Source organism: Pseudorca crassidens, chromosome 2 (genome assembly GCF_039906515.1).
Source record: "Pseudorca crassidens isolate mPseCra1 chromosome 2, mPseCra1.hap1, whole genome shotgun sequence".
Lineage (NCBI taxonomy): Eukaryota > Metazoa > Chordata > Mammalia > Artiodactyla > Delphinidae > Pseudorca > Pseudorca crassidens.
Genome location: NC_090297.1, coordinates 183,798,297 through 184,037,461, shown reverse-complemented (window position 1 = coordinate 184,037,461; position 239,165 = coordinate 183,798,297). Strand labels below are relative to the sequence as shown.

The 239,165-nt window shown below is 46.8% G+C and overlaps 4 protein-coding genes, 2 long non-coding RNA genes and 1 pseudogene across 16 annotated transcripts; 3 read left to right on the top strand and 4 right to left on the bottom strand.

Annotated features, from left to right (window-relative positions):
- Window positions 1-825: 825 nt before the first annotated feature.
- Window positions 826-17,985, bottom strand: INAVA (innate immunity activator). The gene is made up of 10 exons (XM_067729854.1): window positions 17,702-17,985; window positions 14,965-15,113; window positions 13,939-14,063; window positions 13,431-13,547; window positions 12,645-12,861; window positions 7,716-7,769; window positions 6,698-6,908; window positions 6,364-6,522; window positions 3,954-4,554; window positions 826-2,488 (listed from the first exon to the last, which is right to left on the bottom strand). The coding sequence occupies exons 2-10, from the start codon at window positions 15,017-15,019 to the stop codon at window positions 2,396-2,398; spliced, it is 1,632 nt and encodes a 543-aa protein (XP_067585955.1). The 5' UTR covers window positions 15,020-15,113; window positions 17,702-17,985; the 3' UTR covers window positions 826-2,395.
- A 4,582-nt stretch (window positions 17,986-22,567) lies between these two features.
- Window positions 22,568-27,012, top strand: LOC137220166 (uncharacterized). The gene is made up of 3 exons (XR_010941510.1): window positions 22,568-23,313; window positions 25,119-25,254; window positions 26,278-27,012. It is a non-coding gene; the product is annotated as an uncharacterized lncRNA (long non-coding RNA).
- Window positions 27,013-39,256: 12,244 nt separating this feature from the next.
- On the bottom strand, window positions 39,257-40,369 carry GPR25 (G protein-coupled receptor 25). The gene has a single exon (XM_067715521.1). The coding sequence runs from the start codon at window positions 40,367-40,369 to the stop codon at window positions 39,257-39,259; it is 1,113 nt and encodes a 370-aa protein (XP_067571622.1).
- A 9,606-nt stretch (window positions 40,370-49,975) lies between these two features.
- CAMSAP2 (calmodulin regulated spectrin associated protein family member 2) lies at window positions 49,976-148,000 on the bottom strand. Of its 3 annotated transcripts, none has more exons than XM_067729851.1 (18): window positions 147,262-148,000; window positions 128,694-128,953; window positions 92,304-92,465; window positions 83,621-83,704; window positions 77,766-77,798; window positions 74,845-74,986; window positions 74,416-74,555; window positions 69,624-69,717; window positions 67,495-67,579; window positions 64,591-64,667; window positions 64,254-64,323; window positions 61,766-63,938; window positions 58,951-59,087; window positions 58,118-58,338; window positions 56,039-56,111; window positions 55,180-55,295; window positions 53,526-53,644; window positions 49,976-52,890 (listed from the first exon to the last, which is right to left on the bottom strand). In XM_067729851.1, exons 1-18 carry the CDS (start codon window positions 147,398-147,400, stop codon window positions 52,585-52,587), a joined length of 4,431 nt encoding a protein of 1,476 aa, XP_067585952.1. In that variant the 5' UTR covers window positions 147,401-148,000; the 3' UTR covers window positions 49,976-52,584. The 3 variants fall into 3 exon arrangements, with proteins under 3 accessions (XP_067585952.1, XP_067585954.1, XP_067585953.1); XM_067729853.1 differs by lacking the exon at window positions 147,262-148,000 and adding an exon at window positions 146,366-146,592; XM_067729852.1 differs by lacking the exon at window positions 77,766-77,798 and having other exon boundaries at window positions 147,262-147,998.
- LOC137220214 (glycerol-3-phosphate acyltransferase 3 pseudogene) lies at window positions 107,614-108,861 on the top strand (annotated as a pseudogene).
- A 33,684-nt stretch (window positions 148,001-181,684) lies between the features above and the next one.
- On the bottom strand, window positions 181,685-201,945 carry LOC137220163 (uncharacterized). 5 transcript variants are annotated; one of them, XR_010941506.1, is made up of 6 exons: window positions 201,619-201,945; window positions 200,958-201,078; window positions 194,367-194,528; window positions 188,539-188,669; window positions 186,073-186,236; window positions 181,685-184,291 (listed from the first exon to the last, which is right to left on the bottom strand). It is a non-coding gene; the product is annotated as an uncharacterized lncRNA (long non-coding RNA). The 5 variants fall into 5 exon arrangements; XR_010941508.1 differs by lacking the exon at window positions 194,367-194,528; XR_010941507.1 differs by lacking the exon at window positions 200,958-201,078.
- Window positions 201,946-202,231: 286 nt separating this feature from the next.
- Window positions 202,232-223,903, top strand: DDX59 (DEAD-box helicase 59). 5 transcript variants are annotated; one of them, XM_067729850.1, is made up of 8 exons: window positions 202,232-202,414; window positions 203,555-204,375; window positions 205,451-205,618; window positions 208,483-208,572; window positions 215,884-216,135; window positions 217,367-217,519; window positions 218,034-218,149; window positions 223,037-223,201. In XM_067729850.1, exons 2-8 carry the CDS (start codon window positions 203,566-203,568, stop codon window positions 223,056-223,058), a joined length of 1,611 nt encoding a protein of 536 aa, XP_067585951.1. In that variant the 5' UTR covers window positions 202,232-202,414; window positions 203,555-203,565; the 3' UTR covers window positions 223,059-223,201. The 5 variants fall into 5 exon arrangements, with proteins under 5 accessions (XP_067585951.1, XP_067585946.1, XP_067585950.1 ...); XM_067729845.1 differs by having other exon boundaries at window positions 202,236-202,414; window positions 218,034-218,162; window positions 223,037-223,903; XM_067729847.1 differs by lacking the exon at window positions 202,232-202,414 and adding an exon at window positions 202,726-202,838 and having other exon boundaries at window positions 218,034-218,162; window positions 223,037-223,903.
- The last annotated feature ends 15,262 nt before the right edge of the window (window positions 223,904-239,165 follow it).

The following is a 239,165-nucleotide window of genomic DNA, read 5'->3' as shown; positions in this document are numbered from 1 at the left end:
ATGCACCCTGGGGACACTGGTCATGGTTTCCCTGGGCCTCACTCCTTATAATGGTCTAAAACACAGAATCCACAAAATCTGGGCCATGATTCACGACTCAGTTTGGTGGAAGAGGTTCAGGTCTGAGATTGGGATGCTCACACTTTTCCAGAGACCCTGGGCTGTGTCCCCTCGGAGCCCACCCCAGAATGGAGCGCCCCGGCCCCCAAAGCCGCAGTCCCTGGAGCCCAGGGAGGGCAGAGGGCACAGTGAGGCCAGCCCACCAACGGGCATCTGCCCCGCCTCACGCCCTGCCCCGGGGCCGCCGCGAGGGCCGGCAGAAGGGACGCCTCACCTGACACTTGGTGCCTCAGCTCTGGGGCCCATGCCCATCCTGGGCATCGAGGCTCCAGGGGCCGCTGCGCTGGGTTCCAGAGCGGCCCCTGCAGGGCAGGCATGGAGGTAGCCCATGCGAGCTGCCCTCCCCGCCCCGTTGTGACCTGGGCAGTCCGCCCCCCCCCCCCCGCCCCCGACCTCAACCAGCTTTGGAGAAGAGGGGCCGTTTCTCCCCCCAGAACGGCTCTGAGGAGGCTCAGCCCCTCCCATCGCTGAGCACAGTCTCGGAACCCCCAGGGGCTGCCGTGGCCCCGGGTCCTTCTCGGGGAGGGACCCCCAGAGCCCAGCTCCTTGGGCCCCGGGCGTAGGGGGACCAAGGAGCTTCAACTCCTGCTTCCATCCTGCCCGGGGACGCAGAGAGCTTCCCCCCCACCCCACCCCCCGCCCCCCAGGGACCTAGTCAGATCCTCTGCTCACGAAATTCAGCACAAAAGAACCTTCCTCACCAGCTCCGCCTCACAAAGACAGACTTTATTGGAGTAACTGGCACGGAAACCCCACCGCCGAGGACACAGCCACTTCTCAGGCGCACCAGGCATCACACAGGACCAGTAAGTCAACGCGAAGGACTCGCGGGCGTGGAGGGCGCACTCCGCGAGGACCCAGGGCGGCAGGGGGCAGAGGCTGCGCTCAAGGGCAACGCGCTCAGACACCCACCGCCACGGAACAGCGCCCAAAGTCAACACGACGGGGCAGGTGCTCCCAGAGCCAGGATGCTGCGGGCTGGGAGCACAGGGATGCAGGCTTCCCCTCAGGCCCCTCCCTCCTCCCGACCCCTGGGCCAGGCCGCCCTGCCCCAGGCAGCGGGAGAACTGTGCCTCGTCCGGGCCAGGCCTCAAAGTTCTTAGAGCCTCGAGCTGTCTGTGTAGCCCCCGTCCTACAGACAGAGGACGCCATGTGGGCAAGGTCAGTGCCTGGTGCGCCCAAACCTCCCAGCCTCAGCTCAGCGGCTCTCTCCTGGGAGCAGGACCCCTATCTGGGGATCCGACCCGGCAGCAAAGGCCCAAGGATGAGAGCCCGGGACCACGGACGGTCTTAGCACAGCCAGCTTCCGGGCCTCAAGTCTCAGCACTAGGATGACTCATTAACACCCTGCAAGGCGGGTGTCCCCATGTCTGTAAAAACAAGGACTTGCCCTCCTTCAAGGAAATCCAGTCTCGGGGCAGCACAGCCGAGTGCGGGAAGGAGCAATGACACCTCCGGCCCTGGGAACGCGCCACAGGGGGCGCCCTTCCAGAAGCACATGTAAAGCGCTGGTTTTTAGGATGACGACGATGAAAAGACATCAGAGGAAGTGGGGCGGTTGCAGGGGGAGCGGGCGGTGGCCTGCAAGCCCTCAAGAGGCCCAGAGAAGGTGGTCAGCTCCCGGCCAGGGCCTACGGATGCTCCAATCTGGAGAGGCCTCCAGCCCAAGGCTCCTGGGTCCGGGTCGATGCTGGGAGCCTCAGGACAAGAGCGCACACAGTGACAGGGGCCCCTACAAGGAAGTCACGGGGTCAGGAAAAGAGCAGAGCCCAGGGAGACAAGACTCCGCCAGGACACACTGACCTTTAACCTAGCTCGGTGTGTGCATCACAGAGCACATCACAGAGGGGACGACTCGCCCCCAGCCCGGGCACCCTACAGCCTGAGAGCTGGGAAATGGGGGAGGGAGGTGCAGCCCCCAGCGGCAGTGGGGCAGGAGGGCCAGGGGCTGTTCTCTGGGGATGCGTCCCCTACCACACGTCTTGCACACGGAGACAGATGCTGTTAGCCAGAGGCAAGGCCTCGAGTCCAGTAGGCCTGTCTCTGGGCAATAAAGCATTGTCATATTACAGGGATCAAATATAAATCCATAGGCCAGAGCTTCTGAACAAAAACTGGTAAAAAAAAAAAAAAAAAAAAAAGTCTCAGCTCCAGGTCATCGAGCTGCGATGGGGGAGGAGAGCCGAAGAGGGCTTCAAGGGTGGGCGGTCGCAGCCCCAGCCCCGCTGGGAAGCAGTCTCTTCGGCCTGCCGGCCACGGTGTCTGGAGCCCAGGGTCACACCTGGCTGATGATCTCTCCATTCTCAGGTACAAACACTTGCACGGGGGCCCCCTCAGGCGATCTCCGGAGCACACACACGGTGGGCACCTGCCCGGGCCAGGGGGAAAGGAGAGGTGGGTGAGCAAAGCAGGTAGAGACAGCAGGACAGCAAGCCCGGCCACACCATCCTTGTCCCCTAAGGACGCTGACCGGTGGCAGCACCGGCCCAGCCACTCAGCCCTCGCCTCCGCGGCAGGCTCTCTGTGCCCTCATCCATTTCCACTCCAGCTTTCTTTGGGGTGTGACGGGCACCCTGACCTTTGCTCCACCCCCACCCCATCCCCCCCAGCTCACTTCTCATCACCCTCCCCGTCTGGCAGGTTGGGATGGGCTGGGCCCGGGCCAAGGACAGGTCCAAGCTCGCAGGCATGGAAAGGCACGTCAGCTGGAGGGTGCGGCCTGGGACTGCGGCCAGGGTGCTGCCAGGCCCAGGAAGCCAGCTGCAGCCCAGAGGACTGGGGGCGGGGGAGGGAGGTGCAGCTGGGCCCGGCCAGAATCTTGGGTCTCAAAGCAGCAGCCTGTCGGGGGCTTCTGGAGCACACCCCCTGCAGAGCCCTCCTTCCCAGGGAGCAATAAAGAAAGGCTCACTCAGCACTTCCCTGGTAGTCCAGTGGTTAAGACTCAGCGCTCCCAGTGCAGGGGGCATGGGTCCGATCCCTGGTCGGGAAACTAAGATCCCACATGCCACGCAGCCGAAAAAAAAAGCTCATGCACGGTCCCCCTCTTCCAGAAAGAAAAAACTGGGCACAGAAATCAAGAGTGGCCATGCTACCTCATGTCGGGGTGCTCCACCTATATGCTGCCCACCAACTCGGTCCCTGACCTCAGGGGGCCCCAGGTGATAATAACACCACGTATTAGTACTTTCTATGTATTGCTCTAATCATTTCACACATATTAACTCATTTCAAGTTCTTACTGCCCCTCTGTGATGGGTCCTTTAAGACTCCCATTTTATAGAGAGCGTGACAGAGGATCAGGGGAGTTAATAAACCTGCCCAGTGCTGGCAGAGCTGAGACTTGAACCGGGGCCTGCGCCCTTAGCCATCAGTCACCCTGCTTCTCAGCTGGGCGGCGGGAGGGGAGTGGGGCGCAGTAGCTGGCTGACAGGCAGTCACAGGTTATGGCCCCTGCATACACACTGCCAGACTCTCCCTCCGTCCTGGGCACTCAAGTCGGGAGACTGGGGGGTGATGGGGATTGGCCTTATGGTTATAAATAGAGGCCTATCTGTTTTGTAGATCATCGGTGGAGCCATTAGGAAAAAAGGTCTTAGGTGTCTGGGAGGGTCACCTCCACTGGCGCACGTGGACACGCGCTCTAGAGCTAAACGCGCAGGCGAACTCAGGAGGCTGCCAGGGGAGTCTTCCTGCGGGCCTTCCAGAGCCGCGAGGAAATGCTCTGGGGCCTATTCCTCCGAGCTTAAAGCTGCCCGGCCACCGGACTGCAGGCCTTGCGCCTGCGCCCCAGCGCCGGATCGCGGGACCTGGGAGGGCCGGACCCGTGCGCGTACCTGTGTGCGCGCGAAGCTTTCGGCGCCAGGCGGCAGGCTGCGCACGCGGAAAGCCCCCTGGCGGTCCAGCGAGTGGGGGCGTGAGCTCCGGAGCCGGGCCCGCTCGTGCCACGACTTGAGCTCCTCGGACACGGCCGCCTTGCTGAGCCCGCGGCCCGCGGGGCTGTCGCGCAAAGAGGGCGTCCGGACCACGCGGCCGTGGGCGGGCGGTGGGCGCTGCCAGCGCGGGGCGGCCGCGTCCTCGCCGCGGCCCGGGCCCCACTCGACCCACTGGCCGGGCGGCGGGCGGCCCTCAGCCAGCACCAGGTAGCGCGCGGCCCTCAGGCAGGCGGGGGGAGGCCGGAGTCGGGGGCCGCGGGGCACGCGCGGGCGGGGCGGCGCGGGCGGGGACGGTGGCCGCAGGAAGGAGATGTCGGGGCTGCTGCTGCCGGGGGGCGTCGGGTGCGACAGGCTGGAGGCGTCGGAACCGCTGTCCTCGGAGCACGAGTGGCAGGCGGGGCACGGCACGGGAGCGGGTGCAGTCACCGTGTAGTAAGTGGGGCGGCGGCGCGGGAGGGCGCTGCGACCCCTGCCGTCGGGGCCCGCGCGGAAGGGGTCGGTCCTATGGAGAGAAGAGGGGGCTCTGAGCCAGCCCTGCCTGGGCGGCGGGGAAGGCATCGCGCGTGCGCGGCCTCGGCCACGCCTCCCCACGTGCCCACAGCCTCCTGGCCCGGCTCGCCCTACACGCCCCTCCTGCACCCCACACCACTGCTCCACTGCACGCTGGGGTTTGGGTCACGGAGGCCACCCACGGCTGCCTCCTGTTCTCAGCCATCTCAGGTGCGAGGCGTCCAGTGGCATTTCATCCACACAATCTGAACGGGCGGACGCCGTCAAGCGTCCGAGGTGAAGGCGTGAAGCTGGTGTGTGGCCCACCCCGAGGGGCTACCAGTGAAGAGAGGAGAGGGCGGGCCCCTCTACAGCCAAGGGCAGAGGCCTCAGGAGAAACCGCCCTGGGGCATCTGCATCCTGGACTTGCCGCCTCCCAGTCTGGAGGCGGGGGTTTGTGTCCAGCTGCGCTGTTCTATATGGCAGCCCCAGCCGGCTAGGACAGGGTGGCCGCATGCAGGTGGCCCTCCCCAGGGCACTAGCTCCGGACAGCCAGCGGGGCTGGAATCCAGCCTCCCTCTGCCAGCACCCCGGGAGCAGGCCTGTCCGTCCAGCGGGGGCGCCTTTCACTAATCTGCACAAAGGCCCTGTGTGTAAAAAGGCCCCCCAGTATGTAAACTATAAGATGCATTTCTGGACTCCAGCCCAGTGCTGCCCAGAAGCAAAGTTAACCTGATGGAAGAACCCAGCAATGTCCTGAGGGTGCCCTGGGCTGTAGGACGGTGTGGCCGACACTGCCTGTCGTAACTCGGTCACCGAAACGAGCACCAAACAGCAGGGAACTTGGAAAGGAGCATTGAGTGGATTGTCATTATTCATGGGTTCTGTATTTGCAAATTCACCGACTGCTCAAATTGATTTATAGCCTCAAAATCAACGCTCCCGGCGCTTTCGTGGTCACGTGTGGACACACGCAGGGCCCATCAGGCTTTCCCAGCCGAGGCGCTGAGTTCTGGGTTCAGCTCTCATACGATTCCCACAGTCTATTTAGTATCATGCTTTTCGTATTTTTGTGCATTTTGTTGGTGATTTCAGTGTTTAAAATGGCCCCAAAGTTGATGCTGCAGGACCGTCTGGTGTCCTGAGCTCAAGGAAGCTGGGACGTGATTTACGGAGAAAATAACATGTTAGATGAGCTTCGTTCAGGCGTGAGATCTAGGGCTGTTGGCCCTGAGTTCAATGTTAATGAGTTGATGGTACGTATTAGATAAGGTGTCTTTAAACAGAAACCCCATAAAACAAGGTTACGTATGGATCAGTTGACAGACACGTTGTGACCAGAAGCTGTAACCCTGTGTGTCCCCGGGAGCAGCGGTTCAGCATTTGCACTTCACAGGACATAACTACCCAAGTAATGAGAATCAACTGTACGTCCGTTGAAAACGTGACCCGTCCATCGTCAAGAGACTAATAATAAAACAATCACAGACAACTGCAAAAGTATCTTCTAAGGTACACCCCTGCTCTCGCAGGAGAGTCTGCAGAGACGGGGAGAAAAGTGGAATCTGGTTGTGCAAAGAGACAAAACCGGAGTCTTTGGAAGAAAACACCTTGCTTCACAAGGGACTCGCCCTTGGCTTTGCTGGTTGGGGTGCAGCCTCTGTTGAGAGGTGCTTAAGAAAAGATCCCAAGGAGAAGCCACTGCACAAGCCATGTGTCACCCACGGGTGTCCCACATAATCCTGGAAGCCACCACCCTCCGAAGGTAAATTCTCAATGGTGGGTCTCGCCCCCTGCATCACTGGGGTGGCCTGTCTCTTACCTCAGGGGCTGTGACTGGCCCCTCCTGCCCTGCATCTCAGGGGTGGCCGGGGCACTGATGCGGCCCTGCCGCTGCCCAGCAACGTTGCGGACGGGGACCACGTAGCAGGAGGCAGGACTAGACTCGCTGGGCCCATCCTGCGGGGTGCTGGCCGGGCTGCTGGAGATTGGAGGGATTGGAGACAGGTCAGCAGCAGGAATGCCTCCATCCAGGGGCTCCGGTGTGCGGAGGGACGGACTCATGCCTCCCACCATCACACGCAGGATGGGGGTCTCCTGCACAGTGCCCCCCTCAGATCCCACCTGCTCCTTGCCCTCCCTTCCCCCCGCCTGACCTGGACTCGCTTCCGGGCTCGGAAGACTTCCTGGGCTTCTCGTAGGGGTGGTCCAGGCTCGTCTCCTTCCAGGGGCTGTTCTGGATGGGGGCCCGCTCCAGGCCCCCCGTGTCAAGGCCTGCTGGCTGCAGCCCCTCGAGGGTTTGGGGCGGGAGAGGCCGGGAAGGCGCATCTGGGGACTCTGGGGGAGGTTTTGGCACTTGAGATGCCTCTGCAGGTAAAGGAAGCCCGGGAGGGCAGTGGTGGGGGAACCAGCCCAACCAGAACCTCCGTGGCCTGTGCCTGGCCCGCCCTCCCGTGGCTGCCGGTCTGGCAGTGCCAGGCCATGGCTCTGGGCCTAGATGCTTCTAAACACTTTATTCTCCTTTCAGACTTACTCCTTACAGCTCCATTTTATACCTGCCTCCTACAGGAAGCCTCCCCAGATTGACTCTCTTGGCTCACATGACTCCCCTCTCTAACCTTTATTCCTGATGCCATATCTGCAGCTAACCTCCTGTTTCCCTCTTCTTCCTCTCACGCTGTGCCCACGTGTGCTGTTTCCTTACTGGCCTGGGCCCTCCCCTGGGCAGGACCTCACCACCCTCTTGGCCCACCTTGACCCCTCAGCATCGTTAGGGTTTGTCACCAGGGTTCTCAATCTACGGACTTGTGTTTCCTCCCTCAGTGCTACCCTGTTTTCACAAAGCGCAATGACCGTGGCCCGATGGCTGAGGCTCTGACGGGTGCGTATGGACGTAAAGGCTAAGTCCCAGGCAAAGGCAGGGAGGCCCGGGGCCCAAGGCTCTGCTGGATTCCCCTTCCCCTCCCGGTCACGATGACCGAGCACCTGGACCGGCAAAGCGTCAGCACATCCCCCCCTCACCCACGCACAGGGCGCACAGGTGGAGCGGACGCTGAGCCCAGCCCGGCTCCCGCCTCCTTTAGCTCACTGAGAACTCACAGCCAACGCCACCCAAGCCCCGAGTTCTCGCGGAGGAGCCCAGCGCTCACAACAGCCCCTAAACCGCCCTCTCACCTTCCTCACGGAGCAGCCCGTCCAACAGGGAGCTGTCATCTGAGGCGCCGTGCTCTGGGGAGGCCAAAGGAGAGAGGAGGAGGTGAAGAAATCCCCCCGCAGAGCTGGGGCATCAGCAGTGCTGAGCAGCTGCCCCGCCCCCTTCCTGATAGCATCCCTTATCGGGAGATACCAACCACGTGTTCAGTTCTGTGCTAGGTGTGAATTTATCACGTGGAAGGAGAAAATAAAAGTCAGCAAATAGGAGTGAGGAGACAGGAAACTCCATTTTAATCCTGGCTCTGCCTTTAGTTTTGTAACCTCGAGTAAGCCACTTCAACGCTCTGGGCCTCCGTTTCCCCATCTATTAAAAAAAAAAAAAAAGCCAGGCCTTCCTCTGGCGGGGTTTCCAGGCAGTGGAGGGGAAGGCAGAGAGTCATTTTGGAAGGCCCCCGGGGTAAAGAGATTTTTGCTAACTGTTGTATAGTTTTCTGATACCATAAATACAGCTCAACTCAAGCACCCGCGAATCTGAGAACCCCTGCATTACCAGCGAGAGTGGGAATTGCAGCTATGGGGTCGTGGGCTCTCACAGTTCAAGTGAGAGTGGCCGTCCGGGTCAGGAAGGTCCTTCCCTGGTGACAGGACAGCCGCCTAAGGACATGGAGGACGGTCCTTCTGCATGGGCAGCAGCAGTCTGGACCCAGGAAGACAGAGGACTCAAATTTACCATTGTCCCTAAAACACTGAAACTTCAGATACTCGGTCTACACCTAACATGACCCGGCGGGAACTCACAAAGCATTTTCAACTACATTTGAGAACGCGGGTGAGGGCAAACTGACAATAGCTAATTATTTCTCTTGGGCTTTTCTAAGCGCCTTATATACGTGAATTCTCGGGATCCTCATAACAACCGTGTACGGTGAGATGACCATCTCCCCGTAGCAGCTCAGGACACAGAGGCTTGGAGGAGCTGATAACATAGCTTAGGTCAAACCGCCGGAAGGTGGTTGAGTCAGATTCACACCCAGACCGTCTGACCAGAGTCTGGCCCTTCACCACCACCATTTATGGGCTCTCCTGTTAGCTGGCCTTTCATGCAGAGGTCATTAACCAGAAAATTCTAAGAAAAGTAGATTCCGTTTCCAGCCATCTGAAAATCCTCTATAACAGGGATTGGCTGGTGGCAGGCCTGTGGGACAAATCCAGTTAACTGGATTTTTTTTTTTTTTTTTTGGCCACACCGCGAGGCATGCGGGATCTTAGTTCCCTGACCCGTGCCCCCTGCAGTGGAAGCACAGAGTCTTAACCGCTGGACCACCAGCGAAGTCCCTTAAAAAATTTTTTTTTCTGGCTGGTTTTATAAATAAAGTTGTATTGAAACACAACTGTGGGTTTGTTTACGTAACGTCTGGCTGCTTTCATGATACGATGGCCAAGCTGAGTAGTAATGACGGAGGCCACATGGCCCACGAGCCTAAAACATTTACTCCCTGGACCTTTACAGAAGTTTGTCAACGTTTGCTCCTCAATTTAAATGAGACAGAACCTTTACACAGAGCAGTCTGTAAACATGCAGGGTCGGCTGCCCACGGAGCAGCCCGTGCTTTAAAGTTCAACTGGGGAGACGTGCTCTTAGCTAATGCTGGTTCCCAGCCTCTGATCTTTAACAAAAACCTGGGGAACCGAGATGTTTATGTTTCACAAATGTCAACTGGAAGAAATTGTGGGACTGTTACTGTCACGGTCCCGGGATGCCGGGGTCGGGGGCTGGGTATAGTCATGTGTTTGGGGTTTGAATATATGGTCTGGGAAGACAGCCATCAGCCCCGGCGGCTTAATCAGGTGGTTCATGGGGGCTGCTTGCTGTCTTGGCCACGCTGCCCCACAGCCCTGCCCACAGCCCTGCAGCGGCAGGCGGACACCCCAGGCAGAGGCCATGCAAACGCTGGGCATCCTCAAAGCTGCACCGTCCCGTGCAGCAGCCACTGGCTGCATGGGCTATTTTAAATTAAATTAAAATTTTAGTTTCTCAGCCGCACGGGTCACAGTCCAAGTGTTCAACAGTCCCATGCAGTGAGTGCTGCCGTATTGGACAGCACAGATCTGGAACGTTTCATCATGGAAGAGCTCCTACCAGCGTTGCCAGCACGGGCGCCGCTAATCAACAAGTGCGTCCTGAGCACCTGTTACGTCAGCTCGGTGCTGGGGGGCCTTTCTCATCAGGCTCCCTGTGGTCGATTCGCCCCGCAGCTGACCGCTCCCGCCACCTGCAGAGGACAAGCTAATGGCTGCCACCTGGTAGAATTAGGTTCCAAATTGAGTAACCTTCCTGCGGAGACCAAGAGGGTGGGTGGATTTTTCTAACTTTTTTTGGGTTAGTTTGTTTGCTTTTTTTTTTCCTCTTTAATTCAAAACACCTTTCAGCTACTAATTATTTTTTCATACATCTTTATTGCTAGTTAACTATTAATCCCTCTCTACTTCCTGCTTTCAGGGCGAGCCCAGCTGGGCAGATGGCCAAGAGCAGGAACTACCTGTCTAGAACCACCTCCTCCTGGGCTCCCAGGAGAAGACATTGCAACAAGGACCTCAGGCCTCATCGACACAGGACACTAGACCCAGGACCTCAGGCCTCATCGACACAGGACGTTAGATCCAGGACCTCAGGCCTCATCGACACAGGACGTTAGACCCAGGACCTCAGGCCTCATCGACACAGGACGTTAGACCCAGGACCTCAGGCCTCATCAACACAGGACACTAGACCTAGGACCTCAGGCCTCGTCAACACAGGACACTAGATCCAGGACCTCAGGCCTCATCGACACAGGACACTAGACCCAGGACCTCGGGCCTCGTCGACACAGGACACTAGATCCAGGACCTCGGGCCTCATCACCACCGCACACTAGACCCAGGACCTCGGGCCTCATCGACACAGGACACTAGACCCAGGACCTCGGGCCTCATCGACACAGGACGTTAGACCCAGGACCTCAGGCCTCATCAACACAGGACACTAGACCCAGGACCTCAGGCCTCGTCGACGCAGGACGTTAGACCCAGGACCTCAGGCCTCGTCGACACAGGACGTTAGACCCAGGACCTCAGGCCTCGTCGACACAGGACACTAGATCCAGGACCTCAGGCCTCATCGACACAGGATGTTAGACCCAGGACCTCAGGCCTCATCAACACAGGACACTAGACCCAGGACCTCAGGCCTCGTCGACACAGGATGTTAGACCCAGGACCTCAGGCCTGATCGACACAGGACGTAAGACCCAGGACCTCGGGCCTCATCACCGCAGCACACTAGACCCAGGACCTCAGGCCTCATCGACACAGGACACTAGACCCAGGACCTCAGGCCTCGTCAACACAGGACACTAGATCCAGGACCTCGGGCCTCATCACCACAGCACACTAGACCCAGGACCTCGGGCCTCATCGACACAGGACACTAGACCCAGGACCTCGGCCTGGTCAGGCCAGGGCTGCAGGTGGAGAGCAGAGCTGCCTCTCTGATCAGGAGGGTGGAAGCAGTCGCATGGCCAAGCCCCTTCCCCACAGCTCTGTTTCCCCTGGACTAAGTGCCCCCTCCCGCGGGTGGTTGGCCAAGCCCCAGGCGTGTCCTGGCCTGCTCCCCACTCCCAACAAGCAGCCTCATCGTGCAATGATAGGAGCAGAGCCACAGCCCTACACCGTCCACCACCCCACACCGCAGGCCTGTGGTCAGAGGAGCCCACAGGGCGGTGTGAGGCCAGACGGGACACAGGAGGGGCTGGGACACACAGACGGGGCACAGCCCCCCGGGCCCCTGCCACCAGGACAGCGACGAGCCCTCAGGGGCTTCCGTGCCCAAGTCAGCAGCTGCCTTTCAAGGGGAGCTCGCATCCTGGGCCCTGTCAGGAAGAGGGAGGACGGAGGCCCCTCTCCACCAGAGCCGGTCGGCCGTCCTGCCTGGGTCGCCCCGTCGCCCGGGGTTACTGGGTCAGCTGTCGCATGGAGGCATCTCCTCCCTCGTCCTCCACCCCTGGCTGCTGGGGGGGACCTGGGAGGCGTCTGGATTCACCCTAAATTAGAGGCCACGTGCCCAACCGGGGCAGGAGGCAGCCTTGGCACAAAGCTGACCTGAGGGGCAGGGGTGGGAGCTGGGGAGCCCAGGTGGAGGCCCCAGATCCGGTTCAGCCCAGGGCCCAACTCCCTGTGCCAGCTCCCTCACACGCACAGGAGGCCTGGGAGCCAGGAGAGGCCTGGGGCAGGGCGAGCCCAATGCCCTGGCGCCGGAACGGAAGGGAGGCCTCCAAGGACTGACCCGACAGGTTGGGCTCGGGTCAGGAGAAAGAAAAAGCCACACGCGAGGGCCCAGAACCACTTGCTGGAAGAGGAACCGGCCTGGATGCACGATGTCCACTGACGCCTGGGCCTGGACGACTCACTAGGTGCCGCACAGTCAGCGGGCGCTGGACCCCGGGCTCAGGGACTAGACTAAGAGGCAAAGTAACTAGAGAACAGAGCGCGGGGCCCCAGTCCTGACTGGGCGGTTCTAGGTACTTCAGGGACGGTGGGTGTGCACTTCCACCAGAGCATCCGCCGGGGCCCTGCAGCAGTGCAGCGAGCAGATATGCACAGAATGTGGGCCCTCGGCCGTGCTCACGGGACCACCTGCCCTGTGGGCCTGGGATCGGAGGGCTGGACAAGCCCTCGAGATAAGCTGAGGTCAGCCTGGGGGTGCCTCCTGTCCGGGAGGCCTCCTGCAGGGCGTGGATTCCGAGGGAGGAGTGGGTTGTTTTCTAAGGGAATGGGGAGGGTCTCAGGGGAGGGTGATGACTGGGCTGAGGCTTGTGGGGTTGCCACGGGTCAGGATGGGGTGGGGCGGACCGGGGAAGCAGGTTTCCCTCGACGACGGGACGGATGGGTCTGGGACCGGCCGCTGCTCACCTGGGCCTGGGGCCGGGGTGGGAGGGGCCCCGTTGCCTCGCTGCCACTCCCCCAGGCAGCGCTGCAGGTCCCGCAGCTTCTTCTCTTCCTGCTGCACCGCGTGCTTCCGCTGCCGGCGCGCCTGGCGGCCCAGGTTCCCCTCCTGGCACAGGCGCCGCGCGGCCTCGGCGATCTGCAGCTGCAGGGCCAGCTCCCTCTCCAGGCTGCTCAGTGGGTCCTGGGGGAGGACGCAGTGAGCGACACCGGAATGGCCCAGACCCCCAGCAGACGGCGGTGTCCAGGGCCCAGGCCTCCGAGCAGCTGGCCCAGGACCCACCCAGCAGCCTGACCCCGAGCCAGGCGGGGAGGGACTGAGGTGGACGCTTCCCTCCCACCCCAAAGGGCCAGGCAGACGAGCCACCCGTCACACCACGGGGAGGGACCCGAGGGTCCAAGCCACCCCACGGCCCTCCTCCCGTGCTGAGAAAGGGGAGGATGGCCCCAGGAGCCAGAGTGACCCGTCCACACAGGCCACTGCCTCTCCGGGCCGGCTGCGCTCTTGGCTGGCCTTCTGCCCTCAGGGGACTGAACCCCACGTCCTCCCTTGAGGTCCCAGCCCTCCCGGCACTGGCACGGCTTCCCTGAGGCCACGTGGGCTACACGTTGGCAGGTGCCCCTCGTCCACGCAGAGCCAAGCGGCCTGAGCTGTGTGATGCTAGAGCAGAGACCCCTGCGGAGGGGAAGCAAGGCCTGGGGACCACAGCCGCCAGCCTTGGGGAGCAGGGACGGCGCCCTGCAGCACCTCACCTCTCTGTGCAAGGCCCACTCGTCCAGTTTGTAAGCGGCTCCGATCCTGCGGCGGACCTTGGGGGCCTTCTCCCCCGGTCTGAAGGGGTACTCTGCAGGCAAGATGCCCGTCAGCTCCTGCGGGGGAAGCAAGTTTGTGCCAAGCCGCTCTCCACGCACCCAGCCCTTGGCCGAGCAGGAACAGCCCGTCCGGCGGGCCCTGGGTGACCTGTGCCGCCCTTCCCCAGAGGCCTCTGCCCATCTCCGCGCGTCCCAGCGTCCAGGGCTGTCCCTCGTCCGGGGATCTGCCCTGGCCTGGCTATGGTCCCCTGCAGCCCCTCCTCTGCCCGGCCATATGCCTGGGCGCTGCGGGGAGAGCTGTCCCCTCGCTGTGCCATCCGGTGCCCCGTCGGACCCCCAGAACTTTCTCAGGACCGGGCCTCCCACTCCTCGGCACCGACAGCCCAGCACGCGGCTCCAGCCCCCGGGGTTAAGCCCGCGCTTGTGTGCGGCGGGGGCCCAGCCTCACCGCTTCCCGCAGGCAGATCCTCCTCAGCTCCTCCAGGCAGGCCTCCAGCCGCGCCTCCAGGGCCCTCTGCTGCTTGCGCACCGCGTGGGTCAGCTCCTTCGCGGGGGCCACCGGGCTGTCGGGGCCTGTGGCGGGGCAGGGGCGCGCGCTCAGGGGAGCCTGTCCCGGGCGCCGTGGGACGCCCCCGGGGCTGACGGCGCACACGCGCGCTCAGGCGGCCTCACGCCTGCCCAGGCTGCGGGCCGGCCGCCACAGCAGGCCGTGTCACACCCAAAAGGCGGCGTGTACCCCGGCGGCCCGACGGCACCGTTACGGCTCGGAGGGACGGGCGGCCCCTCGGCCGTGTGCGGTGAGGGCCAGGCTGTGGTCAGAGCCCGTTCCTTCCCGCCCTTCCCTTCCCAGCCGCCACCCGTGGCAGGTGCCTTCTTCCTTGTCTGCTCCCCCACCCCTCTCACACACACACACACACACACACACATGCATACACACACATACACATACACATATACACATACATACACACACATACACACACACATATACACACACACATATACACACACATACACACACATACACGCACACACATACACACACTCTCACACACATACACACACTCTCTCACACACATACACACACCTACACACACACACACACACACACACACACACACACACTGCACGCGCATCTTCTCTCTCTGTCCAAACGAGACCCGACTGGGCCCATCGGCTGTGGCCAGCCTGAGCCACGGCCCCTTCCCGCGAACCAGATAAGAGTTTTCAGCTTCTTAGGAATCATGGGGCCAGAGCTGAACACGGCAGGTAGCTGTTCAGATAGGATTGGCACTCCAGGCCAGAGCCCCCACTCCCACCCAGGGAGGAAAACTCTCAGCCCTTCCAGGGTCTGCACCCCCCTTCCCCGCACAGTGGCCTCCCCGCCGCCCCCGCCTTGGGCCCCTCAGCCTGGCCGGGCCTGGAGCCTGGGACTCGAGGAGTTGGTGGGGTCGGGGGCGCCCAAAGCCCTCACCAGACTGCAGGATGATGCCGCTGTCGGTGTCGCTGACCTCATCCTTGCTCTCCATGGTGGACTTCTGGGAGGAGGGGGCACAGAGGAGGAGGGGCCGACACCCTTCCCAGCCTGGGCCAGGATGTGCAGGTGGCCTGGAGTTTCCCCAGCTTTTAAAAGAATAAAAAATGATACACGTAAACCCCCTTGCCTCCAAACAGAGCTGTTGAGTCAGGTGGGTGAGGGTGGGAGATGTGGCGTGAGGCCCATGCTTCCGGGGGAGTGAGTCTGGGATGGGGGTGTCAGTGCTAGGGGCGCTGCGGACAGAAGGCTCTGTGGGCCTCTGCAGCGCACCTGCCCTGGGCCCAGCCTGGGCCCCTGCCGCCTCCTTCCCAGAGAGGCCTCCGAGCCCAAGGGGTGACAGCAGTGGTGGCCACAGGGACCACGACACTGGGGAGAAAGCCCATGAGGACAGGAGCAAAGAGAGAGGATGGAAAGGAGGGAACAAGAAAAAGGTGGGAGGACAAGTCAAGGAGGAAGGGAAGGAGAGGAGGGAGGGGAAACGTCGGTGCCAGGAGGGAGGCACGGCTGACGGTCCTCAGCCCGAGACCCATCCCGCTGCCCCCGTGGGTGAGGGCACCGGGCACTCAGCCAGGCCCTGTCCCGAGGCCCACAGCCCAGGCTGCCTGCTGTCTGTCTACACCAGGCGGTCCACCCGAGGGCAGGTGCCCAAAGCCGTGAGCCAACTCCCGGGCCACCAGCTATGCCTGGGAGGCCCCTCGAAGGGGAGGGGGCCCGGACCTCACACCCCACAGCCGGGAGCGAGGCAGCGCGCGCGTGCATGTGTGTTGGGCGCGTGCTGCCGGGGCTGGAGGGGTGACCAGAGCCGAAGCTGCCCCAAGATGGGAAGGAGACCACGGCCACTCTGCTTGCCCGGGCCGGGCGCACGTATGCAGCTCAGGTAGAGTTCCAGGTGTGCGTCTGCCGGCAGCAGCCACCCCGGCCGCACCCGCTGGCGCCCCCTCTCTCCTCGCCAAGTCTGCACCCCTGCTCAGGGCCCCAGCTGGCCGGGGCCTGGCGGCGGCTGGCCGGAGCCAGGGTGGGGAGCGCGGGCGGGGCCCGGGCGGGCGGCCTGGAAGCCCAGCCACCTGCTCCCTGAGTCAGCCATTGAGCAAAAGCGCAGAAGTCCTCCGGGGTCTGGAGCTTCTCCTGCTTCTCCTCAGGGATCACTGCTGGGCAGGGGCGCTCCTCAGCCAGTGGGAGACAAGCTGAGCCCGCAGCCAGGCCCCTGGAGGAGGGACCGCTGACGGCCAGGCCCCAGGAGCACCCCTCTGCCCATGGACAGCTTTACAGACCTACAGGAACAGCACAGCCTATCAGAGCACCTTGGGCCTGTTAAAAACCTCGCCCTGAAAACAATAGGCACCTGCACTTTGGAGTTTCAGTTCTCCAAGGAAGTCTAGAGAGTGGAGGGGAGGATTTTTTTTTTTTTAAAGTTTATATGGGGCCTTTGCGAAGATGCCAAGGAGAGAGCCTGGCCACACGTTCTGGGAACCGAGACCAGGGTACTGGGCGTGAGTTAGCTCTGCCCGGTTCACCCTCCCAAACCCTCATCCCTCCTGGAGATGGAGCGGGACAGACGGCAGGCAGCTCCCCCGCCGCCCGCTGCAGAGCCCTGGGCAGCCTGTGGGCCTCCCCAGCAGCCAGGGGCAGGGCCCTGTCAGAGCAAGGAAGCAAGGCCGTCCTAGCACGTCTGCTTGGACGAGGGAGGGGGTGATGTGGGAGGGAAGCCATCCATTACTCACACTTACTAATTAATTATTAACCATTAAGGAGTCGCCTTGGGAAGCTCTGACAACTCAGCCCTGCTTCTCATGCTGTTGCCTGTTGCAGAGTGAGCAGGAATTGCCGGGACCGAGGGGTGGCCCGGCAGAACGGCCCCCTCGGCCCCTTCCTCCCTCTGGCCAGGGTCGGGGGCAGGCCTGCTCCAAGTAGGGCAGAGAGCACGGACCGGAGGTTGGAAGCCCCAGATTCCAGCCTGGATCCTGCCATCACCTATGTGATCTTAGGGGAGCTCACCTCACCTCACCTGGCTGGGCCTCCCGTCCTCACAGGCACGGTGACAACTGGACGGTACCCGGGGCCCTGGCCAGTCCCCACACTGAATCTGGATAGCGCCAGGTTGAGCAGGAAGGACCCACACCTGTGCGGCCCGCTCATCTGCCTCCCCGGGGGCGCCCTCCGGCTTCGGGGACCCTGTCCCAGGGCCCGCAGGCTCCCGTGGGTGTTGAAGGCAAGCCTTTCAGATACAGGCAGTTCTGGGAATATCCCCGCCTCTCCGCATGGGAACCCTCCCTGCCCTCCAGACCCGCAGCCCCAGGTGGCAAGCCCTATCCGTCCACCCCGAACAGAGAAAAAGAACGGAGAACAAGCAAACGAACGCAAACCCCCAGGAAAAGGCAGAGGAGGACAACAGGGGAGGAAGGGGAGCGCCGTGCACTTGCCCTCGGGCTGAGCCACTGGGACCCTCTCCCGTCACAAATGTGGCCCCAAAGGGAGGCCCTGGGACTCTCTCGTCCCAGCCTTCCCCGCTCCCGTGGAAACTGAGGCCTGGGAACTACAGTGCCGGGTCCCCATCCGAGCCCACCAGCACCCCCATCACCCCTGTGCCCTGGGGCTGACGGCCACCGCTGGACCCCCCACCCCTAGGCCGGCTTGCCCTCGCCCCAAAGACCGGCTCCAGCTGCCCCACCCTCACCTGCTTCCAGCTCAGTCCAGGAGTCCGGGAAATGCCCCTGGTCCCAAGTCAGGGGACCGAGGGGCCTGGCATGTCTCCTCAGGGTGTCCCAGGCCGCCCCGTGCTCTCTGGCCCACTTCCGCTCCCCACGCCGATGGCCGGTGGCTGTCCCTCCCCTGGTCCCGCCTGTGTCCCTCCCAGGCTGCCCGGCCAGGGGAGCCAGGTTACTTGTTCCAACCTGAGTCAGAGGGAGGAGCGGTGAGCAAGCCCTTCCCAGAGCAAAGCCTGCCCCACAGGCAGCCCGGGCCTCTGCACTTCCGGGGGCCGCACAGGCGGGAGAAAGGGGCTCCCCACGGAGGAACCCCAGAAGAAGGCAGCAGGGATCAGGCCTTCGCGGCCTCAAGGGCCCCCCTGCCCTGTGCTGAGCCGCCCGCCCCCCCAGATTCCGGCTCCGCGCAGCGCCCAGAGCAGGCGAAGACCCCAGCGCGTGGGGACCACCGGCGAGAAACCTACATGCTGACAAGGAGGGTCCCTGCTCCCCAGACCCTGAAGCGGGGCCAAGGCCAGATGAGATTAGAAACTCCGGGCCGGGCCGTGACCCCGGAACTCCACGCGGGGCGGCTCTGGGGTCCCACAGCAGGCCAGGCTATTCTGATCACAGACATTTCCCTCCAGAATCATCATGGCCGCCACCTCCCTGTTTATCTTTACAACCATCCCTCCACAGGGCCCATGGCGCATTGACATGGACCCCAGTCCTCTCCCTAGTCCACAGGAGGGCCACTGGGACCCCGGGGTCTAAGCTCAGTCCCCCAACCACCGGGGGCCAGAGACCAAAATGGAACTTGTTCCCTACAAGGAATGAGCCTCTGGGTCTCCACGCCACTGACCTTCAAGGAAAACCAACAGTTTGGAATTCACTCTATTTCATTGGTGGAAGCAAGGGCCAGAGACACTGTGACCCATCACAGGAGGCAAGAAGACAGACAGCGCTGCACACGAAGGAGACCCCTCAAGGCTTAACGCCACCTGCTTTTCTCACCACGCCCCTCACCTTGGGATCCCAGCACTCACGAGTCTCCAGTAGCTCCACTCCCCCAACACCAAGACGAGCTCCCCAGCCCCAAGACCACCTCTCGAGCCCGTAGACAACCTCCCCATCCCCTAGACCAATCCCAGCTCCAAGACCACCTCCCGAACCCCTAGACCACCTCCCCATCCCCAAGACCAAATACATAGCGCCAAAGACTACCTTCCCAGCCCCTAGACCACCTCCCCAGCCCCTAGACTACCTCTCCAGTCCCTATAGCACCACTCCAGCCCCAAAGACCACCACCCCAGCCACAAGGCCACCTCTCCAGGCCCTAGACCACCTCCCCAGCCCCTAAACCACCTCCCCAGACCCAAAGACCACCTCCCCAGACCCAACGACCACCTCCCCAGCCCCAAAGACCACAACCCCAGCCCCAAAGGTCACCTCCCCAGCCCCAACAACTACCTCCCCACCCCCTAGACCACCTCCCAAGCCCCAAGACCACATACTCAGCCCTTAGTCCACCTCCCCTGCCCCAAAGACCACCTCCCCAGCCCCAACGACCACCTCCCCAGCCCCAAAGACCACCTCCTCAGTCCCTAGTCGACCTCCCCATCGCCAAAGACCACCTCCCCAGCTTCAAGACCACCTCCTCAGTGCCTAGACCACCTCCCCAGCCCCAAAGACCACCTCCCCAGCCCCAAGACCACCTCCCCAGCCCCAAAGACCACTTCCCCAGCCCCAAAGACCTCATCCACAGCCCCTAGACCACCTCCCCAGCCACTGGGCCACCTCACCAGCCCCTAGCCCACCTTCCCAGCCCCAAAGACCACGTCCCCAACCCCTACACCACCTCCCCAGCCACAAAGACCTCCTCCCCAGCCCAAAAAACCACCTCCCCAGCCCCTAGAACACCTCCCAAGCTCCTAGAACACCTCCCCAGCCCTTAGACCCACCCCTAAAGACCACCTCCCCTGCCCCTACACCACCTACCCAGCACCAAAGACCACCTCCACAGCCCCAAAGACCACCCCTCAGCCCCAGGACCACTTCCCCAGCCCCAAAGACCAACTCCCCAGCCCCAAAGAAAACGTCCACAGCCCCAAGCGGAAGACAACCTTCCCAGCCCCAAAGACCAACTCCCCAGCCCCTAGACCACCTCCCGAGCCCCTAGACCACCTCCCCAGCGGCAAAGACCACCTCCCCAGCCCCTAGTCCACCTCCCCAGCCCCTAGACCACATCCCGAGCCTCAAAAACCACCTAGCCAGCCCCAAGACCCCGCCCCCAGCCCCTAGACCACCACCCCAGCCCCAAAGACCAACTCCCCAGCCCCTAGACCACCTCCCCAGCCCCTAGCCCACCTCCCCAGCCCCTAGACCACCTCCCCAGCCCCTAGACCACCTCCCCTGCCCCTAGACCACCTCCCCAGCCCCCTAGACCACCTCCCCAGCCCCTAGACCACCTCCCCTGCCCCTAGCCCACCTCCCCAGCCCCTAGACCACCTCCCCAGCCCCTAGCCCACCTCCCCAGCCCCTAGACCACCTCCCCTGCCCTTAGACCACCTCCCCAGCCCCTAGACCACCTCCCCTGCCCCTAGCCCACCTCCACAGCCCCTAGCCCACCTCCACAGCCCCTAGACCACCTCTCCAACCAAAAGACCACCTCCCCAGCCAGAATACCACCTCACCAGTCCCAAAGATCACCTCCCCAGCCCCAGGACCACTGCCCCAGCCCCTAGACCATTTCCCCAGCCACAAGACTACCTCCCAGCCCGCAGACCACCTCCCCAGCCCCTAGACAAATCCCCAGCTCGAAGACAACCTCCCGAGCCCCTACACCAACTCCCCACACCTAGACCACCTCCCCATCCCCAAGACCACCTCCCGAGCCCCAAAGACCACCTCCCCAGACTCTAGGCCACCTCCCCAGCCCCTAGACCCCCCCCCAAAGTCCACCTAGCCAGCCCCAAGACCATGTCCCCAGCCAGAAGACCACACCCCAGCTCCAAAGACCAACTCCCCAGCCCCTAGACCACATCCCGAGCCCCAAGACCACCTCTCCAGCCCCAAAGAACATGTCCCAGCCCCAAAGAACACCTCCCCAGCCCCAAGACCACCTCCCCAGCCCCAGAGACCACCTCCACAGCCCCAAAGACCACCTCCCCAGCCCCTAGACCCACTCCCAGCCCCAAGACCACCTCCTCAGCCCCTTGACCACCTCCCCAGCCCACAGACCACCTCCACAGCCCCAAGACCACCACTCCAGCCTCAAGACCACTTCCCCAGCCCCTACACCACCTCCCCAGCCCCTAGTTCACCTCCCTTGCCCCTAGACAACCTCCCCAGCTGCAAAGATCACCTTCCCAACACCAAAGACCACCTCCCCATCCAAAAGACCACCTCCCCAGCCCCAAAAACCAACCCCCGAGCCCCGAGACCATCTCCCCAGCCCCAAGACCATCTCCCCAGCCCCAAAGACCAAACCCCCAGCGCCACTACCACCTCCCCAGCCCCAAAGACCAACTCCCCAGTCACAAAGACCAACCCCCCAACCCCAAGACCACCTCCCCAGCCCCAAAAACCAACTCCCCAGCCCCAAATACCACCTCCGCAGCCCCAAAGACCACCTAGCCAGCCCCAAGACCACGTCCCCAGCTGGAAAACCACCACCCCAGCCCCAAAGACCTAATCCCCAGCCCCTAGACCACATCCTGAGCTTCAAGACCACCTCTCCAGCCCCAAAGAACACCTCCCCAGCCCCTGTCCCAGCCCCCAGGGCAGGGATGACAGAGGAAGTCACCCCCCCAACCACCTTCTGTGGAGCTGTGTCACCAACACAGGCAGTCTCCCCACTCCCCCTGCACACACACCCATCTCCCCTCACATTCCTGTGCACACCCTCTGTCCAAACAATGTGAGCCCTGAGCCCTCCAGGCTGACCACCGCCTTCTTTACCTAGGCTGAGGGGCCCCAACAGGGGACAGCCCCCCTGGGCTGGGGGGCCTCCTCTGGGTCTCCCAAAGAGCCCGCAGCCCTTCCCTTCCCCCCCACAGGTTTGTCACAGTCTTCCCACAACAAACAGAGGAGTTGACTCTGAAGCTGCCTCCACCCAGCCTCCACCTTGCCCATCCCCCAGCTCCGGGGGGGAGGGAGTGATGGAAGTTTCTAGAATCAACTCATAGCATATTTTTTAATGCATAAACTAAGATGAAGAGAATCACTAAGATAATGGATTATATTAAATACAGTTCTAAAAACAGTGAAACATAGTAATCTATATATGTTTCTTTATTAACATCAAACAGGATCTAGTAGTGGGCAGTTCCGTAGCAATGACGATGGTAAACGATGTTTCATGACCGACGGTAAACCAGGTTTCAAGACAGCGATCACAACTGCACCGTGATATGAAACCCTCTGTGGTGTCTATTAATGGCAAATCACAGGTACTACCAAGGGTTACAAGGCAATGCTAAATTTCAGTAAAGGTTAGTGAAAAATAAACCCTTCCCATCCGAGTACACGACCCTCTGAATGCTATCCACAGATGCTTCGGTGCCCACGGACCCAGTTAAGAATCCCGCCCTCAGGTAACCAGCCCCATCTCTGAGCTCAGGGAGAGAAGGACAGAGGACCGACCAGTCTCCGCGTTGATCCTCTGGAATCCTCCAAGGCCCCTTGCTCCCTCAAATTCACATGCAGCATTTCCCAGCCCAGCAGGATCTGAGGCTTGGAGTGGGACCAGCCAACCAACTCTCCCAAGATCCCCAAGGCCATGGATCTCCCTGGCTGCCATGCCCTTCAATTCAAAGTATCCAGAGTGGGCATTCCAGAGGCCTGCTGAGAACGTGGGGTTCAGCGCCCTGCTCCCAGCCAGTGCCCTGAACCCCAACCCCACAGCATCATTGGTGAGGAAGTGGGGTTTCCCCACACACTTGGAATCTGATCTTTGAAAGAAGGGAAAAAATTGCATCTCTTTAGGGTTTTCATCTCCTAAGGAAAAGTCCTGAATCAGAAAACTCTTGCACCTCCTGCATCCATCCACTCTCCATTATTTTTTTTAAGTTCCTCCTTTAAGTTTCCTGTGATACATGAGATCGGAAGTCAGAGCAAGGGCCCGACCTGACGCCCCAACCAGCACCCAGCAAAGAAGAGTCTCAGGCGCTCCTACAATTTCACTTAAACAATTAAGGAGCCAATGGTCGGCGGCTCGAGCCAAAACAGTGAAAAGAGAAAGGAGGGAAATATCCCGGGACCCTCCAGGCGAGGGGGGCGGGAGATGGTTCCTCAAACTGTTTTCTTTCCCCTCTCCTCCCTTCCCAGTGGGAAAGGTGCTCGCCTCCAGCGAGCGATGGTGGAGCGGGCTGGGACAGGGGACTCCACGACGGCCTGGAATGCGCCCTGGAATCAGACCTCTAGGCTCTCCTCAAAAAGCCCCTTTGTCCGGTCCACCCTGTTCCCCTCCCCCACCGCGCCCTCCGCGTCCAGGCGGCCCGAGACTCGGCTCCTTTTGTCTGCCTTCCCGGAACCTGCCAGGGGATCCACAGGCGTGGGGAAGGTCGGAGGAGAAAGGTCGAGGAGACGGAAACATGCATTTTCGGTAGGAACTCGGAATTCCCACCCCCCGGCAAATTCCCCCCATTCCCCGCAGGGCCCCCTCCTCTAAGGCGGAAGACTGTGGGTTAGGGGCTCGATCTCCCCGGCTCCCGCGTCGCGCCCCGGCGCTCCCCCTTACCTGTCCCATGGAGATCCCTCGCCGCCCGCCTGCCCCCGCGCCCCCCGCGCGCGCCTCGCAGCCTCGGGACCTGCTCGTCCAGGCCAGCTCTCCTCCCCCCGCGACTCCTCCCGGCCTCCCCTCCCCGGAGGTATTTCATTTAACTTCGGCATTTGCAGCATCCCAAATGTTAAAGATCCCAAGACATCTGTCCCCTGGGGCGTACCAAGGCCCAGAGGAAAGAGGGGAAAGACGCAGGAAGGGACCCGGGAGTCCGATCCGGGAGCCGGGGCGGGGCCGCGCGTCGGGGCGGGGAGGTGCCCGCGGGGGTGGGCGTCCCGCGGGGACCCGGGCGCGGGGCGAGGCCGGCCCCCTCTTCCCGCTTCCGGACGCGCGCGCGGCGGGACCCCCCCGCGCAGCCAGTTCCCGCGGCCCGGCGGGGGAGGCTCCTCCCGGACCCGGGCCGCCTTGCCTCCGCGCGCTCCGGCCGGCCCGGCGGCTTCCGCGCCTGGAGACCCGGGCTGAGCCGAGGGGGTGCCGCGTCCACCCCCAAGGGCGCTCCCCGCCCCCCGGCCCCCCATTGCCGCGGCCCTGCCGCCCCCCGGCCCCCCTGCGGCCCCGGCCGGGCCCCCTCCCGCCGCTGGCGGCCCCGCCGGGAGAGGGAGGCGCGCGCTCCGAGGGGGCGCCTCCTGCAGCGTACCGCGAGCCGGCGCCCCGCCCGTCATTCATTCACTCACCCACTGGTTCAGGGAACACGCTGAGCACCTACTAGTGCCCGTCCCGGCGGATCAAAGTTAAAGGGCTTCGGGGATCCCCAAGCTAGCCGAGCAATCCCTTGGCAAGAGGGTCAGAGAAAGAAGGCCGACAGCACCTAGGCGGGGGGGCAGCGGGGCTGACCGAGCGGAGGACGGCACAGCCTGCCCGAGGAGGCCATGCCAGGGAAACGGGGGGTCGGGGCGCGAGGAGGAGCCCACGGCAGCAGCGATGGGATGCGCAGAAGCAAAATGGCAACGGAGCTCAGGAGGGTCTAGGCGCTGAGGGCACTTGGGGTGTGGGGCCAGGAGGGGCAAGGGACTAGAAGACTGGAGCCGCAGGCAGTGGGCCGGCAGGAAGCAAGGCCGCCCCGTGCGGTTGTCCAGGTTGTGCACCAAACTAAGAGGGAACGCTCACCCAGGCTCCACCCACCAAGCCGTGGGCCTTGGCCAGAGCCGCATCTCCCCAGAGGCGGTGGCTTTTTCCAATTTGTACTGAGGCGCTAGGTGAGCTAAGTTGGCTGAAGAGTCATGTGGGCTGACTAAGGATTTCAGATTTTTATCTTGAAATTGAGGAAGAGCTCCCAGGAAACAGAACCAATATGGGATCCTCCGTGTGTGTGTGTGTGTGTGTGTGTGTGTGTGTGTGTGTACACACAAAGAGAGAGGAATTGGTCCACGCCATTCCTATTCCAAAGGCTGACAGGTCCACAACCTGCAGGGTGGGGCTGGCAGTCTGGAGACTGGAGGGGGTTGCAGTCCGAGCCCAGAGGCCGTCTGCTTGCCAAACTCCCTCTTTATTAAAGTCCGTCTTTTTGCTATTCAGGCCTTCACCTGAGTGGATGCGGCCCACCGACATTATGGCAGGTCATCTGCTTCACTCAGAGTCTACTGTTTATTTCAATGGTAATCTCATCTAAAAAAAAAATACTTTCGCAGAAACATCTGGAATAATGTTTGACCAAACAGCTGGGTACCGTGGCCTAGCCAAGTTGACACATAAACTTAACCATCACTCTACTGAAGACAGTCCGCCCGAGGACAAGCTGGGCAGACTCACGTTCCCGTCACTTTGGTGTGTGAGTAATTGGCGCGGGGAGAGTTGCAAAACAGGGGAACCGTGGAGAGATGGCATTCAGACAAGGGGTGAATTCACGCTGTGGAACTGGGGGGACGGGGGGAGTCAAGAGCTATTTGGGACCTAGTCTGACTCTGTAAGTGACTGACTAAAGCCTTGGCAGAGAGGAAAGGGACGAGCCGGGGGTTCCCGTGTCTGCTTGAGTTCAGGGTAACGTGTGTTCATTTTAGGACACGGGTGATAATGTCCTGAGAGCAGCCAGGCTGCGGGGAGGGCTTGGGAGCCGCAGCAGAGCTGCAGCTCCGGGACCGGGTGAGATCACCCGGGAAGGGTGTGCAGGACGAGAAAGGATGGGGGCGGGGGGAGGAAATTCTGGGAGCACTTAAGGGGTGGACAGGTCGTAAAGCACCTCCAAAGGTAAGCATTATTATTATTACTCATGCGATGGAATAATTTGTTGAAATGTTGATTTGTAGCCCCTCCCCCTCCCAGTCACCCCTGCCTTTTCTCTTGCTGGGAGGCAGTGGCTTCCTGAAGGCCTCAGCTCTGGGCCCACTGAGACAATGCCAGGGGGCCCGAGGTGCAAGGGTAGGGATGTGGCTTTGAGGGCCCGGACACAGAGGGGAGATAGACTGGGAACGGGAAAGAAGACGCCCTGTGCAGCGAGGACCCTGAGGTGCCTCAGGAGGTGATGAGACCTCAGTAGAGATGGGGGTCGGGATGCGGGGCCCCAGATTTCTGGCCTCGGCAGATTCTTTCACTGCACGCGTCCAGGGGGCAGGAGCCCTGGTGACAAGAGACCCCCCGGGGGCCAGAGCAACTAGGATGGCTGCCTTTCCCCTGCCTTCTGGCCTCCTTTAAGCCTTAAAGTATACTGCATGAGAAAATGCAATTTTTTGCCATCCCAGCAGGCCCAGGACAGAATCAAACTGATTTAAAATAAATTAAGTAACATATGTGTCTTGCAAGCCTGCGCTTGTAGGTTGAGATTTGCAGCTACGCTGTTACCTTCATTTACAGGTAAGGAAACTGAGGCCCCGAGGAGCTCAAGCTGTGTTAAAAGCACACAGCCAGTAAGGGACTGACGTGCTTTTGCGAGGTAGACCTTTCTGATTCCATAGCCCTAACCTGTGGCCGAAAAACTGCAGACACGCAAAGGGACCAGGCAGACACGGTGAAGGGAGGAAGCGTGTCAGGGCCGAGTGCTGGTCACCACAGCTCTTACCCGGCCTTGGTGTGTGTGGCAGGGGTGGGGCAACTGTGGAGGGCTTCCTGGAGGCAAAGTTCAAACACTCAGGCTCTGTCTCAAGGGGCCATCGCTGCAAATGCGGTCATAAGAAAAAGGCGTCTGTTTCAAAGACAAAGCTGGAAATCCACATTTTCTATGTGAAATCAGATGGGTACACCTTCGATTTTCTTGTTAAAAATTCAGAAGCGTCTGGGCTTCCCTGGTGGCGCAGTGGTTAAGAATCCGCCTGCCAATACAGGGGACACGGGTTCGATCCCTGGTCTGGGAAGATCCCACATGCCGCGGAGCAACTAAGCCTGTGCCACAACTACTGAGCCTGCACTCTAGAGCCCGCAAGCCACAACTACTGAGCCCACGTGCCACAACTACTGAAGCCGTCACGCCTAGAGCCCGTGCTCGCGACAAGAGAAGCCACCGCAATAAGAAGCCCGCGTACCACAACGAAAAGTAGCCCCTGCTCACCGCAACTAGAGATAGCCTGCGCGCAGCAACGAAGACCCAACATAGCCAAAAATAAATGAATTTAAAATAAATTTTTAAAAAAAGTATAGGTTAAAAAAAAATTTCACAGGGGTCAAGCAAACCGTGTCTACGTGCGTTGGGCTGTGGGGCAAGGTGCTGCTCCGGGACCCGCCACCTCTAGGAGCCCGAGTCGGAAACTGGTTTGGACAGGAGGCCCGGAACACTGGAAGATGCTGGGCTTGGAAACAGAAGCCGGGCCCTCACTGGGGACTGACCGGCCCAGACCGTGGAGGGAGGGGTGGGTGCAGTTTGGGAGAGCCCACCAAGCCCGGATCAGCCTTCCCTCCTGTGCACTTTGGCTGAAGGGGGCAAGGGCACGCCTCCATCAGCCATCAGAGGGGCTTTTGGTGGCTGGGCGGCGGCCCGTCTGCACCCTGAACCCACCCACTGACACCCCTGCCCCAGTGGAGGGGGCTCACCCATACCTCTCCCTGCCCAGTGGGAGCTGCCCTGGTCCTGCTGACTCGTCCCCTGGGGCCTCAGGCCCAGCAGAGAGGATGCGGCTCCCCTTGCCCACCCCTCCCCCTGCTCTGTGGCCCAGACGGTGCCCTGTCGGTGCCCTCGGCCAGAAGCTCTCTGGAGACTCCAGGATGACTCGGAGCCGAGGCCCTGCTTCCTCTCCTGACCGCATCCTGCAGCTCGCGGCGGGGGCAGGTGCAGGGGAGGCACTGCTCCAGGCCTCTGTCTCGGTTGCCAGAAGCTAGAACTTGTCCGGACGGCCGCAGGCTGGTGAGTAGCTCTGCGAAACTCAGACAACTGACTTTGGGGCCAAGCCAGGGGACTTCATCCCACTTCTTCTCAAGGGAAGGGAACCCCGACACTGGGGCCAGACAGGAGTCAGAGCTGCTTGCAGTGCAGGGCAGCTCTGCTGCCTGGGGCTCAGGCTCAGGGCGGGACAGGACCCACCGCCCAAGAGGCCAGCATCCTCCAGGCTGGCGGCTCTCGCTGGTTTCTCTCCAGAGTTTAGGGTCCCGCCCCGCACCCTCCCCGCCTGCCCTCTCTCTCCTCTTTCATTTTTCCTGTGCCTTCTCTCTTCCTTCTCTGCGTCACCTCCAGCGCCTCCATCCCGGCCTGCGCACTGCCTGGACCAGGATCCCTGAGGCGCCACCCTCTCCCCGGCCCTGCTCCCCCCGCCGCGACCACCAGGGGGCGACAGTTCCCGGCGGAGCCTCCGGTCTCCGTGCGACGGCGGGGGGACAGGGATGGAGAGCCAGCCGGGGCCTGGGGCTCTAATCTAGCAGGGTCTCTACCTCGCTTCCCGCCCGCGAGCCCCCTGGCCCCGCTTCCCCTGCGTCCGCCGTGGGGCCACGTGTCCAGCCTGCCCCACCGCCCTGGCCTCTCTGGCCGGACCCCCTTTCCTTTCTGGAGACGCAAAGAGAACTGGGAACTTAAGAAAAGGCAGTGAATGGTGTTGAACATAATACAACTGCAGAGATAAGGCTAGATACCAGAACAAGGGGAGACAGGCATTTTGGGAGCTTTTTCCACCGTGGCAGAGACCAGCATCTAGACCAGAAGACACCCGGGTCCTGAGGGCGGGTCCAGAGGGCGGCTCCGCCCCCAAGCTCCCCAGCGGGAAAGCGTGTCTGCTTGTCAGGTGGCAAGTCACTGCCCTCCTGGCCCCACCCATGTGGCCCCTGGGTGGGTGGGTGTGCTGGAGAATCCCAGGCCCCGGGAGCAGCCCCGCCGCGGGACCCCATGGTGCTGCCCCCGGAAAAGGCTGAGAACCGTGCAGCTGGGGGTGTGTGTGCCCTGCCCAGGGCTGGATTATCGCCAATACTCCAGTAACCCCTGCCCTTTTCAAAGGCCCGGGCTGGAGGTGCCTCTGAAATAGCGCCGGAACCCCCCCACCCCCCGGACCCTTGCATCACTTTACCTGGCAGGTGCGAGCGTGCAGAGTGGCTCAGGGTCATCATTTAGGAGAGATGTTAAAACACGTGGGGTTTGGAGTCAAACAGCCTGGGTTTCTTCCTCTGTAAAATGGTGGGGATGGGATCACGCGTGTGGCCGTGATGAGGATAGTGAAACTGCGCGGATAGAATGTCCTCTGCACAGAGTAAGCTCTCAGAAAGGCAGTGACTTGTTGAAAGATGTTTTTTCGACATTCCTCATCTTAAAAAAAAAAAAGTTTTTCATCTTTCTCGCACTCAATTCTCAGGAAAAAATAATAATATTTCTGCACGATAATTGCATCTTTCATGTTCCAAACCTGTTACCGGTGACCAAGTTCCACTTCCTGTGGTTTAGCTGCTTCAGGCTGCAGAAGGCGCACCTCCTCCTGTGACCAGGCCGCCGGGCCTGCGGCCTTGGCACCGGTTAACTGAAAACAAGCTAGTGCCTCACACCTTTGGCGTCTCTTAAACTCCTCAGTGATGAGAATGGAAGGGAAGGCAGTGTGTTGAAGGGAAGTTGGTTTAAACTGAGGTCAGATGCTGTTGAAATGGTCCATGAACGCCGCTGCGTGGGACCTTTCGGCACCTCCCTCAGAACTCTGGTTCCAGTCACTCCTGCCCTCACCCTCTGTGACCTGGTGACTTAGGTCAATGCATTTCTATTGATTTGTAAATGCACTCACCAAAGTGTTCTAGGTGCTCTGATTACTCTGTAGGGGGTGGGTGCGTTCCATGGAGTGGCCGAGAGGCCCCAGGAGGAGCTCAGGCCGGCTGGGCACTTGTGACGGGACGGGCAGAAGGTCCCAGGCTGGAATCGGGGGGAGATGCCACCCGGTTTGTTCAAGGAATGTCAAAACTTCACTGTTGTCTTGGAGGCTGGAAAGTGGGTGATTTCCATCTTCTTACGCACTGTTGAGAGCTGGGATTTCCAGCAGGAATAGGTAAGAAATTGAGAAGCGATTAATATGCACCCACAGGGTAACAGGGCGGTGGGGGGAGGTGAGAGGACAGAGGGACGTAAGCTTTACCATTTCTGCGTGAGCTTTTTGTTGTGAAAATGCATTCTCTGTGTATGTGCAATTTTTGTAATGAAAATAGTGTAAAACTTGATATGAAGACTTTCCAACATTAGTAGAAGCAGAGCCTAGTATAGTGAGTTCCCATTTATCATCACCTAAACTTAGTAATTATCAACATTTCCCTGTATTTCCATAGTTTATTTTTTCTTTAGTGAAATATTTTAAAGAAAAATCCCAGGCCTGGTAACCTATCACTTCTAAATGTTTCAGAACGCATCTCAGGAAAAAAAAAAACAAAAAACCGCACCTTTTTCTTGTATAAACATGTGGCCATTTTCACAATAACTCCTTAGTAGTACACCTAACACCAAATCCATTCAGAGTCCTTCAGTTGTCCCAACACTGTCTTCTAAAGTCAGTCTTTCTATCTGGATCCTGTAAGGCCTACACGTTGCATTCTGCTCTTGTAATCTTGTGTGGGTCCCCTCCCCACCCTGATTGTTTTTTAATCATGTCAGTGACTTTTTGAAATCGGGTTTGTCGCCTCGTGAAATGGCCTACATTCTGTGTTTCGTCTGCTGCGTTCAACTTGCTCCTAACTCCACATTTCCTGCAACCTGGAAGTTATCGGCAAAGCCTTAGACTGGGATTCTGGCTTGTGTGTTGGGTGAGAACACCTCACAGACGGTGTCCGATGCTCCGTCCCCCTCCTCTCCCAGAGGCAGGTAGCCTCTGGTCGCCTCTCTTACAGCAATGATGTGGAGCTGACATGGGGGTTCCGGGTGACAGCGATCCTCCCCCATCAGACTGTGTTTTCCCCTTGTCACTAGGAGATAATCTGTGAGGTGACACGTCCAGCCCCCATCAGCTCCCACCGAGTGGCTTTAGTATCTTTTTCTCTAACAAACACCCATCACTGTGGCCTGAGTCAGTTATTGTACTGAGACTGCCAAAGGAGATTTTCTATGTCTAATTAAAATATTTTTTTCTCTTAAAAAGCAATAAATTCCATATGATGTGAGCAATTTCCTTCTTCGTGATCCATTTTCCCAACTCAGATTGTGACACAAGAAAACCCCCAGAAGACGTCCACGCTGGTTTATTAGATTTTACAATAACCTCCCTATTTATACCACGTGCTGGGGAGCCCCAGTGCTGGGGTCTTGCCCGCAGCTGCCCGACTGTCCAGCACTGGATACAGCACCTCAGCAGAGTGGTGACCGTGGGTGAGGCTCTCAGCCCCTCTCACTGCAGGGAACGCTCTGGCCTCTGCAGGACATTCCCCGGCCGGAGGGACCAAATGTCCTCGGTCAACTTGAAGGCTTTCACTGAAGGGTCCCTGGGATTAACTGATACCCTGGAAATCAGTGATGTACAAAAAGTGGCTCAGTCACAAGACGGAATGCTGTGTGTGATTTTCAGTTTCAAGAAAAGAGAACTGGGAAAAGAGAAATAAAGCTTTACCCAAATTAAAAGTCCACATGGCTTTATTTCCTTCTTTGATGCCAGTGAGGCTACCATCCGCATCTTTTTTGTGTCGCGGCTGGAGACTCAATTTACCGGGGCTGTCCTGGAGGCGAGCCGAGACTCTTTTTAATTTCTGTAGTCCTGTGGTCTTGCACACTGACTGGCACATAGTAAACTCAAAATGAAAATGAGTTGAATCAGTGATTTTGAGAAGAGAAATCCAAAACGATGCTATGACTCAATTCTATTTAACGAATGTCTTTCTCGGGTTTTTTACTCCCAATAATTATAGCAAACATACGATGCTTTTTTAATATGTGTCAGATAGTCCCGAGCACTTTTCCCATATTAACACATCTAACTTTTTCACATTCCCTTTGTGGTAAGAAGCATGATTCCCATTTTAGGATGAGAATTTTGAGGTGAATAACAGGACAAAGACGGGGAGGAAGAAGCTGAGAGCTGCTGGCGTGGTTCACAGTCAGCGCCTAGCGTCTAAAATAATCATGGTAATTCTGACAAAAACCTGGTTACATAGTTGTCGTGCTACTTTTCAAGGTGCTTTGTTCCCGAAGCTGCTGCTCCTGGGGAAGGTGAGGCGGTCTCCAGAGGCGATGGGTCACACGGGGCCCGAGGGCCGGGAGCCCCAAGGAGGGCCGGGTGGCAGGGGGTTTGGGACCCACGTACAAACCAGCCCTGTACCAGGAGGAGGAGGTGATCACCGCACACACTGACCAGAGCAGGGGTGCTGGCGCCTTAACTGTCTGACAGCGGAGGCCCCGCTAGTTACACGCAGCCTGGCCCCGGATGGAGCCTTCAAAGGGACCACTGTGACATCTACGTGGCGGCCAAGAAAAATGCTTCTAATACCTTCCGGGGGAAAAAAGCAGAGCACCTTGTGATTGCAGTAACGTGACCTGGGGCCATGACAGGAGAAGGGCTGGGGAGAGAAGGTCAGAAAATGAAAATGAGTACAGTTAGGCTGCAGGATCCTGAGCTAGTCTACTCTGAATGGGGCCTTGTCTCTCTTTATAGTGATCACAGTTTTAGAAAATGAGACCTGAGAAGGTTTGAGGCAGTAGCTTATATAAAAACCGAAACTTTGGGCGAACCTGAGACCCTCCCCGGCGCTGTGACTTTGCGGGCACGGGATCTAGGGTAGGGACAGCCCGGGCGTGAGCTGCTTGTTTTAGGGTATCTGTGTGGCAGGGGAAACGGGGAGTGTGCACACCCGAAGACGGTCGTTTTCAGAGCAGGACGAGCTAGATGAATCACCCCTCGTCTGGCGCCTCTTCCTGGGCAAACCACAGCCTCCCAGACGCTGCACTTTCAGCTGCTTCGCGGGCCGGTGCCTGAGGCTTCTCCCCGGCAAAGCCCAGCACCTTCCACCCGCCTGTGGGGTTACCCAGGCAGCCCTGGGGGGGGGGCTTTAGCACTGCTTCTCCCAATCCCGACCCCGAGCCCAGCACGCCTGGGAAGAGCCCCCTTCCCCCTCTTAATCGGATGCCCAAACTCCATCTCCCGAGGGGACCCTGGTTGTATTAGATTGGGTTCTTCAGAGAAACAGAATATATATAAAGACGTTTATTATAAGAAATTGGCCCAGCCTTCCCTGGCAGGCCGGTGGTTAAGATCCGTGCTCCCAATGCAGGGGGCACAGGTTTGACCCCTGGTCAAGCAACTAAGATCCCTCATGCTCATCACGGCCACTAAGATCCCGTATGCTCATCACGGCCACCGCCCCCCCCCCAAAAAAAAACACAACAAAACAAAGAAACTGGCCCCCGTGGTTACGGAGGTTGAGAGGTCCCAGATCTGCACTAGGCAAGCTGGAGGGCCCGGAGAGCCGATGTGAGGGGTCCCAGTGCCAGTCCGGGTCCGAAGGGAGGAGAAGCCTAATGTCCCAGCTCAGCTGGTCGGGGGAGGGTGGGTTCTCTCTGACTCTGCCCTTGTGCCCTAGTCAGGCCTTGAGCGGAGGCATGAGGCCGCCCCTGTGATGAGGGCCATCCGCTCCACTCAGTGTCTGATTCAAATGTTAATCTCATCCCAAAACACCCAGAATAATATCCGACCGAGCACCCAGGCGCCCGGTGGCCCAGTCAAGCTGACATGAGGTTAAGCGTCACACCCGGATCTTCTGAGAGCAGAAGCAGGGCCAGTGCCGGTGGCCTTCACCCCAGGTCACCCTTTGGTTTAGGGCTAATCGGTGAGAAACAGGGTAAGCCGGGCACCAGCAAACTACAAGAAGTGGAGGATGGCTTGAGCTGGGCAGCAGGATATGGGCTTAAGTCCTGCCCTGGGCGTGACCTCGGCAAGTCAACACACCTTGGTGTTTGAGTTCCCATCTATACGGTGGGGGCAATAACACAAGTCTTTAAGGCAAGTTACATGAACTCTCCAAGGCTCGATTTTTTCATCTGGTGAACAGGGAGAATAATATACATGCCATAAAGTTGCTGTGAGGATTAATAAGATAGTAGATATAAAACCCTTAGGTCAGGGATTCCCTGGTGGCGCAGTGGTTGAGAGTCTGCATGCCGATGCAGGGGACGCAGGTTCGTGCCCCAGTCCGGGAAGATCCCACATGCCGCAGAGCGGCTGGGCCCGTGAGCCGTGGCCGCTGAGCCTGCGCGTCCGGACACTGTGCTCCGCAATGGGAGAGGCCACAACAGTGAGAGGCCCGCGTACCGCAAAAAAAAAAAAAAAAACAACACCCTTAGGTCAGCACCTCTCATATAGTATGTGCTCAATAAATATTAGCCATTATTTTAACACCTACTTCAGAGTGATATTGTAATAATATGTTGTATAAAAAAGGTATTTGAAATAACATAATAAGATGGTAATATTGTATTCTTTTAAACTTGGGCAGATACCAAATTGGCAAATTTTTTTTACGATAATAACGCCTGGTGTTTGTTCAGGGTGTGGTGAACGGGCACCCGCATACCTCCAGAGAGAATGTAAATTTTTCAACATTTTTGGCACAGTGTACCGAAGTCTTAAAATGTTCATAATCTCTGATGAATAATTTCACTTCTAGGAATTTGTCCTGAACAAAGAATCAGAAGTGAATATAAAGATTTTTGTCCAAGGATGTTCATCACAGAACTACGTATAAGAATGAAAACTTGAAAAAAAGTTTAGGGGCTTAGTTAAATAAATGCGGTTACATTTCATATAATGGTGTAATGTAACCTTAAAAAGATGTTTAGAATTTTATATATATATATATATATATATATATTTTTTTTTTTTTTGCGGTACATGGGCCTCTCACTGCTGTGGCCTCTCCCGTTGCGGAGCACAGGCTCCGGACGCGCAGGCTCAGCGGCCGTGGCTCATGGGGCCCAGCTGCTCCGCGGCATGTGGGATCTTCCCGGACCGGGGCACGAACCCGCGTCCCCTGCATCGGCAGGCGGACTCTCAACCACTGCGCCACAAGGGAAGCCCTAGAATAATATTTAACGACCTGATAAAATACGGCATTTTGCAAGTGCAGGAAGCACGCCACAAAATAAAGTATATAACATATATTCAACAAACTGTTACTGAGTGCCAGGCTTGTGCCAGGCCCTGGGTTCACACTTGGAAACACAATAGACTCAGTTTTTGGTCTCATACAGATTGACCCCAATTTACTGGTTTATTTATTTATTTTCATTTGATTTACTTTATTTACTTACTCATTTCTTTTTGGCCGCGTGGCAGGCAGGATCTTAGTTCCCTGACCAGGGATTGAACCCATGCCCCCTGCAGTGGAAGCGCAGAGTCTTAACCATTGGACCGCCAGGGAAGACCCCAATTTAGCTGGGAAACAATGTACATGTCTATTATTATACACACAGAAAAAGAAGGTATCTTCAAGGTGGAATAATGGATGTTTTCCATATTTTTCCTTTATATTTTCCCGTAATTTCCTTTTTTAAAAAAAACAAAGAACCTGCATTACTTAAACAATCGGGGGGGGGGGTACTTAACAATTTGTAAGAGAGAGCCTGGGCCTGGGCATCCCTGGGCGTGAGCTGGGTGTCACACGGGAGGGGGTGACAGGGTCCAGAGAAGTCGGGAGGGAGAGACAGAGGCTTAAGCTGCCCTGTTGCTGGTCTGCGACCCTGACCAGGCTGCTTCCAAGCCCAGCCCCACCATCAATAAAATGAATGGATCATTCCTGCCTGCCCCAGGGTCATGAGGGCCAAGGAAAGCATGTCTATGTGCCTTTTACAAACGCGTGCTGTGCTGCAGAGATGCAAGTGGTCGCCGTTACCTTAAGCAGGTGAGTTTCTGGGTCTGGCCCTCCCTGTCCCCGACTTGGAACGAGCAAAACGGGCCTCCAGCTCTGCAGGCCTGCGATGGACGTACTTAGGGGTCGCACACAGCGCCCATTCTCATGAGAGATGCAATGGCACGCGCAGAGACACTCTGGTGACAATTCACCTCCCCGCTTCCTCCTTCCCTCCCGCGAGCCCAGCATCCCTGCCCTTGGGCTCCCGGGTCTTTCCATCCTTTGCCCCACTGGACTGAGCGGGGGTCTTGATGGGGACGTGGGTGGTGAGGAGCTTCCTGCAGGCAGAGCAGCATTTAGACCCCATGGGCTCTGACAAACGAGATGTCCTCACCATGCCCAGAGCGACGGTGGGGCTGAGTCATCTCACCAAGCGTGGCTTCACCCACTCTGCCATTCCCATGAACTCCCCAGATCACTCACCCAGGGGCCTGGGTGACAACACGGTGCCCTGAGAAAGGGCCCAAGAAAGCCCAGAATTAGTCACAAGTTCAAATCAGAGTCACACAGGCCGAGGTGCCCAGCCTTTGCCCAAACGTTGACCTTTAAAAAACCCAGAGAGGGCTTCCCTGGTGGCGCAGTGGTTGAGCGTCCGCCTGCCGATGCAGGGGACACGGGTTCGTGCCCCGGTCCGGGAAGATCCCACATGCCGGAGCGGCTGGGCCCGTGAGCCATGGCCGCTGAGCCTGCACGTCCGGAGCCTGTGCTCCGCAACGGGAGAGGCCGCAACAGTGAGAGGCCCGCGTACCGCAAAAAAAAAAAAAAAAAAAAACCTCGGGCAAGGGGAGGGGGCACCCTTGGAAGGGGAGGGGCAAGGGCAGCCAGGCCTGGACTCAGCTAATCCTGAGGGTTGGGCTCCTGTGATTTCTCATGTACGGCTGAGCCCCTTTGCTGTGCACCTGAAACTGTCACAAGGTCGTTAATCGGCTACACTCCAATACAAAATAGTTTAAAGAAAAGAACGTGATTTCCCTCGATCTGTGAGGTGCCTGAGTAAACTAGAACCATCTCCATCCTTCAGATGAAGAACCAGAGGCTGGAGGGAGCTGGCAGAGATGCCCAAGGAAGGCCCCCGCCGGGACTGAGCCAGGTCAGGACCGGCTCTGTCTTCAGCTCCAGCACCGGGGCACTGTGACTGCTCTTTGTTCGCTGACCTTAAAAGAAGCTTGCAGAAAATTTCATGACAGAGACATGGAGGGGAAGGGGCTACCACTCCCTCACCCCTACAGCCCTTTCCTGTGTGCCTAGATCGTAATACCATGCAGCAACCCCGCTTTTACGCTTCGCGTTATTTCTTATCATTTCGGATGACGACGGGGTCCCGATGACCGTTCCCTCCACGGGGGGTTCATGCGTGTCCCCTTCCCCACCAGACACTGGGGACACAGCCGCAAACCAAACAGACATGCTCCCTTGGCTTACGGAGCTCGCATTCTCAAGGGAGAGACAACACAAACAGAGAGAAACGGGACGGCTTCCCACTAGCTGAGAAGAGAGACGCCTATGGCGCTTAACTGGAGCTAGAAAGGGAAAAGCACAGAAGGTGGTTTTTACCCAAAGGACCCTGTGGTTCCTAACGTTTTGCTTCGACAACACCAAGGCTAACAATTATTTTATATCCTCCAGCCTTGAAGTGTGTGGGTGTTTATTTAACACAAGCAACTCTGTTACCCCGTTTTTCTTTTCACTTATCAGCATTTTCCAATCTCCCAGAAGGGGGAGGGAAATGCTGAGCTTTGATAACTGCTGTGCTGGGGGGAGCTGGAGAAGTTTTCTGTCTGTCTGTCTTCAGGGAACTCAGTTCATCAGCAAGTCGGGAGAAGCAAGGTGACAGGGGTCCAGGTAGGGGCTCCGTCCGAACAGCCCAGTAAAGCCCTTCTGCTGTAAGTTGAGGTCCCATCATGTGAAACGGTCACCTCTTGCCTCGGAGGGCGATGAGGTGAGGATGGGGGCAGCCCCGATGTACCGAGGTTAAAGTGTCTGGACTCGGTCCTGCCGGCCCGGTGACCCCACAGGCTGCAGGGCCTGCCTCCCTCGGGTGCGTGGGGAGGACGCGCCCAGGTGTGCTTCTTCCCAGCTTGACCTCCCAGGGCCGCTGACAGGCGGGTTTGAACTGCTCTAACCCATCAGCCCCAAAGACTGGACTCCACGCCTGCCCGGGGGTCTGGCGGAGAGGGGGGCCCTCAGAGAGAAATTCCGAGCTCCTTTCCGCAGCGACCGACACTTCTTCAGGCCAAATCCTCTTAAAAGTAGAAACACTGAGATTTCAACCCCTCCAGAAACCTCAAACGATGTCACAGAGTCAGAAAATGGACACCCTCAACATTTGCACTGGATGGTCTCAAAGGGGGCAGGAGAAAAAGCCTTGTGCTGATCTGAGAACCACAATGACACATTTCCTCTTTGAAGTGGCACCTGGCTGGCAGAGGACCTTAAATCCTTTATTTTTTTTTTCTCCTCTCTCTTTGAAACCTTCAAAATGTGAAGCATCCTTTAAAATAATGAGAATTAAAAGCTATGCCGCCCTCCCGTGGGACTGCTGTGCCCACGGTGGGACCAGCTCTCTCGGTCCCTGACCTTCACCCCAAATTCCGATCACTTTGAGGTCAACCTCAACTCCTGGGTTGAGTTTTGTCTGACCCAGTGTTCCATCCGCCTCTGCTCAAGTAAAGACCGACACAGTTGTCGGGCGAGGGCAGCGAGAGTGTTTATTGAGAAAGGGGAACTCACACTGAAGGGCCTGGTGTCCGGGCTGGGGGAGAGAGAATCCAAACACCTGATGAGAGATGCCGGAACCCTCTGTCCAGAGGGAAGGTCCAGGATAACTTCCAGGGTGAGTCCTGCCGCTTGTTGGGAGAGGGGAGAAGATACGGAACTGGGGCAGGCCCGGGCTTCTGGGGAAACTCAGGAGGAATGGCTGGGTGAGTCGATAGCAGGACTGGTTCCCACGCTTTGGCAAGCTTTGAAAATGAAGATCTGAACTGATGGTGACTAATGATTCAGCAAACTCTGCCCCAAGACCGCTGAGATAAAGGGCTGTCGGTTTCATAGTCTGTACGATCTTTTGGAAAGTGAGGGGCCAGAGGGTCTGTCTTGGAGGAGGTATTTCTCAGACGGCAATGGCGATTGTAGGGACCAAAGGTAACAGAGCCCAAGACAAGAGTGGCTTTTGGGGGGCTCTGGCCAGTGTTGCTATCCACGGGGCAGAGAAGGGAGGCCCACTTCCCTTTCCCCTACTCGGCGGACCCTGCGGTGTCCGGGCTGCTGTGGGCTCCATCTTGCGGGACCTTTCTTGGGCTGGAGACAAAGAGCCCAGGTGCCCGCGGGGCCGAGCGGGAGAAGACCTGGTCTCAGCCGCCTGGCGTGGGGGGAGTTCGAAACGCTGAGGTTTTGGGAAAGCTGGTGAACCAGACCCGCGGGGTCTAGGCGGTGCCGGCGGAGCCGCTCTCCGCGCTCGGGAAGGCAGGTCCGGGGAAGGCAGGTAGGGGGTTGGGGGCGGCCCACCTCGCTATGCCTCCCGCCCCTCTCCGCGCGCCGCTGCCGCGCGCTCCTCCGGGCTGGCCAGCTATGGGCCCACGGCCGAGGAGGCGTTCGTCGTCTGGGCTCGGCGGGCCGGGCTCCGGAACGGAGAGCCGTAGTCCTGGGAGAGCGAGGACGCCGAGCTGCCCCCGCGCGCCGAGCGCGCCGAGCGCCAGCAGGCCCCGCGCCGCCGCAGCTGCGCGCGGAACGAGCGGTCGAGCAGCAGGTAGATGAGCGGGTTGGCGCAGCTGTTGACGAAGGCCAGGCAGGTGGCGACGGAGAGGCCCCAGCGCAGCGCCAGCAGCAGGCGGCAGGGCAGCGGCAGCGCGCGCAGGCTCGCCAGGTGGAAGACGGCGCGCAGCGCGCAGAAGGGCAGCCAGGAGCCCACGAAGGCGCCCTCGACGGCGAAGATGATGCGCAGCGAGCGGTTCCGGGCGCGGCTCAGGTGCGCCGGCCCGCGCAGGCGGCGCGACACGAGGCAGTAGCAGACGACGGTGACGGCCAGGGGCAGCGCCAGGGTCAGCAGCAGCGACAGCAGGCTCAGGCCCTGGAAGGCGTCGGACGGCTCCTCGGCGCACTGGCTGCCGTGGCCCCCGGGGAGCGGCCGCAGGCGGCGGAAGGCCAGCGAGGGCAGGCCGGCCGCCAGCGCCGTGGCCCAAACGGCCCCGCACGCGGCCAGCGCGCAGCGCCGGGTGCGGCGGGCGCGCGCGGCCAGCGGGCGGCCCACGGCCAGGTAGCGGTCCACGCTGAGGCCGGCGAGCAGCAGGGCGCCCGCGCAGCGCGTGCCGGCCATGGCGAAGCTGCTGAGTTTGCACAGGCCCTCGCCGAAGGGCCAGAGGCCACCCCGCGCCGCCGCCGCGGCCCACAGCGGCAGCGTGAGCACGAAGCCCAGGTCGGCGGCCGCCAGGTGCTGCACGAAGGTGTCCACGAGCCGCCGCGGGCCGCGCCGCCCGACCAGCAGCCACAGCACGAAGGCGTTGCCCGGCAGGCCCACGGCGAAGGCCGCCAGGTAGAGCGCGGGGATGTAGGCGTAGCCGTAGGGCAGGTCCCGGGCCGCGCACAGCTCCTGCTCCAGCTCCAGCTCCTCCGGGGCGCCCGACCCTGAGTAGTCCCAGGACGCCGTCCCCGGGCTGGGGCTCCAGGGCTCGGTGGGGCGCATGGCTGGCGAGACCCGGGCGGACGCGGCGTCGAGAGGGAGGGTGGCTCTTCACGGCCGGTGCCCAGCACCTCCCTTCCTGTCACCCACCCGGGGCCGAGGCGACTGGGTGGGCAGGAAGGGGTGGGGGAGGAGGGGGGGGAGGGGGGCGGGGAGGAGGGGGAGGAGGGGGAGGAAGAGGGGAGGGGGAGGGGGAGGGGAGGGGGAGGGGAGGGGAGGGGAGGGGGAGGGGAGGGGGAGGGGAGGGGAGGGGCAGGCTCCTGGGGCGGAGACGGTGGCCGACGATTTGGGGCGGGGTCGGAGGCGGGGGCGGGGGGGCTTCCCAGCTGGGTCCTAGGAGGAAAAGTCCCCAGGGCTGGGACACGGCCCTGCCTCCCTTGGGAGCCTAGCCTGTCCCTCTCCGTAAGTCGCTCGGTTTCTTTGTTCATGGGCCAAGAACGGCAACCGTCTCAGGGGTCTGGTGGCCGGTTGAAGAGGCGCCCAGAGCCCCAGGCGGTCCTCATCCCCGCTTCCCCCGCTCCCCGCTGCTGTCTGTCTCTGGGAGGAGACAGGACCAGGGGTGAGTATTTTATCTGGGGAGGAGCCTCCGCCGCAGTTCCCCTGCCTTCTAGGAAAGAGGGGTTCTGCCATCTGTGCACAGCGGGCATGTTGCGGGGAGCCTGCCCTTGGGGGGCCTACCTACTATCAGGGACTGGCCACCAGGCCCTCGAATGGTGTTAGCTCCCTGAGATGCTGGGCCGCGTGCCTTAGCCCAAAGGGTGGCTTTTCTGACCAACTCAGGTTCCCAGGGAGCCACAAGGGAGGGCTTGACCCTGGAGGGGGAGGGTCAGACTGTCCAGATGAAAGGAGCAGAGCCTGGAATCCAAATCCCAGCTCTTCCCCACCTTCCTGCGTCGGCAAAACCTACCTGTTAAGCCAGACACAGATGTAAGTTCAGTACGAAAGATGACACGCGACCGTACCTGACTCGGCGGATTAGTCGTCCTAAATCAGGAGTCGGGATCTTAGAAGGCGGGCGAGATCCCTCGTGCACTGAGAGAGGTGGGGAAGGATACACGGAGAAGGGTGGGCGTGAAGCCTGGCCTTGAAGGAGGCGGTGGGGCCAGGGAGGGAACGGGGAAGGGTGCGCGGGGATGCTGGACGACTCCAGTTAGGTCCCAACTCTTCTTAGCAGACTTCCTCCCATGAGCTGCTGTGTAGCAACTGATGTGACAGTGTGCGTGTCCCCCCAGAGCCCCCGCCCCATCGTCACCAGGAATGAATGAACTGTTGGGCCATCTGGCTTTAAAAATTTGAGGTGGATTATCTATCCGTTTTATAGCATACCGTCCCGTTCCAGCGAGCTCCTCCGTGCGCAACGCCCTGTTTGGGCGTCACAGAGATGCCGTTCTTGACCTTGGAGGGTGTCTGAATAGGAGGCAAGGGAGACAGATTCATGCACAGGACGTGCAGTGGCCAGCGTGCTAGAGGTCAGATGGCCTGGAGTGAATGTTAGCAAAGTCCCCCTGGAGCTCAGACGGGAGGGAGCAGCTGCCTCTGATGGGAAGAGTCAGAAACCTTTCCCGGCACCTGAGGTCAGTTCCAGAAAGGAGCTGAAAGGTGAATTCTTCGAGCAGCAGAGCCCAGGTGGGAGGAGGGTGTTAGGAGGGGATGCAGCAGAGGCAACAGGGGACTTGGATGTCACCAGTAGGAGCCCCCAGACATGTTGAGGAGGGCAGTCCCCCCATCTGCTTTGCACAGGTCAGTGCAGAACTGTGGACTGGATGGGGAGAAGCTCCAGCCGGGGGACCCCACCGTGGGCTGTTGTCATTGTTTGTGTTGGGGAGAGGCAGGGTCGGACATAGGGAACTGGACGAGGGGACAGAAAGGAGAGGATCTGTTCAAGAGAATTGCGGCACCGAGGACCTCAGCGCAGAGGAGTCGGCTGGGCCTGGACGGCCAGTGGGGAACGCCAGGGGCACTGCCCGTCCACTGAGGTCGGGGCCACGGGGCGGCTTGTGTGTGCATTCCGTTTCATGTTGATTTGAGGTGGGGTGATGGAATAATTCTTTTTTTGTTGGTTTTTGTTTTTTGTTTTTGCGGTACGCGGGCCTCTCACCGTTGTGGCCTCTCCCGCTGCGGAGCACAGGCTCCGGATGCGCAGGCTCAGCGGCCATGGCTCACGGGCCCAGCCGCTCCGCGGCATGTGGGATCTTCCCGGACCGGGGCACGAACCCGTGTCCCCTGCATCGGCAGGCGGACTCTGAACCACTGCGCCACCAGGGAAGCCCTGATGGAATAATTCTTGATCCACAGCAGGCACTTCTGAGAGTGAAAGAAGCATTATCACGATCAACCTGGCCCGTTCTGCGCAAACTGGGACATGAGGTCACCCTAGCTGTGGCCCCTCTGGTCCATGGAGATCCCCAGGGGTGGCAAAGCCTAAGGAGGGGTGGGCGCGCGTGTCCACGCCGTTCCGGTCAGGAATTTCTCTCCTGGGCCAGTTACAAGACGGGAGAAGCAGGCAAGGGAAGAGGCTGGGGAATGGAAGGCTCTGGCCCAGCCCTCCACGGCATCCCAGCCCCCAAGCCTGGGTTTCTCCTCAAGACCCACATACAGCGTGGACACCTGAGGGGCCACGGGACATGTGGAGCAATTTTTCTGATGTTTGATCACGTGCTTGCTGCTGAGGGATGCTCTCGTCCTGGGGGGCCTGGGGGCCACAGCCTCCTTCCCCAGAAGGCCAGCCGAGGTGGTGCTGCCTTGCAGGAGCCCGGGACAGTCAGGGACAGGCCCAGACCTGCCGGGCGCCTCTCAGCCTGGGGCATAGAAGGGGCGTAAATCTGAAAGCTCAAGATGAACGGCCGGAAACCTCCAGGTGGAAGAGAATAGGGCAAAGACACCAAGAGGGTCATGGAGGCAGTGGGTGGAGGGGAGGCAGAGTGGCCTGTTTATTAAAAACACAGAGGTTCTTGTTTCCTGGGCTGTGGTCTTGTGGTCCCGAGCACATGGCGGATTTTCTCTGCCAGGGCCTGGGCGTTGGGCCTTTCCGCATGTCTCTTGGTGGCAGGAAGCAGCTCGGGCCAGAGCTGGGGGCGCTGCTCTGGGCCTGGCCTGCCACGTGTCCAGCCTGGCTTCAGTGACTAAGGCCAACTCCATGACAGGAGAGACACAGGTCTCTCCTCCCCTCTTCAGGGGACCCCCCTCAGGGTTAGAAACAGTCCATGAGTGGAAACTCATCGCGCTCAGCTGAGAATCCAGGCCACTGCTGATGGGTGTCAACACAGCAGAGAGGAAATGGTCCTCCCTCTCTCCATCCCACCTGGGGGCCTTCCTAGGCCAACGGGCCCTCCTCCCTCTGGACGGCTGGAGCCCGGGTGGCCTGGTCACCTGGGCCAGCCTCACCCTGCCCGTGGGATTATCAGCTCCTGGGGTGAGGGAGGCTCGCCATCACCGCGACTGGTACAAGCCTGAGATCAGAGGAGATACTTAATAAGTAAATATCCGATGCTTTGAACTAGATGGCTTCCAGGAGTATTTTTATTTCTGGCCCTTTATGGGCTGTATATTTAAGCCCTTACCACTTTCCCCCCTCAATGTTAATTTTTCTGTACAAATAATCATCTTAACTCTTTTGGAAAAATTTTGAAAATTATCTCGCCTTTTTCATCATAAAAACCACAGTCACGTCGCAGAACGTGGAATAAGAAAAGGCGTCCCAGCCCTCGTGAAGCATGACGTGGTGAATTTCTTTCCTACCAGTGAAAGACATTTTCAGAAGTGGAGAATTCGTCTGTAACCCCATTATTCTTGGGTTTTCTGTTTTGCCAACATTCCATTTCAGATGTTCTCCACGTACATAGATTTTGCACAACTGTTTCAGAGGCATGTATGTCGTCAGAATGTGCCCTGTTCTATAGTCTGCTTTTCTCAGTTCATGCAAATTCACATTCTTCTACGTTGCTGAATTTTCTGATCCCTTCATTTTGGACATTTAGGTTGTTTGCAGCAATTTTTGCTGTTACAGAGATTTGTAACGAGTAACTGCACTTACAGCTTTTTTCTTCTTTCACTGTTTTCAGGGTATAAATGCCCTCGTGAAGGTCAAAGGCTATAAGCATTTTCTTGACTTGATACAAATGCTTGCAGTGATCAGTAATCACCTGGCATTGTAGGAGGGTACGGGTTCAGTGCAATCTTGTTAGAGATATTCATCAGTAAAATATGTTTTTCCACTTTAATAGGTAATGAGGTCAAATGGTACCTCATTTAAATCTACATTTCTTTGAAAACAATAAGACTGAAAATCTTCCTAGATGTAATTCCTCTTATGTGAACTGCCTAATTACATCTTTCAGACATTTATCTATTATAATCTTTTATATTTCTTATTAATGTGTATGGACTATTTTATTTAGGATAAACCATTGTCCCATTTGGTTTAAATATTTTTCCAGACCTTTTTCTTAGCGATTTTTAATTTTTTGTTTTACATTTCCATAGTCATTTGTTGCTTTTAGCAGTTTCAGAGTTTAGAATGTTATCTTCTCTTTGATGATCTAAAAACATACAATCCTATTCTTGTTAAAATTTTGTATCTTTTTTAATCCACCTAGAGTGTAGTCATTCTTTTTAGATTTCTGTCGAAATTCCCCAACACCACTAAATTAAAAATATTTTTAAAAACCCTGCTGTGTTGTGATGTCAAGTTCATCATGTACACGTCTCACACGCTGTGTCCGAGTGTCTGCTTCTGGCCAGTGAACAAACGGGTCAGATTGTTACTGACCTGAGTTTGGCTCCCACGTCAGTTTTATAACTTGACAGTTGTGTGCAGCTGGGCTCCAGTTCCTGTGTCTTAGAGCGGGCGGGAGAGGGTCTCCCTGAGCGGGTGAGGATCACATCAGAGAGCCCTGGGGAAGGCCCCCCTCCAGCAGGGTCTGAGCAGGGGGGTCAAGGGCTCCCTCCCACCCGGAGCTGCCAGGCTCAGCTTCCCCCAGCCCCATCCCCTCTTTGCTTTCTGTGCACACAGTGGGTGGTGGGTAATGATTTGGAATTGCTCTGGGAAACTACCAACGGATCATCCGCATCTGGGGGCTTGTAGACCTGACCACCACAGGTCCCTGGGCCTGGGCTCATGGGTGGTGAACTCCACGGGGTGAGGGGGCTTCTGCTGCAGATGCTGACAGGGCTGAGGCAGACAGGGGGCATTTTGCCAGTTCTGCGGTCGACGGGCTAACGGCCCGTGTGTGTACCTGTGTGTGCATTGTGCATGCGCGTGTGTGCATCCGAGCATGTGTGCCTGTGTGCGTGTGCAGGGCGGGGAGGGGTGTCCAGGGAAGGAAGGCGGCGGTCCTGCCCCTGCCCTGCAGCCTGCCCAGCCGAGGGGCCCCACCCTGGCTGCCGGCCGAGCAGTGTGTCACATGCTCGACTGTTTCAGAAACTCTCAGGAAATAAACCTGGGTGGCTGGGAAGGGGCATCAGTGTACCCCAGGTGCACCGAGGTGACTCAGAGTGGAAGTGCCTCAGGGCTGCGACCTCACTGCCAGCCTGCGGGTCGGGGGTGGGGGTGGGGGTCGGGGGCGGAGGGTGGCTTTCAAGGAAAGGGAGACTCCATCCCCTCCACGGCCGGGGCGCACACAAGGCGGCAGGAACCTGACAGATGGGCGGCAGGGAAGTCCCTCGGCAGGACCAGGACCCCAGAACGTGTTTGGAAAGGAAGTCACAGCTCTCGGTAGCCATTACTCAGCCCACACAGGCTGCTCGCTAGGACCTGCCATTACTTTCCAGTGATTTCACTGAAAGCTGGAGTGGGAAAGTGGGTGCACATTTCTAGTCATTTCAGTAGGAACTGGAGCGGGGTGGGGGTTGGGGGGCGGCTCTCTTGGTTCTGTGACCCTTCCCTTCCCACCCCATCCTGCCCCTGGCCCTGCCCTTCCCACCCCATCCTGCCCCTGCCCCTGCCCTTCCCACCCCACCCTGCCCTTGACCCTGCCCTTCCCACCCCGTCCTGCCCCTCCTACCACGGGATGGATGCCCCACCTGTCAGGTAACAAAAGACAAGAAGAAAATGACGCCCTGCTTCCCTGAGAACCGCTCTCACGTTACTGGAGAGGATGAATTCTACCACATGAATCAGCATGACTCGAGGCAGCCCGCGGCATCCTGTCCCGGGTGCGGGCAGCGGGGCGGCCTCGCAGAGAAGAGGACTGCGTCGGGGGCAACGTGATAAGCGGGGTGAAGTCCTGAGTGGCCCCAGCGCCGAGGGGTCACAGTCACCCCAGCACCATCCTCCCCGCAGCTCGACAGACACAAGAGGAGTTAAGATAAGCCCAAGACCGTCCTTACAGTTTGACCTTTTCTACGAGTACCTTGATGACTTACCTCGGAATGTCAGACTGTCTTCTTTTCGCGGTGTCTACTGGGGATCTCCCTGCCGGTTGCCATGACAGTGACCCGGCCGGCTGGGGAGGGCTCCCGAGGCGAGGTCCGGGCCCAGGCGAGGCGGCCCCGGGGTTGTGGGGGGGAGACACTCGAGATGCATCGGGACCCGAGGCTCACCTGCGAGAGCCGCCTGACAGGAGACTGGGGGCGGAGGGAGGCGAGGATGGGACACGTGACGGGGGTCCGGGCCTGGGTGCCTTCCGTGCTGCACGGGGGAAGGAGGAAAGGATGCTCTTGAAGGTTTCGGCCTTGGTGGCTGGAGGCTGCCAGGAGGGAGTTGGTTCCACTGGGAGGTTTGCTGTTCGGTTCCTGAGCAGGTTGAGCTGGGGATGGCCGTGAACTTCCAGGGGACAGGTCAGACGGATGGTGGCGGCGGGCGGGGCGTGGGGGGCCGGGACCCTGAGGGGCTGGAGGCCCTGAAGGAGGGCAGGGGGTGAGCAGGGCCTGGGGTGGGCGTCGGGGAGTGCGGAGCTCTGAGACAGGCCCATAACTCGCGGGGGGAAGATGGGGGCCCAGAGAGAAGGTCAGAAGGTCACCGTCGTGATGACCCGGCAGTTTGGAATTTCGAGCTGCCCCCAGGTCCCAGGGAATGCTGTGTGAACCGGAGGGGTCAGAGCGGGAAAGCCAACGCAGGGTTCTTACTTTGAGGGCAGAAATATCTTTAGTAGGAAAGCAGGGGTGGCCCAGCAGAGACCAGACTAGGTCTGGGTCTGACTTTCAATTCCGGGCCTCCACTGACTCACCTGGCGAATACTGACTCAGCACTGTTATGTTTACACACGGATCGCAGGGTCAGGGATGTAAGCACAGACTTCCAGTGTCCGCAGGCACAGCTGTGTGCTCCCCCGGGGCCCCGCGCTCCGCCACCTTCACACCCTGTGGGACGTGGGACGGGCAACACAGTGGCTGCCTCTGGCTCCAAGTCAAGAGGGTGCAGTTTACAAGCCGCTACCTTGCTGAAGGGCCGTGGTCGTAAAAGTAGGCCCTTACGGCGACTCAAAATTCAGGTCTGAGACCACGTTGCACGCGTGTCCTACAGCTAATACTGTAGGACCGTCTTATGTTCCTTACAAAACTGGCTTTCATGAGACTGAACTTGCTGCCGTTAAGGAGAAAAGGACTCGCTTGCCCCCATCACAGTAGAGACTCTACCAGCTGTTTTCAAGGCCTGAGTGCGTCTGCCTGGAGGCAGTCGAGCTCCCTGACGGAAGGGACCCTACCGTGGTGACCCTCGCACCTGACGACTCTTTCCCCGATACGTGTAGTCAACCTGTTGGCAGGCTTCGTTTATCTCCAGTACACTCGCGATCGCTCCGTCTTCCCATCCTTGTGAATCCAGGTATTCAAGGCCACGGGAACACACTCGGCTGGTTTTAGCTGCTGCTGCTGTGTGGATGTTTGGAGAACTGGGCACCAGAGGGAAGCCCACCTCAACCCTAAGGGCTGTTCCCCACCGCCGGTGAATGTGTGACCGCCTTTTGCAACCGTCAGACTGCGTTGTCTTTTCACGCCACAGCACCTACGGCAGCGGGAAAGGCTGCCCCGTGTGGCCCGGGCGGGGAGGGGACCTGAAATCCCCAGGCTGACACGCCGGCTGGGACGCCGCCACTTCTTAGCTTTGTGTCCCTGACAGAGTCACTAACCTTCCAAGGCCTCGGCACCCTCGTCTGTAAAATGGAGATGTCAATGCTCGCGTCTCCATGGAGAGCACGTCAGAGGACCCTTCAAGTCCTCAGGCGATGTGAAAGGGGACGGTTTCTGCTTGGTCGGGGCTGAGAGCCACGTTTCCTTTCTCACATCGACGAGAACCACCGCAGCCGAGTGTAACTGTCAGCGACACGCGCCCCCCTGTGTCTTCAGCCTGCGGTGCTTCGCACCCCAGCAGATGCTCCTGAAGGAGGGCGAGGATTCAACCACCTCAAGCCACAGACTGGGGTGGAGCAGAATAAATGCATCAGGAGCTGAGGTTCCACAGTGGCTTCGCTTCGTATGGTAAAAAAACCCCACAAAAACCCTTCGCGGGCCTTGAAATATGTTTCTGTTAACTCAGTTGCCTTTACCCTCTTCAATGGAAAGTAAAAAAATCCTTTTTTTCTTTCTTTCCGACATAAATAGGAACTCACTCTTGTTGGGGCACGTGGAAGGGAACCCGGAGAGAGCGGGCCACCGAGACGAGGTTCTAGAGCCCCGACGTGAAGAGCAGCTGACGTACCCCCCAAATGACACAAACAGTTAATTTCTCATGTGTCTCTGAGAAGCAAAACTGCCATTTTAAGGAGACGCAGGTCTACTTTTTAAGCACCCGTAATTCTGAGGGAGGGCAGAGCTTCAAACTCACGCCCGATTCCTAGGTCAGAGCCTCACAGCCGTGCTCCCTTTGCTGTTCTCTCTCCGCGTGGACAGGTTACGAAATAAAGGCGCCTGTTCCTATCCACCAGGCTACCTTCCTCTGCCCTAAGGACTCCCAATGAGCCAGGCCAGGGGGCGCACTCCCGGGCACCACGGTTTGCGCACGCTTCTCTAGTGTCGCCTGAGTCTCACGGTTAAATACTTTCAGTTTTGAAAATGGAAGCGCAACTCCGTGCTGAGGCCCGAGTGTCCTGTCAAAGGACCAAAGGCGGAGGACGCACTCGGGCTTGGCAACCGCAGACGTTTCTTCAGGTGTGGAATTATGCGGGAAGGATTTCTGTTGTTGTTAACCGGGTGTTAGATCTTTCTTTTTTTTAACTGCTCTGCTCTGAACGAGGAGAATCAGCAAAATCAAAGTGAAACTTAGAGAATAATGGCCAAGACCTGGCTTCCCACCGCTGCCAGAGACGGCGGGGTAGGCGGTGAGGGGGTCGCCTCAGCAGCCGTTCAGTTCCAAAGGTACAGAGGGTTAGTTCTGACACGATTACTAACTCACCAGAAGAAAGTGAAGCAACACGGAAAAAATTAGCGTGGGACGAGCACAAACACTTACACGCCACCACACAGACCGTCTGAGCCGAGCACGGAAGGCAACAGACTTTCAGCACTGCCTAAGTCAGGGTTCAAACAACATCTAGTGTTAGTGGCCTCTTATGAATATCTCAACTGTTCAATTTAAACAGAGGTGAAGAGATAGGAAAAACGATATGATGAGTTTGCCCAAGTTCAAATATTACCCCCAAAACCCGTATTTTATTCAAGAAACAGAAAAGGTCATTTGGTGCCATGCTTTTATTCAAATGAAAGGGGAGAAACTACACGGTACCAGGAAGTAGCAAATAGGACAGTCCTTTACAGCACAGCATCGTAAAAAACCTGTAAGCGATGCTCCGGGGCGCACGGTAAGCACACCAGACACTGCACCGCCCGAAGTGCCCATGAAACCACATTAAAAAGCTGAATTCGGCTTTAAAAACAGCCAAATAAAAACGGTTAACAGTCGTTCGAAAGCAAAAGGGAAAAGCCGAGAGGAATGAAAAGCTTTCCAAGGCTGTGTCACGTGGCAGAATCTGACAGGCCGCACTGGTAACCGTTACGGGTCTGTTTGGCAAACGTAACTGAATAATTGTCCTAATAACGTGACCCTCCAATGATGAGAAGCACCAGTGTGTTTCAATAAGGTGGACGGATATCTCCAGACTTTATGAAGTAGCGTAATTTTCATGTGTATAATTTTCAAAACATAATTTAAAAAAGATCTGCAGACTTAAATAGATCCATATTCTTTCCGCATGAAGAAAGCAAAACATACTGAGAGCGAGGAACTTCTGTGGCAACATTCACATTCTACCTTTAGACACTGTGGACATTGCTGGACACACACAAATTTGAGAATAAAGGGTGGTCCTGTCCGGTTTTACATAGTCAGTTCCTCCATTGTCTGGCAGCCAATTAAAAAAAATTTAATGGCCAAGTAATGTCACCAAGAAGATTGCTTTGATAAAGGAAATTTAATTGATTGAAAAGAACAAATTTAGTAATGTAGAACGCTTATTAATTCTCCTTTTGTCTCTATTATTTACCACATTTTGATTAGATTCACTTACTTGTTTTTTTTTTTAAAAACTAGTCAATCTAAACATGTATTTGACAATCATTTCCTTCTCATTGTGATAGAAACGGTTGTCTGAAAGGTAACATGTGCAGTCCCCCAGTTTAAATCTCCATATATTATATACACAGTATGTATACACTTAAAATATAAGAGTTACATATATCCTGGTCTCTTACATGCAAACAGTAGATCACAAATAGTTCTGAGCTACACATATATCTTGCACAGGTACTGGAAAAAAATCTGTGAATTTTTTTTTTTTACAGTTTTAACAAATATACATAAATATAAGGACATAAATTACAGTAAAATATTGACAGCATTTGAGAAAATGTTGACAACCCAGATGCACTGATGCCTAAAGGCCTTATAATAATAGAAAAGTACAGTTCAGGGACATCTCATTCCTACTCTTTTTAAAAAATAAGTAAATACATCATATGAGATATTAGTTATTTCTCTAAACAACTCAGTTAGAGAAATGTATAGATTTTAGTCTCTACTTCCCGTGAAAGAAAACAGACTACACATCTCATATATGCTACAATACTGTCTTTCCCTCTAAGTTTACACGGTTGTCACAACACTGAAACATAACAGGGTCACAGAATCATTCAAGTCTTTTCCTGAGAATGAAGTTTTTCCCCAACTAACCCTCTGGTATACACTGTTAAAGGAACAAAGACCACATAGAGAAGATTTCAAGTGTGTACTTAATCTAAGCTGAACCACTTGAAAAGGATAAAGAAGAAGAAAAACTCAACGTAAGCAAAAGAATGTGAAGCTATTTTAAAATTAAAACGTAGCCCTTTGTACATGTTTAAAAATTCTAAATATAATTTTTTATATCAGTTATAAATATAATGTAAAGACCTCTTGAGAACTCATGGCAGGAAGTCTTACATCCTCTGATTCCGAGACTATTCTCCAAGTGTCCTTCACTTCCGCCAGCTTATAAAGTGACAAACTTTCAGAGAGATAGAAAGCCTTTTTGTTAAAAGAACAATCCAAATTATTCTGAGTTGGTCAGAAGTGGTGTAAAAACAGCACTGATTTAATCAGCAACTTCTTATAACATCTTCTTGGTTAAGCTCATGTGGTTTAAGTGAACCTATAGCAGCTCTTCACAACTTCTCCTCTTATTTAATAGAGAAACATTAATACTTGAGTGAATAATAAATATGGAATTGTAAATACTCAGCAGAATAATTCTTGCAAATGCTCTAACACCATTAAAACATGAGGGTTGCTGTAAAACTAAACACTAGTGTTTCTCTCGGCATCCTAAGGAAGATGCAAGTTACCTCTGAAGGCCTATTACCTACTCGCATGATCTCCACGTGAAACAAAATACAAAGGTATCTTGGGACAAACCCCCAGCAGAGAAAAACAGCAAAATAAACCATCTGAAGACAGGCATGTACGTTAAAAAGTTCTTTAAAAAAAAGCAACAAACAAAACACACAATTCGTAATCTTAGCCGTATTTCAACTAGTGTCCATATGAGAACTCAGTGCTTTGATGTATCGAATACCGAGCAGGTGAACCTCCACCTGTGAGCTGGACAGCGCGTCACCGCCTGGCCTATCACCCGTGTGGGTCCTCCTGCACTCCAAACACTGCGGTCTACATTCCAGTTGTCATGACAACAGAGCTGGATGTCCAGTTTCAATTAATAAAAGTCTGTTGGCAATTAGAAAGGTTTTCTATAGGCAGGAAAGATGAAGTGCAAATTTAGCATGAATGTTCTGAAGCGAGTATTTCCCGGTTCCTATGCTTTAGTGGGCAAAAGTTTCTTGGGCGTCACTGGTCTCTTGGTCTGCCATAAATGGCTGTGAATGGTAATGGCATCAACACTGGCAGATAAAGTTTTAGCGGGGATGTGGCTGAACTGTTTCCTGTCAGAATTATATTTGTAAAGGCCCTCGATCATCTTTTTAGTGATAGATTTAGGGCCTATCCCAGTCAGCTTATTAATCTCTTCAGTCTCTGGGCAGTAAGTGTACAAAGACCTGAACTGGCAGCCTGAATCCCGGAACAAGATTAGGAAGTTGTTGGCATCTGACTTCTCCATTTCCTTTAGGATAAGAAACAAAAATAAAAGCCCTTAAACATTTTGCCGAATATAATTTATATAACTGTGTTACATTTCTTGGCCAGTTTTTATGACACGTAATTTAAGATATAAGTTCTTAGTAGCCAAAATGAGGCATGCAATCCACGTCCAGCACACGGGGTTGAGATGTGTGCAGAGACCTTACCGCTGAGGTCCTGTTGGCTGTGCCGGAATTGTAATCCCGGAGGGACTTAAAAGGGCTGCAGGGTCTGCTAACTCTCGGTCTCAGTCAAACTGTCTCTACCACTAACAACCAGGCACTGGCGATCTCCTTCGCAACAGAGCTTCATTTTAAAAAAGGCAGATCACGTTATCTGCATTTATGAAACGTGAATGAGCGACTCTGGGCAAGAAAATAATTTATAATTTTATATTATCATCTTAAGTCTATGCCTAGTCTTTAATAAGATCTGCGGTCTTCCAGAATCCCGTTTGAAAGTAAACTCAGTCTAACAATGAGAACATAGTTAACAGGTCTTTCACATGCTGTTGAAATTCTAGGAGTCCCCTGAAGAGAATTTCCCCCTGAACTGAAAGAGAAGACTCCTTCAGTTTTGCAGTGTGGCCAAACCTAATTTCCGTGCAAACATGCTCACCTCCAGTATCTTTTTCTTCTGACCTTCATTTACTTTTCCAGCCAAACAGCAATGAGCTAAAGCATTTTGTATTATGTGCTTATTGGATTTTGCACTGGGTTCTTTGAAGAGCTTTGGTCCTGTGGCAGAATTTAATAACAGTAATAAAACAAAAACAGCATTCCTACGTCAGAAATACGACTGTGTTTAAACAACGCGACTGTCCCTACACCGATTAAACTCTGTAATGGAAAACCACATTCTGTGCCGGAGGGCCTCTGGCTGCTCTGCAGCGGTCAGAGCAGGTCAGAGCACTGTTGCATCCGCAGGGACACCCCTGGGGGCCTTCGCGGGCCTTGCTGTGATCGTCGCACTGCCCGTTTCCCCTCTTTCTCGGGTTTGGTAAGGTGATTGGTGAGCTTAACGCACAATGGGACCGCAGGTAACTTTAGCTTTTAAAAGACAAGAAAAAGCTTCATCTTTTTCTTCTTCCGCACCTCTGGGGTTTTTTCTTAGCATTTTTTTTTCACAACGGTGTCTGTAAAGCACAGAAACCCTTTTTGCCACTTTGCTGGGACATTCGCGCTCGTGAAGGGCCGTGTGTTGGCAGGCTCCCTCCCCCTCACACTAACTCAGCTCTGCCCCGAAAGGCCCTCGGTAGTGTGCCGAGAAACTGGTTCTTTGGGAAAGAAAAAACATGAGCCCTGACCTTTACCTATTTCTAGAGTAAACTACTCCTACCGTGGCTGACTCAGGGCCAGCAATTGTTCTGCAGCCGCATAATTCCTGGAATTTTACAGTCAGCCCGTGAGCTGGTCTGAGCTGGTCAGGTGCGTGCCGCAGGCCTGCAGCTCTGGGCTCCCAGCGGTGCTGCAACACGGCCATTAAGCTGGCCTTGAAGGCTGACACGCTGCTGAACGGGGCTGTCGTAGAAGCCATAGAACAGGGAGGGAAAGCTCACACCAAGTCAGCCAGCTTTGCCTCCCTGGGCCTTTGGGGGCCACTTCCAGGGCCACACGGATGCAGGCGGGACGCGGGCGGTCTCTGCTCCTCCGCACTTCTCCTGTCCTCCCACCGACCTCTCCAGGGCGCTCACATTTCCTCTCCTGCTTCTTTTCTTTAGTTCTTACCTACTTTCCATTCCATGAGCTTTTCCTTCAATAACACCTCTGCAAACAGAGGCTGGAGGCGGGCCTGACGGGGGCGTGCAAGGCTGGGTGCCCTCCTAGACCCAATGCATTCCCATGTCTTCTAGAGCCGCTCAACATTTTTTCAAGACGCACTGTTCCAGATACTGAAATCCCAGCGTTAGAGCAGGGGCTTGGTGGACTCTAGCTGTTCCCAGTACTCAGGACCGATGCACTGCTGAGGGACCCTCTCTAAAACTTCTTCAAACCCAAACCACAACACAGAAACGGCCTGCATTTTTAAGGGACAAGTAGAGGAACGAGGTGTTAAGTGGAGCTACTACCTTTTAGAAACTTACCTTAATTCTTCTGGGACAAACCATATCACTGAAACCGACTTACCTGAAAGTGACCACCTGCGTTCACTGTTTCGGATCAGTCTTCCGTGTTTAGACCGAGAGGCAAGTCGGTGAACCTTTCTTAGCACAGCCTGCGGTTAGTCTCAGCCCCATGTTAAACTGTTTCCCTAAAAATGCACAGGCACTGACCTGTGTACTCTGTTCCAGAAGCCACAGAAGAAGTGGTCGAAGCGTTCTCCCAGTCCTTCTCGCCATTTCTACTGCCACAACGGCTTGGGGACAAGAAGCCTTCTACAGACTCTGATCTAAATAATAAATAACATTTTAATGCCTCAGATAGAGAAAAACATTTGGGGTTCAGAAGGGTATACGTGAGCACCAAACACACTCAACCCAGAGGCTTTTAAACAAGAGGACGGTGATAACTTCGTCTCATTCACAGCTATACATCCAAGTCCTGAGAACTCAGCAGGCACTCCCTAAGTGTCTGCTGAATGACAGAATGAATGGTTTGTCCACATGACAATCGGCAATTAACGCAGTGGGCTGGTAATACAAAGATCAGAGCTCAGAGCTGATGACTGTCCCTAGAAACGCTCTTTTCTGTATATGGGTGTTATAGTATAAAATAATGAAATACTGATTTTTAGCTTCTAAGGTACATATATCCTAGAGAAAGAAAGAGACAGCGTACAAAAGAGATCTTTCCTAAGTCACGAGCAATAATTCCTTACTTTGGAATTATTCTAAAGGGGAAGAAAACTAGAGGCCGGCACTATACCGATGAGGTACTTTCTGTTTTTACCATGATTATATCACAATCGTAGTGGCAACGACTGATGTACAATTACGGTTAATGTCTTATTGGTGTCATAATTCTGCAGGATAAAAAACTGAAAGATGAACAGACCTCTTTACATATAAATTTCTTTTAACAGAAACCCAAACTCTCCTAGCGAGCAACACTTATAAACATTTGTGACTATGGTCCATTCACTGGGAAATACAAAGTAACGTTTTCTATGAAAACGCTTACGCTGCAACTTACCTCGGGGTCCTCCTGCCTGAATGCACACTCTCGCTGTCGCCTGTGTTCAGTGACGCCAAAGAAAGGCTAGAGACTGAAAAGACACGATAAATTTGTGATCCTGAATAAAAACAAGATTAGAAATTCAAAAGGAACAACTGGAAAAGAGTCTGCTCATTAGGCAACACCAGCATATGAAAACGGAGCTCACGCAGTTTCTTTTCCTTTTTAGATGCATAATATGCTTGCATGCATGTACGCACAATTTATTCAAAATGAGCAAGGAACTACTTTTGAGAAATAATGAAATAAGTGAGGAATTAAGAGGTACAAACTTCCAGCTGGAAGACAAATGAGTCACGGGGATGAAATGTACAGGGTGGGGAACATAGTCAATACCTGCGTAATATCTTTGTACAGTGACAGGTGGTAACTAGACTAACCCTGGTGATCATTTTGAAACGTATGGAAACATCAAATGAATCACTATGTTGTGTAACAGGAACTAACACAGTGTTGTAGGTCAATTATACTTCAACAAACAAACCAACTCATAGATAAAGAGATCAGATTTGTGGTTACCAGAGGTGGGGGGAGGGAGGGGGAACTGGAAGAAGGTGGTGGAAAGGTACAACTTCCAGTTACAAGACAAACAGTCCTGGGGATGTGATGTACAGCAAGACGATTACGGTTTATAATTTATCTAACACTGCTGTGTGATATATGACACGAAAACTGCTAAGAGTAAATCCTAGGAGTTCTCATCACAAGGAACAAACATGTTTTTCTTTTCCTTTAATGTTGTATCTATACGAGATCAGATGATGGATGTTCAGTAAATTTACTGTGGTCATCATTTCATGATGTATGTAAGTCAGATCATTATACTGTACATCTTAAACTTATACAGTGCTGTATGCTAATTATATCTCAATAAGGCTGGAAGGAAAAAAAAAAGAAATAATGACAAAATTAATTGCTGTTAGGATTTATTCCAGAAACAACGTGGTAATATGAGATATAATACAGTGATTATAAGGAAGAAGTTAACAATAAGAAAAATTAACAAAGAAATCAACAAGAAGAATAAAATATATTTAGGAGTATCTAATTACCAGGTAGAAAATTAATTTATTAATTTCAGCTAATACCGCGTATCAAAAATTTTCACTGACTAGAAAAGGTAGAGTTCTCTTTATTTTTTGAACTGAAGTATAGTTAATTTACAATGTTGTGTTAGTTTCTGGTGTATAGCAAAGTGATTCACTTATATATTATATATATATATATATATATATATATATATATATATATATATACACACACACATTCTTTTTCAGATTCTTTTCCATTATAAGTCTATTACAAGATACTGAATATAGTTCCCTGTGCTGTACAGTAGGTCCTTGTTGGTTCTCTATTTTATATATAGTAGTGTGTACCTGTTAATCCCAAACTCCTACTTTATCTCACCCACCCCGTCCCTTTTCCCCTTTGGTAACCATAAGTTTGTTTTCTATGTCTGTGAGCATTAGAGGTCTCTTTAAACAGTCAATGTTATGTTATTTTCCTTCAGTTTTAGAATTACTCTAGGAATTCTCTAAAATTTTCCATGGCATTTAGTTTTAATAAAGTAAACATTAAAAAAATAAGAATATGCATGTTGAATTTAGAAAAAAATATTATCTCAACTCCAGAAATTATAAATTTGGATTTTTGACCATTTATATCTTAAAGGAGGGACTCATGAACTCCTGATCTTATATTGCTGGTTATACTGACATGTTCTGTACACATTCCTGGCACACAATGCTTATCCTTCAATTTACCAGTACAGAAAGGGCAGTTAATGATCCAGGGAGCTGACGTCTGCGGGCGAGCTCCCTGCCAGGTTAGTGTTTAAGCTGGATGTTCAGCCCCTGCGTTTGCTCTGTTGGCCATATGCATGCACACATAATACACTCAAGTCACCGGAAGCATCCTCTGCTCGTTCTGGTTCTGCACACAGGGAGTGTGCAGTTCAGCCCCGAGCACCCCCTGCCAGCGTGACTGCCCGGGCTGCTGTGGCTATGAACAGACTCCTCACAATGCACGTGTTACCTGGAGGACCTTTTATGGGTGTTTTGGGGGATTCAATGTGGTCTCTGTGGATAGACTTCGGCCGCTGCTTTTTCTGCTTTGCTCCCTGAGGCCGAGGTTTGATGACCGTGTCCATGTCTTCCATGAGCTTCAGCTGCTTGCGCCTCAGGTACTCCTGCCGGATGAACTCCCGGCGGGCTCGCTCATCCTCCTTCTTCTGACGTTCTTCCTCGGTTTTACGCCTAGGAAACAAGCGGGTACATTTCTTTGTGCACAACACTGTCAGGTGTGCGCTTACGTGAGAAGGAAGAATGATTCAGCCCCTGGGAAACTGGTTCATTTAAAATGTACTTGAGGGCTTCCCTGGTGGCGCAGTGGTTGAAAGTCCGCCTGCCGATGCAGGGGACGCGGGTTCGTGCCCCGGTCCGGGAAGATCCCACATGCCGAGGAGCGGCTGGGTCCGTGAGCCATGGCCGCTGAGCCTGCGCGTCCGGAGCCTGTGCTCCGCAACGGGAGAGGCCACAGCGGTGAGAGGCCCGCGTACCGCAAAAAAAAAAAAAAAAAAAAATGTACTTGAGATCATTTAGGTCACTTAAATATACCATTAATAAGTAAGTACTTAAAAAATGCGTGTGTGTGTGTGTGGAAAATTACTTTCAATTAATGTTTCTGGAGAACTTTAAGATGCCTCAAACTCAGGATAAAAACATGCAACCAAGTAACACTTTGGGAAAATCACTTCTAAAAAGCACCCCAAATCAGCGTCGTCTCTATATTCTGCAAAGGTCCCTAAACACCGTTAACAAGAGTCAGGGGGACACCACCTCCCACGGACCCCGCGCAGCGGCCCCCACCTGGTCTCCTCTTTCTTGTGCTCCATCTCAGCTTCCAGCTGTTGCTTCCGCAGCTGGGTCTCTTTCTCCCTTCTTAATCGTTTCTCCAACAAAGCTGCCCGTTTCATGGCCATATCATTTTCTGCTTTTTGATCATCCTAAGAGTGAATGTCATTGAGAAAGAGGAAACATCTGAGGCACCAATATCCTCACGTTCAATGCTTGTGGCCACATGGAGGGGTCACTCTTAATAACTGAAAATCCAAACTGTCTAGTGAAGCTCACTCCAACCGCACCATAGATGGACATGTTCCAAAATTATGAGAGGAGAAATGAATTAAAGTGGTAATACTTTTATCAAGTAACAGAGGACACAAACTTCTTTGATTACATGTTTTCAAAACTTAGGAAGTTAGCAAAGAACAACATAAAAAGGAAAACAAAAGACAAAGTTTTTGGGGCCCTGATAAATAACTGATAGAGTGGAGAGTTTCCCCACAATTTTTAAAACTGCATTTAAATTGTATTTAAATACATGCTTAATATAGAAAACTCAAGTAAAAGCATCAAAAAAATTAGCTACCCAAAGCTGTATCACATAAATGAAGCTATTGCTGCATGATTTTCTTTAAAAAGTTGAGGTCCTGACAGTTTGTTTGCTGGGTTCTGAACTATACCACAGGTTTTTCCTTTGAAGAGAAGACGAGCATACTTATACTCCTAACCCCAGAGCTAGTTCATGACCTGTAGGTGTCCTGAGCCTGCCCCAGCTTCTACCTGAACGCTCAGGGAGCTCAGAAGTCAGGAAAGTAACCAGCTGTAGAAGTGGTTCCCTGTTGTAACGATGCCTTGCTTATTAATTCAACAAGTGTTTCCTGCGTGTCTAATACATTCACAACATAGTGTCAGACATTACAGATACTAAAATATGAAAAAGATAGGGCACCTTAGGTTAAGGAGCTTCTAGATCCCACGGGGAAGAGGTACAAACAAGGTGCTTTGCACAGAAACCCAGAGAGAGATGAACTCTGAATGGAGAAAGTCAGAAGATACCATTCAAACAGTCAGTCCAAACATTCACACGTCTGTGTCAAACAAACTACACACACTGCAATATGCCAGGCACTTTACTATGCTCTGGGGATAAGGAGATGCAGTGTCTCTAGGAGTTCACAGTCTAAGAGAAATCGTAACAGAAGCAAATCACAAGGTAGTTGGAAATTCTGGGTCAGCAGCATTACTATGAGGATGTTTAGGATACAAGAGACCCAGAGGAGAACATATTCACATCTACCCAAGGAATCATGAAAGGCTGCAGCAAACAGATGAGGCCTGAAGTTAGTCTTACAAAACATCCCAGAGTTACGGGGGGAGAGGGTGGACCAACAGGCTTGGATCAGTCTGTGAAAGGCCCCTGAATACATGCTGAGGGGTTTAAGTTTATCCAACAGGCAACTCTAAGAGACTCTGTCGAGTTATGCTACCAAGTGGCAGTGTGACGAATGGAACCATGACAGAGGCAGGGAGCCCCGTGAATGAGCTATGACCACGGTCCAAGGGGGGAGTACTGGGCAGTGAAAACTGAAGTGAGGAAACGAGGGTAGAGATGGACTGTACGTTTTACACCCAAGGATGCCCCTCTGTTCTCCTTTCTCTGCAGGAGCAGAGGTAGCAAGGTCTCTAAAATTAAACACATCTATTACTGTCTACAGTAGCAGCCTATTAAAAAAAAAATAGTAGTTCTACACGGTTAAGAGACAAAACACAACCCACATTCAAATTTCTAAACATTAAAAAGGGCCGAGAGGGCCATCTCTCTATGACCAACTTCAAAGTAAGTTACCAGGTTCCAATATTTAATGATCCTAAGTAAAACTAGCAATTGTAACCACTTCAGTATTCGCGGGTTTTGACCCCAATAGGACTGCTGTACGTTTCACTTAAAACCCGAAATTATAAACTGTTGCCACTGAGTGCTGTCTTTCTATCTATATTCCCAATTGTGGAGCTATTCAGGATCACAAACTATTTACTTTAGTCCCTTAACTAAAAAGAGAAACATGAGTAGCACACATATACATGTTTCTGATTATAAAGAACCCTATATTATTCCCTATAGGGAATTTGGAAAAATGTAAAGATGAAAAAAGGGATGACAGGAGAGACATTTTTAAATAATATTAGGCTTTTCTGGTTCTAATATCTATGATAAATTTCAAGATCTTACCATCACGAGGTGATACTGCTCAGTATTTGTGTTAGTTGGCTGTAGTATTGTTTAAACACATGTCACACCCAACACCGACCCTGAGATTAGGGGTCATATGCTACACCTTCGCCAATGCTTCTAGAGAAGCTATTTCAATGACAACTGCTCCAATTATATACTTTTAAATGTTTCACCTTGCACGAGTCTGTCTGGTCAGTTTTCAAAAGATTTTTTAGAAAACAATACATACAAGGGAAGATGGTCAGTATTAAGAAAATAAACTAAAACAGACTTACATGCAATGCCAAGTTATGAGCTTTTTACAAAGTGGCCACTGCACATCTTCTGGAAGAGTGTGAATCACTTGGTTTTCAAAAGGCTTTGGTGAAAGTGAGAGAGTCAGAGGGACAAAAACAGCACGTCTAAACGTACCACGATGTGATGACAGGAGGACTGTTCTAGAAACCAATGTGCCCGAACATAACTGCAGTCCGCAAGGGGCGGGCCAGAATACATTTTAGGATTAATGGCAGACCTGGAACGAGAAGGGCGGCTGCCGAAGCAGCAAGCGCGCCCACTGAAAACACCCACCGGCGCAGAGGCCTGGGCCACGCGGGTTAGCGTTACCTTAAAGAAGAATCCACAGCATACTTTCTGGTCGTCATCAACTGGTTCTTTATCACTTTCTCCGTCATATTTTTCAACAGATACATCAGCCTTTTCAGGGGCTTTCAAATCTGAGAGGGAGACTTCAATCAGATTAGCACTTTTAGGAGCAGCGGGTGGGAAGGCAGGTCTGCAAGGAGGCTCTGCAGGCTGACTCACGCGGTCCTCGCTCCGGGTGGGCCACGCGGTCTCCGTGGCGGGCCGCGCCAGGCCCTCGGGAGCCGCAGGGGGCGGAGCCTGCGCCTCCTCGTCCTCCGGGATGTGCCCGTGCTGCTCCCGAAGGCCCGTGGACCCCTCCCCCTCCTCCTCCCCCTCCTCGTCCTCCGCTCCCTCCTTGCGTCCGGACTCCTTCGCTTCCGGCTCTCCGCCGCCCCCCAAGCACACGAAGGACCTGGTCTGAATGGGGACCTGACTCGGGGAGAACCTCCTGAGCCGAGGGAGGCTGTCCACAGAGCGAGGGGGCGTCAGCGTTCGGTGCAAGGGCGTGAGTTTCAATTCATTTGGCCTGGGAGTTCTCTGAGTTTTGACGGAGAAGGAGGCGCTCTTCCTGGCAGCGGGCTGCGGAGACGGGTGGGCAGGGCGGGGGGCTTCGGCCGGCGGCCGGTGGGGCTTCCCTGCGCGGGCCGGCCGGTGCGGAGAGGGCGGGGGCGGGGAGATGACCCAGGCCTGCTGCTCGCGCATGTGCATCAGCAGCTCCTGCTGCAGCGCCAGGCGCTGCATCTCCCGCTGCAGGACGAGCAGGGAGGCGTTGAGCCTCTCGATGGAGCGCGTGTGCTCCAGCAGCTCGCCGTCCTGCGGCGGCTCCTCCGCGGGGCAGGCCGGGCTCCACGGCCCCTCGGGGTCGCCGGGCGCACTCGGGGACGGCGGCCACCTGCCCACGGGGCTCTCCGTGCCCTCCTTGGGGTCCGCCGGGGACCCGCTCCTCGGCCCGTTCGCCTTCTGTGGCTCCTTCTCCGGCGGCCGCTCCGCGTACACTTTCCCGTCTTCCGCGCCAGCCGCCTCCTCCCGGGGCGGGGAGGGGCCGTCCCCTTTCCTTTTCACCACGGTGAGAAAGGCCGTCCGCCCCATCTTCTGCCTCTGCTTGGTGAACGCGGCCTCCATCTTCTTCTTCTGGGCCTCGATGGCCCGCCGTTTCTCCTCCAGCTTCATCCTGAGATGCACCACCTCGGAGGCCAGCAGCTGCGTGGTGTCCCGGCCGTGCGGAAGGCCCGTGTCCTCTGGGGTCTGTGCCCAGGCCACCACGTGAGGGATGTTGAGCTCCGAGCCCTCCGGCGTGGTCTTCTGAGAACTGCTGCCGCTGCTTTTTCCGTCGGTGTGATTCAGCTTCCTGAACTTCTGTTCGGCAAAGCTGGTCATCTTCACGCCGGAACTGGAGGAGGCGCTGCTACCGGGCTGGGACTTGGTGCTGACGGTGCTGGGACAGGGACTCAAGGCCTCTCTGGGGTTGTAGTCCTGGAGGAATTTGGATGTGTCGTCCACGTCAGAGTCCAGACTCACGGTGTAGTCTCTCAGGGAAGAGTCTTCATCCATAGTTTCCGGAATGTCCTCTGAAGGGACGTGGATCCCCGTGTCCACCTCCGTGTTGTCAGTGACGGGGCTCGAGGCGCCTTTCGTGTCCGCCATGCTCTCGGGACTGGACTGGCTGCGCGGGACGCTGCAGTTCAGGACGCCCACGTCCTGGCTGTGGAGGAAGAAGCCGTTGGCAAGCTGGTCCGGCCGAGGGGTGTGGGCAGGCTGCTCGGTGTCGTGGATTATCTGTAACGCTTCCTCGATGCTGGGGGTCCCGACCTGACTGCCGAACTCATCGAGGAGCACCCTGCTCTGCAGAGCTCCATTCGGAAGCCTGTGAGCCATGCTCTGCTTAGAACCTACTTCGTTTGTGTTTAGGGGCACGTAGGCCGTCAGGTGGCCGTGAGAGCCCACCTGAAGTTCTTCTTCAATGCTTCCTGCTCCCTCCTCCCCATTTACTGGCTTGAAGGACAGATTCTTCCTAATGTTCTTGGATACACGACTGTTGTTCAGAGTAAGTCCTTCATTACTAATAGAACGAGTGATTCCTTGGTTTGGAGTGGATCTCTGTATACTACTTTCTTTATCGAAAGAAATATCAAATGAAACGCCATGCACTGATGATCTAAAAAAAAATTAAAGAGAAAATCTTTAAATAATCCCAGAAAGGAAACAATCTGATATCACTGAACAGCAACAGTTATTTGAAATTATGCTTCCTTTCTTTCCCATTTCTCATAATCACATTGTCCTCAAGGCGAGGGTAAGGCTGTCGGGCCACCCGTCACATTTGGCCCCTTGGGTCACCCTATCATCGGCCCACGTTGCCCTTTTCAAATGCAGGTACTAATTAAATTGCAATCTGGCTAACAAGGGGGTGGGGGCGGGGGATGAGCAGTTCTTGAGAACGTGAGTACACTAAAAATAAGTCTCTGTGTACCTTTTCTCCTTGGGCCATGTCCCTATGAAGCCGTCAACATAGGACATAGATGAAGACCTTCTTATTCCTCCTTCAAATGCATAAAAGTAAAAGTCATTGAAATCATGTAAAAAAAATTTAACTTACAATAATTTAACAGATTTCACATAAGGTAAGTACATGTGGAGAAATAAAGATCATTTTGTTAAAAGCAAGCATAGAGAAGCAGCCCTTTTAGTGTGTCATATGTAACACTTTTTAGAAAAAAGAACTGGATACTTTTATTTACATTTACTCTCAATCATTTTCTAGTTAACCACTTAAATGGCATTTTCCTAGGCTTTTTCAAATACATTACCTGAGGCTGAAGGATGAGCTTGGGGACGTCTAGAAGGCAAATGAGGACGACAGTGTGTAAGCGCAGCTCCTTCCCCACTGCAACGTAAAATACACGTCAATCAAATGTCATAAAGTGTCTAGCTCCTGCATATAAATTTTAGATACAACAGCTGAAGTCGGAAACAACACTGTCACTTCCGACTCTCCAGCCTGAGTGAAAAAAAAATAATAAGGAAACATAATATAGTGTTTAAACCAAAGAATGGCGGTGATTATATGTATCTCTATGTATTTTATGTCTTTTAGCCCAAGAGCTTGAAACACTACTTTCATGTACAGCTCAATGTCCTTAGGAGACGAGATACGGCACATTATTTTCATTTTACAAATAGAAAGACTGAGAATTAAAGAAAGTAAAGTCGTCAACGTGCAGTATTCTGGTCGAATCTCAATCTCTAAAAGTACAGGAATGATGAATCCCTGTGAAAGAGCCTGGCACCCCCCGCTCGCGGGCAGTCCGCACGTCTTTAACACTTACACTCCTTCTGATTTAACTCCACCCTGTTCCAGTTAATGCAGCGGATCACACAGTCTACTTCTCAGTTTCTGACGACATTTGGCCACAATTTAGTTTTTCTTTTTCGGCGTTTTCAGTCCACCACGGCCTACCTTGTAGCAGGTGAAACTAGGCATCCCGACCCCAATGGGCTGAGACTAAGCTGGGAGCAGGACGCCGTGACCTCTGCAGCTCTCTGCGACCACACTACCTCTCGGCTAATGCAAACTGCGAAGGTGGACAAGCAGCTAAAGGATACAAAGGTAAGCCACAATGCTGCATTCTTATTATTTAATGAAAGCTTAATTCACGAGCTTTCCAGAAGCAACAACGCCCGGAGCACGTGCACACCTTCGCTGTCGCTTAGCTCCCACAGCCCCTGCCCCTGCCCCGCACATCAGCTTCCTCTCACTGGTGTCCCGGGTCGTTGCCTGGGAAACCCGGGGAGAGGACCCCACGCTGCTCCCTGTCTCGTCCGTCTCTCTCATCCCCGCTCCAGTAGCCTTTCTGCAACCTCTACCCTTCCTACATCTACAACAGGAGCATAATCCTGAAGAGATGCAAGTTCAGTTATTAAAATAGGTTCACTCTTTTCTTCTTCCCCAAGTAATGGCTAAACTGTGGTACCTTCCTACAGTTGCCTTACTTCACGCCTGCACAGAGGATTTTGATGTGGGGTGATTCCCGTACAGGTTAGTAGCCAAGCAGCAGCTGCTACCAATGTCTTGCTTTGCTGTCTTCTTCCTTTGGCTTTTTTTCCTCGTAAGGTCACCATTCAGGTGCGATAACATTTGTAAATGTGGCTGCATTATTCCCAGGAAGAGCAGAAATCCTTGAATCCTTCCCCAAAAGTTCTACAATGGGAGAACTACAAATGGACCATATGGAAACTCATAGAAATGAAAGGATTACACAATGACTCTTCAAGGAAAAGGATTCAGACATCCATCTGGTTATAGAAAGTTCTTCTGCTGGGAGAAAGGAAAAAGGTAGCCACTCAGATATCTGAGAGACAGAGAAGGAATGAGTCTTCCAGAGAATCTTAAGACATTTCCCAGTGTCAGAAAGGTGGAAGGTCGTCCACTCAAGTTCCTAGAAATAATAATCATGGAATAACCTAGTCTTTAACTGGAAAGTTTCAGAGGTTTTAAAGATTTAACAGTACAAGAGTTACGACCCAGAATACTGAGTGTTTTCTAAATTTTCAGGGAAGGAAATGCCACTATCCAACCGACCCAGGAAAGCACTGAGGAAGTAGCGTGTACAAAGAAGTTTCCGACGGGATAAAACAGAGACGCTCCTGGATCAGCCACATTCTAACCTAATCCCTTTGTGGTAAATCTCAGGGGTGGTTACGAAATAGAAAACTTAGTGGAAGTAAGAAAATTTATAGGAGTCAATCAGAGGGTAAGGGAAGGAAAATGCCTTCTTAATCTGAAGGAAGTACTTTAGCGAGATGAGAAGTGCACAGCGCTAAGAAGCCCTACCGAAGGCAGTAAGAGTACTGTAAGGGTTCTGTCCATGCTCGTTAGCACACAGTGGAGAGAGAGACTTCTTAGATGTGAGGAGGGGGTGACAACTTCAGTACAAGTTCATATTTCATGCAGAAAGATTCAATTTCTTACTCATAATTTTTAAAATATATTTTTAATAGATCTGCTTGAATTTCTAAAAAAAAAAAAAAAAATCCCAAAATACATCCATTTTAAACTTAAAATAAAAATCAGGTAACTTAGGGAGCCCAAAGTCAATACACATTTTAGGTTCTAGTAAATATGCATTAAAAGTGCTTATAGGATCTGCTGAAAGACAGTTTTAAACAAATTAATGTCTCTATCACATACTTGGGTCAGAAGTCAGGATTACCCGGCTATTAAATGTTTACTTTGCTTCCAGTTCAGTTCCTGATACTAAGAACTAAAGCATGAGATAAAGATTCAACAGGACAATAAATATTCCACTGTGCTCTATGAATAGCTACAGTAACCAGCAAACAAAACAGTAGGGAAAACTGCCTCAAAGATTAAAAAATTATTAAAAAAAGGAAAATTAAAAAATTTCCCCCTGGCCTAAGAGCTACCTGTCGTTTAAGCATCATATAATCTCAATTATAAACAAGTTATGCAGCAAAAGTTTAGTTTTAGGCTGATTACTTGGACCTTCCCACCTTTCAGTGCGATTCCTAAAAGCCTATTTATGAAACGTTCATTTCAGTGTAAATTTCAATTACGGTGATGTTAAAACAGGCTTTAATAGGGTAAGTTAATTGAAACGTGCTTAGTTCAAAGTCCAACTGAAACTTTAAAAACTCTAATGTAATAAGATTTTGATTTCCTGAGTGAATGGAATCGATGTTCTGGACTCTACCTTGGGGTGAAGTCAGAGCTGTCCAAGGCGTTTCTCTGGGCAGCAGTTAAGACAGGATCTGAGGGCAGATCGTCCACAGGTTCAGCTACAGGAAAGGGAAAAAAAACTCAGAATTACATAGTTAGCATGTTTCCAACACTGCTTCAGGAATTATGAGCCACAAATAAATGTTTAAGTTTAACCACAATTTTCCTTATTACTTATAGAGAAATCTTAGCATATTTAATTTTCTCCTTAAATAATTTTCAAAAGGACAGATTTTCTTTAAACTGTTCTTGGAAGTGTTCTGGCTTAAAAAATCCACTTGACTGGGGCTTCCCTGGTGGCACAGCGGTTAAGAATCCGCCTGCCAATGCAGGGGACACAGGTTTCAGCTCTGGTCTGGGAAGATCCCACACACCAAGGAGCAACTAAGCCCGTGCACCACAACTACTGAGCCTGCGCTCTAGAGCCCGCAAGCCACAACTACTGAGCCCACGTGCCACAACTACTGAAGCCCACGCGCCCTAGAGCCTGTGCTCTGAAGCAAGAGAAGCCACTGCAATAAGAAGCCCACGCACCGCAAAAAAGAGTAGCCCCCGCTCACCACAACTAGAGAAAGCCCGCGCGCAGCAACAAAGACCCAACGCAGCCAAAAATAAATAAATGAATTTTAAAAAATCCACTTGATTAAGGCTAATTGGGAAAAAAAAGGCTTAATATAAGATAAATAAACGTATTTAAAACAAAAATAAACGAGTGTCTAATTTTGCTAAAAGCTTTCACAGAACTTCAGTTACACATGGTCACTTCTACATCTATGAAACAGTTGGTATTTTGGTAATCAATTAGAGACAGAATTTCATTGGTTAGTAATTAAAACCACGGGTATAGTTTATATTTTTGTAAATAACGCTCATTTATTGTTTGCTTTGGAGGCCTAATATAACAGCTGTTGAATATTTTGAATAGTGGGCTTCACAGATGAGATCACACAAAGCGACGTACATGGAAACTCCATGTTAACGGTGAAAAGCTGTACAGTATCGTTTGTGGTAACTACTGAAGACACCTGGCTTTACGCAGTGGCCTTCGGGAAGGGCCTCGGCTGCTCTCTAGGTCTGCCTCGTTACACGACAGCTCTGCCCTAAGCAGCTCGGAAGCACAACAGGTTAAACACTCATTTCCTGCATGTTTTACAGAATTTGGCCTGGGACGCAGTGGGCCAGCCGACTGAAGGCAGCTCCTTCTACTCACCAGAGTGGTATCGCCCTCCCACGTCCCTTACCAACTGCCGCCTGAGTACGCAGTTTTCCCTCCTTCTTGATCTCTTGCTCTTCTTTAATATTTTTTGAGGGAAGGGGTGGGGATGGGGAGAAATAAGGGAAAATACAAAAATGGGGCACCAAGGAAAGCAGCTAGCTAGCTGGGAGGCACAGTAATCCCACTTCGTGCTGGGCAGACCGCTGGCAGCAGGAAGAACCCAGAGTCGTGACGGGGGCAAGTTCTCTAGTGGGCCCACACTTATCACGTGGAATTGATTTTCCCCTACAGAAATTAAACTCTGGTCTTATAATGGAAGCTGATGGAAAATTTGTTCTGCTTTAGAGAAAATACAGAGAGATTTTTTTTCCTTCATTTCCAGAGATCTTTACGGTAACTTACCCCTTTATTTCTTACCAGTGTCCTTATTATGAGCAATCAATAGATCGTGGTACCGTAACAATCACAAAAGCTACTAGGGTTAAAAATAAACATAACAAGCCCCTTTATGGTTTAAGGGCAAGCTCAAATTACAGATTAAAGCCAAGCCATAATTTGAGTGGCTTCTGGGCAACAATGTTAAAAACTCAGACTCTGACAGGGAACAAAAAGCTAGGGATGGGGGTAAAAGATGCAAAGAGAGGAAAGTGGGAAAACAGTTAAAGCTACAAGTTCCACAGCATAAGCCGTGGAATGCAGGGCTATTCTCGCCACCCCCTTTGCCTCCCCTACACCATGTCTGTCACGGAGAATTTAGTGGCTTTAAACGTTGAGAGAGAATTTATCAAGGCTAGACTAGGACACAGCAACAGGCTTCCCTATAAAAGAATAACCAGGTGAGGCTATCTGAACGCTCCATCCTGCTTGTTTACGGGAACACTGATCACCTCCTTGCGGACGAGCATCGCGGGGCTGGACGAAGGAGGGCTTCACGACCTCAAACCACCAGAAGAGCTCCGCCATGAACACCAGGTAGTTACTCTGTGCGAGAGGCAAGAAGTTAGGAGAGAAAGCAGGTAACGCCCGACCAGAAAGCAATGACAGGGAGTTACCTATTAAAACACAGCTCGAAATAGCATTCACCCATCAAAATCTGTGATTTTTTTTTTTTAAAGAAATGATAAAGCTTATAATCCCTAAGGCTGTGCTGTGGGTTACCTTCTCAGAAGCTTTCCATTCTCAGTTACATTTCTGTCTCCTGTATGTTTATTCCTCTCCTCAGCTGAGTCCTTCCTGCTTGGCTTTTACACGTGCTCAAACCTCTGCCACTGAATGCAGCCGAAACTGGCACGCGATCCTTCACCCTCCGGCATGCATCCACCTGGCCTGCTTCGGACTTGTGTAACACCGGCCTCTCCCATCAACCTGCTCTCAGCCCTCCTCTCCCTAATCCACTCCAGTCTGGCACTCAGGCGCCCTCGCTCTGAGCCAGCATTTGCTCAGGTCACCAATGTCTGTGTCACTAAATGAAACAGACTTTTTTCGTCTTCGTTGCCCCCAAGCCCTCAGCAGCATTCGATACCCCTGATGTCTGAAAACTGCCGCCCACACCCACCAGCTATCGAACGGCCCCCAAAGGCACAACTGCACTTGCACACGCACTTTCTGTTTCTCTCACTGTGCAAGTCGTCTTCCCCACAAGTCTGATCAGATCCCATCCTTATTTCCCTGAATGGCAGCCACCTTCCCGGTGCACAAAGCAAAGCTGGGAGTCACCGCGACACCGGCCTCTTTCTCCCCTCATACCCAGTTCACCGCCGAGCCTGCAGGTTCTGCGCCTCAATGGCCCTGGAATCCACCCACTTCTCTCCACCTGCAGCGTCACTACCCTCACTCAAACTGTTTCCGCCTCTTGGTCAGCACACGGTCATTTCTTCTTCAGCTTATGAAGCCAAACTTTTCAAAATGCAACGCCCCTTCCCCCGCTCGCCCTTGCCCTTGGGAGACTGACTACAGTTTACAAGCGGGTACCTGATGGGGTCCCTTTTCAGTTTCCCCAGCTTCATCTAATACCATATTCTCCAGGGTTCCTCATCTTACCCATCAGACTATATGGTCAAAAGGACAAAGCTGTGCTCACCACTACATCTTCAGTGTTTAAGACAGTGCCTGGTACATAATAGATGTCCAATAAATATGTACTGAATGAACATAGAAATGAATGAATAAACATATCATAAGAAAGGCCAGTCACTGGCAAAGCATCGAAATGTTGATGATTGTGGTTTATAGTTTTTCTTTATACTTATCTCATAGTATACTTTCTCAAACCAAAGTATAAAATTATATTTAAAGCACTGGTGCTAGGTTCCAGCTCTTCCGGTACAGTTCACTGAAAGCTGTGTATATCTTTTGGAAAAACACTGTTTAAGTACCCCGTAATTGTCTGTTGATAGGAAATTAATTACTATCTTAAGGACCCTGGAGCTCAACATCACTAATCATCAGGGAAACGCAAATCAAAACCACAAGGAGACACCAGCTCACACCTGTCAGAATGGCCATCGTCAAAAAGATAAGCGATGACAAGCGCTGATGAGGGTGTGGAGAAAAGGGAACCCTTGTGCATTGTTGGCGGGGATGTAAAATGGTCCAGCCACTATGGAAAACGGCATGCAGACTCCTCAAAAAATTAAAAATAGAACCACCATATGATCCAGCAATCCTATCTGGGTACATAAGCAAAGAAAATGAACACAGATCTCTTGAAGAGATATCTGCACTTCCATGTTCACTGCAGCCAAGACATGGAAACGACCCGAGTGTCCACCAGCAGATGAATGGATGAAGATGTGGTGTACGTGCAGCCACGAGAAACAAGGGAGGTCTGCCATTTGCAGCCACACAGACGGATCTCGAGGGCGCTGTGTGAAGTGAAATAAGTCAGACGGAGAAACACAGACACCGTACGGCATCACTTGTACGTGAAATCTGAAAAAGCCAGACCCACAGAAACAGAACAGAGTGGTGGTTCCCAGGGACTGGGGTAGGGGAAATGCGGGAGTACTGGTCAAGGGTGCAAACTCCCAATTATAAAATGAATACGTTCTGGGGATCAAATAATTATAGTTAATGATAACTGTATTATATACATGAGAATTGCTGAAAGAGTAGATCTTAAATGTTCACAACAAAAATGGTAATTAGGTGACGTGATGAGGGTGCTGACTGATACTATGGTGATCATCATTCTGCTGTATATAAGTGAATCAAATCAACACGCTGTACACCTTAAACTTATACGATGTTATATGTCAATTATGGAAAAAATTTATTTTAAGCACCTTGGTAAGATAACTGTCCTAATAACATAATTGTAATGCGTCTGGCCACTAGATGTCAGCATAGTAAGAAATAATTTTCCCAGTAACTAGTTTATGAAGAGAATGTCTTTCTGAATTTACGATGATTAAACAGCAATAAATCTGTCACCATGTTCCTGGAATGGTACCAGATTAATTTCATTTAAGAGCTCTTCTTTCCTTCTTTCAGTTAAGACAGTCATGCAGCTGTACATTAACGTTCTTAAACACTGTAAATGACATCAAAGAATACAAACATACGGAACATAGAATAAAAAGTAAAAGTATGCTTTAACTCCTCTCCCTCAAATCCTAATACTGCAGTCAGAAGAAACCACTGTTAACAGTTCCGTGTTCATCTCTCTACAGACCTCTTCCCACGCCTCTGTATGTGTGCAGATGTGCATACAAACAGAAAAAGGATTTTTAAAATATATGTAAATTGCATCATGCCGGATATAAGGCGTGCTCCCCGCACGCTTCCCTTAGTAACTCCTAGCGAGCTTTCCGCATCCGTAAGATACCCCTGCCTCCTTCAAACAGCTGCTTTACAAGACGTTTCAAGTGTGGCCCTCCCAAGGTGAACTGCTGCCAACTCTTCACCACCACGAACAATCCTTATACGTCCTTCTGTGCACTTTGAATGTGGTTAGACAACGCCCATCTGCCCTCTAAAAAGAGCACACCGGTTTACAAGTCCGCCACGAGGGGAAAAGAGGGCTCACTCCCTACTCCCCACAAACAGCTGTTACTCAAGTCAACAAATGACAAGGCGGCCAGCACCATGGACCGAGCAACCTCTTGCGGGCTTAGAGCCTTAAAATACTCATTTGAGGTCAAAACTGTGGTTCTGATAATTTAGCAGAGAACATAGAAAGTGACCAAAGCCTTCTCTGCAGATAAGTATCTAGTTTTAAAGTGCCCGATTGAAGAAAATGTCTTTGTATCCGGATCACGCCCAGACTAAGTTGATCTAAACATCAGGGATATGTGTTATCTATTGGAAGTCCAAGGTATACAACTTAAGCAAATGTAACCTTACAATTCAATGTATTTAACGAGGTCATTTTTTTTCTTTGAGATCTCAGTAAAAGTATTTGAAATTTTTAATAGGAAGCGCCAGAAAAAGTATTAAGATAAATATGAAAATATCTCCTAACTTCCATTTTGGTAAAAACGGCAAAGTGTAAACATTCAAAATCAGTCCAGGTTTTTCTTGTGATGTGCTGGACAGTGGGGAGTGAGCGCTATTCTGGTCAACAGGGGCAGTGGCTTATTCTGGAAACGCCGTTGCCCCTGGCTCCGTCAATCTGCCTTGCGGTAACCGAGAAACGGGTACAGGAAAAAGAGAGAGACCGGAGAACGAGAATTTAAAGCATCACGAGGCACTAGCATTGCGCTGGGAGGGGTCCTTTGGCAGCTTCTATGAAGGTGGGCATCGCAGGCACAATTAGGACTGACATAAAGCTGTCCCTCTCAGACGTCAAACAAATCAATTGTAAGATCATTTATTCCTAAAGCCTTTAAACAGAAGTGTTAACTTCAGGCAGGTGTACAAGAGCCGTGAGGGAATTCTGCAGCTGCAGCTGCCGGTAACAAGAAGGGCAGCGTTCCCACCATGAAGTTCTGGAACCTGTAGCTCAGAAGCCATCATGCCTTAGACACGCGTCTGTCTTCACCACTAGAAAGAACGCCCTGAAAGGACGGGGGGTGGGGGGTGGGGGGTGTCTTTGTGTTGTCTGCTGAGTTATCCCAACCACCTAGAACACTATGAGGCGCTCAATAAACATTTCTTGAAAGAAAGGCACTAAGCAACGGCCCCGAAGCTGAGAGGCCATGTGATGTCCTGAAGCAAGGGACAAGTGCATGGCTAGTAAATGCGATGACTTCCTGAAAGGTCCATTTCCAGGTAACTGTGATGTTTCCTTCCCTCTTCCTTTCCCAAGGCTCTGCCTCAAGTTCTGGGACCCGAGGGCCCCTTCTTCCCAGACAGAGTCCACAGTCCTGCTGAGTGTCCCGAGCGGCCACACCTCCTGCACGCTCCCCACAGGCGGCAGCAGCCCTCCAGGACCCAGAAACGCTTACTGGCTCGTCCTCTGTTTTGCTAACAACATCAGAACAATGGTTTAATTCTGTACTCTGACATTAAGTTTAGCTTTGCACTACAAAAGAAACCTGTAGCTAACAGTGTAGGTTTTTAAGAAATAAGAAATAAAATCAGCAGAAAAATCAAACAAAAACGATTTTTTCAAGAGTTCTTTTGCATGAAATTACAGTTAATTTTGTAAGCTTAAAGCAGCTATACTGTTTATGTACCTGGTTATATGTTTTTTCAGCAAACTTGAACAAACAAAGGGGAAGAGGATGGTTGAAATACCTTTATGGAGGAAGCGGCGTACAGCATGTCTTCCAGGGCGAAATGGCAACACTGGTTCAAATATTCTTGGCAAAATTCTTGAATCAGCTGCAGATTATAGAGGCTATCAGCCAATGACATGGTTTCTTTCAAGCAAATATCTTCAAACAGGAAAAGAGCCAGGGTTAATTCTGATAATGTACATTTCATGTTCATTTTGTAATTACCTTAATACAGATACACAACTACGTAGAATCTGTCTGACCCACACATGTAACGGCAGTGATCACTACACAGAGGCTTAGAGACCAAGCACTCCTTCGCTCAACTACTTCCTAGAATTATACATAAGTGTTCTTAAAAGAAGCCGTCATTACTTATTAAATTTACTGTCTTACATATTTCTTACCATCTATCCGCAGTTTCGAGACATTTCAGTGGAACACTTACCTTCTAATCTGACGACACCAGGACAGTAAAAATGAATAAGGGCAGCTAACGCACAGCCATCCGAGCCATCTTTCAACAAATTTTCTACCAACGGAATGCAAGGCAGTTGCTTAAGCAATGTCTGCTCTTTCCTGTAACGAGCCTACATTTAAAAAAAAAAAAAAGAGGTGAAAATGAATAAGTACTAAGCAACATACAGGAAAAAGACAGTATTGTAGATTCCAATGTATCAGTAATAAAATATAAGTCAAGAGAAATGAGAACTACTCACCAACATCCTTCTTTTCTAAACATTACCTAGACCTCACTTTACCAACAGCACTTTGGTTCTAAAGCCAAGTACTTAACGTAACATTACAGCGCTCATGTGCGTGAAATTCACTTAGCCTAATTTACATGTAAAGCATCACAAAATGGATTTTGAACATTTGTTATCCAAATCATCAGTTCTGCTTTTTTGCAGATGATGAAATGCTTTCACTTTAAGTGTAGACTTCACTTAGACCACACGTTCTCACATGGAAAGAGTGAGACTCGAGCTGAAAGAACGAGGAGAGGCATCAGAGTTGGGAGAGCGGGCAGAGGAATGTGAAACCATTCTTAAAGGAAATGTGGCGAGAAGAAAACATCACTTTAGGAACTGGAATAATATCCAAAACCACGAAGATATTCTGGCTCCTCATCTGAATGCTGAGACAATGCAAATAAAGTGTAACGACTTTGCAACTGAAAAACACCCTCCTGGTTGAGGTTGCATTAACCAATAACAGAGCAAGTACGGGGGTTTCTGCTCCCTCGCAGAAAAACAGATGAAATTCTTGTTTTCTAAAGACTGGCTGGCGTGAGTGGATACAAACGTGTAAGGCGGTTCTCTAGACATGAGACGTGCTGTAGAACTCAGAGGTCACGAGAACGAGCTCTTAAGCCAGATCACCTAGGCTCAAGTCCTGGTTCTGCCACTTCTTAGCTCTGTGATCTTGGACGAGGTACTTCAGTGTTCATTTCTCGCTTTCCCCATCTGTGAACTGGGGACAATCACAGTACCTACTTCACAGCAGCACGAAGGACTACAGAAGATGATGGACAGAAAGTGCGATGCACACACGGGCACACAGCGGGTAATCGCCAGTGGTCAGCTGCTACTAGCTATTAGCTCTCCTCAGGCCAAGAAAAGTAACGCTGAAGGCTTAATGAAGATGCACCCTGAAGTACTTTCTTAGCAAACTTTACAATTATAGTGGTTACTGATATTTAAATACAGTTTTTTTTTAAGTAATCAAAACTATTTTTTCTTCTAACTCCATCTAACCTGATTATATTTCATAATTAAAATACAATTATGAAATATAATACTTTCGTGAGAATAACAGAAAAATATTATAATTTACTGAAAGAGAAAATTTACTATTTGGTGGTGAGGTCAGATTTCCTCTAAATGACATCCCTCAGAAGAGCACACACGTTCAAGGAGACATTTATCCCTATTTCCCTGTCACTGGCTACTCAAGAGCAAGGTTCATGGAACATCTCTTCCTCCGAAGATTTTCAGAGGAGCTTGTTCTTATGAATCAGTGGGGACTAGACATCTGTGTTTAATGGTATGTTCCAAACTCATAGACTACCTACATTCAGAAAAAAAAAATCACACAGATACACTACATAAATTCTTTAATTGATTACTGACTTTTACATAATCCTTAGAAAACGGCCTCATTTTGCTGCTGGCAGACGGTTTAAAAATCAGCCATGAAAAAAGAGGAGAGAGGAGGGGAGGAAGGGGGAGAGAGAAAGAAATCAGCCAGTGGCCTCTTCCGGCCTTACGCTGCCCCTCACACTTGGTAGTAAGCACCCTTCCAGGTCCTCTTGGGCCAGCTAGAAACAAAAGAGTCACCTCTTGGGAATCCCCTACATGGGCTGGGCTCAGGGCCAAACTTCCCAGATCTCCAGGTCTACCCTTGTTTTCGGCCCACGGTCTGAACTGGACTGAGCTGAGTGCCCAGAGTCATGGAGCAAAGAACTGAGCTGTGTGCTGTGTTGTACCGCACCCTGCACAAGGCACACACAGACACACACGTACAGAGCTTCATGAGGCTGCAGCCACAGAGGCCCACGGCTTAGACCAATCAGAGGTTCATACGTGGCATGCCGAAACATCTTCCTGAAGATTATATCCTAGGAGAGGCATCAGGTAAACCAACTTTTAATACTCCCTGAAAGTTCATCTGCAGTTCACAAAGGGTACAGAGTCTTTTATACTTGAACACGCTCTATGCCTTACAAACTTACTGCTCTTTCTACAAATGGAGAAATCTGGCATTTAAAAGGGACATACTTTCTATCTTTCAACATTATGGTGCACTTCTAAGTTACATTTCTGTTTCTGAGGGTGTGAAATACTTAAGTGGTCTAACCCCCAGATGTCACCGTGAAAGATCAACTCTTCAAGTCAAACCAGAATTGAATCTAGCTCAGGTCCAGTGCTGGGAGGGACACAGAACCTGGTCACTTCTTTATTACACAAAAAGTATGCTCCACAGTTCAGGCCAAAAGGAAATGATCCTTTCAAAGAGATGACTTTACAATACAAATAATTTACATGTGCAATTCATATTCACTTTTACTAACATTATTGAAACTAATGCAAATCTATATCCATACTTTTTTTGTTACCTAGTTACTGATGGTCTGTGAATACTGACAGACTAGCTTACACTTTAAATTATTTTTAAAGCTTCTAATCCAAAATTTGACTAGATTTTTAAAATCTTTCTGTTTTACATTATGATCAAAAACACCTTAAAATCCAATCTCTACTTGTGACTAACAGAATTATACGTAATGACCATATCGGCAAGACATAAACGATACCATTCTACAATTACACTTCTGGAGAGCAAGTTGAAGAAGCTGTGCAAACTTACTGGAACCAATTTCCAAAACCATTTGGAAGGAGACTTCAGAGGAAGCAGCAGGAAAAAAGGGGAAGCAAAAGGTAAAGGGAAAATTCATCAGAAGTGTTTAAAATTAACAAGTTATAGTAAAGTTTCTGTTAGTGGAGTTCCAAGTTTATAGTTCTCAAAACATTTTTTAAATGTTAATACTTTACAATTTAGCTTAAACTATAGAGGTTCCTAACGATAAAGACCACCACCTTCCCTCCCCTCTCTCCTCTCCCAACATGGAGGTGCGTTTTTAGGGTACCCAGGACATGCTGTGTACTTCGGCAGCAAAGAATTTTACCTCCCAGTTCTGGGATCACACATCACGTTAGAAACTAAATTTATATCACAAGAGGGAGTAGAGAGATTCTAGGGCTGGACTTGCAATCATTAAAATTCTTAGACATTAGGAGGCCAAGTCTGATAAGGGAGACTTCTTCCCAGAAGGAAAAGAAGAAAGACTGTTTCATAAGTGCATGAATAAAAGCAAATAACAATGTAGAATTGAACACAATGATCATTTCTTTTAATGACATAAAGAATTTCTTTCAATTAATGCGGGATAAAAAACCAGTTGGCAATTCTCACCAGTTAGTATTTTTATAGAGTCTCTAAGGCAAGTAGCTACCAACACAAAGAGAATGTAAATGTTATTAATTTTACTATCTAGGGGTGTTCCAAAGAACATAATTTTATGTCTTTAAGAAGATGAATATACAATAAGCCCATAATTTCATAATTTGTAACTGTTTATCGTGGTATTTCCTAGCACAGTTTTCTGGCAGCCCTAAATAAATATTTGTTGAAGTGAACCAAACTAAATGGGGTCTGAGTTAAAATTCATATTCAACTTCTATGCAGAAAGTTTTTCCTACAGAAATTAATAGCACAAATAACATTATTCGGAAAAATAATATAAATGAGGTATTTTCAAGAACTTCAAAGATCAGAAAAATGTCATCTCAAGAATCAGAAAAATACCAGCTTCCCACAAAGAGATAATATTTCCAATAATGTTTTCTTATTGCATCGGGAAGAATAACCCTAATAATTTTTTTGCATGTATTTGCATCTCTCGTTTAACCAAAAGTTTTTGGCAGCTGCAGTCATAATAGCCATAAAAAGTGCACGAGCAGGACCAGAGAGCAGGAAGCCCCCGGGAACGCGTCAGGATTCCCAGTGAATGACAGGAATTTCAAAAACAGGAGTTCTCTCGTTTCTGAGACTAGAAGAATCCATAACACAGAAACTGACGATAACAAGAAACTACTATGGATTATACAAGACAGAAGATAAGCAAAGGAGTCTCTCGTGGTTCAAATGAGTCTGCATTTCTTGCAAAATATTCAATACTTGACCTTTTTACTAATTCAGACAACTCTGAAAGAGCTCCCCGTGGCTGCAGCTGGAAAAACGGAACAAGTCAATACCACAGACTGGATTGTAACCCAAACTATACAACACACACTGGAGCCCATAACAATACAAATTAACACAGACTGGATTGCAACACCAAGTACAGAGCACATACACACCCATCCACATTGATACAAATAAACGGCTGAAGGACATAAATAGATGGAGAAAGTACGAATCTCACTTACAGAATTCCAGATGGTGTATATACTCTTCCCTTCAGGGAGGGAGCTTAACTTCCCTCTCCTGGAACACGGGGTGGATTTAGTGACCCACTTCCAAAGAAAAGAGCATCAGAGGGGGAAACAGAAACTTTACAGTGAAGGAGACCACTTTCAGCAAGTGGTCAAGGTGGACACCATCAGTGACAAATCGTGTTCATGCCACGTGCTCCCTGATGTGGCGTGATGAGATGTGAAGCCACTTCTGTGGTGTTCTTCTCAAAAGGCCCACAGGCCCAACCTCATCACAGGACACAGGAGACAAACCCCAATTCGGGGACACTGGTAAAACACCCGGTCAGGACACAAACTGGTGTAATGTACATAAAGTCTGTAGTTTAGTCAATGAGAATGCACTAAAGCTATTTTCTTGGTGTTGCCAAACAGGCCACGATTACGTAAGATGCTAACATCGGGGGAAACTGGACGAAGCTGTACTATCTTTGGAACTTCTCTGTAAATCTAAAATTATTCCACGACAAAGTTGATTTCAAAAATAAATACACACGAAATGAGGTGAAGGTGGTCAAAAGGCACAAACAGTTACAAGATAATAAGTACTAGGGATGTGATGTGCAGTGTGCTGTCAACACTGCTGCATGTTATATAGGAAAGCCGCTAAGGGGGCAAATCCCAAGGGTTCTCATCACAAGGAACAGATAGGTTTTTCTATTCCTTTATGCTGTATCTATACGAGAGGATGAATGTTCACTAAATCTATTGCGGTCACCATGTATGTAAGTTAAATCATTATGGCGCACACCCTAAATTTACACAGGGCTGTATGTCAATTAGATCTCAATAAAACTGGGAATGAACGAATCAATGAACAAATGAATAATGATGGACAGAAACAGATTACAACCCATTAAATAAAATAAGAATCCATCAGTTCATACAGATAATAAAGAGAGGATAGGTAGATTGATAAATAGATGAGGTCACATTTGCTTATAATAGAATCCTAACTAATAAACGTAGAAGAAATGATAAAGTTAGAGAATTGCCATTTTGTAACCACCATAGTAAAAAGTAACTGAAGTAGGTATCGTCAATAAATGCTAAGTCTAGGAGGTGGGGCAACACTGAAGAGGAACAGAATATTTACAGTCTCAAAGTACCCTCCTCTCCAATTACTTATTACGAAAGGAAAAATAATCATCATGCAGTCAAAAAACCCAAACAACATCTGAACCAACTGATCAAAATTAGTATCACCTAGTAGGGGCAAATGGATATCCCACGCCTCTGGATACAATACTGGGAAAAGGACACACTTTACATAGTATTCTAGGCTAAAAAAAGCACAACTTAATCTAACGATGAGGAACTATCAGAAGAACTGAAATTGAGGCATATTCTATGAAAATGACCTGTATTCTTAAAAAATGTCAAGGTCACGAATGAAAAAGAAAAGCTGAGGACTGTTCCAGTTTAAAGAAGATGAGAGATAACAACAGCTAAATACCTTACCTGACCCTGGACTAGATCCTGGACTAGAAAAATATATGAAGTTCAATTGGGATGACTGACAAAACTAGAACACAGGCCGTAAGTCTGATCAAAGCACTTTACTGACATTGTTACCTATCCTGTGGTCGTGTAAATGAATAGCTTTCTTCCTAGGAAATATACATTGAAATATTTAGGGGTGAAGGGGTATGATACATGCAACCTTCTTTCAAATGTTTCAGAAAAATGTACACATATATACGTCTGTGTGTGCAACATGTAATGCACAGAGCACACAAAATGTTACACTGATGAATCTGGGCAAAGGACATGTAAGGGTTCTTTGAACTATTCTTGCAACTTTTTGTTAAATCAGAAATATTTCAAAATAAATGTTCTTAACAAGTTATATTAAATCCATCCCAATCCAAATCTTTGTAGGGTCTTGTACCCAAATGCACAAGACTACTGATCTATAAAGCTGCTGAAGAAATCTCATTTTTATAGTACTCTTAGGCAAAGATTAAAATCACGGTACTAGGATATCTAACTAATGTATAAGTTTCTTCAGACCAAATCATCTTTATAAAATATTGCTTGGAGAAAAAAAAGTTATGGTACCATCTCTGAATTTTAAAAATGTTTAAATATATACATAAATGTGAAAGTTTATAAGGAAGAATTTTGTTTTTACAAGAATGTAAATCAAGAATAAAATGATTATATTTCTAGCCAAAGCAAATAGTTCAAATGCCCAAAATCCCACCGTTGGGTAACAGAGCAAGGCTGCATCACCTACTCTGTGCTTGGCAGTGTGCTCTTCATGAGGACCCCTGTACTTCACAGACTATGTGAAATGAACACTTACCTTCACAAAGATTTTCACAATGAGAAAAAGGATAAAATTCATTTGAAAATGAAGGTATTGAATCTAAAACATGGCACAGATGAACTTATCTACGAAACAGAAAGAGACTCACAGACATAGAGAACAGACTTGTGGTTGCCAAGGGGGAGGGGAGATGGGGGAGGGATGGAGTGGGAGTTTGCGATTAGCAGATACAAACTATTGCATATAGGACGGGTGAACAACAAGGTCGTACTGTACAGCACAGGGAACTATATTCAATATCCTGGGATAAACCGTATGGAAAAGAGTATGAATAAGAATGTATATATGTGTACAACTGAGTCACTCTGCTGGACAGCAGAAATTAACACAACATTTTGTAAATCAACTAGACTTCAATAAAAAAGTAAATGAAAACAAATAATAAAAGAGGAAAAAAATGAAAATGAAGGTATAAATGCTATGCTTGTGCTCAAGTAAAAATGTGTACTGACCCAAATATTTAAGTGAAGCACACTCATTCATTCATTTACTCAATCACTCACTCAGCAAATACTGGCTGTGAGGTCAGTATGTACAATTCCATGGGCCAAGTGCTGTGAAAAAGTCAGAGTGACGTGATCCAGTAGTGTCTGGATACCATAGTTTGCTTTTCTTAAAGGTCACTTAATCTGCAGTTGTTTGGAACACAAATAGCATTTTTTTCCATAGAAACAAGGTTTACTGGATCCTATGTCAGCATATAAAATCCCCATTTAGTTCATAATGTGTATGCAAAACTACAGAATTAAATCATATATATAATAAACGAGGTTTCCATGGAAATCCTGTAACGCAGGATGATGCTGAACCTTATTCCTGATTAGAGCCAGGAGCAAAATGGGGGGTGGGGGGGCAGGATTAAATCCATCTCTAGGGCAAGGATTTCTACTACTAAAGGGAGGGAAAGAGCAAGGGGGGAAACTGGAAAGGGCTGGGGGACTCAAGGGACAAGGCGGGGGCAGAGCTGGGGGAAGCAGGGAAGCGGGTGCAGATCTCCACTGGGGAAGGTGGTCAACAAAGACAAGAATCAAGCCCAGGGAAACCACTGTGACCCCAAGCACCAGATTGAGACAGAAGTGTAGGTGGTCTCCGCACAACTTGCCTGGCGCAGCTGGTGATGCACAAACCAGCTTTTTCCCTTTCCCTCCTCCGGTCTCCTCTCTTACAGAGTATCAGTAACTAGCAGCATTCGCCCAAAATGAACAGACGTGCTGTATAATAATGAAGAGACTTAAAATAACCCAGATGGAAAATAAAGTCTCTGCATAAGATAATTTCTTATACCTCAATTCAAATGCTAGACAACATGTTTAAAGGGCTCTCATTATAATATATTTTAAAAGATGTAGGAAATATACTTTAGGTCTTAGTATATAACAAACACAAACACACAAGTGTTTGGAGAAAAAAACTCTAAAAGCCTGTTCAAGAAGTTTAAAGAATTAATCCGTGTTAATGTTTCTTCTTCCTTCACAAAATAACCATATGTACAACTTACAATTCCTGGAATGTAATTTTAGAGGCTGGTCTTACTACAAGTCATTATAAGGCTGATATATTGAAAAATGTTTTCCTGTTTCATATATTTTATCAAACAAAGACAAACCCATTATTTTTTGCCAAAAGAATGTCAGAAGCTGAGCTCTAGTCATTAACAAATTTTCCTAAACACCGTCATCCAATTAACCTTCATTTTGCACTGCTACTTACTTGGTATTTATGGAAAGGCTTTCTACGGTACAGTTAAGATCACCAAAAACTAATTTGATGAACACACTCTTAACGCTTCCCCAAACAGCACACACATACGAACACAGGGTCTCACAAAGGCGCCTTTTTTTCTTAAGAACATGTACCTTTTGGCCTCCTGAAGCTTCCACTGTGTGGTGGTCTTTCAATTTCTGTGTTTGTTCCATTATGTCTTTCAAATGTTCATTTACCTTAAAATATAAAAACATTAATTTGAATTTATAGTCAAATATAACAGTAAAATAACATGTACCTTAAAATGCCTGTGTTCAGATCTCTGATGTCAAATACCAGTACCATGCAAATGAACAGAATTCCATTTTCCCAACCAGAAAAAAGTATTTTACAGGTGTTCTGTTTGAAATTCTAAAATTCATGACTTTACCAAATACTTGTTGAGTACCTAGTACATGTCAGGTACTAGCTGGAGTGCTAGGGGGAAAAAAAGGTACTTGATAACTTCTGTTTTAATGCTTGGGAAACAATAAAACTTTTTTCAGTAAAAAGTTTACAATCTCTTTTAGGACTGCTAAGTGAAAATTATTTTCCTCAAAAACACTCGGAATCAAACTCTTTTTTTTTTTTTAAATGTCTTCCTTGTGTTTTATTCTTTTCTTTAAAATAAATTTATTTATTTATTTATTTTTGGCTGCGTTGGGTCTTCGTTGCTGCACGTGGGCTTTCTCTAGTTGTGGCGAGCAGGGGCTACTCTTCATTGCGGTGAGCAGGCTTCTCATTGCAATGGCTTCTCTTGTTGCAGAGCACGGGCTCTAAGCGCCCAGCCTTCGGGAGTTGTGGCACGTGGGCTCAGTAGTTGTGGCTTGGGGGCTCTAGAGCACTGGCTCAGTAGCTGTGGCGCGTAGTCTCAGTGGCTCCGTGGCATGTGGGATCTCTGAGCCGGACGAGGGCTCGAACCCGTGTCCCCTGCATTGGCAGGCGGATTCTTAACCACTGCGCCACCAGGGAAGCCCTGAATCAAATTCTTAGGCTGTGATCTCATAGGCATGTCCCTGGATCATGAGTAGGTTTTCATGTGGTCATAAGGCCACAGTTAAAATACATGAAAAAATTTTGCATATGGGAACTTCTTAGGGAGAAGAAGTTATCTTCTTCAGTTATCTTCCCTGACTTATCTATCAGATTGTTCAAACAGCCCATAATTCAAGATGATTAAGAGACACTCTGTCTAGTGCAAAAGTATTTCTTCAGAATAGTTCAGACAAGTTTGGATTCTGAGTCACTGATTTTAAGGTCAGTCCAGTAATAATAAGCAAATGTTCAAGTTAATTAATAATGGCATTCTGGAAACTCTGAATGGTATTATCAACCACTGTAACTCTAAACTAAATCAATAATTTTCTAACCTCTTCTGCTGCTTAAAATTCAGTTCAGTGCCTAAGAAAAAAAGACTGAAGAATTTGAATTTATGATAAATTTAACTAACAGTTACGATACACTCCGAGGCGTTAGAAGGAATTTAACCAACACACAGATTCATCTTGGGCTGTACTGCCAAGTAGGCTGCCGTGCTCTAAGATCTTAGGGCGCCGACTTGGCAGTGTAAAACACTCTTCCGAAGAGAGAGCAGAAGCAGAAGCGACCCGGCTCTGACTCAAGACCCCCACTCACAAGCCACGACCTTAATAATTTCCTGATACCTGAGCCTTCGTTGCCAGCTGGAATAAAACCTACTTCACAAGAGGTCTGGAGACGATGGCTCTAAGACGGTCCCCAATGATCCCCTTGAGCGTGGGCAGGGCCTATAATTTGCTCCTACCCAACAGAATACAGCTAAGGGGATGGGATACCACTTTGGCGCTTACGTCTCGCACACAAGCCCCACTCTCTCCTGCTGGCTTTGAGGAAGCACGCAGCCATCCCTCGAGCTGCCCTACAGAGAGGCCTGCATGGTAAGGAGCTGGGGGCAGCCTCCGGCCAGCAGCCAGTGAGGAACCGAGGCTCTCCGTCCAACTGCCGGACCTAAGCCCTGCCAACAACCATGTGGGCTTGGAGTGGACCCTCCACACCCAAACTTTCCAATAAGACCCCAGGCCTGGGCAACACCTTGACCCAACCTTGTGACAGACCCTGAAGATGGAGCATGCAGGTAAGCAAGGTCTGGATCCCCGACCCACAGAAACTGGTAATCCTGAGATGATTATAATAAGTGAGTAAATAACTGAGCTACCAGAAGTTTTAAGCAGTTAAGTTTGTGGTAATTATTACAGCAAAACAACTAATACAGAGAATAAAAGAGATAAATGTATAAAATGTACCAAGTAAAGTGCATAATACAGAGCACAGACCCCATAAATAGAAACTACTGCCATGACTTAGAAACAATACAGCCCCAATGCAATTCCAGATATTACATGTCTGTAAGGGCTTTAACAAATCCTACTCAAAATACTTCAAGTTGATGTAATGGCATAAATCATCCAAAATACCAAACTCATGATTATAAGAAGATTTTACATGTTGATAAGTCATTAACTTTCTAATAGGGAAACTACACGGAAAGTACAAGACCTGGTCACTTCAAGTCATTTAACCTATCTGGGTACACAAGACAGATAAATGAGATAATTAGCTTAGTAATTCTTAAGCCAGTTCCCAGATGCTGGTTAGAAAGTTCTAGCACTAAAGTTGAGTCGTGACATTCTTTGCGCAACTCACGGATAAAAGTTAAAGATGTGTGTGTATCAGAGAGCCCATCGCGACTTGGAGGCGGTTCACCGCTGGAACGAGCGCTGAGGACCAGTGAACTAGAGAACATACAACGAACAGCCGGCGCTGGCATATGAATTAAAAATAAATGTGCTAAAACGTCACATGCATTTTTAAATATCCATTAATTTAAAAATGGACATTAGCTTTTATTTAATTTTTTTCATTTAAAAATACAAAATAGTCCTGTGTATCCCTGCCTTGATGTAAGTCTAAAGTCAGTCAATACTTTTTCCTTCCTCCTGAATAATACAAAAACCTTAGAAAGGCTTTAATTCAAATCACCTCCTCTCACCCCTCATGTTACTTTAACCTAGCAACATAGTTCTTCCTTTTTAAGGGCCTCAGAATTAGGCACCATGATGATTTTTTAATAACACTTGCTTAGATTTACCCATGTGCACACCAACCCCCCTTTTTATCATTGCTTCCTACACCCCACCTCTTCCTCTAGGTTCCCCTTCTTTCTTCCTGAAGTACAACCTTTCAGTACTTCTTTCTGCAAAGGTCTGAATGATAGACCACCTCTGTCTGAACAAATCTCGATTACAACTTTAGTCCTGGGCGAAAGTACAGAACTCTAGGTTCATCGTTATTTTTCTTCGGCACTTTGATGATTTTGCTGCACTGTCTTCTGGCTCAACTATTACTGCTGAGATGTCTACTATCCCGTTCCTTTGAGAGAGACTGTCTTTTATCTGTGGATGCTGCAGTTTCATTGCCATATATGTAGGCGTGGATTTATTTTAATTTCTCCTGCTTCAAACTCACGATGGTTCCTGAATTTGAATGTCTATGCCTTTCATCTATTGTAAAACATTTTCATCCATTGTCTCTTCAATTATTCTCTCCCCAGCCTACCCACTCCCTGTTAACTCCTTTTGGAATTCCAATCAGGCCTCTAGGCAAGTCTGTTAACCTCAATGTCATATATCCCATCTCATCTCTCTGGGCTGATTCTGGGTAATTTCTTCTCGTTAATTAACTCCCCTCTTCAACTATGTCTAATCTTCTGTTTAATCTTTTTATTTCAACGACTAAAATTTTCAATTTCTAAAGTTATATTTTATTCTTTTTCCAATATACCCTCCACGCTGCCTTATTCTTTCCTATGGCCTTTATTCCGTGTTTTATTTTCAGCCACTCAAGCATTTATTTTTGTCTTTTCAGACTGCTCTGCTCTCTGCAGCTCTGGCGTGTGGGCCTTGTTTGTCAGGTTTGCTGACTCTCCCGTGTACGTGACGGCATCTTCATCATTTCCTAAACGCTTGTTGTTGGTACTTTTGCATCTGCGAGAAGAGTGTCCCTCCCCCACTGCTGGGGACTCCCACGGTTTGGGTGTAGAAGTGACCTTCAGAGCAACTTTACCTCTGTTGGTCTGCCAGGTGCCAGGAAGATACCACTGGCCTGGCACTGGGCTTTCTGGTCATCTGTCGCCCCCCACCCCACGCTCAGTCCAGGAGGCCTCCTCCCCAGACCTGGAGGGAGATGCAAAGTCAGCCCAAGACGACCCGACAGGCCGCATCTTCTCGCCAGGGGGTGGTTTAGGTGTGGGCCTGAGAACCACCCTCCTGGGGGAGACCTTCTGGGGGAAGGTTCCTTTGCTGATAGCAGCGCCCAGAAGACCCTACTCTCATCTTTGCCGGACACCGTTATGACTGCACGTGTACGACCTCTGGAATCACCGCAGCCATCGTAAAACCATGCGTGGAAGTAGCCCCGTGGCAGAGCTGGAACCCCTGCATTACTGATGACACTAACACCGACAAGGCCCACCTCCAGGTGGCACTTAAGAGCAAAGACATCGCGGCTGGTGTGCTCGTTTCCACCGAGGGCGTGAGCTCTTGGTGGGTCTCCACAGAGGTCACGGTTCCAACTTCCCGTAACCGGCAAAACCCACGGCCTCCTCTGGCACCCAGCGACTCTCGAGCCCCGGCAGAGGCTCCACGGCCCCTGAGAGGCCACCAAAGCCTGCAGCCCTACTTTGTTTCTGGCACCCGACAGTTTCCTTTTCTGTCTCTGATGCTCAGCTCTGTAGCATAAACCTTTCCAACTGCATTTTATCAAACACGTCCAGGAGTCTGTAACAGGAAGGGCTACCGCTGAATGTGACACGCTGCCAAAATAACTAAAATGTTCTGTCCCGGCAACATGTGTTACAAGGCGTCATAACATCCATGCATCTTGAAGCATTTTGATGGATTTACCAATTATGGGGGGGAGGGGTTGACAGGGCCCAAACTTGGGAAAGTTTATAACTTTTTCTGGGTTTTGGTTTGGTCCTTTTTCTTAGCATTTTCTTTTCTTTTCTTTTTTTTTTTTTTTAAGTTAAAAAAGAAACACTTTCAAATTCAATATCAGGTAGTTGTAACTGATCTGTCAGTTTGGAAATATCTTCATGATTTTTTTAAATAGTCCTTATCTGATTCTCTCCACAAAGCAAACTGGTCACATGTGAACATTCTGAACCACTATTCCTTCACTTACTCATCCACACAGTCAACAGCGACTTACTGAACTCCGGACGTTATATTAAGAGGCTATAGGGACACAATGGTGCATAAATACAGTCTAGTCCCCGTCCTCACGGAACAAGGGAGACGGAACAAGAAAGGAAAAAAGGGTGAAAAACTCCCCCCCACAAAAGCAATCTGTAAGGAGTGGTACAAATCAATAAAGAGGTGAGTAGAAAATCACAGGAGTGGGGAGACCTATCTTGGCAGGAACACTGTCCCAGAGGCGGGCTCTGAAGCGGCAGCCACGACACAGAGGAGGATGAGAGACAAGCAAAGGCCCTGTGGTGGGAAAGCCCGGTGTGTTCAAGGGAGTGAAAGAGAACAGGAAGGCTGAACCCAAGGGGGGCTACAGATGGAACTAGAGAGAGGTAGGGCCGAGTAACAGAAGGCGCCTGTATTCACAACGCTCGTGTACCCTGCCTGACTTAGCCATTGCAATCTTGTCCTCTGTGATCTTGCTTTTTTTAAGTTTAAGCTCATTTACAGTCAACAATGCTGATAACTATTCTAGCCATGTAATTCCCATTTTTCTATGGCAGCTTTTTTTTTTTCTTTATACTTGTATTATCCAGAAGAAAAGGCAACTAGGTCAGGATGAGGCAAAATAAGAGCCAGAAGGAGAGCGGAAGGTGACGTCACACCCGGAGAACAGACGCCGACGCCGGGGCTGGTGGAACCAGCGAGAAAAAGCTACTCTGAGCTACTCTGAGGTGCAGGTTCAATCAACTGGTTCCAATCATGACCTGAAAACTGAAGAGGACACGGCTGCCTAAAGGTGTTGGACGTTCCGAATCAGGTGATCTCCTTATTTTCCGTAGACTCCCAGAGTTCTACAGTGCCAAGCCTGATTCTGTGGCTTAAACTCCCTCTTCGATGTATTAAACACCATCGCTTTGCCAAACACGGCACTAGTCCAGGCACTTACCACTAAAAAAAGAAAGATGGGCACAGTACCTGTCCTCACATCGATTATTCTAGTTTGTTCAAAGGATTAAACTCGGAAAAGTGCTATAAAGGAAACAGAGCATCACAGTAGAAAATAAGACTTGCCAGGTGCCACTTTGGACAGGCTGTGAAGGAGAGCGCCATCCAAGCTGAGAAATGATAGCGCAGAGGCACCGAGCCGCACAAAAGGCTGGGCGATGGGCCACCCAGGAACGGGAAGCATCGCGTCCAAAGGCCAGAGGTGAGCCCTGCAGCTGGGATGAAGGTCCTGACCTGGGTCGGGCTGGGGGGTACTTTGTCGGCACTGGTCCACTTGACATTTTCAGTGTAAGATGTGAACTCAGCATGATCCGAGTGGCCTGAAAGCAACACCCTGGGGGTCCTGGCTCTGGTCCTGCTGAGGCAGCAGGTGTCACCCGGAGCTTCCCAGGGACACCGAGGAGAGCTCTGGACACGACGGCAGGACCGGGAGGGGGAGCCGCTGGAGGAGGAGCGCGCCGAGTGCGGTCGGCCTGCGTGGCTCTGCCCTCAACCCACGCGAGGCTGAGTGGCTGGACTCAAGCAGGGAGCTGCAGCCCCGGTGGCTTGAGGAGCAAAGGGGTCAGTCACCGGCGTGGCTGGGTACCAAGGAGGAGCAGCCTGGCCGGAAGGACTCGTTCATGGAGGGGACCCCAACCCACACGGAAACTGCCACAGATCCTTGGCTGGCCTGCACTGTGCTAGCAGGAAGGGGCCCCGGAGCCCGGGGAGGGGACAACTGCTGGGACCCCGGCAGGGAGGTGGCGTGGCGCTCGGGCTTGGGGAACGCCCGGCGGTCCCGGGGCTTCACAAGGCTCACGTGTGAATTCGAGACGCGGACAGAAAAGCAGCCACTGGATTTGTCCAAATGGGAGCCTGCAGCGGCCTCAGCAGCGACTTCAGGGTGGGAGTGGGGGAGGGGACGGAGAGGTTCCCTGAACAGAGAAACAGGGTCTGAGGTGGATGGGGAAGCTTTGTTTATCAAGATGGGAGACAGCAGACCAGCCTTACTCTTAGAGGACGACCTGACAGGGAGGGAGTCGGGTGGCGGAGGAGCGTGAGTGTGGCCCACAGACCAGTGCTGGGACATTACCAGGAGCTTCTCAGAAACGCAGACTCCACCCCAGCCCAGACCTACAAGCTCCCAGCAGATTCTTTTTTTGTTTCTTTGTTTTTTTGCGGTACGCGGGCCTCTCACTGTTGTGGGCTCTCCCGCTGCGGAGCACAGGCTCCGGACGCGCAGGCTCAGCGGCCGTGGCTCACGGGCCCAGCCGCTCCGCGGCATGTGGGATCTTCCCGGACCGGGGCACGAATCCATGTCCCCTGCATCGGCAGGCGGACTCTCAACCACTGCGCCACCAGGGAAGCCAAAGGTGAACGTTTTTAATAGTGGGGGTGTGAGAGTGAGGGAAAAGAGTTAATCAAGAACGGAAGGTCTGTGGTGGGTCGTGAAGGTCACATGGTTTCTGACGATGAGTGGGTCCAGGATAGGACCGTGATCCCTACAGCTAACGAGTGGAGGGCAGAGTGCCACACGGGCCTTTGGCACTGACGCCGATACTACAGACCACGATGGCAGGTGCAGGAGTCTTCACACTTAGCTTCTTGTTACAAGCTCCACGCAAGCACTCAGCGGAGGACACCTGAAGATGCAACTGCTTTTCAATCCGTTCAGGTCTGTCTTGCTCACAGATAAGGTCTGATTTCTCTGGGGTTACAGTTGTAAACGAAAGAGAATCAAGAGGAATTAACTATTCAAATTGGTAAAGGGAGCAACAAATCGACAATTGAAGCATCTTCAGAGCACAAATAAGTAATCACAGCTCTATAAAAATTTCCAAGAGGAGGAATCTACAACCTATATAGTCTTATGCAAGTCAGCCAAGCAAACCTAAAAATCATCTAGTTGGAAATGAGAAACTTATTTCATTCCTGGATGTAAAAAACACTTACTGAGCGCTTGCAGCGTTTAGTTAGTTCCCTACTTGGAGGGCTCTGAATTTTCTAACAATCTAATATGAACCAGATGAATCATTAAATGTAACTACAGATATTGTGGAATACATAAAATCTATTTCCATCATTTTAACAGTATATATATATTTTTAAGTCTAAAGGGAATGGGAAATTTCAAGTAAGATCGCACAACTTCCGTTTTCACTTTGATTTCAAAGAAAAAGAGTAATGGAACCTGTCTTAGTCCGTTCAGGCTGCTACAACAAAAATACCACAGACTGGGTGGTCTGTAAGCAACAGAAATGTATTTCTCAGAGTTCTGGAGGCTGGGAAGTCCGAGATCAAGGCGCCAGCAGACTGTGTCTGGCGAGCCCGCTTTGTCACACGGCAGAAGCGGCGAGGGAGCTCTCTGGGGTCTCTTGATAAAGACAGTGGCACAGGTCCCACGCGTGACGGCCAGGCCCTCACGACCTAGCCACCTCCTGACACCACCACATTGGGGCTTATGACTTCAGCATATGAACCGGGGGGCAGGGGGACACAAACATTCAGTGTGCAGCAGAGTGAGGATGTGTGATGTTTTCTGGTTCTGAGACTTTTTTTTTTACCCGAGGGAGCATATCCCTACCTTATTTATCCAGTACATGACGGCATCCTCGATGTCATAGGGCAGATCTGTGGCTTGGAAGAAAGCCGAGTACTGCTGAGCACACGCGGCCACCTTCTCCACACTGACCATCTCCACGGTGTAAGCCATCATGAGGGTGTCCATCATGGCCAGGTGAGCGCTCTGGAAACAGAAACCGAGAACAACCGTCAGAAACTGCTGCTTCTATATGTTTACATATTAATAATATTTCCTTACGAACAGGAGCAGAACTCAAGGCTATGGAAGACGAGCCTTGATGAGAAAGCACAAATGGTCCAGGCCAGAGGTGAGCTGACGGAACCCAAGTCATCTATCACTCAGATACTTCCTGAGGATCTATGCTCAAGACACTCGTTATCTCCTGCTCAGAGCACGCTCCTTTTCCTCTTGTCCTGCCTTCGAAAATGTCGCAGTCATCGGCTCGGCAACGCGACTTCAAACTTCAGAGCAGTCTCTGAGTAAGTGCTCTCCTCACTCCTCTCCTCCACGTGGTAGAAATGTACACATGCTACTTGTAAGCTGTCTCTCAAGGCTACCCTCCTGGTCTGGTGGCTCCGCTCCCATTCCCCTGAACAAGGCAAAAATCCTGAGTTTCCTGTGGCTCCAACTTCTTCCTCACGCTCTGCATCCGGCACAGGACGTCTAGTCTTTCCTTTGTGGCTGCTTTTTGGGAGGGGTGGTTTCAAACAGAAACGTTATATGGGGGGAGGGGGGTGTTTCTTAACATTTCCCAACATTACAAAGTATCTGAAGTCGAAAGTACCCTCTCCCCCTCCTGTTTCCCAAGAGCGTCTACGGTTTGGTACGTATTCTTACCAAAAATGTAATTTTGGTAAGAATTTACACTGCTTCCTATTCTTTGGCGTCACAAACAACGCTACAACCTTGTGTGTCTCCAGGGACGATTCTCCACCGTGGGGCTACTGGGCCCGAGAGCAACCGCATGCTAAGTTTTGATGAATAATCACTTATCTGCTCTCTAGAAAGGCTGCAGCAACTTTCACATCCCCCAAGAACGTTAGCAAGGGTGCTTGTTTCCCCACGCTGTTTGCCAACATTAGACATCACTCCCTTTTTATCATCTGTATCCGTCTGGAGGTTAAAAACCCCACTCTTGTTCAGGCTTTGCACTTCTCTGATTGAGGACGGGCATCTTTTGTATGTTGGGCAATTATTTGTATTTTTTCCTTGGAAAACTGCTTGCTCATGTCTTTGGCCTACTTTTCTCTTAGGTATACTCACCTTTCTTTATTTCTTGATTTGTAAGGGCTCATTATTTATTAGGTACATTAGCTCTGGACCATTCAGGTAGCAAATACTTTTTCCTAGCCTGTCTTTGGACTTTCAACTTTATTCGGAATATATTATGCTGCAGAGAAGTTCTAAGTAGTTACTCGGTAAAACCTGTCAATCTTAACGTTCTCCTTCACGACTTTGGAATTTCTCCCAAGTTTACAAGAGGCTCCCCCCGCACACCCCCAAGAATATAGAAATAGTAGCCTCTACTTTTTCTGTTATTGATACTTTAAATCCACGTGGAATTTATTTTTGAAGATGTTATCAACTAGGGACTAGTTATTTTTCCACATCAGAGACGTCATCATATCATGCTCCCCTGAAGTCTACCTCGTCTTCTATATAATAAAGTCTAAGGCCCCTCCCCATCCATCCAGTTTTACAACCCGCATTTCCTTCCCCCAATCTACATTCCATTTAGAACAGCCTCAGAAGAGCGTTTGCTGCTCCCCAAACCTGTCACCAGGCTTCAAGCTCCCATGCCCTCACCTGCTGTCGCCACCTCACACTGCAGACTAAGTCCTGTTGTTGGTCTGACTGTCACCCTCTTTCCGACCCCCTTTCCAATCAAGATGGATCATTCTTCCTACAGAGTGAGTATACTATTTATACTTGCATGAAATCCTTTTCTTCTTTGAGCTTTATTGCAATGTAACTGAAATGCCACGCTGTGTGAGTTGAAGACTGGACATACAGATATTGTGAAACGATGAGCACAAAAGGTTTAGTGACATGTTCACTGAATTCTGACTTCATTATCTGAAGCAGGGCACGGAAAACAGTATCTGTAAGAAGCTCCCCGGATGAGGCTAACAAGAAGCTGGCTGAGGACCACAGACTGTCTTGCTGCAGGACAGGCACCATCTCCCTGGTGAGACAGTGAGACCCCAAGGGCAAGGGCACTGTCTGAGCATCTTCGCACTCCTACACCTCACACGGTAACTGACAGCGAGCACGGGCTGAAGGAAGGAAAGGAGCTGGCCTACTGCTCATAAAGGGCGAAGAGCTAGCTCGACTCTGGAGGCTGAGGAAGTGGGTTCTGACTTGGAGGTGGTGACCAGCGTACTGAAAGCTTAGCGGTGTTTACAGGAAGGCAGGTGCTCTGTCTGAAGCGGAATGCCTGATTACGGCCATCAGAAAACCAACGGTGACTCCAGGTCCTGTGCTGAGGGCTTTATTAACATACTAGCTCTTCCAGTTCCAATCTCTGCGGAAGTGAGGCTGGAGATGATATACATTTGCTATAACCCTTAAAGCTCAGAAGGAAGCATCGTTTATGTTTTTAATGTGAGGAAGCTGAAGCTCCAGAAATTAAATAGTTCGTCCAAACCCATGTGCTCCTCCTATTGCGTCGTGCGGTTGGCAGAAGCTAAGTCACGTACCAATAGTTAGGCAAGAAATATGTTCTGGAAATGGTAAACAGACATCATATGCAAGAAAGAAAAATCAGCATCATTATTTGAACCTCAAGTCATATTTTCACATTCTCCCTCTTTTTCAGGCGGCTACTGTCCAGAGAGAGACCCCAATTCCTTCTTCAGACTCAGAGTGGACACGGGATCAACGGCAGCGCGCCCTTGCACTCAGGTGATTTCTGTGTCCTCTCTCTATTCACTCGAGCCCTAGGGAGTGGGGTCCCGTCTTTCTCATCTTTGTTCCCAGCACAAGGTTTTGAGGGCAAAGTCTGAGTAATCAGTATTTACAGCATTACAAAGCCTAACTCTTTTGAACAAAAATGTGGGAAAACATCTCAGGAGCTGTAAAACCATTCACCTCCTCTTCACTAAGACTCTTTCTCTTGGCAATTTATTCTACAGATACAATTTAAGGGAGAAAACGGAGCTGTAGGAATGAAACTGACCGTTACAGAATTGTATGTAACAAGAAAGGAAGCAATGTTACCACCACAATGAGCAATTTATGCCATCCTAAGCTATTTAACAATAGGGGAAAATGTGCACAGTACAATGTTGAGTAGAAGAAACAATGCCATACTATAGCAATGCTCAAAATAAATATATACATATAAATGGGCAGACGTAAGCGTATGTACATATACACCTTGAATATACATATAATATATATATAAAAAAACAGGAAGGAAAAGGAATGAATAAAAATAAAACTTACTTAGAAATGACCTTGTTATAATATGCAAAAAATACATTAAAAATCTATAGTTTACTTCAAAACTTAGGATAGTAAACGCTAAGTATAATTAGTAATACATTTTCAGAACAAAGCTCATCTCACTGATTACTTCACTTCCTAAATTTAAAAACAGACTTAAAAAAATTCCACTACAGTGTTTACAGATATTTCCATAAGACGTTCACCCACTTTTAAACTAAGAACCTTCAAATTTTATTATGATTTTTTTTTACCCCTTAACTTTATGAGGTAGAAGTAAATTTAGGAATTATATATAACAGAAACTATATACATAATGAATCTAGAAAGCATCGACAGTGAAAGATAAGCTGTAGGCTACAATCAATCCATTTGGGACGATTTATGTCTCTAAATAAAATACATGCATTTAATTGTTTACCCAAAGCATTGAGGTCAGAATAACAATAACGGCAGCTAGCACTGAGTGTTATGCTCCAGGCAATGTTTCCCGCATTTGTGTCAACTCACTTGATAACACAGCGCTGTGAGATGCACTCTTATTAAACCTGTTTTACAGATGAGAGAACGGAGCCACCTGTCCGAGGTTACAGAACCAGGAGGTGCGGAGCTCGCATGGCCCAGCAGCAGCCTGCAGACCCCAGGGCTGGGCGCCGCGGTGGCAGTGCAGAGCCCGCCGCCCAGGAGCAGCAGCAGAAAGGCTAGTGAGGAAGGAAAGCAGGAAGGTTCCCTGCATTTTAGTGAAAAAGGCAAGGACAAGGAGGCCCGGGAACTCACTGAGGCCTCTACTAGCTTCTAGATCTGGGTTACAGGTTACATTTTTGTTATCTCCGACCAGTGGAGTCTAGACAAAAATGATTTACGTTTAGGTATCAGAAATGAAGGTTAAGGCTATTAAATAAAGAAGAGCATCGAAGTGTTGTAGGTAAGAAGGCTGTTAATGAGCCTCACAGATTAATAACATCCAAGTTCTACTATTTCATGGCTTTTTTATTCTTTTATCAGACGCAGGACTAAGAAAATATTTCCGAAACTGAACTCAGGCCTGTGGCGCAGTGGCCAGTGCACCAACCGTGTCCAAGCCCTCTTAGAGGGACACGGGAGGGAACAGACTTAACAGATGGACACGAACAGGAAGAATTGGAATTATTCTGCTAAAATGGCACACAACAGCATATACATATCACGCTATAGTTTGTCAAAGTTAATTCCGATTCAGAAAATAATATTTTACACATCATTTATTTATATAAACAAGTTCACCAAAATTTTCATTTATCCTTCATTTACATGGAGATACAAGGAAAACAGCACTTAAAGCCCTACTGAGATACCACTTCCCACCAGGAAGGCTATAATTAAAAAAGTCAGATAATAACAACCACTGGCAAGGATGTGGAGAAATGGGAGCCCTTGTGCCCCGCTGGCGGGAATGTTAAAATAAATAGTGCAGCCACTGTGCAAGAGTCTGGCAGTTTCTCAGAGTCTGCCCCAGCAGCTCTGCTTTTAGGTTCATTATACCCAAGAGAAACGAAAACGTGTCCACACAAAATCTGTACACAAATATTCAGAGTAGCATTATTTGTAAGAGCCAGAAAGGTGGAAACAAGCCAAACGTCCATCAACTGATGACTGGATAAGCAAAAACGATACCGCCATGATATTCTGAATGGAATATAATTCGGCAATAAAACGGAACAAAGCCTGACATAGGCCACAACATGTGTGAACCCGGTAAACAATGTTGTTTTCTAAAATGGATTGTGGCAATGCTTACACAACTCTGAATATACCAAAACCATTGCACTGTACGCTTAGAATGCATGAACTGTATGGTGTGCCGATTACACCTCAAGTCGTTACCCCCCCGAAAGATGAGATTGATTTATGATGCTCTGCTGACCCTTTTCCAGTGCAAACACCTCAAAAATGACCGTTTAGGTCTAAGTTAGGCAGTTAGCTATATCCGTGTGTTTGCAAAGTATCTTCAGAAGGACTTCAAGGTGAAGGGACACATTTTTCTGGACAGTGAAGTATTTTAGATATTATTAAAAAATAAATTAACATTTGCTTACTACCATAAGTTTGTTTCCTGCATAACGTTAAGCAGGAAACATCTATACATGAATTGATGACAAAAAGAAAAATAAATAAATATGCTGAGTGAATTCTATTTTCCTCCCACAGATATTTATGTTCACTTTCTTTTTTTTTTTTTATGTTCACTTTCTTAAGGCTGCAACTAATCTGGATAAAAGGTATAGTTTACTTTAGAAGATTATTATTTACGATCTTTCTTAGATACCGTTCATTATTTTAGTAGCTAGGATCTTAGCGATAGATTTCTATAGTTGGTATGAGAATAGAAATTTTCCAGAAAAACAATTTATTTCCAATCATAATGTTGGTCCCCTTATATGATAAGAAAATCTTAGCGTATCAAAAATTCAGGCTATCAAAAGTAGGCTGGACTCACAAGTGTAGGTAGTGTGCTACAGGAGGGGCAAGTTTTTTGCTAACATCACAAGGGTCTTTGGCCCAATGAGTGGAGTAATTTGATTTGATAGTAATACTTGCTACAAATGTAAGAAAAAAAAGAAAAAAAAAAAGTAGGCTGGGCCAAGGAGCAAAAAGCACTGGCCTTAAAGACAAAGGCAGGACTTCCCTTGCGGTCCAGTGGTTAAGACTCCACGCTTCCACTGCAGGGAGCATGGCTTCGATCCCTGGTCGGGGAACTGAGATCCCACGTGCCATGAGAGGCGGCCAAAAAAAAAAAAAAAAAAAACAGAGGCAGACTATCACTGAGACAGCAAAGAGTTTAGCTGTAACCTACAGGAGGATCCAGGCATGGCTGTTCCAGTCATAATGATGCTGTATTCAACCTGTAGTAAACACACTCAGGACCAAAGTGGGCCAGCGTTGTTCTGCTACACCAGATGGAACGGTGGAACTGGGCGCCTTGGCAAGGGAGGTGATGTCCGTGAGGTTCAAACTCTTAACATGAATGACATTTGCTTGTGACCACACAAAAGTGATACATCGATTTTATTTGGACGCATCTGGTTAGACATGTGAATGGGGTAAAGAGAGAAAGGTAAAAAGTACGATTACCAGCATGGAACTGTTAGCACAGTGATACTTATTTAGCTGCCATTTAACTCTGCCTAAATTGAAAACATACCGTAGGACGCACAATAAAGCAGTCGAGAGTTCTCTTTAATCTGTGTCCATAAGGGCGGCACGAGCATCTGGCTTACATTCTGTCATTTGCACTTGGTGAATCTGATAATCACACACCCAATGGAGAACTGTTTCCGAGATAATGTTGAACCAAACTGATATCAAGCTTTATTACAAAAGGAACACATGCAAGAAACAGTGCAGCCCAAATGTCTATCAAGATGCAAGTCCCAGGCCAATGAAAGAAACGATGTCTCCTGAGCAGCTCCATCACTTCCTCTGGACTATATTTAACCTCAACTGGCAAGTTAAGGATGTTTACCTGAGGCTGCACCGGGCGGACGCAGACAGGGACTGCACATTGGTAGCAAATAAATACGGTAAACACAGGAAATGGGTTACAGCAGTGGTTCTGAATCTGGCTCATCATCAAAAATCACAAATTTCCTGGCCCCAAACGTCAGAGGGGCCCCAGAATAGCATCCTGACAGGAATCCTGCCCCCAAAGGCCCTCAGCACGACAGACTGACAGTGACGTCACTCCACAACCCAGCGCCGTCAGGGGCGTCCCGGGGCCCCCCACCCTCCAGGGTCTCCTCTTTCACTGCTTCTCTGCGTGAACCTATGGTCCAGGAGCGCAGGTGATGAGCAAGCAGAGTGCCTGCGTGCAGCCTTGACTCTACGCCTCCTACGTAACCCTGGGCAAAGCCCGCAATTTCCTTATGCTTCACTACCCTCAACTGCAAAGTGGGCTGACAACAACAGTACGGGCATTTCGTGCCCTGACAACAACACGGTTTACGTCAAGAACAGGGCTGGGGTAGGCACCTCTGTGACCAGGAGGTAACCTGGAGAGCCCAGCTTCCACCGGGCTGGAAGCTGCCCCAGCACACAGGGGAAACTGCACAGAAGCGAGTGTGGACGTGCTGCGTGCTTTCTAATTAGAGGCTGGCTGGTGGACGATGACATGATGACACAGATGGACGTGGATCTCAGCCAGCAGAGGTGGACCCAGGAAGCAGTGCAGCTGTCCCCAGCCAAGACTGCACTCGCGGGGCTGCCCTTGGGAAAGGGCCCTAGGCAGATGCCCCGCTGAAGAATGAAAAGGAGAGAAGGCTGTGGTGGCAGTTTTGGATTGGAGGCTGCCCTAAGAGCTCATGATCCTACCTGTACGTCTCTCCTAGCCTAGAAGCAGTAACACGATAAATATATCTGTGCCCATCTCCACATTAAAATAAACCCAAGGCTCTTTAGAGAATGGCTGATTCCAAGTCAGAGACAGGAAAAGCACAAAGTGAGCCTGGAATAGCTAGTTGGGTCAGAAAGAAAAAAGTATTCAAAGACTGCTGCGGAGCTGTTAAAAGGATACAGGAGTCAGCCTAGCGGGGCGTCCCATTGGCCAAATATGGGCCCACATGAATACAAAAAAGATTAACAAGAATGAATCATAACACAAGTAATCAAAACCAAAATGAATCCATGAGTCCACAGTGATGATCACTAAAGGGGAAAGGAGGATGAGAAAGCTCTTCTTCACAGAACAATGCCAGGTAAGAAATACAAAAGGAATGAGAGAATTTTTAAATCACCATATTGCAACCACCACTGCAGTAATTCATTCAGGCACAGATCACCCAGAGATGCTAAAACCGCTAGGTGGTGTATCACTGGGAAACACAATATGCAACAAATGTCAAAGTATCACTCCACATAATGCCCCCGGTTACAAAGGGAAAAGTGGTCAAACTTAGAATCACCAGTAATGGGACATGATAAGATTTAATCAAGAGTATAACACATCACCTATTCATGTCATAGCGCTCATGTCAAAAGATTTTACTTGGGCTTCCCCGGTGGCGCAGTGGTTGAGAGTCCGCCTGCCCATGCAGGGGAGGCGGGTTCGTGCCCCGGTCCGGGAAGATCCCACATGCCGCGGAGCGGCTGGGCCCGTGAGCCATGGCCGCTGAGCCTGCGCGTCCGGAGCCTGTGCTCCGCAACGGGAGGGGCCACAACAGTGAGAGGTCCGCGTAACGCCAAAAAAAGAAAAAGATTTTACTCTGAATCTTGTATTGATATTCTTATCCCACAAAATTACGTTTACAGAGCAAGCTTTAAATGCTGTCTAGCTAAAACAGGAGCTGCTGATACATGCACAGAATAAGCTGTTTCTGTTTACCTTTTTAATTCCTAGCTAATTGTTGGTGGCTTTCTCCCCAAACCGTACCACACAAGGAATGCATTCCACATGTGTATCTGTCCATTAAACAAGTCATCAGATGGGTACAGGAGAATGTACGGCCTTAATGAAGTTCTAATTAAGCGATCCTTGCCAGTCCTGTTGCTACAATTAGATACAGAAACTGAGGAGTTTTCAATAAGCCAAAAAGAAAATATATATAAAATCAAGAAAAAGGTTTAAGGAATAAAAGACCTTCAACTGAGGTACATATAAGCCCCGTAAACGATTGGTCAGTACCCAGAGCAAAGAGGTCGGAAAACTGTCCTGGCATCAGTGCCATCCAGGTGAGGCAGGCTTCTCTGCAGCACCCCGTCCAGAAACAGTGCCACTCCTAAGAAATTTTAGGATCTAAAGTGAAGATAAATTTTATTTCTTTTAGTTACTATTTTGCTTTACCACACATTAAGTAACCATTTTTATAACAATACATATGTAAATATATTATTTTGAATTAATTAACATACTAATATTCAGTTTACAAAAGACCTAGGAAGAGAAACAGGGCAACAGAAACTGAGCACAATTGCTAAAATTTACTGACCTCCTATCACAGGTCAAGTACTACATTAGACGCTTCCCCGGCCTACTCTAATTCATCCTCACAACTGTGGCAGGTAGACAACAGTGTCGTTCCTTACATAGACAAGAAACTGGACCGCAGAGAGCTTCAGGACCAGTCCAAAGGCAGACAGCTATTTGCTGCCACGCGAGCCTGTCCTGCTCTAGCGACAAAGGGCTCCAGCACCACCACTCTGCCTCACCAGCAGAGACGCGTTTGCCAAAGGGCACAAACCATTTCTGCTCCAAACTGTAGCATTTCCTTTCAATCTTAAACATCCATCCTTCATAAACTTTTTTTAAATCAAGCTTTTTATTTTGAAATAATTACAGGTTCACATGCAATTGTCAGAAGCAACACAGAGACGCCACGTACCCTTTACTTGGTTTCCCCCCACGGTAACATCTTGCAAAAGCACAGCGTAATGTCACACCCAGGAGACGGCATTGACACAACTAAACTGCAGAACCTGTCCATCCCAAGGGTCCCTCCTGTCGGCCTCTTACAGCCACATCTACCTCCCTCCTGCCCCTCCCTCTCCTTAGACCCTGGCAACACTAATCTGTTCTCTGTTTTTACAATTTTGTCCTTTCAAGAATGTTACGTGGATGCTATCATACACTATGAAGCTTTGGGGATGGGCATTTTTCACTCAGCGTATTCTGTGGAGATTCATACAAGCTGCTATGTTTATCGATCGGTTGTTCCTTTTTATTGCTGAGTCCCAATAAAGCTCTTGAGACACTGATTACTCGAGATTATGACTGTTAACACTTCTATAAATGTAAACACATCAGCTTGAGCTACACGTTGAACATCCGACAGAAACTATCTCACTGACACTTTTAGGGGCCTGCTAAATAGATTACGCTGAAGTACTAAATTAGTCAACATCATAGGTGGCTGAACTTTCCCAGTTTAACTGACCTTTCTTATGAACATTTAAAGCTCTAACTAAAGTTTGCACTCTTAAAAAGAAGGTTGTAATGGCACAGTTAAAGTAAGAAGCAGTTTATTTTTGGTCAGTATTAACTGAATTCTTGACCTAACCAGCTTATACGAAAGGTAAATGTCTGTGAAGGTGTTTAAGGAAATAATAACTATAGGTGGTAGCTGCCCCAGAACACGTCTTCGATGGACAGCACAGGAAAAAGTCTAGAAATGTAACAGACCGCTCCAGCTCTCAGTGGCATGTCAGCCTCTCCAAGAGGCGACAGGAGGCGGTGGGCTCAGAGATACCTGTACACACAGGGTTATCCACTTCCTACCAAGCGTGCTCAGCCCGAAACAGACGAGCACACGCACGTGTGCACCTGTACACACATACAGAAAAATGCCAAGCCTTAAAGATTTCACAAGGACTTGTCGGGCAGTGAATAAAATGCACATCTTAGTTCTTGTGCTTTTGTATGTAATCTTCAGTTCACTATTTTTAACTCATGAGAAAAAAATCTAAGCTAATTTCTACTCATTTCTCTAGGTCTTGGACTACACATGGCATCACCCAGAAAGGTTTCCCTGATCACTGCTCCCCACCTCTGACTAGATTGGGCTTAGGTGCGTCTCTGGGAGGTTCCCCAGCACCTAGAGCAGCAGCAGGTCCCATGAAGCAGTTGCCTCTTCCCTGTCTGTCCCTCCTGCTGGACTCTACGTGTTCCGATGGTGTAGCTCTGTATTAACACACATTAGGTGATCAGCAGAGAAGAGCCTGCCGACGAATGAGCATGCAAGACACACACAGTGTAGCGCTGACTGGGAGAACCAGCCCTCTCATGACACACCCTAGAGAACTGAAAACAGGTATCCCAACAAAAACGTGCAGATGAATACTCAGAGCAGCACTGTTCATAGTAACCAAAAAGTAGAAACAACCTAAATGTCCATCAGTTTATGAATGGATAAACAGAATGTGTTCTACCCCTAGTTGGCAATAAAAAGGAATGAAGTATGGCTATGTGCATAGAAGAACCTTGAAAGTATCATGCAAAGTAAAGGAGCCAACCAAAAGGAGGCCACATATTGTATGAGTCCATTTATATAAAATGTCCAGAATGAACAAATCCACGGAGACAGAAAGGAGACTAACGGTCGCTGTGGGCTGTGGCAATGGAGTGGGGAGGTTCGGGAGTAACTGTTGATGGGCTTAGGCTGTCAGGTGTGCGGTGGAAAGTTCTGGAGCTAAGTAATGGCGATGACCGCACAACATTGTACTTAATGCCACTGAACTCTGTAAAATGGTAAGTTCTATGTTTTATATAGTTTATGATAAACAGATAAATAGATAAATAAACTGGTCATACAACCAAAACAAACCCCAAGATTTTTCCATTATTAATGAAAGATTTCAACCCATAGAACCAAAAATTTAAGTGAGCCCTTTGCAGAATATATATAAAGAAAAATGCACACAGGCATCTCATAGTCAAACTTCTGAAAAAAGGGGAAATCTTGAAAGAAGCCAAAATATTAATATATGAAGAAAAACAGAATTAAAAAGAGAAACAGAGAAATCCAAAATTAGTTGAAGTTTTTAATACTTCTTTTTCAAGAATCAGTAGAATAACTGAACATAAAACCAGAAGGGGTATGGAAGACTTGAAAAGCATCAAGCAAAATGACCTGACGTTTACAGAACACGATACCAAAGAACAGTTCTTTTCAAGTACACATAAACACTCACCAAGACAGATTCAAATGCTGAGGCATAAAACAGTCTCAACATATTTAAAAGGACTGAAATCATACAAAATATGTTCTCTAACCACAACAGATGTAAATTAGAAATCAATAATAAAAAAAAGGTATCTGGAAAACATCTAGGTACTTGGAAATTAAATCATCTGAATTTCTATGCGGCAAAGAAGAAATCACCAGGGAATTCAGAAAATATTTTGAACTGAATGGTAACGAACAACATTCACTGGTTTTTGACTCCATGTCAAAATTTGCAGGTTGCAGCTAAAGCAGAGCTTAGAGGGCAACTTATGGCTTTCAGTGTTTTTAACAGAAAAGAATACTTTTAAATCAATTACCTATGATTCCATCCTTAAAAAGCTAAAAAAAGAGGAGCAAATTAAATCAAAATAAGGAGGAGAAAGGAAATAATAAAACTAAGAGCAGAAATTAATGAAACAGTAAAAAAGCAAAAAAAAAAAAAAACAAAGTCCTTGAAAAGACACAAAATAACCAAAACTGACATAAGAAACAAAAAAATTTATAGCTGTAAATATAATTTACAGCATTTATAGCATTCACCACCCACCTAAACCTATTTTTTTAATGAAGTTGTAATTTTAAAACTTTCCCGCAAAGAAAACATCAAGCCCTGATGGTTCACTGGTGAATTCCATCAAACATTTAAGGAAGAAACAATGCCAATCTTAGACAAAGTCCTTCAGAAAACAGAAGAGGAAAGAACATTTTGCAACTCAACGTGTAAGGTCAGTATTACTCTGATTCTGAAACCAGACAAAGAAATTAGAAGAAAAATATCTTTCATACAAATGGCTGCAAATACCCTTGAGAAAATATTAACAAATGAAATCCACCAATATATAAAAGAGATAATACATCATGACCAAATGAATTTAACTCCAGGAATTCAAGACTGGTATAATATTTGAGAATCAATCAATGTAATTCACATGTTAACAGAATAAATGAGGAAGCCATATGATCATATCAACAGAGGCAAAAAAAGCATTTGACAAAATACAGCACCTATTCATGATTTAAAACACACACATACACAGAATTCTTAGCAAGCCAGGAATAGAAGAGAACCTCCTAAACTGGATAAAGAACATCCGACAGATATTCAAAATTCCTACAGATAACATCATGCTTAACAATGAGAACCAAATACACTCTCCTTAAGACCAAGAATAAGGCAAGGATGTCTGGTCTCACCACTTTTATTTAACATTGTCTGGAAATCTCAGGCAGTTCAATGAGAGAAGGAAAAAGAAGGCAAACATACTGGAAAGGAAGAAGTACATCTGTTTATTCATGAACAACAGGATCGTGCATGTAGGGAATTCTGGCTACTCCACAAAAAGCCTACCAGGAACAGATGCAAGGTTGCAACATACAAAAACCAATGTTCAAAATTCAACTGTGTGCCTCCGTATTAGCAATGAGCAATTGGAAATTAATTTTTTAAAATTCCGTTTATAATCAAAATAAAAAATATGAAATAAAGTGAAATTTCACAAAATATGTGTAGAACTCATACACTAAAAACTACAAACACTGCTGAAATAAATTAAAGAAGACCTAAGTAAATTGGGAAAAGATAGCATGTTCACACAGGAGGAGTCAATAGTGCTAAAATATCAATTCTTCCTAAAATGATGTATAGATTCAACACAATTCCAATCGATATCTAAGCTAAATCTAAGCTTTTTTGTAGAAATTGACAAGTGACTCTAAAATTTATGTGGAAATACGAAGAACCTAGGATAACTAAAACAATTTTGACAGAGAACAACAAAGTTCAATGACTGACACTGCCAGATTTAAGACTTACTGTAAAACTACTGTGATCAAGACTGAGTGGTACTGGCCTAACAGACACATGTGTCAAAGTCAGTCAGTGGGGAAAGGACGGTCTTCAACAAATGGTTATGGAACAACTAAATGTTCTGGTTAAATCAATAAATAAAACGTGACGCTTCCCTCCCGTTATACAAAATAATAACAATCCAAAATGAGTCACAGAACTAAACGTAAAAGCTGAAACTATAAAATTCTCGAAGAAAAAACAGAGAAAAAACTCTTTTACAACCATGACATAGGCAAAGACTTCTTAGGACATAAAAGCACTAACCATAAAAGAGAAAAATTATAAATTGGTCTTCATGAAAATTTCTGGAAAGACATTATTAAGAAAATGAAAAGGTAAACCACAGACTAGAAGAAAATATTTGTAATACATATAATGGACAAAGGACTTGTAGTCAGAATATAAAAGAATTCTTAGAGTAAGAAAATAAAAAGCCCAATAAGAAAATGAGAAAAAGATTTAACACACAAAAGACAACGTATGAATGACCAATAAGCATATAAAAAACACTAAACTACATTAGTCATCAAGAAAACGGAAATTAAAACCATACGGAGATACTGATTCACACTAGAATGGCTAAAATTAAAAAAACACCACCAAAAGTGTTGACAAGGATGTGGAGCAACTGGAATCCTCATACACTGCTGGTGGCAAAATTAAAAATACAGCCACTTGGGCTTCCCTGGTGGCGCAGCGGTTAAGAGTCCGCCTGCCGATGCAGGGGACACAGGTTCGTGCCCCGGTCTGGGAAGTTTCCACGTGCCGCGGAGCGGCTGGGCCCGTGAGCCGTGGCTGCTGAGCCTGCGCGTCCGGAGCCTGTGCTCCGCAACGGGAGAGGCCACAACAGTGAGAGGCCTGCGTACCGCAAAAAAAAAAAATAAATACAGCCACTTTGGGAAACTGCTGGACAGCTACTTAAAAGTTAAACACGTGCTTACATATGGCCCACCAATTCAACCCCTAGGTATTTACCCAAGGGAAATGAAAATATATGTCTTCACAAAAATGTACACAAATGTTCACAGCCACTTTATTTGTAATAGGTCAAGCCCTGTAAGCATCAATGTACACCAGCAGGTGAATGAATACTGTGGTTTTCATAAAATGGAATGATACTAGGCAACAAAAAGGACCAGACGACACATAACAACGTGACTGAATCAACAAAGTATGAGCGAAAGCATCCAATTTCAGAAGTTCGTTTTTCCCTGCAGCGGTACGTGCTGGGAGGTGGCGGCACTGACTCCTGGGAGCCGGGCACAGGGACAGCCGTCACCCTCGGACCTCCTCCGGGGACCCCTTCTGGGTGCGCCGAACCATGGATGGTGTGGGGCTGACTCTGACGCTAGGAGCTTCGTCCTCTGGGGTGTCTCTGGGCATCTCCGAGCTCAACGTGAAGACCCTGGTGAAAACTTGAGAGTGGACCACATTACAGATTGAAAAAGGAGCCTCAAAGGAGTCAGTTCTTAAAAACTCAGCTTCCAGAGATGAGTCACCCGTGGAAAATGGGCTGTCCGGTCTGCGAGGAAGGGACTTGGAGCTGTCTGACGTGTTTTATTTCTCCAAGAAGGTACTGGAGGCCACTATGGAAGATGAAGTGACCCAGCGGTTCTCCGCAGAGGAGCTAGTGTCATGGAATCTCCTCACAAGGACCAATGTAAATTTCCAGACATCCGTCCGTGGCTCACTATGGTGTGGCGCTGGGCGTCACAGTGCGCTACTGTGTCCTACTGCCTCTGAGAATTACCTTGGCTTTCACTAGGTTTACAGCAAGTACCCTGGTTGGACAGCTGTCAGGAAGCAGTCTCAAAAACCGGCTGAGTGAACTTGTCCACTGCCGGATCTATGTTCATGCCCTCCCTGTACTACTCGCTATCATAACACGCAGTACAGACCCCAGAAGGGAGACATTTGTGTTGCAACCATACCTCCCTGTAGACGTTTTATCTTGACAGTTGGATGGATGCTATGCTACGGTTGGCCAGGTGCATGCATGGTGGATGGGAATTATTCAGAGCTATGGTCAAGGCTTGTCCACATGTCTGGTCCGAACACTCAGAAATGAAGGCCTGACACCTGGTTACCAACAGACTAAAAGAACATATTGCTGATAAGAAAAAATTACCCATACTCATCTTTCCTGAAGGAACTTGCATCAACAATACTTCAGTCATGATATTTAAAAAGGGAAGCTTTAAAACTGGAGGAACCATACATCCAGTTGCAATTAAGTATGATCCTTAGTTTGGTGACGCATTTTGGAACAGCAGTAAGTACAACACGGTGAGCTACGCGCTTTGAGTGATGACTAGCTGGGCCATTGTCTGTGCTGTGCGGTACGCGTCCCCCATGACCAGAGAGAAAGGAGAAGATGCAGCCCAGTTTGCTAATAGGGTTAAGTCTGCTCTTGCTGTACAAGGAGGGCTGACTGAGCTTCCTTGGGTTGGAGGGCTGAAGAGAGCCTAGGTGAAGGACGTCTCTAAGGAAGAGCCACAGAAGAAGTACAGCAAGATGACTGTGGGCAACGGGTATCTCAACACGGAAGCAGACTGAATGCCACCCAGGCTTTCCAGAACTAGCCCTCGGAAATGGAATGTGGTGGAGCTTTTTTTGTGTGTGTGGGGGGGGGTGCACTGTTTTGTTTTACCGTTTTTGTTTTTTTATTGTTAATCTTTTCTACTGGATGACTGTCTCTACCTCTTTATGCCAGAGGCAGAATCCACGGTGCCCTTTTTGGCTTTTGTTGTTGTTACAGCATTAGCCTCATGAGCTGTTAAGTAGTTTACTGAGTTTCAACATGTTCTGCCTTTTGTAAAACGACTGTGTCACTGTGAATTGAATGAAATATTTGCACCGGAAAAAGTACTTCTAAAACATCTGTGGAACTCAGTTGTGTTTGGAACTCGTTGACACAGTAATTCTCAAGAAAATACCCCGAGCTGTGTTCATGATTAGCTTTCTCACGCCCCCTCCTCCCATTTCCTTCTATCACTTAAACATGGATTTCACATCACTCGAGTTACTGTTATGGTTTTGTTCTACTGCCAGGTTGAAAAGAAAAATGGAGGACAGTATTTAGGAGAAAGGACAGATTTGTGGCCACTTGATCTGAAAGTTGAAAGGAAATTAAATATTTTTTACTAGCGTGTTAGAAGAGACCTTCTATTTGGTGAGCTTTACCAAAGGAAACGAGTCCACGTTACTGTATGTGCACGTTTGTACGTAGGCAACTTGCGAATAAGTTAGCCAGCAATAGGTGATAATGTTTTTAGTCTTCCTTGTTTGTATGCTAAAGATCTATACTTAAGGCCTCTCCCATCTGCTGATTTGTCTGATCTTGTAACCAAACACATTTCAAATAGGAGCCTTTGACAACTGCGAATCCCACTGAGTGTCTTCAGCAGGGGCAGGGGTGAAGGAAGCACTGTTCCTCCCCTTCCACCCCTTCGTCCTTTATTGCAGAATTTTCCCAGTTTCTTGAACAGGAAAATAAGTGGTAAAACTACCTTTTGGAAACTGAGCTTTAAATTTTTTTAAAGGGGAAAGTAAGTGTTTCCCGACTCTGCAGCATAAGCAATGTTGATAGCAATATAGTGTCATCCAAGTGTTATTTCTCTTCCGGTAACCATGTACAAAATGTGACACCGTTTTACGGTGAATATAAGTAAATTCTACATTTCTAAAAAAAATAAATTAAAAAAATAAAAGTTCATACATTATGCTTTCATCTATATGAAATTCTAGAACAGGCAAAACTCACCTACAGGGACAGGAAGGAGACTGATGGAGATCTAGCATGGGATGCAGATAGGGACCTGACAGCAAAGAGGCACGAAGGGATTTTGGGAGCCAATAAAAACATTTTATATTTTAACTGGAGTAGTATTTACATGAGTGTATACATTTGTCAAAACTCAAACTATTTACTTTAAATAGGTACACTTTATTTAAATGATGCCTCAACAAAGCTGATTTTTAAAAAGAAAGCTCTGACCTGAAAGTCACTCAGACTTCATTGAGATGCCTCTTCTTCATCTGTTAAATGTGGATAATACATAATTTCTCACCCCACAAGGCATCAAATGAGACCAAAGTACATCAAAGTACTCTAGAAGTTGTTATGTGACACAATGATTTGTAGTGTTTTATTACTTCAGGTATTAGTCAGTGTATGACTATGGGATTAGCCTGCAGAATAATTTATTACCTAAAGATAATCTTCAAACTTCATCATAATCATTTATTTTTATTATTATTATTATTTTTTTGTGGTACGCGGGCCTCTCACCGTCGTGGCCTCTCCCGTTGCGGAGCACAGGCTCCGGACGTGCAGGCTCAGCGGCCATGGCTCACGGGCCCAGCCGCTCCGCGGCATGTGGGATCTTCCCGGACCGGGGCACGACCCCGTGTCCCCTGCATCGGCAGGCGGACTCTCAACCACTGCGCCACCAGGGAAGGCCCCGTAATCAGTTATTTTTATGTTCCCCCAAACAAATGCTACATGGATCGATACTTTAAGGAATGAAATTAGGAGTGTGCCTGGCCCACTAAGAGTGGGGCTGCAATGAGCCACCAGACAGTGGAAGCAGGAAAAGACAGCCACCACGGGGACAGCAGAGCGTGCGCTGCTTTACGGAAAACCCACGAAAGTAGATGATTATATCCAACACATCGCGATTTAAGTACAGAACGTCTGTGTTTTTCAAACGTCCTAACCATAGTGACCTGGGCAAGTTTTATTTTTACGACCGTTTATATATGGCAGCCCAGGCTCGTCCACCACCACTCAACATAACTGCTGCCACCTCATGCCAACAACGCAGAATGACAGCTATGTTCTTTCATTTGCTAACCAATGTGACATTCCTAGTAGAGCTGAACCAGCCACATATGGTGTACTTCAAAGTATGTTTGTGTTTTATAGCTTTCCAGATTTGAAAGTTTTCCAGGCATATGGATATGCCGAGCCAAAAACTGCCTCAAATCTCAAAATCGAAAACAAGTTGCATAAAATACACCGAAATATGCTTCATATAAAAATAACTATCAGTAAAAGCTCCGGTTAACACTCAAAAAATTACCCGAAAGGAAGTTGGTCAGCAGATTTCTTTCAGCTGGGTACGTATGAAGACTGCACCTGACAGTACTAGCTTTACCAGAGAAAAAAAGAAAGTGAACCACACGAGGTTCCGACACAATCACAGCTGTTCCCTGACCTGCCCACCATGCAGTCAGGACTCACCCGCCAAGCACTGTCTACGGGGAAGAGACAAAGGAAGGTCATGATGTCTCTCCCTGGCGACGTGGAAGGTTACCACCCAGGTTTTTAGAAACTACAAAGACAAGTTAAAGTTGAACAACAGTGGGCAAAATGTCACAAGATTTGGACACAGCTATGGCAGAAACTCAAACAGCAAAGGAAGAAGCAGGAACACCTTCCTCCAAGCCACCAAGTAGAGGTCACCACTTCCTTCCAGATGAAGGCCTGTTGGCAAGCAGTGCCGAGACACACATGCCACAGCGGCAGAACTAAGACACCTAACTTCACCGAGGCCGGCATCACGGCCTCTACACATAGATACTGGCCAGAGGTAAAGAGCTGGAGATCTGGGAGGTACCTCACTAGGTAACTGGCAGGAAAACGAGTGCTTACATGAAAGGAGTTTAAATATGTATAGGAGCCAGTGCACTTAGAACAGATGCTGTCAGCACGAGACCCCCAAACTAATCTGGTGACGTAACTCTCAAGAAATGCTCCTACCTACGATAAAACGGTCAAATCTCCCCTATGTTCATTCTAAGGTGAAGAAATGTGTAAAGAGATCAAACGACTGTCAAGTTTTTTTGTTAACCCTCTGCGCTGGTAATACAATACCTTACTGTCCACATAAAATGACACGACTATAGTTTTGGTAGACCATGACAAACATAACTCCTTTAAAACATTGATTTTTAATGACCCATTAAGTACTGACATTATTCAAATCTAAATTCTAGTTTAGATCACTAAAAAAGTCAAGAAATAATGCTATTATTTATCAATAACAATGCTGTCTAACAAAAGAAAGATAGAAAAAAATCAGTTTTCCTTGTATTTTCAGGCTTTCTTCAGTAACGTTCTTATAGCTATATGGAAACTAGCGGTGTGGCATCAATTCTGCCAAAGATGGGAAGGAAAAGCTGAATATAAACAAGTGGTACCAGTGCACCATACTGCAATTAATAAAATGTCAAAATACCCAAAGCATTTCTGAACCTATATGCCTCATCGTTTTTTTTAAAGGAAACTTTTAAGGTTTTTTTTCAAAACTACTTTAGAAAAATCTATGAGATCACTCTTAATATATCAGGATGTTCTACCTATTGAACAGACAGGTTAAAATATTTTCCCAGTCTGGGATTTAAGACGAAAAGAATAATTACCGAGCAAAATGAGGATAAAAATCATTAAGAAAAATAGATGTCATCAGAACAAGAAGACTCCTGATACTATCCAGAAATGTTCAATTCTTCATCCCACACCTTTGTCTGTTCTCCACAGTGTCTTCTGTGCATTACTTAAATATTGGTTGCTTCTAACAGTTCCATCCCTAACCTTCTCTCTTTCCTCTAAAACATGCCCTCCCCGGTCATCTCAATCCCATGGCTTCAGCTATCCAGGACTACCCAGGTGATTCCCAAATCTCTATTTTCAGCACACACCTCAACAGGCATCTCTTCACTGGAGCGTGGCCATTCCCCGCACTGCAATTCCTCCTCTCCCCGTTTCCCTACCTCAGGAAAGGTCACTACGATATGTACTCAGCCTGCTCAGTCTTAGTGACACAGCCTCCTTTTCTATGTTTTAAACATGGAACTCTGATCACGTCACTGTTATACTTACAAACCTTTCAGTGCGGGGAGGTTCTAAACATCCATCAAGGAACTGGGCAAATAAATTATGGTCTTTGGGCTTTCCTGGTGGCGCAGTGGTTGAGAGTCCGCCTGCCGATGCGGGGGACACGGGTTCGAGCCCTGGTCTGGGAGGATCCCACATGCCGCGGAGTGACTGGGCCCGTGAGCCATGGCCGCTGAGCCTGCGCGTCCAGAGCCTGTGCTCCGCAACGGGAGAGGCCACGACAGTGAGAGGCCCGCACACCGCGATGAAGAGTGGCCCCCGCTCGCCGCAGCTGGAGAAAGCCCGTGCACAGAGACGAGGACCCAACACAGCCATAAATAAATAAATAAAATTTTAAAAAAATAAATTATGGTCTTTTCACACCACAGAGTATTGTACAGTCTTGAAAAATGATGGCATGGGTCTATACTCATCAATATGGAAAGATGGTTATGACCCTTTCCAGGCGCTCTCCCTGCCCCTAACTCCACCGTCTGCCATGGCTTCCCAGCCCTAACTCTCCCTGCTCAGGACTCTCTGCTTAGTTTCTCCATCTGCTAACAAGCAAATTCCTTCCATGGTTTGTTCAGATTTCTGAAGCAGAGACTCTCATTGGCTTCATTTATCACCTTGGGCTAAGCAACTAGGCAGAAGCTAGGGGTCAACCACTCCTTGGATTTAATCTGCTCTTAGCAAAAACTGGCTCTGGCCAAATGCAATAGAACTCTGAAGTTACTTTATAATTAAACTATTTCTAGAGAAATACCACGTAACTCTATAATGAAAGAATCTGAGCAACCTAAAATCTACTGTAACTGGATTTAGTTTCTAAACTATATCCTTGGTATTAACAGACCTAATTATATCTCAGGCATACTTCACTTCATGAAAACAAACTGGTAAAAATGCATTAATTAATTCTGTGTTATAAACAGAATTAATTAATGTGAATTTTTAAAAAAATTTCAGCTTTACTGACATAAAATTGTTAAGACATTTAAAATGTACATCCTGGTGATTTGATATATGAATATGAATTGTGAAGTTGTTTTGTTTTGTTTTGTTTTGTTACATCTTTACTGGAGTATAATTGCTTTACAATGGTGTGTTAGTTTCTGCTTTATGACAAAGTGAATCAGTTATACATATACCTATGTTCCCATATCTCTTCCCTCTTGCGTCTCCCTCCCTCCCACCCCTCCCTATCCCACCCCCCCAGGCGGTCTGAACTGTGAAGTTTTAAATGGCACAGCTGGATACAGAAAGCAGAGGTGGAGAGGGAAGTCAACACATGCTCATCAGCTGATTATCTGAAAGCGGACAGGCGCTTACTATATTAAAATGGTAAAGTAGAAAGCCAACAATCTCAACACTTAATTAGATTCTCAGGGCCTCCCTCCCCCAGAAGACCTCATGTGGAAGCTCAGTAAACATGCGTGTCGTGTCATGAATAACCAGAGCTCACGCTTTTCAAATCTGTAGGCAAACAAAAACAAAAACCACATCTCTACCACTCTCGGTTGTAATTCTGAATGACTTCTCTTTCAAAATAGATTTACTTCTTAATTTAAATATTCACTAACATCTCTTCTTCCTTCACTGAGGCAGCATCTTCTCTGGGCCAGGAGCTGGGAACACAACATGATCAACACAGCCCTGATTTTGTGGAGCTGATTCGGCACAAAAAGCGCACTCCCTGTCGGCTGGATGGAGAACTGCGAAGTAGTAAACGATTTTTCCCCATTTAGAACTTTATCTGAGGAATTTCATTTTGGCTCCAGCATACAAAAATAAGCTGAACTCTGTGATTCACTCTTTCTAAAAAGACGACTTCTTATAGAGTTAAAAAAAAAAAGAAAGAAAGAAAGAAAAAGAAAAAAGCTTTAGCAGATAAAGCCGTTTGTTGTGTGTAGGATCAGTACTATCTCTCCATCCTCATCTCCCAAACAGAAACCCAAAAGGCTTCAGAGTAGGGATAAAACGGAACCTACTGCAATCCAGCAATATAAACATATATGCTGTACACCTAAAACTAATACAATGTTCTATGTCAATTGTATCTCAATAAAAATAAAACACTGTAAGAAAGAAATGGAGATAAATACAATATTCTATTTCCTTCCAGATTATTATCCAAGATTTTCCACCATTGCTTTTCCAATTAGTTTTAAGTGTTTTTCTGAAGTAGCTTTATCATCCAGACAAACAACAACAACAAAAATCTAAACCCTTTTAATCATAAAATTGGCTTAAGGAAAAGGAAATACACTCTCTCTTCTAAGCCCTCACATCCTTCCCTTTAGTCCATACCCAGGAAAGGGAAATATTGATAAGAAATGGACTCCGGCCAAAGCAATTGTGAGAAAAAAGAACAAAACTGGAGGTGTCACGATCCTTGACTTCAGACTATACTATACTGTCATCAAAACAGTACGGTACTGGCACAAAAACAGACATATCGATCAATGGTACAGAATAATGAGCCCAGAAATAAACCCACACACCTATGGTCAATTAATCTACAACAAAGGAGGCAAGAAATACAGAGGAGGAAAGACAGTCTCTTCAATGAGTGGTGCTGGGAAAACTGGACAGCTACATGTAAAAGAATCAAATTAGAACACGTTCTCACATCATACACAAAAATAAACCTCAAAATCATTTAAAGACCTAAACGAACTCCTAGAAGAAAATACAGGCAGAAAACTCTTTGACACTGGTCTTAGCGATCTTTTTCTGGATCTGCCTTCTCAGGCAAGGGAAAGAAAAGCAAAAATAAATCAATGGGACCTCATCAAACTTAAAAGCTTTTGCACAGTGAAGGACACTGTCAACAAAACAAAAAGGCCACCTACTGAATGGGAGAAGGTATTTGCAAATGATAAGGGGCTAATACCCAAAATATACAAAGAACTCATACAACTCAAATCAAAAACAAAACAAAGCCAAAAAAAAAAAAAAAGACCAAAAGAAAGCAACCAAAAAAAAAAATTTTTTTTTTAAATGGGCAGAGGACCTGAATAGACATTTTTCCAAAGAAGACATACGGTCGGCCAACAGGCATCATGAAAAGATGCTGAACATCACTCATCATCTTGCTCATGACCAACCTCAGTGGCCTTTCAGTTCCTGAAACACACATCCAGGCCTTTAGCTTGCTGTCCCTTTTCCCTGGATTGTTCTTTACCCAGATGTCACACACGCTGCTTCTTTCTGGTATTTAGGTCTCAGTTCAAATGTCAACTCTCTAGACAAGCCTTCCCTGACCACCTCCTATGAAAACAGCATTCTTCACTCCCTCCACCTCTTTCTTTTTGATTTATTTTCTTCAGAGCGTTTACTACCATCTGCAATTATTACAATTTGTTTAGCTTTTCATCGCTCATCTTTGCTACTCAAATATTAGCTCTGTGCAAGCAAGGCTTGGTCTTCTCATCTCTGTCTCCTATCGCCTAGACCTACAGTAATTCTCAACCAGGATTACTGAATGAATCAAGTAGTTCATACTGTACAAATTACAAGTCAAATAAATGTGGCCCTAAAAATTCAAGTTCCTGAACATGTTTCGTCCAGGAAACTCTTAGTAGGAACTTTATCATCCAGACGTGAAGCTGATTTATTTTGAGGCGCCCTCTGTCAGCGATGCTCTCCCCCTTGTCTCGGCCTAACTGAACCCTCATGGACACCTCTGCTCATTCTCGCACACAAGGCTGCCCCAACCATTCTATCCATGATGGACCTGCACACGATTCCCCCGATCGCTCTGTCACATCATCCCGCTTTTATATGCTTCACAGTCCTTCCTCATCACTCTCTAAAGTTACCTTTTTAATCTGTTTACTAGCTGGACTGTTTACCACAAACTAAATATTTTAGCTTCAGGAGAACAATAATTAGCATTCTTAGATCCCTGAAAGTATATAAGAACTTCCTGAAAAGACAGGCCCCAGGGACGGCTTTGTAACACAGCTCACTTTGTAACACAGCTCATTAAAACCCTCTTTTCAACCACAGAACAGTGTGAGCTCAGAAGAAACCGAGTATTACAAAGATTTTTTTTCCCCCATTACAGAAGCTCATTTATCCAGGTGTCTAAACACAGGCAAGCATTCAAATGGAACAGTCTGTAAAGTTTTTTTTTTTTTTGGTAAAGTTTTTAAATAATCATCTATTTTCCTCCTTTAAAGCTCATCACTGACATTAATTAAAAACAATCTGCTAAACTCCTACACTCTACCAAGCTACAAAAATGGGTCGGTATCATGGGGATGGGGATGGGGGATCAATCTGTTCGACACAGACTGGGGTGTCCGTGGCTGCGAACCACTGCTGGGACCGTGCACCGCTAGACAGCACTGGACTGTAAGCGTGCATATTAGAAAAATCTGCATTTCTACACCAAACCTGCTAAAACAGCTCAATCTTGGTGCTCCAATTATATATACTAATGCTGTATATATCATATAAATAAAGAAAAATCATCCTCTGCAGTACTACCTACGTAAGTTTAGTAACCTACAATGAATAGTTATCTTTCTTCCCTTCTTAAAAGACAAAAAGTCCTAGTTAATATACATTTACTTCACCTTCAATAATCATCAAAAAGTACTGCTGGCAGGTCTGTAATATCAGACAACTTCCTAAGTATCTTAGCTTTTGTTACTTTGAATATGTTATGGAGATGAGATCACAAACAGAAAGAATAAAACTTTCATTATTTACAAGTGAATTATCTATTTTACAGACAAAGTTTGAAGTAATTGGTTACACCACACTTTAGACACTAGCTCTGAAAGTCAAATTTTTTCAAAAGAATACGCATCTGAATCTGTAATATATACTGCATTTCAAGTCAAATAAAAATGATTTAAAAATTTTAATTGGAAAATAAGACATATCAAAGTGTTATTTCAGGAAAATTAATCTGGCAGCAGTATACCATAGAAATTAGATAAGATAGATAGATATAGATATAGATATTTTTTGCCTCACTGTGTGGCTTGTGGGATCTTAGTTCCCAGACCAGGGATTGAATCTGGGCCCACGGTAGTGAAAACGCTGAGTCCTAACCCCTGGACTGCCAGGGAAGTCCCTAGGTAACATAAATCTTAAGGAGGCAAGTCCACATACAAACTCTATTCCCACAGTTCTTTTCATTAAAACAGATACACGTTGGTAACTTGTATATTAGAATACATTTTTAAGAAAAACATGAGTATGGTTATTTAGTTTTCAGTACCAAGACTGTCATTGCACCATTTTTTGTCTATAAAAAAAAAAAAAACTTAACTAAACAAGCAATTTTAAACGTGGGTTTATGCCCCACTCATGGTCACGCGTGAAGTAGGTTCAGTCAATTGCAGTCCACATTTTTTCCAAATAGCACAGGAAAAAAATCAAGTTACAAGGATAACTGTCACATGCGTTTATCTAGCTAGACCAGGCGTGGGTCCTGAGGCAGAATGTATTTCTAACTGTGAGTCTTAGTCAAGAGAATTTCAGAAGTCCAGGCCAGATGGCTGTGATGGTCTCTTCGCTCTAAAACTTTTACTTTTACAGTTAAGTCTGTCCTCACCTGGAAATAAAGGGAAATGAGTGGCTTCTTTATGTAATGTTTAGCTATGTTTCTTTTAATGGCAGGCAACAGAGTCTGTGGAACTAATTACGCTAATTTAAACAACAACTGGGACTTACTGATGGGGACATGGAAGCAGTGCACAGAGTCTGGGAGCGCTGGACCAGTGGGTTCAGGAAGGACAGAAACCGAAGGGCTCCGGGGCCTCGGCAGGGCACCTGCAAGCTCGGCCTCGCCTTCCACCACAGCGCTGTGAGTTTCTCCCCGCACAATGCAATCAGCCCTCCTATCAGGCAGCCTAACTCCTGGATAAACCAGCGACAGCAGGGAGGGAGTGCAGACATGGTCTCTGGGGAAACAAACTCTCCACCATCCCAATTTGTCTAAAACATCTGATTTTTATGGCCAGAAATTAACATTTCATTTTTAAGCACTATGTACTAGGCATAATATTTGGTTCGATATGATCAGTATACATAGTGTATGTGTATATTAAAACATTAAATTATATACCTTAAATATATGCAAATTTTATCAATAAAGCTGGGGAAAAATGAGAAATATAAAATATGTTTTCAACAGATAAAGGAGACTGTGCACTATATGTAAGAGCAAGTCTTTTAAAATAATGAATATTACATTGAACGTTATAATATGGACGATATTTTTCATTTCACATATTCTTAGAAACTTGGGTTATTAAAAGGCGTATTTTTCCAAAGCAATGTTGTGAAAATAAATCCTGGTGTAAAGCATTTTTAAAATTTAAAAATTATTTTGCAAAGTGAATCACTGTATTTTTAAAAGTCTGTATCTTCATACGTCAGCTGTCACTAAATGAGACGTCCCTATGTAAGAAGAGTACCTGCTGTGATCTGAATGTCTGTGTTCCCCCAAAACTCCTATGCTGAACCCTAAAGCCCCGGGTGATGGTACGAGGAGGCGGGGCCTCTGGGAGGTGGTCAGGTCCTGAGGTGGGGTCCTTGTGAACAGGATTCGTGCCCTGGTAAGAGAGGCTCCGGAGAGCTCCCTGCCTGTTCCCCCACGTGAGGTCACAGCGGGAAACTGGCAGCCTACAACCCAGAAGAGGTCTTCATCAAAACCCGACCGTGCTGACTCCTTGACCTTGGCCTTCCCAGCCTCCAGAACTGGGGGGGATAAACTTCGCTTGTTCATAAACCACAGAGTCTGTGGGATTCTGTTATAGCAGCCTGAGGAGACTAAGACAGCCCCTCGCTTCGGCGACCGGAACAATTCCCCTTCCCGCCGCCCTCCCCTGCTCTTGGGGTCCCTAACCCTCTCCTCTCACCATTCTGTGTGTCTGCTGCACACCCTCTCACTGTGTCACATCCTGCTTCACGCTGACATTCTCTGCCGGTCTCCCCAGGATCCATGCAGAATAAAATCCACAAGGACAGGAACAAGGGTGGCAGCACAGTGTATGTGCAGAACAAGCACTGGGTCAGGAGTCAGGGAGGCCCGAGCCTGTCACTGTTCTGTCACCAACTGGCTACACAATCACCATCTGTTCACTGCCTCTTTGCACACCTGTTCCAGTCGGAACTGAACAAGTAGTTACTCACAACATCCATCCATAAAGTTTCCTTACTTGTTATAAAAAGAGATGGTAATAACCGCCCTATTTACTTTTCCTAGTTGTTACCAAAAAAAAAAGTGTAAATGCTTTATAAACTGTTAAGCACTACAGAAATAGTAGGGTTTTTTTTGTGTGTGTGTTAGGGTTTTTGGAAGGCCATACGTATAAACGGGATGAGCGTGGGCTTGGGAGTCGGCAGATACAAGCTAAGCCCAAGCATCAGCATTTCTCACCTGTCTGGCCTTGGGCAAGTCAACTCACCTTTTGGAGTATCAGTTTCCTCATCTATAGAACAGTGATACTAACACCTGTATCACATATTGCATGGATAATTAACATCTGTAAAGTATATTCAACTCTCCTCACACCTGACTTCATCCCCACAACCTTCCGCCTTCGGTCCTATCCCGTTTTCACACTACAGATCCTTCAATCCATGTGACTCCTCACCTCAGGTCTCCAGGAGCATCTTTAGGGCAGAGACCATAGACTTCATCACCAACGCCTAACCTAGAGTACACAGTGGGAGCTCAGTAAGTACATTAAAGAAGTGAATTCCCATCCATCTTCTTGGTAAAAACATAAATGTAACATAACAAACTAAAAAACCAGACATTTCTAACAAAATGCATATCAATCTTACTCCATTCCTTAGTACAACAAAGACCCACTTTCACTTACATACATCCCTATGTTTTTCAACAGGTGCTAAGAAGAAAAGAGAAGCTGAAGACGAAACTCAGAGTAACCTTTATCTTTCTGACCAAAAATAAGACGTAAGACCATCAGCTCAAGATTCTTAAACTAAAAGGCTGTCCCTTTACTTATTTTGTTTTTTTAACCTATTAGGTAAAAGTATCAGCATTCAAAACCACCAGAAGCAACAGAGGACGGGGAGCTAAAATCTAGAGGCTGAGGCTCCCAGAACGAAGCGAAACCAGAGAGCTGGTTTTCCCAGCTTCTAGCAGTTAGCCAACAATTAATTACTTGGAGTTGATCTAAGGGCTAAAATCTTTTGGCCAGTCCTTATCCTAGGTTCTCTTCTTCATTTCCCAACTGAGGACTTGACTTCGGACTATATTACAAAGCTACAGTCATCAAAACAGTGTGGTACTGGCACAAAAACCAACATACAGATCAATGGAACAGGACAGAAAGCCCAGAGATAAACCCATACACTTATGGTCAATTAATCTACAACAAATTGTAGAGGTTTGAGGCAAGACTATTATATGGAGGAAAGAGAGTCTCTTCAATAAACAGTACTGGGAAAACTGAACAGCTACATGTCAAAAAAATGAAATTAGAACACTCTTTAACACCACACACAAAAATAAACTCAAAATGGATTAAATACCTAAACGTAAGACCTGATACCATAAAACTCTTAGAGGGAAACATAGGCCAAACACTCTCTGACATAAATCGCAGCAATACATTTTTCGATCCATCTCCCAGAGTAATGGAAGTAAAAATAAACAAATGGGACCCAATTAAACTCAAAAGCTTTAGCACAGCAAAGAAAACCATAAACAAAGCAAAAAGACAACCCACAGAATGGGAGAAAATATTTGCAAAGAATGCAACCGACAAGGGATTAGTCTCCGAAATTTTCAAACAACTCACGCAGCTCAATACCAAAAAAAACAAATATCCAATCAAAAGATGGGCAGATGACCTAAAGAGACATTTCTCCAGAGAAGACATACAGATGGCCAAGAGGCACATGAAAAGATGCTTAACATCACTAATTATCAGAGAAACGCATATTTAAACTACAGTGAGGTATCACTTCACACAGGTCAGAATGGCCATCATCAAAAAAACCTACAAACAATAAATGCCGGAGAGGATGTGGAGAAAAGGGAACCCTCCTACATTGTTGGTGGGAATGTAAATTGATACAGCCACTATGGAGAACAGTATGGAGGTTCCTTAGAAAACTAAAAATAGAAGTACCATATGACCCAGCAATCCACTACTGGGCATATATCTGGAGAAAAACTTGGTTCAAAAGGATACATGCACCCCAGTGTTCACTGCAGCACTGTTTACAATAGCCAAGACATGGAAGCAACCTAAGTGTCTATCAACAGAGAAATGGATAAAGAAGATGTGGTACAGATATACAATGGAATATTACTCAGCCATTAACAAGAATGAAATAATGCCATTTGCAGCAACAGGGATGGACCCGAAGATTATCACACTAAGTGAAGTCAGTCAGACAGAGAAAGACAAATACCATATGATATCACTTACATGTGGAATCTAAAAAAAAATGATACAAATGACCTTATTTACAAAACAGAAACAGGCTCACAGACTTAGAGAAGGAACTTATGGTTACCGGGGGGAAGGGTGGGGGGTAGGGACACAGATTAAAAAAAAAATCATCTCAATTCCACCTCAAAAACGCTTCTGCTGAAATTCCACGGCCTCCAGCGATGTCTCTCCCATGGCAGAGTGACTGTAACACAAGTCTGATGCCCTCCTCCCTGGTTTAAAGCCCCATCACTTCCAGGATGAAGTGACACTTGGGGGACACAGAAGCTCATCCGTGCCCTGCCCCCATCCAACGGTCTGGCCTCGGTTCTCATCGGCCCCGACATGTACCCTGGGCTAAAGCTGTGACGGTGCACACGGCTCTCACACCCTTGGCACTCGCGCACCATCTACAACAGGCGCTTCTGTGCCCACCTGGCAACCCCTTCAGAGCCCTCAAGACTCAGACTAAGATTAGGACTGAGTTTGGTGCCTCTGAACTCCTGAAACGTACGTACTACAGTGTGCTTAGGTTTCTATAATCTCCAGTAGAAAGTGAGCCACTGAAGGACGGGGACTCTGTTTCATCACAGCAGGTAATACAGAGTACACGACAGAAGCTCCGTAACTAAACTGAATAAATTAATAAACGGCCTGACTGACTTCAGTTTTATTACAAATATAAAGGTTACTGTGAGATCATCTGGTGAAATAAGCACCAGTCAAGTTATTTCTATGAGAAAGTAATTTGGAGTTCTAAATAACTGTTACAGATAAACGCAGACACAAGAAACACGCTGTAAGATATCAAGAGATGCTGTGACTTTGTAACTGAGGCGTATACGCTACCTCGAAATACTAATGGAGCCCAAACTAGGTACCTGACCCATGGGAAACAGAAAGACCCGGCACTGTGCGTGAAGAAAGAACCCTGCTCAACGACAGCTATGAGAATTTAAAATAATTTTTCACAGACAAGCTCTGCTCATAAGTTTGTAAGGCACTATTATACAAGGGTGACTAGAAATAAGTACCTTCTCAACCACTACTATAATGTTACATGTATATAATCCTTTTCCTCTAAAGTGCAATTTTTAACCTTCTTACATGGGGAAAAGATTTTTTAAAGCTTCTACATGGGTACAGGACCCCGAGTTCCAGCGACAGAGGTGCCAAGGAAATCCCAACAGCAGCTGCTGACCGGACCAGTGTGCCGGCAGTTGGCAGGGAGGCAGGGAAGGAAAACAGGAGGAAGGAGGACTGCACGACGCTCCCCCAGCTCGGCTCGTCCGTTCCGCGCTTTCCATGTGCCCAGCAGAATCGGTGGTAACCGGGGGATCACCACGCACAGTCTTAAACCACCCCCCAGAAAGACCTGATCACAACTGCTTCACCCGCCCTCCGCCCTCCGTCCGCAGCCCTTCACACAAGGCTACAGGAGCAGAAGCCGGGGCAGAGGGCTGCGCAGGCTTCCAGAGGCACACGGCCCTGCTCCCTCCCGCCTACAGCCCCTCTCTCCTCCCACCCGCTCCCGTCGGCCCACCTCCCAGGACTTCCCGTACGCAGGCGAAGACGAAACTACAGCCAGCCGCAGCAGAGCTGGCCTGGATCCCGCCTCCGCCCCTCCCTGCGCTGGCTCCGAGGCCGAGGCCGCGTTCTCAAAGCCTCAGCTTCCTCATCCGTACGGCGGGGACCATACACTCTCCTCTAAGGACTGTTGTAAGATTTAAATTATGTGAGACGGGGGATGAAACGTGGAGGCACACTGCCGGGCACAGGGTAAGCTAAACCAACAGGGCTTCCAGGTGGGATGGTACGTGAACACGTATACAGATGGATATAAGCAAATCAGCACACAAAGTGCTTCCCAGTGTTTTGCCATGTTTGCTTGCTTGACGCAGGCTGGAAAAAAAAAGTCAACAAACCACCACTACCACCACCACCACCGACAAAAACCCCAGAAAAACAGTATGAAAACTTACCCCATGATCCTGTAACCACAAAAAGAGCTACAGACCCTCAACTTCGGCTCAGAGCCTCCTCACCACCTAGGAAGCCCACCCTATCTTTCAGCCTCATCTCACATTTATGCCTCCACACAGGCAACACTGTAAGTAGTGACATATATGCTTTCAGTTCCAACTTGGGCCAAGAATTCCTTCAGGGCAGTCACCTCTGTCACCCACCCCTCTTCCCAACCACTGGAAGCCCATTAACCATTCATCCTCTGAAGCCTTTCCTCATCCTCCCCGGCAGGAATCATCACGCCCGTCTGTACGTTCCCAACGCCTATTGCTTAAACTCATACTTAGAGCACTTGTTTCACGCTAGTTAGCATTTTTGCCAATCTTCCTCCTCACGGGATTCTAAGTTCCACGTCATTCAAGTGGAGGTGTCAGCGGTCAGGTGAATGCACAGACCACAAAACGTAACAAAATAAAGGAGCACGTCTTCACCCACAGGAGTGTCCTTCTTGAGGGTAAACAAATATTTCAACCATCTTTGTGTTCTAAACACAGCTGCACTGGCCTGCCACTACTACAAAGCAGTGTAACGGACAGGAGCAGGGATCCGTACTAACTTTTTAGCTTATGTTTTCTGAATGTCCAAAAACACCCCTTATAACAATCCTGACAGTTCACTGAGGGAACATTTTATGCCTTACTTATCAAATGATTTATCAGCCCACTTTAATTGCCATTAATTAAGCAGAGTATTAAATCCTTTTGCTACTCATTAAAAGAAAGCACTTCAAAATAAAATTTGTGTTATATGAGGATGACTGTTCCAAAACAAGATCTGATCAAATAATAAACGGTATTTTATAAATCAAATATGAAAATCAATCTCCTTGTTTCATATCACACATACTATATACATTTACTTTGTGGAGTTTTATAAATATCAACTCTTATTTCCTACATATACAAACATGGCTGGAAAGCTGATTTACAACCAAGAGTTTGCTTCATAAGCAGTCTATGGTTTAGACAGCATGAGTCCAAATATTAAAGTGCTCAAATTCGCTTCCAATTACAGCAGTCTAAATTAGAAAGCCACAGTTTTAGCTCATTCAGATTCTAATTCTACTTCTGCTACTAAATAACAGTGCTGCCCTAGGCAAGTCACTCAACCTCTCTAAATGCTAAGTTTTACGTATTTGAAATGACTCTGGATTAGATCAGATTTCCCAGATCCCATTCTTATCATACAAATCACCTTGAACACTTGTTTGAAAATACATGTACTGACCCCTCTTCTAAAGGCTCTATGCTAGCAGCTCTGCCTTGGGGGCCGGGGGTCTGTGTTCAAAGCTCCCACCGACTCGTGTTCCCCAGGCTCCTCCTGTTTGGGAAGTCTTCTACTACACGCTGGTTTCTGATCTCTAATGCTCTTTATGGCTCTAAAGTTCTATGAATTTACGATTTTATGACATGGATCAAATCCCCCAGCCCAACCTGATGATATCGAACACAGTCCACACGCAACTTCATTTCGCTGTGCAGGAAAGTTCGAAAGTTATCATTCTTAACATCGGGCTCCATTTACTGTACAAGTCCCTCAACTTTCAAGCCATCCTACACACCAGTATTTGTGCTGACAAATAATCTGACAGCTAACCTGCTTTGGGTCAGAACACACTTCTGGTGGGAGGCGCTCCCCTGTGGTTTTAAGGCACACAGCTCGCCGTACTTTTAACGCGGACTCACGTGGTAGCGTCAGCTCTCAGAGCCTGTGCTTCCAGCCCTGCAACTGTGCCTGGTTCACAATCTGTCCTTTACTCACATATGTGTGACAGCCATCAGGCAGACCACGACTCTACAACCCCTTCTAGCGATCTGACAGATAATTCAGTTAATAGTTATGAATAAACTTTAATACGTCATAACTATTAACTGGCTTTGAAACGTAATGCCTGAAAACACTTGCCCATGGATATAAATACAGAAGAAAACATTTTAAAGGCTATACTCTCAAAATCTGTCTTTAAAAGCACTGTGATAGAAAGCATGTGCTCTGCAACGGGTGTTGTCATTTTTTTAAAAAGGCATTGCTTTCAATCCCCACCCACCCCAAGTTAATAAAATCTGGTTAGTCAAACTTGCCTTAGAATGATATTTCTGCTACCACCACACATTTCTTTCCCCCAAAAGGCTGTGAGGCAGCGTACAGAAATAAAAGGTCTCAAACACACCAAGATAATTTAGAGGTGGGAAGTGTGGTGGGGGTCAATATATGCAGTACAGTTAAACATACCAGTTTTCATTATACTTCTCAAAAAGCAGGACAAGGCAGGAAACTGATTCTTACTACTGTCAAACCAGACCAAACAGCTTCTCAGGAAACAAAGCTTTTACTAGTATCTGAGAAATGTTCTCACAGGGGTCTTAGAAAAATAGTTAGAGTACGGCATCATCAGTCAAAATTTCACAGCAACTGGAAAACTTTAAATCAAACTGTAAGAAAAACTGAAAGTATACAATTAAAACACAGATCAGTAGGTGTGACACCGCAAGGGTGAAGGTGATGTAGTCAAGCATGAGTGCCTGATGCCCACAGACAGAAGCCAGACCCAGAGGACCAGAGGCCGTATCATTTACATCACGTTCCTTAAATCTCATCTACTGGAGTCAGATTTAATAGCAGGATCGATACAGAGTGAAAGAAACCTGACAGGAATGCGATTAGTCGTCTACCAGACTGTATCTTCACACACACAAGCTGCACTAGGAAAAATAATGAAGAAAATGTGGCAGGTTTGTTTCACTCTTATTAAAGAGGATCTAAAATGGATAACCTCCTCTAATGCTATAAGGACCAGGTCATGTGACGTGTATCTTTGGTACCTGAAAGAACGGGTACTGAGCAAACACAGACACAGACTCAACGTTGCGGACGTGCTTTACAACCATCCATTTGGCCTGAACGATGGAAGCAAAAACAATCAGAGCAGGAGCATCCCACCAGCGCAGTGACTGCAGAGAGGTGGCGGTGAGCGCCTGTGGGGACACCTGAGCACAGAGACAGGTGCACAACGATAGGGGGAACCCGCAAGGTGGACCTGAAGCCGTCAGTGAGAGGTGAAAATCTCACATCTGATAATAAACACTTCGTTTTCCTTAATAATTCTATTATAAATCTATTACTAAATTCATTAAGTTTTTCTTGAGACGTTATTCTCCATTTCTTGAAAGTAACTTTTTTAAGAAGGAAAATAGGCAGAAAGCAAAAGCGGGTCAATCATCTCTTTCAGCACTATATTCGGGAAACTAATTTTCGTTCATTCTTCGAAATTCTTCAATTTCAAAACTTCCTATCTTCTTCTTGTATATTTCTCTCCTTCCTCCGAAGTAAGGAATGTCTCATACAAGAGCATGATTTAATTCAACGTGCGAAGCCGCTGTTCTAATGCCATTCTTGACGATGCCCAGCGGTTTGTCAACCTGAGCTACCGCGGTACCGCAGATTGAAGCGGCATGAGATGCACCTGAGCGTCTGTGTGTCTCCACAGACTCTCATGAGAGAGGCCTGCCTGCTAGTCCCGAGCCAGCGCAGAGCCCGTCATTGTGTGTTTTCCACAAGAACGCATTCACGTTGTTAAATAAACTGAAGTATCTGATATACAGACATTTACCAAGAGGTCATTCAAGCATGTAAATGAACACTTACAAATCCCATCTCTTTCCTAATGAGAATAAAAGGATGCACTTTACATCTCTTCTAGTCTCTATGATGGAAAAAAGTTTTTAAACCAAAACAGAAATCACTTTCCTTTACTTGGAAATTATGTAATTGTTTCTCCCAGGCCTTATAATAGCACCAAACATTCCAAAATAGTTTATTAAAATCTTCCTTAATTTGTTCACTTTGCTATACACCTGAAACACAACACTGTAAATCAACTATACTTCAATTTTAAAAAATCTTCCTTAATCTGAAAATGAGGCTTGTGAGAAAAAAGGTATTTTTTAAACTCTAGGCAGAGATGCCAATGCAACTGTAAAACCTATGTCCCTCTGCATTATAATACAATTCGCAAACGTACACACTTGAAACAAGATAACCTTGGGTGTGTAGACTCACCATCTGTATGGGCTTCTTGTGGAGATCTCGTTCTGTTACCAACTTCTCTTGGTCAGTGACATACAGACCCTTCTGTGCTAAAGCCTGGATGACAGCGTCATGGCCCAAAAGGGGTTTGGCAGCGTCGCTCTTCAGAATGAGGCTCCCAGCGCGACAGTACAGTTCAGCCGAGAGAAGCAGATTCACAACAGGCGGCTTGATGTGTTCCTGGTCATACTGATCTGTGTAAAATGGCTCTCGAAGCTCCTCTGGCACATTTTCTACAAAGATTAAGGGGAAACAATTTCTTACAAGGCTTTTATAAAAGAAACACAGTTTATCTAATAATCATTCATGTCTTAAAAGTTAAGATTCCTTCTAAAAATAACAATAACCCTTTAGCTGAAAAGATGATTTAGTCGACCTTGGCAGGTAATCTGGAACGAGAAAGACAGAGAATTTTCCTTTACGGAAGATACGGTTCCGAGAATATTCTAAAAAGCGACTCTACCAAGCCATCAAGGAGAGCCATCTTCTGAGTCCGGGCAGTCTGCGGAAAGTATTCCCACGTGCACGCTGGAACACAGACAGCGAGCTACAAGGTTCCGAAGAGCCCATTCCAGCGGATCCGCTCACATTCAAGCGCTCACGACAACAGCTGCTTCCGGGCACCGCTAGGCCTCGACGCCTGGGAGTAGAAAATCCTTTGCCCAAAGCTGCCCGGCTCGCCGGCTGCCAAGCAGGACGCGCCCAGTGCGCGCCGTCCCTCCGCCTCCCGCCGCCTCTGGCCTCTCCTTCCTGCTGGCCCGCGGAGGCTGCTGAGGGGCAGCTACAGCTGCGGTTCTCGGAGAACCGCCCTTACAGGTCCCGAACGCCAGCAAGCCCTGTTTCCTCCGCCTTCCCACCGACCCCACCCCATCCCCAAAAAGCCTTCCCGGGCACCCAGCTGCTCCCTTCGAGGGAGACAGACAGGGCAGCTGGGCGATGGGACGGTCTCTGAGCTTCTCTCTGGCGGCCAGGCCATCGCCCGGGAAGAACGCCAGGCAAGGACGGGCGTCGTCCCCCGCGAGGAAAGGCGGGCATCTGAGCAGGAAGCTGGCGTAGAGCCACAGTCACAGAACCTGGCAGCTCTGGCCCGACACCAGCCAGGCACCCGCCTGCCTCCTCCGGAGCATGAGGGCTCAGGGCCACCCACCGCCCATCGCGGCTTTGAGGAGCCTCCTGAACAGGCAGCTTCAGCGTGAGCCCGACGACGCCACAGCGCTCAGCCACGTCAGCCTTCCAAAAGGTGGACTCGCGAGTATTAATATACTCCGTAGCAATTTTACCTTCAAGTTCTTGATAGGTCCTAACATTTAGAAAAATATTTTCATCAAATAACAGTATCATAATGATTGCACGTTCACTTTCTATATGAGTATGGTTCTGGGGAATTCAAGGATTTAGAAATAATCCTTACCCTCAAGGAGCCAGTAGTCTACAAATAATCTAGACAGACAGGCAAAGTTCAGCAATTCAGAAACTGGAGACAACACTAAGCAATAAATGATCAAGGGGCTTCCCTGGTGGCACAGTGGTTAAGAATCCGCCTGCCAATGCAGGGAACGCGGGTTCGAGCCCCGGTCTGCGAAGATCCCACATGCCGCGGAGCAAATAAACCCGTGCACCACAACTACTGAGCCTGCGCTCTAGAGCCCGCGAGCCACAACTACTGAGCCTCTGTGCCACAACTACTGAAGCCCGCACACCTAGAGCCCGTGCTCCACAACAAGAGTCACCGCAGTGAGAAGCCCGCGCACCGCAAAGAAGAGTAGCCCCCGCTCGCGGCAACTAGAGAAAGCCCGCGCGCAGCAACGAAGACCCAACGCAGCCAAAAATAAATAAATAAATTTAAAATGAAAAAAAATAAATAAAAGAGAAAAGAAAATCAGAGGAAGCATCAACTCCAGAAGCAAGATCATAAACTTAGTTTTACATATGCTGAGTTTGAAACAATAGCAAAAATACCCAAGTGGAAATATCCAAAAAGCAGCTGGGAATACAGGACTCTGGAAAGAGGTCAAGAGTAGATGTACCAATTTGGGATTTTGGAGACATCTAAAAATATCATCCTCATTTAATAATTGAAAACACTTTCCTTCCTTCACAGCTGCATTAACCAGTAGTGAGCCAGCCTTAAACTTAGCAGCTGCCTCAGCGTGACACATGAGCTCCGCTGTAATCTACAGAACACGGTGCTGGCGCTCACTTAAATTCTCGTATCACAGGAGCTAAATGGAAGCTACTCGTAGAGCAAATTTAAAGGGAAATTATTGGATTTGAAGACAATTATTATAAAATGTATACATAATAGATTTTTTTCCCCTATAACAATAAAAAGTGACTAATGCGGTGACTTGGTACCTAAACATCTGCTGTGCAAAGAAAAGTGACCGCTCATCATCAGCGTTGCAAACTTCACCGCACCTGTACATCCGCTTACATTTATTTACGGCTTTTACATCCATTCTCACACACGATCTTTATTACAACTTGGTGGAACTGTCAAATCAGACAATACACAGAAAAATATCAGGAATGTATAATACTTAAAAAGGGCTTTATGTGCGGGCACTGTCACAAACATGCGTTCTGTCGTTCAATACTAACAACCCTCTTGTCCCTATTTTACGGATAAGGAACTCAAGAAAGGTTACCTTGCCCAAGGACACATAGCTGATAAGTGCAGAGTCTTAGCTCTAAACCTTGTAGCTAAACAGATTCAAAAATAACAATGGTCTGCCAGGATCAACAGGCTGGAAGGTGGAAAACATACAGCTTAGGGGCTATTTTCATTTTATTATGACGAACCCACAAATCTAAGTGATGAAAATGTAAGTTTCAAAAAGATCTCAACGCAAGGAAAAGGGAAGGAATCCAGCAAGTCAAAGAATGTTTCAAGAATATGACAAAAACAGATTATTCCACCCCAAAAGAATGCAAAACTGCATACTGAGTATTGTAAAGTGGGTCACTTCTAAGAGCAAGTCTTCAGGAACTAAATATGCTTAAAAGAAGACTTCGAAAGTGTCTATCGTTTTGCCAACAGTACAAGACTATCATTTGTTAGAAAACAGTTTGGACTTGTATCACATTTTTAAAACAAATGACCTGAAACCACATATTAGAAAATAAACAGGCAAAATCAAAGATAAGAGGTTTCACCCTGCCCCTCACCTCCAGAGTACAAGAAGGTAAGAAATTAATACTTCAAGAAACTGAAACTCCCAGAATTGCAAAGGATAAGAGACAAGTTTTTCTTGTGCACCAGGACTTAAGCAAGAACCTACCTTACTCACGTTATTATAAATCCTGACTAGAGCTAAGCTTTGAAATTAACAATCACCTGAAATGCTTGGGCACAGGCAGAGGGCACAGAAACAGTCTTGCCCAAGGCACTTTTCCATAAAGCTGAGTTAGTACTAGTTGCATCCATGCACCAGCAAATGACACAGATTTCCTTAAAGCAGTGAATGGTCAGGGTGTAAGGGGAATGCAATTCAGAAATATCAGCACTCAACCATGGGAACACTGCCTTATTTTCCAAATCTAAAAATTATGTCTAAGGCAATTACTAAGACAGAATTTGTGAGTTTCAAAAACTCCAAGTAAAAGTAAGCCCTACATCTGGAACTCTAAATTAACCAAAAGACACAAAAATGGTCAGTTAACATTTTTTTAAAAGATCATAGTACTGGTAATCAAAGAAAGTTACAATGAGACTTTGCCTATCAAAATGGCAAGTAATTTTTAAACCCACAGTTGACAAGGATGTATTAAAATGAGTACCTCACAGAAATCCAAAAAAAGAGGGGAGGGCTTCCCTGGTGGCGCAGTGGTTGAGCATCTGCCTGCCAATGCAGGGGATACGGGTTCGAGCCCTGGTCTGGGAGGATCCCACATGCCGCGGAGCAACTAGGCCCGTGAGCCACAACTACTGAGCCTGCGCGTCTGGAGCCTGTGCTCCGCAACAAGGGAGGCCGCGACAGTGAGAGGCCCGCGCACCGCGATGAAGAGTGGCCCCCGCTTGCCACAACTACAGAAAGCCCTCGCACAGAAACGAACACCCAACACAGCCATAAATAAATAAATAAAGCAAAACTGTCAACAAGTAAAAATAAACACTAGTATAAAAAAAAAAAGAGGGGATATATATATACTATAGCTGATTCACTTTGCTGTAGAGTAGAAACTAACACAACGTTGTAAAGCAACTATACTCCAATAAAGATTAATTAAAAAAAAAAAAGAGTACCTCCTACATGACCAGAGGGCAAGGACCATAATTATTCCCCATAATACAAACCGTAGCATCTTAGTGCCTGATCATGGCGAGCACGAAATAAATATTTGATGAATGAAAATGTTATTATTTTTTTTTAATTTTAGTCATCAGTCTTGTCCTAAAGGGACTCCCAGATTTCAAATTTCCCCTCAACTCCCAGATTCTGTACTAGTAATCCTAATTTACTCCGAGTACCTGCTTTGAAAAACCTGACAGTTTTCCCCTAGGCCACTCTTTACTTCTGCAATAGTATCCCTCTCAAAACCAAACCTTTTCCAGTTAACCTACATTCACTACCAGCAGGAGGCAGCATGACAGAGTGGGGAAAACGGGCTTTGGATTTAAAAGCTGTGTCTTCCCTGACCCGGGACCGTGAGTACAGGAACTGCCTGTCCTGAGTTCGGGCTCCCCAGCCTGCACAGGTGTGCAGCCATGGTCGCTCCTGACTTCAAGTTCCTCCACCTCTGGGCCCACCACACCGCAGACGCTACAGGGTGCCACGTCTGTCCCTCAGGGCCTGGGCACCAGCTACTCCCCGGCCCCTCACCCTCCTCCCGCGGTCGGCCCTTCCCATCGGGAGCTCAGTCAGTGGTCATCTCCCAGATACACCTTCCCTGACCCCACGCAGTCGTCCTGTTTCAATGACTACTATCCCATAATATTTAGGTTAGCCTATTTCTACCCCCTCCCACTACAATGCAGCCTCGAGGAGAGCGGGATACTTTGAGACGCAGGGACCTCTCCTGAGCTCCAGGTCCTCACAACCCTTCACAAACCCCACACCAGAGCCTGGTTTCTCAGAAACATGGAAAGGGCGGGGGGGTCCGAGCGAGCTCTGTGGGGCTGGACTGAGATGGGAAGTGTCAGTGTGGACACATGGTGGTTGGCATGTATCTGTGACAGAGAGAGTCACACCTGCACATGCGTGTTTCCTAGCTCTGTCTGCTAAATCCCAGCGGCAATAAGCCTCGCACCTATATCTCAGTTTCTAATACGCCTCCCATTAAAACGAACCAGGACTCCTCCAGAAATGGCTGCTTCCTCCCGGGCTGGAGCAGGAAAACTGCAAGATCAGCTAAGAACGTGTGTGTGTGTGTGTGTGTGTGTGTGCGTGTGCAAAAGCTAACAAATGATGGGACCATGTCAAAAGTTCACAGGATTCAGAAGGAGATCCCACTGACCAAACCTGAGACAATCTGAACATCAAAATAAATAATGACAATAAAAGATTAGAACCCACGGAATAAAACAAGAATGTCCACCCTGATGGAAACAAATAAATGAATAAGTATGTGAAAGAAAAAGAAAGGAAAACTCTTCTTTGTAGTGGAATACCAACTAAAAATGGGATAAAATAAATGGGATAACAACTGATTCAAGCAAGAATCATTCTGGATGCTAAATTGGTGGGTTTGATGAACAGGGTATTTCAAATTATCTCCCCATGAATTGCTTCTTAATTAAAGATGGAAAATAATAACTTTATAGCGGAGAGAAGTGGCAGATACCGCCTGAAGCGAGTGATCAAAGTCTGCACCACCAACTGAACGTACATCGCGTGTCCCCGACACAACCCACACTGAAAACACAGCACCTCTTCTGTGGTCGTCCCGCCAGGTTTGTATAACTTGAATCCATCAAGAAGACACATTAGATCCAAATGAGGGACGTTCTATAAAATAACTGGCCTACAGTTTTCATAAGATAAAAATACATTTTAATAAAGGGAGCAAATCAACACTGCAGGCTCAGACATTTCGGGGGTGCTGAGAACCTGGATTTCCTACTTCCTGACCCCCCCTCCCCAGCATCTCGGTGCATGAGGGAGGATGTCAAGTGGTCTGATCCTGGGAGCAACAGAGGATAAGGAAACTGCGCTCTGTCTAGATACTTCTCCTCTGCGGCTGCCTAGCTGCCCAGCGGTTCATCTCTGGTGCCTCCCGGGCATCCCTGCCCAAGCCTCCTGAGGGATGCAGGGATGCGGCCAGGCAGGGGGCAACGAAGCACACCTGCTGCTGGAGAGACAGGTGATGGAGGTGGCAGGGATGAGGGGGTGCGAGGGCGGGTCAGCTGGAGGCGAGCAGGGAGGGAAGGAGGGAGAGTAGAGAGTAGGTGGTCAAAGGACAAGAAGGAAGAAAGCCAAAGAAGACGGGGTGGCACCAGGGGACGGGAGCGGGGCGGGGGTCGGGAAACGTCTCCAGTTACTGGGTCTCCATCACTTCTTGTCTGGGGCAGGGGTCTGTGTACTGTTCCTTCAGACTGTCTAGGTTTTCCTGTTGGGACACTGCCCGCAGCCACACCAGAATCTCGTCGTCGTCCCAGTCATGGAGCCCAGGGGCGGAATGAGGGCCCAGCGTTCCAGAGAGGGCAGAGGACCACGAGGCAGGAGGTGGCCCAGGTGGAGACTGCAGGGAACTGCCTGCTTGTGCCAGGGGCACCGGGCAAAGACAGTGCCCAGGGCAGGGGCCTACCACCCAGCTCAGCAGGCAGCTGGGGCGCTGAGGCTTCACCATGTCCGTATCACGGGAGACAGAGACAGACCGAGACGCCGTTCCAGGTTAAGGAGCCGACGGAGACAAGCCTACCAAATGTGATGCCCGATCCTGGACTGCATCTTGGAACGGGGAAAAGCAGCAACACGGGACATCAAGACGACGGCAAACCTGAACAGGGGGTGTGGACTAGGTAATACGGGGTCCAAGTTAAATTTCCTTATTCTTATAATTTTACTGAGATTACCTGAGGCTTATCGTTCATCTCTCATCAGGAGACAGCCTGAAGTATTTAGGGGTAGAGGGTACAATGTCTCTAATTCTTTCCCAGACAGCTCAGAAAACATTACGTGTGTGTGTGTGTGTGTGTGTGTGTGTGTGTACGTATATACAGACACACACGGATTTGTGTGGGGGAAGGGGAAGGGAGAAAATGGGACAGAAGGTTAACAACTGGTAACCCTGGGGAAAGGGTATGCAGGAATTCCTTGTACTATTCTTATGCATTTGAAATTACGCTGAAGAGAGTCATGAACCTCAAAGTGCCCCAAATCAATCTTCTCCCCAAGCGTAATCATTCCCGGGGTTCCCTGCGTCACAGAAGTACAGCGGCATCTAGGCGTTGTCCCTCAAGCCCCAGACCAAATCCATCACCAAACCCAGCCCAACCCTCCCCTTCTCGCAATCTCAACTCCCACCTCCTGGTCCTGGCTCTCGGAACTTTGCACCTGCACTACTGCATTACTCCTCAGCTTGTCTTTGCAATGCTCACACCTGTCCCCACTCCAAACCATTCTCTACTGGAGCCAGAATCTGCTTCCTTCCCGTGGGCAAACTTGAGCAGGTCACACACCCTGCCAGACCTCAGGGTTTTCGATGACCTCTGCTTCTTTAAGGACTCAAAGCCTTCCTCTGACCTACAAGAAAGACATGCCCTGCCCCTGGCGCCCATTCAGTTCCTGGAACCACGCACGCTCCCTCCCCCCGCAAAGCCTTTGCACATTCTCGTCACCACTGTTCACATGCTCTTCCTCCCTGTTCTTTCCTCCCTTCCAGATTCTCGGGGGCCAGTGATCCATTCAGTTTGGTCCAATAAAGGGAAAGAACAGAACAGTTATCCTGCCTTTCCTGTACCTCAGAAAATGCACTTTTACTTCCGAGGCTATCCAATTCTGTTATAAAAGATGCTTAAGTTTGTAAAATATATGTGAAACCTTTTAAGATATGTGAGGTAAAGACAAGTAGTAGTAAGCAAAAAGTTGTTAATCACGGACAGAACTCAAAGAATTTACCAAATAAAGGTTAAGTGGTTAGCAGCATATGTATGTTAAACATAGTAAGGAATGGAAAAACCGGAAGATACCTAATATTCATGAGGTCCCAACGTGCTAACTATTCATGATACACAAGATACACCAGGCAATAAATATTCATGATATATTAAATATACATGAGGCTAAACAAACAATAGGCAATGAACCCTAAATATACATGAACACTTAAAATTCATGAATGCTTAACTGGGCCACCCATCAGTGACACACATTCTGGCCTGCGTGTGCTCTGCCCAAGGCGCACAGGACCCAAGCCTATTCATCAGGCTTCCCGACAAGCCACAGCTGCGGCAGGCATGCATGTCCTCTGCGTCTCTGATGGAGCAAGTGTGCGGCCTTGTGTCACTGTGGGCCTCCTTGTTCAAACCTCAGCGCTGGTTGTTGCAACCGTACCATCTGTGGGCAAGGCTGATGGAGCACAAAGAACGAGGTGTGGTGTGCTGCAGGATTCGGGGAGGGTGTGTTAATTCACCCCACCTTTCTTTGCCCTCGCTTCTCACTGTAAACCGATTTAACAATCCCTGTGATTGAAGCTCTCTGAGTTTGTCTGTGAATATTCCTGCTCCGTGACCTCCAGGGTGGCTGCCCGGCAGTTCGCTGTGGAAACTTCTCCCCCAGGGCACCCAGACATTTAGTACAGGGAAGAGAATTCCCACTAACAAACAAAGAAGCCGTGACACAAAGAGAAATAACGAGACATTAAGTGCCTCCTGGTGGAAGTACACAAACCTATGGAGTATGCAAAAAAAAAAAATCAAACTGGAATCTGTACAATTCTCTATATTTAGCTGTCAATGTATAAGAAATACAGGGGACAAAAAGAAACCTGTTAAACAATCTCATGGCGATCCAGGCCGTGGGAAACGACAGGACAAATACTATGGTTTCTCCAGTAAGTAAACTGTAAGGAAAACAAAATTAGATGGAGGGGGAGCCGATATATTTAAAAAACTTAGAGACACATACCAAATTGCAAAGGCTGGCCCCTATTTAGATACTGACTGGAACAAATGAACTGTAAAACAGAAAAGTGAAAACAAAAAGATGACTGGTGACGTGGAGCGGTGTGATGCTGGCAGCACCACGGCAAAGTTTAAAAAGGGAGCGCCTGGGGACTTCCCCGGCGGTCCAGTGGTTAAGACTTCACCTTCCGAGGCACGGGGTGCGGTTCGATTCCTGGCTGGGGAGCTAGGATCCCACATGCCTCCGGGCCAAAACAAAAACCAAAACATCAAACCGAAGCAACACCGTAACAAACTCAATAAAGACCTTAAAAATGGTCCACATCAAAAAATCTTAAACAATAAATAAATTAAAAAAAATAAAAAGGGAGCCCCTGGCTGCCGGAGACACTAGTATGTTTACAGATGCAATGACACGATGTCGGGGACTTGCTTTAAATAGCCGGCGGCTGGGTCGGGGGTGAGCCGCCGGCCGCGGAGGTCAGACGCGGGGTACAGGGAGCTCGCTGTCATCGTAGCTGTTTGGGATGTGCCATCGTCACATGGCTTTGTCTGCTTGAAGAGGAAGGAGGAGGCGGGAGAAGGGCAGAGAAGTTTCTCTGAGGAGCCCTGGGTGCCGTGGGAAAGGACGTGAGAGAGGGCGGGGCGCGGGAGGAGGGCTTCCCCCCCCTCTCCGCCACCGCCGCCGTCCGCCGACCCAGGTGCGCTTTCCGTGCCGCAGCGAACACGCCCCGGCCGCCCCGCCCGCTTCGCTCCCCTGCTTCCCCTCCACACCTTCTGCCGAGCTGCGAAATCCCGAGGTGCCTCCGGCCGCGCCTTCACCCCCCAAGCTGGGCCTCCTGTGCCGCTTCCTCGCTTCCCCTCTGGTCACTCTCTGCGGCTCTCCTGTCTTGGGGGCCTCCCCACACTCTCCCACGGGGTGACTGGCACCTACCCACCCTGTGTGTCTCCATCACCACCTCGCCTCTCATCCCCGAGATCTTCTGAGCCCCACCTGAGGGGGACTCTTCAAGGGCCCAACGCACACCCCACCGTCTCGGCGGTGCTCTGTCCCGCCCTCTTTCCTTCGGACACACAACCTGGCCCTCTCCCACTGTTCTGTTCCCCAGTAAGGAAAATCAGTCTTCACACGCCCCACAATATCATCAGGTCTTACCTTTGACGCGCATCCACTTCCTTCCGTATCCATCCACCTTCAAGCCGCTGCCACCTCTCACCTGGTCGGTAACAACTTCCTAACTGTTCCCCCTTCACAACCCTTCGTCTCCCTCCAATGCATTTCCTGCTCTGTATCCAAGAGATCTTTTTCCTTGTTGTGGACATTAAAATCACCATGTCAACCATTTGTAAGTGCACTCCCAGAGATCTTTTGAGAAACAGTCTTCCAACAACATTACCAAGTTTAAAACACAAACTGAGTGGCTCAGGGTCCAGGAGGGAAGGAGATTTTCCACTAGACCTAGGCTTCCACACCTCTGGACTTTTGAATCGGTGCCTGTCTCACCTCTTCAAAAACTATTAAGTGTCAAAAGTAAAATTTCGAGAACTTATAGTCAAGACCTCTAAAGTCTATGTTAAAAAAAATGGAGGTAGCGAAAAAAGAAAAAAGGTTATTTCTGCTGTTTCAAAATCTGTTACAATACAAAATTCTGCAAAACGCGTAAATTAGAGAAAACTTTACAAGCCAGCACCCTCGTCATATGAATGTCATAAAACAAAAAGAATGGAAAACAAGAAGACAGTTGAAAGAGAATCTTGAAAGTAGCCATAAAACGCCAGCAGACAAAAATGAAACCATCTACTTTGAAACGTTCCTTTGCTGAGGACAAATGTCTTTTAAAGTGTTTCAAACATTTCAAATATTTTTTATTCCAAGAGCCTAAAGTACTTAAAATTTCCTTGTAACTCCCATTTAGAGACAAAATGGTTTGAAGGAGAGGGCTGGGAGTGGGAGTGGGGGTAGATTCAAAATAACTTTTCAAGATCATACACACATGTTCCCAGGAACCTATATTTGTTAAATATGGAGTAAGGAGACGAACACTTTTTCAGTGAACTGAAATTCTATTTCTTTATCTCAAAAAACCATTTTCAGGTGCTTCATAAACACGACTAGGCCTAACACTCAGGGTGCGACCGTGACGGTTACAGAGGGACTTCGGTTTTCTCTCTAGTGCTGGAGTCCCAGCCTCTGTTTTATTTTTCCCATTCATAATTGAAAAAGTTTATTTTTTTTTAATTTTTGAATTGTATTTTATTTATTTTTGTATACAGCAGGTTCTTATTAGTCATCGGTTTTATACACATCAGTGTCTACATGTCAATCCCGATCGCCCAATTGATCCCACCACCACCACCCCCGCCCCCACTGCGGCTTTCCCCCCTTGGTGTCCATACGTTTGCTCTCCACATCTGTGTCTCAATTTCTGCCCTGCAAACCGGTTCATCTGTACCATTTTTCTAGGTTCCACATATATGTGTTAATATACGATATTTGTTTTTCTCTTTCTGACTTACTTCACTCTGTATGACAGTCTCTAGATCCATCCACGTCTCTACAAATGACCCAATTTCGTTCCTGAAAAAAGTATTTTGAATAAAAAGAATTCTTTGAAATTATTAAAGAAATACAATCCCATTCCACAATGGGAAACAGAATATCCAAAAGCAGCCTAAGTGTGAGATGGATCAATTCATGTTTCAATGTATACGCTTTTTCTTCTAAAGAAGGCAAAACAAATGCTTATTATCATGACTATTTGGCAAGCAGGGGAACTGAGACAAAGACTTTAGGAAAAAGGCCCCCAAAAAGGGAGCAGGTGGTAGAAGGAGAGCTGGAAAGACACTACAGTGTTGGGGTGTCGCCCTTTAACCCAGAATGTTACATTGATGCAGAATCCGTGTTTAAAAAGGAGAGATCCTGCAAGGCACAGGAAGGAAAGTGCTAAACGTGATCAGTGAATACAATTATTATCTCAGCAGAAGCACCACACTGTGACTACTAACAAATGTGTAATATTAATTTAAAGATCATTATTTGTAATTTACCAATAGAAAAGGTCCATGAACTAGGACCTAAAAAACTAGATCCACTGGGGTGGGGGGTGGGGACGACCCTGAAATGACAGACCGATGCTAAATATTTCTGTACTAACTAATCAAATACAAACAGGTTTGCTGAAGAAAAATTAAATATACTTTTAAATTCCACAAAAAACAAAAAATGTAAGACTTACTTTTGAACGGTTTTCACGCTTTCTTTGCGCCTTCACTTCCAGTATTATACTACAGAACTGTAATGAACTCTAGGCACAGAGGTATAACACAGAGGTCAAAATACAAACTTTAGTATCATAAAGGTTTTGACTCTAATTTTTGTTCCACCATCTACAAGCTGGATGATCAAGGGCAAGTTATTTAACCCCTCTAAACCCATCTCCTCTTTTATAAAAAGGGCAAACTGTCATATTTCCTAAATTCTTATTTTCCATTTGAATATCTGTGAAATCAGGACATGTAACAAATTTGTACTTCAATGTCCAAAAAACCTTTTTAAATTGAAGGTGTATCTCACAGTCTTCATAGCAGTGATTCTTAAGCTGGGGTCATATTGGCCCCAGGAGACACTGGCAATGTCTGGAGACGTTGCTGGGTGTCACAACTGGGGAAGAAGTAGGAGTGGGGAATACCACTGTCACCTAGTGGGTAGAGGCCAGGATGCTGGTGAAATCCTACAATGCATAGGACGGCCCCCTCAACAAGGAAGGAGCCAGCCAGAAGTTCTGCAGTGGGAAACCCTACCTTAGAGTGGCAGACGAAGAAATAAAATAGTATCTACTTAATAGGGTAGTTCTCAGGATTAAAATAAGGCATATAAAATGTTCAAAACTGTACTTAACACAAAGTATGTGCTCAATAAATCATAGTAGCTTTTCCAAAACTCCAACGTGCTTAGGATAATTTATTTATCTACTAAACAAATACCAAATTCCCTAACGTGGTCCTTCAAACAATCCCAATTTACCTTTCAAGCTGCATCTCCCACTACTCATCACACAAACCTCCTCCAGTCCTACTGGGCTATGTTGTTGCACTAACGGTACTCGGGTTCGGAGCTCTGTGCCGGCACACAGACCACGTGCTCCACCCGCCACCCGTATTTGCCACTCAGGCATGGTTTAAATACCTGTAGCCTTTGACACTGTTAATAAGACCACCCGCCTGGAAACTTTCTCCTTCCAGGGCCTCAGTGTCTTTACACTTTGTTAATTCTCTTCCTAACTCTCTGCTCTAATTCCACCTTCTTTTCCTCAGCCTCCTCCCAAAACTAGTCTAAGTGTTCACCACCCTAGATTCTGTCTCAAATCTTTTCTGTTGCTCTATGGTGTCATCTCCTTCTGATTTCAATCACACTTTATACGCAGAAGATTCCCCAATTGCTATTGCGTAGCCTCACCTGGTCAATCATGCTCCCTACCCACATTTACAGCTACCTACCTTACTAGATTTCTCAGATAAGGTATCTGGCCAACACATCAAGCTTAAGGTTCCCCAGAACAAAGCCGACTTGCCATTTAACTTGCTGCTCGCCATCTCTGCCAGCGGCACTGGACTCACCCTTCCCAGTCCCCAGATCTCAAAAGCTCAAGTAACCTCATTCTCCTCGCCACCTCAGGGGGCCTCATCCTCCCCCCATGCACCCCGAATTCATTCATTTAGAAACACTAGGGATTATACCTTTGCAATGTTTTTTCTATCTTTTGCCTCTTTTCCATTAATTTGACTTCTCCCCAAACAGCACATGGTAAAGTGGGAGGCCTGAAATCAGGTTCAGGACACAGCACCATAAGCTGGGTGGCTTTGCGTTGAGTCCCTAACCCTCTGGGCCTCATTCCCTCATCAGTAACACTGGAGTGATGGACAGTTTCCACCTCTCAAGGCCATCATGATGATTAAAATGAGATGATACATGGAGAGTGACCGACACACAGTAAGTACTCAATAAATATTAGCAGCATTTCCGCGCGGCTGCTTCAAGCTCTCACCATCTCTTGCCCAGACTCCTACGAGAACTTCCCAAACAGGCCTCTCTGCAATCAGTCTCTCTTAACCAGAGTGCTGTCCGCTGACAGCACATCCTTCACACGTGCATGAGAGTCAGGTGTGAGACGGGATTTTGAGAAAACGTGTTGGGATATATAAAGAAATGAAATAAGGGGTATTTAAAATAGCAGATGATTTTATATTCTCCTATATGTTTTGTAGTTTGTATCAAACTACACTGTATGAAAGGGAGAATGATAGTTGATAAAGTTGAAATGATGAAGTGACACTAGGAATTGGGCCTTAAGCTCCATGTTTCGAACTCCAAATGCTGGGAATTCCCTGGCAGTCCAGGGGTTAGGACTCAGTGCTCTCACTGCCGTGGCCTGGGTTCAATCCCTGACTGGGGAACTGAGATCCTGCAAGCCTCACAGAGTTGCCTCCAAATGCAAGACTTTAGTAAGGAAGAAGGTCATAAAAGGGTTTGCACCCACCATTTTCCCCAAAGCACTTAAAGCAAACTCAGTAATATCACTGCTAGATGGGTTAAGCTGTTCAAATACAGCAGACACAGCACAGTTTAACTTCCCCCCTTCCGCAATTTGCTTAAAGTATCTATTTGGTTTACAGATTAAAATTCACCTAAACAAACTTATTCTTCACTTGATCAAAACCGTACCTGCATTCTTCCACAAAATAAACTATGAAGATTTGAGCTATGTGGAATATTTTTAGTGTAAAGAAAAAGAATATGATTCCAAGCTCTGACAGAAGACTTCAAATTAAGTAAATACTCCATTTGCTTTCTAGGTACTACAATGCTAGCGCTTTATTTACTTTTTATAGTTCAGTAACTTCATTCTGTGCCCAAAATTGATTTCTAGCTATCATTTTAAATGAATTGTCCAACATAGGGTTTAAAATTGACTTCTTTTTAATATGTCAAAAGTTAGAAACTTTCTCACAGAAAAAGACTAAATTGGTGACTGAGGACCGGACATGTCATGATTAAAGAAGCGATTTTAGTAAATCATAACTTAAATTTGGGCTAATGTTCTGAATGATTAGCTGAACACCACCAGCAATACCTCTGAAATATGTTGTCTACTATCATCTGCCATGTAACAGTGTCTGCAGCAAATGCACAAAATTTACATCAAAAGAAATGAAACACGACATTGTTTCAACTCACTCCATATAAATTTATACTTTCAAATACTGTTGATTAAAGAATAAACAAAATGCACAAAGATAACATTCTTAACAATATAATTTCTCGTTACTAAGTGACTCTTAAGGTCTTCTGAGCTTATTTTCATTCCATTTTGAATATGACTTTCATCCACTCTAACTGTTGCCAAGACAACTGCAAGTACCAACAACGTTCACCTAAGCCATCTGAGAGTGTGTTAAGATCTGCCCATCCTTTAAAGAAAATAAATCAATAAGACTTCTAACGCGTGCTGTATGCCCATTCTGCACACTGGCAGATGAGAGGCTTACTCTGCAGAGCAGGGTAAACAGCGCAGACTTAAGAGTCAGAAAGACCTGCACTGGCCCGCAGGATCCACCGCTCGCCAGATGTTTAACCTTGAGCAAATTCATCTGAGCTTCTTCCCTCACCTGCAAAATGAGGACAATATCTTTCTAGAGGGATGCTGTGGGAATAAACGAAGCAATGTGTTTGAGGTATCGGGCATACAAGAGGCATGCCTGCCCTCACCAACGCCATACCCTTTAGGCAGACAATCAAATCAAAGCTCACGTCTGCCCGTACTAAAACTGTGACCGTGGGGAAGTTGTTTAACCTCTCTCTGCACTGGCGTCCTCTCTTTTTTAAATGGGGAGTACGCTACCTACATCACAGAGCTGCTGTAAGTCCCGAACATACAACATAATGCAAAGCATCTAGCGCAGTGCCCAGGCACAACACACATTCCACTGACACTGTTTCTTCCTCTTCTCTTCTTCGCCAAGTGTGTTCAACACTTGTTTCTCAAGTGGTCCAGGATCTAGTAAACTTGCCTGACAGGCATCCAGAGAGTAGGCCGTTTTCTGGTTAGGAACCCTTGTGAATCCAGGGCAACGTTGTGACATCTGTACTACAAGTTTCCTCTCAGTTTCAGAAGGAAAGAAAATATTTTTGCTATTCCCTCTGCCTTCCATTTTGTACACACTGCTTTTCCACAGAGGTCACTATATCAATTTTACTCTTTCCATCTTTTCTAAATACTTAAATAGGGACTTCCCTGGCAGTCCACTGGTTAAGACTTCGCCTTCCAATGCAGGGGGTGCGGGTTCGATCCCTGGTCGGGGAGCTGAGATCCCACATGCCTCCCAGCCAAAAAACCAAAAACATAAAACAGAAGCAATATTGTAACAAATTCAATAAAGACTTTAAAAAATGGTCCACATCAAAACAAAATCTTTAAAAAAAAAACCCCAAAACTTAAATAGCTTTCATTTCTCTTCTAAATGGATATTAGCTTCAGTATGCTGCTTAAGTTAAAACCAAAATACATCAATTATTTTCACCACCGATATCAGTGGTGCCAGAAAACAAAAATATACTAACACTTTGTGTTTCCTCCGAGCTGTTACTCTACACATTTAGTTCCAAAGAAATCTTTAAAATCTAAATTATTTCAAAATAAATGTTTTATTATATTTACTCCTGATGCTAGTTTTAAAACCTTTAACATCAGGACTTCCCTGGTGGCGCGGTGGTTAAGAATCCGCCTGCCAATGCAGGGGACACGGGTTTGAGCCCTGGTCCAGGAAGATCCCACATGCTGCGGAGCAACTAAGCCCACGCGCCACAACTACTGAGCCCACGCGCCACAACTACTGAAGCCCGTGCACCTAGAGCCCATGCTCCGCAACAAAGAGAAGCCACCGCAATGAGAAGCCCACGCACCGCAACGAAGAGTAGCCCCTGCTCACCGCAACTAGAGAAAACCCCGCACGCAGCAACGAAGACCCAACGCAGCCAAAAATAAATAAATAAAACCTTTAAATAAATATTTAAATAAATAAAATATTTATTAATATTAAATTAATAATTAAATTAAATAAATTAAGTATTTAAATAAATGAAAATAAATAAATAAAATCTTTCTACTTCAATATCAAAGCATGATAATTCAAATAAAACAGAAGCTGTCATAAGCACAAAATCACTGTAACGTGAAGTTTCCCTCAAAACTAATTCAAATAGTTTTCTAAACACTGAGATTCATTTGCTAGTTAACTAAATATGCAGCCCTGATAGTCACCTATGTATGTATCCAGCTGTGTATGTTTAAACAGTAAGAATGAATTAAAACATTTACCCACAAATTTTCACGGTCCTAAAGTTGGAAATAAGCCATCCTCTTCCCCTCAAAAAAAATAAAACAAAAAAACCCCTGTATTTAACATCCGGAGAAAAGTCTGTAAATACTAAGAAACTTCTCAATAAATATTTTACACATCCAATCTTTATGACCTAGGCCACAGAAATCTTACAAAATAACTCGAAGTTATCAGATTAAATTACCTTCCAGGAGCATCTCCACATGAGAAGGTAATGCTTCCAGAGCTCCACAACATGGGCTCCTAAAGCAACAGCTAAGGAATTACAACAGGAGGCCTTTTTCCTGTCATTTTGCAAAGACTGGGTAAAGGTGGGAGTGTCTGACGCCTACTGTCCTATACAATTTGTGTCAACAGCACATGCCCTCAAAAAACTCTTCTATTAAAAAAAAAAAAATCCCACAGTAGGGAGTTGTTGTTTTTCTTAATTTATGAAGCCAAAATGTTTGGGAAAAGGAATGTGTCTGCACACGAAGTAAAAATAGGACGTGACACTCAGCAAGCTAAATATTAAATAGCTGGTTTAATAGAGCCTGAAACGTGTACGGGAGGACACGGGCTTCAAAAATGACGACAAAAATTAATACTGCGCTCCGACAGAGGCCACGGTGCAGTCCACGGATCCTGAATCGCAGCCATGGTTACAAATGTCAAAATCAATGTAGTCTGTGTGCCATCCACCTCTTTCCAATAATAACGAAACCAACTCAGATTTCTCGGTGGTGTAATCACAACTATGACTGTGGGGGAAATGAATGCAGCACAATGAGGAAAATACCACAAATTAAAACCACCCCATGTAAAAACATGACAAAATTGGTCACTGGGAGGGGGAAAAAAAAACCCACCCACTTTTGCTATCCAATAAAAGAAATCTGGCTGCATCCCACCTGCCCAAATCAAGGGCTCCTGATTGAAGAGCAAACCTGCGTTATCCCCCCTCCTTTCTTCTCCCATCGCGTCCCCGAGCCTGTGCGCGGAGACACGCGCGAAGGGGACCAGAGGATGGGAAACAAAACGGGGACGCGCGCAGCCTGCGGGGACGGAGGGATGGAGGGATGGGGGGCGGGCACCACGTACCTGTCCCGAAGGCCTTGGCCACCAGCCAGGCCAGATTGCAGGCGATTTTGGCCCTGGAGAAGTCATAGTGGTCGAAGGGCTTGATGGCTGGAACAATGAACGTCCTCCTCCCGTCCCGGGGGTCCGCAGCATCCCCCATCTTCACGCGCTCGGGGCGCCGGCCCGCCCTTCACATGGTGCTGCCGGCCGCGGGGTAGGCGCTGGGGGGTGGGGGTCGGGGTCTGGGTCCGGGCCGGGATCCGGGCCGCTCAGAGCATCGGCCCCGCGCGCCCGGCCCGGGATGAGGCGGCGCCGCGTCCGGCCGTCCCGCGAGCCTCCCGCGAGCGCGCGTGCGGGCGCCTCCCCTTTGTCTCGGCGCGGCCGGGCCCGGGCGCGGCGGGGGCGTCCTCAGCGGTCACGTCGCGGGGGCCGTCCCGCCATCGCGCCGCCCGCAGCGCCGCCCTCCGCTCGCGGCCCTGCCCTCGGGGCGCCCGCCGGCCGGAGCGCGGGGCCGCTGGGACTCGCCGGAGACGCGGCCGGGGGACTCGAGCGGCCCCCACCCGGCGCAGCCGGAGCCGCCGCGGAGAACGTCAAAGTCCCTGCGGCGCGGGCGCCGACAGCCGTCCCTCCTGGCACCCGCTCCCCGCCGCCGCCGCGCTGCCGCCCCGCGCCCTCCGCCTTGTGGACGCCGTCAGCCCGGAGCTCGGGCCCCGCCCGGCCAGCCCTGCCCCGCGCTTCCCCTGCGGCCGCCCGCGCTGTAGCCGCCTCCGCCGCCGCAGCTGCGGTTTTCCAGCTGCCGCACTGGACCGAGCGGCGGCGCGGGTCTGCGCATGCGTCCTCGCGCGGCCCGCCCCGCCCGCCCTCCCGCGGGGGTCCAGGCGGCCCGCGGAGCATGCGCGGTGGCGGCGGTGGCTCTGCTGGTCAGCCGAGTGCACATCCTGGCGTCCTGGCCCGGCGTGAGGCGGCCGCTGACCCTGCTGGAGAGGCGGGGAGGGAGGGGGAGACGGGCCTCGCTGTGGCTTTCGTGTTTTCGCGACGCAGTGCTGAGGCACAGAGAACTGATGTTTAGTAAAATGCTTATTCGGTGACACACGCTTTGCTGCCAACTTGTGCCTAAACAATTCCATCTAGTCCTCGAAGTAACCCGAGGGGGTGGGTGTGATCGCTGGTTGACCACAAAGGTATAGAGGTTAACGTGGGGTGATTAAGTCACACGTGGGGCTTGACCACGATTGAGGATCTGGGAAGCTCCGCACCGGTGTTGATTTCACGACTTCAGGATACTTTACTCCATGCTCTCCACTTTAAATGTCCTCTCTCGGGAGGGGGCACATCCATCAGCGCCTCCAAACAAAGCGTCAGTTCCTGCACGGAGCCAACCGCATGACCTGGCATCCACAAGCCCTTGTGGCTGCATTTTGTCAGAGCCGCTCCGTTTTCCCGAAGGGGCGTCTTCTCAGATGTCAGTGTCCTGGCTCGGCCGTACTCCTTCTGTCCCCTTGGCTCACTCCTACTCGGCCCGCAAGGCTCTCACAGGAATCACCTCCTCCTGGAAGCCTTCCCTGACAGCTCTTGATCCTCCCGGTCAGGGCTGCCAGGCAGGTGCTCTCCTGTTCCCAGAGCACCGTGTTCTTGTTCTGTCCCAGCTCTTGCACGTACTGTACATGCAATCATCTAGGACTTGTCTGTCTTCCCACTGATGACAGCGTCTATCTCCCGCACCCGTGTAGGGCCCAACCCATAGTACTTGCTCAATTAATGTACAAGGACTCGGGATGGATATCATTGTAGTTCACTCTTGTTGAGCTTATTTAACTCAGAATTCCTCACATTATCTCCTTTCAATACATTATTGACTTTTAATTGTCCAACCCTGTGTATCCTCATTTCACACACATACAAAAAAAGGAAAGCTCAGAAAAATTTGAAAATTACCCCAGATCACACAACTAGTAAACTGGTTGACCCAAGATTTGAACCCAGGACTGTCTTACTGCAAAGCCCATGCTTTAACTACTAGGGCTTCTCTGGTACTCCCTGCCCTTAAGATAGAAGCAGGACATATGAAGTATGGGGGGTGGGGAGGGGGCTTTGGACCCTACTATCTAAAAGGGCAGCTCCACTGGCAAGCAGGCCCCTTTGATCCCTACAGATACTCCCCCGGAACCTAGTAGGGCATTACAGATAAACCTACTAACAATAGGGGCTACAAAAAGAAGACAAGAATAATACACCACAGGGTGGTTGATGTCATTTTTCAATGAGTGAATGAATATTAATAAAGTATTTCTCATGGGCCAGGCCTTTTGCTAGATCATTCAGGGGATAATAAAACTAGCATATGAATGATAGTTGACACAGCCCATTCATATGATAACTACCTTAATTCTCACATCCATGCTGTGAAATAGGCGTTATTACTATCTTCCAATTCTAGATACAGGACTGAGGATCTGAGGGATTAAGTTGCCTGGGCAAGATTTCATGGCTGATTCATACCTGGGGCTGGCTTCAAAAACAAGCACAGGTCTTCTGGCTCCACTCCCAGGGTTCCTTTCCCTGTGCCTGTTCCCTCCCCAGATTATGGAGGTTGACATGTACATAAGTAAATACAATACAATGATGTAAGTGCACATAAAGTGCAGAGGGGACATCCGGATAGAGGAATCGGGGGTTTCGTAGAGACTCTGTTAAACCAAATGCACTCTGTTGAACCAAAGTTCACCTTCAATGAAATCCTAAAGTGACAAGGCAAATTAAGAGAAACCTATATACTGGAAAGGTTGAAGAGAGACACCAAAGCATTTCACCAGTCACCGTGACCATCTGCAAACAAATGCAAGATTCTCAAGGCCAGAAACCACGCCCAACCAACTCTATGCTGTGTCTGTGACCTAACACAGTGCTTCACTCACACAGGGTGCTGGGTGAATGCTTGTTGAATCTTACGGAAAACAATTTCAACCTAAATAAACACATTGAGGAAGAGAAGGGAGCACAGACAGTTGTTCTGCTTGTCCTTTGATTCAGTGGTGATGCATTTAGTAGCGATGGCATAACTATGACCCCAATTGGGTAGGAGTGTGTGTAGGAATGGAAAACAAAAAAATGCCTACACAAAGAGTAGCTTTTACTTTCAGGGAGGCTGTGAAACTTGGGGTCATAGTAGGAGGCTATTATTAACAGAAAACACCCTGAGTACAAAGGAGGAGGATTTACTTTCAGGGAGACAGACACTCTAATAGGGTGCTCTTTGTGATACCTTCCGAATGATCCCTTTCAACAACTGGAAATCTCTGCAGAGGACCGCTGTCAAAAAGAAACGCTCTCCGCGGCTTTCTTGAGGTATCTGGCTTCATTAAAAAACAGAAACAAAACCCAATGATTCTTTGGGCCAACTTGTCCAACTGCACAGCCATCCCTCTATTTTTTATCTCCAGGCTTGGAATCTAGCCATCAGGCCACAGTTACACTATTCCTACGTGTCTATTCCTCATCCTCTCTGTTTTAAAAGTTGATCTCCTTTCTCCTGGAAAATCCACAGTGTCAGCCAGACTTCCTTCCTTGGGGCCGTCCTCCATTTCTCTGTCTTTGGATAGACTCATACATTTATTCATTCATTCATAAGCCAATATTGATTGAGTACCTGCGTGCTGAGGCTGCAGTGTCGAACAAGACAGCTGAGAAAGCAAATTTTGAATGGGAAAACTGAGAGATCTCGGGGCCTGGGCAGCCCAGCTCTCCTCCCGTTGTCATGATTACATCTTCGTAGGCTCAAAGCCTTGGTACTTCACCCACGGAAATCTTCATTGCGTCCCCTCGGAAACAGAGAAACACTAAACACTACACTACACTAAGCACTACACTAAGTGCACGTTATTTCTTTAACTGAAGGCGTGTATTCACATACTGTCATCCATGTTCAATTAGTTACACTGACAGGAGCTAACGCTTATTGACACTTTCTGTGTATCAGGCCCTGCTCCACATACATTAACTTTTTTAACCTTCACCACAGCCCTATTTTCCTCATTTGGCAAATGGAATAACCAAGGTACAGAGGACTTAAGGAGGTGGTGGAGACCTTATGTTATTTTGAAACTCAAGGAACTAGAATAAGTCACCTTTGAATCATCCAAGTTAAGAATGACCGGCAGGGTTGCGGTAGGTTTAAAAAGGACAAGAATGCTAAGCTAACCGATGACAATAAGAGGTTAAACTGGCTGAAGTATAGCCGCATCTGATAAACCAAGTTGGGGTAGAAGAGTGTGGGCCGAATGGCGGGCACTCCATCATTTCTAGACACGGTTGTGGTTTTCGTCCGCAGAGCTAACAGAGTTCTACAAGGATTACCTCATCAACCTTCACAACGACTCCAGCAAGGCCTGTGTGGTCTGAGGCCAAGTGTGGAGCTGCAGCAGCTGAAACACTGGGATCCCCGAAACCTCCTAGCGGGGCGGGAGGTGAGTCAGTGTCTAAACCCAACCGTGAAGCCTGGCCCTCAGCTTCCCAGGGGCAGCCCTCCCGTTTTCCAGATCCCTAAGACATTTGTCCTTTATTTATTCCCTGCTCAAACCTTAGTCTCCAGTAATGGGCAATGCTTCTACCACTTTCAGAATCATTGAAGACAGGTAAGGATGTTGGAGGAAACAGAAAGAACACCAATCTGGGGGAATTCCCTGGTGATCCAGTGGTTAGGGCTCTGCGCTCTCACTGCCGGGGCTGGGTTCAATCCCTGGTCAGGGAACTAAGATCCCACAAGCTGCATGGCGTGGCCAAAAAACAAACAAAACAAAAAAGGGAGTGAGGGCTTCCCTGGTGGCGCAGTGGTTAAGAATCCACCGGCCAATGCAGGCGACACGGGTTCGAGCGCTGATCCCACATGCCGCGGAGCAACTAAGCCTGCGCCACAGCTACTGAAGCTCGCGCACCTAGAGCCCGTGCTCCGCAACGAGAAGCCACCGCAGTGAGAAGCCCACGCTCACTGCAGCTAGAGAAAGCCTGCATGCAGCAACAAAGACCCAATGCAGCCATAAATAAATAAATAAATAAATTTATTTAAAAAAAAAAAAGGTAGTGGGGATACTGGGCTCCACTACTCTTTGGCCACATGATTTGGGGGAACACATGTCACTTCTCTGCTCTCTGATTTCCACTTCTGTAAAACAAAGGAGGTAGAGTTAGGCAAATTCTAAGGTACTCGCAATGCCAACAGTCCACAATGGGAGCGTGACATCTCTGTACTTTACCAGACCATAACTGAAGGTTTAATCAGTCAGCTGGCTAGCACTCAAGATTTAAATCTTTAGAGCAGAAGTTACTTTTTTTATTTCCAGAAAGCATTATGATAGGATAATGCAAAAAGGCTAGGGGAGGTTACAGGACAAGAAATGGGGTCCTCCAGTGAAGGCAAGGACCAAATGTAAACTGGAAGTGGGGGCTTCCCTGGTGGCGCAGCGGTTGAGAGTCCGCCTGACGATGCAGGGGACACAGGTTCGTGCCCCGGCCCGGGAAGATCCCACATGCCGTGGAGCGGCTGGGCCCGTGAGCCATGGCCGCTGGGCCCGTGTGTCCGGAGCCTGTGCTCCGCAACGGGAGAGGCCACAACAGTGACAGGCCCGCGTACTGCAAAAAAAAAAAAAAAAAACTGGAAGGGGACTTCCCTGGTGGTCCAGTGGTTAAGACTGCGCATTCCCAACGCAGCAGGGAAGGGGGCACGGGTTCAATACCTGGTGGGGGAAGATCCCACATGCTGCATGACTCGGCCAAAAAAAACCTGGAAGGAGTCTAGCAAGAGGGAATGGATGCAGCTGTTTGTGGGTAGATCCAGCAGTTCTGCTACTTGAGTCATCAAGGTCTAGAGTTTTAGAACGTCCCCTAGTCACTCATGAAGATTTTGTTCCTTTTATCAAGTTCTTGATGGAAACATCCCACATATCCACCAGTAGAGGATTGTGTCAAGACTGATCAAATAAACTACGCTGTACGTCGGGATCATATAGAGAGATCTCCAAGACATCATATGGTCAAGTAGAAAGAGGGGTGCAGAGTAGTAGGTTTTAGTTGGTATTTCGAAAACATGCCTGATGTGTTACTATAAATTCAGATTATGAAGAATCAGGTATATATTAAAATGTGTGAAACGATCATAAAATAACAATAAAAAAATTCTCGGGACTAAAAAATCCCGAAAACCAAAACCAAAAATACCTATTCATTGACTCTCCATGGATATTCCTGAACATTTGAACAGAAATTGGAGGAGTAGGTGAGAGACCTAGGTTTCTCTTTATATGCTTTGGTACCTTTTGATTCATAGGCAGCTTTACCTATTCCAAATATTAACTTAATCTATTTTAAACTCACCTCTTCACTCTTTCCGGCGATGTGGCTTCGGCTCCCCCGGAACCACTGACACTGTGCTCACAGAAGTCCCTCAGGAGCTCCCGTTGTGACTCCTGTGCTCCTGTTTCTTTGGCCCCTGTGATGTGTGGCACTTACAACTGCCCCTTTGTTCCCGAGGCCATCTTCTCTCTCAGGTTCCATGGGCTCCGGGAGACCCGTGTTCTCTCTGCTGTCCTTCCGAGCCCAGCAGAGGAGATGGTCAAAACTCAGCCCTTGGTCCCCTCCTTCCTCTACACTCCTGCTCTTGGCATCACAGGGATGTCTTTATGGCTTCAACTCTCACCACTGGACCAGGCGGTTCCCTAATCCGCGTCTCAGCTTCTGCCTCGCACGTGCTGCTAACGTGTCGTTGTCCTTGAGTCCTGCACCCAGCCAATGCGAGTATCTCTCACTTCCATTCCCTCTCATCCACTCCCACTATTTCTCACTTTCTGAGCCCACAGGTGAATGTGAGAATCTTCCTAAACCTGGATTTTGGTGATCCAGCAAATATCCACGAACAGCAAACTGTCATGGTTTCCGACTATGTGTCTGATACTGTCCTAGGCCTTTCCCGTACTGCGGCTTATTGAACTGAATAATACGATAGCACGTCATCGAGGTATTAATCACATTTTACAGCCGGAAAATGGAGGCCCAGAGAGAGTAAGAGAATTCCTCAAGGTTTCATGGGGAGAACAGCGCGGACGCTCAAAGTCGCGCCTCCTGATTTCAAGGTCAGGAATCTCTCCATCCGCACACACCTGCTTGCTCGCTCTGCTTGGCTTCCTAGGTGCGGTCTAAACATTCGCCTTGATTCTGAGGATCCCCTACGAAATGGCCTTCGCTATGTTCGTATTTCCCCAGGACTCTCCAGTACATATCGAGCCATACTGCTCTCAAGACCTTGAACATATTGAATCCTTTCCCAGGCTGACTGGTTTGGCTGATTTTTTTTTAACCTCCTTCCATAACACCCTCCACCAGACCAACGTGAGCTATGGAAATCCTCTCATCTTTCAATATCTGCCTCAAATGCCACCTTCCCCATGAAGCCTTTACAGCCCCACCCTTGGCTTCCCGCATCGATCTGTGCCCTCTCATGGTAAGTTTTGTCTTGAATTATAATTCTTTCTGTGCACCATAAGAGACAATCTTCTCATGCAGCTCAATATTAAAAAAAATAAACAACCTAATCAAAAAATGGGCACAAGACCTAAAGAGACGTTTCTCCAAAGAAGACATACAGATGGTCAACTAACACATGAAAAGACGCTCAACATCACTAATCATTAGAGAAATGCAAATCAAAACTGCAATGAGGTATCACCTCACACCGGTTAGAATGGGCATCATCAGAAAATCTACAGACAACAAATGCTGGAGAGCGTGTGGAGAGAAGGGAACCCTCTTGCACAGTTGGTGGGAATGTAAACTGACACAGCCACTATGGAGAACAGTATGGAGGTTCCTTAAAAAACTAAAAATAGAATTACCATATCACCCAGCAATCCCATTACTGGGCATATACCATGAGAAAACCATAATCCAAAAAGACACATGCACCCCAATGTTCATTGCAGCACTATTTACAATAGCCAGGACATGGAAGCAACCTAAATGCCCATGGACAGACGAATGGATAAAGAAGATGTGGTACATATATACAATGGAATATTACTCAGTCATAAAAAGGAACAAAATTGGGTCATTTGTAGAGACGTGGATGGATCTAGAGACTGTCATAGAGAGTGAAGTCAGTTGGAAAGAGAAAAACAAATATCGTATATTAACGCATATATGTGACATCTAGAAAAATGGTACAGGTGAAACCGGTTTGCAAGGGAGAAATAGAGACAGATGTGGAGAACAAACGTATGGACACCAAGGGGGGAAAGCGGGGGGCGGGGTGGGGCAGTGGTGTGATGAATTGGGAGATTGGGATTGACATGTATACACTAATATGTATAAAATGGATGACTAATAAGAACCTGCTGTATAAAAAATAAATAAAATAAAATTTAAAAAAAAAAAAAGAGAGAAGAGACAATCTTATTCTGCTTCATAACCTCCATCAGTGCCTAATATATAATAGACCACAGCAAGTATTTGTTGAATAGAAGAAAGAATCAGTGAATTAACAGGTAACAAAAAATACACATTAACACACATTCTAAGACCGTGAAACAGACCAATATAACTTAACTAGCTTATATGGGAATTGAAAATGGAAAGTTAATCTCAATACTATACTAAGTCGTTTCCATTGGTTCCTAAATACTAGTCTATTATGTTTTATTAGAATCTATAGTGAGAAAATGTAGTGATTTTTTTCCATAAACTAATTTTCTTCCTCTGAAGGACTATTTTTTATTATGAGATTGTTCCCTTCCTGATTTTTTTCTGTTAAAATGTCCTTTCTCTCAGGGAATAACCATGATTATTGACGATGGTTGAGCTTTTTGTATCATTTAGAGAAATGAAAAGTGGACAACCCTGTATTTTCTCCTCTCCAGTTTATTCACTTATTCATTCATTTGGGAACCATCGCTGCTCTGTGAAATCCCAGTCTGGAGGTCACTGCTCTAATCGACCGAACTAAGTGAATTAGTCCTGCCTAGGCTTCTTAAACAAAACTGGCTCCAAATAGCATTCAGAAAAACAAAGCACAGATGTGTTATTTTTGTGTTACCATATTTGCTATGGAAACAGTTATCACTCTCATTTCAAATATGTTCGTATTTGAACAAGTGATGGCATATGGGCTAAATTTTCCTTCTTTTTTAGTCACTAAAAATATACATCAATTCTTCCTTTAAACCTCTTGTTAGGAGTTATGCTTCAACTTTTGTGGACCTCTTTCTAAATGGATTTCGAACTGTTGCTGAAGATAGGATATGGTCGTTCCTTTCGTGATGCCCTATAGACAGCTAGAAAAATGTACTGCCCCCCCCCCCCGATGTTTGATCTTTTGGGCCAGGCTACTGGGAGGATGCTGCATATATGATTTTGATGAACAGAAACAAAATATGGTGGCTTCCTTCTCCAGATTTAGTTTTCTCATCTGTCCCCATCTTCCTTCCCATTTTCTACATCAGAGAAAGGCAGCTTCCTGTTTAGTTTCTTCTGTTGTTGATTTAAAGGTTCTGGATAAAACTGGAAGAGGAAAATTACAGCTTGGGCTTGAGCATCTGAAAAGGAAAAAGCCTGTGGCATCCAAAATGATATTGCTTATGGCGCTTGGGTAACTCAACATTATCTTTGCCCCTTGAGAAACACTTGGGGTCTTCAAAATCAAAGCTGGAGGTGAAAAGGCAGGAAAAGCAACAAATGGCCCAGAGGGTTAAAAATATGCAGAGATCGTCCTCCACGATTCCCAAACTAAAGAGGTGTCCTTGAAAACAGAAGAAAGACTCTGGAGCGTTAGCTAATCCATTTTAAACCTGCTTAAACCTGTTTCTTATTGCATTTTAAAACATTTTTTGATACATTAGTGGACACAATTCAGAATAATAACAACCATTTGTAAAGAAGATCAGGAGATTTTTATTTGAAAGTAAATAGGATCGGAAATGCTCGGAGCCACCTGGACATGTGCGAATAGCAAACCATTTTCTCACCGCTGATCTCGTTTGTCCACATGAATATTCACAGAGCGGGGCTGGTTCAAGCAGGTTGGATACTTGGACATCATTTAACTTTTGATTTCATTTGAAGTGAGTTTTGTTGTTTACCTTCCACAGGCCACTTAGCTAGTCTGGTTAACTTTTGGGAGTGAGGATGGAAGTGAGAGATGAGAGCAGAGACGTGGTGGGTAGGATCGGAAAAAAAATGGTCGGGACCACAGCCTGTTCCCAAATCGTGGCCAGCACTTTTTAAAGTATGTATTTTTTCATTAGGAAAAGGGAACACAGTACAGATAACTTCAGGAACCCTACATTAATACTAAAAACAATTTAGAATACGGTCTTCTAACTGCAATTGAGTATATTTTTTATACTTAAAACTCACAAATTTTTCTCACGGTGAAAGCAATCCACATTTATTTCTTTGATTTAGAAAATACAGAAGAGCAAATGGAGAAAAGAAACACCTGTAATTTCACCACCCAGAGATATGCTTTGTATGTACTTCCATATATTTTGTACCAAAGTGAGATCATATTGTATATCCCATTTGTACTTTGTTTCTTTCACATAATAGTATTATTAATATACCTTGATATTAATAATTATTCATCTAAAACATCAATTTAATGCATAGTGAATTCCATTGTTTCGATGCATTACTTTTGTTTGTTTGTAACCAAACCCCTGTTACAGGATATTTTTGTTATTTCGATAATTTTTGTTTTTATGATAAAGCTGTAAGGAATACCCTTGAACATACATCTTTGCTTACTTCACTGATTATTCTTAGATATGGATAAGTTCTTAAATGTGAATTGTCCATTCATTTTTGTTGCCTTTTGATATATATGCTATACTGTTCTTCGGAGAAGTTGTACAAATTTTCATGCATACCAGCAATAGGTAAGAGTACACATTGTTTTTTTTTGTTTTGTTTTGTTTTTTTGTTTTTTTTTTTTTCGGTACGCGGGCCTCTCACCGTTGTGGCCTCTCCCGTTGCGGAGCACAGGCTACGGATGCGCAGGCTCAGCGGCCATGGCTCACGGGCCCAGCCGCTCCGCGGCATGTGGGATCTTCCCAGACCAGGGCACGAACTCGCGTCTCCTGCATCAGGCAGGCGGACTCTCAACCACTGTGCCACCAGGGAAGCCCCACATTGTTTTTTAAATTTATATTTCTTTAATTGCTAACTAATGATGTGAAACATTTCTTCATAATTTTATTTGCCTTTTTTCTCTTATAAGACTAGTTTCCCATTTATCTATTACAGTATTCATCTTCTTGTATTGATTTGTGAGAGACATACTATATATTAAATATATTAGCTTTGTCTCTCAAATAGTCATTTTCCCAAATTTATCACTTCTTTTTTTTTAAAATTATTCCAAATGGATGCACCATTTGTTTTATTTTACTTTTTATTGGAGAATAATTGCTTTACAATGTTGTTAGTTTCTGCTGTACAGTGAAGTGAATCAGCCATATGCATACTTATACCCCCTCCCTCGTGGACCTCCCTCACCCCCCATCCCATCCATCTATGTCCTCACAGAGCACTGAGCTGAGCTCCCTGTGCTATACAGCAGGTTCCCACTAGCTGTCTATTTTATACATGGTAGTATCACTTCTCTTTTAATGTTACTTATAGCATTTTTTTTTCGGTCGCACCGTGCAGCTTCTGGGATCTTAGTTCCCCGACCAGAGATTGAACCCCGGCCCTTGGCAGTGAAAGCACCAAGTCCTAACCACTGGACCGCCAGGGAATTCCCACTTATAGCATTTTTTTTTAACAAATGTATTTTTTTAAATTTATTAATTAATTTATTTTTGCTGCGTTGGGTCTTCGTTGCGGTGTGAGGGCTTCTCATTGCAGTGGCTTCTCTTGTTGTGGAGCACGGGCTCTAGGCGCGCGGGCTTCAGTAGCTGTGGCACGGGAGCTCACTAGTTGTGTCTCATGGGCTCTAGAGTGCAGGTTCAGTAGTTGTGGTGCACGGGCTTAGGTGCTCCGTGGCATGTGGGATCTTCTTGGACCAGGGATCGAACCCATGTCCCCTGCATTGGCAGGTGGATTCTTAACCACTGCGCCACCAGGGAAGCCCTGCCTCTTCCTTTTTTTAAATAGGTCCCTTGACAAATATTCTTTGGGGGCCATCAGCTACAATATGTTTTGTGTCTTGAGGTAAGTTCTTTCCTTCAATAAACTGTTTTCCACCAGACACTTCCAACTAAACATCCAAAAGGCTAGTATGTCATTTTACAGAATAACTGTATGTAAGAAAGCAATAAAACCTCAAAATAATGATGTGTTGTAGCAGGACCTATAGTATGACTCCACACAGAACTATCTCTTCTGAAACATAATGACCAAATACAGTAAATGTTTGAATTGTGCTAATCTATAAGTTACCTACCACCCTAATATCCAGGCCCAAACAGAATTCCAACGTAAGAAAAGAGGGTCATTGCCTTAATTTTAAATCTCTTAACGGAGATCAGAAGCCGCATTCAATTTAGGAAAACCACTCAGCATTGCTTCAGTTGATGAAATGCTGGAATAACAACTGTAATTCCAAGGACTGTGTCGTGTTGCTTTAGACATTCCAAGGGGACTAGAGAACAATGCTGAATAGAACAATGAAGGGGACAGTCTAGCCTGGTGGAAAGACAGACTGAGTGGCCTCAGAGGGCTTGTCCAACCCTTGAGCTCTGTGACACTTCAGTGGCTTCTCACAGTTTCATGAAAGTTAATAAAAATGGTTTTGTCATCCTCTTTTTAAAAAAATCTATTAATTATTGTAGTTTAGAACAACATTACATGGTCTCTACTACAAGGTGTTTTTTTCAACTGATTCAGTAGGACCCCAGGTACTTTTCTGCAGAGGAAATTCTCTAAAAGAAAACAAATTACCACTTTTTCCAGGCAAATATCTTAGTTCTTTCTAAATCCCAAATGGAACTAAAACTACATTATGTAAAAGATGCTTGCCAAGAGCATGATTGGGTTTTGATCAAAGGTCTTATTGAAACACACACTTTCCTAATTGCATCCTTTCCCCAAACTTCTTACAATAAAAAGTGAGAGCATAACTAATGGAGAAAGTCAGGCTCTACACAACATGTTCGGTTTGCTTTACCTGGTGTGTGTGTTTTCAGAATTTGTAAAAAAAACAAAACAAAACAAAAGAAAAAACCTACCACCACAACAATCCCCTGAAGCAAAGTTGTATGACGAATAAAGTGTTCCAGCCAAGTTATACATCTCTGCAAAGGGAGGTTTGAATGGCAAGTGCTGGGCAGGACGGAGCCCTCAGGTCAGCAGAGCTCCGAAACAAAGAAGCATTCAGGAGTCTCCAGGACACTGCACGCTCCAGTCTGTCACTAGCTAAACATGAGGCTGCTGGAGCTGTTAGTGGGGTTTGTCTGGAAAACTCAAAGGCATGGAAAGAAACACATTGAAGGGTGCCTGGATCTGCCCATGCACTGCACTTCTGATAGACCAAATATTATTTTGGCACATGGATTATTTCATTAGCTAATAATGGGCTTTTACCATCCAGCAAAACTAAGACACTTCAAGCTCAGTGTATCATGCCCCATTTGGTTTTTGTTTGCTTTTTTTTCCCCTTAACTTCACATTCTGTCTTAAAGCACATAACCAGTTCCTAACCATCAACGTCAAACAATCATCAAAAACCACAGTTTAGGGGCTTCCCAGGTGGCGCAGTGGTTGAGAGTCCGCCTGCCGATGCGGGGGACGCGGGTTCGTGCCCCGGTCCGGGAAGGTCCCACATGCCGCGGAGCGGCTGGGCCCGTGAGCCATGGCCGCTGAGCCTGCGCGTCCGGAGCCTGCGCTCCGCGGCGGGAGAGGCCACAACAGTGAGAGGCCCGCCTACCGCAAAAAAAAAAAACAAAAACAAAAACCCCACAGTTTACTGTTTAAATTTGATATGTCATTTTTTTTTAAAAAAAGGCAATCACTGCAATCATCTTGGAGGTGTGCAGAGGCCAGCTTCTCCTCTGCGGGTTGTACTCTTCTTTTAGGGCCTAATTAGAGAAGATTCCTTTTAGATACTTCACTGGATTTCAAGGAATGAGTTACAGAGAATGTTCTCCCGGAAAAGCAGAAATAAAAATAGTATGAGAATGGATTAATGTAACAGTTCTCAACATTTTTTATTCTCAGCTGTCCATTTTTAATTCCCTATATCATTTGTCAATTTAAATACCTAAAACAGAAGAAGCATGCCCACTTAGCCTTTTTAAAGAAGGCTTAGGGCTTCCCTGGTGGCGCAGCGGTTAAGAGTCCGCCTGCCGATGCAGGGGACGCGGGTTCGTGCCCCGGTCCGGGAAGATCCCACATGCCGCGGAGCGGCTGGGCCCGTGAGCCATGGCCGCTGAGCCTGCGCGTCCGGAGCCTGTGCTCCGCAACGGGAGAGGCCACAACAGTGAGAGGCCCGCGTACCGCAAAAAAAAAAAAAAAAAGAAGAAGGCTTAAAAATACAAGAGGAAGACTACACAGGTGTAAAAGTTTAACTCACTATGTCCCTCTGCTGCCTTTTTTGGGTTTTTCTCAGCCTGGGTGTGTCCCTTGAACTGCCCTCGCACCCCACCCTCACCCAGCACCCCTTCGTGGCAGATGGAGACCCAGGTGCATGAGGTGGTGCTGTGAAGAGAAAGAATCACTGCATCCAGGTGCCCTCAGGGCCGTGCATTCTTCCAGCTCTGCACTTGACCACAGGGTGACTTACCTCATTGGGACTCAGTTTTCCCATTTCGAAGTAGGGTGTTGAAGAAGGCGTTAGGAATGGCCTAAGTTAAATTAAATCACATTTGGCATCTAAGTCTGCCTTTTAAAATCGTTTCTATAATTACGTAACGAATTACCCACTCTATACATATGTATAGTGAAATACTACTCAGCCACAAAAAAGAATGAAATAATGCCATTTGCAGCAACATGGATGGACCTAGAGATTATCATACTAGGTGAAGTAAATCAGAGAGAGAGACAAATATTATATGATATCGCTTACATGTGGAATTTAAAATATGACACAAATGAACTTATCTACAAAGCAGAAGCAGACTCACAGACATAGAGAACAGACTTGTGGTTGCCAAGTGGGAGGGGATTGGGGAGGGATGGACTGGGAGTTTGGGGTTGGCAGGTGCAAACTATTATATATAGTATGGATAATAACAAGGTCCTACTGTAGAGCACAGGGAACTATATTTGATATCCTATGATAAACCATAATGGACACGAATATTTTTTAAAAAAGTATATGTACATATAACTGAATCACTTTGCTGTACAGCAGAAATTAACACAACATTGTAAATCAACTCTACTTCAATAAAAAATACTAAAATTGAAAAAATGAAAATAAAAAAAATTAAGGTTCTGAACTTTAAAAAAAAAATTACCCACTCGTATTGTTTTCAATTTGCTCCCTTTATTTTTGGTCTTGGGCCTGCTTATTTAAAACTTATTTTCCTTTCCTCTGGTTCCCTTCTCTCCTGGTTGCTCAGCTGTATTCCTCTCTATCCCTATGCTCCCCGCCAAGCTTGGTTCACTTTTCGCTTCATTGTTCTCCCAATTTTGTTAAATATGACTTCATCTTCACTCTTTCACCCTAGTAAAGTAATTTTGGAAAACACTGCTTGATTTTAAATGATTTCTTCATTTGCTGTGTTATAAGTAGAAAATGCTAGTATTAAATCAATGTATCATAAGACATTCCTACTCAAGTTCAAAATGTTAGAATAATAGGACTTGTATTTCAGCAACTACTGCAACATTCGAAGGTATAAATCAGGCAGGACTGGTTTTACTTTGTTTTAAAATATTTCAGGAAACTTGCTTAGAATATTTCAAGAACACTACAGAAAGTTACAGAAAATAGCATAAAGTACTGACCATTGATCTTTGTCAAATCTGAATATTTTGCTATATTTGCTCCAAGTTTTTAAAAATAAAATGTTACAGGTACAGTTAAAACCTTCTGTATGTTTTCCCCATCTCATTCCTCACCCTCTGCTTCCCATGTATACATTATACACTGAACGTTTTTTCCCTTACTTCTTTTTATAATTTTATTACATATGAGTGTGTAACAAATAAAACACATTATTGACATATGCTTTTAAATTTTATATTAATGATATCAGACCACCTTTCAATGTTAACATTTACCCATGTTGACCCACTCAACTCAAGTTCATTCTTTTTTTTTTTTTTTTTTTTTGCGGTACGTGGGCCTCTCACTGCTGTGGCCTCTCCCGTTGTGGAGCACAGGCTCCAGACGCGCAGGCCCAGCAGCCATGGCTCACGGGCCCAGCCGCTCCGCGGCATGTGGGACCTTCCCGGACCGGGGCACGAACCCGTGTCCCCTGCATCGGCAGGTGGACTCCCAACCACTGCGCCACCAGGGAAGCCCAAGTTCATTCATTTTGATTGTTGTATAGCATCCTTTTATATGAATATACTACGGTTTATTGATCCACTTTACTATTAGTGGATATTTAGGTGGTTTCTAATTATTTGCTATTGCAAAGTGTTACAGTAAATATTCTTGTACCTGTTTTCTTGGGCGCGTGTGTGAGAGTTGCTGGGGGTTACAAAGATGCACCTTTTCAACCTAAATATGTATTTCTCAAAGGCTCTCAAAAGTGTGTGTTTCAGGGGACTTCTCTGGTGGCAGGTGCAGTGGTTAGGAATCGGCTTGCCAATGCAGGAGACACGGGTTCGAGCCCTGGTCCAGGAAGATCCCACATGCCTCGGACCAACTAAGCCCATGTGTCACAACTACTGAGCCTGCGCTCTAGAGCCCACGAGCCACAGCTACTGAGCCTGTGTGCCACAACTACTGAATCCTGTGTGCCTAGAGCCCATACTCGGCAACAAGAGAAGCCACCGCAACGAAAAGCCCGCGCACCGCAACGAAGAGTAACCCCTGCTCGCCGCAAGTAGAGAAAAGCCTGCGCCCAGCAACAGACCCAATGCAGCCAAAAATAAATAAATGAATGAATGAATTAAAAAAAAAAAGATGTCTCCTCGGTTGTAAAGAAGTGTGTGCGTTTCTCCTGGTCCACATCCATACCAGCTCTTGACATCATCAGATGTTTACATTTTTTCTGATCCGACGTAAGGAAATGCAAGATCATTTTCGTTAGAATGTGCATTTCTCTGATTGCAAGTGAGTTGGATCATTCTTGTTCCATGTTAATTGAATTTCTTCTGTGACTTGCCTATCTTCACCCTTCACTCATTTTGCTTTTGAGTAGTCTTTATTTTATTTAGGCTTTTCCTTTGTGCATTGTGTGTGATAGGTATGTTATTTTATTTTTTCCCACATGATTGATCAGTTTTGCCACCAATTATTGAAGTGTTTGTCCTTTCCCCGCAAATTTGTAATGTCATGTGCAGATTCCATGTAGGAATGGTTTCATTTTGCAAATTGTTTGGTGTTTTTGATCTATTTTCCCATCACTGAACCAACATTAATTATAATAGGCACAGTCATAACTTATAATAAGCTTTCTTACATGGCAGGGAATATTCTTTTACGTTGTTCTTTTTCTCTAAAAGCATCTCTTCATATAAATTTTAGAATTCATTTGCGAAAACCCTGTAGAGATTTTGGTTGGAAATACTGTGAGTTCAGAGATTCACTGGAAGAGAACGGACATTTTTACAATATTGAATCTTCCAACAAACAAGATATAGCTCTACATTTATATGTCTCCCTTTATTTATTTTGATTAGTCTCAGATTATTTTTTTACAGGTTTAGATTTACTCCTAAGAATCTTATGGGTTTGGGTACTATCATATTGATGATATGTAGAAATGCAATTTGGTTTTCTAAAACTCTATTGTTTATTTTATTTTATTTTTTTTGCAGTACGCGGGCCTTTCACTGTTGTGGCCTCTCCCATTGCGGAGCACAGGCTCCGGACGCGCAGGCTCAGCGGCCATGGCTCACGGGCCCAGCCGCTCCGCGGCATGTGGGATCTTCCAGGACCAGGGCACGAACCTGTGTCCCCTGCATCGGCAGGCGGACTCTCAACCACCGCACCACCAGGGAAGCCCTTGAGTCAGTTTTGATCAGTTAAATTTTTTCTAGGAAAATTTTCCCTTTCATTTATGTTTTCAAATTTATTTACATAGACTTGCTCATAGCATTTTCTCATTACTATTTCAATTTCTGCTTAATCTCCTAGTTATTTCCCTTTTCTCATCCCAATATTTCTTCCTTGTGTTTTTCTCTTATTTTCTGATTAGTCTTGCCAGAAACATGTCTATCTCATTAATAGTTTTAAAAAGTAACTTTTGGGGAATTCCTGGTGGTCCAGTAGTTAGGACTCAGCACTTTCACTGCCAGGGCCCGGGTTTGATTCCTGGTCAGGAAACAAAGACCCCACAAGCCATGCAGCGCAGCCAAAAAAATAAGTAAATAAATAAAAATAAAATAAAAACTAACTTTTGTTTTTATTGATCTAGTCTCCCTTTGTTTCCTACCTTGTTAATCTCTGCTCTTACCTTTATTTCCTTCATTCTATTTTCTTTGGGTTTACAGTGCTGTTCTCTTTATTACTTCTAAAGTTGATTCTAGCTCACTAATCTTTACTTTTTTTCCTTTTTTAATGTGACTATTTAAGGCCGTAAACTTCTAAGAACTCCTTAGTCTTTGACCCACAAATGCTGATGTATATTATTTTTCAGTTATAAGAATTGTCTAGTTTATATTATTACTTCTTTCTTGACACGATAATTATTTGTGCTTTTATTAAGAAAAATTTCAAAGCACTATGTTCCGAGAGCACATCCAATGTAAGATATTGATTATTTGATATGTGTTAGGATTTTTATTGTGCTCCTGTGTGATGTATTTTATATATGTTCCATGCATGCTTGGACAGACTGGATTTTATCTAATTATTTGTTGCAAGGTTCTTTATATGTGCATTTGATTGAGGTTGATACATGTTTTTTCCAAACATCTGTATCTTTTCCAATTTTTGTCTGCTTTCTATGTCCATTACTGAGAGAGGCATATTCATACCTCAACAATATGCTTGTTCATGTTTCAGTTTCTCCTTGTACTTTGGACAACTTTGGCTTTGTATACTCTGAAGCTATGTTATTAGGTGCCTGCAAGTTTAGTGTTATTATGTTTTTCTGGGAAATTGTTTCCTCTTATCATTGGATAGTTACTCTCTTTGTCCCTGATAACGCTCTTTGGCTTAATCACGGAGCTTTCTTTTGTTAGAATTTACCTAACATAGCTTTTCCCATCTTACCTTTTCACCCTTTTGGTGTCCTTACATTTTAAGTTTCCTGCTTATTGATGAGAGACAAACAGGTCGTCCTTGAGGCTCATTCCCTCCTACATTTGGTAGCTTAAGGAGAAAGTAGCTCAGCAGATTAACTCGATGGAAGGACAGGCTGATATCACATCCTAGTAGTGCCAGCTTCCTCTTTCTAATAAGTCCATTTCTTCCATCAAGAAGGTCCCACTGTTTTGCTGTAAAATAGATGTTCCTTGCCTCTCCTTCCAACATCCCTAGAAATATGTAGAACAATAAAGGGGGAGCCTCTTTTTGGATCCTGTGACACATCACAAAGTCCTCACTTGAGCACATTTCTCTGCGGGATAATGAGAGATGGGAAGATCGTGTGCCCTCTGTTGTTCTCGGCCTCTAAGTTTCCTCAACAAACAGCACTTTAATTTTCCATCACATGTACCTAGTGGTATATATTAGTCTGCTCAGGCTGCCAGGACAAACACCATAGACTGGGTGGCATAAACAACAGAAATGAATTTTCTCCTAGTTCTGGAGGCTGAAAGTCCATGATCAAGGCTCCAGATGACTCAGTTTGTGGTGAGAGCTCTCTTCCTGGCTTGCAGACAGATGTTTTCTCGCTGTGTCTTCACATGGCCTTTCCTTGGTGTGCACATGTGCACACTCACGCATGCACACGCACGCATGCACACACACACACACACACACACACACACAGACCAAGCTCCCCGATAAGAACACTAATTCTATCAGATCAGGGCCCCACCTTTATGACCTCATTTAACCTTAATTCTTCCTTAAAGACCCTACCTCCAAATAGAGCCATACAAAAGGCTTGAGAAAAACTCCAGTATAAGCAGTGAGAGGTAAGGTAAATGATGTAAGGTTATTTTTATATTTATTTAAATTTACAGAATTTATCAGAAACATTTAGTCAAATATCTCCTAATAAATTTGGTATGAAAATCTGAACATGCGCTAAGTCAACTATCACATGAAGCGTTAATCATTCTGTTATCACTCTAATGTTAGCCAAGAAGGGTTTCATCTTGCATAACATCTATAATATACAGCAAAGTAAATGAGGAGATCATCTTAATGCATTCTGTAACTCATTCCTTAAAATTAAATATCAATTATAATCGTTTTGCCTAAATTCTAAAGTGTCTCTTAAAGGAACTTTGAAATTACTACTCTTTTTAAAAAAATAAGTTTATTTATCCATTTGTTTATTTTTGGCTGCATTGGGTCTTCGTTGCTGTGCTTGGGCTTTCTCTAGTTGCAGCGAGCGAGGGCTACTCTTCATTGTAGTGCACAGGCTTCTCATTGCGGTGGCTTCTCTTTGTTGCAGAGCAAGGGCTTCAGTAGTTGTGGCTCGCGGGCTTAGTTGTTCCGCCTGTGGCATGTGGGATCTTCCTGGACCAGGGCTCAAACCCGTGTCCCCTGCATTGGCAGGAGGATTCTTTTTTTTTTTTTTTTTTGGCAGGAGGATTCTTAACCACTGCACCACCAGGTAAGTCCTGGAATTACTACTCTTATTCAATATTCAGAGAGGGAAATTTTGATGACAAATCAGTAACATATTGCTTTAAATATTTTATAGAAAGTGTTTTAAATAAGATACTTGAAATGATAACCACTTTTTCAATAATCAATTTCCAGTACTTGCATTTAGGTGCAACTTTGCCTACCAAAAACCTTGAAAGAGCCGACGTACATCTACACTAGCAATAAAAACTGTCGTAAGTCCTTTAAGTGGTGCTTGGGTGAAATCAACTTCTAAATATTCAGCTACAATGAATGGCAGGGTTTCTTAATCAGAACTGTTTTGGTTTGGGGCAATAGAAATCTACTCAAGCCATCTTGAAAATATACTATATAAAGGGTTTATTATAACTAATTAGGTTATCACAAGGAACCTCAAGAATGGGGTAATGTGAAGAATTAGACAACTAAACAAGAAAACTAAATTAGAAAATTAAGCCTCTGCATTCTTACTTGGGGACTCTGTGGTTTCCTGTGTTCATCACATTTCTCTCTTTCTCTCTGCAGACCTCCTTCCCTGTGCTCATAGTCAAACATTTGCCCCCATTTGCTCTCAAGTATAATCATAACGTAAGCCTGAAAATGTATGAAAGGACTCTCTAATTTCAGGTAGTCATATCTAACAACTAGGCTCAAAGCTCAGGAGTAAAGGTGATTTTTTCAACAATTATCTAAAAAGTTTAGAATTCTTATTTTCATTCACCAAACTCAGGAAGGAAACTATTAATTTTTGAGTTGGTTTATTGCTGGAGTTTCATAAGATTAAAAGCAAGTTTGAGGGATGTGATGGTTTCTTTTTCCAAATCACCATATTTGGAAATATAAGACATGCTCCAATTTTACAAAGAAATCTTTCATTGGGAAAATTAAATACTTGTCATCACACGTGTATTGATCCTGCCTTGCTTTCCATCCCTTCTTCCCGGGACCCCTTCATCAGTCCCCAGCCTCTGGCCCCCGTTGCTTTTTGCCCGCGTCCCAGGCAGGACTGCTCACTCTTAACTGTCCCTCCTGAGATACTAGCTGAGGTCAGAGCCCGGGCTTTCCACCACCAGGGATAAAGATCACGTGTCGGACATGTTGCTTTAAACACTACAAATTAACTTTAAACAAGTGAGGGGAAGATGGAGGTTGGGCTGACTTATCTGTGGAATAGGCAAATTCAGATCCAGGTGATGACAGGTAATCTAGACAATTCCATTTCTGGACTTGTTTTCCTGAATTAGCCAGACAATTAACTCGGCAATTAAAGCTCACCAGATAATCTCATCATCTTTCATTCGGCAGCTTCTCGAGACAAAGCATGGCTACTTGCTGCATCGGGAGCAAATGCTGATTTTGTACTTAACCTGCCCTGTGCCGTCATAGGGCACAGAAGACTCCTGGTGACTAACAGAGAAAGAATTGGAAAACGGGAGTTAGGTACAAGTTTCAGCCTTTAGAGGATGAGGAGCCTTTGGGTTAAGTCTCTCCTTACATCGTTTGAATCTTTGAAATGAATCACGACTGATTCATGGCCCAGCTATTTTATTTTATTTATTTTTTTACTTTATTTATTTATGGCTGTGTTGGGTCTTCGTTGCTGCGCGCGGGCTTTCTCTAGTCGTGGCGAGTGGGGGCTACTCTTCGTTGCGGTGCGCGGGCTTCTCATTGCGGTGGTTTCTCTTGTCGCGGCGCACGGGCTCTAGGCGCATGGGCTTCAGTAGTTGTGGCTCGCAGGCTCAGTAGTTGTGGCGCATGGGCTTTGTTGCTCTGCGGCATGTGGGATCTTCCCAGACCAGGGCTCGAACCCATGTCCCTTGCACTGGCAGGTGGATTCTTAACCACTGCGCCACCAGGGAAGCCCCCCAGCTATTTTATGTCTAAAGGACTGACATCTTGACTTTTAAATTGACAACAGTAAAAAGTGAAAGTCTTTCTTTGAGAAACTGGTATCCTTTCAGATCATTTCTGTATCTCTCCAGAAATGATGTTGCAAAAGGCTAATGATATATAATCAGATTTACAGAGCCAATCAGTTCACATCATCTCATTTGGTTCTACTAATATGTTTACTGGTTATGCAGAGGAAAATATATTGTTGTTCCCGTCTCAGAAATAGAGAAAGTGGCACAAAGTCCTTTTAGAGTCCTGGCCCACAGATCGCTGGCAAAACAGGGAGTGAGCCGGTGGAGCCCCGCCCCCCATGGTTTGAAGTGCTATCTTTTCCCCTATTTGCTGGCTCTTCTGTGTTGAAACGCTTCATGCCTTCAGTCGGGAAATGCCTTCATTAGAAATACAGTTTAGTCATTCTGGCCTTTTGGAAGTGGCTGTAAAATGACGGATCCTCGTGTTTTGGTTTGTGTTGGGATGTTTCAGAGCTGGGCGGTCCAGGAGATAATTTACGGGCAATAAGGACTTGCAGGAAGCTCCCAGGAGGCGGGAAAGCACTGAATTATTAGCACCGGCAACACCACCAACCAACACTCCCGAGAATCTACTGCAGGCTAAGTCTGGAGACATAAGACCAAAACAGACAAACACATAATCATGATGTAAACACTGCCCTCAAGGAGTTTCTAATGAGGTGTGGGGCATAATCGTAAACATAGATGACAATGCAAAGTAATAAGGCTAGGTGTACAGTGAGCACTTTTTTCAAATGAAATTTGGGTGGTGTGGACTAAGGGTACTTACGGGGGTGGAACCTCTTATTTTATTGCCAGTCAGCAGATGGACCTCAGAAGAAGGGGTGATTCTTAAGCACCTGGGCTGGTTGGTTAGACCTTGTGGAGGAGGCGTGGCTTGAAAGGAAGCCTTCAAAGAACATTGGAGCATAGACAGGCAGAAAGGAGGTAAGGAAGGCATAACAACAAAACAGGAGATGGCATGGGTGTGGGACTTCCGCGTAATGTTAGTTGGAATAGAGGGAATAAGTCATTAAGAAATAAACTTGGGGGCTTCCCTGGTGGCGCAGTGGTTAAGAATCCGCCTGCCAAGGTAGGGGACACGGGTTCGAGCCCTGGTCCAGGAAGATCTCACGTGCCACGGAGCAACTAAGCCTGTGCGCCACAACTACTGAGCCTGAGCTCTAGAGCCTGTGAGCCACAACTACTGAGCCCATGTGCCACAACTACTGAAGCCCGCGCGCCTAGAGCTCGTGCTCTGCAATGAGAAGCCCACGCACCGCAGCGAAAAGTAGCCCCCGCTCACCGCAGCTAGAGAAAGCCCGCGCGCAGCAACGAAGACCCAATGCAGCCAAAAATAAACAAATAAAATAACTAAATTTAAAAGAAAGAAACTTGAAGAGCACGTAAGGGCCAGATGGTAGAGGGCTTTGAATGCCAGCTAAGGACATACGAGTTTACAGGTAGCGAATGGGCTGAACTTGGTTGGATGCAATTAGGAAGTGATTTTACTTATCACCACTTGCTGAAAACATACTCCAAATAGGAATTCTCTTCTTCACCCCTTGAGTGACTTTTTGAGCAAGGTCCATAGTTTTCAGGGAAACTTAGGGCTTTGAGTAAATATAAATAAACATGCCAATCCCTCATCCGGTCAGAGCTCCTCTCTTGCCCTCAGCTCAGGCCAGACCTCTGGTTTGGGAGCCAGCAATGGGTGGGCGTCTGGTCTGTTCCTGCTCTATATCCTACCCACCACTGCTCTTGGCTTCTTTAGGGTTGGAGACAGTGGCAGGTAAGGGATTAGAGGGAAAGTGGCAAAGTCTATTTCTCACATCTGGTGATGTCTGTAATTCTCATTTGGCCACCTAATGTGTGGCGCGCATCCAAGTGCTGGCTCTTTCACACAGCATGTAGCGAGGTCTTTGGAAGTCCCACTGGATGTCCTGTTACAGCACTGTTCCTGGCCTGTATCACCTCCATCCCCTGGTGGATCACCCAGAGTATCCCTCTGTAGGGATCTAGGCAGATGGTTCTCTTGGATGGGGCTCCTCCAAGATCATCCTTTCCCAGCTACTCGCCATGGTACTCACTTTGTCCACCGGAAACATTGCACATCCTTGCTCCAGGATTGGACGATGCTCTCCGGAACAGCAGACTGTTCCCACTGCTGCCTTTTCTTCCTGCCCTGACACCATGGGCAACTCCAGCTCAGCTCCCCACCCGACGAATTTTCCAGGGGAGAGTTAGACATTAGTCCCTACCTTCGTCCTGTATGACCCAATTTCCTGGGGACATTTTCTCCCTCAAATGTTATGTTCCCACATTAGTAGCAAAACAGCCGGCTGGAAAGTGAGATTCCAATCTCCCCTCTTGTAGATAGCGCCAATCTCTATAAATGGGTCAACTGGGATCCCTTCTTTTGGTTTGGAGATGGGAGGGGAAGCAAAACTACAAGACTTTCTACTCACATTTGAGTTCCCTTACTACCAAGAATCTCACTGAGGAATCTCTTCTGTTATAAAGGTTGGAAATGGGGGATGGTATTGATTATTGATGGATCCGTGTGGTCACCCCTTAGTTAGTCCTGCAGGGATGTGTCTTAAATATGGGTGCATTGTCACCCGTTGTCCAAGCCTTGAGGCTTTCACTGAAATATTGAAACAAAATCTCCTCTCACATCCTGTGACATGGGAAGTGGAGTCCAAGGAGGAAGACACGAGGAAAGGGAACACATTTAAATTCTCTTCCTTGCAATTTGCCGAGGACTCTAGTGGTCTGTCTATGAGCTTCTGCAAACCGTCCTAAATGACTCCATTGGCTTGTTGGCTCGTTGGGCTGTGGCTGCCTGAACTGAACTGGAGTGAGCACTCACAGGCCCTAAAGATTGCAGTTCTGTCTCTTTGCATCATCGGTATCACATGTCCAGCCACACGAGTCCATCTACCTCTCCTGCTTCACATTAAGAATCATTCTGATGCTTTATTTTCGAGCAGTTGCTATCTAATATTCTTTCAAGCTGAGATTAAATGAATATTTATGCACCTAAATGTGGGTATTATTTTCTCTCCCAAGTTATGTTCCTTAAAGTACATCCGTTTTCAGCCACGAATGCCCGTATCCCATCTCCAAAATGAGTTTTCAGTACATTCCTCTTTGACGTGTGCTCTCCACAAAGATTATGGCATGCATTTGAGGCGTCATGTGGGAAAACTTGGGGTTTATGTTTTTTTAATTTTTAAAAATGTTTTGAACACTTCTAATAACAAGTGCAATAACATGGAACGAACATATATAAAAGACAAAGCTAATTGTCTCCTCTTTTTTCTACCTCTGCCCCAACGCCATCCATTCACTGCTGCTACCCTGAGATAACCAACGTCAGTATTTTAACACATATACAAATATATATTCAGATACGTTGGGGGCTTATCTGTTATCATACTTTATACAGTTCCAGATTTTCCAAGATTCAGTACCGAATCCCAACTTGCTTTTAAGTACCCTCAGCCCATGCAGCCCAACTTACATTTTGTTAATCTGACAGTTTATCATAGATTTCTCTGCAAGTTAGTAGATCTACGTCTGTAACAATGTTTTCTAATTTCTTCATACTTAATCTCCCTCACACATGCCATTTTACATAGAAGAGTTTATTCCGTGTATACTAGAGTACGTTCACTTTGCTTAGTCTTTCCATATTATTTATTTATCTGTATCCTCTCCTTCTCTCCTCTCCTGCTCCCCCATCCCTCTGACCACCCCTTTCTCCTCCAGGGAATTTGTGCAAACAAGATGATGCATATTTTTCTGTGTTTTTCTCCAGACATATAACTATACATAGATATGTAGATTGTAAACCATTATTTGCTTTGCAAAAATGCGATTATATTATATACTCTGCTCTCAAACCTTAGTTTTGTCTTGCAGTAACGTCTCGTCCAAATCCCTTTGTGTCGACTGGCAGAATGCTAATGCATTCTTCTTCATGGCTGCACAATATTTCACAGTGTGAATGAATGTAACATATTCAGCCATTCCTCTCTCAGTGGACACTTTGTTTCAAATCTTTTTCACTATGAATGACCGCATGCGGGATCTTCATTGAGGTATGCAGGATCTTTTGTTGTGACACACAGGCTTCTCTCTAGTTGTGGCATGCAGGTTTTCTCTTCTCTAGTTGTGGTGCGCCGGTTCCAGAGTGGGTGGGCTCTGTAGTTTGCGGTACACGGGCTCTAGTTGGGGTGCACGAGCTCAGTTGCTGCGGCATGCGGGCTCAGCTTCCCCGCGGCATGTGGGATCTTAGTTCCCTGACGAGGGATCGGACCCATGTCCCCTGCGTTGTAAGGCAGATTCTTTACCACTGGACCACCAGGGAAGTCCCCTATTTCTGAGTTCTTTATTCTAAACCATTGAACTACGTGTCTTTCCCTCTTCCAAATCCACACTCTCTTAGTCACTGTAGCTAGATTACAAGCCTTACTATCAGGTAGAGTGATTCCTCCCCTTTTATTCTTCTTTGTCAAGATAGTTTAGCTATTCTAGGATGTGTTCCATATAAATTTTAGAATAAGCTTGTCTGTGTCTTAAAAAATCTTTGCTGGGATTTTGATAGGAACTCCATTGAAGCTACAGGTTGATTTGGGGAGAATTGACATCTTTACTGTTTGGTCTCCCAGTCCGTGAACACAGAAAGTCACTTTATTTATTTAGGTCTTCTTTTATTTCATCAACATTTTACAATTTTCAGTGTACAGATCATCTACATGTTTTGTTAAATATATACCTAAGTATTTCATTTTCTTTGGGGTGATTGTAAATGGTATTGTGTTGTTGTGGGGTTTTTTTTTTGCAGTACACGGGCTTTCACTGTTGTGGCCTCTCCCATTGCGGAGCACAGGCTCCGGACGCGCAGGCTCAGCGGCCATGGCTCACGGGCGTAGCCGCTCCGCGGCATGTGGGATCTTCCCGGACCGGGGCACAAACCCGTGTCCCCTGCATCGGCAGGCGGACTCTCAACCACTGCGCCACCAGGGAAGCCCGGTATTGTGTTTTAAATTTCTTTTCCACATGTTCATTGTTAGTATGTGGAGATACCCTGTGTTTTGTGTGTTGATCTCTTATCCTATGATCCTGCTGAACTCAGTTCTAGGGTTTGTTTGTTTGTTGCAGATTCCTTGGGATTTTCGATTTTCTATGTACACAATCGTGTTATCTGCAAATGGGGATAATTTTATTTCTTCCATTCCAGATGATATGCTTTTTATTTTATTCTTGCCCTAGAGCAGCGACTAGACTTTCCAGTACTACGTTGAATAATAAAATCGTAATAAAAGGGGACATCCTTGTCTTGTTCCCAATATTAAGGAGAAAGCATTTGGTCTTTCACCATTAAGTGACATTTTAGCCATAGGATTTTGTAGATTCTTTGTGAAGATGAGTTAATTCCTCTATTCCTATCTTGCTGAGAGTTTTTTTTTTTAATCATAAATGGGTGTTGGATTTTGTCAAATGCCTTTTCTTTGTTAATTGATATGATCATTATGATCCTATGATTTTTCTTCTTTAGTCTGTTGATATAGTGATTACATTGATGGATTTTCAAATGTTGAACCAGTCTTACATACCCAGAGTAAATCCCACTTGGTCATGGTGGATAATTTGTTTTAGATACTATGTTGCAATCAATTTGCTAACATTTTGTCAGAATTTTTGTATCTAAGTTCAAGAGAGATACTTGTCTGCAGTTTTGTTTTGTTTTACTGTCTTTGATTTTATATCAAAGTAATACTGGCCTCCTAACACATGAGTCAGGAAATATTCCTTCTGTTTCTATTTTCTCGAAAAGACTATGTAAAACTGGTATTAATTCTTCTTTAAATGTTTGATGATCTCTCCAGTGAAGACATCTGGGACTGGATTTCTTTTAGGGAATTTTAAATTACAAATTCAGTTTTTTAACGGCTGTAGAATGATTTAGTTTCTCTATTTCACCTTCATTGAATTTTGGTAGTTGGTGGTTTTTAAGAAATTTGTCCATTTCTTTTAAGTTGTCAAACTTATGAACATAAAGCTGTTCATGGGATTCCTTGAAGGATTTAGAGTAGCATCCCTGATATTGTTTTGTGTCAGCTCTCTTTACTTTTGTCAGTCTTGCTAGAGATGATCAATTTTAGTGATTTTTTTTTTTTAAGAACCAGCTTTTTTTTCATTGATTTTCTATTTCCAATTTCATTAAATTTTGTTCTTTTTTTTTTTTTAAGTCTCCTTCTACTTGCTGGGGCCTTATTTTGTTTCTCTCCTTTTAGTTTCTTGAGGTAGGCACTTAGATGACTGGTTTAAGACCTTTACTTGCTTCTAATGTGTGTGTTTGATGCTATAAATTTCCCTCTCAGCACTGCTTTAGCTGCATCACACATATTTTGATATGTTGTAGTTTTACTTTCCATTATTTATATTTTTAAAAAATTTCCATTGAGACTTTCTCTTTGACCCATGGGTTCTTTAGAATTATGTTGCTTGATTTCTCCATGTGCAGAGGAACTAAGACCTCTGGCCAACAGCCATCCAACTTGCTGGTCGTATGAGTGACCCATCTTGGGTGCAGATTCTGCAGCCCCAGGTAAGTCTTTAAGTGACTGTAGCCCTGGCCCCACTGTGAGTTCATCTTTGTAGCCTCCTAGCTAAGCCACTCTTGATCCACAAAAACTGTGAGAGATGATTAGTATTGCTTCAAGCCCCTAAGTTCTGGGGTAATTGTTATCTATCATGGATAATTAATACAATATAAGCTCTGTTCAGATTAATTTGTTATTTTTGCTCACTTTCTCAAGTTTTTTCCTTAACTGGTGGTTTGTCTATGATATATTCTCTGAATCCTTGTATATTTACAAGTATCTTTCATTCAAACTGATGGGTAATTGATAATTCACCTGGGTATAGAATTCTTGGATTTCAATCCTTTTCTCTTAGTACTTTGCAAAGTTTGCTCCACTGTCTTTTAACCTCCAGAACTGAAGATAAATCACATGCCTGTCTGATTCTCTTTCTTTATAGTTTGCTCATTTATTTTCCTGGAAACTCATAAGATTTTATCTTTATGTTGAAGTTCAAAAATTTTACTCATATATGCCTAGATATGGTTCTCGTTATTATGCCTGGAACTTAGTCAGCCGTTTGAAGTTGCAGACTCTGGTCTTTCTTCAACGCAAAAATATTTTCTTCTATTTTTATCTCTTCTCCACCTGCTCCTTGCCCTCCTTCTAGAATCTATCCTCCAAGGTCTATCTTCCAAATCTCTTATCTTTATGCTTTTGTCTATGCAATTTCTATCTCTTTGTGCTTTTGCTCTGTCATTTGAGATTTTATTCCATTGAATTTTCCAGGCCTCTAATTTGAGTCTCAGCAATGGCCTTCATTTTACTAAAATTTTAGTCAGAAAATAAAGGTTTGATTTATCTAGAGAGCCTCTTTTATGCTGCACATAGATCTCCTTCGTGTTCTTATTAGTTTTTTCTTACTGTTTTTCTTACAAGTTGTTGTCTGTCTCCTCCAGTGGCTCTATTTCCTAAGGGACTTAATCTGGTAGTTTGATTTGCTCCTTCTCTTTCTGGTTGTGGAATCCTGGGAGAAGCTTAAGTATCAGTGGTCCAGGGAGGATGGAAGGACAATGGTCTCTGATTGTCTGATGGCATGGCAGCAGACAGGTCCTCAGGAAGGAAACCCTTTTGCTCCCTGATCTCCTTTAATTCTCCTGGCCTCGGTTTGGTTCTTCTCCAGCTCTTTGGGGTCAACAAGAATATACCCATGTACAAGGGGCAGAAATCAACCTGCTGGCAGGCCAACTATCATGGCACAATCAGGGGGTCTGTCTACTAGACATCATCGTTTTTAGTTCTTTACATCAGTTCCATCCTACCCTGACCCCCAACCCCCGTCCCGCCCAGAGTGAAGGCGGCATCACACAGGTCTGTGATTCCCACCCCTTCTTGCCTACTGAGTGGCCCCAGCAGAAGGAGTTGGAATGCAGTTGGAGTTAGAAGCAGAGGGAACGTGAGAGACAGTAAGCTACAATCTTTCCCTTGCGTAAATTTGAAATTAATTATTTTTTCACATTCATTCAGATCATCTTTCATGCTAAGTAGACAGAGTGCAAATAAAGTTTTTGTGAGTCACCTAAATATAAAAACATACTTGGAACTAAAATTCCAAGAACGTTTTATAGACTCCTTACAGAACTCCAGCCAACCAAATGATTTTTGTTCAGACTCTCCAATGCGAATGTTTATATGTAGACATCAAGCATGAGAAATGTCAGACCTGGCATAAAAACGGAACAAACGGCAGAATCTATGGTTTTAGAAAGGAACGGTTATTTGATCTCTGTGCAAACCTCAGCATATTTCTTCTCTCTCCCTTTTTTTATCCTCTGGAAAGCTATAATTTGAATTTAAGAGCAGTAATTAGGAGCAAAATGCTAATCAAAATCAGAAAACCATACATTAAACCCTCTCATGAGTGAGGCACTATGTAAAGCAGAACCCAGCAACCGTTCTGAAGACTCGAAGCACTTTTTCTGACCCCAGCATCAGCCCCTCACTGTCCCAAATTTCTTCTTGCTGATCCCAGGATTTCCCCAGATGGCTCCCCTCCTTGGCCATGAACAGTCTGGTTTCTCTTCCAGAAATCCCATTCTCCAAGGTTAGCCTCAAAGGGGGCTACTCCTGCCATTTTTTAAGCCGGAAACAAGCCTTTTCATTTGAAGGGTTTTCACTGCTCCACGTTATTAAGAAATAGGGAATTAAAAGTAAACAAATGTTGGAAAAGTTACAGAAGTTTAAGAACTTACCAAAAGTTATCTTAAATACGTGTCCTTAGGCCGCAGTAAAATGTAGCTGAGGCCGGGATGCCTCATCCAACGTCTCTCTTTGGTTGCTCACATAGAGAGTTGTAAGCGCCAGCCTTGCGGGGCTCCCCCCTTCTGTTTCTATCACCCTTATTCCTCTGGCTACAGCTCAGGGAGACTTCCTCTCCCAGGCCCCCACCCTGAGCCCCTCTCCTTTTCTATCAGGTTCGGATATTCTGATGATCTTATTGGAGTAGAACTTTGGGTGCCCTAGTAATTCAACCAAATGCCTACAGGCATTTGAAGTGGGTCATTTATATCCCCAGAGCAGTTCTGTGTCTATAACCTTCATACAGGACATGTCATTAAATTATCCTTTAACAAGTATCACAGATGGAGGGAATTATAAAGCAATTATGAAGTCAGTGTCCTTAGTTTTCAGTAACAATCAGGCTCACATGTAAGTCACAGCTCCAAATCCAAGTGGGGTAATGTAAGTTGGAGAAGAGGTTCAAAGCAAATTCAAATGATTAAGGACTTCCTTGGTGGTGCAGTGGTTAAGAATCCATCTGCCAACGTAGGGGACACAGGTTCAAGCCCTGGTCCAGGAAGATCCCACATGCCGTGGAGCAACTAAGCCCATGCGCCACAACTACTGAGCCTGCGCTCTAGAGCCCGCGAGCCACAACTACTGAGGCCATGCGCCACAACGACTGAATCCCTCGCGCCTAGAGCCCATGCTCTGCAACAAGAGAAGCCACCACAACAAAGAGTATAGCCCCTGCTCGCCACAACTAGAGAAAGCCCGGGTGCAGCAACGAAGACCCAATGCAGCCAAAAATAAAATAAGTATTTTAAAAAATCAGAAAGAAAATTCAAATGATTACTAAAGGTCTGGAAAATAAGAATATACTAAGAAGATAACTAGTTTATCAACCTTGGTACTATTAACACTGGAGGATAATTGTTTGGAGGGCTGTGTGCATGTGTGTCCATGTGTGTCCGTGTGTGTGTGTGTGTGTGTGTGTGTGTGTGTAGAACCACCCTGCACATTGTAGGGTGTTTAGAGCATCCCTGCCCTCTACCCACTAGACGCCAGTAGCATTTGCCCTCCAGTTGTGACAACCAAAAAAGGCTGCACACGTTGCCAAATGTCCCCTGGGGATAAAATCACCCCAGTTGAGAATGACTGGGTTAAAGGTTAAAGATATTCAGCACAGTGGGGGAGAGAAATTAGGAGTTTGGGATTAACATGTATATATAGAATAGATAGACAACAAGGACCTACTGTATAGCACAGGGAACCATATTCAATATCTTATAACAACCTATAATGGAAAAGAATCTGAAAAAGACTATTATGTATATATACAATTGAAAATATATACAATTGAAAAACTATATATATACATCTATATATAAAACAGAATCACTTTGCTGGATACCTGAAACCAACATAACATTGTAAATTAACTCTACTTCCATTTAAAAATGGTTTTTAAAAAAGAAATCATAAAGAAGATGTTCAGCACAAAACAGAGCTTTTAATACAGGGTTCAAATACACGAAGGGGGCTCACACTGACGACAGCCAGTAGCTTTCTAATTCCACTGAGGACAAAGGAATTTCAACCCAACGGATTTGGATAAAACATAGTTGATTAACTTCTTGTGAGGCTTGTTACGTAACTACATGGGTTACTGAAAAGGACTGGAATTCCCTCCTTTGCCCATCTTTTTAAAAAAATTATTTATTTATTTATTTATTTTGGCTGCGTTGGGTCTTAGTCGCTGCGCGCGGGCTTTCTCTAGTTGCGGTGAGCGGGGGCCACTCTTCGTTGCAGTACAAGGGCTTCTCTTCGCAGTGGCTTCTCTTGTTGGGAAGCATGGGCTCTAGGCGTGAGGGATTCAGTAGTTGTGGTGCGTGGCCTCAGTAGTTGTGGCTCACGGGCTATAGAGCGCAGGCTCAGTAGTTGTGGCGCCCGGGCTTAGTTGCTCCGCAGCATGTAGGATCTTCCTGGACCAGGGATTGAACCCATGTCCCCTGCACTGGCAGGCGGGTTCTTAACTGCTATACCACCAGGGAAGTCCCTGCCCATCTTTAAGATGAGATAAACCCTTTGTTTCTAAGGTAACTCTGATGCGGTCGTTCGTTAGAGAAGATGTGACAGAACACCTTTGCATTCCCCTCTGCCCGCGCGTCCCTTAATCTCGCACAAGGCAGGAGCCTTGCAGGGTTCACGTGCCTGTTACCAGCACCACCCTGTCGGTCAAACGGGCCTTTGCCAAACAGACAATGTGAAGTATGAGTGTTGTTATTATTTTGACCTTATTAGGAAGAATAGAGGAATCCATAAAAGCGTCCTTCAGTGTTTTCTTTTGAAGATACATCTTAAAGGGCTTGGAAGAAGTCTATCAGTTCTAAGTTCCACTCGGTATTATATTACCCTGAATTATTTATTCAGTGTAAGTGGTAAGAAGAAGTATTGTTGGCGTCTTTTAAGAACCACAGGGTGAGAACAAGAGGTCTGTGTAAAAGGAGAGTTTGACTTCCTAGAAAAGAAGCTGTTAGAAAGAGGAAGGAACGGCTTGATGCCTTTTAAACTTATTTATATTCCCACGTCGTTCCAGAAAGATTTCAGGCTGAATTGTTGATAATGACGGAATTTTCAAGCTCTTAAATCTACAGTAATATTCGTTACCGAGCAACGTGTGGCAAAGAATTCTTGCAGCCTGTGATCAGGCTAGGGCTTCAGATTCTGGCTGCACAGTGCAGAACAATGACGCTTTGTATATCTCTGCTATATAACAGTTCATTCATGCGAATAGATGAACTAGTCAGATATCTTACTTGGTTTTTAATTATCTTATTTAATTATTTTAATTGTTTATTGTGTTATTTTCCATGTAGGAGAGTTAGGAATAATCTCAAATGTATCAGTTAGGATTTTTTTTCTATTGCAAGTTACAGAAAACCCACTACAAACTGGTGTAAGGAGAAAAACAAAACAGGGATGGAGAAGAGGATTTCCTGGATCTCGTGGCTAAGAAGCCCCAGTGGAGAGCAGACGCGAAACGTGGCTGGATCCTGGGCTAAAAAAAAAGTTCTTTCATTGTCATATGCTCCACATGGCAAGATGGCAGCAGAATTAAAGGAACCTGCTTTTCTAGTAGCTGGAATGAGTCACGTGCCAATCCCGACCCAGTCACGCTCGTCTAGGGACTGTGGGGTTCTGAGAGGTTTGGCTAGGTCACAAGTCACCCCCAGACTCCCCCTCAACCAGATGGACAGAGAGGAAGACTAGATGCCCAAACAAAACCCGGAATTGTGACTGGAGGTGGACTGAACGGGTGTTAGCCAGCCAAGAACAAACGTCTTTCACACACGTTCCTTGTATTTGAATATTTCAGTGAAGCTCTCAGTTTAGGACGGTTACGCTGCAGTCTGTGCTCCCTGCTTGTCTGGTGTGAAACTCCTCGGATTCAAGCTTTGTTCAGCAGTCAAAGTGGAGTCCCAACGGCCAGCGTCAACTGCCAAGCTGGTTGTTCCAAAGCGTCGGGTGCCGGGCTGTGAGTGCGTCCGTATGGTGAGCTAAGAGCGTTCCTTTAGATGAGGACTTTGTTTTTTGTTTGTTTGTTTAATTTTTATTGTATATTGAAGCATAGGTGATTAACAATGTTGTGTTAGTAAGACCAATATACGATATCGATATGCGGAATCTAAAAAGAAAGATGCTACAAATGAACTTGTTTACAAAACAGGAAGAGACTCACAGACTTAGAGAATGAATTTAAGGACTTGCCTTGTAACATCACGGAAACCTTCGCCGGCACAGAGTAGCTGCTGGAGACGAGAGGCCCTGGGGCAGCACCTGCCCACCTCCAGGCAGACCCCCCAGAGTCGGACACTGAAGGCTCTTGGCTGGAGGACCCGACCAGACACTGTGGAATGTCCAGGCGCTGCCCGAGGCCCTGTCCCAGCCGAGGGCGAGTCCCACTCACAGACGTCCTGAAACCATCACCAACCAGGGACCCTGCTGGCGCTGAGCTGCCTCCTCCCAGACTTCTCCTTGGCGAGGTCGGTACCCCTTCTGTGTTCTCCCTACTCTTACTAAGCTGTGCTGTGTGCTCACCACGTGCACTAAATTCTATGATTCCTGAACTGGATACTGGCTCCGTTCTGTGTGTCTCCACTCCCGTGAGCCTTACGCAGCCTCACCGCTGGGCCTGGTGACAAAACCAGGACACACTGTCATTATGCTATGTGGTCGCATAGATTCTATTTAGAGTTATCGTGGCAGAAATGCTAAGAGCCCCCCACGCTGCCTCTTCCCTCCTTCCAGAGCAGGGCAAGTTTTACCCCGGCGCCTGGGTTGCCAGACACACACTACCTCCCCCAGCTCCCTGACAGCAGGTGCAGCCACGTGGCAACGCTCCAGCCAATGAGATGTGACGACAAGTGATGTGTACAGTCGCTAGGTCTTGTCCTAAAAGTGCGTGTGGGTGAGGCTACCCTTTTCTAATAACATACATATATATTTTAATATAATATACATGTAATTTCTTATATATAATTTATACTTCATTATTTATTATATTTTAAAAAATATATAAACCTGTATTACCAATATTTCAAAGAGCAAGCAATGTTTACCCTGGGGAAGAGAAAACTTAAGAGAGTGGTTTTAAAACCACTTTTAGGGACTTCCCTGGTGGTCCAGTGGTTAAGACTTCGCCTTCCAACGCAGGGGCTATGGGTTCGATCCCACATCCCCTGCACTGGGGGAGCTAAGCTCCCACATGCCTTGTGGCCAAAAAACCAAAACATAAAACAGAAGCAATATTGTAACAAATTCAATAAAGACTTTTAAAAATGGTCCATGTCAAAACCAAAAAATCTTTAAAAAAATAAAATAAAACCATTTTTAAAGATTTTAGTGTATGTTCTTGTTTTCTAACCACTGAAATAAATTTCTAACCTCAACAGAGCATCACGGCATCTAAGGAAAAGCCCCCAACTGCTAACCTTGGCTGTTCCAAGGAGCTGGTATTGTCCAATAGGATGGCTGTCCCCTCACATTCCCGAGACTCCAGGTAGGAATCACTGACTCGGGGCGGGGATGAGAACACTGTCTCTAAGACTCGAAATGCTGTCCTGGGAAATGGGGAAGACTGGTTCCTGGTGAGGCAACAGTGAAGCTTCATGAATGTGGCTGAGATTCCCTGCCATTGGAGGTGTTTATAGAGAGTGGATGGTCACCTACCAGGGATGCTGTCGAAGGACCTCACACCTTGCCTTTCCACCTTCACTTGGATTTCACCTTAATTTGAAAAGTGAGCCCGTGGCGTATGGCCCTGGGAGACCAGGAGACAGTCTTGCTGCTTTGGAGTCAAAACCGCACCAAAGGGCTTCACTGGTTGGTTTGAAATATTTGGTCTTCTGAACTCTCGTTCATTCCTATGAAGACATACAGAAAAAAAAAAATTCCAAAGACAAAACACACAAGAAATCAGAACATCACCATCTTCGCCAGGCCTGCTCCAACCCCCTTGACCAGCGTATCACTTGCAATCGACTCTGAAGAATCAAACGTGTAAAGACCAGGGAGCTCAGTATCCTCATGAAGTCGGTGGCTTTTAGAAAAATCATCACCTTCGAGCTGTAGATGTTTCACTGACGCCCGCCCTTGGGAAACAAGCTCATGAACTCAGCAAAGTCTGAGAGTCTGTGACTGATGAGGTTTAATGTGCTGACTTGTAAAGGGTGTGAGCTCTGGACAAGAAGGGTGAACTAAAAGGCACACCTCTTTAATTACAGGATTTAAGCCAAGAAAAGGCAAAGACAGTGGGTGGGGTTTGTGACCCTGTCTCTGCCTTTAGTAGAGAAAGCCTTCTGGGTAGCTCTTGAATTTTTTTCTTTCTTAACGACCAGTTTGTTTAAGAGCCAAATAAGGGTCACGTGTTACATTCAGTTTCTATGTCTCTTCTAAGCCATGGGTTCCTCCTCTGTTTCAGTCAGGCTCACTTCCTTTCTTTTCCTGGAAATGTATTTGTCATTTTTTCCTGTAAGTTTTTCCACAGTCTGAACCTTGCTAATTGCATGCCACTGACGTTGTTTAAAAGCCTCCTCTGTCTCTTATATTTTCTGTAATTCATACATCTAGAGGCTCAATCAGATTTAGGTTCAATTTCTTTGGCATGGACACTGTGTAAGTGGTTTTGCGTGCTTCCATCGGGAAGCACGGAATATCTGTCTGTTTCTGTGACGCTGGGATTGTTCAGCGGGCTCAGGCCCTGCCAGGCTGACTCATAAACACTGTCAAGTTCTGTCCTTTTTTCACCTAATGCTTTTAGCAGCCGTTGGTGACCTTGCTTACACCCGCTCTTTCACTGGAGGCTGCAGCCCTGTGATATTTCTGGATCTAATGAGGCCTGCTTCGCTTCTTAGCTGGAATCTCTCTACAAAGGGAAACCATTTCATCAACGAGTGGTTACCCTCAGGTACAGTTTGTACAGGAAGGCCAGACAAGTGTTTGATTCTTTCTTTTTATTTATAAGTTGTTAGAATGATAGGTTGGTTCCTGAAAGAAAACTATGACTATTTCTTCTACTCACAAAACTTCTGAGGCCAGATGTGTGGGATGCTCTGTCCCATTAAGCAATTCTGACACTAACTACCCGAAGTTAGTGCAGACGGGCTAGAGGCACAGTCCCTCAAGACCATCCCCACCTTGAGATGCTAGTTGCAAATCCCGGGTACCTGTACTTCTGACCGACCAGCTAGAAATCGGAGATCCCCACAACCCTCACCTCAGCTCGATCATTTGCTCACAGAAGTTGGGAAAGCACTTACTATCACCCATTTATTACAAAGGACACAACTCAGGAACAACCAAAGGGACAAGATGCACAGGTATGGGGGGAGGGGTGGGGCATCCATGCCCACCACTCCCAGGACTTTGACGTGTTCACCAGCCCAGATGCTCTCCAAAACCTGTTGTGTAGGGTTTTTACGGAGGCTTCATTTCTTAGGCGACATCGATTAAATCATTGGCCATTGGTGATTAAGTCCATCTCCAGCCCCTCGCCCCTCCCCCGAGGTCAGTGGGTGGGGCTGAAAGGTCTGACCCTCTAATCAACCCAGCCTCCCCTCAGTCCCATCCTTAGGGTCTTTTCTAGGTCACCTCATTAACACAAACTCAGGTGTGGTTATAAATAAGCAAGGAGGCCTCATTTTACCCGATCGCTCAAGAAATTCCAAGCGTTTCAGGAGCTCTGTGCCAGGAAGCCCATGTAGACACCAAACACATATTTCTTATTATGTCACAGTTCCCTGGCGTCCTCTGTGGGTGACTCATGGTTCCTTCTTTTCTTCTTTTTTTTTTTGTCATTATGAAATCTATCTACATAAAAGATAAACATAAGAAAGGCTAAGCAAAATGATTTATTACATTCATTTTCCAATTTTTTACGTTGTAAAAGGAAATCGATTCCACATCCTACCGTATAACATATTTAAGCTACTACGGTGTCTTAATCTGTTCCAGATGCTCTACCGAAGTACCACAGACTGTCATTCTGTAAACAAAATTTATTTCTCATAATTCTGGAGGCTGGGAAGTCCAAGGTCAACACCGTGCCAGCAATTCGGTGTCTGGCGAGGGTCCAGTTCCTCATTCATAGACGGTGCCTTCTCACCGTGTCCTCACGCGATGGAAGGGGCGAGGAAGCTCTGTGGGGTCTCTTTTATGAGAACACTAATCCCACTCATGAGGGCTCCACCTTTATGACCTAATCATCTCCTCAAAGTCTCACCTCCTAAGACTATCATGTTGGGAGTTAAGATTTCAACAGATCAATTTTGGGACGACACAAACATTCAGATTATAGCATATGGTTTTTTTTTAAAGTAATTGAAAGGTAAACTAAATACTGATATTTTTACTCACAAGATGAAAATTATAATTATAGACATACAAATTGATACGTGGCTATTTACAGAAAGCAAGTGAGGTAAAGTCGCAGCAGCCATATTCATAGGGAAATCTTATTTGATTTAGGAAATGTAGCATCTTCACATTTCTCAAAGTTGAATCCTAATCCAGAAATATTTGTAATGCTTTTTAGGAATAATCCAAGTGGCACACTTATCTCAATCTATTACCTTTCAGAGAAACAAGCTAACCAAGCTTGTGGTACAAGCTTTTGTATGACCCACTCTTATAAAAGGGAGATACTGGGACTTCCCTAGTGGTGCAGTGGATAAGAATCTGCCTGCCAATGCAGGGGACACGGGTTCAATCTCTGCTCCGGGAAGACCCCGCAGGCCACGGAGCAACTAAGCTCGTGGGCCACAACTACTGAGCCTGCGCTCTAGAGCCCGCGAACCACAACTACTGAGCCCTCGTGCCACAACTACTGAAGCCCACATGCCTAGAGCCCGTGTTCCGCAACAAGAGAAGCCACCACAGTGAGAAGCCCCAATGAGGCAACGAAGAGTAGCCCCCGCTCGCCACAACTAGAGAAAGCCCGTGCACAGCAACGAAGACCCAACGCAGCCAAAAATAAATAAATAAATAAAATTTTAAAAATAAATAAAAAGGAGATACTCTAGGTGTAGGAACGAGAATGTTTAAGGTGGAGAATATTAGGGGCCAGGAACTCCCTTTGGTTGTTATCTTACCCAATGAGAATCTGCAAACAGCTCCTGTTAGCAGCTCTCTCTACTCTGAGAGCCACCAATTACCTTAAACTGGAAAATAAATTCTTATCGTTTAGTTGGTAACTTGGTAGATTATTACATCCTTGTAAATCATTCAAATATTTTTGATGTGCCAAGGCTTACAGAGGTGTTGGTGACAAAAAGGGGAAAATTCAGGGTCTCTACCCTCAAGGAATTACAGCAGGTGAGGCAGACAGGAGACAGGCAATCTTAGCAAAGGGCTCTGATAAAGCCTCAGTGTGATTCTTTTTCCTCCAAAATAAGAATTACATAATAATCCTGAGTGGAACCGTGTATATTGTACTTGACAGCATTTCTCCGACGCGCCACCCTCTGGTCTTTTGCTTAAGCAAAGTCTCCAAGGGGTAAACACACAACTGCATCCTCCGCTCTTTGACACAAATCTGGGCTGTTATGTAGCAAACACTTCTGACAGCGGGTTCTAGCCCAGCTGCGGGTCTGCCTGCATCGCCATATAAGGGCTTTCCCTTTTCCACCTTAGAATTCAGGGGCAGGTCACGACTGCAAAGATGTAAACGTTTACGTAAGTGGTCACTGAAAAACCAGCGTTGGTTTCCAAGCTTTTTTCCACTTTTTTTTTAAGCTCCAGACCAAGTATTTAAATGAAATCACCCGTTGGTAGAAAACTGAAGGCTGCTACCCACATTCCCAATTTCCAGGCGCCTCTGCAGAACTCCGGCTGTTTCTCAGAACACTGACTTCAAGGATAAAAATGCAAAAACATAAGCAAAAACCTTCAACTTGAAATTTCTTGCAAAGGCTTATGTTCATGCTCTTTAAGAACATATATCTTCTTGCTTCACATAATAATAATAATTTCTATTTTATACTGCTTTTAACTTTCGGAAGTGTTTTTGTATGAATTATAGCAGATTTTGTGGTCTGGTCCCCCCTCCCCCTTTTTAATGTAGTTATTTCTAATTTCATGGCCTATGTCTAAGAAGGAAATTTGATATTATTACCTATTCATGGATTTTTCTCACTGTTTAAGCAATGTAGCCTTTTGACTGAGTAGATCTCTTTTAAGCAAGTATGACTTGAAAGTTATTTTCCTTAAGCCCAGTTATCATCTGATACTGATTGCTCCACCCACCTGCAAAAAAGAATTAATCAACATATTAACATAGGCTATAATAAAGAGAAAATCTCCAATTCTTTAAAATACTTTTATATAATCTTTCAGACTATTTATAATCTACTTTAACACAGTCATTTTAATTCCCACAGTATATTATTATACTGTCAAATTGAAATTTAAGTTTTTTTTTTTTTTTTTTTTTTTTGCAAAACACTGTTGCTTGTATTTATCACTGTGAAGGGATTACCACCAAATGCTAACCCGTCATGGGGTAAGGGAAGGATGTGCTAAAGTGGATTAAAGTATTAAACCCAATTTGTGAAACCACACTGAATATATTACCATTGCAAATTAAGATTTTTAAAGTGCAGAGGTTCTTGGGATGCAGCAAACAATGAAAAGTCAAAAATGGAAAGGCATGCAGCCTGGAATGAATCACCACACAAGACGAGAAAAGTAGAAACACCCACCAGATATCATTATTTGATGGAAAAAAAAACCCCAAAACGTTCCTCTATTCTACAGTAGAGGACAGTTAGAAGATGTAGGAATGGCTTGGGAGAATGGAGCAGTTTGCCTCTGAAGACAGTGATTTAACTTAAGAATGGTCTTGGGGCTTCCCTGGTGGCGCAGTGGTTGAGAGTCTGCCTGCCGATGCAGGGGACGCGGGTTCGTGCCCCGGTCCGGGAAGATCCCACATGCCGCGGAGCGGCTGGGCCCGTGAGCCATGGCCGCTGAGCCTGCGCGTCCGGAGCCTGTGCTCCGCGACGGGAGAGGCCACAGCGGTGAGAGGCCCGCGTACCGCAAAAAAAAAAAAAAAAGAATGGTCTTAAACCCAAGAACTTCTATACTTAATTCTAAGAAGTTACCTTGCTGAGACAAACCATTGAAACGAATAACTTTCTTTTTTCTTACGACTAGAAACGCTTGTTCACTGCAGGGGATACAGATGAACAAAACGATAAAAACCAGCATAAGCTCACCTTCCAGGAAGAGCTATTAACACTTTAGAAAGCTTTCTTGAGATTCACATACCGTACAATTCACCCATTTTAAGTGTATAGTTAAATATTTTAAAATATGTGTACTGGGTTGTACAACCATCACCACAATATAATTTTAGAACATTCCATTACCCCAAAAAGAAACCCATTAGCCATCACTTCCCATTTTTCCCTACCACACAGCGGCCCCTACTCAGCCCTAGACAACCACTGATCTGCTTCCTGTCTCTGTAAATTTGCTTATTCTGGACCTTCCATATAAGTGGAATCACAATATGTGGTCTTTTGTGACTGACCTCTTTCACTTCGCTTAATGTTTCCAAGATTCATGCAAATTGTAGCATGTATCGGTACTTAATGTTTTATTGCTGAATAATATTCCAATGTATGGATATGCCGCTTTTTAAAAATCCATTTATGACGCACATTGGATTGTTTCCAGGTTCTGATGGTCGGGAATAATGCTGCTATGAATATTCCTGTACAAGTTTTTGTTTGAACACCTGTTTTTGAGTCTCTTGGAGTGTAGGAGGAGAATTTCTGGGTTACATGGTGACTCTATGCTTAACATTTTGAGCAACTGCTAGACTGCTTTCCAGAATGGTTGTGTACCACTTTACACTCCCGTCACCAATGTAAGAAGGTTCCAGTTTCTCCATATAACACTTTTTATTGTCTGTCATTTTTCTCTTTTAAATAGCAATCCTAGTTGGTGTGAAGTGGTATCTCCTTGTGGTTTTGATTTGTATTTCCCTAATAAATAATGGTGTTGAGAGTTTTTTTCTTATGTTTATTGGCTATTTGTATGTCTTCTATGGAGAAATGTCTATTCAAACTGTTTGCCCTTTTAAAAATTGGGTTACTTTTCTTTTTATTGTTGGGTGGTCAGACTTCTTTATGTACTCTGGATATAAGCCTCTTATCAGATATATGAATTACAAATCATTTCTCCCAATCTGTGAGCTGTCTTTTCACTTTCTTGATATCATTTCTAGCACAAAAGTTTTAAACTGATCTATTTTTTTCTTTTGTCCCTTGTGCTTTTGGTGTCATATCTAAGGTTTTGCCTAACCCAAGGTCATGAAGATCACTCCTATGTTTTCTTCTAGGAGTTTTAACATCTTAGCTCTTACATTTGAGTCTATCCATTTTGAGTGAATTTTTGTGTATAGTGTGAGGCAGGGACCCACCTTCATTTTTTGCATGTGGATATCTGGTCCCACCACCATTTACTGAAAAGACTATTCTTTCCCCTATTGAATTTTCTTGGCACCCTTATTGAAAAACAGTTGACCATAAATGTAAGGATTTATTTCTGGACTTTCAATTTTATTCCACTGATCTAAATGTCTACTATTAATATTTGCCACAACTCCTCCCTCTTTTTTTCTGGGTATTTATTAATATTTTTCAAAATAATTGGATCATACTAAATACAGTTTTTAACCTTTTTTTTTAAAAGAAATCACTAACATCCTCTCATGTCATTAAATATTCAACATAACTTTTAATGGCTGCCTTTTATTCCATTGTACAGATATACAATATTAATTTAATTCCCTTTTGGTGAATACTTAGGCTGGTCCCACAACAACATTATCATCAAATGATGTAATAAAAAAATACACCCAAAATATACCTTATGTGTATCAGTAATTAGTTTATAAGGAAAAAACCTAGAGTGGGAATTGCTATGTAAGAATATTTTTAAGTCCTTGATACATATAAGAGCTTAAGCGTCCCTCAGTATAGACGGAGATTACTGTTGTGAAATCTTGACTAATTCTGAATTCACATTTTATCGTAGACTTACACAAAGAGGGACATCTCAAAACTAATAGTTTTTGATAGCTTGACTTAAAGTCAAATAACCAACTCTTCCCCCTGTCTTAAATATCTCAGTTTAATGTTATTTTCTTCTCCTATATGAAGTACTGATTTGTTTTGCTGCACTAGGTAAACTGTCACTGAAAGTGAACATTTCAAATGAAGTAACTGAACGAAACCACCAAGGTTTGTGGCAGGTGTGCTGAAGTTAACCCCCCAGTACAGAATCTAAGTTGGATACGATGGGAAAGGAAGACAGAAGATGGCATACATGTTGGGAGAAAATAGAGAAATTAATAGACTAGTGGTCCCAGTGTGGTTGAAAAATGATCACGGCAGGAAAAGTAGGGCAGGGAAAGCTGGGAGGAAGGAAGATTATTGCCAGATAAAAGAATATCTGAATTGCCGCTCTCAATATGTCCACTGCTGAGAAATTTAGAGTTGCCTTGGAAAAACTTAAGATCTCTTGAGGGGACTTAGCTGGTGGTCCAGTGGTTAAGAACCTGCCTGCCAATGCAGGGGACGCGGGTTCGATCTCTGGTCCGGGAAGATCCGACATGCCGCGGAGCCACCAAGCCTGTGCGCCACAACTACTGAGCCCACATGCCGCAAGTACTTAAGTCCGTGCGCCCTAGAGCCCATGTGCCACAACTACTGAGCCTGCGTGCTGAAACTACTGAAGCTCGCGCGCCTAGAGTCCATGCTCCGTAACAAGAGAAGCCACAATGAGAAGCCTGCGCACCGCGACCAAGAGTAGGCCCTGCTCGCTGCAACTAGAGAAAGCCCGCGCGCAGCAATGAAGACTCAACACAGCCAAAAAAATAAATAAATATTTAAAAAAGAAAAAGAAAGATCTCTTGAGAATATAATGTCCCAGAAACAGGCCTAATCTTGAAAGGGACAGTCCATGCAGCATCTTTCCCTCTGGAAAATGGACGCACACTGGCAGATTTCTAAGTGTTCCAACGGGCATGGCTCTTGTACGATGTCTTCAGAGTATACCAGCTTTGCAGTGTTTAATCTAATGAAAACTGTATGTACCTCCCTTCGCTAAGGTCTACATATGCAGACTTTATAGTGTAGGGGACCAAAATTTCCACTCCAAAATGTCTCTTTGGGATATGGATTATTTTGAGCTGAAAACAATCAAGGCCAAAAGACGCAGGGAGAAACTCTGACCTTCCCCCAGCTGCCTAAAAGAATTTCGATAGAGGGCCTGTTCCCAAAATAGAGCTATCGCCAGAGATCTCTGCAAAGAATACGGGCCGGGCCGGTGTGGTGGGGAAGTCGGCAGGGCCTGGAGACCAGAGTCCACTCTGTCCCATTGTGTCTGCTGGCTCAGCAAACACTCGCTCACCAAGCATTTGCTTTTCCATCTCCATGTAAATGGCCTTCCTCCCCTTTGAGGTCCCAAACCACTACTCGCAACTTCCTCTTTTGTCTTTAGTTGAAGACGGTATTTAAGGTGAGGGTTTTGGCCGTTTGGGGGAGTTACTCAGTTTTTGTGGATCTCTCCCATGAAGACATGTTATGAAACTTTGCGTGATTTTCTCCTGTTAATGTTTCATGTCAATTTAATTCTTAGACCATCCAGAAGAACCTAGAAGGGTAGAGGGAAATTTCTTCCTCCCTGACAATCGGTCAGTACCAGTCTATTTTTCTAACCATCCAATGACTTTGTAAGTTCGAGGGGTATTTTTAAGATTTTTTTTTTTTTTGATGTGGACCATTTTTAAATCCTTTATTGAATTTGTTACACTATTGCTTCTGTTTTATGTTTTGGCCGCTGGGCATGTGGGATCTTAGCTCCCTGACCAGGGATAGAACCCGCACCCCCTGCATTGGAAAGCGAAGTCTTAACCACTGGACCGCCAGGGAAGTCCCATAAGTTCAAGTTTTAGGATGAAGTTTTAGATTTCTAACACACCCCTAGTTTTAACTAGACACCTCCTAATTTGGCATCCCAGAAGCCTCACTGCCAAGAACTATGTAGTTCTGTGAATACATCTGTGCCAGGAGTTTGGGCAGAAGGAATAATATGATTACCAAGATCATTAACTCTGTGATGTGTTCAAGATTAGTAGGAAGACGTTTCTAAAATTATTAACAATAAAATATTTATCACGCTATTGTATTAAATTCATCTCTATAAAAGCTTTAATCTTCCTGCTCTGCTCTGTGGTTAGAATAAAGCAACTCGAGTGACAACCATGGTTCCTTTCTTTCACCCTCCACATCCAGTCAACCAGGGAGAGCTAGTTACTCTACTTCTTATGCATCTCTTGATTCCGTCCACTCCTCTGTATCCCCATGGCCTCTACCTGCGTTCAGGCCACCGTCTGCTCCAGCCTGAATTATTACCTCAGCTTCCTCCCTCAGTTTTACGCCCAACAATCTTTTCTCCACACTGCAGCATGAATGAGAAATAAACCACTGTTGTTGTTGTGTGCCACTGAGACTGGGGGTCACTTGTTACTGCAGCATAACCTGGCCTAAGCAGATGATCCCTAACTTCTTTCAGTTCCTTGCATGTGCCGTACTCTCACTTTGGGCCTTTCCCTCCTCCTCTTTTTCCTGTGTCAATTGTCCCAATTTATCTTTGGCCTTTCAGATCTCAGCTTAGGTGTCATTTCCTCTGGAAGGCCTTCTCCTTTCCCCCACGACTGGTTTGTGTTCCCATCCTACACACTCCTCCGACATTCTGTACGTCCCCTGTCGCAGCACTTACTGTGTAATTATCGCCCCACCTCTACTGTAAGACAGAGACTATGGCTTTCTTGTTCATCATTGTATTCCTACGCTCGCCATGTGGTAGATGCCAGAAATCCCTTGAATGAGTAAATCAATTTTTAGAACTTGAAGATTTTGTCATAGTGTTTACCGGGAAAAGTCACCGACGGCAGAAAGTAGTTGAGTCCAAGTTGTGGTCTGATTCATTGTGATGATACAAGTGAAAGAAGTATCCATGGCAGCCAAATGCTATCAACCTGTGCTTTCCTGTCTTCCCCTCGACGTAAGTTATACGGGTTTCCAAGCCTCCATACTAAAGGAATAAGGAGTAATATATATATTTATAACTGAATCACTTTGCTGTACACCTGAAACTAACACAACATTGTAAATCAACTATACCCCAATTTAAAAAAAAAAAGGAGTAGCTATAAACGAATAGGTGTGAGACTGAAGGTCCCCGGAATCAAAGAACGATAGGCATTATTATTTCTGTACATGTCTGAACAGGGCATGAGGATAACATACAGGTCAGCTCACATTCTTGCAGCATTTCCGGTTCTAAGACACAGCCTAAGGCAAACTCTTAGCATGGTTATGCAGGATGTACGCATTCCACAACTCTTGTCTAACTGAGTCACCCTGGATAGTTTCCTGTCCCTCCCTGCCATAAAGCATAATGCACAAGAACAATGCATTCATCATGCCATCTGTGATCCCCACGTGAACTACCATGGGTAAGGCTTCCCGTGGTCCCACAATTAAAAGACCATCTGAAAACCATGTCGGTGAAGACGTTTTGTGCAGAAAGCAGGAGTCGCAGCTTAGGTTAACTAGACTGTGCTCTGGTGAGACCTAGGAGGAAATCTGACTCTGAGCTCATTACTAAAGAGCATATGGTGGGGTAGAGCCACATGTGAGGCCTGAGTGGTTCTGAGGTTGACTTATTAACGCCAAAAGATGAAGGGCTTGATGTTTAATAGTAGGCTTCATGTAGCATGCCTAACTCACGTGCAGAAATGAGTTTAACTCACTAGGCTATATATTAAGAATGAAACACCCCACATGTAAAAATTGCCTAGTTTTTGAAAAAGAAAAAACAGAGGAAAAAGACTGACTAGTTTTCTTAAAGTCATAGTAAGAAGAGGCATGTATACAACAAGGGTCCAAATCTTCTATGAGAAAACTGATGAGCGTCAGGCAGGGCAGGGTTATGCAACACGTATTAGCTTGAACTAGTTCTGAGGTTTCCAAAGGATTAGAAAGTGCTGGGAATGCTAGAAACGATGGTTAGAACCAGGTCCCTTGATTGAAAGTTAAGGGGACATGGTTTTAGGCCCAACGTAAAGAAGCACTTGTGGGGGCTTCCCTGGTGGCGCAGTGGTTGAGAGTCCACCTGCCGATGCAGGGGACACAGGTTCGTGCCCCGGTCCGGGAAGATCCTACGTGCCGCAGAGCGGCTAGGCCCGTGAGCCATGGCCGCTGAGCCTGCGCGTCCGGAGCCTGTGCTCCGCAACGGGAGAGGCCACAACAGTGAGAGGCCCGTGTACTGCAAAAAAAAAAAAAAAAAAAAAGAAACACTTGTGAATGTTACCTGTTTCTTCATCAGTGCAATTCGGATAAAATACCTACTTTATAAGATTGTACTGAGAATTAAACATAATGTTTGTAAAATGCTTTGCACAATGTTGGCTAATTAAATGGTAATTATAATTAAGCAGAGATCTCCAATGAAGAACTGGGCTTCCCTGTAAGGTAAGAAGTTCACTGCCTCTAAAAGTACTTAATAAGTCAACTGGTCATGCGCAGTGGTTGAGAGTCCGCCTGCTAATGCAGGGGACACGGGTTCAAGCCCTGGTCTGGGGGGATCCCACACGCCGCGGAGCGACTAGGCCCGTGAGCCACAGCTGCTGAGCCTGCGCGTCTGGAGCCTGTGCTCCGCAACAAGAGAGGCCACGACAGTGAGAGGCCCGTGCACCGCGATGAAGAGTGGCCCCCGCTTGCCACAACTAGAGAAGGCCCTTGCACAGAAACGAAGACCCAACACAGCCAAAAATAAAAATAAATAAATTAAAAGTCCTTAAATAACTCATGGTTTAAAGAAGAAATAACAATGGACATTTTAATATACGAGAACTGAATAAAAATACTATGTATCAAAACTTGTGGGATGCAGAAAAAGCAGTATTTGAGGAAAACTTATAGCCTTAGATGCTTATATTAGAAAAATAGAAAGATTAAAGGTGAATATGCTAAACTCATTAACTGAAAAATAGAATAATCTGAAGACAGTAGTAGAGAGAGAAAAAACATAAAGCAGTGAAACGGAAAACAAACTTGCAATAAAGAGGATCAACAAGGTCAAAAGTTGATTCTTGGGAAATGTACAATGAGACAAACTTTTGGTGAGATGGATTAAGAAAAAAAATGAGAGAAAGATCAAGTCAGTATTAATGAAAATGAGACATAATATTATATATAAAATACATTTTTAAAAGATAAAATGAAGAACTTTCTGAAAGTAAATATGAAACAGTTGAAAAGAACATTAAAACACATATAACTTAGCAACACTGACCCAAGAATTCCTTAAGAAAGGCTGAATAGTTCTATGACTGTGAAAAACAATAAATCTAAAGGTAAAAATCTTTCTACCCACACAAAAAAACTCGACACCCAGATAATTTATAGGGAGCTCTGCCAAACTTTCAGCAGACAGGTCATTTCAATATTATATAATTTATTCCACAGAATAATGGAGGAAAAAAAAGAAATATTCCCCAATTCATTCTTTGATGCCTGTAAAACCATGGATAGCGTGAGAAAGGAAAATTACAGATCAATTTTACTTATAAACATAAACTTAAAAATCCTAAACAAAATGTTAACATAAAATATCAGATATATAAAATATATTATGGACAAATTAGGCTTATTTCAGGAATGCAAAGGTGTTTAACATTTGAAAAACCTTTAAATTATAAATATAATTCTTCATATTGCTAGATAAGGGGGAAATGCTTTTGCTGATCTCAACAGATTAAAAAAGAGAGGAAAAAAGCATTTGATATAATCCAGTACTCTTTCATGGTGAAACTTTTAGCAAATTCACAATGAAACAGAACTTCCTTAACTCGATAAAGGGTATTTGAAAAACCTGCAACACACGTCATTCCTAATGAGGAAATGTGTGAATTAAAGTATTTTAAAACCAGGAACTAGACAAGAATGTCTGCTATCATCACATGTATTCAACCCCGTGCTGGAGATGGTAGCCAGCATGATAAGGTAAGAGAAAGAAAAGGAAAGGAAAAACAAAACTGTCATTACTTAAGATGTGACCCTCTAAATAGAAAACTAAAAATAATCTACATATTATTGGAAATATGAAGAGCATTTAGCAAGGTGGCTAAAATATCAATATGTGAAAATCAATTTCATTTTTATAAACCAGCAAATAATTCAAAAACATAAGTTTAAGGACTTCCCTCGTGGCGCAGTGGTTGAGAATCCGCCTGCCAATGCAGGGGACAGGGGTTTGATCCCTGGTCCGGGAAGATCTCACATGCTGCAGAGCAACTAAGCCCATGCGCCACAACTACTGAGCCTGCACTCTAGGGACTTCGTGCCACAACTACTGAGTCCATGTGCCACTACTACTGAACCCCGCACACCTAGAGCCCATGCTCTGCAACGAGAAGCCACTGCAATGAGAACTAAGAGTAGCCTCCACTCGTCACAACTAGAGAAAGCCCACACACAGCAACAAAGACCCAACGCAGCCAAAAAAATAAAAAAATAAACAAATAAAAGTCACCAAAAAGTCTTATTAAAAACAAAAACATAAGTTTAAGACACATGTATGATAATAACATAAACTGTAATGAATGTAGAATAAATCTGACCAAAGATGAGCAAGTATCTCTAGAGAAAATTAGAAATTCTATAGAAATCGTTAAAGAAAACCTAAATAACTAGAGATATATAGCAAAATCTTACTATAGGAATTTCAATTCTCCCCCCAAATTGACCTACAGAATTAATGCATTTCCAATCATAATCACATCAGGACTTTTTTGTGGAAATTGACAAGTGGATCCTAAAATGTATATGCAAGAAAAAAGGGCCAAGAATAGCCAAGCCAATCCTGAACAAACCTGCTCAACCAGACAGCAAAATGTATAAAGCTATAGTAATTCAGGCAGAAGGGTACTGGCACAGGGACAGAAAACTAGGAAGAGAATAGTGAGTCCAGAAACAGACTTTGGGGCCTTGATATATGACCAGAGATGGTAACCACAGGTCACTGGAGAAAGGATTCTAGTCAATATAGGGTGTTTGCACAATTGCCTGGCTATCTGGAAAACAGGAAAGGAAAGGAAATGGATCCCTACTTCATACCAGACAAAACCCAATTCCCTATGGATTAATGATTTAAATGTAGAAGGCAAAACTTTAAAAATTTCCCCCCAATTCGAAGAAATACCTTTCAGATAGCAGGGTGGACAAGGATATTTTTTTCTATTTGATAGACTTTATTTTCTAGAGCAGCTTTAGGTTCACAGCAAAACTGAGAAGGTACAGAGATGCCCCGTCTACCTGCTGCCCCTACACAGGCCCAGCCCCGCCATTATCAACGCACCCCCCCCACCAGATGGCACGTTTGCTTCAACGAACCTACAGACATGCATCACCATCACCCAGAGTCCACGGTTCACATTAGGGTTCACTCCACTTGTTGTACATTCCACAGGTTTGGACAAAGGTATAATGACATGTGTACCCCATTGACAGTGTCACACAGAATAGTTTCACTGCCCTAAATATTCCCTGCGCTTTGCCCATCCATCCCTCCCTCCCCTCAACCCCTGGCAAGACCAGGATTTTTTTAAGACATCAAAGTTTGCTAATTACAAAGGAAAGGATAGACATATTTAACTACGCTAAACTTAATATTTATCTAAAGATAGTATAGAAATAAAGAAAGTGAAAAGATCTTGGACTGGACCCTGGCCTGGGGGTGCGGAGGATTGCTCTAAATCATTGGTCCCCAACCTTTTTGGCACCAGGGACCGGTTTCGTGCAAGACAATTTTTCCACGTACAGGGGTTGGAGGGGGGTAGTGGAGAGATATGGTTCAGGCGGTAATGTCAGCCATGGAGAGCGCAGATGCTGCTTCGCTCGCTCACCCACCGCTCACCTCCTTCTGTGTGGCCCGGGGGTTGGGGACCCCTGGTCTAAATGACATTATTGGAACAACTGATGAAATTTCAATGTGGACTGTATATTAGACGTATCATATCAGTGCTAAATTATCTACATTTGAAAATTGTTCTGTGCCAACATAAGGAAACATCATTGTTTTCAGAGGTGCATGCTGCAACTTACTCTCAAATGGTTCAGCAAAAATAATTTATATCTTGTCTCTCTTACACACAAATACAGCAAACTGTGAATCTATGTGAAGGGTACACAGGAGTTCATTGTATTAGTCCTGAAACTTTTCTGTAAGTTTGATATTTTTTTTTCAAAATCAGAAGTCAAAATTTTAAAAAAATATTTGAAAACACACGCTATAAACAGGGAGAAAATATTTGCAACACATACAATTGACAGAAGATTGGTATCCAGAATGTTTTTTTAAAATAAAAATGCTTAGAAGAGGAAAAGAAACATGAATGAACAATCAGCACATGAAAAAATGTTCGACATTATCAGTAATTAGAGAATGCAAATTAAGACCATAATCTTGTACCAATTTACTCTCAGTAGACTAGCAAAAATTAAGAAGTTTGACCAAAACAATGATTGGAAGGAATGTGGAATAACAGGAAAGGGCTGATCCGTGCTGGTGGCAGTATAGATTGGTACCAGCACTTTGAAAACATTTTGGCAACATCGTGTAAAGCTGTATACCCCATCCCTCTGATCCAGTCCTGTTACTCCTGGGTTCAACTGAGACGAGTGCAAGAGCTGTGCACAGGAAGGCCCTTGCCAGCCTTGTGAGTATCACCCAGGCAGGCTCAGGTTTTGTCAGGCATGAGCTTATGTAATTGGAGAAAAATCACAACAAATTGCAAATGTGACAAAACCCAGGAAAGTACCATACTAATTTTAAAATTAACTGTCTCACACACCTCTATACCCTTTTCCTTCATTCTTTTGGCTGCATAGGCTTAATCCCCTCTTTATATGACAATGATTTCCACAACATCACTTTCCATAGAGAAAATGAGAAGACTGCCCTTCTTCTAACATAGTTTACTGAACATTTTTTATTATTAATATTTGGGATGTAGAAAACATGTGTCTTCACATCCAGACAGACTCACTGTAGTTCTGTTATAGGGTTATGGCCTACAAACTCAGAGAATCTGACAAATTTTACTTTGTGTGATTCTCATCATTAAAGGAAACATGTAAAGTGCATTTATAAACATAGAAGCATGACTACGTTCCTCACAGGAGAGAACTTCCAGGTCAGAACTGGATCCTCCACTTACAATTTTACACATCTGAGTTTTTTCAGATCAGCTTCCAGCTCCCTACATTTCAAACTAGGTTTCTGCCCCAACACACACATAGGTCAGGTGCTGGATGTTGTGGGACATTCCTATTCTGATATGACCATCTGTTCATGCACCTTCCTACCCTGGGGCGAAAAGCAAGAGCCTGACATTGAAGACTGCAAACCTCACACATACTCTCCACTGAACTCAAACGCATCCCTGATGCAACCCACCTTGGCTCAACCCCAAATGCCTGCAGCCGTGTATCACCCAAGCTGAAAAGGGCTGAAGGAGGGGGCGCAGGAACGTAAAGAGAAACTGGCCCTCTTCCATCGCGGTTTAAATGTCTTCCTTCTGTAGATTTTACAAACATATGACCATGGGAACACACTGCCAAGGCTCCTCTTTTCGGGTCGATGGGAGAGACCCATGGGAGGGGCCCTGAAACTCCAATTTCATTAGCTTCACGGTCGGTTTGCCTCCAATAATAACAAAATACTGGAGACAAGTGTCCACAGAAAAATGGATAAACAACTGGACATAAACGACTTCACAGAAACGCAATGTTACAGCAGCGAAAATAAATGTTACACAGCTTGCTTACACTTAACAGCTTGGGTGAATCAAAGAAACGTTCAACGATAAAAGCAAATCCCACAAGACTGTGTATCATTTGTATAAAGCTCAAAAAGAGAAAAGTCAAACAATATATCCTTTGGGAATGCCTCCACCTATAATCAAACGACTAAGAATGTCAAGGAGAGACAAAGTTCAGGACAGGGGTGGTCGAGGGAAGAAGCAAGGGGTAGAACCCGGGAAGCGCCCGTATATATGCTCCACGTGGATAATGTGGAGTCACAGGCTTCCGTTTTCTCAGTGTGCTTTAAAACTTACATATTTGCTCAACATGTGATTTCGTGTGCATCCAGTATTAGCCTGAAAGCGCTGGAAGTCCTGGAGCCCCGCGTCCCTCCTTCCGGTCCCGCGCTTTCCCCGTCACTTCACTGCCAGCGGCTCGGGGACCAGCTCCAGCGAAGTGCGACCCCCGGGACCCACCCGGCACGTGACTGTGTGACTATCCCCGCAGTCGGGTGGGGCGGGTGGAAAGGTCCAGAGTATCTCACGTGCACACTAAACCTGCTCCGTTAATTCCAGTTATTCGCCGGCTAGAAGCAGATCAGGGTTCGAAGCCCACGGGGCCTCACCCACTGCCCGCAACACCCCCCCCACCCCCGCCTCCAAGCTTGCCGACCCCCCCACTCCCACCCCCGTCCCCGCCCCCGCCCCCGCCCCTTTCCCGGCGCCTTGACTCTTTTCCTCCAGCTCCGCCCACTAGATTACGCGAATTTTTCCAGGAGGATCCCCACATCCGCCCTCCCCACGGAACCCGCCCGCTTCAACCAGTCTCCGGGATTTACAACCAGCCGGAAGCCGGGAAAGGGGCGTGGAAAACGCGCGGAACTGCCCGCCCCCGCCCCCTCCCTTCCGGCCTCTCCGTCGGGCCCCGCCTTCCCCGCGCGCAGCGGCGCATCCCAAAAGCCGGAAAAGTGGAATCTGCGCTCCGCACGGTTCCCCAGCGGCAGGGTGGCCGCGTGGCCGCGTGGCCGGGCTCATCGGCCGGAAGCCCGGCCCAGCGCCTCAAGGGGGAGCTGCACCCGAGAGGGAGCGGACGCGGCCGCAGTCCGCGCGGGTGAGCGTGCCCCCGGCCCCACGGCTCGGGCCTGCCTCCCGTCCTACTCCTCTCGTGCGGGACCCGGGCGCCGAGCCGCGGCAGCGGGACGGGCCCCTGCGCAGTCCCCTCCCCCACTCCCTGTCACCGCCCCAACCTCCGGCCTCGTGCCCAGCGCGCTCCGCCCGGGCCATGGCAGCGCTGTGACGTCACGCGCCTCTGCGTGCGGAGCCGCGGTGGAGCGGGCGACGCACGAGGGGGTTGATGTAGGGGGGAGGGACGACGCCCGGGGGAGGGGAGGGGCGTTGGCGCGAACAGGAGCAACGCGTCTGCAGCCCCGCCAGCTCCGCCTCTGTTCCGTCGCGGGGACCTGCGTTTCGAGCTCCTCCCTCTCGAGTACAGCCGCCCCCCACCCCCACCCCCTTGACCTTTTCGGGGACTTGAGGTGGTAACCCTAGACCTTCACTTGTAATTTCGTTGGAATTTTTCTGGAAAAATGGAATCTGGCAATGTATCCTAAGAATTTTTGTTTTGAGAAAAATGTTTCTTAGCATATTTGGCAGCCCCCAAATTAGGTTAAAGCCTGTTTACCAAACGCTGTCATTTTGCAAAAACCTGTTTGGTTGTAAATGGGAAGCGCTGTGGTTGGAGGCTTGCACACGCTGAGAAGGTGTGAGCTTCAAGTCCCTCAGCCTCCAGGTGCTGAGTCCCCCGTGAGAACTGACCCCACGTAAGAGAACACGCGTGTGTACTTCGCGCTCAGCTCTGACCTTGGAACCTAGTAACTGCTGCACACGTGTTACTAGTGATCTTGTGGCTTCGTTTTAAAGACTCCAGTTGTGAAGTAGACCTTTTTCTTTTTGTGTTTTCGTTTGTGAACGTGTAACAGAAGGGTTTACCCCAGAATTTCTGTGATGTCTGGTATGTCAAAGTGCAAGTCAGTCCACAGACGGAGGTCAGTGGTGTGAAGCCGTGTGCAGTGTATGCAGACAGAACTGTCCTCACCCGGCGGACTCGGGCGGGGGCGGAAGGGAAGCTTGATGGGAGCATCGCCTTCTTTGTTCTTTTGAAGCAAAACCTGGGGACATGATGAACTTAGGGTTCTTTATCTGTGACTTTATTGAGGGTAAAATAAATCTCTGTGTATAATTTCTTCCACAGAATATTGAAGGATGTTCGTTCCAAGATCCCTGAAAGTCAGGCGGAATGCTGACGATGATGGTAGAAGTTGTGCAGCCAAGAAAGTCAAACCAGAAGCAGAAGACCCCCAGCTGGGTGCGGGCGGGGATGGTCCAGCTGATGATGCCCCGGGTACCAAAGAAGCTGCACTAGCGGCGCATCACGGCGCCCAGCCGTGCCCTCTCCCCGGGCCTGCCAGCCAGGTGCCTGAGGGGGGTCTGGCTGGACCCGGGCAACGGGCGCAGGACAGCGATCTCCTCGAAGAGCCGGTGAAGTCCTTCTCCAAAACGCAGCGCCAAGCCGAGCCCGGGGAGCCGGTGTGCGTGGTATGCGGGCGCTACGGAGAGTACATCTGCAATGAGACGGATGAAGACGTGTGTAGCCTGGAGTGTAAAGCAAAACACCTTCTGCAGGTGCGCGGAGCAGAGGCGCTGTTAGCTCCGGGCGGTCCACAGAAAGCGGATTCTGAGCCAGCGGCTCCACATCCTGCTTCGTATGTGTACACCGAGCACGCCTTCATCTCGAACCTTCGGGAGGACCAGATTGAAAACCTCAGACGGCAGCTGGGAATCGTGGTTCAAGGGCCAGGTGTCCCCAGGCCCATCATTGACTTTGAGCATTGCGGCTTCCCTGAGGCCTTAAACCTCAACCTGAAGACCTCGGGCTACGAGATCCCCACCCCCATCCAGATGCAGATGGTCCCCCTGGGGCTTCTGGGCCGAGACGTGCTGGCCAGCGCCGACACTGGCTCTGGGAAGACGGCCGCCTTCCTGCTTCCCGTCATCATGCGAGCTCTGTTTCAGGTAAGGTAGAGCTCACCTGTATGAGCCTCAAGAACAGTCAAGGTGTTTACCAAGCGTCATCCTCAACTACGTTAAAATTGCAAACTGAAACCAAGTACTTCGATCTTTAGTCACTGGAACTAAATTTTATTATATTGAACCAGTCTCTTCATTGAAGGTCTAAAAAATTGCTTTCCTTACAAAGTGTTGTCTTTTTAACACATTTTCTATTCAAGGAACAGGCTTTGGGTTTGGGGCGAAAATCCTGCTGACCAGGTGAGCTGTGATTTTTGTGTCAATCTAGCCTGCTTCGATTTTGTGTTTTGAAAAACCTGATACCAAAGTCAGAACACTATTGTAGAGTTTCAAAATATACCGCTAAGTGTGACCTGCGTTTCATCTTAAAATGATACCACCTTGCCTTACTCGTTGGTTTATAAGCACTCCTGCACATAATTAGTTTAACAGACGTTTTGAGTAATTATTTGCCAAGTACTAGGGAGTTTGTGAGGTTTGGAGGATGGCAAGGGAGGAAAGGAGTGAGAAATGTAGGCAAAGGGAGAAGAGATAGAGGAAATTTTGGAACGCTAAAGCGTAGTAGAAGATAATGTGAGAAAAAAATAAAAGACTAGATTTTCAAAATATAGACGAAACTCACCGGAAGACCAAAATAGAATGTTTGTATAAGTAAGGTCTCCTGACAAAGAAAGAAGTGAATCTACAAGAGCGCCGAGGGGAAGTCGAGGGTAGGATGCCAGTCTTCACCCAGATCTTCAGGGCAACCAGCAGGTTTCTCTTCCGAGGAGGCTGGCTGAAGGTCGCACAGGCCAGTCGATGGGAAGCCAAGCTTCAGTTTTCCCGCCGTGATTGAGGCAGACGCCTCTCCCTGGTCCTGATGGTGGGGTCTTTCATTGTCTGTCTGTGTTATGTGAGAAATGGGTGCAATTTATGCTGGTTTTGGAGGAGAATTTTGCAGTTGAGCAGAAGGCCGGTGGGCTGATGGGACCACTTTCAAAGAAAAGTGCTCCTGGGGCTGCCTTGAGGCTTGCGTCCACAGCAGCAGAGCTCACTGCTGGTGTGTTTCACATCTTTGCAGAGCAAGATGCCATCCGCGCTCATCCTCACGCCCACGCGGGAGCTGGCCATCCAGATAGAGCAGCAGGCCAAGGAACTGATGAGCGGCCTGCCCCGCATGAGGACCGCGCTCCTGGTGGGGGGCCTGCCCGCCCCCCCGCAGCTCCATCGCTTGCGCCAGCGCGTTCAGGTGGGCTCCCTGGACCGAACGCCTTTGCAGAGGACCTAAGCAATGCAGGAACTAAGGGTTTTCGCCCCCTGAGGAACTTCAGAGTGTGATTTTAGGTGGCCTTTAAAGTCTTGCCATGTGAGCCTTTCTGTGGGGAAGGCCAGGAGCACAGGTTAGGGAGGTGCCTTTTGTTTTCCCAACGCAGTTGGACGTTCTCACAGCCATTACCACCTTTAATCATTGCGTTTGCTCTGGGAGGTGGGGTGGCGTACCCCCTCTTTTCACGGCTGAGAAGATGAATCTCCGAAAGGTGGGCCTTACCTCAGGATCGTGGCTGATACACTTTAGAGCGGGATTCCTACAAACAAGGACATTGTCCTTCATCATCACAATCCAGTTATAGACCCAGGAAGTTCACGCTGGTCTGTTGGGATGCGTTAACATTGGTGTCGCGCTTCCGACCCCACTCAGGTTTTGCTAGTTGTCCCGTCAGCTGTTTTCCGTCAAGCTCAGAGTCTTCCGTTGCTTGTAGCTGTCATGTCTCTCAGTGTCTTCAGTTTGGAACCGATCTTTCCTTTTTTCTCAGGATCTTGGCACTTTTTAAGGATTATAAGCCGCTTACCTGGAAGAACAGCCCTGAACTGATGAGATTCAAGTTGTGGCTCTTGAATTTAGTTCTTTAACAGGACATCACAGAAGAGACGCTTTCCTTTCCATTATGTCCTTCTAAGTGGCGCACAGTTTCAATTTGTCCTTTGACTGGTGCTTTTATCTGCCAAGTTAAAACTGTAGAGTTTGTTTGTACCCTTTGTGTTGAATAAGTATTTTAAGGGGAGTACTTTCAGGTTGTAAATTTATTGAGCTTCCCCAAACTTTCCACTTATTTACTTTTTTGTATCAGTACGGACTCATGGCTCCCTGTTTTTTTTACAGGGGTATAATCTCTTTGACCAGTGGAAGCACCTTCCAGTCGGTTTCTGTGTCCTTTTATCATATCCTTGTCATTCTTTGACTACTTTCTTACTTTCCATCTAAAGAAGATGTTCCGTCCTTACCTCGTTCTTTCCTGGCCTCGGCCCTGGAACTCTCTCCACGGAGCCCTGGCTCCTTTGGTGTGGAGAATAGTCTTCAGAAACCGAGACCTGGGCTCTACCTGGGCTCCTTGCTGTTGGACTGTCATTGCTTCTGGGACCTCAGCCTATCCGAGACCATGAGTTCATGTTGATATTTCCAGTTCTCATTCATCACAAGGTTCCTTTTACGTTTTCTGTTTCCACGTTGGTAACTCTGACGATGAGAAACCTGCCATCCCTTATCCTTTATGTAGTTATTTATCTGCCCCATCCCCCGGCATGTCACCAGTGTCCCTCCGTCACAGCGATGCCTTCCTCCCTGGACTCTGCCCTACACGGCCTCACCCCTCCTCGCCCGGCTGCCGCACCCCCTGCCGCCCGGGCCAGGACTCACAGACACCTACCCTCTGGGAGGAAAAGCAGCTGAAGCGTCTGTGTGCTCGGCAGAGCTATATTTCAAGAGTAAGGACAAGACGAAGACCTACTCAGATAAACAAAACCGAGAGAGTGTATTGCCAGTGGACCATCTAAAGGAACTTCTGGAGGAAGCCCTTCTGCAGATAAAGAAGATTCCAGAGAGGAAGGTGGGGGGTGGAAGGGAAGCTGGTGCAAAGTCGGCAGTAAGCGTGTGGGCGAAGCTAAACAGACACAGGCCAAGCGAACAGTGACCAGGAGCAAGCCGTGGTTTCAAAATAATGGGGTGAATACCATCCCACAGCGTGTAAGGGCAGGCGAGGTGCGATCGCCGTAAAGCAGCGCCCTGGATCTTTCAAGAACAAGCTAAAAGTGCCGGTTAACTTTATATTAAGTTAGAGCTTTGTTGACATTCAAGGCGAAGCACTCAAAGAATGAAAAAAGTTGATAACTTCCAAACCATCAGAGGGGAAAACGGAAGAGAAGGCGTGAACTCAAGTCAAAGTAATTAAAATTGACTTGATATCTGTGGATGTCTGAAGTACCCACGCCAAACCCTGTGTTCTGGGGATACAGACCTTTTGTCATCCGCGGCGATGTTACCACTGTGCGGGTGTAGACTGGAAAAGTGGGTACAGCTGAACATAGGAGGTCATTTGTAACTCCACCAGAGTTATCCCGACACTGTCTCATATAATCCCCACGATAGTTTTCAGCATTTCCATCTTACGACGAGAGAACAGAGACTCACACCATTATTAAATGCTGAAGCCACGATTCCTGCTGAAGTTTCACTAAGCCTCTACTTTTAACCACAACTTCAGCTAATACATGATAAAACTGTTAAGACCCTTGAGTGACCTTAGAGTTCATTGTACCCAGCCTCGTAATTTAAAAGTGAAATAGCAGGCCCAGAGAGGGCAAGGGGTTTGCACTTGTTCACGGAGCCAGATAGCGGTGAGCGTGCTCGTAAGACCCTCCCAGCGTGGGCCCTGCCAGGTTCTCAGGCCTCAGCTGCCTTCTCCCCCCTCCACCCACGCCAGCCTCCCCGCCTCCGAGCTCACCGGTCACGATGCCCTTCCCTCTCCCTGGACCTGCCGGTCGTGCTCACTCCCACTACTCCCGTGGGTGTTGGCTTGTGTTTTAGCAGCACTGAGTACATCCCTCCGTTGATAACACCCTGTCGTGATTCTCGTGAGCACGTGTTGGCTCTGTTTCTTCCTTAGTGTCATGACTTTCACGAGAGCAGAGACCAAGTCTGACTTACTCATCATCGAGTTCCGAGTACTTACACCAGAGTCTGGCATGCATTGGCCACTCAGTAAGTGTAGAATGAAGGAATACGTGAGTGAATGAACGCGATCGAACTTTCTAATTTGCCTTTTCTCTTTCGTTCAGGTTATCATAGCAACTCCTGGGCGACTTCTGGATATAATAAAGCAGAGCGCTGTAGAACTTGGCGGTATAAAAATTGTAGTAGTGGATGAAGTAAGTAGTGGTGTTTAAAAACAGAGTTTTATATAATCTGTGAAAAGCGCGTTATAGTTATATAATTGCATTGTATATTTTCAGGCATTTTCTCTCCCAAAGGAAAACAACTCAGGGATTTTTTTTTAATTGGCAATAGTGGTTCTTAAGCTGGTTCTCGTGTAGCACTGCAGCTAAACTGAAATTAAACCACCACTGTCTTGTCCTAATTGATTGAAAATGTAAACTTAACAGGCATACTGTATTCTCAAGTGTTAAGTTTTTTAAACATGCTGAGTGTCATTTGTCTACAGAAAAAAGAAAGAAATCAGTGGCCAGTAACTCAGTGGGAATTTTGGAAGTAGCTAATGATGCTTAGTTGGAGGAGGTTCTTTACTTTTTTCTATGTGGACGCAGGTGTCTGTGGTTGTGGTTTCTGTGTTGCATATAGCAAATAGGCATTTTTGTACTTTGGGCTTGCTTAATAAGAAGTGAATGTGTTATTATTTGATGGTAATCCAGCACGTACCAACGGGACAGGGTGGGGGGCACGGCTGTCCTGCCTGCATGCTCGTCCTGCTGGCTGTGACGGGGCAGAGCCTTGGGCTTACCCAGCAGTGATCAGTGCCGACCAGTGACAGCAACCTGGCCTGCGTCTGTGGCACCAGGGAGTAGCCTCGGGACAGCCTTGGCCACAACACAGCCAAGACCCAGAAGACGGGGGTTTGAGCCTGTACTGCGCCTGCTGTGAGACCTTGGGCAAGTCATTTCATTTTCCAGAGTCGTGGCAAGGAAGAGTCGTGGTTGTGAAAACGTCTCGCACTGAAAAGTCCCGTATAAATGTAAGATAAGATCCAGTCCTTTAGAAAGTGCTGCTAAGTCAGCGTTTTCCTGGCCCGGCCTTTGGGGGACCTGATGTGTTGCATTGGGTTCTCGTCCTTGCTGCCACCCTGAACGTGTGGCTGGGTTTCCCCTGTGGATAAGCCCATGTCCTTAGGTTTCCCCTCCCCGTCTCATGAGCCAGAGGATGATCCTAGTAGAGAATTCATTCACGCCCCCCTGTCTTCAGAGCATTTTCGTTTTCTTACATTAACAAGGTGTCCGGGGCACCCCAGGGCTGCGCTCAAGGTGATGGTGCCCGAGGAGTGCTGTCCGGCAGAAGTGCACCGATGCCCAGCTCTTCGGTGACTGGGGACGTGGCTCCTGTGTGGTCAGGGGAGAGGAGCCGGTCAACAGCATAATCGGTCACATACTGAAACTGAAGTCAGCACAGAGGTGCTCTTTGGGTGCAGGGGACGAGCCCTGGGTGAGATGGGTGGCGTCACAAAGAAGCTGTAAACACCCTCCAAGCCTACAAGGTGCCCTGTTTACAAGAGCAGGTGAAGGTCTGAATTCGTCCGGAGAGCCGAGGTTTGCCCTCCCCCGATGCAAGCTGTCAGTAGGACCGTGTATGTGCTCAGGGTTCAGGAGGAGAAATGAGAGGGTCGGCGCGTTGGCTTCTCAGAGGTCACGGGACTTGACCTGAGCCTCGGAAGAGGGAAAAGGATTTAGAAGAGTAGAGGATGCATCCAGTGTCCCAGGTGAAGAGACCAAGGCGAGCAGACTCTGTCGGGTGCAGTGCACGTGTGCGGGGCTGGCGGGAGAGACGGGCGGGTGTGCCACGTGGGAATTGGTGGTTGACGAGGTCTGCTGCCCATGCTGGGGAATTAGAGGAGGAAGAAGAAAGCCAGCCATCGGCCCAGAAGAGGGGGGAGGGTCGGGGACGGAATGGAGGCAGGCGTCGGGGTTCGCCTGAGGGTCACAGGGAATCACTTACGGGTCGTGTGATGACCGGACACGCGGGAGGACGAAGGTGGGTGGGGTGTGCCTTGATTTAGGGCCCACGGGAACGGGCTGGGGCCTGGTAGACACACTCGAGTTGGTGCTGGATGAAGGGGCAGGTACCAGACCCATGCGTGAGAGTCCGCGGGACGTGCTGGCTTCTCTAAGGAGGAAGTTGAGAGAGACGAGCAGTGGGCTGAGGCTCTGCCTTCTGCAGCTGAAGACAAGTCAGTGAACAGAGAGGTGGTCTGAGAGCCCAGAGGAAACCGGGAACAAATGATGTCCCTGGGGAGAGGGGCCACTGTTCGGGGGCGGGGGGAGGGGGCCGGACACAGGAATGGTCAGGCCGGAAGTCTGACAGTCCTTTAAGATTAGGAAAATCTGCTGCCACCCTCTGCGTCCCCCGTGTCCCGAGGATTCTCTCCCACCCCCTCCGCCTGCTCTTCCTTCGTTCCGTGTCCATGACTCAGAACCTTCCCTCTGGAGCCGCCCTGCAGACCTCAGGCCCCCTCGTCTCTGCTCCGGGGACCCGTGCGCAGACCGTCCCTGCTCCACCCTGCGACCAGGCGCACTGTTTGCCGTTTCCCCGGTGGCTGAGATGGAGAACCAGAGCTCGTGCTTGGATGCTCTGGTTCCGTGGGTCGGGTGGAGTCCAGGAATGTTTGTACTGCTTCCCTTTAGGGAGGCTTGGGGCACACGGACCGTCCTACCTGCTGACGTACAGTGCTGAGAGTAATGAATGCTTATCTGTCAAATCCATTAGGGCTTTTCCCGTGCTAGCCTTTGTTCTTGGTTGTGAGGATGTGATGGAAAGCGAGGTGAGCTGTGACACAGGCGTGTACACAAGGTGACGGGACAGAGGCGCCCGAGGAGAGGGGGCCCCTCAGGTGGGAGGGGCCTCTGGGGGGCTGAAGAGCAGCAGCTGCCACGCAGAGATCCGTCTGGAGGAAGGACTCCGAGTGGGAGAAGGGCCGCCGGCCACAGGGGGACAGGTGAGGACAAGTGGCGAGTGGGGCAGGTCCGGGGAGGGAGACGGGCTTGCAGGAGGGGCGAGGGGGAGGCCGGGCCGGGCGGGCGCCCTCCTGGAGTGATGGGAGGTCTCGGGAGGCTTGGGCCAAGGAGGAGCACCTGTGACACGTCCTCGGGCATCTGTCTCCTTGCCTGAGGTGAGCGGGTTCTGGTCGGCCGAGGCGGGAGTCGGGTCCGCACGGACGTCAGCGGAGTCTGCGGGGCTGCTGATGGATCGGAGGTGGGGTGATGATGATGAGAGACGAAACAGAGGTGCCGGATGGTGCCGTCTCCCGAGATGCTGCTGGAGTAGGACTGGGTCTGGCAGTGGGAGAGACGGTCTGTTTTGAACGTGTTAAATTCCAGGGGCCTTGAGGTCCAGCTGGGGCCACGGAGTGGGCAGTGAGTCTCCACCACTTGAGTCCAGGGAGGCGGTTATGGCCCCGAGTGAGGTTTGCGGCATCTTTGACGTGTCCGTGGTGCACAGAGCCCTGGAACTTGTTGAGCTTCCTGGAGAGAGAGCATGGGTTGAGACGGAGGGAGCCTGGGACGTAGCCCACCGGCTCATTGACGTACAGAAATTGTCTGAAAAAGGAGAGCCAGGGAGGGAAGGAAGACCAGGGCTTGAGGAAGTGCTGGTCAGGATGTGCCGTGCTGTCATTTAACTGTATCATGTTTCGAGGATACGAACATAGTAAGTTTCCCTTCTGGACCATCAATTCTGGAAAGGTAGGGTCTCCTTCCGTGTCCTCACCGTCGAGCACACAGCATTGAGCTTGGTGTTCATGACGTAGGTTTGGAGACAGTGGTCCCCAGTCCACAGCCCAGCTCCACCACATCGTAGGGCACTGTGTCATGTGCCTCAGTTTCCACATCTGTAAAGCGGGGTCGCGATGGTGCCCACCTCCCACCATGCTCCCTTGAAAGGTGCCCAGCGTCCAGTAAATGCCCATCGAATGGGGACTGTCAGCCACCGTTGGCTACGAGTTAAGGTTTGCTGAGTGGAGTGAATGTTTAGCCTGGGGACCCTCAGGAGTGAAGTTTTGGTGGCAGAGATGGAAGTCAGATTGTCTGGGATTAAGGACATCACGAGCAGTGAAGAAATGCAGGTGACACCAAGAACAGTCCCCAGAAAATTAGGCCAGGTTTGCTGTTTAATTAGGGGACACCTACGTTCACCTCTTACCTTACTAATGCTTACTCTGTATCCAAGTGCCGTCTCCCCCCGGGGACTCTGAGATTTTCAGAGTAGCCTTGTGTTCATTGTGAGTGGCTCTACTATTTGAATCACCTTAAATTTAAGTAGTGCTTTTAATTCTAAGAGGTTTTTTAAAGTACATGTTCCCCCACATTTTAATCTGTTAACATCCCTCTAAGGTAGGTAGGAAATAGGTTTATAAATGGAAACTGAGGTGTAGAAAGAGTAAGATTTTCCCAAGGTCTGATTGATAATGGCTTTCAAAAAGTGCAGTTTAGATGGGAACCAGTCATAAATATTGTTTAGGTAGGGGCGTGTGTGTGTGTGTGTGTGTGTGTGTGTGTGTGTAAATGAAACAGAACTTTCATGAAACAATACTTACCCTTGTGACCTGTGATTTCTCTATTCTCATATGTTTTATTCTGTCCTATTTTGTGGTTTTAAAAAATGATCTTCATGGCCCATTCTGCAGTTTGAATAACAACTGTATTCTATGAGTAATCCACGTACATTAAAGAGAAGTTAGAAACAGGAGGAAAAACACCCATATTCCCATTGAAATAACCATAGTCATTGTATTTCTTTTTCATTTTCTCCTGGCCTTGAGAATTCAGACATTATTCTGTAGACACTGGGAAACTTTAAAGGATTTTAAGCCTGAGTGTATTATACTCAGACTCATATTCTCCACGTGGAGAATAGCCTTTGAGCAAGCAGGCTGGTTCCCAGGAGGGAGGGGGGAGGGCTTGAGCCAGGGTGGTGGCTGTAGGGAGCGGAGGGAGGGTTTCCAGACACAGTTAGGACATGGATAGTAAGTGAGGCAGTGCTGGTGTCTGGGTAGTGGGATGATGGACGAGTTTGGTTTTCTCTACTTTGTTTTGTTTACCAAGTTTTCTACAGTGAGCGCGTTATTACTTCTAGTATTTAAAACTAATAATAGGGCTTCCCTGGTGGCGCAGTGGTTGAGAATCTGCCTGCCAATGCAGGGGACAGGGGTTCGAGCCCTGATCTGGGAAGATCCCACATGCCGCGGAGCAACTAGACCCGTGAGCCACAACTACTGAGCCTGCGCATCTGGAGCCTGTGCTCCGCAACGAGAGGCCGCCATAGTGAGAGGCCCACGCATCGCGATGAAGAGTGGCCCCTGCTTGCCACAACTAGAGAAAGCCCTTGCACAGAAACGAAGACCCAACACAGCCAAAAATAAATAATAAATAAATACTTTTTTTAAAAAAGAAAGCAGCATACTCTTTAAATAAAATAATAATAATAATTGCATCTTAAAAAGAGTTAGACAAAGACTTAAAAATGGCTGTTGAATGTGGCACCTGGGGAGTGATTGAAGACCTGAAGGAGCCGGTGAGGGGCGGGAGGTGAGCCCTGGACCGGACAGTGGGGGGAGGGCGGGGAGGCGGGGGAGAGAGACCGCAGGGCTGGAGGACTCTTCCAGGAAGTTTGGGTGAGAAGAGAAACTGAAGGAATTTATTTCTCATGGTCTTATTTTTTCTGAACCAGGAGAAGCAAGGCCATCTACTGAGATGAATGGGGCTTAGTGGGATTACTGAGGCACGTGGGGATGTTTGCAGACACACTGTGGGTGTGTGTTCTCTCTGTCTGCTAGTTAGTTGAAACACTGAGAAGGACCTTGCTGGTACTTTATATACTTTATCTCTTTAATCCTCATCACAGCCCCAGGAGGTAGTTACTATTATCATTTCCATTTATAAAGGGAAAAACTAAGGCTTAAAGCTCTTCATTAACTTGCTTGAGGTCATAGGTAGAGCCAGGATCAAACCCAGACCATCATGATAATTTCATATTTTTTAAATGTCATAGAGTGAATAATATTAAAACAAGGGATCAAGCTTCAGTCTAACTGACAGCACATTAGTGGACACTAAAACAATTCAATGTCTTATTTTCCAAAATTATAGACACCCAGATTATATTTGAAAATCAAGATAGCCTTAACTTTTCTTATTTTTTTTCTTTCTTTATTTTTTTTTGTGGTACGCGGGCCTCTCACTGCCGTGGCCTCTCCCGTTGTGGAGCACAGGCTCCAGACGCGCAGGCTCAGCGGCCACAGCTCACAGGCCCAGCTGCTCCGCGGCATGTGAGATCTTCCCGGACCGGGGCACGAACCCGTGTCCCCTGCATCGGCAGGCGGACTCTCAACCACTGCGCCACTAGGGAAGCCCCTATTTTTATTTTTTTTAATGTTTATTTATTTTTGGCTGCGTTGGGTCTTAGTTGCGGCATGCGGGATCTTTCGTTGTAGCGCACAGGCTTCTCTCTAGTTGTGGCACACAGGCTCCAGAGCGTGTGGGCTCTGTAGTTGTGGTGTGCGGGCTCCAGAACAGGTGGGCTCTGTAGTTGCGGCTCACGGGCTCAGTAGTTGCGGCACGCGGGCCTCCACGGCATTTGGGATCTTAGTTCCCAGACCAGGGATTGAAACCTCGTTCCCTGTGTTGGAAGGCGGATTCTTAACCACTGGACCACCAGGGAAGTCCCTCATTGTTTTTAGAAACCAGCAATGCAGAGGTATATACAGAAGTGAAAACCCCCAAATTAAATTTTTTTCGTTTATTTAAAATCATATTTTATTATAAATATATGTTCATGGTAAAAAAAAAAAAAAAATTCAAGAACTTCCCTGGTGGTCCAGTGGTTAAAACTCTGTGCTTCTGATGCAGGGAGTGCAGGTTCAGTCCCTGGTTGGGGAACTGGGATCCCACATGCTGCACGGTGTGGCCGAAAAAAAGAAAAAAAAGATCAAACTTTGCGAAAAGCTATAAAATGAAGAATAAAACTGTTCCCCCCCCCCCCCCCCCAGCTCACAGGTCTTCTCTCCAGAGTTAGCAATTAACTTTCCTGAGTATATACACAAATGGTCTCATGTTATACATAGTGTTCTCTATTTTGCTTCTTTTCTCCTAGCAGGAATAAAGAGCTCTCTGGTCATTTTTCATGCTAGCACCGTGTTGTATGGTATGGGTCTACCATAATTTACTTACCAAGTCTCCTCCTGTTGGATATTTAGGCTGTATATGGTGGGGGGGGGGGGTTTGGCCACTATTACTAATGCCATAGTAAAAATCTTTGTATATCATTATAAACGTAGTTACACAATATGTAGTTTTATATAAATATATTTTTTTCCCAGTTAATCCTTTGGCTTTTGACATTGTGGTGTATTTTTCCGTGTAAAGAGTTTTAAGTTTTTTACGTTCTTAATTGTATCCGGTTTTTTTCTGGGGTGGCCCTGGGTTTTCGTGTAGGACTAACTTTACAATGATTTTGTTTAGGCTGATACCATGTTAAAGATGGGCTTTCAACAGCAAGTGCTTGACGTTTTGGAAAATGTGCCTCGTGACTGTCAGACCCTTTTGGCTTCGGCCACGATTCCAGCCAGCATAGAGCAGCTCGCAAGCCAGCTTCTGCGCGACCCCGTGAGAATCATCACTGGGGAGAAGAACCTGCCCTGCTCCAACGTGCGCCAGATTGTGTTATGGGTGGAAGAACCAGCCAAAAAGAAGAAACTGTTTGAAATCTTGAATGTGAGTGGTAAAGCGGTCAGCCCTGCTTTGTAGATTGCACTTGCATTTTTCACAGTTTTTTGTTTTTTTGCTTTTTTTGGCCACATGGCTTGTGGCATCTTAGTTCCCCGAACAGGGATTGAACCCGGGCCTTTTGCAGTGAAAGCATGGAGTCCTAACCACTGGACCGCCAGGGAAGTCTCCACAGTTCTTTTTTTTTTTTAAATAAATGTATTTATTATTTTATTTATTTATTTTTGGCTGTGTTGGGTCTTCATTGCTGTGCGCAAGCTTTCTCTAGTTGTGGCGAGCGGGGGCTACTCTTTGTCGCAGTGCGCAAGCGTCTCATTGCAGTGGCTTCTCTTGTTGGAGCACGGGCTCTAGGTGAGCAGGCTTCAGTAGTTGTGGCACACAGACTCAGTAGTTGTGGCTCGCAGGCTTTAGAGCGCAGGCTCAGTAGTTGTGGCGCATGGGTTTAGTTGCTCCGCGGCATGTGGGATCTTCCCAGACCAGGGCTCGAACCCGTGTCCCCTGCCTTGGCAGGAGGATTCTTAACCACTGGGCCACCAGAGAAGCAGTCTGCACAGTTCTTGAGAGAGTGCTTTTTAGATGCAGCTTCAGGGGAACCTGCTGTAGATGTTTAATAATAAATTGCTTTGCTTACTTCAGAATTCTTTAGGGTTCAAGTAAATTTTTATTTGTGAAAACATGCAGTATAGATGCGAGGTTGGTTTTTTTCGCACTATTATAGAAAGATATTTAAATATCAAGGTTATTCCCAAAGAATATTTTTTTTGTTTCAAAAATTTTTAGTAGTTTTATATATAAGGTAAAGACAAGTTCTTTCTTGGCTGTTCTGTCCTTGAGAAATAGAATTTTTTTAACAGTAACTGGTTTAAGCAGAAATTTGTTAAGTGGGTGGTATGTATAAGCGTAGTTGTTAAAAATACAGTATTACGTTAAATATGGTTTATTTTGACTTACGAACAATTTTGGAAATTTTAAATTGCACTTAAAATCATTTCTGCAGTTTTCATGAGGTGATGCAGAAGCGTGAAGGACGTACACTGTTTGCCTTCTGTTTGTGCATATTTTAAAGAAAACACTCATTTTAATAGAATGTGCCTTTTTTCCTTCTTAGCAGTGTTGGTAAACCTGTTGATAACTAGCTTATACTAAAGCTCTCAGAAAAACGTCCCATTGTAAATTATGTTATAGCAATAATTTTAAATATGTGTTTTTAATGTTTCAGGATAAGAAACTCTTTAAGCCTCCAGTGTTAGTATTTGTGGACTGCAAACTAGGAGCAGATCTGTTGAGCGAGGCCGTTCAGAAAATCACAGGTCTGAAAAGCACCTCTGTGCACTCGGAAAAGTCACAGCCGGAAAGGAAAAACATACTGAAGGTGACACCCAGCGTTCTGTTGTCTTCTCTTTCCTGTAAATCTGTTTTGCCTCATTTTCAAGAAATACCATATTATCTGCTGCTTTTTAAAGCAGACCTTTTTTTTTAATGACCCTGAGAACTTCAGGCACACAGCGGTGTGAAGTTAATTGTTTCTCTCGCTCAGGCTTCTGTGTTTTGGGAGCAATAAGCTTGTCCCCTAGGGATTGTCTACTAAATAGATTAATCATTCAGAATCCGCCATTTCTGAAATCAGGTCACTTTGGACTGAGGCATAGAGTAGTTCACCTTTGGAAAAGGTTTGCCTGAATAAATTATTGGAAAAAATTGGGGGTTGGGGTCGGAAGGCCTTTAAGCTACATATGTCTCTCAGATGTACTAAGACCTATACTTACTACGAAGGTATTGCAACACCAGTGTTGAAGAAAGTGTTGAGAAAAGAAAGGATAATCTGAACGACAGAAAACCACTCAAGAAAAATCCTCAATAATGAATTTTGTTGCTGTTTTGGAAAGGGTTTACTTGAAGGAGACTATGAAGTTGTCGTGAGCACGGGGGTCCTAGGAAGAGGCCTGGACTTGGTCAGCGTCAAGCTGGTTGTCAATTTCGACATGCCTCCCAGCATGGATGAGTACGTGCATCAGGTAGATTTTATATGTTACCACCGTTCTGCTCATGAATTTTCTTATGTAAGGCATTGTCGTTATAATGGTAAGTTAAAAGAAAGCAGGGCATAAAACTGCATGTATTTTTGCTTTTAAAATATATAAACTAAATTATGTTTTTCACAACGATATGGATGTGTAGAATGCATTAAAAATCAGTTGGAAATAAAAAACTAAAACATTTATTTAAAAAATTTAAGTGATTAGCTTTTGGTGTAGTTTAATTTTCTTTCTATTTTTTGTTTTCTTCAGTGAGTATATTAAATGGCTTTTATAAGCAGAAAAAGAGGGCTTTGTGTAAAAAGGTTGTTTTAAGTTGCTGCATCTGGCCAGAATAAAGTCGATCTGCTGAAGTGTTTGTTTTTTTAGGAATCATGTCTTCATCTCCTCTTCATACCCTTATTCGCTCTAGACTTTCACCTTTCAGAGTTTGGTTCCTTTCCTTTGCTGCCAGAGATAACAGCAGCTCTTCTTTCTCTCAGAAATAAAGCCTCTCTGAGCGCCACGTTATCTCACTGACCGCTACCTGTCTTCCTTCTCCGGCATCACTTACAGACTCTTCAAGTAAAGCCTTTCTCTGATGTTCTTAGAATCACCTCTGAATGTCACATTTACTGAAGTTGCCCACTGAAATGCCTGTAGCGCCCTTACTGAGTTGTTGCTTTATTTTTCATAAGACTTAATAATCTAGCAGTCTGCTCTCTCTCTCCCTCCTTCTCGCTCTCTCTCTCTTTTTTCCTTTCTTTCTTTTTTTTTTTTTTTTTTTTGGTACCACCTCATTTACCCATGCCTCAGGGATTTGACTATTCCACAGGAGCTGACTGTTCACGTAACTAAACTTTATTTTCTTCCAAACTTTCAATTTTTTTTTTTTTTTTTTTTTTTTTGCGGTACGCGGGCCTCTCACTGTTGTGGCCTCTCCCATCGCGGAGCACAGGCTCCGGACGCGCAGGCTCAGCAGCCATGGCTCACGGGCCCAGCCGCTCCGCGGCATGTGGGATCTTCCCGGACCAGGGCACGAACCCGTGTCCCCTGCATCGGCAGGCGGACTCTCAACCACTGCGCCACCAGGGAAGCCCCAAACTTTCAATTTAATGATTTTGGCTGGATGGGACTTCCCTGGTGGCGCAGTGGTTGAGAATCCGCCTGCCGGTGCAGGGGACTCGGGTTAGGGCCCTGGCCTGGGAAGATCCCACGTGCTGCGAAGCAACTAAGCCCGCGAGCCACAACTACTGAGCCCGTGCTCTGCAACAAGAGAAGACACCGCGATGAGAAGCTGCACACCTCAACGAAGAGTAGCCCCCCTCGCTGCAACTAGAGAAAGCCTGCATGCAGCGACGAAGACCCAACGCAGCCAAAAATAAATTAATTAATTAATTAAAAAGAAAAAAATAATAATTTCGGCCAGAAATCTGTCTCGAGTATTAAAATACTTAAGAAGCTTCTTTGCTTGTTACATGGAACATGCTGGTTATACCTATGTACCCGTCTCTTGCTCTCCCCAGGCCAGCCCTGTGGCTGGCAGTTACCACGCTGCACCCACTGTAATACAGGCAGCGTGCCTCGGGGATGCTGACAGGTGCAGAGCTGCGTGCCTCTCCTCAGAGGGGCCACAGGTCCTTCTGCTTTTCTAGTTCTGTATTTGGGTGTTTTTTTGTTTGTTTCAATCATCAAAGTACACATACACACGATAACAAAGCAACGCGAATAACGAAAGATATAAAGTGAAAGGTAAGTCTTTTCAAGGAAGCCCTCCTACCTTTGAGTGGTTCCCCCAGTTAACACTGCAGAAACGGTAAATGCATGCGTGTGTGCATATAAACAGATGTGATGTGCATACCCTGTCACACCTTCCACATAAATGGGACCATATTATACCCTCTATTCTGTGCCTTCTTTCTTTTTTTTTTTAACGAGGAAATATATTTATTTTATTGAAGTATAGTTGATTAACAATATCATGTTAGTTTAGGTCTGCAGCACAGCGATTCAGCTCTATATGTGTGTGTGTGTGTGTGTGTGTGTGTGTGTGTGTATAAATAATATATTCTTCAGATTGTTTTCCCTTACAGGTTATTACCTAATATTGATTAGAGTTCTGTGTGCTATATAGTAGGTCCTTGTTTTTTATTTATTTTATATATAGTAGTGAGTATCTGTTAATCCCAAACTCCTAATTTATCCCTCCTCCCACTCCCCCTTTCCCCTTTAGTAACCATAAGTTTGTTTTCTATGTCTGTGAGTCTCTCTGTTTTGGAAATAAATTCATTTGTATTTTTTTGTTTTGTTTTGTTTTAGATTCCACATACGAGTGACATCATATGACATTTGTCTTTCTCTGTCTGACTTACTTAGTATGATAATCTCTCTAGGTCCATCCATGTTGCTGCAAATGGCATTACTTCATTCTTTTTTATGGCTGAGTAGTATTCCGTTGTGTATTTATACCACATCTTCTTTATGCATTCGTCTGTCTGTGCCTGCTTTCTTTATTAAAGAGACCTTAGACAGTTTTCCTTATCAGCACACATACTGGGTGCCGTTTAGTAAGTGTTAATATGTACTGAGTGCTTAGCCTAATGCTAGGCACTGTTCTAAGCTCTTTAAATGTTTTTACTTGTTGAATCTGCCTCGTTCTATTTTCGTGGCTGCATGGGAATGTATTATATGGATGTCCTGTAATTTATTTAACGAATCCTTCATTGCTGGACAATCAGATGTTTCCAGTGTTTTGTTATTAATGCTGCAGTGAACACCTGTATACACAGCTCCCTGGGCCTCTCCTGCAGGTGCATCTGTAAGAGAAATTCCTAGTGGGAGAACTGCTGGGTTAAATGATATGGGTATTTAAAATTATAGTCAGTATTCCCACGTGTCTAATTTTTAATTTCAGGAGTGGTAAGCTTCTGGAGAAATAATTTGTATTGTTAACATTAGCTGTCTTTGGCCGGGCTGCGTGGCTTTGTGGGATCTTAGTTCCCCGACCAGGGATTGAACCCAGGCCCACAGCAGTGAAAGCTCCGGGTCCTAACCACTGGACCGCCAGGGAACTTCCTAGCTATCTTTTAGAATTTGGAGACCGTTGTAGTTAATTTTTAACTGCTTTTTATCTCAGTATAACATATCTAGTATAAATTACATCTCAGATGTAATTCACATGCTATACAATTTGCCAATTTAAAGTGTACAGTTCATTGGTTTTTAATATATTCATAGAGTGGTGCAGCCATCCGTATAATTGATTTTAGAAAATTTTCATCGCCCCCAAAAGAAACCCCTTGCCCCTCCGCAGTCACCCCAGTTCCTCATCACATGCACACACCCTCATTCTCAGGCAACCGCAACTGTACTCGGTAGATTTATGTCTTCTGGACATTTCATGTAAATGGAATCATACAGTATGTGGTCTTTTGTGACTTGCTTCTTTCACTTAGCATAATGTTTTCAAGGTCCACACTTTGTTGTAGTATTTTATTGACAAATAATATCCCATTGTAAGGATACACCATATTTGTCCATCCATTCATTGGTTGCTAGACATTTAGGTTGTTTCCACTTTCTGGCTACTATGAATAATGCTGTGAACGCCCAAGGCCATGTTTTTGTGTGGACATGTGTTTTCATTTCTGTTGGACATAAACGTAGGAATGGAATTGCTGGGTCCATGTTGAACATCTTGGGGAACCACCAGACTGTTTTCCCATGTAGCTTCATGTTTTACATTCCCACCAGCAAAGTATAAGTGTTCCATTTTCTCCATATTCTCATTGACATTTACATTCTTTTTTTTATTATAGCCAGGTTCATGGATATGAAGTGTTTTGGATTTGCCTTTCCCTAATGACTAATGACGTTGCACATCATTTCATGTACTCATTGGCCACTTGTATACCTTTGGAGGAATGTCTGCTTAAATCCTTTGCTTTTAAATTGGGTTGTCCTTTTGAGTTGTAAAAGTTCTTTATATGTTCTAGAGACCCTTATCAGAAACATGATTTGCAGATATTTTCTCCCATTCTGTGAGTTGCAGGTATTAATTTTTAGTTTTATTGAAACAACTCAGTAAGGTAAATAAATCAGGTAAAAACAAAAGCTGATACTGAAAAACAGCATCTCTCCCTTATTTCTCCCCAGTCTCATTCTCTGCAGGCCACCCCTTCCAGCTTTTTTAGAAGTTTCTTCTTTTACAGCGTTAAGAACGTTCTGTCTGTTGGCGGGAACTATCTATTCATTTAGATAATCTGAGTATACTTTAAGTTCTACATTTCAATTAAGGAGCAGAAATTGACCATGATTGTGTATTTCCCTCCCTTCTGAAGAGTTTCTCAGTATATTTGGAGACACGTTTTGTTCCTTCTCACGGGTCTCCACAAATTTGTGTCTGTTTAACTCTGTCAAAATGAGAAATAACTTTATGCAAAAATGGACTTGCTTCAGTCTCACATTTCAAGGCACTTAAGTACTATAAAGGAGATACAGTCCTTTTGCTCTTAATGCAATAGCTTTCAAAAAGTTTCTACCTTAACTCACTCACAATAAGAAATATCTTTGCCTCCTTACCCCCTACACGTACATACAAACATGCACACACGCGCATAACTGAAACAAGTTTCACAAACAATACTCACTTTTCTTGTTTTTATTTTCTATTTGGGTTGTTTCCTTAACACTGTGCTAGTGGCAGCCCACTAAATTGATCTCACAAGTATATTGAGGTGAACAACTCAAAAAATGCTCTCTGAACAAATGTTCATCTCAGTGAAGCTTCTGTAAATACTAGTCTTCGTTTTCTTTCAAGAGACGTTAAGATTCTATGTGAACATTTTGAAAACGTCCTTTGCATTTCATTTCAGGTTGGAAGAGTCGGGAGGTTAGGTCAGAATGGAACAGCGATTACTTTCATCAATAACAACTCGAAAAGACTCTTCTGGGATATTGCAAAACGAGTGAAACCCACAGGGTCCCTTCTCCCCCCGCAGTTGTTAAATTCCCCTTACCTTCACGACCAGAGGAGAAAGGAGCAGCAGAAGGATAAACAGACACAGAATGATCTGGTTACGGGGGCTAATCTTATGGACATTATTAGAAAACATGATAAAAGTAATTCTCAAAAATGATTTGTGATACCACGTTGAATAATTTTTATTGCATATTGTCAGTGAAATTTCTGTACATTATTCCTGTATGGTTTGATGAATGTGACATGCACATGAAACAAAAAGTTAACATGATGTAAAAAGTTTTAATAGACTATCAAATTTATACAGCAATATTGTATTTATTTTCCTTTTTAATTTTCATAAATTAAAAACAACAGAAAGTGAATTACTAAATGAAGTAAAAATTTCTTCTCTCTGGAAAAAGTCCTTTTTTTTTTTTTTTCAATAAAGATTCCTTGTAGCTATCATCAGAACCAGAAACCCACACATCCTGACTCAGATGGTGATTCTTCTGTTTTATATCCACTGTGCTGCATGCACATTGGCACCTGGATTATTGTTGAATCAATGAATATTAGCAGAAAAGTAAATGATAAAAAATGGAAGAAATGGTCAGTGCCCCTTTTGGAAGAAATGTTAATTAAATATCTATTTTCTCTCTCCGTTTTCCTTTCGGCTAGATAAACGTACATTTATTTTACATCTGATGTGGGCTGCTCATCAAATAATGTCGACTTATGTGAATGTTGCATAGCAATATATAGTTTTATGTTAACGCCACTTTGCTAATTCAGTTGACTTATTTAAAAAATAAATGTACAAGATGTATTAGTGTACTCCACACATCTTTCCTGAGCTCACACTATGTTCTGGATGTTTGTTCAGTGCTCAGGACACAAGTGGACATTGTGCCTGCCCTCAGAGCTTACAGACTGCATAATAAACCAACTTCAAAGTCTGGGGAATTTAACAAAACCAAGATGTATTTCTCACTTATGGCAGGACTGGCAGCTCTCCTCTGGGTCTGAGTTCGTCCATCTCTTGGTGTCACCGGCTTAAACACGTGGCCTCCAGGGTCGGCCTGAGAAACACGTGCAGGTGCTGGCCCGTCTGGGCTCAGGCTTCCAAACCTCTCAGCTGATGATTTTAAACACTGGGAGGAAGGATGGGCATTTTGCTTTGATGCAGCAATCCTTTCATTTCTTTAAAAACCATTAGTATTGGTTTAGCTGGGTTAGTTAGAAGGTATGTTACTTAAATGTTGACACTTAAACAAGCATTGTACCCTCAGCATCCTCCCCGGGGGTGAGGGACCAATGCAGGTAACTAAACCCTAGCGTTTGTGGTCGCCACCCAATGGGAACAGTGGGGTCAGAGTCTCCCCAGAGTGTGCGAAACCTCAGGACTCCCTCTTGCCCCATTTCTGTCTGCCGACTGTTGAGTGGTATTTCAAGGGACCAGGCTGCGGCAACCCTTAAGGCCCAGGGCGCTGTCAGAGGTGCAGTGAGCACAAGTCTGCACATACACCAGGCGCTGTCGACGTGTTGGTAATACTCACCAAAGAAAGGGCAGCTTTTCAGGAGACTCAGACGTGTTTATAGATAAAAGCAGTATGACCAGAAACGCAAGAAAGCTTTGCAAATCAGCATTTGCAGGGGAACGTATTTAAGCAAAAACAAGTACTGTTGGGCTGTAACATCACCTCCCTGGTCAGCTTAACGCGCGGGCACCCTGGCTTCTGCTCCCACCGCTGGGCACACGATCCTGTGTCTCTGTTCACCACCTTCCAGCCACGTGTGCCGCGTGCTCTCCGTTCCGGGTTTTGTATTGCGTGGGGCATGTGGACCACGCTCTTGGAGACTCCCTTCTCAAGGCAGCAGGTGGAGGAGACAGCGGTGGGGAGGGAGCCCTGACTCACAGGCTTGTTATGCGGACCAGACCTCAGTGCTGTGCAGAGCGCGGCGGCGGCACGGGTAGAGGCAAGAGGGAAGGCACCAGTGCCCTGCCCTCCCTCCTCGTCCCCCACCATCCCCCCACTCCTATTTCTGGTCCTTCCTGCTTCTCCATATCTCAGCCTCTCACTCCTTGAGATCTTGGCAACACCTTCCACCTCTCCCATCTCCCCTCCTGTTGGGGACAGGTGGCTGCAAGGCAGTGGTTTCCTCCCTTAATATATCAATAATTTACAGACCAGAAATTAAAACTTGTTTTCATTGGTCCCAGTGTTGCTAATATTTTTTTCCCAATTAAAGATGTTATTTTTTAAAAAAGCTACCTTCTTTCATTTCATGAAAGAAAGAACGTGAGATCTAGAACAAGAAGGAAGGACATACTCTCTGAATGAGAGCCACTTCTTCCCAAGAAGGGAGAGATGGCAACCTTACACCGATGAGCCATATGATAAAATTTTAAGTAATAGATGTTTGTGACGAATTACTATACAGTTTGAAATTTTAATTAGCTGAAATAACTAGTCATGTATGCTCTCAGACATTTGTTTTGCTCTTCTGCTAATTGTGTTACGTGACAGAGGTACAGAATTCACTCTTTAATTGCTTTATTGCCAGATGGAAGCAGACATCTTTTGTATGTCAAACACCTTAATGAAATTAAGCAGCTTTTAGACTCTGCGGTATGCAGTGCCACTTTATAAGATACGTTCAATGGCATTCTATTCATATTTCTAATACCAAGCACATTGTTAAATCAGAATTTTTCTTCCAAAAGCCCAAGTTTGTGTGTGTGTGTGGTTTCATAACATCTTTATGAAGAACATTGCCACATACTTAAACTGTGACTCACGCTGATGAATTTAATAAATCTAAGTTGGCTCCATGAACTGTCATATTTTCTGATAAAACAATACTATTGGGGCTTCCCTGGTGGTGCAGTGGTTGAGAGTCCGCCTGCCGATGCAGGGAACGCGGGTTCGCGTCCCGGTCCGGGAAGATCCCACATGCCGCGGAACGGCTGGGCCCGTGAGCCATGGCCGCTGAGCCTGCGCGTCCGGAGCCTGTGCTCCGCGATGGGAGAGGCCACAGCAGTGAGAGACCCGCGTACCGCTAAAAAAAAAAAAACAAAAAAACACAACAACAAAAAACAATACTATTTTCTGTTGGCAGGCTGAGTATTATTCGCGGTGTGCCCTTCTTTGGAATTAATATCAGCACAGGCCTTATTGCCTTGTTATATTTTCTGCTTAACACAGTCAACACAAATTTCGCTCCATAAACTAGGTAGGTATCCAGAGGTGACAGGTCATTCAAGGTGACTTTCCTGGAAGCCACTTGTAAAACGACTCCGGGCAGATAGGACTCTTGCGGTGTCTCCCAGGCGCACTCAGAGTGACCCCAGAGGCACTAGGGCCACAGTGTGAAAACCAACTAATGATAATTAAGGAAACACACTTCTCTTGTTCTGCTGTGGGTGGGAGGACCAATTTTATAACGGCACATGTGGTGTTATTGGACAGAATTACAAATAAAGTCAGTATAAGACAAATGTTTACTTTTTGGATGTGTTGACAGTCATTTGTAAAATGTTTACAAACAGTGATTTTAAATTTTGAATTTTAGCTTTCCAAAAAGTTTGCATATCCTTCTTTTTCTCACTTCATCTCAGAAAGATGAAAACTTGGCAAAGCCTTTTGCAAATTTTTTTCATTAGAGGAAATTAATTCTATCTCTAATCTTTAGCTTTTCTCATCTGTAAGATGAGAAAAGGATTGCTTTAAACTTCTCTGAGGTCTTCCCAAACCTACATGTTCTGTGCTTCCTGCTTTTAAATCTCTCCCTGTCTGGAATATGCTTCAGAATCACACAGGGTGGAGGAGTCTGGAGGAAACTCGTTTGGCCAGGAATTGATCATTATTGAAGCCAGTGCTGGGTGCGTGGAAATTCATTGTTATTTGGTCTACATCTGATGTGTCTGAAACACTATATTCCATAAGAAAAGCATACAGGGCTTCCCTGGTGGCGCAGTGGTTGGGAGTCCGCCTGCTGATGCAGGGGACACGGGTTCGTGCCCCGGTCCGGGAAGATCCCACATGCCGCGGAGCATCTGGGCCCGTGATCCATGGCCGCTGAGCCTGCACGTCCGGAGTCTGTGCTCCGCAACAGGAGAGGCCACAACAGTGAGAGGCCTGTGTACCGCAAAATAAATAAATAAATAAATAAATAAATAATAGCATACGTATATGTATATATATAATCTGCAATCCTCTCCTTTTATTTGTGCCCTAGTTACAGATCTTCAATTCTCCACTGAGCCTTTGGCTCAAATTGGACCCGTCTAGAGCCAAACTGACCAGCTTCCTTGCAAAAAGCCAGTTTCCCTCTTTCCAATTTCCCTGTTGCCTGTGGTGCAGCTGCTTCCTATGCTCAAGATCAGGGAGCCATCCATAGAGAACAGACTTGTGGTTGCCAAGGGGGCAGGGGTGGGGGAGGGAAGGACCCGGAGTTTGGGGTTAGCAGATGCAAACTATTACATATAGAATGGATGGACAACAGGTCCTACTCTATAGCATATGGAACTAGATTCAATATCCTGGGATAAACCGTATTGGAAAAGAATATAAAAAAGAATGTATATATGTAACTGACTCACTTTGCTGTACAACAGAAATTAACACAACATTGTAAATCAATGATACTTTAATTAAAAAGAAAGATCAGGGAGTCATCATCAGCCCATTTCTCTCCCTAGCCTACGTTATCAGCTTAGTCACCGAGTCGTTCTGGTTTTCGTTCAAAATGTCCAGATTCTTACGCTGCTACGGAAGCCCGGGACTCCATCACCTCAACTCAAATTCTACTAGCTGCTTCCAAACTGGCTTGTTAATTCTAGGACCCCTGTCACTCAGGATCTCTCCAATCCAGAGCAGGAGAATATTTTTAGAGGATAATTTCACTACTTCTCTGATGTTTCCTTGCTCAGAAAACTTCGGCACGCTTTTGACAGTGATAGCGAACCTGAGTCCTTCTGGCCGGAGTCCGGATCGCTCCTCCGCCTGAGTGCACGGTACAGCATTCTCCCCACTGCTCCCAGCCCGAACCAGCTGTTCTGCACGGGGGCAGCACTGAACATCACAGCCTGGAGATGAAACGGGGACACATCCCGGCAGCTACAATTAGCAGCTGGCCGCCAGGAACTGATGTGTCACTGGCGTTGCTCTGTCTCCCAGCACAAGTAAAGGAAGGCCAAGAATCTGCTAACGGAAGGGCAACTTAATGAGGGAGGGAATGTTTTCGCATTTTTTCCCTTGAATCCTGGTGATATTTTCATTGGGATTACAGACAACTGTAAATGCTTGGAATCAGGAAATAATAAGAAAGTGAATTCTGAAACCAGGGCAGCATTTTAGAACTGACGAAGTTGCTATGATTTGAGCTAGGCAACTGAGTGCATTTAATTGAATGTGGTGCTTTGTGGGGAGGAAATTAAGACGTTTGTAAACCATTGTTACGATTTCTGAGATGTTTCGCACAATTAGAGTAGTTTATGACTTTTATGAATGCAAAAATATAAAAGATGCAGAAAATTTGTAATTGAAAGTAGCATCTTACATATGTGTGTGTGTGCATGCACGCGCACGCGCACACACGCATGGAAAGTACCTTTGGAAGAATAGTAAGAAGGGAAATGTGTACTGGTGGGGGAACTAAGATCCCACGTGCCATGCTGTGCAGGCAAAATAAAAAAATTAAAAAAAAAAGCACAGTATGGGAAAAGAACCTGAAAAATAGCGGATATACGTATATGTATAACTGCTTCACTTTGCTGTACAGCAGAAAGTAACACAACATTGTAAATCAACTCTACTCCAATGAGAAAGTTTAAAAAAAGAATACAAACTACTAGATATAAAATAAGTAAGTTACAAGGAAGTAATGTACAGTAAATGGAATATAGCCAATATTTTATAGTAACTTTTTAAAAAAATTTTATTTATTTATTTATTTTTGGCCGTGTTGGGTCTTCGTTTCTGTGCGAGGGCTTTCTCTAGTTGCGACGAGCGGGGGCCACTCTTCATCGCGGTGCGCGGGCCTCTCACTATCGCGGCCTCTCTTGTTGCGGAGCACAGGCTCCAGACGCGCAGGCTCAGTAGTTGTGGCTCACGGGCCTAGTTGCTCCGTGGCATGTGGGGTCTTCCCAGACCAGGGCTCGAACCCATGTCCCTCGCATTGGCAGGCAGATTCTCAACCACTGCGCCACCAGGGAAGCCCTATAGTAACTTTATATGGAGTATAATCTATAAAATATCGAATCACTATGTTGTACCCCTGAAACTATTGATAATATGGCGTTGTAAGTTAACTATACTTGAATTAAAAAAACATAGTGTTCAAAAAAATAAATAAAATCATGCACAGATTTCATATTTATTTATGGGTAAATGGTTACTAAATTTCCTTTTAATTCTTTCAGATTTGGAGGTGGAGGGGGAGTGTGGAGTTTGTGTGTTTGTAAGTAGCAGACCTGGCTGCTGTGGTTAAACACGGAACAGGTCTGGGTGGGACGGGAGGCGGTTAAAGCTGAGTGCAGGACACTGAGTGGAACAGAGAGTCAGCCCAGGGCCCCCAGACTGGCAGGCAGCCCCAGTGGGTCAAAATCTGTGCTGACGGATCAATAAAGCCGGCGTGGGGTAGAGGGGGCACCTGCAGGGAGTTGGGGGGGACAGTGCAGAGAAAGGGAACCCCCCTCCACCGCCTAGTTTATTTCTCAAGGAAAAACCTCTCCCCTCCTAGAAATGGAAGCAGAAATGAAACTTTAGCTGGAGCCGAGGGTGGCAGCAGGGCAGGGAGCCTGGCATTGAGAGAAAACTCCGTCTATGAATGTGGAATCCATCGCCCCTCCTTCCACCTCCAAGGTGCAGGGCGGGGAGAGAGAGAAGCACAGCCCGGAGGGTCCAGACCAGGCGCCCACACAGACTGGCGCCCACCACCCTGGCAAGGCAGGGCCCTGTGCCATCCTGATGACCCCGTGCTGGGTACCTGTCCCACAAAGGGAGAATTGAGTTCATGGTGTCCTCAGGTAAGAAGGTGAGTTTACAGCTGAGCCAGCGAGGAAGGAGTATCAGTTGCCACATTCCAGGAATGGGCCAGATTACTAAAGATTCAAACAGTTTAGGGAAACGGGCAGAAACGAGGCTAATGAAATTCAGTCTCACAAAGCTGGAAGGTCAGCCATTCAAGCAGAATCCATAATACATTTAAATGGAGCCTTAACGGGGAGAACTGCTGAAAATAATGAGGAAAGAGCCCGAGGGCAAAATATATCATCCACAGTCTAGTTGCCAATGGGATTTCCTTCCAGAGCAGTCGAGGCACTGGGGGCTCTCCATAAAGGCACCTCTCACGCCTCATTTAGAATCTGGGGGGCAACCCTGGGCTTGCAGCTACTCAGAAAAGGGCTTAACACAAGGCAGAGTCTTGTGTTAAAGGGGGAACAGGAGAAACGAGAGGGAAGGCTGGCCTGCAGCTCAGGAACCTGCATTTTCACCCTCTTCCTGAACTGAGCACAGAACCTTTACACTCAGGTGTCGCGAGTTTCTGAGAGGGGTTCCCCCAATTCTTTTCATGATTTTGTCCTGACTCTTTTGCTGACTTGGTTCTTCTCTCTGTTGTGTGTTTTTGCAGCAGAGCTTCTAAATCAATTGCAGGGCGAGAGCTGGGGATTTGAACCAAGAAAAAGGAAATGGAATGATTTTGAAATTAGCATTAATTGAACAGAGTCAGGTACCTAATAGCTGTGAACAAGCTATGGATACAAATTCATGAAATCTGAAACAGCCTCAGACTACAGACCTGCTGGCAGCAGGACCAACAAAAGCCCAGGCAGATGAGGTGAGAGACCACGGAGTGTGCAGCCCGAGATCGGAGCTGTGGAACTCTGTTCCCTTTTGCCCAGCTAGAATGCCATTACCCTGTGATTGACGAAATACATTTTGAACTCACATCCTAAGACCCTGCTCTGTTATTCCTATATGCAATGAGAAAGAGAGAGAGAGAGAGAGAGAGAGAGAGAGGGAGGGAGGGAGGGAGAGCCCCTACACCTGCACTGTCCAATATTATGGCTCTTAGGCACTTAAAATGCGGTTGGTCCTGGAAGTGTAAGGTACACACTTGGGTTCTGAATAAAAAACATAAAATCTCTTATTAATCATTTTTATGTTATCCAGCGACAGATGAATGGATAAGGAAGATGTGGTACATATACATATATACACACAATGGAATATTACTCAACCATGAAAAAGAATGAAATTTTGCCATTTGCAGCAGCATGAATGGACTTGGAGGGCATTATACTAAGTCAGACAGAGAGAGACAAATAGTGTAGGATATCACTTGTATGTGGAATCTAAAAAATACAACAAACTAGTGAATATAACAAAAAAGAAACAGACCCCACAGATATAGAGAACAAACGAGTGATTACCAGTGGAGAGAGGGAAGGGGCAGGGGCAAGATGGAGGTAGGGGATTAAGAGGTCAAACTACTATGTATAAAATAAATAAGCTACAAGGATGTATTGACAGCACAGGGGATATAGTCAATATTTTACAGCAACAATAAATGGAGAGTGATCGTTAAAAACTGAATCACTACGTTGTACACCTGAAATGTATATAATGTTGTAAACCAACTATACCTCAGTTTAATAAATTTATGTTGATTATGTATTGAAATGATATTTCTGATATGTTGGGTTACATAAAATATATTATTAAAATGAATTAACCTTTTCCTTTCCTTTTCTTAATATGGCTACTACGGGATTTAAAGTTCTCACGTGGCTGACATATTGGACAGCCCTCCTTTAGACTCTCAAATAGTGGAACAGATTCCTAGGGCTGCAGTTTGCACTCCCCCTTGTTAAATTCAGGAGACTGGGCGCAAACTGATCAGCCAGAAGTTTGTTTTCACTTTCTTTTTTCAGGAAAATGATCTCAAACTGCTCAGACCTGATTGTTGTCAACTGGAGTGGACGTTTGGGGCCAATGAACAGTTGCGGTACAGAAATTTAATTAATAATATTGAAGACATGCAGCTGGGAGAAATAAAGGACACAGTGGAGAAGACTAATTCTGTGAGCATTATTTCATATCATTTCATATGAATTAAACCCATAAAGTGCACACAAACCTTCACCATGGCTTGGGGGAAACACTGTTATCACAGAGGACAGAAAATACCATCATTATTCATCTCTGTGCTGCAGGAAACTGAGAAACATTAATCCAAACAGAACACTACACTCTCTGTTGAGCCCCAGACCATTAGATCCGAAAAAAAAAAAAAAATGCAGAACTCTTTCTGATGGCGGATTTCTTTTTTTCCTGAGTGAGTCAGAGAACAGACTGTGGTTTAAACCAAAGAAAAAAAAATGAAGCCTTCTGTAAACGGGTAAAGGCATGTGGACGGGTATGGAATGATTCATGAAGCCGTGAGACTGACAAGCCCGCCTTTTCTCCCACTGAAAAGCCTGGCATGATGTATAATTCTTGCCATCCAGGTGGCCTCTTATTTGACAGCTGCCCTTTGAAAACCACAGATAAGAGAAGCAGTCACTCGACACAACCTTTTTTATGCTGTTTTTTAAATGAGAAAACTCATTTATATGAACACACACTGAAAAGGGGTTATAAAAACAGCTAAATTTGTATCAATTTAGATAATTCGAGATACTCCTAGTATTACAATTTAACAATAAAAGCTATGTGATTCTAAACTATTTTGGGCTTAAGATGGACCACAGAGTGATTTATACACATTCAACATCCTTCCTGAGGTCATCTTTTTAAACTTGTTGAAAGTTAAGTGGCACAAAATCTTTCATTCTCCACTTTGGAAAAATAGCTCCAATTCTACTTAGAAGAGTCAGCATCATTTTTAACAGGATGTCAGAAATGACTTTGGGCCATGTTGGCAAAGCACAGAGGGGAGAAGACACCTGATCGAAGGTCAAACTTGGCCTGTTTTAAAAAAAAAAATGTTCTTCCTAAGTGAGCCCCAGAGCTCCCTTTATGTAGAAATAGGTTACCCGGTAGACTTTGGGGTTGACAATGGTTCTAAATTTTCCTAATCTTCTCTGGAATGAAACCAGCAGGATTCAAAGAGAAAAGAGCGGTTGGACTAATCCCTGAGTTCTTTTCGTATTAAAAAAAAAAAAAGGATTACTCACTTAATGTCATTGTTTCTTTTAAAATTCCTGGCAGTGCTGCTAAATGTATTTAGCTTATGAAACTGATCATAAAGGTTTTCATCAGCTTCATCAAAACATACAAGCCTGCTATATGCCTGCTTCCAAGACCGTTGCTCTAACATGCACTAGAATTTAGAAAGAAAATAGAAAATATGACAGATTTAAAACTACCCTTACGTTTGTTTAACTCTTGTGCTTATCACAGTGCCACAGAAATGTGAGAATTGGGAACAATCTTAGTAAAAACAACAGGTCAGGGTAGTGATGCGGGACACCAGCAATGGCGCCCCATTTCCTGAGTTCTGAACTTGGCTCTGTGACTGAATAGGCTAATAAGATCAGGCAAGTTATTTAACAACTTGGAAACTCAGTTTACCTCATCTGTAAAACAGCAATAATCACAATAATAGTACCTGCCTTACAGGGTTATGGAAATTAAATGAGATAATGTACGCATCTTACATAAAGAAGAGACTCAGGAGTTGCTGGTTTACTGGATAATTTAATCCAGTCATTGAGTTTCACAGGTGAGGAAACTACACACGGAGACCCCGCCTCAGTTCCCTCCACTGAGCCTCGACGGAGCTCAGCTCTGATCACTTCTCCTCCACTTCCCATCTGGGCTTTAAAATTAATCCCCATAGTCCTGTTTGGTTATGGACCCCAAAATGCAGCCAGTTACAAACACCTACACACCCAGAAAATAATCCTCATTTTAATAATTTAAAAATTATGAAATTGGGTAAATTGTAATAGAGCTGTATCTTAAGAGACCATTAATTAGCATGAGTTAATCATTTTTCTTTAAATCTTAACATAATAGAAGGCTTCAGATGTGCTTGCTTTACTTCTGAACACTTTCTACATGTTTTCTTTTGGTTTGTCTCCCTCTGGTGGATTAAAAAAATACTTCCTTTCATTTTCAGAATAACCACGGATTTTTTGGAACAGGTTTTGCTCAAGTTAAGAGTTTGTCTGAAAAAAAAAAAAAAAAGAGTTTGTCTGTTGTCAGCCTGGTTCACGTTGTGGAACTTCTAGAAAACTATCTTTCCTGGATGGGAATCTCTGCAGAGGCTCAGATTCAGGGAGGGCACCTGCTCCCTGACACTAAGAAGCTCATGCAAAGACACAGAGGAGTAGTCAGAGAATGATGTGTGGTTTGAATGGCTGAGAATAAAGTACCAGAGATTAGGGGTGAAGGGCGATGGTAAGAGATGAAGTAGAAGGTTGAGCAGGGACCAAATCATTGGGCTTTTAAAGTTATGTTTGAATTTTATTTTGTAGGTAATGGGAGTTGCATTAGTTAGGATGAGGCTGCAAAAACAGGAAGCCCAAATAAGTAGCTTTTAAAACAAAAGGGATATTTCTGTCTGCGTAAAAGAAGTCAGGAAGTAGGCAGTCCAGGGTTTGACATAGAGCTCCCTGTCATCAGGGATCCAGGCTCCTTCCAAAAAGTCCTACTCCATCCCTAGGGTGTGGCCTTTGTCCTCATGGCCCAAAACAGCTGCCGGAGCTCCAGCCGTCACTTGCATTTATCCAACTGGACATCTACATTGGCACTTCAATCTCAACTTTCCCAGAAAATACACCGATTCCTACCCTCAAACCAGTTCTTCTGTTTTGTTCTTTAGCTTCCCATTTCACTAGAGGAAAGAGCAGTGAAATGAGGCTGAGAGGGAGGTGCAGGAGACTCTGAAGCTAAGGAGAGAGAGTTCAGAAAACAGCAGAAGAGTGATTTAAAGGGGAGCAGTGACCAGTCATCTAAATGCTGCACAGAGCTCAAGTTGCACGTGCTCTGCAGGTTGACTTTTATTAGAGGTGCCAGTGAGGCTGGTGACCTTGGTGATGATGTGTCTGCACTTGTTTTGCAGAGCAGAGCCCTGTTCAGTGTTGAAGCTCGTGGCAGCCCTGACCAATGCGGCCTCCATCACATGAACCCAATGTGCGGATCCCCCCTGCCCAACACCTACTCACCCCCCCCGTAAGGTAACCTAGACGTGAAGAGATAGAACAGCAGCCAGAGGCCTCCAAGAGGAGGGCTGGGGGTATCTTCAAAAATTTTCTTTTTCTTATGAGAGAGATGCTGAAGGTAGAGGGAAGTTGGGGATGTGCTGCAGGGAGGTCCCTGGGGAGATGTGGAAGCTGCGTCCAAGATACAGGTGTGGCACTGGCCCTAAGCAGCAGGAAGGACACCTGTTTCTCTGAGGCCAAGATCTAAACAAGGGCTGAGATGAAGAAACGTTTGCAGCTGGTGGCATATGAGGTCACAAACTAAGACAAAAATATTACCAGTAGAGCTACCTTAGATGACGAAAGCCACAGCTGCTTCTTAGTTCCCGTTTATGGAGGCCTTTTGTTCCATGCAATGTGTGTGCAATTTTCATACACATTATCTTTTTTTTTCTTTTTGGCCTCGTGGCTTGTGGGATCTTAGTTCTCTGACCAGGGATCGAACCTGGGCCCACGGCAGTGAAAGCGCCGGGTCCTAACCACTGGACCGCCAGGGAATTCCCCACATTATCTATTTTAATTCTCACAAATATCTCAGTTAACTATATACAGTCAAAACATATATCAGGGGGCTTCCCTAGTGGTGCAGTGGTTGAGCGTCCGCCTGCCGATGCGGGGGACATGGGTTCGTGCCCCGGTCCGGGAAGATCCCACATGCCGCGGAGCGGCTGGGCCCGTGAGCCATGGCCGCTGAGCCTGCGCATCCGGAGCCTGTGCTCCGCAACGGGAGAGGCCACAACAGTGAGAGGCCCGCGTACCGCAAAAACAAAAACAAAAACAAAAAACATATATCAATTAAAATTTACATGCAGTAATGTGTCGCATGTTTCAGGTGGTTTCGCGTGCATTATCTAGTTTGATTTTTCTAGCTATTGTTGACGATATCCCCTCATTTTACAGGTCAAGAAGCCAAGGGTCAGAGAGGTAAAGTAATCTGAGTGGCAAGCAGATTGTATAACTTTAGATTCCCAAAGTAGGCGTTATTTTAATGAGTCAAATCTGAAAACAGGTTTGAACTATAGGGCATTTTAAACAGCTGCTGTGTCACCAGTAAGGAAGCATTCCCTCTGCCTGAACTGGAGGGTAGAGCTCTGACACCACCACTGTCAGTGTGGCTGTTGGAAGGGCTGCACGTCCTCAAAGTCAGGCAGCAGGCCAGGACTAGAGGCCCCGAGATTTCATTTCACTTCATTGCATTTGTGGAGAAATGAGATTCCTTCAGGATGCTCGCCCTGGAATCTTGTGTGACTGAATCTGAACTTTCTACATTCCTTTTTCTTTTTTTTTTAGTTCAATAGTATTTTATTTTTATTTTTTTAAGTTGAAGTTTAGTGGATTTGCAATATCATGTTAGTTTCAGGTGTATAGATTCCTTTTTCTTGTCTTCCATCAAAAAGCATAGATGATCTGAAGTTCTAAAAAATTTTCATCGTATTAAAGCAGAATGGAGATTAGTTCTGCTTCCCCTTGGAGACCATTTGTCACTGCTTTCTCCTGATTTTTAATAGCCTCCAGTGAGTCCAGTACAAAAGGACTCGCTGTTTCATCTTGTGGTTATTTCTAGGGATTAAATCGTAATCCTCAGCCTTCATAAAGTAAGATGTGTCATTACAGAGAGCCTGTAAATGTACGATCGCGGTTGGTCAACACTGGCCAGGGCCCTGCGGCGTTTTGGAGAGTGGTTTTAGGCGATTCAATTTAGTAGCTTACATTTAGGGAACGTAATCCTGTGCCCGGCTCGATGCTAAGCACTTTGCATGCACTATCTAATTTAATCCTCATGACAACTCTTTAGGGTAGGTGGCATTAACATCTGCAATTCCCAGATGAGGAAGCTGAGGCCCCCAGAAGTGACTTTGCCTGCTGGTCAGCTGTGGGCAGGATCTGAAGAGAGAAGCACCGTGTCAGTGGAATATATAAAAGACCCCAAATCCCTCTTGTGTAACCCGGAGGTGGCTCACAGGTGGCCCTTGATTCTGTGGAGTATTATCCCTGTGGCTGGAATTGAATCGGGAGCTTCGTACAGAGCAAGAAGAAAAGGGAAGTGTGGCTAGCGACCTGTGAAGGTTCTCTGTGCCAGGCACTGGGGAGACAGGGTGACACAGACGAGGCCCCTCTCCATCTTGGGCTCACAGTCTGGGGCGGTGTCTGGTCTTTAGGCCACACACTGTCTGCTTCTAGTTAATTCGTAATTGTAACTTTAATGACACTTAATTGTTGTAATAGAATTTATTATTTTTTTTCTTCATTTTTAACCATTTAAAGCATTCTCTCATGGTTGGCCATTGAGAGCTTTTCCAGCTTGGGGCCTACAAACTTTTAGGATGCCACTGAGATATTTTCTAAGAATAAAGTTTTGTAGTGCAGTAACTAGGTCAAAGAATATGAATCTCTTTACGGTTCTTCCAATACATTATCATATCGCTTTCTTTGATATTTACTCAACAAACATTTATTAAGCGTCTTTTATATATTAGGCCTTACACTGAGCAGCAGGGATACACTGTGAATGGGTGTGGTCCTTGCCCTCAGGAAGCTTACCAGTTGCTGTCACTAGAAATGTGTACTTTTAATTCTGATGCAAAATCACTAGCACCAAAATTAAAAAACATTTTTTTACTTGTACCTCTTTTTTTTTCACACTTGCATTTAATGGCTGGGTTTTACATTCTATTTTTATCTGAATGATTTTTGTGTGTATATGCATTCTTTATTGCATGAAGTCCCTTTGCCAATTTTTACATTTTATTTATTTTCTTATTCTATTTATAAACTTATTTGCCTTATAACATTGAAAGAGATCTTTACATCTTGTCACACTTAATGTATTTTTCTAGTTTACTACATTTTATTTTTGTTATTTTGAACGATACTTAAGTTTAAAGTTTTAATGTATTTGTCAGTCTTCCTTTGCCATATCTTCTTTTGCTTCTAGACTTGATCATTTCCCATATATCTGATAAATACAATATTCTTTTTTTGATAGCTGCTCTATAACTTAATTTTAATAAATTTTAGCATTTTTTAGCATGATTTTTAAAGTGAGCTTTAGAATGAGTACTTTATCATCCACTCAATTTTTCTTTATAGCTGGAGTCCATTTCTGTTTCTCTAGCCTACTGAATACATTTCCATTATCTGCACTTTTTGCTGTTTAAAAAATATAGTTGCTTTATAATATTTGCTGGACTAGAGTCCCTCTCACAGATCTGGTTACTTTTCAGCATGTATTTTTATTGTTTTTTCATGCTTCAAAATCTTATTGTAGGGCTTCCCTGGTGGCCCAGTGGTTGAGAGTCTGCCTGCCGATGCAGGGGACGCGGGTTCGTGCCCCGGTCCGGGAGGATCCCACATGCCGCGGAGCAGCTGGGCCCGTGAGCCATGGCCGCTGAGCCTGCGCATCCGAAGCCTGTGCTCCGCAACGGGAGAGGCCACAACAGTGAGAGGCCCACGTACCGCAAAAAAAAAAAAAAAAAAAAAAAAAAAAAATCTTATTGTAATATTTATAGAAAGTAAGTTATATCTCACGACGTGGGCTTTGGAATTCTAGTTACACCGCCTGCTACTTGTCTGATTTTTCACAAGTTTAACTCTAAACCTCAGTCCCTCATCTGTAAACTGGGGAATCATATTAATATTTACCTCGTAAGATATACAGGATTAACTGAAAAAATTCCATGTAAGACATTTAGCGCACTTCCCATCACCAGTCTTTGCACAGGAAATCCTAGAAGTGTGAATGATTCTGGTTCACTTGGGGGCAAACAGCCATTTCTGCACCGAGAAGTCCAGCTGTGAGGCGGACGGACCGTACTCACTGTGCACC

Excerpts from the sequence above, each read along its gene's own strand:
- INAVA (XM_067729854.1), bottom strand. The coding sequence starts at position 15,019 with ATGGAGAGCAAGGATGAGGTCAGCGACACCGACAGCGGCATCATCCTG. Across the intron at positions 7,770-12,644 it reads CACCCCGGCCCCAGGCCCAG|AGCACGGCGCCTCAGATGAC; the intron begins GTGAGCAGCGGC and ends TGGCCTCCCCAG. Across the intron at positions 2,489-3,953 it reads AAAGCTTCGCGCGCACACAG|GTGCCCACCGTGTGTGTGCT; the intron begins GTACGCGCACGG and ends TGGCCCGGGCAG.
- GPR25 (XM_067715521.1), bottom strand. The coding sequence starts at position 40,369 with ATGCGCCCCACCGAGCCCTGGAGCCCCAGCCCGGGGACGGCGTCCTGG.
- CAMSAP2 (XM_067729851.1), bottom strand. The coding sequence starts at position 147,400 with ATGGGGGATGCTGCGGACCCCCGGGACGGGAGGAGGACGTTCATTGTT. Across the intron at positions 67,580-69,623 it reads CGATGCTCGTCCGCAAGGAG|CTGAACCTGTGGACGATCTG; the intron begins GTGATCAGTGTT and ends CCTTTCCTGTAG. Across the intron at positions 55,296-56,038 it reads TCAGGCAGGAGGACCCCGAG|ATCAGAGTCTGTAGAAGGCT; the intron begins GTAAGTTGCAGC and ends TTTATTATTTAG.
- DDX59 (XM_067729845.1), top strand. The coding sequence starts at position 203,566 with ATGTTCGTTCCAAGATCCCTGAAAGTCAGGCGGAATGCTGACGATGAT. Across the intron at positions 205,619-208,482 it reads GCTTGCGCCAGCGCGTTCAG|GTTATCATAGCAACTCCTGG; the intron begins GTGGGCTCCCTG and ends TCTTTCGTTCAG. Across the intron at positions 208,573-215,883 it reads AAATTGTAGTAGTGGATGAA|GCTGATACCATGTTAAAGAT; the intron begins GTAAGTAGTGGT and ends GATTTTGTTTAG.